The sequence below is a fragment of the Salmo salar genome, chromosome ssa07 (assembly GCF_905237065.1).
Source record: "Salmo salar chromosome ssa07, Ssal_v3.1, whole genome shotgun sequence".
In the NCBI taxonomy this organism is placed as follows: Eukaryota; Metazoa; Chordata; class Actinopteri; order Salmoniformes; family Salmonidae; genus Salmo; species Salmo salar.
The window spans coordinates 41,873,178-42,161,535 of NC_059448.1; the positions used below are offsets into that span (position 1 = coordinate 41,873,178).

The following is a 288,358-nucleotide window of genomic DNA, read 5'->3' on the forward strand; positions in this document are numbered from 1 at the left end:
AAATTGTTTGGGTACAGACCTGGATAGTAGGACAGAACTCTGCAGGCTATCTCTGCAGTAGATTGCAACACCGCCCCCTTTGGCCGTTCTATCTTGTCTGAAAATGTTGTAGTTAGGGATGAAGATTTCAGTGTTTTTGGTGGTCTTCCTAAGCCAGGATTCAGACACGGCTAGTACATCCAGGTTGGCAGAGTGTGCTAAAGCAGTGAATAAAACAAACTTAGGGAGGAGGCTTCTAATGTTAACATGCATGAAACCAAGGCTATTATGGTTACAGAAGTCATCAAAAGAGAGCGCCTGGGGAATAGGAGTGGAGCTAAGCACTGCAGGGCCTGGATTCACCTCTACATCACCAGAGGAACAGAGGAGGAGTAGGATAAGGGTACGGCTAAAAGCTATGAGAATTGGTCGTCTATGACGTCCGGAATAGAGAGTAAAAGGAGCAGGTTTCTGGGGGGCGATAAAATAGCTTCAAGGTATAACGTACAGACAAAGGTATGGTAGGATGTGAATATAGTGGAGGTAAACCTAGGCATTGAGTGATGATGAGAGAGATATTGTCTCTAGAAACATAATTGAAACCAGGTGATGTCATAGCATGTGTGGGTGGTGGAACTGAAAGGTTGGATAAGGTATAATGAGCAGGGCTAGAGGCTCTACAGTGAAATAAGCCAATAAACACTAACCAGAACAGCAATGAACAAGGCATATTGACAAGGCATGCTTAGCCGAGTGATCATAAGGGTCCAGTGAGATTCAGACAGCTAGCCGGGCCATAGGTAGCAAGCTGGCAGAAGATGGAGGGAGCTCTGTTTTTAGCCACCTCATGCATTTCCGTCTGTAGATTAGTGGGGTTCCGTGTGGTAGAGGGGACCAATCCAATTGGCAAAATAGTTATAGTTATAGTGGCCCAAGAAAATTTCCGATAGACCTATTCAGATAGCAGCCGATAAGACAGCTAACGATTAGCGGGCCGCAGATAGGCGTTCAGGTTACGTCGCGATGGAGGGGCCAGTTGGATAACTCCCTCGGGCAGATAACGTCGGTAGTCCAGACGTAAAGGCCCAGTGGGACTCCGCATCGGCAGTAAAACGGGTCTGGATAGGTGATTGTTGCCCAGGAGTGGCTGATGGAACTCTTCAGCTGGCTAGCTCCGGAATAATTGATGTTTTCTCTGGGACCGACGTTAGCCAATAGTCACTCGGATAGCAGCTAGCTAGCTGCAAGATCCAGGTGTAAATGTCCAGAGCTTGCGATAGAAATCCGGGGATATGGAGAGAAAAATATGCTCTGGTCAGCTTCGCGTTGTACAAAACTGGTAATAGCTATTCGAGCTAAGGGATAGCTGATGACCGCCAACTGTGGTTAGCTGAATACTAACAGCTAACGTATATTGGTTAGGAGGCATTGAGGCAGATGTAGAAGGAACTGTAAGGAGATGGGGTAAATTTATTCAGGCCCAAATACCTAAAGCAGTTAGAGCAAAATCTGAATATCATTGCACAATGCAATTTGACCCTCACAAGGACCCCTTGCTAGAAAGACTCTGGGTTATGGGGGCAAATGTGAAGGAAAGCTCCAATAGTGTCTCAGCATATTATCATTGGGAAACAGGGAGCTGCAATGGATGTGACTGACAGAGACGGATCTGAATTTGTGCAAAAAGGGTTCAATGTCTCTGACTCTGTCCCTCACATTACATTGCTGGTAAATCAGGGATTTACATCAAAAGATCTAGGACCTATGATGAGGAAAGCTAAGAGGAAGAGATGGGATAAAACAGACAATCCATTGATTTTACATTCAGCAGATAAGGCTTTTATTAAAATACTAACTACCACAGTGATGATTGGTGATCCTAGGGAAATAGAGGTTAGTGCAGGTCAGCAGGTATTGTTAGGTGAGGGAATAGGGCTGATTAGTGAACTCAGAGAAGAAATGGAGAAAATCATACCATCAGAGGTATGGTCACAACATGATACAAATGTTGGGTTGGTGAAGTCAGCAAGTCCTGTTAACATCAAAGTAAAACCTGATGCTAAACCTCCTTGGAAAGCCCAATATCGTATGAAGCCTGAAGCTGAAGAAGGGATACGTTCGACAATTGAAGGATTGCTCAGGGCAGTTGTATTGATAGAGATGCCAAGCCTTTGCAATACACCTTTGCTACCTGTTCTCAAAGCTGATGGTAAAAAATGGAGACTGGTACATGACTTAAGAGCTGTCAATGACATTGCACAGGATTGTCCTGCAGAAGTCCCAAATCCTCACACACTGCTGACTAATGTTCCCCCAGATGCCAAGTACTTTACAGTGATTGACTTATGTGGAGCATTTTTTTGTGTGACCCTGGCGGAAGAATGTAGGCCTTTGTTTGCATTTAGGTATAGAGGACAAACTCTGTCTTACAACAGACTCCACAGGGATTTCGTCACAACCCTCATTTGTTCAATCAAATACTGAGAGCTGATTTGGAAGAATTAGTGCTTGATGGCACTCTGATCCAATATGTGGATGACCTGTTAATCTGTGCCTCAACAGTGGAACAGACTCATTAAAGGTACTGCAGCATTTAGCAGAAGGAGGACACAAAGTGTCTAAGACAAAACTTCAGTACTGTCAACCTCAGGTTGAGTACTTAGGAAGAACAATAGCTCATGGAACTAAAGAAATAGCTCCAGGACAGCTAGAGGGACTTAGCAAAGCACCATTGCCACAAACAGTAGCTCAAATGATGACCTTTTCAGGAATGACAGGATTTAGCTCAGACTGGATAGAGGAGTATGTAGTCAAAACAGCTCCTTTGAGAGAAATAATGAAAGAAGCAGGACAGCTCAATCTGAGGGCACAATTGGATTGGAACACTGATGCTTTGGTTGCATTTGCAACACTTAAAAAGGAAATGCAAACAGCACCAGCTCTAGCAGCCCCAGATTACACTAAGCCATTTTTGTTATACGTAGCAAATAGGTGTGACAATTATGCAGCAGCTGTTCTTATGCAGAAAACATGTAGTGGTAGGAAGAAACAACCTATTGCTTACTACAGTTCTAAATTGAATCCAGTAGCCCAGGGTTACCCACCGTGTTATAAAGGGTTGGCAGCATTACATTATGCTTACGACAAGGCGTCAACTATAACCATGGGATATCCTGTGATTATAAGTACTCATCATAAAATAGTAGAGCTGATCGAACAGGATAGATTTGTGATAACTAATGCTAGAACTTTGGACTATATGACTATTCACTTATCCTGACGTCCTCATGTAAAGATGTAACACTGTCAATCCAGCTGAAAGAATTCCATTTGACTTTGAAGGGAAAGCTCATGATTGTATTGCAGAAGCTCTGACATTTACCAAATTGCATCCAGATCTTGAATCCATTCCATTAATAGACAAAGAGGATTGTAACATGGAGAACTACTTTGTAGATGGTTCTTGTTTCAAGGACTATACAGGAAATCTTTCAGGGTTTGCAGTAGTTAAAAAGAGTGATGGTACTCCCATCCTGCATCACACGCAAATTGTCAGACTAATGACAGCTTTAACGTATCCTCGGAAGTTAGCAATCATCAAATGTCAGGCACACAAGAAAGGCAACGACTTTGTTGTTAGGGGTAATAATGCAACTGATGAAGCTGCCAAAAAGGCCTCTCGATGTGTTGTCCCAATACTTACTGCACCTTTGATGGATATGGCTGGCTTTGCTCCAATACCATCCCTGGCTGAGTTAGTCCAAATCCAGTCTCGTGCTGGAATTAATGAGCAAAATACCTGGTTACAGAGGGGAGCCTCTGTTGATAGACATGTAGTGTGGAGAACACATGATGGTGCCATACTTGCTACCACTACCTTATTGTCTTTACTTATTAATGATGCACATTTGGTCACCTTATCAAGATGTGAAATATGTGCGAAAAATAACATACGTAAAGGTATAACGACACCCATAGGTCACATACCGGAAGGTCCGTTTCGACACATTGTGATGGACTATGTAGACATGATAAAACTGATACGTGGTAAAAGGTACATGTTAGTTATCATAGACAGGTTCAGCAGATGGATAGAAGCAATACCGTCGGCTGATCAGGGATCAAGTACAGTGGTAAAATTCCTAACAAGAGAAGTAATACCTAGGTTTGGTATTCCGTCCGAAATTAGTTCAGACAATGGCTCAGCATTTATACAAAAAGTTGTAAAAACAATAATACAACAATTAAGAATGAAACAAAGACTAGGATGTGTGTATCATCCGCAATCGCAAGGTTTAGTTGAAAAAGCTAATGGTACCCTAAAAGCGAAGATAACAAAGATATGTCAATCTTCAGGGCTTAATTGGGTGGATGCTTAACCGCTTGCTTTAACCTCTTACATCTAGATGTTCCGCTAGCGGAACGCCTCGCCAATATCCAATGATAGGGCGTGGCGCAAATGACAAACTCCTCAAAAATCCCAACATTTCCATTTTTCAAACATATGACTATTTTACACCATTTTAAAGACAAGACTCTCCTTTATCTAACCACATTGTCCGATTTCAAAAAGGCTTTACAACGAAAGCAAAACATTAGATTATGTCAGGAGAGTACCCAGCCAGAAATAATCAGACACCCATTTTTCAAGCTAGCATATAATGTCACAAAAACCAAAACCACAGCTAAATGCAGCACTAACCTTTGATGATCTTCATCAGATGACACTCCTAGGACATTATGTTATACAATACATGCATGTTTTGTTCAATCAAGTTCATATTTATATCAAAAAACAGCTTTTTACATTAGCATGTGACGTTCAGAACTAGCATACCCACCGAAAACTTCCAGTGAATTTACTAAATTACTCACGATAAACGTTCACAAAAAACATAACAATTACTTTAAGAATTATAGATACAGAACTCCTTTATGCAATCGCGGTGTCCGATTTTAAAATAGCTTTTCGGTGAAACCACATTTTGCAATATTCTGAGTAGATAGCCCGGCCATCCTGGCTAGCTATTTTGACACCCACCAAGTTTGGCACTCATCAAACTCAGATTTACTATAAGAAAAATTGGATTACCTTTGCTGTTCTTCGTCAGAATGCACTCCCAGGAATTCTACTTCAACACCCAATGTTGTTTTGGTTCCAAATAATCCATAGTTATATCCAAATAGCGGCGTTTTGTTCTTGCGTTCAAGACACTATCCGAAGGGTGACGCGCCGGCGCGTATCGTGACAAAAAATGTCAAAATATTCCATTACCGGACTTCGAAGCATGTCAGACGCTGTTTAAAATCAATTTTTATGTGATTTTTCTCATAAAATAGCGATAATATTCCGACCGGGAGACGTTGTTTTCGTTCAAAGACTGAAGGAAGAATATGGTGTCTTCACGTGCACGAGCGCACCCGTGTCATTGTTCTCAGATCGACCACTATCCAAATCCCCTACTGTTTTCCGCCCAGGGACTGCAGAGTCATCATTCCCCATTCTGGCGCCTTCTGAGAGCCTATGGGAGCCTTAGAAAATGTTACGTTACAGCAGAGATCCTCTGTTTTCCATAAAGAGGCTATAGAAGGCCAAGAAATGGTCAGAGCGGGCACTTCCTGTATGGAATCTTCTCAGGTTTTGGCCTGCCATTTGAGTTCTGTTATACTCACAGACACCATTCAAACAGTTTTAGAAACTTTAGGGTGTTTTCTATCCAAATAAAATAATTATATGCATATTCTAGTTTCTGGGCAGGAGTAATAACCAGATTAAATCGGGTACGTTTTTTATCCGGCCGTGAAAATACTGCCCCCTATCCTAAACAGGTTAACCTGTTGGGGCTAGGGGGCATATAATTAGTAGACTTGGATAGAAAATACTCTAAAGTTTCTAAAACTGTTTGAATGGTGTCTGTGAGTATAACAGAACTCATATGGCAGGCCAAAACCTGAGAAGATTCCATACAGGAAGTACCCTGTCTGACAATTTGTTCTCCTTATGTGGCATCTCTATCAAAAATACAGCATCTCTGCTGTAACGTGACATTTTGTAAGGCTTCCATTGGCTCTCAGAAAGTGGAATGACGTCTCTCCAGTCTCTGGGCGAAAAACAGCAGGAGATTTTGTGAGTGAGAACAGTGACACTGGAGATCCGCGTTCAAGTGAATTCTCCATGTTTTTCTTTCTCTCTTTGAATGAATACAACATCGCCCGGTTGGAATATTATCGCTATTTTACAAGGAAAATCGCATAAAAATTGATTTTAAACAGCGTTTGACATGCTTCGAAGTACGGTAATGGAATATTTTGACATTTTTTGTCACGAAATGCGCTCGCGCGTCACCCTTCGGATACTGACCTGAACGCAACGAACAAGACGGAGCTATTTCAATATAACTATGGATTATTTCGAACCAAAACAACATTTGTTGTTGAAGAAGAAGCCCCTCCGGTCCTGCCTGAGCCAGGACCGGAGGGGCCCCGCTCAGTGATATCAGGGGATCTGGTCTACATTCAGGTGTTCCGGAAGAAGTGGAATCAGCCGAGGAGAGAAGGACCCTACGAGGTGGCCAACGCGACGCTAACTGCCGTCCAGGTGAAAGGGAGCAAAACGTGGTACCATCTAAACCACTGCACCAAGGTCCCGTCGCAGAGGAGGAGACAACCGCCTAGATATGAGGACACAGAGGATGCTGATTCAGCAGACGGGAGCCCGGAAGGAGCAGGAGCAGCGGAGGAGATCGAGACGCCGGGGAGGAGTCAAGAAGTCAGCAGACCAGGTGGAAGCCAGGATACGACTGATGCACCGCCTAATGCACCAAGAGGAGAACGAAAGAAAGACAATGCTTGAGAAAAAACCTGCAAACAACAGATATTCTCTCCTGAAGGGCCAGAGAGTCCATGGTTGGGGGGAAGTGACATGCCTGTTACTCCTGTCGATATATCTACTCTGGTAGATCTCCCTGACGGAAGCCCTCTACAGTGGGACCCCGAAATACCACCTACAGAGTGGGAGCGACTCTTCTCTGAAATTGATGCCTTTTCAGATGGAAGCCAAGTCCGGCCAGAGGAGGGAACCTCCCAGGAAGGAGGAGAGGGAGAAGTTCCACAGGCTGAAGAGGAGGGAGATTTCCCCACGATTGACTTTTCAGCCCTTGATTGGTCCCCTTAACAGACAGTTGAAGCTAGCAAAACAGAAGGACAATGACACTGACATGACAAGAGCAACAGTAAACAAGGGTGAAGGGACAGCAAGCTCACGTACAATCAAGCAATATGTTGAAAACAGAAAGAGAAGAGAGGAGCCTGCTGAACAACCCGAGGAGAATGATAAGGTTAGCATTTCTGTTCCATCGCAAATCATAACAGAAACAGAAGTTCAGAGGTCCCTCTCAATCAGGAGAATCAGACCTCCACCAGAAATAGCACTCTGTGGATGGACACATCATCAGACATTGGGATAAGTCGTTTGGGACTCGAAAGGATGCAACTTGACAATAACTAAAGGAGAAGACACTTGGCTGATCACCATGGACAAACATGACCAAGAGGAAGGTGAAGAATATATAGTAGAAATAGGGAGTACTAAATGGACTGAAGGGAATAGTGTAACTATCATCTGAAGTGGCCCCACGCTGGCACCAGGCCAGGAAAGGACTGTGACAACAGGAAAGACAACAACAGTAACAGTTGCTTTGAACACCACAGCTGTTACCACTAGGTTGCCTTCTACTGCCCTTACCAAGCAGTCCACTACAAGTACAAAGAAACCTGAAGTATCAGAGTCAGGTGGGTTCTTTTCTGATATCTGGAACTTCCTGACCAACTCTAACAATCTACCTCGAGAAAAGGACATTATGACTCCAACTGATACTTTAACCCCAGAACTGCACAAGGACAAATTATTGAAGAAGTTAGTAAAACAATGAATGGTATGAATGGGCTCAATATACAGCATTAAAATTAAAACGGAAAATTGCTTATTATGTGCTCCTTCTCCACTGACAGAATTGGTGGTGGTACCTAATCCTTATGATCATAGGGACTGTGCTGAATTTAATACAAACTTTTGTTATTTGAGTAGATCAGAAAGGCCTTATTGTCCAGCTGAATGTTTATCATATTTGGGTAATCCATATTTTCATTTACTTCTATCATTTTCATTGTATTATTCTCTTTATATTCTACATAACTGAGATAACCTCAGGCAAGGCTCTGTACTAGATGCTCATGGCTTTTACATTTTGTATTGTATCTCTTTTCTATTTTTACCTTTTGTATTATGTTTATTTTTTTGCATATCACTATGGGATATGGCTGGATCTTTACTCCAATCTTTTGTTTATTGATTAGGAGATGTTTGGTCCTGCCATTTTATATGCATTATTCACATTCATCTTATGTTTGTATGTATGTAGTGGATGTCTTTTTGCCTCCATCCTCTTGTCACTGTTTGGGAGTTATTAGTTTGTTGGACTAATTAGTCCCAGAGGAGGGATTTATGTGGGAGTTAATGTAATGTAACTAGGTACAACTGCTATGCTGAGGAAACATAAGAACAATAACAGGAAGTAATAATGATAATAATTACGCTAACAGGAAGTAGAGATGAGGCCATAATTACATTGGTTGCATCTGGACATACATTAGCTGAGGCCATAATTACATTGGTTGAATACGGACATACATTAGCTGAGGCTATACTTACATTTGTTGCATCCGGACATACTAATGACAGGAGAACGTGGAGAGAGGATGGTAGCAAAATGACCAACATGTGAAACATGAAGTATACAATACATGTATTATTTTTTGTATGACATAAGGGGTCCCGCCACCATTATAATCTAGCCTGAAGCAGATGTGGGCGTAACTGGGCGTGAACAAGCAAGAACTCAGAATAAAAGATAATGGTGGCAAAAGGACAAGGGGAGTTATTTCATTTACATACGGGGTGTACCCATATGCTGCATGTGAGGGTGTAAAGCTATAAAAGCAGAGCCAGTGCTCAGAGGTAGGTTGTTCCGCGGATCAGCACGGCTTTACTACTCTGTATTAAAGTCTATATTGAATTCACAAGTTCTTGTAAGAGTGTTATATTTTTGAGGCAATATTCCACCACACCTGTTTGTGGGTGAGTCCCAGAAAGAGGGCCAATTATCTACAAATTATATCTTTTGGGAGGGGCAGAAAACAGTTTTCAACCAGCGATGGAGTTGTGAGACTCTGCTGTAGAGCTCATCACTCCCCCTAACTGGGAGGGGGCCAGAGACAATTACTCGATGCCGACGCATCTTTCTAGCTGATTTACACGCTGAAGCTATGTTGCGCTTGGTGACCTCTGACTGTTTCATCCTAACATCTTTGGTGCCGACGTGGATAACAATATCCCTATACGCTCTACACTCGCCAGTTTTAGCTTTAGCCAGCACCATCTTCAGATTAGCCTTAACGTCGGTAGCCCTGCCCCCTGGTAAACAGTGTATGATTGCTGGATAATTCGTTTTAAGTCTAATAATTCGGGTAATGGAGTCGCCAATGACTAGGGTTTTCAATTTATCAGAGCTAATGGTGGGAGGCTTCGGCGGCTCAGGCCCCGTAAGGGGTGGAGTAGAGACCAGAGAAGACTCGGCCTCTGACTCCGACTCACTGCTTAATGGGGAGAACCGGTTGAAAGTTTCTGTCGGCTGAATGAGCGACACCGGTTGAGCATTCCTACAGCGTTTCCCTCCAGAACCCATGAGAAAGTTGTCCGGCTGTAATGCACACATAATGCAGGTGTATTGTGTGAGGGTCATTATAACATTATGTAGGACCTTCCTTTGAGCCCATAATGCTTCTGTTTTCTACTCTAAGATTTCACAATACATGTACTGGATAATTACCCATAGATCAAGATAGAGGTTGGGAAGGTGATCTAGAAGGCAAGTTTTCGACGATCCTTGACGAAACAATGGAGGAGGTTACCACTGCTCTTCCTGCTGGAGAGGACCGCTGATCAGGCAGTCTCTGTCTCACACACACACACTTAAGCCCTTCACTCCTACATATCTGTTTCCTGTAACAGGGTGAGAGAGTGAAGTAAGGGCCTTGCACTGTTCTGCTCTGTGGCTTCTCTCTGTCTCGATCCTTCTCCAACTTTCAAGGAACACTGGTTTCATTTGTACATTTTCTGATTGGTATTAAACCTCATGGAAATGTTAAATGGACTGGCAGTGTGGTGTGTTGCTATTAATTTGTATGAAGAGCCGTTTTTTTTTAAACATTTTTTATTTAACCTTTATTTAACTTGTTCAAGTCAGTTAAGAACAAATTCTTAATTACAATGATGGCCTACCAAAACATTTAAAATAAATAAATAACTTATAAATATAGGATAAAAAGGTCCGTTTCGACACATTGTGATGGACTATGTAGACATGATAAAACTGATACGTGGTAAAAGGTACATGTTAGTTATCATAGACAGGTTCATCAGATGGATAGAAGCAATACCGTCGGCTGATCAGGGATCAAGTACAGTGGTAAAATTCCTAACAAGAGAAGTAATACCTAGGTTTGGTATTCCGTCCGAAATTAGTTCAGACAATGGCTCAGCATTTATACAAAAAGTTGTAAAAACAATAATACAACAATTAAGAATGAAACAAAGACTAGGATGTGTGTATCATCCGCAATCGCAAGGTTTAGTTGAAAAAGCTAATGGTACCCTAAAAGCGAAGATAACAAAGATATGTCAATCTTCAGGGCTTAATTGGGTGGATGCTTAACCGCTTGCTTTAACCTCTTACATCTAGATGTTCCGCTAGCGGAACGCCTCGCCAATATCCAATGATAGGGCGTGGCGCAAATGACAAACTCCTCAAAAATCCCAACATTTCCATTTTTCAAACATATGACTATTTTACACCATTTTAAAGACAAGACTCTCCTTTATCTAACCACATTGTCCGATTTCAAAAAGGCTTTACAACGAAAGCAAAACATTAGATTATGTCAGGAGAGTACCCAGCCAGAAATAATCAGACACCCATTTTTCAAGCTAGCATATAATGTCACAAAAACCAAAACCACAGCTAAATGCAGCACTAACCTTTGATGATCTTCATCAGATGACACTCCTAGGACATTATGTTATACAATACATGCATGTTTTGTTCAATCAAGTTCATATTTATATCAAAAAACAGCTTTTTACATTAGCATGTGACGTTCAGAACTAGCATACCCACCGAAAACTTCCAGTGAATTTACTAAATTACTCACGATAAACGTTCACAAAAAACATAACAATTACTTTAAGAATTATAGATACAGAACTCCTTTATGCAATCGCGGTGTCCGATTTTAAAATAGCTTTTCGGTGAAACCACATTTTGCAATATTCTGAGTAGATAGCCCGGCCATCCTGGCTAGCTATTTTGACACCCACCAAGTTTGGCACTCATCAAACTCAGATTTACTATAAGAAAAATTGGATTACCTTTGCTGTTCTTCGTCAGAATGCACTCCCAGGAATTCTACTTCAACACCCAATGTTGTTTTGGTTCCAAATAATCCATAGTTATATCCAAATAGCGGCGTTTTCTTCTTGCGTTCAAGACACTATCCGAAGGGTGACGCGCCGGCGCGTATCGTGACAAAAAATGTCAAAATATTCCATTACCGGACTTCGAAGCATGTCAGACGCTGTTTAAAATCAATTTTTATGCGATTTTTCTCATAAAATAGCGATAATATTCCGACCGGGAGACGTTGTTTTCGTTCAAAGACTGAAGGAAGAATATGGTGTCTTCACGTGCACGAGCGCACCCGTGTCATTGTTCTCAGATCGACCACTATCCAAATCCCCTACTGTTTTCCGCCCAGGGACTGCAGAGTCATCATTCCCCATTCTGGCGCCTTCTGAGAGCCTATGGGAGCCTTAGAAAATGTTACGTTACAGCAGAGATCCTCTGTTTTCCATAAAGAGGCTATAGAAGGCCAAGAAATGGTCAGAGCGGGCACTTCCTGTATGGAATCTTCTCAGGTTTTGGCCTGCCATTTGAGTTCTGTTATACTCACAGACACCATTCAAACAGTTTTAGAAACTTTAGGGTGTTTTCTATCCAAATAAAATAATTATATGCATATTCTAGTTTCTGGGCAGGAGTAATAACCAGATTAAATCGGGTGCGTTTTTTATCCGGCCGTGAAAATACTGCCCCCTATCCTAAACAGGTTAACCTGTTGGGGCTAGGGGCATATAATTAGTAGACTTGGATAGAAAATACTCTAAAGTTTCTAAAACTGTTTGAATGGTGTCTGTGAGTATAACAGAACTCATATGGCAGGCCAAAACCTGAGAAGATTCCATACAGGAAGTACCCTGTCTGACAATTTGTTCTCCTTATGTGGCATCTCTATCAAAAATACAGCATCTCTGCTGTAACGTGACATTTTGTAAGGCTTCCATTGGCTCTCAGAAAGTGGAATGACGTCTCTCCAGTCTCTGGGCGAAAAACAGCAGGAGATTTTGTGAGTGAGAACAGTGACACTGGAGATCCGCGTTCAAGTGAATTCTCCATGTTTTTCTTTCTCTCTTTGAATGAATACAACATCGCCCGGTTGGAATATTATCGCTATTTTACAAGGAAAATCGCATAAAAATTGATTTTAAACAGCGTTTGACATGCTTCGAAGTACGGTAATGGAATATTTTGACATTTTTTGTCACGAAATGCGCCGCCGTCACCCTTCGGATACTGACCTGAACGCACGAACAAGACGGAGCTATTTCAATATAACTATGGATTATTTCGAACCAAAACAACATTTGTTGTTGAAGAAGAAGCCCCTCGGTCCTGCCTGAGCCAGGACCGGAGGGGCCCCGCTCAGTGATATCAGGGGATCTGGTCTACATTCAGGTGTTCCGGAAGAAGTGGAATCAGCCGAGGAGAGAAGGACCCTACGAGGTGGCCAACGCGACGCTAACTGCCGTCCAGGTGAAAGGGAGCAAAACGTGGTACCATCTAAACCACTGCACCAAGGTCCCGTCGCAGAGGAGGAGACAACCGCCTAGATATGAGGACACAGAGGATGCTGATTCAGCAGACGGGAGCCCGGAAGGAGCAGGAGCAGCGGAGGAGATCGAGACGCCGGGGAGGAGTCAAGAAGTCAGCAGACCAGGTGGAAGCCAGGATACGACTGATGCACCGCCTAATGCACCAAGAGGAGAACGAAAGAAAGACAATGCTTGAGAAAAAACCTGCAAACAACAGATATTCTCTCCTGAAGGGCCAGAGAGTCCATGGTTGGGGGGAAGTGACATGCCTGTTACTCCTGTCGATATATCTACTCTGGTAGATCTCCCTGACGGAAGCCCTCTACAGTGGGACCCCGAAATACCACCTACAGAGTGGGAGCGACTCTTCTCTGAAATTGATGCCTTTTCAGATGGAAGCCAAGTCCGGCCAGAGGAGGGAACCTCCCAGGAAGGAGGAGAGGGAGAAGTTCCACAGGCTGAAGAGGAGGGAGATTTCCCCACGATTGACTTTTTCAGCCCTTGATTGGTCCCCCTTAACAGACAGTTGAAGCTAGCAAAACAGAAGGACAATGACACTGACATGACAAGAGCAACAGTAAACAAGGGTGAAGGGACAGCAAGCTCACGTACAATCAAGCAATATGTTGAAAACAGAAAGAGAAGAGAGGAGCCTGCTGAACAACCCGAGGAGAATGATAAGGTTAGCATTTCTGTTCCATCGCAAATCATAACAGAAACAGAAGTTCAGAGGTCCCTCTCAATCAGGAGAATCAGACCTCCACCAGAAATAGCACTCTGTGGATGGACACATCATCAGACATTGGGATAAGTCGTTTGGGACTCGAAAGGATGCAACTTGACAATAACTAAAGGAGAAGAAACTTGGCTGATCACCATGGACAAACATGACCAAGAGGAAGATGAAGAATATATAGTAGAAATAGGGAGTACTAAATGGACTGAAGGGAATAGTGTAACTATCATCTGAAGTGGCCCCACGCTGGCACCAGGCCAGGAAAGGACTGTGACAACAGGAAAGACAACAACAGTAACAGTTGCTTTGAACACCACAGCTGTTACCACTAGGTTGCCTTCTACTGCCCTTACCAAGCAGTCCACTACAAGTACAAAGAAACCTGAAGTATCAGAGTCAGGTGGGTTCTTTTCTGATATCTGGAACTTCCTGACCAACTCTAACAATCTACCTCGAGAAAAGGACATTATGACTCCAACTGATACTTTAACCCCAGAACTGCACAAGGACAAATTATTGAAGAAGTTAGTAAAACAATGAATGGTATGAATGGGCTCAATATACAGCATTAAAATTAAAACGGAAAATTGCTTATTATGTGCTCCTTCTCCACTGACAGAATTGGTGGTGGTACCTAATCCTTATGATCATAGGGACTGTGCTGAATTTAATACAAACTTTTGTTATTTGAGTAGATCAGAAAGGCCTTATTGTCCAGCTGAATGTTTATCATATTTGGGTAATCCATATTTTCATTTACTTCTATCATTTTCATTGTATTATTCTCTTTATATTCTACATAACTGAGATAACCTCAGGCAAGGCTCTGTACTAGATGCTCATGGCTTTTACATTTTGTATTGTATCTCTTTTCTATTTTTACCTTTTGTATTATGTTTATTTTTTTGCATATCACTATGGGATATGGCTGGATCTTTACTCCAATCTTTTGTTTATTGATTAGGAGATGTTTGGTCCTGCCATTTTATATGCATTATTCACATTCATCTTATGTTTGTATGTATGTAGTGGATGTCTTTTTGCCTCCATCCTCTTGTCACTGTTTGGGAGTTATTAGTTTGTTGGACTAATTAGTCCCAGAGGAGGGATTTATGTGGGAGTTAATGTAATGTAACTAGGTACAACTGCTATGCTGAGGAAACATAAGAACAATAACAGGAAGTAATAATGATAATAATTACGCTAACAGGAAGTAGAGATGAGGCCATAATTACATTGGTTGCATCTGGACATACATTAGCTGAGGCCATAATTACATTGGTTGAATACGGACATACATTAGCTGAGGCTATACTTACATTTGTTGCATCCGGACATACTAATGACAGGAGAACGTGGAGAGAGGATGGTAGCAAAATGACCAACATGTGAAACATGAAGTATACAATACATGTATTATTTTTTGTATGACATAAGGGGTCCCGCCACCATTATAATCTAGCCTGAAGCAGATGTGGGCGTAACTGGGCGTGAACAAGCAAGAACTCAGAATAAAAGATAATGGTGGCAAAAGGACAAGGGGAGTTATTTCATTTACATACGGGGTGTACCCATATGCTGCATGTGAGGGTGTAAAGCTATAAAAGCAGAGCCAGTGCTCAGAGGTAGGTTGTTCCGCGGATCAGCACGGCTTTACTACTCTGTATTAAAGTCTATATTGAATTCACAAGTTCTTGTAAGAGTGTTATATTTTTGAGGCAATATTCCACCACACCTGTTTGTGGGTGAGTCCCAGAAAGAGGGCCAATTATCTACAAATTATATCTTTTGGGAGGGGCAGAAAACAGTTTTCAACCAGCGATGGAGTTGTGAGACTCTGCTGTAGAGCTCATCACTCCCCCTAACTGGGAGGGGGCCAGAGACAATTACTCGATGCCGACGCATCTTTCTAGCTGATTTACACGCTGAAGCTATGTTGCGCTTGGTGACCTCTGACTGTTTCATCCTAACATCTTTGGTGCCGACGTGGATAACAATATCCCTATACGCTCTACACTCGCCAGTTTTAGCTTTAGCCAGCACCATCTTCAGATTAGCCTTAACGTCGGTAGCCCTGCCCCCTGGTAAACAGTGTATGATTGCTGGATAATTCGTTTTAAGTCTAATAATTCGGGTAATGGAGTCGCCAATGACTAGGGTTTTCAATTTATCAGAGCTAATGGTGGGAGGCTTCGGCGGCTCAGGCCCCGTAAGGGGTGGAGTAGAGACCAGAGAAGACTCGGCCTCTGACTCCGACTCACTGCTTAATGGGGAGAACCGGTTGAAAGTTTCTGTCGGCTGAATGAGCGACACCGGTTGAGCATTCCTACAGCGTTTCCCTCCAGAACCCATGAGAAAGTTGTCCGGCTGTAATGCACACATAATGCAGGTGTATTGTGTGAGGGTCATTATAACATTATGTAGGACCTTCCTTTGAGCCCATAATGCTTCTGTTTTCTACTCTAAGATTTCACAATACATGTACTGGATAATTACCCATAGATCAAGATAGAGGTTGGGAAGGTGATCTAGAAGGCAAGTTTTCGACGATCCTTGACGAAACAATGGAGGAGGTTACCACTGCTCTTCCTGCTGGAGAGGACCGCTGATCAGGCAGTCTCTGTCTCACACACACACACTTAAGCCCTTCACTCCTACATATCTGTTTCCTGTAACAGGGTGAGAGAGTGAAGTAAGGGCCTTGCACTGTTCTGCTCTGTGGCTTCTCTCTGTCTCGATCCTTCTCCAACTTTCAAGGAACACTGGTTTCATTTGTACATTTTCTGATTGGTATTAAACCTCATGGAAATGTTAAATGGACTGGCAGTGTGGTGTGTTGCTATTAATTTGTATGAAGAGCCGTTTTTTTTAAACATTTTTTATTTAACCTTTATTTAACTTGTTCAAGTCAGTTAAGAACAAATTCTTAATTACAATGATGGCCTACCAAAACATTTAAAATAAATAAATAACTTATAAATATAGGATAAAAAGGTCCGTTTCGACACATTGTGATGGACTATGTAGACATGATAAAACTGATACGTGGTAAAAGGTACATGTTAGTTATCATAGACAGGTTCAGCAGATGGATAGAAGCAATACCGTCGGCTGATCAGGGATCAAGTACAGTGGTAAAATTCCTAACAAGAGAAGTAATACCTAGGTTTGGTATTCCGTCCGAAATTAGTTCAGACAATGGCTCAGCATTTATACAAAAAGTTGTAAAAACAATAATACAACAATTAAGAATGAAACAAAGACTAGGATGTGTGTATCATCCGCAATCGCAAGGTTTAGTTGAAAAAGCTAATGGTACCCTAAAAGCGAAGATAACAAAGATATGTCAATCTTCAGGGGCTTAATTGGGTGGATGCTTAACCGCTTGCTTTAACCTCTTACATCTAGATGTTCCGCTAGCGGAACGCCTCGCCAATATCCAATGATAGGGCGTGGCGCAAATGACAAACTCCTCAAAAATCCCAACATTTCCATTTTTCAAACATATGACTATTTTACACCATTTTAAAGACAAGACTCTCCTTTATCTAACCACATTGTCCGATTTCAAAAAGGCTTTACAACGAAAGCAAAACATTAGATTATGTCAGGAGAGTACCCAGCCAGAAATAATCAGACACCCATTTTTCAAGCTAGCATATAATGTCACAAAAACCAAAACCACAGCTAAATGCAGCACTAACCTTTGATGATCTTCATCAGATGACACTCCTAGGACATTATGTTATACAATACATGCATGTTTTGTTCAATCAAGTTCATATTTATATCAAAAACAGCTTTTTACATTAGCATGTGACGTTCAGAACTAGCATACCCACCGAAAACTTCCAGTGAATTTACTAAATTACTCACGATAAACGTTCACAAAAAACATAACAATTACTTTAAGAATTATAGATACAGAACTCCTTTATGCAATCGCGGTGTCCGATTTTAAAATAGCTTTTCGGTGAAACCACATTTTGCAATATTCTGAGTAGATAGCCCGGCCATCCTGGCTAGCTATTTTGACACCCACCAAGTTTGGCACTCATCAAACTCAGATTTACTATAAGAAAAATTGGATTACCTTTGCTGTTCTTCGTCAGAATGCACTCCCAGGAATTCTACTTCAACACCCAATGTTGTTTTGGTTCCAAATAATCCATAGTTATATCCAAATAGCGGCGTTTTCTTCTTGCGTTCAAGACACTATCCGAAGGGTGACGCGCCGGCGCGTATCGTGACAAAAAATGTCAAAATATTCCATTACCGGACTTCGAAGCATGTCAAACGCTGTTTAAAATCAATTTTTATGCGATTTTTCTCATAAAATAGCGATAATATTCCGACCGGGAGACGTTGTTTTCGTTCAAAGACTGAAGGAAGAATATGGTGTCTTCACGTGCACGAGCGCACCCGTGTCATTGTTCTCAGATCGACCACTATCCAAATCCCCTACTGTTTTCCGCCCAGGGACTGCAGAGTCATCATTCCCCATTCTGGCGCCTTCTGAGAGCCTATGGGAGCCTTAGAAAATGTTACGTTACAGCAGAGATCCTCTGTTTTCCATAAAGAGGCTATAGAAGGCCAAGAAATGGTCAGAGCGGGCACTTCCTGTATGGAATCTTCTCAGGTTTTGGCCTGCCATTTGAGTTCTGTTATACTCACAGACACCATTCAAACAGTTTTAGAAACTTTAGGGTGTTTTCTATCCAAATAAAATAATTATATGCATATTCTAGTTTCTGGGCAGGAGTAATAACCAGATTAAATCGGGTACGTTTTTATATCCCGGCCGTGAAAATACTACCCTATCCTAAACAGGTTAACCTGTTGGGGCTAGGGGGCATATAATTAGTAGACTTGGATAGAAAATACTCTAAAGTTTCTAAAACTGTTTGAATGGTGTCTGTGAGTATAACAGAACTCATATGGCAGGCCAAAACCTGAGAAGATTCCATACAGGAAGTACCCTGTCTGACAATTTGTTCTCCTTATGTGGCATCTCTATCAAAAATACAGCATCTCTGCTGTAACGTGACATTTTGTAAGGCTTCCATTGGCTCTCAGAAAGTGGAATGACGTCTCTCCAGTCTCTGGGCGAAAAACAGCAGGAGATTTTGTGAGTGAGAACAGTGACACTGGAGATCCGCGTTCAAGTGAATTCTCCATGTTTTTCTTTCTCTCTTTGAATGAATACAACATCGCCCGGTTGGAATATTATCGCTATTTTACAAGAAAAATCGCATAAAAATAGATTTTAAACAGCGTTTGACATGCTTCGAAGTACGGTAATGGAATATTTTGACATTTTTTGTCACGAAATGCGCTCGCGCGTCACCCTTCGGATACTGACCTGAACGCACGAACAAGACGGAGCTATTTCAATATAACTATGGATTATTTCGAACCAAAACAACATTTGTTGTTGAAGAAGAAGCCCCTCCGGTCCTGCCTGAGCCAGGACCGGAGGGGCCCCGCTCAGTGATATCAGGGGATCTGGTCTACATTCAGGTGTTCCGGAAGAAGTGGAATCAGCCGAGGAGAGAAGGACCCTACGAGGTGGCCAACGCGACGCTAACTGCCGTCCAGGTGAAAGGGAGCAAAACGTGGTACCATCTAAACCACTGCACCAAGGTCCCGTCGCAGAGGAGGAGACAACCGCCTAGATATGAGGACACAGAGGATGCTGATTCAGCAGACGGGAGCCCGGAAGGAGCAGGAGCAGCGGAGGAGATCGAGACGCCGGGGAGGAGTCAAGAAGTCAGCAGACCAGGTGGAAGCCAGGATACGACTGATGCACCGCCTAATGCACCAAGAGGAGAACGAAAGAAAGACAATGCTTGAGAAAAAACCTGCAAACAACAGATATTCTCTCCTGAAGGGCCAGAGAGTCCATGGTTGGGGGAAGTGACATGCCTGTTACTCCTGTCGATATATCTACTCTGGTAGATCTCCCTGACGGAAGCCCTCTACAGTGGGACCCCGAAATACCACCTACAGAGTGGGAGCGACTCTTCTCTGAAATTGATGCCTTTTCAGATGGAAGCCAAGTCCGGCCAGAGGAGGGAACCTCCCAGGAAGGAGGAGAGGGAGAAGTTCCACAGGCTGAAGAGGAGGGAGATTTCCCCACGATTGACTTTTCAGCCCTTGATTGGTCCCCTTAACAGACAGTTGAAGCTAGCAAAACAGAAGGACAATGACACTGACATGACAAGAGCAACAGTAAACAAGGGTGAAGGGACAGCAAGCTCACGTACAATCAAGCAATATGTTGAAAACAGAAAGAGAAGAGAGGAGCCTGCTGAACAACCCGAGGAGAATGATAAGGTTAGCATTTCTGTTCCATCGCAAATCATAACAGAAACAGAAGTTCAGAGGTCCCTCTCAATCAGGAGAATCAGACCTCCACCAGAAATAGCACTCTGTGGATGGACACATCATCAGACATTGGGATAAGTCGTTTGGGACTCGAAAGGATGCAACTTGACAATAACTAAAGGAGAAGACACTTGGCTGATCACCATGGACAAACATGACCAAGAGGAAGGTGAAGAATATATAGTAGAAATAGGGAGTACTAAATGGACTGAAGGGAATAGTGTAACTATCATCTGAAGTGGCCCCACGCTGGCACCAGGCCAGGAAAGGACTGTGACAACAGGAAAGACAACAACAGTAACAGTTGCTTTGAACACCACAGCTGTTACCACTAGGTTGCCTTCTACTGCCCTTACCAAGCAGTCCACTACAAGTACAAAGAAACCTGAAGTATCAGAGTCAGGTGGGTTCTTTTCTGATATCTGGAACTTCCTGACCAACTCTAACAATCTACCTCGAGAAAAGGACATTATGACTCCAACTGATACTTTAACCCCAGAACTGCACAAGGACAAATTATTGAAGAAGTTAGTAAAACAATGAATGGTATGAATGGGCTCAATATACAGCATTAAAATTAAAACGGAAAATTGCTTATTATGTGCTCCTTCTCCACTGACAGAATTGGTGGTGGTACCTAATCCTTATGATCATAGGGACTGTGCTGAATTTAATACAAACTTTTGTTATTTGAGTAGATCAGAAAGGCCTTATTGTCCAGCTGAATGTTTATCATATTTGGGTAATCCATATTTTCATTTACTTCTATCATTTTCATTGTATTATTCTCTTTATATTCTACATAACTGAGATAACCTCAGGCAAGGCTCTGTACTAGATGCTCATGGCTTTTACATTTTGTATTGTATCTCTTTTCTATTTTTACCTTTTGTATTATGTTTATTTTTTTGCATATCACTATGGGATATGGCTGGATCTTTTACTCCAATCTTTTGTTTATTGATTAGGAGATGTTTGGTCCTGCCATTTTATATGCATTATTCACATTCATCTTATGTTTGTATGTATGTAGTGGATGTCTTTTTGCCTCCATCCTCTTGTCACTGTTTGGGAGTTATTAGTTTGTTGGACTAATTAGTCCCAGAGGAGGGATTTATGTGGGAGTTAATGTAATGTAACTAGGTACAACTGCTATGCTGAGGAAACATAAGAACAATAACAGGAAGTAATAATGATAATAATTACGCTAACAGGAAGTAGAGATGAGGCCATAATTACATTGGTTGCATCTGGACATACATTAGCTGAGGCCATAATTACATTGGTTGAATACGGACATACATTAGCTGAGGCTATACTTACATTTGTTGCATCCGGACATACTAATGACAGGAGAACGTGGAGAGAGGATGGTAGCAAAATGACCAACATGTGAAACATGAAGTATACAATACATGTATTATTTTTTGTATGACATAAGGGGTCCCGCCACCATTATAATCTAGCCTGAAGCAGATGTGGGCGTAACTTGGCGTGAACAAGCAAGAACTCAGAATAAAAGATAATGGTGGCAAAAGGACAAGGGGAGTTATTTCATTTACATATGGGGTGTACCCATATGCTGCATGTGAGGGTGTAAAGCTATAAAAGCAGAGCCAGTGCTCAGAGGTAGGTTGTTCCGCGGATCAGCACGGCTTTACTACTCTGTATTAAAGTCTATATTGAATTCACAAGTTCTTGTAAGAGTGTTATATTTTTGAGGCAATATTCCACCACACCTGTTTGTGGGTGAGTCCCAGAAAGAGGGCCAATTATCTACAAATTCTATCTTTTGGGAGGGGCAGAAAACAGTTTTCAACCAGCGATGGAGTTGTGAGACTCTGCTGTAGAGCTCATCACTCCCCCCTAACTGGGAGGGGGGCCAGAGACAATTACTCGATGCCGACGCATCTTTCTAGCTGATTTACACGCTGAAGCTATGTTGCGCTTGGTGACCTCTGACTGTTTCATCCTAACATCTTTGGTGCCGACGTGGATAACAATATCCCTATACGCTCTACACTCGCCAGTTTTAGCTTTAGCCAGCACCATCTTCAGATTAGCCTTAACGTCGGTAGCCCTGCCCCCTGGTAAACAGTGTATGATTGCTGGATAATTCGTTTTAAGTCTAATAATTCGGGTAATGGAGTCGCCAATGACTAGGGTTTTCAATTTATCAGAGCTAATGGTGGGAGGCTTCGGCGGCTCAGGCCCCGTAAGGGGTGGAGTAGAGACCAGAGAAGACTCGGCCTCTGACTCCGACTCACTGCTTAATGGGGAGAACCGGTTGAAAGTTTCTGTCGGCTGAATGAGCGACACCGGTTGAGCATTCCTACAGCGTTTCCCTCCAGAACCCATGAGAAAGTTGTCCGGCTGTAATGCACACATAATGCAGGTGTATTGTGTGAGGGTCATTATAACATTATGTAGGACCTTCCTTTGAGCCCATAATGCTTCTGTTTTCTACTCTAAGATTTCACAATACATGTACTGGATAATTACCCATAGATCAAGATAGAGGTTGGGAAGGTGATCTAGAAGGCAAGTTTTCGACGATCCTTGACGAAACAATGGAGGAGGTTACCACTGCTCTTCCTGCTGGAGAGGACCGCTGATCAGGCAGTCTCTGTCTCACACACACACACTTAAGCCCTTCACTCCTACATATCTGTTTCCTGTAACAGGGTGAGAGAGTGAAGTAAGGGCCTTGCACTGTTCTGCTCTGTGGCTTCTCTCTGTCTCGATCCTTCTCCAACTTTCAAGGAACACTGGTTTCATTTGTACATTTTCTGATTGGTATTAAACCTCATGGAAATGTTAAATGGACTGGCAGTGTGGTGTGTTGCTATTAATTTGTATGAAGAGCCGTTTTTTTTTAAACATTTTTTATTTAACCTTTATTTAACTTGTTCAAGTCAGTTAAGAACAAATTCTTAATTACAATGATGGCCTACCAAAACATTTAAAATAAATAAATAACTTATAAATATAGGATAAAACACACATCACAACAAGAGAGACAGCAGGACACTACATAAAGAGAGACCTAAGACAACAACATAGCAAGGCAGCAACACATAACAACACAGCATTGTAGCAACACAACATGACAACAACATGGTAGCAGCACAAAACATGGTACAAACATTATTGGGCACAAACAACAGCACAAATGGCAAGAAGGTAGAGACAACAATACGTCACGCAAAGCAGCCACAACTGTCGTTCATAAGCTGTTCATGTAAGTATGGGTGAGTGATACAGACTGATGGGTTGCAGTGTTGTAGAAAAATTAGCTCTTGTAGTCGAAACTGTTGAGCGTTCACCCAGGGTTTATTCAGTAATGACCTGCGCAGGGGAGACCTTTTCTGGACTTTCTTAGACACATCTATTTTAGCTTATATAGGCAAGGAACATCTGGTTTAGATCAGCGTTCTCTTTTCTGCAGAGTTTTCTTGGCAAGCTTATCTATTATATATTGCCACATTTCATACTCCCCTTCCTCAAATCCTGATTTGTCTGGTTCTAGTTCAACTTGGATAATAGCTAGCACACAGTACAGTTGTCTAACACAATTGTCATTAAGCTAATTTTATTTTCCTTCTGTGAGCATATGTTACATTGATCAACTCCAGAAATGAATGTATATGTAGATGGAGAAGGACCACACTAGCGTGTCTAGAGACAAATGTGTGTATTAGTTTCCCTTAGACAATGTCCTCCGGAGTCAACATGTTGTTGGCAATGGATGGAATTTCACCATTCAATATGCTTTCTAAATAGCTGTAGAGTCAAGAAAAGGTCACGTTTTCGATCTATAGATAATCATTCCTTCCATATTACTAAGCATTAGTGCAGGAATAAATGACACAACGAAACAACTGGTTATTTGTTTGAGCTTGCTCAACGGTCAAATTATTGCAGGAAGAAAAAAAGTATAAATTATAGCAAGAACAAAACCTAAAACCGCAGAGAAATTATAACGTATTACTGTTCATTAATTTGTCTTGTTGTAATATTGGTTTTGTTTTTTGTTACTTGCTTCAGCAAAGTAATGGTTAGAGAATACTGCCAATCAGTTGAAGGAGCGGAGAAAACTCTGGGGGCGTGGAACTTGAATCTGCTAGTACCAGCCACGCTCGCTCACCAGATTAACATTTGAAGAAGTTCTAACATAATAAATTAGTGTTTTTGGCTGTAATGCGCCATAACGTTGGATGCCAATCGCCGATAAACCCCACAGAAGAAGCGTGATTGATTGCTAAATCTCGGTTGGAGATATGCGTTTACCGCTGATCTGCGGTATGTGAAAGAGAGGAGCGGCGCGGGCTTTCTGTACGTATCCTATGTCTATATTCTCTTAGGAAAATCCAATGGTTGACATTGAACAACAATGCTGTCTATGTTGAACAGTAGTTTATATTTGTGGGAAAAAAGCATCGGATTTACGCAAGGGTATTCATTCTCCAGGAGTTATCCAAGTAATATGGAGGACCGTTTAAATGTGTTTGCTCGTCATTTTGTAACACATCTTAAGGCTGCAATCAGCAGTAGAAACAATAACGATGTGAATCCCTAACACTGTTTCTGTAAAAAGCTGAGGGTTGGGGCTGGAGAAATGTAACCACTCTAAAATGCATATACAGCGCTATGGATGCGAGGACTGATCATCCATGATATAACAATTATAGTTTCAACCATGTTTTGAGGCTATATAGTCAGTGGCGATTTTAGCATGTAAATCTTGGTGGGGTAAACATGATATATTTTTTGATGCATGACAGCAAAGACACAACACAAAGTTAATTGCACTATAACGGTGACTAACGGTGCCCAGAAACTGTTAGGGCCAATATAAAGCTGTCGTAACAGCAGAGCTTTCTTTTCAGCACCATGGATTGAAACCTTACCTCTGCTACACCTGGTTATCAGGAGTCATGTCTGGCAGCCAAACAGTTGATTCGACCTCATTTTCTGCCTGATATGGCTGACTTGATTAAACAAATGCGGTTTATTGTTTTCTACTGACAATTGAGATGTACAAACTATGGAATGATGAGTGGATAAGAGGCAATCCATCATTTTTATTAAGACATTAATAATGAGCGAGCTAAGATGGATGTAGTCAATATAACTATTTATTCAGCACTTTTGAAATGTACAGCGGCAGAATTCAGAACATGGCCCGTTCTTACAGTATTCTCACTGTACACCAAGTCAGAACTGTAGGATAAATAAATGGGCCATATAAGCAGACAACGAAAGCTCTTAAAATATTAGATGAAGACATTTCACCACCAAGTCAGAACAGTAGGCTAAGTTACGGTGGGAAAGGGACCAAATTATTAGGGTGAGGCACATGGGTTACTAACAGCTTACTACAGAACATACACTTAGGATTACTTTGTTAGCCCGTAGTATACATACAGTTGAAGTTGGAAGTTTACATACACTTAAGTTGGAGTAATTAAAACTTGTTTTTCAACCACTCCACAAATTGCTTGTTGACAAACTATAGTTTTGGCAAGTCGGTTTGGACATCTACTTTGTTCATGACATGTGGTGGAATATTGCCTCAGAAATATAACACTCTTACTAGAACTTGTGAATTCAAAATAGACTTTAATACAAGTAGCAAAGCTGTGCTGATCCATCGATCAACCAACTTCTCTGAGCACAGAGCTCTGCTTTATAGGTTTGCAGCCTCACATACAGCATATGGTAATCCCCATATGCAAATGAAATAACTCCCCTTGTCCTTTCACCACCATTGTGTTTTAGTCCAAGTTCTTGCTTGTTTACGCCCAGTAACGCCCACATCATCTTCGGGTTAGATTATAATGGTGGCAGGACCCCTTATGTAATACAAAAAATAATACATTTATTGTATCCTTATGTTTCACGTGTTAGTCATTTTGCTACCATCCTCCCTCCATGTTCTCCTGACATTAGTATGTCCAGATGTAACAAATGTAATTATGGCTTTAGCTAATGTACTCATGTACATTGTCTTAATGTAATCATTGGCATGTTTGTTTTGATCAGAAGCAACAAATGCACTAGATGACGTCATTTCAACTTCCGGTTAACCTGTTATGGCTAGGGGGCAGTATTTTCACGGCTGGATAAAAAACGTACCCGATTTAGTCTGATTATTACTCCTGCCCAGAAACTAGAACATGCATATAATTATTAGCTTTGGATAGAAAACACTCCAAAGTTTCTAAAACTGTTTGAATGGTGTCTGTGAGTATAACAGAACTCAAATGGCAGGTCAAAACCTGAGAAGATTCTGTACAGGAAGTGGCCTGTCTGACCATTTATTGTCTTTCTTTGACATCTCATTCCAAAACTTAGGATCTCTGCGGTAACGTGACACTTCCCATGGCTCCAATAGGCTCTCAGAGCCCGGGAAAAACCTGAATGTCGTCATTCCAGCTCCAGGCAGAAACACATTATTGCCTTTCTCAAGTGGCCGATCAAGGGACAGTGGGCTTAGGCGTGTGCACTGGCCGCCCCCGTCTTTGTGTTTTTTCCTCTGTTTACCGAAAAGGAGATTCCCGGTCGGAATATTATCGCTTTTTTACGAGATAAATTGCATAAAAAATGATTTTAAACGGCGGGTTGACATGCTTCGAAGTACGGTAATGGAATATTTAGAATTTTTTTGTCACGAAATGCGCCATGCGCACGACCCTGATTTACCATTTCGGATAGTTTCTGGAACGCACGAACAAAACGCCGCTATTCGGATATAACGATGGATTATTTTGGACCAAACCAACATTTGTTATTGAAGTAGCAGTCCTGGGAGTGCATTCTGACGAAGACAACAAAAAGTAATCAAACTTTTGTAATAGTAAATCTGATTTTGGTGAAGGCTAAACTTGCCGGGTGTCTAAATAGCTAGCCCGTGATGGCTGGGCTATGTACTTAGAATATTGCAAAATGTGCTTTCACCAAAAAGCTATTTTAAAATCGGACATATCGAGTGCATAGAGGAGTTCTGTATCTATAATTCTTAAAATAATTGTTATGCTTTTTGTGAACGTTTATCGTGAGTAATTTAGTAAATTGTTAGTAAATTCCCCGGAAGTTTGCGGGGGGTATGCTAGTTCTGAACGTCACATGCTAATGTAAAAAGCTGTTTTTTGATATAAATATGAACTTGATTGAACAAAACATGCATGTATTGTATAACATAATGTCCTAGGTGTGTCATCTGATGAAGATCATCAAAGGTTAGTGCTGCATTTAGCTGTTTTCTGGGTTTTTGTGACATTATATGCTAGCGTGAAAAATGGGTGTCTGATTATTTCTGGCTGGGTACTCTGCTGACATAATGTAATGTTTTGTTTTCGCTGTAAAGCCTTTTTGAAATCGGACGGTGTGGTTAGATAAAGGAGAGTCTTGTCTTTAAAATGCTGTGAAATAGTCATATGTTTGAAAAATTGAAGTTTTTGTATTTTTGAGGAATTTGTCATTCGCGCCAAGCCTATCATTGGATATTGGAGCAGGTGTTCCGCTAGCGGAACGTCTAGATGTAAGAGGTTAATGTAATTATTGTCCTGATGTTTTCTCAGCATAGCAACTGCACATAGTTACATTGCATTATCTCCCACAGACACAAGTAATTTTTCCAACAATTGTTTACTGACAGATTATTTCACTTATAATTCATTGTATCACAATTCCAGTGGGTCAGAAGTTTGCATACACTAAGTTGACTGTGCCTTTAAACGGCTTGGAAAATTCCAGAAAATGATGTCATGGCTTTAGAAGCTTTTGATAGGCTAACTGACATCATTTGAGTCAATTGGAGGTGTACCTGTGGATGTATTTCAAAGCCTACCTTCAAACTCAGTGCCTCTTTGCTTGACATCATGGGAAAATCTGAAGAAATCAACCAAGACCTCAGAAAAAAATGTGTAGACCTCCACAAGTCTGGTTCATCCTTGGGAGCAATTTCCAAACGCCTGAATGTACCACGTTCATCTGTACAAACAATAGTACGAAAGTATAAACACCATGGGACCATGCAGCCATCATACTGCTTAGGAAGGAGACGTGTTCTGTCTCCTAGAGATGAACGTACTTTGGTGCAAAAAAGAATGTGAAACGTCAATAATAGTAGAGAGAATGATTTATTTCAGATTTGATTTATTTCATCACATTCCCAGTGGATCAGAAGTTTACATACACTCAATTTGTATTTGGTAGCATTGCCTTTAAATTGTTTAACTTGGGTCAAACGTTTCGGGTAGCCTTCCACAAGCTTCCCACAATAAGTTGGGTGAACTTTGGCCCATTCCTCCTGACAGAGCTGGTGTAACTGAGTCAGGTTTATAGGCCTCCTTGCTCACACACGCTTTTTCATTTCTGCCCACAAATTTTCTGTAGGATTGAGGTCAGGGCTTTGTGATGGCCACTCCAATACCTTGACTTTGTTGTCCTTAAGCCATTTTGCCACAACTTTGGAAGAATGCTTGGGGTCATTGTCCATTTGATTGACCCATTTGCGACCAAGCTTTAACTTCATGACTGATGTCTTGAGGTTTTCCTTCAATATATCCATATCATTTTTCTTCCTCATGATGCCATCTATTTTGTGAAGTGCACCAGTCCCTCCTGCAGCAAAGCACCCCCACAACATGATGCTGCCATTCCCGGGCTTCACGGTTGGGATGGTGTTCTTCAGCTTGCAAGCGTCCCCCTTTTTCCTCCAAACATAACGATGGTTATTATGGCCTAACTGTTCTATTTTTGTTTCATCAGACCAGAGGATATTTCTCCAAAAAGTACGTTATTTGTCCCCATGTGCAGTTGCAAATGTAGGCTGGCTTTTTTTTATGGAGTTTTTGGAGCAGTGGCTTCTTCCTTGCTGAGTGGCCTTTCAGGTTATGTCGATATAGGACTCGTTTTACTGTGGATATAGATACTTTTGTACCTGTTTCCTCCAGCATCTTCACAAGGTCCTTTGCTGTTGTTCTGGCATTGATTTGCTCTTTTCGCACCAAAGTACGTTCATCTCTAGGAGACATACCGCTCAGGAAGGAGATGCGTTCTGATGGCTGCGTGGTCCCATGGTGTTTATACTTGCGTACTATTGTTTGTACAAATGAACGTGGTACCTTCAGGCATTTGGAAATTGCTCCCAAGGATGAACCAGACTTGTGGAGGTCTACAATTTTTTTCTGAGGTCCTGGCTGATTTCTTTTGATTTTCCCATGATGTCAAGAAGAGGCACTGAGTTTGAAGGTAGGCCTTGAAATACATCCACAGGTACACCTCCAATTGACTCAAATTATGTCAATTAGCCTATCAGAAGCTTCTAAAGCCATGACATCATTTTTTGGAATTTTCCAAGCTGTTTAACCTCTCTGGGCTAGGTGGGACGAAATCGTCCCACCTACGGAACAGCCAGTGTAATCCCGTGGCGCGATTTTCAAATACCTTAGAAATGCTATTACTTCAATTTCTCAAACATATGACTATTTTACACCATTTTAAAGACAAGACTCTCGTTAATCTAACCACACTGTCCGATTTCAAAAAGGCTTTACAACGAAAGCAAAACATTAGATTATGTCAGCAGAGTACCCAGCCAGAAATAATCAGACACCCATTTTTCAAGCTAGCATATAATGTCACAAAAACCCAGAAGACAGCTAAATGCAGCACTAACCTTTGATGATCTTCATCAGATGACACACCTAGGACATTATGTTATACAATACATGCATGTTGTGTTCAATCAAGTTCATATTTATATCAAAAACCAGCTTTTTACATTAGTATGTGATGTTCAGAACTTGCATACCCACCGAAAACTTCCGGTGAATTTACTAAATTACTCATGATAAACGTTGACAAAATACATAACAATTATTTTAAGAATTATAGATACAGAACTCCTTTATGCAAACGCTATGTCAGATTTTAAAATAGCTTTTCGGTGAAAGCACATTTTGCAATATTATGAGTACATAGCTCAGCCATCACGGCTAGCTAATTTGACATCCACCAAGTTTGGGGCAACCTAAACTCAGAATTGCTATTAGAAAAATTGGATTACCTTTGCTGTTCTTCGTCAGAATGCACTCCCAGGACTTCTACTTCAACAACAAATGTTGTTTTGGTTCCAAATAATCCATAGTTGTATCCAAATACCTCCGTTTTGTTCGTGCGTTTAGGTCACTATCCGAAGTGGGTATGCGAGCGCATTTCGTGACAAAAAAATTCAAAATATTCCATTACCGTACTTAGAAGCATGTCAAACGCTGTTTAAAATCAATTTTTATGCTATTTTTCTCGTAAAATAGCAATAATATTCCAACCGGGCAACGTTGTATTCATTCAAAGAGTGAAAGAAAAATAATGGTGAGGTCTCGTGAACGCGCACTGTCCCCAGGCAGTCCACTTACAAACTCTGCTGCTGTTCTTTGCCCAGAGACAGGAGACGCGTCATTCCACTTTCTAAAGGCTTTAGAGAGCCAATGGAAGCCTTAGAAAGTGTCACGTAACAGCACAGATGCTGTAATTTCGATAGAGATGCAACAGAAGGACTACAAATTGTCAGACAGGCCACTTCCTGCCTGGAATCTTCTCAGGTTTTTGCCTGCCATATGAGTTCTGTTATACTCACAGATACCATTCAAACAGTTTTAGAAACTTTAGAGTGTTTTCTATCCAAATCTACTAATTATATGCATATTCTAGTTTCTGGGCAAGAGTAGTAACCAGATTAAATCGGGTATGTTTTTTATCCGGACGTGGAAATACTGCCCCCTATCCCAAACAGGTTAATTAATCGTAACTGTAGTATTCCACTCTGGTCCAACCTGAGATTGGGCTCCCGAGTGGCGAACCAGTACCTGGTTCGAGTCCAGGCTGCATCACATCCGGCCATGATTGGGAGTCCCATAGGACGGCGCACAATTGGCCCAGTGTCATCCGGATTTGGCCGGGGTAGGCCCTCATTGTAAATAAGAATTTGTTCTTAACTGACTTGCCTAGTTAAATAAAGGTAAAATATAAAAAGATGGGCCAATAGCTTAAAACCTGGTGTGACTCGAGCGAAGTTGTCTACATAGCTAGGAATGAATAGGCTCCATTGTTATGTTAACTGTTAAACCATTGATTCATTCACTTCAAGGTTGCATCTCTGCATCACTTCAACGTTGGAGACAGTTGTTGTGTGGTCAATTGTCATAATATCGATTAGCCTGAGACAAGTTACCTTGGTTTAATCCTGAGAAAGGGCCTTGGATATCAACAATACCATATTATACACCAAAAAGATGTGGAGGGTCAACCTGACCTGAGGTGGAACTCTCCTCCTGCCCAGGCTGCTATTTGTGGGGCACATGCCCCTCCTATATGAGTGTGTACAATGTTGATGGTGTTAGTTGATTGTGAATTGTGCGCAGCTCTCTAAATTTCAACCCATCATGTCTGAACTGGCAGTCACATGTCCTAGACATGTTTCAGAGTTGTAGTGTATGTTAGAAAAATCAACAACTTGGTTGATGGATAACCATTGCATAGTTTTCAAAACTGTTTCTCTCTTTTTTTCTCTAGAATGAAACTCTTCAATTCAACTTTTGAGGATGGTGCCCCATATGCTTGAAATGCTACCCAGCTCAATGTGCTGGGACAGATAGAGCTGACACAACATGTATAACGCTTGTGAAAATTCCAGATCAAGAGAATGGAGCGATGGTGATGGATACAGCCGCCATAATATGGCTCAATGGGAAAGTTATCCCCCAGCTGGTGAAAGGCAGTACCTCACCCAACAGGAAAGGGAACACCAGTGGCTGAACCGTGAGAATGAATCTGCCATGCGGGCCCACTACAACTCCCATAGACAAAACTCTCAAATGGACTTCCGTGGACATCGGGCACAAGAGACCCAGACGCCTCCTCTGTATCATCAAGAACATCACAGAATGCCTCAGAGTCAGAACATAAGGGATTGGCCCAATCTCTATGGACCCTTCAGAGGCCAGGCACCCCCTAATGTAAACTTACACCGCAGTGGAGAGAGAACAGAAACATGGGCTAAGCATGAACCCCACTTCCCCAGCAATGACTTTCTACCCCCACTCAATGTCGAAAGAGGGCATGAGGATATTTCCCATCACCATAACACTGACCAGGATTATATGTTTGGTTGGATAGTGAATCATAACAATCTCCATTACTTGCAAAGCAAATGGCAGATGTTAGATCCCACCCATTCCAATGGACATGCTAATGAACCTTCAAGGGGGCATTCTACTGAATGCTCAAGGGGACGTTCTAGGGGTGGTTCCCGTGGAAATTCTAGGGGTGGTTCTAGTGTACGTTCTAGAGGTGGTTCTAGTACACGTTCTCGGGGTGGTTCTAGGGGTCGGTCTCATGGACGTTCGAGGGGTGGGTCAAGTGGACATTCCAGCTGGTCTCCCAGGCTGGTCTTCAAGGTTAATAATGACACTCTAACTGTTCCTGTGGTAAACAACAAACACAGTGAAACAACATCAGGACGAACAGCAGGTCCAGTGAGAGATTCTACATCACTTGTGCAAGCCTTCATTGCAAATGCACAGCAGTATGTTTCTATGAATCTCCCTTCCACGGCAGGTAGAGAATCTGGTGTCATTGACCTAAAAGCAGCCCAGGTAACAAATGCAGACAGCCATGCTATACTAGGACCTAGTGTTCCTTCCCAAGCTATAACACAACAAACAGATAATCTTCCTGGCAATGTTGCTCTGGTTTCTCACACCCAGACCTCTGCCACCCCTGACCAGCAACATGCTCCCTCTCCTTCTCCCAAACCTCTCACTGAGACATCTCAGGGAAAACCTCCTCATGAACATAAGATCTCACTCAATGAAATACAGTACTGGCTCCAGAGTGTTTTCAAATCTAAAAATGGACCCCTAAATGTGAACAACTCAACAAGAGACCCCTCCCAGGCACAACAATCCAGCACAGAGAAGATGGATATTTTACAAGCAGGCAAAACACACCTACATAGTAACACCAAAGACAACCAGGCGAGGCCCCCTGAGAGGTTTAGTGCTGAGGACTCCACTATACGGCTGGAGATTAAGTCCACCCCCAGGTGCATGACCCTGACGGCAGTCGCCACCACTCCGCCCCCCGTGGCTATCGTCCCTCCAATGGGTCCACAGCAGTTTCCAGAGCCAATGGAGACAGAGAATACAGGCAATGAGGTGCCATTTAAAATTTTACAGGCCTGGTCCATCAACGAAAAACAAGTGGAAAGTCTGTGGGAAAGAGCTAAAGATGATGCAAGTTCTCTATCTGTCCTAAATGAGACGGTTCAAGTTGAGAGTTTTATGGAGTATGATAAGCCTGTAGATGCATCTGCAACAAGTTCACTGGCATCTACTGGAGAGGACAATAATGAGGTCCTTCAGGTCATCACACAGATGAACAAGAGTTCACCTTCACCATTTGTCCACACCATCCCTCAGGCAACTGATATTGTACGCATCGGGGGTACCCAGACAATCGTGGAAGTTAGCTCCAACAGCGCAGATGAGAGAACTCTTGATTTGTCCACAATTGCTGAAGTTCAGTTCAAGTTATGTACGCTGCAGCAACTGGTTACTTATCGGGAGAATGCAGCAACAATCGGAGAGGCAAAGGATGGTTGTCTAGAGGCCATATTGGAGCAGTATTGGGGCGGGGAAACCTCTAACCTGGTAGAAGCTTTAAAAGATAAAAGGGATAAGAAAATCATGCAGGATGTGTCTGCCTGGGCCGCAGAGGATGAGGAAGCAGTGGTTCTCTTTGCAGTCAGTGGTATATCACTGGGGGAAGTGGTCGAGAAGTTTCCCATTCCAGCACATGTTGACAACTCTTCCCAAGTGGGTTACAGGTCATCATGGTTAAATGTCAATGAGAAGCTGAATGACATTGACAAAGAATCTGGAAGAGCTTGGTCTCTGTGGTTCATACCAGATAAAGCAGAGGAGAGTTCCAAAGTGGTTGGGGGAGTCAAAATAGATGACACCTTCCACAGCAAGATGGAGACTGTGGACTTTCCTGCACGACAACCTGTTGAAGCAGAAGCAACAGACTCAGACCTCACAACAAACATAGACCTCATGATGGTTACAGACCCCCCAACAGACACAGACCTCCCAACAGATGCAGACTCAGAGACAGGACCTCTTTCCCCAATGATTTTGACCGTTCTCACATCAGAGGATGCTTTGAAACTGCTTGCTGAAACAGAGGGACCAGACGCAGACCTCACAACAGACTCAAACTGCCCAACAGATGCAGACCTCAAAACGGTCACAGACCTCACAACAGACTCGGACGCAGACCCTCTTTCCCCAATGAATTTGACCATCCTGACATCTGAGGATGCCATGAGACTGTTTTGCCAGATCGAAAATGGCTCTGACCTCCCAACTCGGGTCCCATGAACCATGCTCTGAAAACAAAGACACTGAAAACAAAGACAAGACAAAAACAAAGCAACTAGAGAATATAGGAAGTGGCAGCTTAGATAAGTCCTGCTACTGTCCTTGTATTATTGAAACTGACAACGGGTTTGAAAGTGGCCTATGCACCAGTTGTCAGAGAGAGAAAGGATTGCAGCAAGGTACAAGATGCATAACAATCGCTCAATGCTTTACCCTGTCTGATACAAGCGACAATTCAGATCAGGAGACAGAAGAGGTCCCTGAGGACTCTGGGGGGAAGGCGACTGTGGACAATCAATGCAGGGACAAGAAGCAGATACAATCAACTGAAGAAGACGGTGATGACAATCAATCCAGTGACGTTAAGACAGAGGGAGAAATGCAGCAAAGTACAGGTGTCATACCGATCACTGACTTTATTTTCTGGTTAGATACAATTGAGGATTCAGATCAGGAGACAGAGGAGAACCCTAATGAACAACATGCTCAGATTGAGGTTCATGCTTTTAATGTTAAAAGGACAGAGCCTGAAACTGATGCCAAAGCACCCTGTGAGTCAGCCCAAGAACATACTACCCAAAGCAAAGTCAGTCCTGGTTCTGAGGATAGGGAAAGACGGCAAGAGAAGGACCAAGACTGTAGGACGAGAACATTACCAATTCCCAAATTTGAAAACCCCTCTAAGTTAAGAGCTAACATCATAGTAGACAAGTGGTGTTCACCTATAGAGGACTGTGGTTCACCTGCCGATAACTATGGTAAAGTTGCTGACTTTGTCACTCAATACAAAACCTCCAAGTCAAAGAAAAAAGTAAAAGAAAAAATGGAAAAGGAGGAAACCCTCAATCCAGCATCATCTGACAGACAAAAGCCCAAGAAACGTCATGGTAGAGCAGAGAGGGGACGGTCACCATCCCAACCCCCTAAGAGCTCTGGGGTGAAGGCAACTTTTAATAATCAACGCAGGGACAAGAAGCCACATGCGTCACACAAGAGGAGACATTTGACTGAGAGTGATGAAAATCGATGCAAAGACAAGAAGAGGGGATCATCAACTGAGAAAGAGCGTGAGGGCAGTCAATCCAGGGACAATAAGCCACCAAAGAGGAGACATTCAACTGAGAAAGAGAGCGAGGACAATCAAAGTAGGGACAAGAAGGGGAGACTTTCAATTGAAAAACTGGGTGAGGCCAGTCAATCTAGGGACAAGACGTCACAGAAGAGGAGAAATTCAACTGAAACTGAAGGCAGGAGCTCTGATGACTCCAAGGAGTTACAGTGCCAGTTGGTGGAAAAAGACAAGGACAGCAGCAGTAGAAACTCACCGCCGTGCCCTGGGGTGAAAACCCTCCATGTGCTGGGATCCTCAACTACCACTGTTCCTCTCAAACTCTCCATAAACATCCCCAAAAAGCCTTCCACAAATGGCTCAACACATACTGAGGAAGTCCCCAAAATGCCAAAGACTAAATCCCCGAACAAAACTAGCAGACACCACTCCCCTGCAAAGTCAGTGTCTCCTGTTGTCAAAGAGAGGCAGAGGAACGGTGTCAAACACAAGCAACAAATTCAACCCCTTAAAATCAGATTGAAAAAGCTGTCCTTACCTAAACATCTTATCAGGAAAGGTTCCCCACCAAGCCAGAAGAGAGAGGAAGGTTCCCCACCAAGGCAGAAGTGGGTGGAGGATAGAGGAGAGCCTCTGGGTTTACGGGTAATGGTCTCTAAGAATACTGACTCGTGCAAGAAACTAAAACGTAAGGCAGAGAGCGACTTGACATCCCAACAGATGTTGTCAAAGATTCCTAAGGTGTTGAATAGGAATGAGAAAGGAACGTTGTCAAAAGGCGAGCGTGAGCACGACTCGCTGCCCCCCAAGCCAAAGCTGCCAAGGATTCCGAAGCTTCTGAGGACTCCAGAGGTTTCAAACGATGGGAATGAGAGAGAGAACAGAGAAGACATATCTCCCAGTGCTTCACCTGAATCACAAATTGTGAACAAACCTGCAAGAGTGGCACACAAGCCCAAACCTTGTATCAAGCCTGCCAGTCCCAATGGTTATAGCCCAGCTAGTCATGCATTCCCTAATCCGGCTAGGATATCACCGCAACATGGCAACGGACATTTTCGGGCAAAAGTTACTGCGAGGCAGCAGGTGTTCTCAGATTGGGAGAGCAGCTTTGTCCCGACTCCAACCCCCCGGACTCGTAGACGATCTGGGTGTCCTCCAGAGGAAGTGGAAGGTCCACAGGCCAGTCCCAGGTCCAGCTCGGAGACCAGGATCATTCGACCCATTCTTAAACGTGTCGATTCTCTGCCGAAACCCAAGCGGAATGTCAGCTTTCCTTTGAATCCAATGAACGTGCACTTCTTCAAGCCCCGTGAATATGAAAATGACATAATGTTCAACAGGTCTTACACAGATCCGGAAGATGCACAGCGTTCTGACGATGAAGAGGAAGATGCTTCTGTGAACTGCCAGAATACGAAGCAACAGCCCCCTGTTAGGGAAGTGAATCGGCAAGATATAGGGGAGCTGAAGCCTGGACCAAGCGGTGCATGTGAAAAGAGCTTCAAAAGGAAGCGGGAAATGCAGGTGCCTGCTGCCATTTTGATGAAGAAGAGCATTGTTCAGGCAAAGCATTGGACAAAGTCTCTCCATCGTGAACCTCCGAAAGACTTCAGACACTCAGGTAAGGACACCAATCACAAGCCACTGGCAAAAGAAAATGGCATGTATTCCCTCAAAATGTTTGTGTAATATGTATAGCTAGCATTGGAATTAAAAACAACCACATAGAATAACACACTACAAGTCAATATTTAGATGCATTTGATTGGATTTCCAGTTATTTACAAGTTCTTCTGGTTACAGCAAAAAAAAACTGCAGTTGGTTACAAGTGGTCAGTGAAGCAGAAGAAGAGGCCAAATTAAATTGAAGGTAAGTCGCAGGCTATGCTAGGCTCACATGGTAGCCTACTTTTACAATTGCACCAATGATTTCCCAGTATTTCAAACAGAGTTGTATATGTATTTTTACTTTTAGAAAAGTGTCAGACGTAGACAGTTTCATGTTGTGTTCTGATTGGAATCATCTAGATGAAAATGTATTATGTTATTTATAGGAGCTGGGCAGTGAACTCAAATGTATCATGCAATTGTACACAGGCCTGTGGGCCTGCATCAATATAACCTTAGTCAAATTGGGAGTCAAAGTGATAAGGGTGGACAGACAGGTGTATTTCGAAACTCTCACAGAATGTGACATAATTCATTACCATATGTAATTGCTAAGGGTAATTCCATTTGATTTCAATCACTTTTTGACCACACCCCTTTTGATTTGAACAGAACTTCCAATACATATTTGCCCATGGTAGAAGATGTCAGAAAGTGAGTTTTTGAAGTGAGTTTTTGAAGCCCAAACATTCAGAAGATAGAGGTGCCCAAATTTGACGATTTTGCATACCCTACTATACATCCATGTCTTCATCACTGGAAAAGGTAAACGGTTGAGTATGATATAATTTGAAAGCTTACAAAAAAGTATTGGCAAGAGTATGCTGTGTCTCAACCGATGGTGGGCACAACACATTCACCTCAGAATATGTCAATTAGGGTTTAAGATACAGGGGAAAAAATAGAGTTGACATGTTTTTGATAATTGATGTTAAAGGTAAAACAAATAATAAAGAGTTTACAAGTTTTTGCATAAACTGAATGGGATATGCAAAATCGGTCAAAATTGAGCACTTCTGTCTGTCTCCTATATGTTTTGTCATTCGGGTCCAAAAAGCCACTTTCTGACCACTTCTACCGTGGGCAAATATGTATGGAAAGTTTCATTCAAATCAAAAGTGGTGCAGTCAAAAAGTGATTCGAATCAAATGGAACGACCCATAAAGTATAGAATAAGCTTGGGGAAAATGTTGATGTACTTGTTCAGAGTGTACAAAAATCAGCCTCATCGATGAGAACGTCAATAGCAACTTGTTGGGTAACTGAAACTTATGTAAGTGCGACTTGTGTTGACTGGGTTGGAACATGTTCTAGCCATGTTTTAAGTATATGCTGAGGCAGTGTTCCCAGGATCCTGTGTAGATTGAATAGACTTTTGAACTGAAAAGTTGCCTTACTGATCCTTCATCTCCACTTGGAAAGCCACTTGCTGGGGGACGGCTACTTCCTACAGTGCTAATGTGAATATTTCTCACCTGCTTTCTTATGCTTGCCTCTTAGGTTCCTCTCTGAATGCGAGCCTCTCTCACAGTCACCGTCCAGGTTCCTCTCAGAATGTAAGCCTCCATCATGGTCACCATTCATCCTCCAGCCAAGGGAGAAGAGTTGATCCAACAGCCAGTCACCATAGCTCTCCTGTGGATGAATGGAACGAGCGGTGGTCAGGAGATTCGTAAGCATATCAGTCGGCCCTGACAGGATACACGAGACAGAACAGTAGTTGATGGCAACTGGCAAAGACAATACTTTTACCTCAAACCTGACATTATGCATATGCTGTACTTTTTTAAAACTTGAAGCATTACAGACAGTGCCTATAAAGCCATATTTAGGCTACATTATGCAGTTTACTTTTCTACATGTTTGTATCTGTTTTTAAATGAATAAACATCAGATTTCTCTCCCTATAATAGGTTCGGTTAGCTGTTGTTGAAACAGTCTGAAGAATGTTTTATATACCATGTGTTATTGTTACTCTTGACACCTAAGGGTGATTGGTGTTCGCGTACTCTTATAGTATTGTTTGCTTACATTGTTAGAGCATCATAGTGATTGAATCATCATAGTGATGGTATTGTAAATTGTATTTTGTATGTTTACAGTCTTTTTTATTGACTATTTTTATTGCGGCCAGAACCAAAGCTAAAGGAGAGAAACCAGACTGAACTTATTGTTTTCTGAGATTCTGCTGTCCCGTACATAAAAAGTGTGTAAATTGTAACAGGTTTTTTAACACTGGTGATAAAATGAATCATAGATATCCGTCATCAAATGAAATTTGAAAGCCGTTATCACTTTGTTTGATGTAGTTCCTTGCACTGGGTTTATAGTTATCTGTGGCCGTAGATGTTATTTGTAGTTAAATTCAACTACTGCTAATGTTTTGGGTATTGAGGAATGTATGTACTTTACAGGTCTCTGGCTTTATACTTCGTTTTAAACATTGGTCGAAATGCCGTCTTTTTACACATTTTTATATGTCAGTTTTTGTCAATTTTTATGTTGTACTGTTTTATTTTACCTCTGATGTTTACTGTATTGTTATGGCACTGAACTAATATATAAATACAGAAAATATGTTTTTGTTTTTACCTGTCCTCTCAGACTACACAGCATCCAATGAAGGGAATTGTAGTATTATTTACCCCCACCACCAGCCAAAGACCACATTTGAGACACACAGTTACACCACCAGAGGGAAGCACAGTACAATATTAATGTTCCTTTCATTCAGTAACTCGCTTGTGCAAGGCTTCTCCGTTCTCCTATGTGATGATACTTGAGAGACTCAAATAGGTGAATGGATCAGAACAGATAACAGAATCTTCAGTCATGTTTTCTGTTTAAACACAACACTTATTGTATATTTATTGAAGAAAGCCAAGCAGAAACTGCTGCCTACAAGGACAAGAGTGGTGGAGGCCTGTTGAGAATGTATAGTTAAGCAATAAGGCACGAGGATGTGTGGTATATGGTCTGCGTTGCGTCGTGCCTAAGAACAGCCCTTAGCCGTGGTATTTAAAAAATAAATAATAATTGAATCTTTATTTTACTAGGCAAGTCATTTAAGAGCAAATTCTTATTTACAATGACAGCCTACACCGACCAAACCCAGACTACGCTGGGCCATTTTGCGCCGCCCTATGGAACTCCCAATCACGGCCGGTTGTGATACAGCCTGGATTCGAACCAGGGTGTCTTGAGTGACGTCTCTAGCACTGAGATGCAGTGCCTTCGACCGCTGCGCCATTCGGGATCCCCAAAATAGGCCATATACCACAAACCTCCAAAGTGCCTTATTGCAATTATAAATGTTTTGTCATGCCTGTGATATACGGTCTGATATACCACGGCTGCCAGCCAATCAGCATTCAGGGCTCAAACAACCAGTTAATAATACAAGATGTCTCTTCACGAGTTGAAAAGTCCTAACCTCACATTCTTGAGGTCAGTTTGCTTTTGTTTCTGTTATCGTTTTCCCCAACCCCAGTTTTTTACTTAATAGGCTACAGGATTCTGTACATGGCTGACCTTGCCTGTGTATCGTAGGGTTAAAATCCAGCCAGTATTCACACAATCCATGAGAGAGAGTTATGGAGTCAGCCAATGTAATGGTAGCCTTTCTCTTCTATTCTCCTCCCTGTTCTCCCCTTTTATTCCTCAGACTCTGTGGCAGGAAGACAGGTTCTCAGCAAGGGGTCATAATACCACACTGTCGTCTGACTGGCTGTAAATGAGCTGTGTGTGTTTTGATCTCAGCTGCACAGGTGTCAGAGGAGAGGCACTGGGCTGTGGAGGAAAAGGCCCTTCCCAACACAGTGCTAAAACTCTTACCTCACCAGTCATTAACCTGAGGAAGTCCATGGTGTCTGTTTTCATGGGATAGGAATATTGGGGAAATAACAGGCTTGATACTGTATGTTAGGCCCATCTCATGAGATAATGTCCATAAAAATAATTTAATTAACTGAATTAATTCAGAGAAAATTAAACATAGCATGCAAAATATTGATTAACATGTAGACTACATACAGTGCAAATTGTCCACCTAATTTATGCATCAGATTTGATTTTAATGTCCCGCTGTTAGAATAATTTGATATCTTGATGATAATAATCAATAATCAATTTGCCTTGACTAATGCCCAAGGTTTGTAAGACAATGGGTTAAATAATTAGGCAAGGACTCAGCTTTCTGCAAAAAGTTTCTGTAGCTTTATTCATGAGAATGTTCTGATGTCAGGATAACAAAACAGTCATTTTATAGTTCTTGCTTACTTACGCACATGCATTTACACACAAACTGTTGGTGACCTGCATCCCCCATTGACTTCACACACACAGTTTATCACTATCTAGCTCAGCCTGTTCCTTTCCCTCAAGGTTAAGAACCCTTTGAAGTTTTACTCCCTTTACCATCTGTCCCCTGCTCTCTATACTAATTGCATACACACATTTCTTTCCCTCTCCAGTGGTTCCTGGACTTTCTGGAACTAATCAGACCAATCGATCACTACATTGATCATTACATTGATTATTCATTAACCATGCTGTATGACTAATAATTCATCATGGTTTATTGATTAATTTAGCTTTATTAGATCATTCTCTTATCACCCGCCCTACCACGCGTCAAGTGTCTGCACTCGAGAGGCAGGGAAGCAAGCACACACACACCTAGGTTGCACTTCCCACTCAGTTCGATCAGTATTGTCCTCGTGACCTTGAGCTGACAACCAGCAAGTATTCTATTCGATATTTCAGTAAATTTAAATATATCTTTGAATAACAGTAAACTAATCTAATTGTGCGTCGGAACACTATCATTCTGCCATTTACAAAGACTAAAGAATAGTTTTAAAACCAGAAATATAGAAATATCACATTTACATAAGTATTTACACCCCTGAGTCAATACTTTGTAGATGCACATTTTGCCAGTGGTTATAACTTTCTAGGTAAGTCCCTATCTGGATTGTGCAACATTTGCCCATTATTTGCCATAGATTTTCAAGTAGATTTAAGTCAAAACTATGACTAGGCCACTCAGGAACATTCATTGTCTCTTTTTGGTAAGCAAGTCCAGTGTAGATTTGGCCTTGTGTTTTTAGGTTATTGTCCTCCTGAAAGGTGAATTCATCTCCCAGTGCCTGGTGGAAAGCACACTGAATAAGATTTTCCTCTAGGATTTTGCCTGTGCTTAGGTCTTCCATTTCTTTTTTATCCTGACAAACTCCCAAGTCCTTAATGATTACAAGCATAGCCATAACATGATGCAGCCACCACTATGCTTGGAAATATGTAGAGTCGTACTCAGTAATGTGTTGTATTGGTTTTGCCCCAAACATAACACTTTGTATTCAGGGCATTTTTTGCAGTATTACTTCAGTGCCTTGTTGCCAACAGGATGCATGTTAAAAATACTTTTATTCTGTACATGCTTCCTTCTTTTCACTGTCAATTAGGTTAGTATTGTGGAGTAACTACAATGTTGTTGATTCATCCTCAATTCTCCTATCACAGCCAATAAACTCTGTAACTGTTTTAAAGTCACCATTGGCCTCATAGTGAAATCCCTGAGCGGTTTCCTTCCTCTCCGGCAACTGAGTTTGGAAGGACGCCTGTATCTTTGTAGTAACTGGGTGTATTGATACCCCATCCAAAGTGTAATCAATAACTAAACCATGCTCAAATTGTTATTCAATGTCTGCTTTTTACATTTTTACCCATCTACCAATATGTGCCCTTTTTTGCGAGGCATTGGAAAACCTCGCTGGTCTTTGGATAAATATGTGTTTTGAAATTCACTGCTTGACTTGTAAATTATGTGTGGGGTACAGAGATAAGGTAGTCATTCAAAAATCATATTAAACACTATGACTTCTTAAGCACATTTTTACTCCTGAACTTTAGGCTTGCCATAACAAAGTGGTTGAATACTTATTGACTCAAGACATTTCAGCTTTTATTGACTCAAGACATTTCGTTTGTACAAGTGTAATGCGGTGCGTACTGGCGGCAGAGAAGTCAGGCGCAGGAGAGCGAAAACTGATTTACAACGGTGTCGTTTAATAAACTTAAACCACCGTCAACAGAACAATACATGAAATGGGTCAAACAAAACCTGGTAAATACCAGCATACCGTGCACAAGCACTACAAGAAACAATTACGGACAAGGACATGGGCGGAACAGAGGGTTAATTACACAACATGTAATTGATGGAATTGGAACCATGTGTGATGGAAGACAAGACAAAACCAATGGAAAATGAAAAGTGGATCGGCGATGGCTAGAAGTCGGTGACGTCGACGGCCGAACGCCGCCCGAACAAGGAGAGGGACCAACTTCGGCGGAAGTCGTGAAAACAAGTTTCAGTCATGCTGGCGTTCACCAAAAAATGCTGGTCTATTCTGGGTTTCTTTCTTTTCATAGGAAACCAATAAATCCCATTTTATTTATCACATGCACCGAATACAACTGGTGTCGACTTTACAGTGAACTGCTTGTTTACGAACCTTTCCCAACGATGTGGAGTAAAAAAAATACAAATGAGAATACAAAATAAAATGTAAACTGACACAATATACACATGAATGGAGCTACATACAGGGAGTACCAGTACCAGATCAATGGTACTGACTAGGCATCATGATAGATAATGTAAGAGTAAAATAAAGAAGAGTAGCAGCAGCAAATTAGTGTAAAAGGGTTTGTGTCTGCATGTGTGATGTGTATATAGTGTTTGAATGTGTGGGGGATTTGTGTGGGAGTGACTGTGTGTGTATGTAAAGTCTAGTGACTGTGCGTAGGGTCAGTGCAAGATAGTTTGAGTACCATTAATTTACTATTTGGCGGTCTGGCTATTTAGCAGTCTTAGGTGTAGAAGCTGTCTCTGAGCCTGTTGGTCCGAGAGCCAATGCTCCGGTACCGTTTGCCGGACGGTAGCAGAGTGAAGTCTATGGTTTGCGTGGCTGGAGTCTTTGGCAATTCTTCGGGCCTTCCTCTGATACCACCTGATCTAGAGGTCCTGGATGGCAGGGAGCTTGGCCCTAGTGATGTACTGGGCTGTCCTTTGTAGCTCTTTGCGGTCAAGTGTGGTGCAATTGCCATACCAATCAGTGATGCATCCAGTCAAGGTACTCTCGATGGTGCAGCTGTATAACTTTTTGAGGATCTGATGGCCCATGCCAAATCCTTTCAGCCACTTTGGTTAAAAAAGGCGCTGCCGTGCCCTCTTCATGACTGTTCGGTTGTGTGCGGACCATGTTATGTCTTTAGTGATGTGGATGACCAGGAACATAAAGCTCTCGACCCACTCCACAACAACCCCATCGATGTGGATGGGGGCATCCTATAGTCCACGATCAGTTCCTTGGTCTTGCTGACGTTGAGGGAATGAGGTTGTTGTCCTGGCACCACTAACCTGTATTAGTGATTGTCTCCACCCCCTTCCAGGTGTCACCCATCTTCCCCATTATCCCCTGTGTATTTATACTTGTGTTCTCTGTTTGTCTGTTGCCAGTTTGTCTTGTTTGTCAAGTCAACCAGCGTTTTTCCGTCTCAGCTCCTGCTTCTCCCCAGTCTCTCTTTTTCTCGACCTCCTGGTTTTGACCACTCTGCCTGACCCTGAGCCTGCCTGCCGTCCTGTACCTTTGCCCCACCTCTGGATTACCGACCTCTGCCTGACCCGACCCTGAGCCTGCCTGCCGTCCTGTACCTTTCGCCCACTATTCTGGTTATCGACACCTGCCTGCCTTGACCTGTCGTTTGCCGGCCCTGTTGCCATAGTAAACATTGTTACTCCAACACAGTCTGCATCTGGGTCTTAACTTCAAACCTGATACCTCAAGGACATTGAGACTTGTCCTGAAGCCACTCCTGCATTGTCTTGGCTGTGTGCTTAGGGTCATTGTCCTGTTGGAAGGTGAACCTGCGCCCCAGTCTGAGGTCCTGATATCTCTGTATTTTGCTCTGTTCATCTTTGCCTTGATCCTGACTAGTCTTCCAGTCCCTGCCGCTGAAAAACATCCCCACAGCATGATGCTTCAACCACCATGGTTCACCGTAGGGATGGTGCTAGGTTTCCTCCAGACGTGATGCTTGGCATTCAGGCCAAAGAGTTGAATCTTTGTTTCATCAGACCAAAGAAGCTTGTTTCTTATGGTCTGAGAGTCCTTTGGGTGCCTTTTGGCAAACTCCAAGTGGGCTGTCATGTGCCTTTTACAGAGGAGTGGCTTCCATCTGGCCACTACCATAAAGGCCTGATTGGTGGAGTGCTGCAGAGATGGTTGTCCTTCTGGAAGTTTCTCCCATCTCCACGGAGGAACTCTAGAGCTCTGTCAGAGTGACCATCGGGTTCTAGGTCACCTCCCTGACCATGGCCCTTCTCCCCCGATTGCTCAGTTTGGACGGGCGGCCAGCTCTAGGAAGAGTCTTGGTGGTTCCAAACGTCTTCCATTTAAGAATGATGGAGGCCACTGTGTTCTTGGAGACCTTCAATGCTGCAGAAATGTTTTGGTACCCTTCCCCAGACCTGTGCCTCGACACAATCCTGTCTCGGATCATCTACCGACAATTCCTTCGACCTCAAGGCTTTGTTTTTGCTCTGCTCTGACATGCACTTAGAAGTGTTATGACCATCTTCAGACATTTGTGTGCCTTTCCAAATCATGTCCAATCAATTGAATTTACCACAGGTGGACTCCAATCATGTCATAGAAACATCTCAAGGATGATCAATGGAATCAGAATGCACCTGAGCTCAATTTCAAGTCTCATAGCAAAGGGTCTGAATACTTATGTAAATAAGGTATTTCTGTTTTCTATTTTTAATACATTTGCAAAAATTCTAAAAACATGTTTTTGCTTTGTCATTATGGGGTATTGTGTGAAAATTGCTGAGGAATTTGTTTTATTTTATATTTTTAAGTCTAAATACGTTCCTGAGGTACTGTATAGGTAGGGGTAAAGTGACTAGGCATCAGGATAGATCATAGACAGTAGCAGCAGTGTATGTAGTGAGTGTATCGCGTCATGTTGCGGAAGAATCAGAATTAGTTGTGTAACATAAGATGTCTTATCTGCATAATATGCTTATGTGATATACTTGTTATTAGAATGTATCCCTTGGGACTCTGGTGTTGGCAGTTGCACTTCTTCCCTCAGCTGGGGCTCAGTCACCTGGGGCCCAGAGAGGGGAGAGGTCAGGCTTGTCTTTCACATGTCCCTGGTGCTATGCAGAATATCAGAAAGGGAAGAGGACAGGAGGGAACATTGTCTTCATATGTGAATTTGTCTTTACCTATTCTTAAACCATGTGAAGGGATGGCGTGATTAATGAGGAACCAATTACTTGTCTCCACAATGTCTGTGCGCCAGTCACTCCCTCCTTTGGCATTGGGGGATGTGTGTTGTAGTGTCTGGAACCATTGTATGTCATATCCGATGTTATACTTATCCTGGGATAGTGTATGACCTAGAGGCTCACTCCCCTCAGTGAGCTTGTCCAGGAGTGTGGTCAAGAAGGGGTATTACTTGAGATGGGAGTATCTGGAGTTGACAATTGATTTATGCCATTGTTTTTTTTGTTTTATGTGTACCAGGAACGAGATCGGAACCTCGTCTTAGGGGCCAAACTGAACGATAATTTACAGTGAATGCTATCTGGCTACGGGATCATCCTTTCTCATTTAAAAAGTCTCACCTTGTGACCCGTTTCAAACATCTGTGGTTTGTTATGTCGACTAGGAGGTGGATCTTTGCTATAAAAGATCTCAGTAGCCTTTGTGTTGGCGATCATCAGAGACGGTGATTCGTCGACCAGCCATCGCTATTGCAAAGCTCTCACAATTAACGATTTAGTTTAAGTATAACTGTGACTTGTGTGATAAGTTTGTCTCTCCTCATTTGATAGTAAAGAAATTAACCACCACAGTCACTATGCAGTACTGCTAACTCAGGTTTGATGATCACTAGTTTCCCCTAGTTTCCCCTCATCTGTGGTGCTGCTTTCCTGTGCTAATCTACAAACGCTATGCTATATATGGGATGCTTAATTAGCCATATTTACTGATAGATTGTACATTTTTGCTTTAGTGTGATTTAAGTTTAAGTGGATTGAGGCTTTAAGCCTTTGGGATGTTTTGATGTGTAAAATCATAGTACAAGAAGAGAAGGGTTGCTGCATATTAGTGAGCATGTTTGGGGAAGTGTACCCCCTGTGACCGGAGACCCGGAATATGCTATCTGTGTCAAAGGGTGAGTGTAGCTGGTGCATTATAGTCAGGCGCAGAAGAGCAGAGATGAGTGGACAAAGCACTTTACTAGGTAATAGGGGCACAGAACGCAACCGCGTCACAAAACAAATGCCCAACGAACAAATGAGGTAGCACAAAGTACAAAACCCAAGTACAAAGTACAGGCTGCCACAACGCACGGGTAATAAAACAAACCTGGCGCAAACCAGCCAGAAGCGTGCCAACCTCAACAATGAACAATTTCACACACACAGACTTGGGGGGAACAGAGGGATAAATACATGACAAGTAATGAGAAAAATGTAAACCAGGTGTGTGGGAAAACAAGACAAAACAAATGGAAAATTAAAAGTGTATCGGCGATGGCTAGAAGACCGGTGACGTCGACCGCCGAACGCCGCCCGAACAAGGAGAGGGACCGACTTCGGTGGAAGTCGTGACAATCTGATTTATTCACCCAACTGGATGCTTCAGCTGAATAGCATAACATAAGTCACACAAGCATATTCAATGAGCATACGAAACATTTAAGAACACATGCTCTTTCCATGACAGACTGACCAGGTGAGTCCAGCTGAAAGCTATGATCCCTTATTGATGTCATTTGTTAAATCCACTTCAATCAGTGTAGATGAAGGGGAGGAGTCTGGTTAAGAGACCTGTTAAAGAAGGATTATTAAGCATTGAGGCAATTAAGATGGATTGTGTATGTGTGCCATTGAGGGTGAATGGGCAAGACAAAAGATTTCAGTGCCTTTGAATGGGGTATGGTAGTAGGTGCCGGGAGCACTGGTTTGAGTGCGTCAAGAACTACAACACTTTGGGGTTTTTCACGCTCAACAGTTTCCTGTGTGTATCAAGAATGGTCCACCACCCAATGGACATCCAGCCAACTTGACACAACTGTGGGAAGCATGGGCCAGCAACATGGGCCAGCATCCCTATGGAACGCTTTCAACACCTTGTAGAGTCCATGCCCCAACGAATTGAGGCTGTTCTGAGGGCAAAAGGGGGAAGTGCCCCAAACCTCAATATTAGGAAGGTGTTCTTAATGCAGCTGTCATTACATTTCTCCAAACAGCCTTTCTCCGCTCGCTGGAGAACTAAATGAGGAAACAAGTCAAGACCGGATCATGGAAACACGCTCCCGGTACAGATATGATTCTGAAAGTAACACACGCGTTGTTTGACAAAGTAACTGTAATAATATTACCCAATTTGAAAAAGTTACTTTACTCCGTTAATCATAAAAGTAATCTGAATACGTAACACCTTACTTTTTCAAACACTTGCCCCCAATCTCCCCCTTCCCCAAAACACGTATAAATATCGGACTATAAATTGTGCCTTCCGGTATTATACTTATACTAAAATGTTTATTCTATTCTACTGCCATTTACTTTATGTTTGTACTCTTTTCTTTTATTATTTCTTATCGTTGCATTGTAAAGAAGGAACCTGCAAGTAAGCATTTAGTTGGACTGTGTAGACAATGTGTATCCCGTACATACGATTAATAAAACTTGAAACTTTAATCCGTTACCCCCAACACTGTACATAATACAGTTATCGTTTTCTCTCTACTCCCATCCTCTATCTCTTTCTCTCTGTCCCTCTATCCTTTATCTCCACCTCTCTCTCTCTCTCTTATCTTTCTCTCTCTACCCCCTTCTCACGCTTCACCTCTCCCCCTTCTCTCCTCTCCCTCAGACCAGCTGGCTGGTGTGTTTACGGACATTTTCAATCAATCGTTATCGCAGTCTGCTGTTCCCACATGCTTCAAGAGGGCCACCATTGTTCCAGTTCCCAAGAAAGCTAAGGTAACTTTCTAAAAACATGTTTTCACTTTATCATTATGGGGTATTGTGTGTAGATGGGTGAGAAAGAAAATCCATTTTGAATTCAGGCTGTAACAACAAATGTCTGTGAGCTTAGACAATCATAGGCAAAAGTGCTAGACAATTACACTCTTAATAGTTGGGGTCTACATGTATACAGTTTGTTAAAATTTTAACAACAACTCATTGTTCAAAGGTTAGGGGGGTGTTGTATGGATTGGACCAAAACGCAGCGGGAATGTGTATACTCATCTTCTTTTTATTTGGCAGAAAGAAGGAAAACCAAAACAAACATATACAAAAACAATGACGACAAACAGTCCTGTAAGGCATACAGCTATACATGAAACAACTACCCACAAAATCCCATAGAAAAACACCCCTCTTAAATAGGACCTTCAATTCGAAGCAACTAGGAGCAGCTGCTTCCAATTGAAGGTCAACCCAACAAACACCACATAGAAATAGACATACTAGAACTAACATAGAAATAGACTAACAAGAACATAACCCAACAAACCCCGAAACACTCTAAACAAACCCCCCTCTTAAATAAGAACATAGCCCAACAAACCCCGAAACACTCTAAACAAACATACCCCTGCCACGTCCTGACCAAACTACAATAACAAATAACCCCTTATACTGGTCAGGACGTGACAGGGGGTGGGATGACTTGAAATATTCTGCTTTTACAAACTGTTATGCTGTTTTCAAATTAAACACAATACCTTGCTCTAGTTAAAGCTTTTAGAAAAGGAATCTTAAAAACAGACAAGATGTTAAGTGGTCTTCCAGGTTCGAGCAGTCGTCTGAGGTGAGTGAGTATTTTAGTGTTAATATTCCGAAAATTATGTATGAAGAAGACTAATCATTGAAAATTGGCTTCACATGACAAATAGTAGAAAAAAACATATTGCAAAAATAATTTAAGGCCTCATTTGTACACAGGCCAAGAATAAAACAAGAACGAAATAAACCTGAAAATTGTCTTCACATGACAAATAGTAGAAAAAAACATATTGCAAAAATAATTTAAGGCCTCATTTGAAATAAAATTGAAATAAAACAGTAAAAACTAAGTACAAAAGGTCAGATATAATCGGGGGGGGTGCACGAAGTTCAGTTCTCCCCTCTTATGAAGTACACTTGATGTACTATTAGATTCAAAAGTAAATTTTTTGAATTTTTTGAACTATGTAGACTTTTGTCAATTTGTCCTTTAGTATTGGCTTCATGAGATACTTTAACATTTCAAATAATTGAAATAAAACAGTAAAAACGAAGTACAAAAATAATTGAAATGTATTTATTTAGTTGAAATAATTGAAATAAAACAGTAAAAACGAAGTACAAAAGGTCAGATATAATCGGGGGGGAGAAGGGGGGGCACGAAGTTCAGTTCTCCCCTCTTATGAAGTACACTTGATGTACTATTAGATACAAAAGTTATTTTTTATCCATTTGAACTATGTAAACTTTTGTCAATTGGTCCTTTAGTATTGGCTTCATGAGACACTTATTTAACATTTCATGAATATGCAGAAACAGTTTGTGATATATTAAAAACCTAAACATAAAATGTACTATCTATACAAACATCTGACACAATAATCATATTACTTGTATTTTTTAAACAAGCAATATGCCGAATTTGCAGAAACAGTTTGATATATTGAAAACCTAAACATAAAATGTACAGTGGGGGAAAAAAGTATTTGATCCCCTGCTGATTTTGTACGTTTGCCCACTGATAAAGAAAGGATAAGTCTATAATTTTAATGGTAGGTTTATTTGAACAGTGAGAGACAGAATAACAACAAAAATATCCAGAAAAACGCATGTCAAAAATGTTATAAATTGATTTGCATTTTAATGAGGGAAATAAGTATTTGACCCCCTCTCAATCAGAAAGATTTCTGGCTCCCAGGTGTATTTTATACAGGTAACGAGCTGAGATTAGGAGCACACTCTTAAAGGGAGTGCTCCTAACCGCAGCTTGTTACCTGTAAAAAAGACACATGTCCACAGAAGCAATCAATCAATCAGATTCCAAACTCTCCACCATGGCCAAGACCAAAGAGCTCTCCAAGGATATATTTTTATTAAAGATTAAAAATTAAAAATGGACAAAAAATGTGCTTTTCTTTCAAAAACATGGACATTTCTAAGTGACACCCAACTTTTAACGGTAGACATACAAATCATTAAAATCCAGACGGAAAATATTTACACAAGAAGCAACCTAATATCACACAGTCAAACTCTCAGTTTGTGCAAATGTTGATGTTATATTGTACCAATAGACATGCCAGTTGGAAATGGATCCATGGGCTGATTGAAGCTTATTTTAATTATCCACATTCGCATCTCAATTGTGTCTATGTTTATCTTTTAGGCCCCTGTGTTTTCTGTGCGTTTTACACCGGTCATAGTCTTACACCTATCTTCTGTAAGTTCCATTATGTGTTATCAATTGAACATTGTGTATCAAAAATGCCAGTATATACACACACTGTTTTTCATACATAAAAAAAAGCAAATAGGAAATGTTTCACTTAATTTAAGGTTACAGAGTTACAAAATCTCTTTACCCAATTGCGATTGTCCATGATGCACTGTCCTATAAGGCAAAGAATCTGCAGCTTGCGGCAAAAGATTTGGCTGTTCTAAACCTGTGTGGTGATCGTGGCTGGAGATTTGTCTCTCCCCTGATTATATTGCAGTTGGGTACATTTCATTAAGTCCAGTTTTGTCATGTGTATGTGTGGTACATTAGGTTTATTTTGTTCTTGTTTTATTCTTGGCCTGTGTACAAATGAGGCCTTAAATTATTTTTGCAATATGTTTTTTTCTACTATTTGTCATGTGAAGCCAATTTTCAATGATTAGTCTTCTTCATACATAATTTTCGGAATATTAACTCTAAAGTACTCACTCACCTCAGACGACTGCTCGAAACTGGAAGACCACTTAACATCTTGTCTGTTTTTAAGGTCCACCCACAGAAAAAGCGTGGTGAAGAAGGCGCAACAGCGCCTCTTCAACCTCAGGAGGCTAAAGAAATTTGGCTTGTCACCAAAAACACTCACACACTTTTACAGATGCACAATCGAGAGCATCCTGTCGGGCTGTATCACCGCCTGGTACGGCAACTGCTCTGCCCATAACCGTAAGGCTCTCCAGAGGGTAGTGAGGTCTGCACAACGCATCACCGGGGGCAAACTACCTGCCCTCCAGGACACCGACACCACCCAATGTCACAGGAAGGTTAAAAAGATCATCAAGGACAACAACCACCCGAGCCACAGCCTGTTCACCCCGTTACCATCCAGAAGGCGAGGTCAGTACAGGTACATTAAAACTGGGACCAAGAGACTGAAAAACAGCTTCTATCTCAAGGCCATCAGACTGTTAAACAGCCATCACTAACATTGAGTGGCTGCTGCCAACATACTGACTCAAATCTCTAGCCACTTAATAATTAAAAATGTATGTAATAAATGTATCACTAGTCACTTTAAACTATGCCACTTTATATAATGTTTACATACCCTACACTACTCATATGTATATACTGTACCCTATACCATCTACTGTATCTTGCCTATGCCGTTCGGCCATCGCTCATCCATATATATTTTTACGTACATATTCTTATTCATTCATTTACACTTGTGTGCATAAGGTAGTTGTTGTGAAATTGTTAGATTACTTGTTAGATATTACTGCATGGTTGGAACTAGAAGCACAAGCATTTCGCTACACTCGCATTAACATCTGCTAACCATGTGTATGTGACAAATAAAATGTGATTTGATTTGAGAGAGTTGTTCAAGGCATTTGCAGAGCTCTTCCAGACAGCCTCGTTTGTGTGCCTACCCCTCCCGGGCCATCTACGCTGTAGACCCAATGCTCAAGTGGGGCACTGGGGACAGAGGTGAGGCCTGGGTGTATTAATGCATACGTTTGTGTGTACGTTTGTGTACCTCCCCGTGTGTGTACGTGTGAGAGCTCTACATTCCTCACTGAGTTCCTCACACATTCACAAGATGGGCTAACTGTATACACTGTGAGAACAGGAGGACAGCTAGTCTGGCCTTGAACTGGCTACCGTCTCAGAAACAATAGATAGGCTAACTGTTATTGTCCACGTTCTTATTGATAATCTCACACTTTGCGTGGAAATGATCCCACGCATGGTTTACACACAGATTTGTGCTTACGCAGGATTGATAAATGAGGCCTTGTTAGTAAGCATTTCAAGGTAAGGTCGGTGCATGTGACAAATGCATTTGATTTGATCTATTGTTTCTGAGACTAGCCAGTTCAAGGCCAGACCAGCTGTCCTCCTGTTCCCACTGTGTATACATGGTAACTGTGATAGATGGTACTGCCATTGTAAGGAAAGGAGGGGGAGCAGCGGAGGACCAGCAGCAGCTGCATAAAACTGTAAGATGTGTGTAGGCTTAAGGTTGTTACTCTGTATTTTTTGGTCCCTACATTTACAGACCTAAAACTCATGTATGGCTACTGGTCTTGTTGAGAGTAATATGTTTTTTCAAGGTGTGGAAAATGCTGGATAAAAGGATAAAGCAAACAAGTTTTTATATTTAATTTTTTTTTAATAGACTCTCACATGCATGTGGAGATACATGTCCCTCGGAAGGTCTGTACCAATCTGCTGAAGAACTGAAGGACAAACCTCTCATTATATACTCATCTTATCTCTATAAGCTCTCCAATTGCTTAGGCCCTGGTCAACACATCTCCACCCTCTGGGCCAGAGTAAACTATCATTTGAAAGTGTTTATAGCTGAATTACAGCTGTCGGCCTTAGCCTCAGAAAGGTCACCTAGGATACCAAATTCTGCTTTTTGATGGTTACTCCTAATGTCAGGAGGGGGAGTAGCGGAGGACCAGCAGTAGCTGCATAAAATTTTGTGGACATAAAGAATTTACGACCTAACAGGCTAGGAGGGTGAGAGTGCAGTTGGTTAGTTACCTTCTGTTATTTCAAATGTGGTCCTGTGTGGTTCCGTTCGTAGAACATGGCGCTTGGAATGCCAAGGGTTATGGGTTCGACTTCTGCTGGGGCCACGCGTAAAAGGTATGTACGCCTGACTAAGTCGCTTTGGATAAAAGTGTCTGTTAAATAGCATATGTTGTAATCTCAAATCTGTCATAGGTAGATTGAATGGTTTAACAGGTGATTAGTGATATATAACACAGATACTGATCCTAAAGCGATTTAGTTTCACTAATCTGCGAGCACCTCAGTGTGCAGGAAAACTGCTATGTATCTTAGTGGGAGTTTCCTGTAGTGATAGTTTCCCCCAGGGGATGGGTACAATGGCACTGTTCATCTATAAATCAATAGTGATACATTGCAGAGTCTTACCATTGTATACTAAAGCCCATATACTTAATCAAATTTCTCACACTTAGTTTGTATTTCTTAATTTCTCATAAACCTCATTTTAGTTGTATTATATAATAAGTTCCATTTAAATGTCATCCATTATTAACCCCTGCTAATAACATCCAGTGTATGATCTAACCCTCTATGATCTGTTCCTGGATCAGGTGAACGTGTGATGAAGTTTCAGATCCTGGAGGTGAACTTCAGTCCAGACTTCACCCTGGCTTTGTTGGAGAATTTCCAGTACTATGGGGATTTTCCAGTACCTAGACTGTTCTTCCAGAAATAATGAGCAGAATCAACATAGGGTTACTTAATAGACATATGTAAGCAGAATAAAGGCTGAGCCCAGGTGAATGTACAGAGCTGGATCAACATGGAGTTAATCACTAGACATGTAAAAAGAAAACGTAAGCTGAAATGTGTACCTTAGTTAATTAATATAGGCACCACAAGCCATGTATCTGTAGTAAGAAGATATTTTTGTACTAATCAAATAATATTAGACATACACTTATGTTGGGAACCGCGTGATGTGCATGTATTATGTTGGTGTGCGACAGGTTTTGTACCCACTTTTGTTATTTTGTACATTTTGGTTTTTGGAGTTTTATCAGCATTTATTAAACAACTCCGTTTTACCAAGTTCGTTCTCCTGCGCCTGACTTCCCTGCCACCAACACGCACCCATTACAGCAGTTGAAAAGGCCCATTTGGAAAATGTGTATTTCCTCTTTCTAGTAGGAATTGATCATGAGTAACGGTCTGGACCAGAGGTGCCAAATACATTTTGCCACATGGGCCACATTCGTTCTCCACCGAGGTCTGGAGGATCGCACTTAAAATGTATTATATTTCCTCGCCATCAACATTTGAAAATAAATTGTTTTTAAATCACTTTTGGAATGTTCTATGCTCAATGACTGTCTAGATTTTTTTTCGATGACTGTGTGCAAACTGGAAAGAGTGAAGAGACTATAAATGTAGGTTCATTATCATTTATACACAGTTTTGATTTCACTTTAGTCAATTTAAATGTATAATGAGTTTTTCCCTGAATGTTTATTTTTCTTTACATTATTCAAACCTCCCGTGGGACGGACTGAAGGGGCTCGCGGGATGGATCTGGGCCGCAGGCCATAGATTTGACACGCTGGTCTAGACGGATACACACTGATCTCTCACACACACACCCCCACCCAGAGTAAAGTAGGTAGGCCCAGAGTAGGGGTGGTAAGGGGAGTGGGAAGAAGAAAGAGGTTGAGAAGGTGATCTAGAAGGAGAGCAAGAGGAAAGGCAAGTTTTCGACGATTCAGTACAAAACAATGGAAGAGGTCGACCACTGCACTTCCTGCTGGAGAGGACCGCTGATCAGGCAGTGTCTGTCTCACACACACACTTAAGCCCTTCACTCCTACATATCTGTTTCCTGTAACAGGGAGAGAGAGTGAAGTAAGGGCCTTGCACTGTTCTGCTCTGTGGCTTCTCTCTGTCTCGATCCTTCTCCAACTTCCAAGGAACACTGGTTTCATTTGTACATTTTCTGAATGCTATTAAACCTCATGGAAATGTTAAATGAACTGGCAGAGTGTGGTGTATTGCTATTATTTTGTCTGAAGAGCCATTCATTAGTATGGGTGATTGATACAGACTGATGGGTTGCAGTGTTGTAAAAAATTAGCTAGAGTAATCGAAAAACTGTTAAGCGTTCACCCAGGGTTTATTCAGTAATGACCTGCGCAGGTGAGACCTTTTCTGGACTTTCTTAGACACATCCATTTTAGCTTATATAGGCAAGGAACATCTGGTTTAGTTCTGTATTCTCTTTTCTGCAGAGTTTTCTTGGCAAGCTTATCTATTATATATTGCCACATTTCATACTCCCCTTCCTCAAATCCTGATTTGTCTGGTTCTAGTTCAACTTGGATAATAGCTAGCACACAGTACAGTTGTCTAACACAATTGTCATGAAGCTAATTTTATTCTCCTTCTGTGAGCATATGTTACATTGATCAACTCCAGAAATGAATGTATATGTAGATGGAGTAGGACCACACTAGCTTGTCTAGAGACAAATATGTGTATTAGTTTCCCTTAGACTATAGGGGATTTTCCAGTCCATGTGTTATGCATCTTAGAAGTAGTAAGCAGAATCAATATAGACTTAAAAGGAAAAAACATTATGTGTGTCTGGGTCATTATGCCTAAGGGAAGCCATTACCCAATCCAATGAGGACCATTAGACATGCACTCTGAAGCCATTACCCAACCCTATAGGCAGCATTAGACATGCACCTGCATTAGGAGTGTATGTCTGTATTTAAAAAAATAAATCATTGCTATGGTTACGCCACCAATATAATCTATGCCCTGAAGTCTGTGCCAATAAGAGGAGGGGAAACCAAGTTAAGATGGGCGTAAACAAGTTATAAGTGTCGTGGAAATATTCACTCAAAAATATTTTTCAGATACCGGGACTTGTGAATTCCAATAGACTTCATTACAAAGTAACAAGCCGAGCTGGCCCATGGACCTACTGACTTTCCAGCCTCGGCACACACCTTTTATACAGTTTTCATCCTTACTTCACTGTTACGGCTGTGTACGGGAGGCGAAGTCAGGTGCAGGAGAGCACAGTAGATTTAACAGATGCACTTTTATTCCGGTCAAGAAATAGGCACAAAATGACATCAAAGTGCCCAAAAGAAAACACGGAACATGTACAAAAGTATAGCACGTGAACATCGCACATAACAATAAACAATTACACATAAAGACATGGAGGGGAACAGAGGACTAAATACATGCAGTGTGATTAGATAATGAAAACCAGGTGTGTATGGAAACAAGACAAAACAAATAGAAATATGAAAAATGGAGCGGCGATGGCTAGAAAGCTGGTGACGTCGATCGCCGAACACCACCCGAAAAAGGAGAGGAGCCCGACTTCGGTGGAAGTCGTGACAATACCCCCCCTTGACGCGCGGCTTCAGTGGCGCGCCGACACCGGCCCCGGAGTCGACCCGGAGGGCGAGGCGCAGGGCGATCCGGCCGGCACTGTGAAACTCCCGTGGCAGTTCGGGGTCCAGAATATCCGCAACCGGGACCCAGCACCTCTCCTCCTCTCCTCCGGACCGTACCCCTCCCACTCCACGAGGTACTGAAGGCCCCCCGCCCGAACGGAGTACGCCGGGGCCCCCTCGATATCCAGAGGGGGCGGAGGAACCTCCCGCACCTCAGATTCCTGGAGCGAACCAGCCACCACCGGCCTGAGGAGAGACACATGGAACAAGGGGTTAATCAGAGGGAAGCTGTAATCTGTAACACACCTCGTTCACCCTCCTCAGGACTTTGAATGACCCCACAAACTGCGGACCCAGCTTCCAGCAGGGCAGGCGGAGGGGCAGGTTTCGGGTCGAGAGCCAGACCCGGTCCCCCGGTGCGAACACCATGGTCTCACTGCGGTGACGGTCCGCGCTGGTCTTTTGGCAAAGCGCGATATGCTGGAGGTGAACATGGACGGCCTCCCATGTCTCCTCCGCATGCCTGAACCAGTCGTCCACCGCAGGAGCCTCGGTCTGACCCTGCTGCCATGGCGCCAGACCCGGCTGGTACCCCAATACGCACTGAAAGGGGGACAGGTTAGTGGAGGAGTGGCGAAGCGAGTTCTGCGCCATCTCGGCCCAGGGCACGAATGCCGCCCACTTCCCCGGCCGGTCCTGGTAATAGGACTGCAGAAACCTGCCCACATCCTGGTTGACTCTGTCTACCTGCCCGTTACTCTCGGGGTGAAAACCCAAGGTAAGGCTGATCGAGACCCCCAGACGTTCCATGAATGCCTTCCAGACTCTCGACGTGAACTGGGGACCCCGATCAGACACTATATACTCAGGCACTCCGTAGTGCCGGAAGACGTGAGTAAACAGGGCTTCCGCAGTCTGTAGGGCCGTAGGAAGACCGGGCAGAGGGAGGAGATGACAGGACTTAGAGAAATGATCCACAACGACCAGGATCGTAGTGTTTCCCTGTGAAAGAGGTAGATCGGTTAAGAAATCCACAGACAGATGTGACCAAGGTTGTTGTGGAACGGGTAACCTCTGGGCAGGTGTCTCGGAGCCTTACATAGGGCACACACCGAGCAGGATGAAACATAAACCCTCACGTCCTTAGCCAAGGTGGGCCACCAGTACTTCCCAGTCAGACAGCGCACCGTCCGACCGATCCCCGGATAGCCAGAGGAGGGTGACATGTGGGCCCAATAGATCAGCTGGTCACGGACAGCAGACGGAACGTACATACGCCTGACGGGACACTGGAGGGGAGTGGGCTCTGTACGCAACGCCTGCTCAATGTCCCCGTCCAGCTCCCACATGACCGGCGCTACCAGGCAAGAGGCCGGGAGTATGGGAGTGGGATCAATGAGCCGCTCCTCTGTGTAATACAGCCGGGACAGTGCGTCTGCCTTCTTATTCTGGGAACCTGGTCTGTGGGACAAGGTAAACACAAAACGGGTAAAGAACATGGCCCATCTTGCCTGATGAGGATTCAGTCTCCTCGCTGCCCGGATGTACTCCAGGTTGCGGTGGTCAGTCCAGATGAGGAAAGGGTGTTTAGCCCCCTCAAGCCAATGTCTCCACGCCTTCAACGCTTTAACCACAGCCAACAGCTTACGGTCCCCCACATCATAGTTACGCTCCGCTGGGCTGAGCTTCTTCGAGAAGAAAGCACAGGGGCGGAGTTTCGGTGGCGTACCCGAGCGCTGTGAGAGCACGGCTCCTATCCCAGCCTCGGACGCGTCCACCTCCACTATGAACGCCAAAGAGGGATCCAGATGGGCCAACACGGGAGCCGAAGTAAACAGAGCTCTTAGCTGCCCAAAAGCCCCGTCCGTCTCAGCCGACCACTGCAACCGTACGGGACCCCCCTTCAGCAGTGAGGTAATGGGAGCAGCCACCTAGCCAAAACCCCGGATAAATCTCCGGTTGTAATTGGCAAACCCTAAAAATCGCTGCACCTCCTTAACGGTGGTGGGAGTCAGCCAATTACGCACGGCTGCAATGAGGTCACTCTCCATCTCCACCCCTGCTGTGGAAATGCGACCTGCTGGAAGAACAGACATTTCTCGGCCTTGTCGTACAGGTCATGCTCCAACAGTCGTCCAAGTACCCTGCATACCAAGGACACATGCTCAGCGCATGTAGCGGAGTATATCAGAATGTCATCGATATACACCACTACACCCTGCCCGTGCAGGTCCCTGAAAATCTTGTCTACAAAGGAAAACTGATGGAGCATTCATCAACCCGTACGGCATGACGAGGTACTCATAACAGATAGTAACTCCTATTTATGTTAATGATTCATCCCCTTTGGCATTTAGCCACCATTATCTTTTTGCCTTGCACTTATTTTAGCTTGGTTTCCATTTTCTTATTGGCACATATATTAGGGCACAGATTCTATTGGTGGCGTAACCATAGCAATGATACAAAAATAAACAGACACGCACACTCCTAATGCAGGTGCATGTCTAATGGTGCTTAAGTAATACAAACCTATGCTCCTAATGCACGTCTAATGAACCTCACGAGACTCGGTAATGGCTTCCCTTAGCCTAATGACCTAGACACACATATAGAGTGAACTTCCAATGAACCTCATGGGACTAGGTAATGGCTTGAGAGTGCGTTGATTCTGCTTACTACTCTAACATGCATAACACATGTACTGGAATATCCCCACAGAAGCAAGACAAATAGATAATGGTGGCTGAATGCCAAAGGGTATGGATCATTTACATAAAAAGGAGTGACTATGTATGTGATGTAAGGATGAAACTGTATAAAAGGAGTGTGCTGAGACTGGGGAAGGCAGTTGCTCCATGGACCAGCTCGGCTTGTTACTTTGTAATAAAGTCTATTTGAGAGATTCCGGTATCTGAGCGATATTATTGAACCAATATTTCTACGACAAGACATGCATGACAACTTCAATGCCATGTCATTCTATGACAACTTCGATGACAATGTCCCCGGAGTTGTCGTGGAAATATTCAAGTCAATAATATTTCTCAAATACCGGAGCCTGTGAGTTCAATTAGACTTTATTACAAAGTAATATAAGCCGAGCTGGTTTTTATACAGGTTTCATCCTTACATCATACACATACTAACTCCTCTTTATGTTAATGATTCATCCCCTCTGGCATTTAGCCACCATTATCTTTTTGCCTAGCACTAATGTTAGTTTGGTTTCATATTTGGGCTTAGAAACATTCGAGCCATAGCAACGGTACACAAATAAATAGACATGCCCTCTCCCCAGACAGGTGCATGTCTAATGGTGCCTAATGACCTAGACACACATACAGTGGATATAAAAAGTCTACACATCCCTGTTAGGTTTTTGTGATGTAAAAGAATGAGACAAAGATAAATCATGTCAGAACTTTTTCTACTGTTAATGTGACCTATAATGTGAACAATTCAATTGAAAAACAAACTGAAATCTTCGAGGGGGACAAATGAAAATGAAAAACCTTACAATAACCTGGTTGCATAAGTGTGCACACCCTCTTATAACTGGGGATGTGGCTGTGTTCAGAATTAACCAATCACATTCAAACTCATGTTAAATAGAAGTCATTACACACCTGCCATCATTTAAAGTGACTCTGATTAATCACAAATAAAGTTCAGCTGTTCTAGTAGGATTTTCCTGACATTTTCTTAGTTGCATCTCAGATCAAAAGCCATGGTCCGCAGAGAGCTTCCAAAGCATCAGAGGGATCTCATTGTTGAAAGATATCAGTCAGGAGAAGGGTACAAAAGAATTTCCAAAGCATTACATATACCATGGAACACAGTGAAGACAGTCATCATCAAGTGGAGAAAATATGGCACCACAGAGACATTACCAAGAACTGGACGTCCCTCCAAATTTTATGAAAAGACGAGAAGAAAACTGGTCAGGGAGGCTTCCAAGAGGCCTACAGCAACATTAAAGGAACTGCAGGAATTTCTGGCAAGTACTGGCTGTGTGCTACATGTGACAACAATCTCCCGTATTCTTCATATGAATGGGCTATGGCGTAGGGTGGCAAGACGGAAGCCTTTTCTTACAATGAAAAACATCCAAGCCCGGCTGAAGTTTGCAAAAACAAACATCAAGTCCCCCAAAAGCACGTGGGAAAATGTGTTATGGTCTGATGAAACCAAGGTTGAACTTTTTGGCCATAATTCCAAAAGGTATGTTTGGCGCAAAAACAACACTGCACATCACCCAAAGAACACCATACCCACAGTGAAGCATGGTGGTGGCAGCATCATGCTTTGGGGCTGTTTTTCTTCAGCTGGAACCGGGGTCTTAGTCAGGGTGGAGGGAATTATGAACAGTTCCAAATACCAGGCAATTTTGGCACAAAACCTTCAGGCGTCCGTTAGAAAGCTGAAGATGAAGAGGAAGTTCACCTTTCAGCACGACAACGACCCAAAGCACACATCCAAATCCACGAAAGCATGGCTTCACCAGAAGAAGATTAACGTTTAGGAATGGGCCAGCCAGAGCCCAGACCTGAATCCAATTGAACATCTCTGGGGTGATCTGAAGAGGGCTGTGCACAGGAGATGTCCTCGCAATCTGACAGATTTGGAGCGCTTTTGCAAAGAAGAGTGGGCAAATATTGCCACATCAAGATGTGCCATGCTAATAGACTCCTACCCAAAAAGACTGAGTGCTGTAATAAAATCAAAAGGTGCTTCAACAAAGTATTAGTTTAAGGGTGTGCACACTTATGCAACCAGGTTATTGTGAGTTTTTTATTTTTCCCCCTCAAAGATTTCAGTTTGTTTTTCAATTGAATTGTTCACGTTATAGGTCACATTAAAGGTGGAAAAAGTTCTGACATGATTTATCTTTGTCTCATTATTTTACATCACAAAAACCTGCCATTTTTGTGTAGACTTTTTAAATCCACTGTATAGAGTGCACTTATCCTGCTGACTACTTCAAAATGTATAATGGGCATACATGTGCTACAAAATTCTCAATAGGCGTAACCATAGCAACAGTAAATATTCGGCCATAGCAATAGTACAAAATTAACCAGACATGCCACTCCCCAGACAGGTGCATGTCTAATGGTGTCTAATGACCTAGACACACGTATAGAGTGCACTTATCCTGCTGACTACTACGAAATGTGTAATAGGCACATATATGCACTGGAAAAACTCCAATAGAGTCAACATGTTTTTGGCAATGGATGGAATTTCACCATTGAATATGCTTTCTAAATAGGGTGGGAGTTAATATAATGTAGCTAGGTACAACTGCTATGTTAAGGAAACACAAGAACAATGATTACACTGGTTGCATCTGGACATACATTAGCTGAGGCTATAAGTACATTGGTTGCATCTGGACATACATTAGCTGAGGCTATAAGTACATTTATGGCAGCTGGCCATAACTAATAGATGCATTAAGTCAGGGCCATAAGTACATTTATGACAGTCAGACATACTAATGTCAGAAGGACACGGGAAAGAGGATGGTAGTAAAATGACCAACAGGTGAAATATAAGTATACAATAAATGTATTATTTTTTTGTATGACATAAGGGGCCCTGCCACCATTATAACCTAACCAGAAGCAGAGATGGGCGTTACTGGGCGTAAACAAGCAAAGAACTCGGACTAAAAGATAATGGTGGCAGAAGGACTAAGGCTAGTAACTGCATTTACATATGGGATGTACCCATATGCTGTATGTGTATAAAAGCAAAGCCAGTGCTTAGGGAAACCATCTCGCCTTTGCTACTTTGTATTAAAGCCTATAGTGAATTCACAAGTTTTTGTAAGAGTGTTATATTTTTGAGGCAATATTCCACGACAATAGCTGCAGAGTCAAGAAAAGGTCACGTTTCCGATCTATAGATAATCATTCCTTCCGTATCACTAAGCATTAGTTCAGTAAAAAAAAGGAGACTGGCAGCTGGCCCTGAGTGGAGATAACAGGTGACCATACATCCCCAAGTAGGAACCACGCAACGGCCAGGCAAGCTGAATGTATGGCCATCAGGGGCGAAAATCTGATATCAACTTTGGAGGGGACAATTACATGAAATATTCTCAAGAGCAATTCCTGAGAGGGACACGAAAAGTAGTGCTGTAACACATAGCCTACATTGTAATATGGTAAATGTATATTGAGGAACCAAAGAAATAAGGTGTTTGCCATACTCCTAACTACCGGTACCCAAAACTACACAACTAATCACAACAGCAATACCATTGCCTTTAACAAATCTTAGTTCAGTCACCAGTTTAAGTTGAGATTGGGGGTATCCATGGCATTTTCCAATTATGTTCCTATTTTACAAGCACGAACTCCCTGTCTCTGCCAGTCTGTCCCTGCATATCTGTCCCCAACTCTGCTGTCTGTGTGCCATCTGTTGCCTGCTCTGCCTAATGACATCATTGTGAAACATTTCCATTAGAATTTCATTTCTTTCTTATGAACATTTTATCAACTAGTCTTTGAGATATTAGGCTACTAGGGTTCTTACTATGCGTTTTGGTGTATTGAAAAATACTGTGATGTCCGTCTTTTATTTTTCTGCCATTTTTCTACCTGGCTGGCTGGCTGGCTACACACACAGTGTGTAGGTTATTTACAGTAGAAGATGGGCTTCTATCATCTTCAATCATTCTATTTGGGCTTCGATCTAAAAGGTAGCTAGCAAATGTGAAACGGATTAAAATGACAAGAGTTGACAGCTGTATGAGTTCACCATTTACACAACATATGCTGCAACCTTTTGTAATTTTAATAGTTTGTTTCATATTGGCTGGCTTCCAACAATAGCTGAATTTGCAAAGCTAGCGAGCACCAATTCAGTTTGTGGTGTTTGCTATAATCTTTGCTACCCGGGTTAAATAAAGGTGAAATAAAATAAATAAATAAAAGTTCCCTTGCGACAATTTAGCTTTTGCAACGAGACCATTAAATATATTTAAGACAATGGTAGAAGAGAGTGTAGTTCTGTTCAGTTTGGATTTCAGTTTATCGCTAACCTTATCACAGGGACTTTGAAGCACTAACTTACATCATCTGCATGCTGATCTTGGAATAAATTGACGATAGCAAAGATTCCATCTTTGACGACGCCACATAAATGGAATAGGTACTAGCTAGCTTAATAGTTAATATTTGCGCGCTAGCTCTGCATATTCAGCTAGTGTGTGTGCGCGATTTACTGGATTAACCTCACGTCAGTTACGTGCATTGAGTGCCTTTCAGACAGTAGATACGACCTCTCTGTTGCCTAGCAAGCTAAGGAACTGGCAGTGGATCAAACCATTGTGAGGCAAAGGGTTTTGAAACTTAAAAACGCGCTATTAAGTGTCTATAATCAGCACAATTGCTTTCATTGCGTATTATTAATATTATTTAAATTACATAGTTATGTTTCAGTGATATATTGGGGGGAACAAATCATATTTTTCCCAGGATGGGGGGGTCGTGTCCCCCCCGTGTCCCCCCCGTCCCCCCCGCTCTGCTTTTATGCACATATGTATTGTATGTGCATAAAAGCAGAGCCGGGGCCTAAGGAAGGCAGTTGTTCCGAGGACCGGCTCGGCTTTACTACTCTGTATTAAAGTCTATATTGAATTTACAAGTTCTTGTAAGAAGTGTTATTCTTAAGACAATTTTCCACGACAGGAGCGGAGAAAACTCTGGGAGCGTGGAACTTGAATCTGCTAGTACCAGCCATGCTCGCTCACCAGATAAACATTTGAAGAAGTTCTAACAGAAGAAATTTGTGTTTTTGGCAGTAATGCGCCATAACGTTGGATGCCAATCGCCGATAAACCCCACAGAAGAAGAGTGATTGATTGCTAAATCTCGGTTGGAGATATGCGTTTACCGCTGATCTGCGGTATGTGAAAGAGAGGAGCGGCGCAGGCTTTCTGTAAGTATCCTATGTCTATATTCCCTTAGGAAAATCCAATGGTTGACATGAACAACAATGCTGTCTATGTTGAACAGTAGTTTATATTTGTCCCCCAAAAAAATAAACGGTCCTCCAAATAATATGGAGGACCGTTTAAATGTGTTTGCTCGTCATTTTGTAACACATCTTAAAGCGGCAATCAGCAATAGAAACAATAACTATGTGAATCCCTAACACTGTTTCTGTAAAAAGCTGAGGGTTGGGGCTGGAGAAATGTAACCAGTCTAAAATTCATATACAGCGCTATGGATGCAAGGACTGACCATCCATGATATCAAAAGTATAGTTTTTACCATGTTTTGAGGCTAAATAGTCAGTGGCGATTTTAGCATGTAAATCTTGGTGGGGTAACCCTTTATTTGTTGATGCATGACAGCAAAGACACAACACAAAGTTAATTGCACTATAACGGTGACTAACGGTGCCCAGAAACTGTTAGGGCCTATATAAAGCTGTCGTAACAGCAGAGCTTTCTTTTCAGCACCATGGATTGAAACCTTACCTCTGCTACACCTGGTTATCAGGAGCGGCAGCTAAACAATTCATTCAGCCTCATTTACTGCCTGATATGGTTGACTTGCTTAAACAAATGTGGTTTCTTGGTTTCTACTGACAATTGAGATGTACAAACTGTGGAACGTTGAGTGGATAAGAGGCAATCCATAATTCTTATAAAGACATTACTGAGCAAGCTAAAACGGACGTAGTCAATATAACTATTTATTCAGCACTTTTGAAATGTACAGCGACAGAATTCAGAACATGGGCCATTCTTACAGTATTCTCCCTGTACACCAAGTCAGAACCGTAGGATAAATAAAGGGGCCATATAAGGTGACAATAAAAGCTCTTACAATATTCGATGAAGACATTTCACCAACAAGTCAGAACAGTAGGGGGAAAGGGACCAAATTATTAGGGTGAGGCACATGGGTTACTAACGGCTTATTACACAACATACACATAGTATTCCTTTGTTAGACCGTAGTATACATATCTCCAGGGGTGCAACTTTGGTTTTAGAAGTGAGGGGGACATAATTATTATTATCATTATTTATTTTTTATTTCCAGTCAGATAAACACTCCAAACAGCATACCCGACCGCTCTGAGGCATCCACATGGTCCTAAAGCACACCGTTGCCTCGTTTTGTATCACGTTCCAATGATAAAACTGTGGGGGACAAAAATGCAATTTCAGAATGTGTGTGTGTGTGGGGGGGGGGGCAGTGAAAGTTGCGCCCCTGCATATCTCCCTGGTATATGACATCAGCTGCATACAATACATTTTTGGAATCAAAGTTGTGCTGTGCTCCAGGATACCCGGGCCAGGTCGATTAGGAAGGCCTGCTCGCAGAAGTGTTTTAGAGAGCGTTTGACAGTGATGAGGGGTGGTCGTTTGACCGCGGACCCATTGCGGATGCAGGCAATGAGGCAGTGATCGCTGAGATCTTGATTGAAAACAGCAGAGGTGTATTTGAATGGCAAGTTGGTAAGGATAATATCTATGAGGGTGCCCATGTTTACAGATTTAGAGTTGTACCTGGTGGTTTCCTTGATAATTTGTGTGAGATTGAGGGCATCTAGCTTAGATTGTAGTACTGCTGGGGTGTTAAGCATATCCCAGTTTAGGTCACCTAACAGAACCAACTCTGAAGATAGATGGGGGGCAATCAATTCACATATGGTGTCCAGGGCACAGCTGGGAGCTGAGGGGGTCTTTAACAGGTGGCAACAGTGAGAGACTTATTTCTGGAGAGATTCATTTTTAAATTTTTGAAGCTGGAACTGTTTGGGCATAGACCTGGAAAGTATGACAGAACTTTGCAAGCTATCTCTGCAGTAGATTGCAACTCCTCCCCCTTTGGCAGTTCTATCTTGACGGAAAATGTTGTAGTTGGGTATGGAAATCTCAGAATTTTTGGTGGTCTTCTTAAGCCAGGATTCAGACACGGCAAGGACATCAGGGTTGGTGGAGTGTGCTAAAGCAGGGAGTAAAACAAACTTAGGGAGGAGGCTTCTGATGTTAACATGCATGAAATCAAGGCCTTTTCGATTACAGAAGTCAACAAATGAGAGTGCCTGGGGACACGCAGTGCCTGGGTTAGCCTCCACATCACCCAAGGAGCAGAGGAGGAGTAGGATGAGGGTACGGCTAAAGGCTAGCAAAACTCGTCGTCTAGTGCGTTGGGAACAGAGAGTAAAAGGAGCAGATTTCTGGGCGTGGTAGAATAGATTCAGGGCATAATGTGCAGACAGGGGTATGGTAGGATGAGGGTACAGTGGAGGTAAGCCCAGGCACTGAGTGATGATAAGAGAGGTTGCATCTCTGGACACTCTGGACATTGTCCTGTTGAAAAACAAATGATAGTCCACCCCACTAAGTGCAAACCAGATGGGATGGCTTATTGCTGCATATTGCTGTGGTAGCCATGCTGTTTAAGTATGCCTTGAAGTCTGCCCCACCTGCCCTGAATGACAGGTCGACACTGTATATAGTGTTTATAGACATTGGTGTAAAACATGCGTACTGTATATTTTGGGTTCTGATGGGGTACGACAGTTGAACTAAGCTCATGAGGCAATTATAAGCTATATTCAAGAATCAGTGGGGACATATCATACATTATTTTATACAAAAATGATGTAGCAACTGCTGATTGCCCCTTAAAGTGTTTTTACACTTATCACTCTTATCACTCTTGTGTTCCAATTGCACGTTGTGTTAGCTAATCCAAGTTTATCATTTTAAAAGGCTAATTGATCATTAGAAAACCCTTTTGCAATTATGTTAGCACAGCTGAAAACTGTTGATCTGATTAAAGAAGCAATAAAACTGGCCTTCTTTAGACTAGTTGAGTATCTGGAGCATCAGCATTTGTGGGTTCGATAACAGGCTCAAAATGGCCAGAAACAAAGATCTTTCTTTTGAAACTCGTCAGTCTATTCTTGTTCTGAGAAATGAAGGCTATTCCATGTGAGAAATTGCAAAGAAACTGAAGATCTCGTACAACGCTGTGTACTACTCCCTTCACAGAACAGCGCAAACTGGCTCTAACCAGAATAGAAAGAGGAGGGTGAGGCCCCGGTGCACAACCGAGCAAGAGGACAAGTACATTAGAGTTTCTGGTTTGAGAAACAGACGCCTCACAAGTCCTCAACTGGCAGCTTCATTAAATAGCCCCCGCAAAACACCAGTCTCAACGTCAACAGTGAAGATGCGACACTGGCCTTCTAGGCAGAGTTGCAAAGAAAAAGCCATATCTCAGACTGGCCAATAAAAATAAAATATTAAGATGGGCAAAAGAACACAGACACTGGACAGAGGAACTCTGCCTAGAAGGCCAGGGCCAATTGTGTGCCAATTGGGCCAATTGCTGGGCCAATTGTGTGCCGCCCTATGGGACTCCCAATCACAGCCAGATGTTACGCAGCCTGGATTCGAACCAGGGACTGCAGTGACATCTCTTGCACTGTGATGCAGTGCCTTAGACCCTGCGCCACTCAGGAGCCCCAATATATAACTTTCAAAAAGAGAAATACAATTGTATGATGCATCCTACTGGCTGCATGGCACAGTGGATCAATATGATGGCATATGCAGAATAGTTGGCCTGTCAGTCTCAAGGTTCTCCTCTCCAGAGCTGATGGCCTTTAGACCTACCTGCGATCTTAGACAGGAAACACCATTTTTAATCTACATTCCAACCCCCTGTGACTCCACACCACTGGGTTACCTCATCCCTCATGAGTCAGTCCCTCTCACGGTTCCAATCTGTGTTTCCTGCTTATAACTACTGTAGGTGAAATATTCATGACTATGGTTGATTTTCCAGTATCCAGACTGTTCTCCCAGAAGTATTGAGACAGAAAACATAGGGTTAATTAATAAGACGTGTAAGCAGAATAAAGGCTGAGCTCATCCCCAGCTTACAATTGGCTCATTCATCCCCCTCCTCTCCCCTGTAACTATTCCCCAGGTCGTTGCTGTAAATGGGAATGTGTTCTCAGTCAACTTACCTGGTAAAATAACGGTAAAATAAACGAAAAAAATAAAAGGTGAATAGACAGAGCTGATTGAACAAAGAGTTAACCACTGGACATATAAAAACAGAACGTTAGCAGAATCCATGGGAGTGTACAGACTGGGTCAACATGGAGTTAATCACTAGACATGTAAAAACAGAATGTAAGTGTCACGACTTCCGCCAAAGTTGCTCCCTCTCCTTGTTCGGGCGGTGTTCGGCGGTCAACGTCACCGACCTTCTAGCCATCATTGATCCATTTTTCATTTTCCATTGGTTTTGTCTTGTCTTCCATCACACCTGGTTCCAATCCCATCAATTACATGTTGTGTAATGGACCATCTGTTTCCCCTCATGTCCTTGTCGGTGATTGTTTATTGTAAGTGTATGTGTACGTCTGTACTGGTGTGCGTTAGGTTATGTTACCCATTGATTTTTATTATTATGTTTTCCTGTGTTTTTTGTAAATAAACTGTGCCGTTGGAAACACGGTTATTTCTCTCCTGCGTCTGACTTCTCTGCCGCCAGTTAAACACCCTTACAGTAAGCAGAAAATGAGTACCTTAGTTAACCTCTATGGGCTAGGTGGGACGTCACCGTCCCACTCTATTCAACAGCCAGTGGAACAGCGTGGCGCGAAATACAAAACCTCAAAAATGCAATAATTTCAATTTTTCAAACATATGACTATTTTACACCATTTTAAAGATAAGACTCTCGTTAATCTAACCACATTGTCCGATTTCAAAAAGGCTTTACAGCGAAAGCAAAACATTAGATTATGTTAGGAGAGTACATAGCCCAAAATAATCACACAGCCATTTTCCAAGCAAGCATATATGTCACAGAAACCCAAAACACAGCTAAATGCAGCACTAACCTTTGATGATCTTCATCAGATGACACTCCTAGGACATTATGTTATACAATACATGCATGTTTTGTACAATCAAGTTCATATTTATATCAAAAAACAGCTTTTTACATTGGCGTGTGATATTCATAAAATGTATCCCCACCGAAAACTTCCGGTGAATTTACTAAATTACTCATCATAAACGTTGACAAAATACATAACAATTATTTTAAGAATTATAGATACAGAACTCCTTTATGCAATCGCTATGTCAGATTTTAAAATAGCTTTTCGGCGAAAGCACATTTTTCAATATTCTGAGTACATAGCTCAGCTATCACGGCTAGCTATTTTGACACCCGCCAACTTCGAGGCACACTAAACTCAGAATTAGTATTAGAAAAATTGTATTACCTTTGCTAATCTTCATCGGAATGCACTCCCAGGACTGCTACTTCCACAAGAAATGTTGTTTTTGTTCCAAATAATCCATAGTAATGTCCAAATACCTCCGGTTTGTTCGTGTGTTCAGGTCACTATCCAAAGAGTAATGCGCGAGCGCATTTCGAGACAAAAAAATAAAAATGTTCCATTACCGTACTTAGAAGCATGTCAAACGCTGTTTAAAATCAATTTTATGGTATTTTTCTTGTAAAATAGCGATAATATTCCAACCGGACAATAGTGTATTCATTCAAAGAGGAAAATAAAAAAACGCATGGTCTCGTGAATGCGCATATCCAATCTCTTAGTCACCAGGCAGACCACTGAGAAACTGAGCTACTATACTCTGCCCAGAGACAGGAGATGCCTCAATCCGCTTTTTGAAGGCTTTAGAGAGCCAATGGAAGCCTTAGAAAGTGCTACGTAACCCCAGAGATACTGTAGTTTCGATAGAGAATCAAAAGAAGAACTACAAATTCTCAGACAGGCCACTTCCTGCTTGGAATTTTCTCAGGTTTTTGCCTGCCATATGAGTTCTGTTATACTCACAGACACCACTTTTCTATCCAGATCTACTAATAATATGCATATTCTCGTTTCTGGGCAAGAGTAATAACCAGTTTAAATCGGGTATGTTTTTTATCCGGCCGTGAAAATACTGCCCCCTAGCCCAGACAGGTTAATAAATATAGTCACCAAAGCCATGTATCTGTAATAACAACCTATGTTTGTTCTAATCAAGTATTATTAGAAAAGCACTTATACTAGGAAAGTATATATGCAATAAATGTATTATTTTTTGTATTAACACTATGGCGCCGCCACCAATATAATCTAAACTGAAGCAGATGTGGGCATTAACAAGCAAGAATTGGTACAAGAAGATAATGGTGGCATAAGGCCAAGGGGAGTTAACCATCTACATAGAGGTGAGTGACTATGTGTGTTATTTGAAGGTGGAAACCTATAAAGCCTGAGGTCTGTAACAAGAAAAGTTAGTTCTCCCATGGAATTGCTTGACTTTGTTATTGTTTGTAATAAAGTCTATTTGTATTCACAAGCTCCGGTATCTGAGAAATATTTGACTCGATATTTCCACGACACTGCTAATATTATTGTCCTCTAAATGTATTTTTTTTTTACTGTAACACCAGTGTTACACTAGTGTATACATCCTGATGTTATACTAGGGAAATTGTGTTACCATAGTTAGGGCTGAGAGTGAGGACTTCAACAAGAATCAACAACCTCTACATAATTAAGACAGTTGCTTTGTGAGAAGGTGTTCACCGTTGAAGGTGTAAACCCATGTTCTCATTTAGCCATTGTTATGTAAATGCAGGCTGGAAAGTACCAGTAGCCTAACCTTGGCTCTAAGTCAGAGCAGGTTCGCTGGAGGCATGGCCCAGCGAGACACGGGTGTCATCTTGTGTAGACGGATAGAGAAAATTCAGAGTCTTTTGGTCAAAACACTGGGGTAAAATCTCAATGGAAATGCGCCATAATTTCCTTTTCTCAGGCCTATCGCCAGGCTATCAGACTTTTGAGCAGCCATCACTAACCGTCTACCAAGTGATGCTCATTCACTCAAAACACACACACTATCAAACACACACTAACACACACACAACCAATGCTGTTGTCCCATTTTATAGATACATTAAACCACTGGACACTTCCCGTTTCACCCTGTGTATTTAAATACTGTATTCTTGATATGGCCCATTCTAACATCTCTACTACTGTACATCACATTTTAGTTACACTGTTTATACTGTTATACTAAAAACTCAAACGGACCACTAGAAAAAAGCTCACACCAAGTTTAATCATCCACTGGGTCAAACAGCTGCAGAAGACAAGGTATGATTGCACAAGCGCAAATATTTATTCCCTCCAACTAGGCGGAGTCAACTCCTTGCACATCTAGACAGCCAATAAATCTCTGTTGCTAGTCAGAAACGTAATTGGTTCTTCTCACTGGTGTAGTCATGGCCCTGCCTGATGCTAGAACCTTTGTGGGCGTGGAAGGATACAGTGGGGGGGGAAAGTATTTGATCCCCTGCTGATTTTGTACTTTTGCCCACTGGCAAAGAAATGATCAGTCTATAATTTTAATGGTACGTTTATTTGAACAGTGAGAGACAGAATAACAACAAAAATATCGAGAAAAACGCATGTCAAAAATGTTATAAATTTATTTGCATTTTAATGAGGGAAATAAGTATTTGACACCCTCTCAATCAGAAAGATTTCTGGCTCCCAGGTGTCTTTTATACAGGTAACGAGCTGAGATTAGGAGCACACTCTAAAGGGTGTGCTCCTAACCGTAGCTTGTTACCTGTATAAAAGACACCTGTCCACAGAAGTAATCAATCAATCAGATTCCAAACTCTCCACCATGGCCAAGACCAAAGAGCTCTCCAAGGATGTCAGGGACAAGATTGTAGACCTACACAAGGCTGGAATGGGCTACAAGACCATCGCTTGGTGAGAAGGTGACAACATTTGGTGTGATTATTCGCAAATGGAAGAAACACAAAAGAACTGTCAATCTCCCTCAGCCTGGGGCTCCATGCAAGATCTCACCTCGTGGAGTTGCAATGAGCCTGAGAACGGTGAGGAATCAGCCCAGAACTACACGGGAGGATCTTGTCAATGAGCTCAAGGCAGCTGGGACCACAGTCACCAAGAAAACAATTGGTAACACACTACGCCGTGAAGGACTGAAATCCTGCAGCGCCCGCAAGGTCCCCCTGCTCAAGAATACATATACATGCCCGTCTGAAGTTTGCCAATGAACATCTGAATGATTCAGAGGACAACTGGTGAAAGTGTTGTGGTCTGATGAGACCAAAATGGAGCTCTTTGGCATCAACTCAACTCGCCGTGTTTGGAGGAGGAAGAATGCTGCCTATGACCCCAAGAACACCATCTCCACCGTCAAACATGGAGTTGGAAACATTATGCTTTGGGGGTGTTTTTCTGCTAAGGGGACAGGACAACTTCACCGCATCATTTAACGGGGCCATGTACTGTCAAATCTTGGGTGAGAACCTCCTTCCCTCAGCCAGGGCATTGAAAATGGGTCGTGGATGGGTATGCAAGCATGACAATGACCCAAAACACACGGCCAAGGCAACAAAGAAGTGGCTCAAGAAGAAGCACATTAAGGTCCTGGAGTGGCCTAGCCAGTCTCCAGACCTTAATCCCATAGAAAATCTGTGGAGGGAGCTGAAGGTTCGAGTTGCCAAACGTCAGCCTCGAAACCTTAATGACTTGGAGAAGATCTGCAAAGAGGAGTGGGACAAAATCCCTCCTGAGATGTGTGCAAACTTGGTGGCCAACTACAAGAAACGTCTGACCTCTGTGATTGCCAACAAGGGTTTTGCCACCAAGTACTAAGTCATGTTTTGCAGAGGGGTCAAATACTTATTTCCCTCATTAAAATGCAAATCAATTTCTAACATTTTAGACATGCGTTTTTCTCGATTTTTTTGTTGTTGTTATTCTGTCTCTCACTGTTCATATAAACCTACCAGTGAAATTATAGACTGGTCGTTTCTTTGTAAGTAGGCAAACGTACAAAATCAGCAGGGGATCAAATACTTATTTCCCCCACTGTATGTGTGTGGACCGTTTCTTCTCTCTTAAAATCTAATTTTATTAGTCACAAGCACCGAACACAACAGGTGTAGACCTTACAGTGAAATGCTTACTTACGAGCCCCTAACCAACAATGCAGTTTAAAAAAAAATACAGATAAGAATAAGAGATAAAAGTAACAAGTAATTAAAGAGCGGCAGTGAAATAACAATAGCGAGACTATATACAGGGGGGTATCAATACAGAGTCAATGTACAGGGGCACCGGTTATTTGAGGTAGTATGTACATGTAGGTAGAGTTATTAAAGTGACTATGCATAGATGACAACGGAGAGTAGCAGTGGTGTAAAGAGGGGGTGAGGGGGGCACTGCAAATAGTCTGGGTAACCATTTGACTTGATGTTCAGGAGTCTTACAGCTTAGGGGTAGAAGCTGTTGAGAAGCCTTTTGGTCCTAGACTTGGCGCTCCGGCACCACTTGCCTTGCGGTAGCAGAGAAAACAGTTTTTGACTAGGGTGGCTGGAGTCTTTGGCAATTTTTAGGGACTTTCTCTGACACCGCCTGGTATAGAGGTCCTGGATGGCAGGAAGCTTGGCCGCAGTGATGTACTGGGCCATTCGCACTACCCTCTGTAGTGCCTTGTGTTCGGAAGCCGAGCAGTTGCCATACCAGGCAGTGATGCAACCCTTTAGGATGATCTCGATGGTGCAGCAGTAAAACCTTTTGAGGATCTGAGGACCCATGCCAAATCTTTTTAGTCTCCTGAGGGGGAATAGGTTTTGTCGTGCCCTCTTCACAACTGTCTTGGTGTGCTTGGACCATGTTAGTTTGTTGATGATGTGGACAGCAAGGAACTTGAAGCTCTCAACCTGCTCCACTGCAGCCACGTCAATTTCAATGTGGGCGTGCTTGGTACTCTTTTTTTCTGTGGTCCGCAATCATCTCCTTTGTCTTGATCACGTTGAGGGAGAGGTTGTTGTCCTGGCACCACACGGCCAGGTCTCTGACCTCCTCCCTATAGGCTGTCTCGTCGTTGTCGGTGATCAGGCCTACCACTGTTGTGTCATTGGCAAATTGAATGATAGTGTTGGAGTCGTGGCTGGCAGTGCAGTCATGAGTGAACAGGGAGTGCAGGAGGGAACTGAGCACGCACCCCTGGGGCCACTGTGTTGAGGATCAGCGTGACGGATGTGTTGTTACCTACCCTTACTACCTGGGGGGCGGCCCGTCAGGAAGTCCAGGATCCAGTTGCAGAGGGAAGTGTTTAGTCCCAGGGACCATCTGTTTACTTGACCTCGGACTGAATTACTCGCTCCTCCCTGTCCTACCTTTATCAGTGTCTAAAACCAGATTGTTTTCCTTTGCCTGTCTCCTTAGAAGCCTTGATATTCAACGATAACATTTCTGACAGAATGTAAACTATCTGCACTCCCCTTGTCACACTCATTAACGTTCCATACACCACATCCCTTCCTATTACCCCCTTCATTGACCCCAACCTTCCTTATACATGTAAAGTTATCAGTAAGATATGGTAACATGAATAAATATATCTTAAACTAGAATCAAACAATACACACTGCATATTTATTTATTTACTGGGGCAGCAGGTAGCCAAGAGTGTTGGGCCAGTAACAAAAAGGTCGCTGGTTCGAATCACCGAGCCAACTAGGTGAAAAATCTGTCTTTGCCCTTGAGCAAGGCAGTTAAACCTAATTGCTCCTGTAAGTCTCTCTGGATTTGAGCATCTGCTAAATGACAACAACAAAAAATTATTCTTGCCATAGCTCGCTCTAATATATAATTCTTATTATATCTTGTGTAAATTCATCCTGTCACGTCCTGACCAGTAATAGGGGTTATTCGTTATTGTAGTTTGGTCAGGACGTGGCAGTGGGTATTTGTTTTATGTGGTTCGGGGGTTATGTGTATGTAGAGGGGTGTTGTATTTATGTGTTCCGGGGTTTTTGGTGTATGTTCTTGCTTTGGTATTCTAGGATTCTAGGTTGTGTATTTCTTTGTTGGCCTGGTGTGGCTCTCAATCAGGAACAGCTGTACATCATTGTTTCTGATTTAGAGTCATACTTAGGCACATTGTTTTCACCTGTCCCTTTGTGGGTAGTTGTATTCTGTTTTGTGTTCTTCACCTGACGGAACTGTCAGTGTCGTTTTCATATTGTATACTTGTTTTGTTTCACCTTCTTCAATAATTAAAAAAGAAGATGAGTATACATTTTCCTGTTGCATCTTGGTCCTCCACACACGACACCCGTTACACATCCAGTGTATATACATATAGATTGCATTTAGACTGCTGTTACAGTCCTATTTGGGTTGTTAATTGGATTCATTACAACATGATTTTATTATAAATGTTTTTTTTTTTTTTATACTTTCTGTACTCGTTTGACATTTTACTGCATTCTTAGGAGCTAGTAACATAAGCACCCACTATAACAACTTCTAATGTCAGGGATTTCGTCATCGTCTGACGATATAGCGAAATCATCGTCGGAAAAGGAGGACCAATATGCAGCAGAATTGAGAGTTCATCTTGAACATTTAATAAACTCAAAATGAACATACAAAATAACAAAACGAACTCACGATGTACAGACAGTCTTCTCAGGCTCACATACGCTAGACAAGAAACAATCTCCCACAAATGACAAACACACCCTAATATATGGGACTCTCAATCAAAGGCAAAGAGAAAACACCTGCCTTCAATTGAGAGTCCCAACCCCAATTAATCAACCATAGAAACACACTCACTAGACTCCACATAGAAATACATAAACATAGACCATAAACCAAAAACCCGGAAATACTAAATCAAATGCCCTTTTACCAAAACACCACCCCGAACCACATAAAACAAATACCCTCTGCCACGTCCTGACCAAACGACAATGACAATTAACCCTTATACTGGCCAGGACGTGACATCTAAACTGTGTACGTGACCAATAAACTTTGATTAGAATGTATTATTTTTTCCTGTGCAGCCCAGAGGGTTATACTACAAAGCAGGAAAAAAGGAGTTAGCTGACTAACTTGCCTAAATATTATATAACTACATTTTTTAGAAAGCTACACTTGAAATGGGCAATGGTCTAATACATTCAACAAACGAAAACCCATATCTAAGTTTAGATTTTTTTTATGAATCAGAAAATCAATAGTATCTGGTTGCTTATTAAAGTTAGCTGGCTGAATTAATCGTACCTGTAGTATTCCACTTTGGTCCAACCCGAGAAGAGCCAATAGCTTAAAACCTGGTGTGACTCGAGGGAAGTTGTCTACATAGCTAGGAATGAATAGGCTCCATTGTTATGTTAACTGTTAACCATTGTGATTCATTTACTTCAAGGTTGCATCTCTGCATCACTTCAAGGCTGTAGACAGTTGTTGTGTGGTCAATTGTCATAATAATGATTAGCCTGAGACAAGTTACCTTGGTTTAATCCTGAGAAAGGGCCTTGGATATCAACAATGCCATATTATACACCAAATAGGTGTGGATGGTCAACCTGACCTGAGGTGGAACTCTCCTCCTGCCCAGACTGCTATCTGTGGGGCACAGGCCCCTCCTATATGAGTATGTACTATGTTGATGGTGTTAGTTGATTGTGAATTGTGCGTTGCTCTCTAAATATCAACCCATATTGTCTGAACTGGCAGTCACATGTCCTAAACATGTTTCAGAGTTGCAGTGTATGTTAGAAAAATCAACAACTTGATTGATGGATAACCATTGCATAGTTTTCACAACTGTTTCTCTCTTTTTTTCTCTAGAATTAAACTCTTCAATTCAACTTTTGAGGATGGTGCCCCATATGCTTGAAATGCAACCCAGCTCAATGTGCTGGGACAACATAGATAACGCTTGTGAAAATGCCAGATCAAGAGAATGGAGCGATGGTGACGGATACAGCCGCCATAATATGGCTCACTGGGAAAGTGATCCCCCAGCTGGTGAAAGGCAGTACCTCACCCAAAAGGAAAGCGAACACCAGTGGCTGAACCGTGAGGATGAAGCTGCCATGCGGGCCCACTACAACTCCCAGAGACAAAACTCTCAAATGGACTTCCGTGGACATCGGGCACAAGAGACCCAGACGCCTCCTCTGTATCATCAAGAACATCACAGAATGGCTCAGAGTCAGAACATAAGGGATTGGCCCAATCTCTATGGACCCTTGAGAGGCCAGGCACCCCCTAATGTAAACTTACACCGCAGTGGAGAGAGAACAGAAACATGGGCTAAGCATGAACCCCACTTCCCCAGCAATGACTTTTTAACCCCACTCAATGTCGAAAGAGGGCATGAGGATATTTCCCATCACCATAACACTGACCAGGATTATATGTTTGGTTGGATAGTGAATCATAACAATCTCCATTACTTGGAAAGCAAATGGCAGATGTTAGATCCCACCCATTCCAATGGACATGCTAATGAACCTTCAAGGGGGCATTCTACTGAATGCTCAAGGGGACGTTCTAGGGGTGGTTTCCGTGGAAATTCTAGGGGTGGTTCTAGTGTACGTTCTAGAGGTAGTTCTAGTAGACGTTCTCGGGGTGGTTCTAGGGGTCGGTCTAGTGGACGTTCGAGGGGTGGGTCTAGTGGATGTTCTAGGGCCTATTCCAGCTGGTCACCCAGGCAGGTCTTCCAGGCTAAGCATGTCAACCCTTCTCAAACTACGACAAACAGTTCTCCAGACATTCAAAACGTCAACATCATTCTAACTGTTCCTGTGGTCAACAACAAACACAGTGAAACAACATCAGGACGAACAGCAGGTCCGGTGAGAGATTCTACATCACTTGTGCAAGCCTTCATTGCAAATGCACAGCAGTGTGTTTCTATGGATCTCCCTTCCACGGGAGGTAGAGAATCTGGTGTCGTTGACCTAAAAACAGCCCAGGTAACAAATGCAGACAGCCATGGTATTCTAAGACCTAGTTTTCCTTCCCAAGCCATAACACAACAAACAGATAATCTTCCTGGCAATGCTGCTCTTGTTTCTCACACCCAGACCTCTTCCACCCCTGACCAGCAACATGCTCCCTCTCCTTCTCCCAAACCTCTCACTGAGACACCTCAGGAAAAACCTCCTCATGAACATAAGATCTCACTCAATGAAATACAGGACTGGCTTCAGAGTGTTTTAAGATCTAAAAATGGACCCGTAAATGTGAACAACTCAACACAAGACCCCTCCCAGGCACAACAATCCAGCACAGAGAAGATGGATATTTTACAAGCAGGCAAAACGCACCTACATCTTAACACCAAAGACAACCAGGTGAGGCCCCCTGAGAGATTTAGTGCTGAGGACTCCACTATACGGCTGGAGTTAAAGTCCACCCCCAGGTGCATGACACTGACGGTAGTTGCCACCACTCCGCCCCCCGTAGCTATCGTCCCTCCAATGGATCCACAGCAGTTCCCAGAGCCCATGGAGACAGAGAATACAGGCAATGAGGTGCCATTTAAGATTTTACAGGCCTGGTCCATCAACGAACAACAAATGGAAAGTCTGTGGGAAAGAGCTAAAGATGATGCAAGTTCTCTATCTGTCCTAAATGAGACGGTTCAAGTTGAGAGTTTTATGGAGTATGATAAGCCTGTAGATGCATCTGCAACAAGTTCACTGGTATCTATTATAGAGGACAATGATGAGGTCCTTCAGGTCATCACACAGATGAACAAGAGTTCACCTTCACCATTTGTCCACACCATCCCTCAGGCAACTGATATTGTACGCATCGGGGTACCCAGACAATCGTGGAAGTTAGCTCTAACGGTGCAGATGAGATAACTCTTGATTTGTCCACAATTGCTGAAGTTCAGTTCAAGTTACATACGCTGCAGCAACTGGTTACTTATCTGGAGAATGCAGCAACAATCACTGAGGCAAAGGATGGTTGTCTAGAGGCCATATTGGAGCAGTATTGGGGCGGGGAAACCTCTAACCTGGTAGAAGCTTTAAAAGATAAAAGGGATAAGAAAATCATGCAAGATGTGTCTGCCTGGGCCGCAGAGGATGAGGAAGCAGTGGTTCTCTTTGCAGTCAGTGGTATATCACTGGGGGAAGTGGTCGAGAAGTTTCCCATTCCAGTACATGTTGACAGCTCTTCCCAAGTGGGTTACAGGTCATCATGGTTAAATGTCAACGAGAAGCTGTATAACATTGACAAAGATTCTGGAAGAGCTTGGTCTCTGTGGTTCATACCAGATAAAGCAGAGGAGAGTTCCAAAGTGTTTGGGGGAGTCAAAATAGATGACACCTTCCACAGCAAGCTGGAGACTGTGGACTTTCCTGTACGACAACCTGTTGAAGCAGAAGCAACAGACTCAGACCTCGCAACAAACATAGACTTTGTAATGGACACAGACCCCCCAACGGACACAGACCTCCCAACAGATGCAGACTCAGAGACAGAACCCCTTTCCCCAATGATTTTGACCGTCCTCACATCAGATGATGCTTTGAAACTGCTTGCTGAAACAGAGGCACCAGACGCAGACCTCGCAACAGACTCAAACTGCCAAACAGATGCAGACCTCAAAACGGTCACAGACCTCACAACAGACTCGGACGCAGACCCTCTTTCCCCAATGAATTTGACCATCCTGACATCTGAGGATGCCATGAGACTGTTTTGCCAGATCGAAAATGGCTCTGACCTCCAACTCGGGTCCCATGAACCATGCTCTGAAAACAAAGACAAGACAAAAACAAAGCAACTAGAGAATATAGGAAGTGGCAGCTTAGATAAGTCCTGCTACTGTCCTTGTATTATTGAAAGTGACAACGGGTTTGAAAGTGGCCTATGCACCAGTTGTCAGAGAGAGAAAGGATTGCAGCAAGGTACAAGATGCATAACAATCGCTCAATGCTTTACCCTGTCAGATACAAGCGACAATTCAGATCAGGAGACAGAAGAGGTCCCTAAGGACTCTGGGGGGAAGGCGACTGTGGACAATCAATGCAGGGACAAGAAGCAGATACAATCAACTGAAGAAGATTGGGATGACAATCAATCCAGTGACAATAAGACAGAGGGAGAAATGCAGCATTGTATAGGTGTCACAACGATCACTGACTTTATTTTCTGGTTAGATACAATTCAGGATTCAGATCAGGAGACAGAGGAGAACCCTAATGAACAACATGCTCAGATTGAGGTTCATGCTTCTAATGTTAAAAGGACAGAGCCTGAAACTGATGCGAACGCACCCTGTGAGTCAGCCCAAGAACATACTACCCAAAGCAAAGTCAGTCCTGGTTCTGAGGATAGGGAAAGATGGCAAGAGAAGGACCAAGACTGTAAGACGAGTACATTACCACTTCCCAAGGTTGAAAACCCCTCTAAGTTAAGCGCTAACATCATAGCAGACAAGTGGTGTTCACTTATAGAGGACTGTGGTTCACCTGCAGATAAGTATGGCAAAGTTGCTGACTTTGTCACTCAATACAAAACCTCCAAGTCAAAGAAAAAAGTAAAAGAAAAAATGGAAAAGGAGGAAACCCTCAATCCAGCATCATCTGACAGACAAAAGCCCAAGAAACGTCATGGTAGAGCAGAGAGGGGACGGTCACCATCCCAACCCCCTAAGAGCTCTGGGGTGAAGGCAACTTTGAATAATCAACGCAGGGACAAGAAGCCACATGCGTCACACAAGAGGAGACATTTGACTGAGAGTGATGAAAATCGATGCAAAGACAAGAAGAGGGGATCATCAACTGAGAAAGAGCGTGAGGGCAGTCAATCCAGGGACAATAAGCCACCGAAGAGGAGAAATTCAACTGAAACTGAAGGCAGGAGCTCTGATGACTCCAAAGAGTTACAATGCCAGTTGGTGGAAAGAGACAAGGACAGCAGCAGTAGAAACTCACCGCCGTGCCCTGGGGTGAAAACCCTCCATGTGCTGGGATCCTCAACTACCACTGTTCCTCTCAAACTCTCCATAAACATCCCCAAAAAGCCTTCCACAAATGGCTCAACACATACTGAGGAAGTCCCCAAAATGCCAAAGACAAAATCCCCGAACAAAACTAGCAGACACCACTCCCCTGCAAAGTCAGTGTCTCCTGTTGTCAAAGAGAGGCAGAGGAACGGTGTCAAACACAAGCAAAGAATTCAACCCCTAAAAGTCAGATTGAAAAAGCTGTCCTTGCCCAAATATCTTATCAGTAAAGGTTCCCCACCAAGCTGGAAGAGAGAGGAAGGTTCCCCACCAAGGCAGAAGTGGGTGGAGGATAGAGGAGAGCCTCTGGGTTTAGGTGTAATGGTCTCTAAGAATCCTGACTCATGCAAGAAACTAAAATGTAAGGCAGAGAGCGACTTGACATCCCAACAGATGTTGTCAAAGATTCTGAAGGTGTTGAATGAGAAAGGAACGTTGTCAAAAAGTGAGCGTGAGCACGACTCGCTGCCCCCCAAGCTAAAGCTGCCAAGGATTCCGAAGCTTCTGAGGACTCCAGAGGTTTCAAAGGATGGGAATGAGAGAGAGAACAGAGAAGAGACATCTCCCAGTGCTTCACCTGAATCACAAATGCTGAACAAACCTGCAAGAGTGGCACACAAGCCCAAACCTTTTATCAAGCCTGCCAGTCCCAATGGTTATAGCCCAGCTAGTCATGCTTTCCCTAATCTGGCTAGGATATCACCGCAACATGGCAACAGACATTTTGGCCCAAAAGTTACTGCGAGGCAGCAGGTGTTCTCAGATTGGGAGAGCAGCTTTGTCCCGACTCCAACCCTCCGGACTCGTAGACGATCTGGGTGTCCTCCAGAGGAAGTGGAAGGTCCACAGGCCAGTCCCAGATCCAGCTCGGAGACCAGGATCATTCGACCCATTCTTAAATGTGTCGATTCTCTGCCGAAACCCAAGCGGAATGTCAACTTTCCTTTGAATCCAGTGAACGTGCACTACTTCAAGCCCTGTGAATATGAAAATGACGTAATGTTCAACAGGTCTTACACAGATCCGGAAGATGCACAGCGTTCTGACGATGAAGAGGAAGATGCTTCTGTGAACTGCCAGAATACGAAGCAACAGCCCCCTATAAGGGAAGAGAATCGGCAAGATATAGGGGAGCTGAAGCCTGGACCAAGCGGTGCATGTGAAAAGAGCTTCAAAAGGAAGCGGGAAATGCAGGAGCCTGCTGCCATTTTGATGAAGAAGAGCATTGTTCAGGCAAAGCATTGGACGAAGTCTCTCCATCGTGAACCTCCGAAAGACTCCAGACACTCGGGTAAGGACACCAATCACAAGCCACTGGAAAAAGAAAATGGCATGTATTCCCTCAAAGTTTTTGTGTAATATGTATAGCTAGCATTGGAATTAAAAACGACCACACAGAATAACACACTACATGTCAATATTTAGATGCATTTGATTGGATTTCCAGTTATTTACAACTTTCTTCTGGTTACAGTAAAAATAACTGTAGTTGGTTACAAGTGGTCAGAGAAGCAGAAGAAGAGGCCAAATGAAATTGAAGGTAAGTCGCAGGCTATGCTAGCCTCTCATGGTAGGCTACTTTTACAATTGCACCAATGATTTCCCAGTATTTCAAATAGAGTTGTATATGTATTTTTATTTTTAGAAAAGTGTCAGACGTAGACAGTTTCATGTTGTGTTCTGATTGGAATCATCTAGATGAAAATGTGTTATGTTATTTATAGGAGCTGGGTAGTGAACTCAAATGTATCATGCAATTGTACACAGGCCTGTGAGCCTGCGTCAATATAACCTTAGTAAAATTGGGAGTCAAAGTGATAAGGGTGGACAGACAGGTGTATTTCGAAACTCTCACAGAATGTGACATAATTCATTACCATATGTAATTGATAAGGGTAATTCCATTTGATTTCAATCACTTTTTGACCACACCCCTTTTCATTTGAACAGAACTTCCAATACATATTTGCCCATGGTAGAAGATGTCAGAAAGTGAGTTTTTGATCCAAAAAGCCCAAACATTCAGGAGATAGAGGTGCCCAAAGTTGACGATTTTGCATACCCTACCATACATCCATGTCTTCATCACTGGAAAAGGTAAACGGTTGAGTATGATATAATTTGAAAGCTTACAAAAAAGTATTGGCAAGAGTATGCTGTGTCTCAACCGACGGTGGGCACAACACATTCACCTCAGAATATGTCAATTAGGGTTTAAGATACAGCGAAAAAAATAGAGTTGACATGTTTTTGATAATTGATGTTAAAGGTAAAACAAATAATAAAGAGTTTACAAGTTTTTGCATAAACTGAATGGGATATGCAAAATCAGTCAAAATGGAGCACTTCTGTCTCCTATCTGTTTTGTCATTAGGGTCCAAAAAGACACTTTCTGACCACTTCTACCGTGGGCAAACATGTATGGAAAGTTTCATTCAAATCAAAAGTGGTGCAGTCAAAAAGTGATTCTAATCAAATGGAACGACCCATAAAGTATAGAATAAGCTTGGGGAAAATGTTGATGTACTTGTTCAGAGCGTACAAAAATCAGCCTCATCGATGAGAACGTCAATAGCAACTTGTTGGGTAACTGAAACCTATGTAAGTGTGACTTGTGTTGACTGGGTTGGAACATGTTCTAGCCATGTTTTAAGTATATGCTGAGGCAGTGTTCCCAGGATCCTGTGTAGATTGAATAGACTTTTGAACTGAAAAGTTGCCTTACTGATCCTTCATCTCCACTTGGAAAGCCACTTGCTGGGGGACGGCTACTTCCTACAGTGCTAATGTGAATATTTCTCACCTGCTTTCTTATGCTTGCATGTTAGGTTCCTCTCTGAATGCAAGCCTCCCTCACGGTCAACATCCAGGTTCCTCTCAGAATGTAAGCCTCCATCGTGGTCACCATTCATCCTCCAGCCAAGGGAGAAGAGTTGATCCAACAGCCAGTCACCATAGCTCTCCTGTGGATGAATGGATCGAGCGGTGGTCAGGAGATTGGTAAGCATATCAGTCGGCCCTGACAGGATACACGAGACAGAAAAGTAGTTGATGGCAACTGGCAAAGACAATACTTTTACCTCAAACCTGGCATTATGCATATGCTGTACTTTTTTAAAACTTGAAGCATTACAGACAGTGCCTATAAAGCCATATTTAGGCTACATTATGCAGTTTACTTTTCTATATGTTTATTATTGTTTGACCATGCTGGTCATTTATGAACATTTGAACATCTTGGCCATGTTCTGTTATAATCTTCACCCGGCACAGCCAGAAGAGGACTGGCCAGCCCTCATAGCCTGGTTCCTCTCTAGGTTTCTTCCTAGGTTTTTGGCCTTTCTAGGGAATTTTTCCTAGCCACCGTGCTTCTACACCTGCATTGCTTGCTGTTTGGGGTTTTAGGCTGGGTTTCTGTACAGCACTTTGAGATATCAGCTGATGTAAGAAGGGCTATATAAATACATTTGATTTGATGTTTGTATCTGTTTTTAAATGAATAAACATCAGATTTCTCTCCCTATAATAGGTTCGGTTAGCTGTTGTTGAAACAGTCTGAAGAATGTTTTATATACCATGTGTTATTGTTACTCTTGACACCTAAGGGTGATTGGTGTTCGCGTACTCTTATAGTATTGTTTGCTTACATTGTTAGAGCATCATAGTGATTGAATCATCATAGTGATGGTATTGTAAATTGTATTTTGTATGTTTACAGTCTTTTTTATTGACTATTTTTATTGCGGCCAGAACCAAAGCTAAAGGGGAGAAACCAGACTGAACTTATTGTTTTCTGAGATTCTGCTGTCCCGTACATAAAAAGTGTGTCAATTGTAACAGGTTTTTTAACACTGGTGATAAAATGAATCATAGATATCCGTCATCAAATGAAATTTGAAAGCCGTTATCACTTTGTTTGATGTAGTTCCTTGCACTGGGTTTATAGTTATCTGTGGCCGTAGATGTTATTTGTAGTTAAATTCAACTACTGCTAATGTTTTGGGTATTGAGGAATGTATGTACTTTACAGGTCTCTGGCTTTATACTTCGTTTTAAACATTGGTCGAAATGCCGTCTTTTTACACATTTTTATATATGTCAGTTTTTGTCCATTTTCATGTTGTACTGTTTTATTTTACCTCTGATGTTTACTGTATTGTTATGGCACTGAACTAATATATAAATACAGAAAATATGTTTTTGTCTTTACCTGTCCTCTCAGACTACACAGCATTCAATGAAGGGAATTGTAGTATTATTTACCCCCACCACCAGCCAAAGACCACATTTGAGACACACAGTTACACCACCAGAGGGAAGCACAGTACAATATTAATGTTCCTTTCATTCAGTAACTCGCTTGTGCAAGGCTTCTCGTTCTCCTATGTGTTGATACTTGAGAGACTCAAATAGGTGAATGGATCAGAACAGATAACAGAATCTTCAGTCATGTTTTCTGTTTAAACACAACACTTATTGTATATTTATTGAAGAAAGCCAAGCAGAAACTGCTGCCTACAAGGACAAGAGTGGTGGAGACCTGTTGAGAATGTATAGTTAAGCAATAAGGCACGAGGATGTGTGGTATATGGTCTGCGTTGCGTCGTGCCTAAGAACAGCCCTTAGCCGTGGTATTTAAAAAATAAAAAATAATTGAACCTTTTGTTTTACTAGGCAAGTCATTTAAGAACAAATTCTTATTTACATTGACGGCCTACACCGACCAAACCCGGGCGATGCTGGGCCAATTTGCGCCGCCCTATGGGACTCCCAATCACGGCCGGTTGGGATACAGCCTGGATTCGAACCAGGGTGTCTGTAGTGACGCCTCTAGCACTGAGATGCAGTGCCTTAAACCGCTGCGCCATTCAGGAGCCACAAAATTGTCCATATTCCACAAACTCCCGAGGTGCCTTATTGCAATTTATAAACTGGTTACCAAAGTAATTAGAGCAGTAAAAATAACTGTTTTGTCATACCCGTGATATACGGTCTGATATAACACGGCTGTCAACCCATCAACGTTCAGGGCTCAATCCACCCAATTTATAATAAAAGATATCTCTTCACGAGTTGAAAAGTGCTAACCTTACATACCGTAAATTCCGGACTATAAGCCGCAACTTTTTTCCCGCGCTTTGAACCCCGCGGCTTAAACAATGACGCGGCTAATATATGGATTTTTCCCGCTTTCAATTTTTTGTGACGTGCTCAGTTTTTTGGCGGCATGAAGCTTTCATTAGACCAATGAAATTGCCGAACGGGTTAAGGTCAAACAACTTTTTTGTTTACTGTTTAGATTAAATCGAGCGCTCTCAAACCTCCCATCATTCTGATTACGGTAGTCATTTTGTCACCCTCATCATGGCAAAGACACAGAGAAATGCATATGATGCAGCTTTCAAGTTGAAGGCGATTGATCTGGCTGTTGGAAAAGGAAATAGAGCTGCTGCATGGGAGCTTGGTCTTAATGAGTCGATGATAAGAAGTTGGAAACAGCAGCGTGAGGAATTGACTCAGTGCAAAAAGACAACTAAAGCTTACTGCTAATTTTGTATTTTTTGTTACAAGCCGTGTTTCGTTAAAGCCTATTTATTTTTGTTACAAGCCGTGTTTCGTTAAAGCCTATTTATTTTTGTTACAAGTTGTGTTTTGTTAAAGCCTGTGTAAAGTTCATTTGTTTCAATGTACCGGTAGGCACCTGCGGCTTATTTATGTTCAAAATAATATATATTTTTAAATTCAGTGGGTGCGGCTTATATTCAGGTGCGCTTAATAGTCCGGAAATTACGGTACTTGAGGTCAGCTTTTGTTTCTGTTATTGTTTTCCTCAACCCCAGTTTTTTACTTAATAGGCTACAGGATTCTGTACATGGCTGACCTTGCCTGTGTATCGTAGGGTTAAAATCCAGCCAGTATTCACACAATCCATGAGAGAGAGTTATGGAGTCAGCCAATGTAATGGTAGCCTTTCTCTTCTATTCTCCTCCCTGTTCTCCCCTTTTATTCCTCAGACTCTGTGGCAGGAAGACAGGTTCTCAGCAAGGGGTCATAATACCACACTGTCGTCTGACTGGCTGTAAATGAGCTGTGTGTGTTTTGATCTCAGCTGCACAGGTGTCAGAGGAGAGGCACTGGGCTGTGGAGGAAAAGGCCCTTCCCAACACAGTGCTAAAACTCTAACCTCACCAGTCATTAACCTGAGGAAGTCCATGGTGTCTGTTTTCATGGGATAGGAATATTGGGGAAATAACAGGCTTGTTAATTTGTTAGGCCCATCTCATGAGATAATGTCCATATAAATAATTTAATTAACCTTAATCAATTCAGAGAAAATTAAACATAGCCTGCAGAATGCAAAATATTGATTAACATGTAGACGACATACAGTGCACATTATCCACCTAATGTATGCATCAGATTTGATTTGAATGTCCCGCCCTGCCACGCGTCGAGCCTCCGCCCTCGCGAGGCATGGAAGCAAACACACACACACAGAGCTCGCTCTTACCATTCCGTTCGATCAGTATTGTCTGTGCGACCAAGAGCTGACAACCAGCAAGTGTTCTCTTCGATATTTCAATACATTTAAATATATATTTCACGAAGAGTAAACTAATGTAATCTTGCGTCGGAGCGCTATCATTCTGCCATTTACAAAGAGTAAAGGATAGTTTTTAAACCAGATTAATTATCGCTATGTAGATGTCTCGGTTGGAGTACTAGGAACCGGAGGACGCTGAACTGTGATCCAAGATGAGTGGGACCAACGCGGCGTCTGGAGCGGCGCCCTGCCGCTTCGCTCACTACTTTGTTATATGCGGAATAGACACCGAAACTGGGCTGGAACCGGACGAATTAGCCGGTAAGAATACTTACTTATTTTAATGAACCTTTTCCCTATGAGGTAACTATACAAAAACAACGGGTTTTTCTTAAAACGGACTATTTCATTTTAAACTAATACACATGCATCTCAGTGACATTATCAGTGCGTATACTTTATTTGGAACAAAGTTTACAGTCTCTAAAGGTCATAAATGATGTGCTGTGTTTAAAAACAACATCATTAGGACAATGGCTACAGTTGCAGCCTGACATCACCTTGTTTACATTATTGTAGTCTCTGGTAAACTGAGTTAAAGGTATTGGGGACATTCCTTCACTTGTTTGTCAGACCTGTCCTGGCTGATTGTGTGGACTAAAGAGAGAGTGAGAAAGCAATGGCTATTATGTCATTATTTCAATGATAAAACGCCAACACTTCTTATGAGGCTGGTGTTTCAGTGCAGAACACTGGAGGCTTTTATGATGTTTTCGTTTACAAAGGCTGCTACTAAGGATAATCATTGTTATTTTAATAATACAATAGTTAACACCCCATTAACCCCTCAGTCAAAAAGAGCTGAAATTCTATATCTGCACATATTCAAGGTTCAATCAGCTTTGGACTCGGGTCCTTTCTCCGTTTGGTGAGGCTGTGTGTTTGTTCAGTGCAATAGCAAGCTCTAAGTACTCTTTGTTAACCATGCAGGTCCAGTATTGATTTCAGGGTCACCCCTTCAGTTTTGCATCAGTGACTGAGCAAAGTGCACAGACCCCTAAGCACAAAGTAGAGGCCCTCCATCGATCCCCAGCCAGCCCCCACTGGGCTGCGTTCAGGGGCCAACTGGGCTGCGTTCAGGGGCCAACTGGGCTGCGTTCAGAGTCACTGGAACACTGCCAAATTGCAGTGCTCTGGTGTTGCAGCATGTTTTTAATTTGCTTGCAGCCTGTTCATATTGAATTACCTGGCAGATTCACACTCTTATTCTCCTGTTGAATTAAAACCTTTCCTCTGTGACATAATACTTCTATAGGAAAGGGAGCTTTCTTTGACATTGAGAGCTTTGCACATGTGGTTCTGTTGGATGAGTAGAAAATGTTCCTGTGTGGTCGCGTCATACTGTCGCTGCATATGATATCACGTCTCCATGGCTGAGCCTATATAACTAGAAGTTGAGAATTGCTTAACGGTCTGTGTGTGTTCATGGAGCAGCTTTACCTGAAGTGAGTGAGCTGGGATTGCTTCCGATTTGAATCCTTTGTCCATTGGAACAGCTTTACTAGTACTTTCCAAGCACAAGACTCTAGAATGGGAGGATTCAGGATTCCTTTGGTTGCATGTTTAATCAGACACATTTAACCTCTATGGGGGCAGGATGTTAGGACAATCACTGAGTGCTGTCTGGGTGTTATTATCTCTCTAATCTTTTGATTCTGTGAGGATTAGTTTATGACACTGTGGGATGTTCTCGTCTCTATAAATGTGTGTGTGTGTGTGTGTGTGTGTGTGTGTGTGTGTGTGTGTGTGTGTGTGTGTGTGTGTGTGTGTGTGTGTGTGTGTGTGTGTGTGTGTGTGTGTGTGTGTGTGTGTTTAAGTTCATGTTTCTGTTTCTCTTTATCTGCTTGTGGTTAGGTCTGCATCGGAACCATTTGTTGCCAGTGTGTGTGTTGCTCTCAGGCTGTGGCGCATCGTTGATCCTCAGATGTGACACCGCTGAGCATCCACCACACTGAGCCCATATGCCTCCCTGTCTGCTGCCCTCACACTGATCACCCCAACTCTCTGAGCATCTGCCTGTGTGAAACTGCGGCACAAGTTATCAGTCGGAGGAGTTGAGCCATGTTAGGAAAGGAGAGGAAAGGACAGGGTGAGAGAAAGAGATGGCGTGTTGGAGTGATTGGGTAGAAGAGTGGACAGAGTGATGATGCCGGTGTTGCTGTTGATTAGATCATTCAGAGACTGCATCTCTGGTGTGATGATTAACAAAGCTTTGCGGGACGGAGTTTTAGTTTCTTTAGGCGATTTGCCAAATCTGTCTGCAGACATTAGTTGAGACGCCACCACCTGTCAAAACTCTACTGTTCTTAATCCTACATACTACTACTCAGCGAAGTCTCTCAGAAAGTACTACGGAATACCCATACTTGGGCATTGTGGTCCATTATGTCTATGGGTCTCTGTGATTAGGTTGTGTGTTTTTTTTGGAGTATGGTAGTCTCCTACAACATTTTCTCCATTGATCTTCTAGTAGTTGATTGTGGGCTGTTGTGGCGGTCCGTTAACGTAGCATTGTTTATCCACAGACACGGTGGGAAAAGGTCTATCAGAATCCATTACAGGAGCCATTGCTTGGTAGACCATTATCTCCCCCCCCCCCCCCCTCCCTCACCTCTTTTCCCCTCCTCAGCATCCCAATCTCTCCCCAGGGCTTTGTCATCTGCCCCAGTGAACAACTGAACAGCCACACTGACATTCATTTGCAATTCAGATCAGGCTGCTCGGTCGCCCATCACTCTCCTCCCCCACGACACTCCTCAGATTGCCGTGATGGATATCATTGACATCGACATGTCGCCACTCGCTATGGGCTTCGTCTATATTATCTGTCGCTATAACAGCCCACGCCTGGCGTGTATCCTGTTTTACAGTGGCTGGTTTGGTCTGGGCTGGTTTCAGTCTGATCCACATTAGGCTCAGGCTTGGCCTTGCTTATTTTGGGCTGTGAATGTGGCTGTGATTCCCCTCCTTCCATCCCCCTCCCATTCCCTTTGTGTGGCAATAGGCCTGTTTCCCCAGGCCCATTGTTCTAGGCACCAGGGCCAGACTTCCTCTGGATTTGACTGCATGCGTGGCTGCTGGGGGGGGTAACTTTCCCAGTGGATGCCATCTATCTCCTTAGGTGTGTGTGTTCAGTATTTGTTCATTCAGTGAGCATGGTAGTACCACACTTTTTGTTGGCTTTGACCTCAATGCTTGTCCTTCAGAGATGAAACATTTCCAAAGTAGAGGAGAGTTGAAGTGGGTGTCACTCCTATTAAAGAGATAGTTTGGGATTTTGGCTATGAAGCCCTTTATCTACTATCCCATAGTCAGATGAACTCATGGATACCATTGTTGTGTCTCTGAGTCCAGTATGAAGGAAGTTAAGAGGTAGTTTTGCGAGCCAATGATAACTAGCATTAGCACAATGACTGGAAGTCTATGGGAACAGCTAGCATGTTAAAGTACATCTGACTCTTGGGGGGTAGATAAAAGGCTCCATTGCCAAAATCCCAAAGTATCGCTTTAATGGTGGCACTATAATAGAAGTCTCACTCACTGACTTATCAGACTCTTGAAGTGGTTTATATATATCCTGGCTGGTGACTAGACTGACAGAAATAGTTCCACTCTAACAGAGGCCCGCCACCAATGTGTTGTTCGTTCCCTGTATTCGAGGACCAGGTGCATTGTGGTCCAGGGGGGGAGCTGAAAAGTGAGAAGGGGTGTGTGCTATTCTGGGAGGCGGGGTTGGCACCAGCTGTAGTGGGAAAGCTATTTGCTCTCTCTCTTCACCCCTTCCTCACCGCACAACCCTCACTCGTACGCCCCACTGATGGGAAAGGCATCCAGGAAAGCATCCATAAATATGAAATGAGGTAGTCTTACCGACAAACATCACAAACACACTTAAGATGCAGCCTGTACCAGTAAACAACAGATTAACAACAGATGTTCAGGTTCAGCTTTCAGTAAGCAATCCTTCAATGATGCTATGTGCTCCGTCAGGTGAGAATTTTCATTTGGAGTCGATCCTGTCTCTTTGGAAGGGGAAGGGGAGAGTCTCTCCATCGGCTCCAGTAGTCCCTGACCACCTCTTTCTTACCCCTCTTTTATCCCTGTCCATTCATCCTTCCTCCCGGTCTCCCTCTTTCATACCTCAGACTCACACCTGTCTGTCATCCTAATTTTCCCACACTAACCTCTCTCCCAGTCACACTCAATCGCACATAGACAAGTGTCTTCCCACTTGTATTCACTGCTTGTTACCCTGTCATTACCTATAGGATCATGTATGCCATATTTGACACTGATGGATTAAGATGATGGCAGGTAGCCTAGTGGTTGGAGCGTTGGGCCAGTAACCGAAAGGTTGCTGGATCGAATCTTTGAGCTGACAAGGTAAAAATCTGTCGTTCTGCCCCTGAACAAGGCAGTTAACCCACTGTTCCCCGGTAGGCCGTCATTGTAAATAAGAATTTGTTCTTAACTGACTTGCCTAGTTAAATAAAGGTTCAAAAAAAGAAGAATAAAAAGGTGAAAAGTGAAATCTTACAAGTAATTCAACCCCATTCATAAACTGTATTGCCTAATACATGCACATATTTACTAGTGTCTGTCTCTAGAACTCTGTACGTGTCCCTGGAGAGCAGGGGTGTACAAGTGTACTGGTGTTTCTGGTGTAATGACCTATATGTTGATAACTGAATGTAGGCCTGTAGGAACTAGCTGAACTGGGCTGAGGTGGGACAGGAGGTGTCAGCAATCCCAGTGAAGGAGCCTCACAAAGGGATTTGATGGGCTTTACTGCTGGCCTTGGCCATCTGTCCTCCAGGAGCCAGTCTGGAAGTCAGCACAATGCAGCCCTTGGATAATGCTAATACAACACTGACATATGCTAATGATGACACAGGCCAGCGCTGACGCATGCCCTTGTTGACATATGCTAATGACCATGTAGGAATCTGATAACATAAACCCATAGCCTAACACTTATGCTAATTCATATTAATACATTTACATTTTACATTTACGTCATTTAGCAGACGCTCTTATCCAGAGCGACTTACAAATCGGTGAATTCACCTTATGATATCCAGTGGAACAACCACTTTACAATAGAACATCTATATCTTTTTTGGGGGGGAAGGTAGGGGGGGGAGGGTTAGAAGGGTTACTTAATCCTATCCCAGGTATTCCTTAAAGAGGTGGGGTTTCAGGTGTCTCCGGAAGGTGGTGATTGACTCCGCTGTCCTGGCGTCGTGAGGGAGCTTGTTCCACCATTGGGGTGCCAGAGCAGCAAACCGTTTTGACTGGGCTGAGCGGGAACTGTGCTTCCGCAGAGGTAGGGAGGCGAGCAGGCCAGAGGTGGATGAACGCAGTGCCCTTCTTTGGGTGTAGGGACTGATCATAGCCTGAAGGTACGGAGGTGCCGTTCCCCTCACAGCTCCGTAGGCAAGCACCATGGTCTTGTAGCAGATGCGAGCTTCAACTGGAAGCCAGTGGAGTGTGCGGAGGAGCGGGGTGACGTGAGAGAACTTGGGAAGGTTGAACACCAGACGGGCTGCGGCGTTCTGGATGAGTTGTAGGGGTTTAATGGCACAGGCAGCGAGCCCCGCCAATAGGTCAACATTGTGGCTAACACCTTCAGTTCTTTGGTCATGTGACCAAGGAGGTTTCTCTAGACAAAGGAGAGAGGAAGCTAAATGTCCTCCATAGCTGAGGACACTTTTAATGGTCACACAGTGAATTATTTCTTCTTCCCGCTCTCTCTCATATGAGTTTTTCTTTCTTTCTCTCTCTCTTTTTCTCTCTCTCTCTCTCTCTCTCTCTCTCTCTCTCTCCCCGATGTGTAGTGATTTCCTCCATCTCTCTATGCCATCGTCTCCTGTGTGTTGTAGTGTAATCTGTAGTCAGGCCAGTTAGCTAGGCAGTAGGCAGAGCTGTCTATCTGTAGGCTGTGTTAAGCCTGTTAGTTTAATCCATTCAGACAGCTCCTCCAGGCTACACTGAGCAGTGCTCCACGCTTTAACGCTAATAACATTTATGCAAAAAAGCAGTGACAATGTCCAGACGCTGAAGTCGACGCGGACTGGAATTCAATGGGGGGAAAAACAATTTGTTTGTTTGGTTTAACGTAGGCTACTCTGTCCTTACAGCATAGTCTAGCAAGAAGCTCATTAGATCCATGTCAGGGATACTGTTACCATCATTACCCCCATCGATCACTGTCGACCTGTCAAGTGTTTTAAGTTAAAGATCAGAGGTTAGAAGTTGTAACTGACCCACCTGATCTTGATGGATACCCAGCCTCAGGGAGGAGTGGGCGATAGGTGGGGCTGCTGTTGCTGGGAGCCCGTTGCCACGGTAGCACCGTCGGTCCCCCAAACCCCCTCCAAACACACAAATACCCCCCGACCAGTCTCAAAACGAGCAGTTGATCACTGAGGACTGTGCGCCCCATTTCACACACCACTCCCTGTTTGACCCTTGACCCGGTCTCCCATATGCTCCCTCTCTCCCTGGGCTCAGCAACAGCAGACGTGGGAGAATGGGGTGTAGTGGGTGAGGGACGAAGAAATGAAAGGAAAAGGACACTTGCATTCAACCAAAATGTCTTCAATCAATCAATAAAATGTATTTATAAAGCCCTTTTTATATCAGCCGATGTCACAAAGTGCTGTACAGAAACCCAGCCTAACTGGGACGGGGAGTTGTTGTTTTGGTAAGGCCAGCCAGAGGCTTAACGTTATTTATACTGGTGGCCTAGGAGCCTTGTTTAGATAGTGGTGTTCAGTGTTAGTAGGCTATTGATGAAATCACATTTTTGTGGCTATAAGCTTCTAGCAGATTCTCTTACAGCTTTTGTAGATTGATTGTTCTGAAGTGACGTTGACTGTGTTGCTGCTTTTCTGTCGCGTATTCTTCCACTTTGTCTTTCTCTTGTATACTAAAATGACTCACAGTCCACAATGGGTACTAGGTAAAAATATTAATGGTGATCGGGAGGTAATGTGTGTTTTGTCCTCGGTTATTTTTGAAGTGCCACCTTTTGTCAGTTACGGACCATGTTTACTGTTTAATACCTCTGAGGTTTGTGGTGTTCCATATAACGCAGCTCTTTGTATGAACGGGCTCATCCTGTGGTAAAAACAACATTGTTACATCTCTGGAAGTCAAACAACATACAGTACCAGTCAAAAGCTTGGACACACTTACTCATTTTTCTTTATTATTACTATTTTCTACATTGTAGAATAATAGTAAAGTCATCAAAACTATTAAATAACAGCTATGGAATCATGTAGTAACCAAAAAAGGGTTAAACAAATCAAAATATATTTTTGATTCTTCAAAGTAGCCACCCTTCGCCTTGATGACAGCTTTGCACACTCTTGGCATTATCTCAACCAGATTCATGAGGTAGTCACCTGGAATGCATTTCAATTAACAGGTGTGCCTTGTTAAAAGTTACTTTGTGGAATATCTTTCCTTCTTATTGCGTTTGAGCCAATCAACTGTGTTTTGCCAAGGTAGGGGTGGTATACAGAAGATAGCCCTATTTGGTAAAATACCATATTATGGCAAGAACATCTTAAATAAGCAAAGAGAAACGACAGGCCATCATTACTTTAAGACATGAAGGTCAGTCAATCTGGAACATTTCAAGAACTTTGAAAGTTTATTCAAGTGCAGTCGCACAAACCATCAAGCGCTATGATGAAACTGGCTCTCTTGAGGACCGTCACAGGAAAAGAAGGCCCAGTGTTACCTCTGCTGCAGAGGATAAGTTCATTAGAGTTACCAGCCTCGGAAATTGCAGCCCAAATAAATGCTTCACAGAGTAACAGACACATCTCAATGTCAACTGTTCAGAGGAGACTGTGTGAATCAGGCCTTCATGGTCAATTGCTGAAAAGAAACCACTACTAAAGGACACCAATAATAAGAAGAGACTTGTTTGGGCAGAGAAACATAAGCAATGGATATTAGACCTTTGGAAATCTGTCCTTTTGAGCTAATGTGTCCAAATTTGAGATTTTTGGTTCCAACCACCGCGTCTTTGTGAGACGCGGAGTAGGTGAACGGATGATCTCCGCCAGTGTGGTTCCCACTGTGAAGCATGGAGGAGTAGGTGTGATGGTGCTTTGCTGGTGACACTGTGTGTGATTTATTTAGAATTCAAGGCACACTTAACCTCTATGGGCTAGGTGGGACGCTAGCGTCCCCCCCGTGGTGCACTCCATCAACAGCAGGTGCATTTCAAGAGCGGCAAATTTGAAACCAAATAAATGTCAAAATTCTAATTTTTCAAACATACAACTATCTTACACCCTTTGAAAGATAAACATCTCCTTAATCTAACCACGTTGTCCGATTTCAAAAAGGTTTTACGGCGAAAGCATAAAGTTAGATTATGTTAGGAGAGTACATTGACAATAGCTGTGTGTAATGTTTTGTCAATTCAAAGACAGGGTCACCAAAACCATAAAACCAGCTAAAATGATGCACAAACCTTTTACAATCTCCATCAGATGACACTCCTAGGACATTATGTTAGACAATGCATGCATTTTTAGTTCTATCAAGTTCATATTTATATCCAAAAACAGCGTTTTACTATGGCATTGATGTTGAGGAAATCGTTTCCCTCCAATAACCGGCAGTCAAGTCAGCACCACAAATTAAATAATTAAAATTAGAAAACATTGGTAAAATATTATATTGTCATTTAAAGAATTATAGATTTACATCTCTTGAACGCAATCAACTTGCCAGATTTAAAAATAACCTTACTGGGAAATCACACTTTGCAATAATCTGAGCACTGCGCCCAGAAAAATACGCGTTGCGATACAGACTAGCCGCCATGTTGGGGAGATCTAAAATCGAAAATACTATGTAAATAATCCATTACCTTTGATTCTCTTCATCAGATATCACTTCCAGGTATCACAGGTCCATAACGAATGTAGTTTTGTTCAAAAAAGCTCATCATTTATGTCCAAAAATCTCCGTCTTGTTAGCACATGATCTAAGCCCGCCGGACTTCACTTCATGAACGAGGGGAAAAAATATATTTACGTTCGTTCAAACATGTCAAACGTTGTATAGCATAAATCATTAGGGCCTTTTTTAACCAGAACATGAATAATATTCAAGGTGGACGAATGCATTCTCTTTTATAACGTATTGGAACGAGGGTACCCAACATGAACTCGCGCGCCAGAGTCTAATCGGCCATCACCGTTCCATGGCTCTTGTTCGGTCAGATCTCACAGTAAAAGACTCAAAACACTTTGTAAAGGCTGGTGACATCTAGTGGAAGCAATAGGAAGTGCCAAAACATTAATCAACCCCTGTGTGTTTCAATGGCATAGGCTTAAAGGTAATTCAACACATCAGGTATCCACTTCCTGTCAGAAAATGTCTCAGGGTTTTGCCTGCCAAATGAGTTCTGTTATACTCACAGACACCATTCAAACAGTTTTAGAAACTTTAGGGTGTTTTCTATCCATATATAATAAGTATATGCATATTCTAGTTACTGGGTAGGATTAGTAACCAGATTAAATCGGGTACGTTTTTTTATCCAGCCTTAAAAATACTGCCCCCTAGCCCCAACAGCTTAACCAGCATGGCCACCACAGCATTCTGCAGCGATATGCCATCCCATCTGGTTTGTGCTTAGAGGGACTATCATCTGTTTTTCAACAGGACAATGACCCAAAACACCCCTAGGCTGTGTACGGGCTATTTGACCAAGGAGAATGATGGAGAGGTGCATCAGATGACCTGGCCTCCACATTCCCCCGACCTCAACCCAATTGAGATGGTGTAAGGGACATTTTAATGTTTGTGCTATTCTTATAACTAATAATATTCTTAACTAATTTCTGTGCTCTCTTCATGTCCTGTTCTATAAACCAATTTCTGTGTTCATGCAAGTGGTTGACTGTACAAATGACACCGATCAGCTGCTGCAATTTGGCAGTATGCCCAGACATTGTTTTGAGAGCGAACGACCATGTTTTGAGAACGAACGAAAGATATCTCAGTTTCAAGGTCTCAGCTTAGAGAGAGAGAAGCCTCGTGAGGTGTTGGCCTGTCACATGTTATGAAACAGTATTGGTCGGTCACATGAATGAAACAAAACGGTAATGATTAATTAATTATGCTAAATAACGCAAATATAAGTTGTCTGTGTATAGCCGTATATTACACAACTGTTGGGACTGCCCCGGCAGAGTTTTCTGACAGACGTGTACTATGGTGCATTGAGTTGGTTGAAACCTCTCCATCGCGTTGACAAATAGACAATGATTCATTTAAGATTGACTTTGAGTGTCCCTGTGTAAGGATTTCCACGACAATGGTTTGGGATGAGTTGGATCGCAGAGTGAAGGAAAAGCAGCCAACAAGTGCTCAGTATATGTGGGAACTCCTTCAAGACTGTTGGAAAAGCATTCCTCGGCTACCTGGTGCGGCAGGTTGCCTAGTGGTTAGAGCGTTAGACCAGTAACCGAAAGGTTGCTAGATCAAATCGCCGAGCTGAAAAGGTAAAAATCTGTTGTTCTGCCCCTGAACAAGGCAGTTAACCCACTGTTCCAAGGCTGTCATTATATTAAGAATTTGTTGTTAACTGACTTGCCTAGTTAAATAACAGTGAATTATTATATATTTTTTAATTTAGAGCTGGTTGAGAGAATGCCAAGAGTGTGCAAAGCTGTCATCAAGGCAAATGGTGTCTATTTGAAGAAATATAAAATATATTTTGATTTGTTTAACACTTTTTTGGTTCTACAATGTAGAAAATAGTAAAAAAAAATAAAGAAAAACCCTTGAATGAGTAGATATGTCCAAACTTATGACTGGTACTGTATGTTTGTGAGGCGGTCAGCATATGGAAATGTCACTATCAGACATTTCACTCTCTCTTTTTCCATCAGTTATTATTATGCAGCTATCTGTGTGGAAACAGTACTGGCAGAGAAGCCTATTGACTAGGAACCAATTATCTTCCATAATAGAAGTGAGAGCCACAGGAATGTGCTGACAATCACTGTAACCAAATATTGTAGCTTTACACTTTGAGGTGAAGAGAGAAGAGACAAGTGGAATAACTATACATCATTAAGGTAGCCTCAATAATCCTCATTCGACATTCAAATGACTGGAGTGTTGTGTGATACTCTTTTCTTGTTGGACAAAACATGGATGTTCTTAAAAGCTGCTATGGCTGTGATCTTTCTAGGAATATGTCCCCTTTGGAAGGGATTGAAGCTGGACTTGAATAGACACTGTAGAGTGCCATTGTTATATTGTCAATTTCAAGAGCACTTGAAGACTTCCTGTGGTTTTCTACAATGAGTCCGTCTGTACACTCTGCTCAACTATGAGAATCCAAATGTATATTACATACAAGTCAACGTCAGTTAAGCCACAATATATGACAATCAGTGGTGGTCTAGCCTAGCCTGACTCCTCATGCTAAATTCTGTGTCTGTTCTGTCGTTCGCGACAGACTTTAGTCTGAATTTAAAATTGTTTGGGTGACGTGGTTTGTGGTGAAAACAAAGTGGTCAACGATTGGATCGTCTATAACCAATCAAAGTATCAAATCCAATTATGTACTTTGAATGCACCGCTTCACCCCGTGTGTTCTGGCTCTGGCCCAACCCATTGGTTTCTGGGACCAATCAGATGGCCCGAATGTGTTCGTATTTGGTGAAGGGTTGGGGGGTATGGTAATATCCAAAAACAAACGTCAGTGAGCGTGGCATAGCGTTTGAACGGAGAAAGGAGTCTGGGTAGCCAGGCAAAGCCTACCCGGTACATGTAGGCTCCCGAGTGGCGCAGCGGTCTAAGGCACTGCATCGTAGTGCTAGAGGCGTCACTACGGTCCCTGGTTCGATCCCGGGCTATATCACAGCTGGCCGTGATCGGGAGTACCATAGCGTAAATAGATATGCCATAGGGAGAGGTGAATAGATATGCCATAGGGAGAAAGAATGAGAGGGTTACAGATGGTGAGGGGAGGTGGGGACTCAGGAAGACAGGCAAGAGAAAGTTATATTTTGGGAGAATCAAATGAGGAAGAACAGGGAAGAGGGGGAGAGAGAATTTATGAAGGGCAAGAGAGGGATAGAAATGTAGAAGAAGAAAGATGCTTCTGGATGAAAGCGAGGGGAAAGTCCCTCTCAGATGAATAGCTGTGTGTGATTAAATGCACGCTGGTTCATTTCCATCAATCACAGGATGATAATAATACTACACCGCCCGCGTCCCTAGCAACACGGGTCACACCGTCAGCAGAACAGCACCCGGCCTCCTCCTCATAATAACGTTGCGCTGTTATATCAGGGGCGCCGGCTGTAAATCTCCTTATGTAACTAACACCCGATAGCCATCACCACGGCAGCCATCCAGGGCCGTCTCCCGTGATAGATTACAGCCCAAGGTAGTGGTAGGCAACGGGCGCTGGTGGTGCCTTGCCACGGCGACCTGGCGTCCAGTGTAAGGCCATGCTACTGGACAGTCAGGGATTATTCATGTTGCGTAAGTTAGACCATTTAAGAGCTGAAATGTATTTCTTACATAATTTCTGTGCCAGCCAGACAAGTTGATGAATGAGAAGAGAAGCATGTTTTTATAGAGATTGCTAGAGGTGTGTTATGATCACAGACATGCAATATATTTGGGCTTAGTGTGGCAGATGTGGTTTTAGAGCCCTTTTGTCATCTGTGAATTTGTCCAACAAGCATTTTGATGTAATGTGTTAAAACGGCAAATGCTATTGCAATCTCTTTGCAATAAGGAATTGAGACCAAAAGCTCAATATAGGTTTCAAGTGTTTAATACCAAGGATACAGTCAGCTGAGTGCATACATTTAGAAAGTTCACAACACATTTTATAATCTTCCTTCCTTTTGGTCACCCCCCCCTCTTGTAGGTGTCACCTCCCCAGCTATACATTTTATGACCCCAATGAGTTTCCCTCCTTTACCCTGTGGAACGTCCATGGTCCTCTCTTTGTTTAGCCAGATGTCAGAATCACACCCCGTCCATCTTCTGTTCCCGGGCCTGACCCTTCTCTCTGATCCTAGGCAATTTCCTCTTATCTGATTAGGTCAACATTTCTAAATTAGCATACACACAAGTTTCATGGCCTGAACTCCATTCATACTCACAGTAATCATTCACTAAACTACAGTTTAACTTGAAAAATGTTACATTTTATTAGAATCCGTCAAATGTCAACATGTATGAATCTCTATTTTAATATCGGTTTCAATGTACTTAGTTAGGTGATGGTTGTTCAGATACATTTGAGAGAATTTGTGAATATATTTGAAGAGCTCCAGTGTAGCCAACAGTAAAGTTGATTCAACGACTTGATAGAGGCTAAAGCCGTGTCACATTGGCTGTCCAGTCCAGAAGTCCAGTCGGAAAACGACAACACCAACAACCTCCAAGGAACAAGCAGGCCCTCGGAACATTCCAGAACATCTAGTCACCATGACAACCCCAGAATATGAATCTTATTGGTTCACAGTATGGTCTGCTAGGGATTAATTGTAAGGCATTCTCTGTTGTGGCTGCTGGGAAGTGATCTTTCAACATGATGTGTGCCTTCGACAGAGTGTGGGTGTGTTTATGTCTGTCTGGTGATGCTTAGCTGGCCGGTCATGTCGACTTTGTTCTTTGACCGAGCTCCAACTCATCCAGCAACCTGTGCCCTGTGATAAACCTGCTGGGTAAACAATATGTGATCGCAATCAGATAGGACACATTGATCTCTCTCTCTGTTTCTCTTTCCCTCTCTCTGTCTCGCTCTCTCAGTGTCTTGCACAGGACATGGACACACGCGCGCGCACACACACAGTCCCCAGGCTGTCCCTACAAGACTCATGTTGACAGCCTCTGCTGCTCTCTCTAAGGGCGTGATAGAAGAATTATATGTTTAAAGATAAATGATTAAATAATTCTACCCTGAGACCTAACTATTAGTGATATAGTTTATGTAGCATGTATAATGAGTAATTAAATTGTTAAACATAAAGGTCTAACTAGGATGGACTAGGATAAGAGAGGAATATAAGAGTGTGTTTTAAGAAAACACCGAGAACCATTAACCTATGTTTGACCCGACCTAGCTAGAACTCTGAGCGTTTATGATATGAGAGGGAGTAGCCCTCAAGGTTTCCCTAATCTCGGGGGAATGGAACTGTCGGCTGGGTAGTGATATACAGTGTTGAGAACTCTGGAGGAGAGAACTCTCCTAAAAGTTTGTGTGTATGTGTGTGCGTAAAGAAGGAGCCTGGTATAAAATAGAGGTCTTTGTATATGAACTGGAGAGTACCCTCGTGAATAAACATTTTTAGACTATTGTAAACTGGGAATTATGTCTGTTTTATTTAAACCAGAACTTTACGAACTCTTGAGTTGCAGACTGAGTAGATTAATTGAAGTTTATGAACATTAATAACAAAATGTAATATCAGGGCGCCTGAGTGGCCTACAGATACACCGCCATGATAAAGACATGTAATAAGTAGCCCGGGGGCGGTGTCACGGCATTCATAAAGCCTGAAAGACTGGGTAATCATTGGGTAGGACTGTCTCTTCTCCGTCACGCGCTGATGATTCATGCAGAGCGGCGATTATGGAAAAGGATGGAGCAGAGAGGGACAATGGGCTGGCAATGCAGGACTAGCGCTAACAGAGAACCCTGTCTGTTCTAGCCATTCTGTTTCTATGTAAAACATACATTATACCCCTGCTGTCTGCTCCATGGAAATATAATGAATGATCTGCTGACAGAGAGGATAGCAAATTTGTGAGTGTCTAGAATGAATGAAATACAATCAAATGTTTTTTTTTTATTGGTGTCTGTATTGTCTGATGATGAGGATAAATAGTAGGACTCTCGGTGTTTAGTGAAAAGGCTCAGACGGATGTTCTGTTCAGTGTGTCAGATTAGGACTGCACCACTGTTTACATAAACTGAATATCTCAGAGAGAGAAAGAGATGGGAGAGATGGGAGGGAGGGAGATGGGAGGGAGTTGGGAGGGAGGGAGATGGGAGGGAGTTGGGAGGGAGAGTTGGGAGGGAGAGTTGGAGGGAGAGAGAGTTGGGAGGGAGGGAGGGAGAGATGGGGAGATGGAAAGCGAGAGAATGAGGCGGGTAGAGTGCACAAGAGGGCAAGGGCAGAGCATGAGATTAAAAGAGCATCTAGGCTTGGGGTGAAAAATAACATTGAGGAATAGCTTTTTGATTTTTGTCTTCGTGTAAGCCCCACTCTTGGTTTGATATATCCTGTAGTAAACAGTCAGTCAGTAGCAGTGTCTGGCAGCACAGATTAACCTCAGTCACTGGGTTCTATTTTTACTCACATTGGTTTTGTCTCAAATGGCACCCTATTCCCTAAATATTGCACCACTTTTTACCAGGGCAAATATGACTTTGGTCAAAAGTAGTGCACTTTATTGGAAATGGAGTGCCATTTGGTATGTAGACATTCACACTGCTGGAGGACTGTGATTGTATGCTGCTAAAGCTCTTTTCTGTAACACACACTCAGCAAAAGACAAAATCTCCTGTACCATGACAGTATAGATATGTTTGGTGTTGAGGAGTTGGACTGGAGTTTATAATGAGAAAGCTTCCATTGAGAAGAGGAAAGTAGGAGGGAGGGGTTGGATGAAGCCAATTTCTTAGAAATGTGTTTAATCTTGTAATAGACCGAAATCCATGAATTGCGAGACTTTAGAATGATTCGGTATTTTCCTATCTGAAAAATATACTGGACAAAATCTGACGGAGACATTCTCAGTTGATTCATTCTGAGTTCAGTTCAAATATCTCGCTGCTATAGGCTCTCCTAACCACCTGCTCTCTATTGAGAGGGAATTGGCTGGAGTCTGTAGTACTCGGCTGTTAAAATGAGAATGGATTGGAGTGTCGAGATTGTGAATGAACAGTAGTAGCCGCTTCATATGTGGATGGGCGTAATCTCCTTCCAGCTGTTAAGCATTTATCAGGGCACACACCAATGTCATTGTGTGTTTTCCTGGATGAAACACAAAGCGTAAATCTCTGTTCTCTGAAAGCCTAATTTCCCCACCAGGGAAATAAGCTCTTTTGTTGTACCCAACTCTGCACTTCTTTCGCTTAATTTGTGTCCGAGCTTGTTACAAAAGGCACTTTGCGTTAGGTACCCTGGCTGCATCTGTGATGATAAAGACAGGAAACGTCAGACGGACTACCTAAAGGCAATCTGTCCATGGTTTCTGTCGTGTTAAGTTCTAATTTTCAGAGTAAATACCTCACGGACACTAGAGAAGCTTAACCAAGGTTAATTCTTCCCAAAGAGTCGATACAGCTGTAATTCAGACACAGACATGGCTTCCCCCGTGGTGGTATTCATACCCCACTTTGGATGGAGTCTCCTCCTTATCGCTAAACGTTGCATCATTCTTGCTAAGCAGGGAGCTAAGAGATATGAGCCTTCAATGGTTTCTCCCCTTATCAGTACTGCGACCTGCACTCAACACATTCCAAGCTTAGTTGCACCCACTATATACCTTCCTCCTACAACCCTTAACTTCTGGTGTAGACCTTCTAAACCTCAGCACTCCATCAGCGACATTGATAAGTATATTTCATATTCTCAAAACCCAACATTAGTCAAACTATTTTTGTGCGTTTCAGTTCATCTTTTGTGATGGCCTTGTTTTTATGTTTTATATGCTGTAGGTTACATGTAGATGAATGTTACAGTAGATCATAGCAAAGGGCTGTACTGAACTATTCAGAGTGTACGTAGATTATTCCCATACGTTAGGGTTAGGGTTAGTGGCACTGTCTGTTATCCTTTGATAGTATTCATTCTAGTGCTTGTGTAACGTGGATCAAGTCAACCCTCGACTCTCAATGGATCAGCAACACTAACCCAGTTCAGGAGCAACCGTTCTCTTCATGGAAGCCTTGTTATAGGGTGCATCTTTTGACCAGTGGGTAAGATTGTGTAGATAACATAAACTCACTCACTTTTGTACATCGCCTTGGTCCGTACAATTGACCTTATTTTAGCGCCCAAAAAACGTAACACTTCCAGATCAACTTTAATGTCAATACCATTGTAAAGCACAATTTCTCCCCTTTCCAACAGAATCAATTACATGACCTCCACGCTGCCCGTTTCTGCATGATTCAAGAAGGCAATGAGCTCCGTCGGGTCTTTTTAAAAATGGCGGGTGGGGAAGCGAAACTAATGCGTGCTAGTGAGAAGGAGAGATGTGTGTGGCAAAATGGCTTTTTTTTTCACTCGATTTGTCCAGCTTATCACCTTATCGCCTCTAAAATGTAAATAAAACACTATAAAGAGTTTATATAAAGTGTCATTACATACCTATTTGAAGGTTTGTGTCGAATTTGAATCGGTTTTTAGGGCGGTGCTAAAGTGATCTTCATAAGTTAACAGCGGCTTTGAGAGTCATGATGCTTGCAGTGATGATGCAAAAAATGACTAGATATCCCCCCCCTTACCCCCGTCACTGTCCATTTCTTGTTTTTAAACGATGAGAGAAGTGCAACACCTGGTGGAGAGAGATTGTAAGACAGAAATAGTTGCTTTATGCGTGCTGTACGTTACGGCATGACACGTCACGATGTAGCGGAGGGTTAGTTTTTTTCAACTTTTCTCCAATACTATAGAGCCATTACCATGTCGATCAACGCTTGAATAGAAACGTAGTTCACACCCCAGATTTTGAAGTGGACACAGTCGCTACAGTCCCATTAGTTTTCTTTGCAGCCTCGTTTGAATGTCGCGGTTGCGCACATTTGTACTGAATGCGGTGAGTTTACATTAATCCTCTAAGAAAACCAATGACCCAAACTTTGTCTCCTATCATAATCCATTCAAAAGTTATTGGAGTTGTTACCCTTGAAGGATGGCCAGTAGTGCTGAGCGAGTAACCAACATACAATTTTATTTTTTAATTGGGGGGGGTGGTTTATTAAACAACCATTTGACTGACATCGGTTCAATTACTTGAATTCCATTTGGTTCAGGTTTTTCTGGGCCCAACGCGTCGTTTCTCTAGAGAGAAATCAAATAATTCACGAGAAAGTGGGACGCTGAGCTGAAGGGAGTTGTAGTTTTCATTTACGCATGTATTCAGTCAAGTTCAGCGCAGAAACGTGGTAATTAACTACTATGACCATAATCCATTGCGGCTGTTTTTTCTGACTCTGACAGAGACGGATACACTTGTACGCCTGCTACATTAGGTTAAATTCACACAGACCGCATGAGAGAGGAAAAGTACACAACGACGAGAGAGAGGGATAGAGACAGTTGGTGAAAGTATGCCTTAGCTACTTTGAAAAACTAGTAAAATGATGGTCGGGCAGCTCTGCAGCATGCTTAGGCAGGCTAGCCCAGCTAAATAGGATGACTAAAGACAGTATAGTATGGGGAGCAGAGAGAACGTTGGCTGGCTGGCTGGCTGCTTCTGCCTGAGCAGAGATGAGATGATGATGGAATAAAAAATAATTAATTCAATAAAAACAAAATATTTTATTATTTCATAGTAATTTCCTATTTTTCGATTGCTGTCTACTCGATGTGGACCTGACAGAGACAATGGAATATTTTCAATGTTTTGGCAATTGAATGTTCACAATTTTTAGCATTGGAATTTCCATTGATAATTTTTATGTCATTATTTAATAATGCATTTAATGTTTAAAAAAAAATCGAAACAGAAATCAAAAAACGTGCTTTTTTAAAATGTATCAAACCAAAACCAAATTTACTTTAAAAAGCACTAATCAATGGAGGCTAGATTAAAAAAGTGGTAAAAAATTCAGAAAATTGCATTCTGTCAGCTAAGCTGGATTCTGTGCAATAATTAAGGCTAATGGCTACCTGACAGGCTCAGTTTCCCATTCAACTTGCCATCTTTCTTCTCGAATCCGCAGGATATAACAATACAACAAAACTCACTAGCTTTAAGAGCAGCTCACAGATTACTGCACCTGTACATAGCCCATCTATAATTTAGACCAAACAACTACCTCTTCCCCTACTGTTATTTATTTATTTTGCTCCTTTGCACCCCATTATTTCTATTTCTACTGCACTTTCTTCCACTGCAAATCTACCATTCCAGTGTTTTACTTGCTATATTGTATTTACTTCGCCACCATGACCTTTTTTTGCCTTTACCTCCCTCATCTCACCTCATTTTCTCACTTTCTATTTAGAATTATTTTTCTACTATATTATTGACTGTAGGTTTGTTTTACTCCATGTGTAACTCTGTGTTGTTGTATGTGTCAAACTGCTTTACTTTATCTTGGCCAGGTCGCAATTGTAAATGAGAACTTGTTCTCAACTTGCCTACCTGGTTAAATAAAGGTGAAATAGAAAATAAAAAATAGAAAAAAATATAGACGGAAGATGGAGACATGTAGTATTTTCATATTTTAGTGTACACGTTTCATATTAATTCTAAAGATTTTTCAAAAAAGCTACCATATCTCTGTGAAATTATTCAATTTTTTATTTGAAATGTCAATGGAGCGCTGAGCGTATACCAATCATTTTATTTTCAAAACCTTTAAATTTAATTCAGCTCGTCATGCTAATTTAGCTTTTTGCGACCCTTGGAAACAATTTCGATGACGACGGCCACTAAATGTAAAATCCTCAAAAGTTGTTCACGAGAAACCTGCACTGCTATATCAACAGGGCTCGGTGTTTATTATCAGATGTATTAGGTTATGGAATAATCATATTTGTCTTGGTAAAATGTATTTTATGACATAAAGTTCATTTTCATCACCAAATCGCGTTTTCACAACCTACTTGTTAGGCTATGGTCTGACATGTAAAGAGTGAAAGCAGGAAGCTTGTAATGGAGACAGATGGACTGTTGTATGAGATCTGATGGGGCGTTGGTGAACGCAGAGCTCCACGCCATGGTGATTGATGAAAGGTGTCAGTGGCGTTATGATGGGGGAAATCCAGCTGTATTAACTTACAGCTCTATCTGGTGGGAAGGATGGTAATGGTGGCTTGTTGTGCTGGCTCGTGGAGGATGATGTGCTGAATTACAACTGGTTCCAGTTCTGATTTCTGAAAGCCTTAATCCATCCACCATTATTTAATCTCTTTTCTCATCTATTTTCTCTTTTTTCTCTCTCAGCTTTCCTTCACATCTTATCCATCTGTAGTCAAATTGTACGGTGGATGTTGTCTTTATACTCCACTGTTGAGGCCTCAATCTGTGAGAGCTGCTCTATGTAAAGTAGCATACTATTTCAGTTTGTTGCAATCCGTGCCAGCAGATGAACACACAGATTGTTAATTTGCATGTTGCCTTAGAGAGAGACACACAAACACACACACAGTTGCTCAGGTGTCGTTAGGGCTCGGTGATCTGTTTCCTCTCTGGCCATCTGTAGCAGTAAGCATCACCAGATAGTTGAGGACTGTTGACATTAAACAAGGGATTCTTTGTCAGTTTGTATAAACATTTAGGGGTGAACAAATGATTTACCCTAAAATGTCACCGGAGAAGAAGACAGACGATTGTGTTTTTTTTGTTCGTTGATTTGCATTGTTTGTAACTTATTTTTAATTTTAATTTTGTACATAATGTTGCCGCTACCGTCTCTTATGACCAAAAATAACTTCGGGAACAGGCCCCGATCCCCGTAATCTGTGTAAAGAGGAGGCGGAGAAAGAGGGGGCGAAAGTCGGGCTGCCCTCTGAGAATTTGTTTGGCAATTGAATAAACCCCCACTTCCCTCCATTCTGCTAGCAAACGTGCAATCTTTGAAGAATAAAATCTACAAGTTATGTGGAAGATTAAACTACCAATGGGACATTAAAAACTGTAACATCTTTTGCTTCAAGGAGTCGTGGCTGAACGACGACAACATCAACATACAGCTCGATGGTTATACGATGTACCGGCAGGATAGAACAGTGGCGTCTGGTAAGATAAGGTGCGGCGGTCTAGGTATTTTTGTAAACAGCTGGTGCACGATATCTAAGGAAGTCTTGAGCTATTGCTCACCTGAGGTAGAGTATCTCATGATAAGCTATAGACCACACTACCTACCAAGAGAGTTTTCATCTCTATTCTTTGTTGTTCTTTACATACCACCACAGTCAAAGGCTGGCACTAAGACAGCATTGAATGAGCTGTATTCCGCCATTAGCAAAGAAGAAAACGCTCACCCAGAGGCGGCACGCCTAGTAGCCGGGGACTTTTAATGCAGGTCAACTTAAATCCGTTTTACCAAATTTCTATCGGCATGTTAAATGTGCAACCAGAGGAAAAAGAACTCTGGACCACCTATACTCCACACACAGAGAGGCTTACAAAGCTCTCCCTCGCCCTCCATTTGGCAAATCTGACCATAATTCTATCTGCCTGATTCCTGCTTATAAGAAAATGTTTAATCAAGAAGCACCAATGACTAGATCAATAAAAAAGTGGTCAGAGGACGCAGATGCTAAGCTACAGGACTGCTTCGTTAGCACAGACTGGAATATGTTCCGGAATTCCTCCGATGGCATTGAGGAGTACACCACATCAGTCATTGGCTTCATCAATACGTGCATAGATGACGTCGTCCCCACAGTGACCAGACGTACATTCCCCAACCATAAGCCATGGATTACAGGCAGAATCCGCACTGAGCTAAAGGCTAGAGCTGCCGCTTTCAAGGAGCGGGACTCTAACCCGGACGCTTATAAGAAATCCCGCTATGCCCTCCAGCAAACCATCAAACAGGCAAAGCATCAATACAGGACTAAGATCGAATCATACTACACCGCCTCTGACGCTCGTCAGATGTGGCAGGGCTTGCAAACCATTACAGACTACAAACGGAAGCACAGCCGAGAGCTGCCCAGTGACATGAGCCTACCAGACGAGCTAAACTACTTCTATGCTCGCTTTGAGGCAAATAACACTGAAACATGCAGGAGAGCACCAGCTGTTACGGAAGACTGTGTGATCACGCTCTCCACAGCCAATTTGAGTAAGACTTTTAAGCAGGTCAACATTCACAAGGCCGCAGGGCCAGACGGATTACTAGGACGTGTACTGCGAGCATGTGCTGACCAACTGGCAAGTGCCTTCACTGACATTTTCAACCTCTCCCTGTCCGAGTCTGTAATACCAAAATGTTTTAAGCAGACCACCATAGTCCCTGTGCCCAAGAACACTAAGGTAACCTGCCTAAATGACTACCAACCCGTAGCACTCACGTCTGTAGCCATGAAGTGCTTTGAAAGTCTGGTCATGGCTCACATCAACACATCATCCCAGAAACCCTAGACCCACTCCAATTTGCATACCGCCCCAACAGATCCACAGATGATGCAATCTCTATTGCACTCCACACTGGCATTTCCCACTTGGACAAAAGGACCACCTATGTGAGAATGCTATTCATTGACTACAGCTCAGCGTTCAACACCATAGTGCCCTCAGCTCATCAATAAGCTAAGGACCCTGGGACTAAATACCTCCCTCTGCAACTGGATCCTGGACTTCCTGATGGGCCGCCCCCAGGTGGTAAGCGTAGGTAACAACACATCCGCCATGCTGATCCTCAACCCAGGGGCCCCTCAAGGGGGTGTGCTCAGTACCCTCCTGTACTCCCTGTTCACTCATGACTGCACGGCCAGGCACGACTCCAACACCATCATTCAATTTGCCGATGACACAACAGTGGTAGGCCTCATCACCGACAACGACGAGACAGCCTATAGGGAGGAGGTCAGAGACCTGGCCATGTGGTGCCAGGACAACAACCTCTCTCTCAACGTGATCAAGACAAAGGAGAAGATTGTGGACTACAGGAAAAAGAGGATCAAGCACGCCCCCATTCTCATCGACGGGGCTGCAGTGGAGCAGGTTGAGAGTTAAAGTTTCTTGGTGTCCACATCACCAACAAACTAGCATACCAAGATAGTCGTGAAGAGGGCACGACGAAACCTATTTGTCCTCAGGAGACTGAAAAGATTTGGCATGGGTCCTCAAAGTTGTACAGCTGCACCATCGAGAGCATCCTGACTGGTTGCATCACTGCCTGGTATGGCAACTGCTCGGTATCTGACCGCAAGGCACTACAGAGGGTAACAGTCAGGTTTGTAGGCCTTGCTCGCACACGCTTTTTCAGTTCTGCCCAAACATTTTACAATTTCATTTGAGTCAATTGGAGGTGTACCTGTGGATGTATTTCAAGGCCTACCTTCAAACTCAGTGCCACTTTGCTTGACATCATGGGAAAATCAAAGGAAATCAGCCAAGACCTCAGAAAAAAAACTGTAGACCTGCACAAGTCTGGTTCATCCTTGGGAGCAATTTCCAAACGCCTGAAGGTACCATGTTCATCTGTACATACAATAGTACGCAAGTATAAACACCATGGGACCACGCAGCCGTCATACCGCTCAGGAAGGAGACATGTTCTGTCTCCTAGAAATGAACGTACTTTGGTGCGAATAGTGCAAATCTATCCCAAAACAACAACAAAGGACCTTGTGAAGATGCTGAAGGAAACAGGTACAAAAGTATCTATATCCACAGTAAAATGAGTCCTATAGTGGCATAACCTGAAAGGCCGCTCAGCAAGGAAGAAGCCACTGCTCCAAAACCGCCTTAAAAAAGCCAGACTACGGTTTGCAACTGCACATGGGGACAAAGATCGTACTTTTTGGAGAAATGTCCTCTGGTCTGATGAAACAAAAATAGAACTGTTTGGCCATAATGACCATCGTTATGTTTGGAGGAAAAAGGGAGAGGCTTGCAAGCTGGAAACCATCATCCCAACCGTGAAGCACGGGGTGGCAGAATCATGTTGAGGGGGTTGCCTTGCTGCAGGAGGGACTGGTGCACTTCACAAAATACATGGCATCATGAGAAAGGAGAATTTGGTGGATATTTTGAAGCAACATCTCAAGACATCAGTCAGGAAGTTAAAGCTTGGTCGCAAATGGGTCTTCCAAATGGACAATGACCCCAAGCAAACTTCCAAAGTTGTGGCAAAATGGCTTAAGGACAACAAAGTCAAGGTATTGGAGTGGCCATCACAAAGCCCTGACCTCAATCCTATTGAAAATGTATGGGCAGAACTGAAAAAGCGTGTGCGAGCAAGGCCTTCAAACCTGACTGTTACACCAGCTCTGTCAAGAGGAATGGGCCAAAATTCACCCAACTTATTGTGTGAAGCTTGTGGAAGGCTACCCGGAATGTTTGACCCAAGTTTAACAATTTAAAGGCAATGCTACCAAATACTAATTGAGTGTATGTAAACTTCTGACCCACTGGGAATGTGATGAAAGAAATCAAATCTGAAATAAATAATTCTCTCTACTATTATTCTGACATTTCACATTCTTAAAATAAAGTGGTGGTCCTAACTGACCTAAGACAGGGAATTTTTACTTCTGACATCAACTGTATATAATCTTGCTATTGTTTTTTTACTGCTGCTCTTTAATACTTGTTACTTTTATCTCTTAATACAGATAAGAATAAGTAAGCATTTCACTGTAAGGTCTATCTATACCTGTTGTATTTGGCGCATGTGACTAATACAATTTGATTTGATTTTACCCTACCCACCACTCACACACTTGTCTCTCTGTCTCTGTCTCACTCTCTCTGTCGCTCTCTCTCTCTATCTCTACACTTTTCCCCTTCAATTTTCATTCTTCCATTTGAAGGCCACAGTATGAGGCGTAGGGCTGGAGGGCCTTACGTAACTGTCCATATTCCCCCTCCCACCTTCATCAATGGCATTTCAATCACACTCTCTCTCTCCTTTCTCACTCATACCACATCTACCCTTTTTCACTCTCTGTAATAAAAGTGACCCTTCTCTCTCTCTCCTTTGTTGTGAAATTACCTTAGCATTGTCTGTTGGTTGTCAATCAACTTATGTGTCCACTCCTCTCAACACACAGGTACCCCCCTCTCTGAGGTGGCCATGGGGCTTCTATTGGGGCAACGCAATTAAAATGTTTTTATAGGGTTGAAACAGGATGATGTAACCTCACTTCAACCAGGGCCATAGTCTCTTCACAGAGCGTCGGGATGCGTAACAGGTTGCCATGGTAACCAACGGCTTTTAAACAAAACATGTGCGGTAGGGGTAGATGGGTTGTTCGGTAGAGACCCCACCCCCTCCACCACTATAGTCCCATTCTCACTCTGCCTAGGCCTAATTATATTTAGGTTATTTATGTTGGCTGTCAGTTGTTGGCCTTTTGGAAGCATCGAGGCAGCAACATATTTGACCCTTTATGCACACACACATTCACGTGCACGTGTAGTAATTTTAAGAAATAGTTTCCTTTCTTCAGAGCCCTCACTGACACTACGCCCAGCTCTTAGAGACGAATGGATCAAAGATGGCCGCCGCTGGCATTCAATGTGCCTGTTTGTGTGATCTCAGCCCTTGTTGGGCTGATAGGGGCTCTTAAAAAGCTACAGAAGGCTCTTACATGGTCGTGCTGCATGGATGTGTGTACAGCACTGTGGGGAGGAACTAGTCTACAGAAGGCTCCGTAATACTACCGTAATTAGTCTGAGGGCCATCCAAGCCAAAGCCTTATCTGTGGATATCAAAGGAGACTGAGAGAGAGTTTCAGATGTTTAGTTCCTCTCTCTCTCTTCTACGCTCTCTCGGTCTTCCTCCCCCTCTCTCTTTTTCTCCCCCATCTCTAACTGATGACAGTTCCCTCTCCTCAAGTGCCGAGGGCCAATCTGCCTCTGAGGAATTGAAATGTGCTGCCAGTGGCAGTTTTACCACCGTTATATTTTTATTTTATTTAATTAAAGTGATCATGAACAATCTACCATGTGGTTACTGGTGTAGAAATATAGCAATCCTTTATATCTGAATCAAATCCTCCCATCTGCCATTATACTGTATATCCTGTTTTTTGCCAGAAAGACTGTTTGTTTATTTTGCAGGAATGGCATTGCTAGGCTTTTCGTGGGCAAGATAATGATAAAGATAAACTGAAGGGAAGGGAAATGTTTATATGGAATGTGGCTGGCTGTTTGTGGCTGGTTATTTTGGGGTGGTGGAAACGTCAGGCAGGCTGGCAGAGTTTGCCCCTAGAGGTTTGAGAGCTGGCACTTCTCCCTATTGTACACTACACTGAACTCTACAGCTGTTTTCTCACTCTCTTCTTTATCTCTCTCTTTCTCTTTCACTCACTCTCCTTTGTTCTCCCTACGTCTATCCCTCTCTTTGACATTGTCATCCACACACTCCCTCATTCTGGTCTCCTTTTGCTCTGTGCTCGTCCTCTAAGGCTCTCTCGCTCGCTCGCTCCCTCCCTCCCTCTTTCTTTTTATTCACATTCCATCTGCCATTTCACTTGCGTGCTCTCTGTATTTCTCAGTCCAACAATTCCACCTTCCCTCTTCAGTGTTCTCATCCTCCTGGCAGGCTCTCTCCTTTCTCCTCACTCTGTCTTTCGACAGGAGGCTGGGGTCAGTCAGGCTGTACTCTACTGCAGCTGGCTTCTACCCCTGTGGAAATAAACATTTGGATGAACCTACATGAACTTTTTATATAAACCCTACATGAACCTACTGAACCCAGATGACTCTTCTAGAGGAACACCTGGCCACCTGAATACACTCAGCTTGGTGGACACTGAGTCAGCTCGGACCAGTCACCAGTCATCATCGTCATCGTTTTCGTCACCTTGTTATTGCACTGCTACCATGAAAACAGCTGTTAGTACTGCCCTCATTCAATTACTGAATTATAAGTTGCTCCTGACCTCAAAACATAATTAGGACAGGTAGCGAATAGCTGTCCTAATACAGTTTTCCCCACAGGTCAGTTTGTTTCCCCCTTTCATCAGGTACCACTTCCAGGATGGGTAGATGTTTTCTGTCTATCTCCTGCTTTATGTTCACTCCCCAGTGCACCACTGACATAAACACAGGACTGCCTGTGTGTGTGTCTCACACTCCAGTGATGTTGCCCTGCAGTGCTAAACCCCTCCTGGAGTGTCTTTACTTTTATTTATATCCGTTTATCACTCCTGAAACAGCCTGTACCGCCCCTCGCACGGTGATACAGCCGCCAGCATTCACTCACACCCCCTGCACAGCATGCTGGGAAATCCTAATCCCAGTTGCATATACCTGCCATCTGGGGCAAGATGCAAGAGTCACATGCCTGTCATTATGCAAAATAGTCCCGTAACTTTGTTTATAAGGGAGGAATCGGTGTCTGAAACTGTAAACTGAAATTGTCTGAAACTGTGTGCTGCCACCATCATGAATTACAATGGTGTAGCTGTGGCGCTATGGAGTGTCAACTTAAAGGTTTCTCTGTTCTGTATCTCCCTTTAAAGTAGGGCTGGAATTGCCAGGGGCCTCACGATACAATATTATCACATTAACTTAGGTGCCAATACGATATGTATTGTGATTCAATACTGTGATTTTTTTTTGTTTTAAACCTATTGCTCACCATGTCTGCTGCAGAGAGCCTTGAGAAAACAAGTTTTGATCAGTCATGGAAATAAAAGTGCTGAAAATTGAATTGGGAAAGGGGGATACCTAGTCAGATGGACAATTGCATGCCTTCAGCTGAAATGTGTCTTCTGCATTTAACCCAACCCCTCTGAATCAGAGAGGTGCAGGGGGGGCTTCCATAATCAACATCCACGTCTTCGGCGCCCAGGGAACAGTGGGTTAACTGCCTTGCTCAGGAGCAGAACGACTGATTTTTACCTTATCTGTTCGCTCCCTATTTAAAAAGAAAATGGAGAACAAGCTAGTTTTGGTGCAGCTACAGCAAACTAGCGCAAAATAATATTGTGACGTTGTCAAAACGATACGATATATCGTCAAAAATAATATACAGATTTGTAACTGTATCGATTTTTTTTTTTTTTTTCCAATACTTTAAAGCTCCATCTTTCTCTCCCTTCCCTCCCCTCTCTCTCCTAAACAAGCAGGGCCGATGATGCCGTTGTGTCATGGGGGAAGAATGTTGGACAGGTTCCACAGTGGTGAACCCAGCTTAGCAGGGATAAAAGATCTGTTGCAGAAGCTTTTCCCCCCCCTCCTAAATCCCACATCACAAACATGTGTGTGCTATATTTTCCCCTCTGTTTTGTTCAGATCCATCAGTTATTACAGGGTGTAGAAATGCGTCTTATGTTGATTAATGAGTTGTTCTTTCCTTTGTTTTGTGATGATTGTTATACCTATAGTGTAAACAGTGTTTATTAAGCTGCACCTGTACTCACTCCCTTCCTCAGCTACACTTCCACATTTAGCATAGGGATCAGCAACACCTTCTAATTGACCTGTCATAGGATCACGTTACAGTGAGTCATTAAGCTGGGATAACTCAACCTGGCTCAACGAAGGACCCCTGGGAGAGTGGTGCATGTGCCTGAATAAAAATTTGTCATCCACACACCACCTCCTTTCCCCCTTCCTTTCTTTTCTCTTGCCTTCTCCTCACCCTCCTCCCACTAACCCAGGCTCGCATTTCTCTTTCCCTCTATTTTACCCCTGTCCTCCCTCCCTCCCTCTCTTCTCTCCCCCTCATGGAGAGAGGGGACAAAGCAGTGGCTGAGAGAATGACAGAGTGGTGACAGCACCGTACTCAGGCCAATAGAGTGCTGAATAGGGCCATCAGAGCCAGGCTAATCTGGGCTGTGACACATGACCATTGTGACAACACACACACACACACACACACAACACACACACACACACACTGCCACTGACAAACAAGCAAGCAGAAAGCAGATGTACACTCACACCAACGTATTTATGCACACACTGTTCTTCTGTCTCACACTCTCCCACACACACATCCGGCCCTGCACATCAAGACCCCTCATGTAAAGATCATGTATGATAATTAAGAGACTACAAGGTGGCGACCCTCCCCCTACCTGTTTATCTTGTTGCCAGGAAACAGATGTGGTGCTGCTCTATTGCTGGTTTCACATTAACACTGCCAGTCTTGGATGGGTGGGTCCAGCACTGTAGCACTGCCAGTCTTGGATGGGTGGGTCCAGCACTGTAGCACTGCCAGTCTTGGATGGGTGGGTCCAGCACTGTAGCACTGCCAGTCTTCGATAGGTGGGTCCAGCACTGTAGCACTGTCAGTCTTGGATGGGTGGGTCCAGCACTGTAGCACTACCAGTCTTGGATGGGTGGGTCCAGCACTGTAGCACTACCAGTCTTGGATGGGTGGGTCCAGCACTGTAGCAATTCCAGACTTGGATGGGTGGGTCCAGCACTGTAGCACTGCCAGTCTTGGATGGGTGGGTCCAGCACTGTAGCACTACCAGTCTTGGTTGGGTGGGTGGGGCACTGTAGCACTGTCAGTCTTGGATGGGTGGGTCCAGCACTGTAGCACTGCCAGTCTTGGTTGGGTGGGTCCAGCACTGTCGCACTGCCAGCCTTGGTTGGGTGGGTCCAGCACTGGTGCACTGTCAGTCTTGGATGGGTGGGTCCAGCACTGTAGCACTGCCAGTCTTGGTTGGGTGGGTCCAGCACTGTCGCACTGCCAGCCTTGGTTGGGTGGGTCCGGCACTGGTGCACTGTCAGTCTTGGATGGGTGGGTCCAGCACTGTAGCACTGCCAGTCTTGGATGGGTGGGTCCAGCACTGTCGCACTGCCAGCCTTGGTTGGGTGGGTCCAGCACTGTCGCACTGCCAGTCTTGGTTGGGTGGGTCCAGCACTGTAGCACTACCCGTCTTGGATGGGTGGGTCCAGCACTGTGGCACTGCCAGTCTTGGATGGGTGGGTGGGGCACTGTAGCACTGCCAGTCTTGGTTGGGTGGGTCCAGCACTGTAGCACTGCCAGTCTTGGATGGGTGGGTGGGGCACTGTAGCACTGCCAGTCTTGGTTGGGTGGGTCCAGCACTGTAGCACTGCCAGTCTTGGTTGGGTGGGTCCAGCACTGTAGCACTGCCAGTCTTGGATGGGTGGGTCCAGCACTGTAGCACTGCCAGTCTTGGATGGGTGGGTCCAGCACTGTAGCACTGCCAGTCTTGGATGGGTGGGTCCAGCACTGTAGCACTGCCAGTCTTGGATGGGTGGGTCCAGCACTGTAGCACTGCCAGTCTTGGATGGGTGGGTCCAGCACTGTAGCACTGCCAGTCTTGGTTGGGTGGGTCCAGCACTGTCTGTCTTGGATGGGTGGGTTCAGCACTGTCGCACTGCCAGTCTTGGTTGGGTGGGTCCAGCACTGTAGCACTGCCAGTCTTGGATGGGTGGGTGGGGCACTGTAGCACTGCCAGTCTTGGTTGGGTGGGTCCAGCACTGTAGCACTGCCAATCTTGGATGGGTGGGTGGGGCACTGTAGCACTGCCAGTCTTGGATGGGTGGGTGGGGCACTGTAGCACTGCCAGTCTTGGATGGGTGGGTCCAGCACTGTAGCACTGCCAGTCTTGGATGGGTGGGTCCAGCACTGTAGCACTGCCAGTCTTGGATGGGTGGGTGGGGCACTGTAGCACTGCCAGTCTTGGTTGGGTGGGTGGGGCACTGTAGCACTGTCAGTCTTGAATGGGTGGGTCCAGCACTGTAGCACTGCCAGTCTTGGATGGGTGGGTCCAGCACTGTCGCACTGCCAGTCTTGGATGGGTGGGTCCAGCACTGCCAGTCTTGGTTGGGTGGGTCCAGCACTGTCAGTCTTGGATGGGTGGGTCCAGCACTGGTGCACTGCCAGCCTTGGATGGGTGGGTCCAGCACTGTCGCACTGTCAGTCTTGGATGGGTGGGTCCAGCACTGTCGCACTGTCAGTCTTGGATGGGTGGGTCCAGCACTGTCGCACTGCCAGCCTTGGATGGGTGGGTCCAGCACTGTCACACTGTCAGTCTTGGATGGGTGGGTCCAGCACTGTAGCACTGTCAGCCTTGGATGGGTGGGTCCAGCACTGGTGCACTGCCAGCCTTGGATGGGTGGGTCCAGCACTGTTGCACTGCCAGCCTTGGATGGGTGGGTTCAGCACTGTTGTACTGCCAGCCTTGGATGGGTGGGTCCAGCACTGTTGTACTGCCAGCCTTGGATGGGTGGGTTCAGCACTGGTGCACTGCCAGCCTTGGATGGGTGGGTCCAGCACTGTCGCACTGCCAGTCTTGGATGGGTGGGTCCAGCACTGTTGTACTGCCAGTCTTGGATGGGTGGGTCCAGCACTGTTGTACTGCCAGTCTTGGTTGAGTGTGTCCAGCGCTGTGGGTGGTGTGGTTGCAGGTTATGGGGGAAGAGTTGTGTGTGTGTGTGTGTGCATTGTACATGATCGTGTATGAGAAAGTGTGGCTTCATTCGCCTGTCTTTGTATCTCTGTATATATGTGTGTGTGTGTGACTGTGTGTACATGAGTGTGTGTGTGTGTGTGTGTGTGTGTGTATCCTGACTAGGCCCAGTGCCCAGCCTGAACAGGTGCTGGTCTGGTGCATACTGGAATGTGTTCAGAAGCCCAATGGGCCAATGGGAACAGGGCCAGCACTGCAGGAGGCAGCACAGCTAACTTTTAACACTGAGCTACTGTTCCTAGCTGGGGCAGGAAAATGTTAGCCAAATCATGAAATGTTACTAGCTATAATAATACCATTTTATTAGTCTTGCAATTGTATTAAGCTTTAAGTCATGATTTAAGACTATCTTTTTCATTTTACAACCTGTACATTTCTCATATTTTTTCATCAGATTTCTTTGTTCCTACTTTGTCATTTCACAGGCTTCATTCACTGAGGATAGTGGCATAATGTATTCAGGAGACACTCCGCTATGGAGATGCTTTTAGAAGTTAAAGTCAAGAAGCCAATGGGATTGTCTGTCATGATGGGCCCTACTGCAGAATGTCACATCTATCCATTCATAGTGCAGGCTCCCATCTCTGTCAGGGCTGGGTGACGATCGGGACAGACTGTTGTCAACCACCCACAAAGCAACTCTGTCTGCTACGATCCCACAGAGCTGATTCAACCCGATGACACACGCATGCATGCATATACAGACATGCGCACACACACACACACACACACACACACACAGAGACAGACACACACACACACACTATGGCTACAGCCACACAGAGACAGACAGACAGACACACACACACACACACACACTGGCTACTGCCACATCTAACAGACGCCAACTCTGTCATGGCAACAAAGCCTCTCAATCATTCTCTGTGGCTGCCATCCCCAGCTGCATGTATTGTCTACTATAGTCTCCCTCAGTATAGCACATATGAACACCCTGCAGCCCAGCCTGCTGAATACAACACATCCCCGTCTGGAGCGTGTGTGTGACTTTCTGATTGTATAGATGAGCTTACTGCTGCTGTAAATGGCCAGTGTTTCCTAATGAGGGAGAACACGTGTGTGTGTGTGTGTGTGTGTGTGTGTGTGTGTGTGTGTGTGTGTGTGTGTGGCTTTAATTTTTTATGGATGGAAATAATTACAGCAAATTATGTGTCATGGAGGGACAATGTAGGAGGGAGAGGTTGGGAGATAGAGGGAAGGAATATAGTGGGAGAGAGAGAGAGAGGTAGGTAGGAAAGAGAAGGAATGAGAGAGGGTGTTGGGGAGAGAATGGCTTTTGCTGCCTTTGATAGGCCATGAAATGAATGAGCACATTGGATAGAGTTCCATGACTTCGTACCTGTCAATGGAATTCAGCTCATCACAATCACCGGTAGATAGATGTGAAAATGACACTTTCAGAAGTGCCTGAATAAAGGAGGCTACTTGTCTTGTTTTAAAGGTGTTGTCTCTTATGAGTGTTGTGAGAGTGTTTGAGATGGTAACCTGTGTGTGCTCCTCTGCACTACTCCATTCAAATCCTTGATCTGTTATCGGCTCACGTTCTGTCTGTCAGGTGTTCTGGTCTGGCTTGGACTAGGGCTATCGCGGTGACCGTATTAAGTCATGACCGCAGTCAAATTCCCTTTGACCGTTGGTCACGGTAATCCCAATCCAAAACTGCGCAAATGAACGGCGCTGATGGGTAGCCTACCAAACTGGCTAACGGCCCTCGTTAATGGCCTGGTACCAAGCGCTCTAGTGTCCCTATAATTACTCTCTAAACACTTCATGATTTGAATTTGAATAATCTGAATGAGGACAAATGGTGATGGGAGTTAGAGGTCCTGTTTCAAAAGGCAAAGAGCGAGCAGCTGTTAGGGTGTAGAGGCCCTGTGTGTGTGTGTGTGTGTGCGTGCGTGCGTGCGTGCGTGCGAAACACACAGGATGGAGGGAGGCGACCGCAACTAATGTTGACTCGCGCTAGACTAACTTCTTGCTCGTTATTTGTCATCCCATCTGATTACAGAGTACTACCTGTCTTGACTGAATCAAACCCGACAGAAGCTAGCTAACTAACCAACCTACCTGTTGGCTTTTGGTCGTTGTAGCCTTTCAATCTCATTTCACTTTTAATTCTGTCATTTTAATTCCATTTTCCATTGATTAAACTATCTCCTAACCTTCTTGCTACACAAGCAGAGCAGCAGTGGAATTGTCTCTCTCTCTCCGCTGGAAGCGCAACCATCAGAGCGCATGCCATCATTAGTGACGTATTAGTCACATCATGCAGTACTTATGTTTTTCCTAGTGATTTCCTAGGTCGGACTGCGTTGACCACGGTCTGTCATTGCCCAAAATATCAAATATCGTACACACACACACACACACACACACACACACACACACACACACACACACACACACACACACACACACAGAGAGAGAGTAGAAGGCTTGGTTTTGGCTTGTGTTGACTGATCAGAGCTCAAATGGATGTAAGATTTCAATATATTATATCCCATGTCTCTTTTTTGTGCTCCTGAATTATACCTCCGTGCATCTCTGTTACACATTCCAGTGTAGTAGATTATCATGATTGTATTTTATAATACATGCACAGCTCCCCCTGTTGTGTGCTATACAGAGACAAAGCACAGGCTGACTTCAGGAATGTTGTGGAACATCCACTGTCTTTATCTGCTCCCTTTGACCCCCCCCCACCTCTGAACTTTAGTCGACCTGTCAGCAGGGGGACCACTATGATGAATCTCGTGTTTTTTCCCTTCTTATCGCTCTGTGTCAAAGGTCATATTGTCTCTTATTGTCCTTCCCCTTTCCGTGTGTGTGTGTGTGTGTGTGTGTGTGTGTGTGTGTGTGTGTGTGTGTGTGCGTGTTGCGCGTGTGTGTGCGTGCACTTCATTAAACAGTAGCAATCTTCCTCCTCAGCTGGTTGCTCTTTGAGGTAGCAGGTTCCAACAGACACACACACACACACACGCATACACTTTTACGGTTATTGTGATGTAATGTGATGTAATGGTCTCCCAGCCAAAATGGACCATAGTGAGCTCTGATGAACACTGCCCAACCCTGGATCAGAGCGGTTGATGAGCTGCCTGACAGTAAATAGATGGACAGCTATAGTCTGCCAACCACTACAGTATAATAGCCAGTAAGAGACTGGGGGATGGAGGGAGATGGGGTGTGTTATCTTAGGGTGTATATAAAGCAGATATGAATTGGGATTGGATTGTATTGAGGTCACCCATGCTCATGCGAGGTTACTCATCATGCGAGGTTAGCGTGCTGAACTAGCTTCACTTCATGTCCCAAGCGTCACTCTCTCTATGAGCAATAGGAGCACAGAAAGAGAGAGAAATGTAACTTTCAGTGGCTCCGTGTGACATGAAGGTTTAGTGGAAACAACAACAGGGAAAACACTGGTGAACAGGTGTGTGATTCAGGTGCCTGAGAGAGCGGAAGAACAAAGGGGCGCGCGAGAGAGAAAGAACAAGAAATTGTGTGTGAGAGAGAACAAGAGACAGAGAGAGGGAGGGAATGAGAGAGAGGGAGGGAATGAAAGAGAGGGAGGGAATGAAAGAGAGGGAGGGAATGAGAGAGAGAGGGAGGGAATGAGAGAGAGAGAGGGAGGGAATGAGAGAGAGAGAGGGAGGGAATGAGAGAGAGAGAGGGAGGGAATGAGAGAGAGAGGGAGGGAATGAGAGAGAGAGAGGGAGGGAATGAGAGAGAGAGAGAGGGAGGGAATGAGAGAGAGAGAGAGGGAGGGAATGAGAGAGAGAGAGAGGGAGGGAATGAGAGGGAGGGAATGAGAGAGAGAGAGGGAGGGAATGAGAGAGAGAGAGGGAGGGAATGAGAGAGAGAGGGAGGGAATGAGAGAGAGAGAGGGAGGGAATGAGAGAGAGAGAGGGAGGGAATGAGAGAGAGAGAGGGAGGGAATGAGAGAGAGAGAGGGAGGGAATGAGAGAGAGAGAGGGAGGGAGGGAATGAGAGAGAGAGAGGGATGGAGGGAATGAGAGAGAGAGAGGGAGGGAGGGAATGAGAGAGAGAGAGAGGGAGGGAATGAGAGAGAGAGAGAGAGGGAGGGAATGAGAGAGAGAGAGAGGGGGAGGGAATGAGAGAGAGAGAGAGAGGGAGGGAATGAGAGAGAGAGAGAGAGGGAGGGAATGAGAGAGAGAGAGAGAGGGAGGGAATGAGAGAGAGAGAGAGAGGGAGGGAATGAGAGAGAGAGAGAGGGAGGGAATGAGAGAGAGAGAGAGGGAGGGAATGAGAGAGAGAGAGAGGGAGGGAATGAGAGAGAGAGAGAGGGAGGGAATGAGAGAGAGGGGGAGGGAATGAGAGAGAGGGAGGGAATGAGAATGAGAGAGGGAGAGAGGGGGAGAGAGAGAGGGAGGGAATGAGAGAGAGAGAGAGAGGGAGGGAATGAGAGAGAGAGAGAGAGAGGGAGGGAATGAGAGAGAGAGAGGGAGGGAATGAGAGAGAGAGAGAGGGAGGGAATGAGAGAGAGAGAGAGGGAGGGAATGAGAGAGAGAGAGAGGGAGGGAATGAGAGAGAGAGAGAGAGGGAGGGAATGAGAGAGAGAGAGAGAGGGAATGAGAGAGAGAGAGAGAGGGAATGAGAGAGAGAGAGAGAGAGGAGGGAATGAGAGAGAGAGAGAGGGAGGGAATGAGAGAGAGAGAGAGGGAGGGAATGAGAGAGAGAGAGAGGGAGGGAATGAGAGAGAGAGAGAGGGAGGGAATGAGAGAGAGAGAGAGGGAGGGAATGAGAGAGAGAGAGAGGGAGGGAATGAGAGAGAGGGGGAGGGAATGAGAGAGAGGGAGGGAATGAGAATGAGAGAGGGAGAGAGGGGGAGAGGGAGAATGGGAGAATGAGAGAGAGAGGGAGAATGAGAGAGAGAGAGAGAGAATGAGAGAGGGAGAATGAGAGAGAGAGAGGGAGAATGAGAGAGAGAGAGAATGAAAGAAAGGGAAATAAAGAGTGCAATATAGAAACCCAAATCAAATGTTATTGGTCGCATACACAGTTTTGCTGATGTTATGGCAGGTGCGCATTTTATGTCTCTAGCTCCAACAGTGCAGCAATATCTAGCAATACAACTATACACACACAATCCCAAAGTATAAAAACAACCAGAAATTAAGACATCACACACAAGCTGTGGCCTCCTCTCATTTAAAAAAAAATAAACATTTATTTTTTGAATGAGCAGACCGTTTGGCAGTGTGCTGGGAGGGTTTTCCTCACAGAGGTAATATAGCCTTGGCCTTTTACTGTGTATCTAGACTGCTGCTCTTCACTTTTAATGGGACTGCTCTGGTGGGGCTAAATGCTTTCCCTGTTCTAGGGGTTCACATGGCAACCAGACACTGTCTGGACTACGGGGGATGAGAGGGGATGCTCTCCTCCCTCTGACTTTGAGTCTTCCCTGTGGCTCAGTTGGTAGAGCCTGGTGTTTGCAACGCCAGGGTTGTGGGTTCGATTCTCACGGGGGGCCAGTACGGGGGGGGAAAAAATGTATGAAATATATGCATTCACTACTGTAAGTCGCTCTGGATAAGAGCGTCTGCTAAATGACTAAAATGTAAAAAAATGAAGAGGAAAATGAAGAGGGAATTAAACAGTGAACACATGTAGTTGATGTGAAGTTGAATAAGCGTAGCTGCTATTTTGAAATAAAATAAGCTCTTCATTCCAATGAGTAAGTGTACGTGCGAGTGATGGCAGGTTGAGTGTGATTATGGGATTGTTTGTGTTATTGCTTCAGTCACAGACGGACAGGTTTCTGAGGCTTTCTCCTCAGTTTATCCATTTGTGTTTGTCTGCGTGTGTGTCTATTGTCAGTGTAGTGGACGACTGAGCTGTTATCTGGTCTTTGAGTCCAAATGAATCTGCATGCTGTGTTTTAATCCTTTTAGCTGTGGTCACGGTTCCACTTCTCACGTGAAGCAACAGGGGACACATGTTTGTACATGTGTGTGCTAGGGCTGTCCCGACTCAAAACAAATCTTGGTCGACCAAAAGTCGTCTGTTCTTTTGACCAATCGATTGGTTGACATGTTTTTAATCAAATCAACTATATGCAAGCCTTAACCTGACCCAACTATTCTCCTCCTGCTCCTAATGGCTGGTATTAGGCTACACAAGGAGTTGGCAACATTTCTCATGTCGAATGCTAATTTAGATATTACCATTTCTACCTATCTGCATGCCAGTTATGGTTTTCATATGCATATTTTAATGAAACAGTTTCATTTAATTTATTACAATGTTTTCATATCTCAAAATCATTGTCATGTGGTTTTATAAAAAATTTAATCCAAATCTAAATGAAAATGATACAAACCTAAATAGTAACTTCTATTGCCATTGGCAACAATGTAAAATAGCCTACCTGAAGCCAACAAATAAAAACATTGCAGCCTGCAGGTAGAAAATATCCTGATTAAAAATGAATATGCTATAAATCGCGCGCTGAGTGGTAATCGAAAGGGAGAGAGCTGGGAATATTTTTCAAATAGATTGAGGAACTATTGTAATTGTCAATGGATGTAAAAACAGACTTAGTTTGCTCGCTGTTTGAGGTGAAGAAAACATTACTTCGAGAAGCTCCACGGGTCGTTAGTGGTGGTACCAATCAGAAAAACGATCAGATCCCCAAATGAGAACATCTCTATGCCTATATTTGCGCGCAGGCCAGGTAGCCTATAGCTCTACTTCTATGCGTGCGCATCCTTACTCAACGTTGACAGGAGCGCTCCAAACAAGACAATGACTAAATGATCAAAACTCGTAAATGGAATGAAATAAACCAAGTGTAGCATTGTTTGCAGAATACACAACCTATGTGTCCACTCCGACAATGAGAACGCGTAGACTGGAATAATAATATTGAATGCGTTAAAATAAATTACCGTAACCAAAGTAACAAACGTTGTAGATTAGAAATGACATGTAATTTAATAAATGTATGACTGGTGATATATGTAATGGGGGAATTGATATACACCGACAATCAAATGCAAACAATTCACACAAGGAAGTTGTGAAACAGTGAATGTTTGACACATTGGCAGGAGAGAGCGCATTCTGGAGAGAGAAGTGCATTGTGCATCAATCCGACGTCTGCATTGGCCATGCAGCATTTAGGGTGATTATGGCCTCAGCAGAAGTCAGGCGTTCATACTTCTGGCGCTTTGCAGAGCTGTTGTCAAGGACGTGAGTTTGTGTTTATACAGGATGTACCGCCCCCACCTACTGTCAACAAATCATGTCAATGTGAGAGCCCTCCACATTGTTACAACATTTTGGAGGCGCATGGCGATGAGCTTGATTTGGCCTCTGCATGCCTCTGTAGGCTCCGCATTTACGTCACACCCTCCATATGGCACCTCCTACCACATTTTTCGATCCAACATATTGGCTTTTTCTCAGTCTCCGCAATGGATTAGTTCACTGAGATGGGAGTGTGTATGTGTATATATATATGTGTGTGTGTGTGTGTGTGTGTGTGTGTGTGTGTGTGTGTGTGTGTGTGTGTGTGTGTGTGTGTGTGTGTGTGTGTGTATGTATATATATGTGTTACTGCTCCACTTAAACAATCTCTGTCGACCAACAGCCTAACGACAAAACAATCGACCAGTCGACTAATTGGGATTGTTTTTCATTGAGCCTGGTCTCCCAGTAGAATCCCAATAGGACCCCGTAACCCATTCCAGCCCAATGGGTAATCAGCTTAATACGGCTGCCTAGTATTCCTCATATCATTACAATCACTCACAACTAGCTTTGTATTGGGGACAACAGATCAATTTTGTGTGTGCACGTTTCTGCAAGTTTGTATCCATGTGAGCGTGCATCTCTGTCTGTGTATATGTGTGTACGTTTGTGTGAGTGTGCATGCATGAGCCCTGCCCCATGTAACACCACACAGTGTGGTGCTGACTGACACACAGTGGCCTGGCAAACACACACCTGAAGGTCACCATCAGTTACAGACAGCACTCCCCTTTGTGTGTGTGTGTGTGTGTGTGTGTGTGTGTGTGTGGGGTGCTGGTGGTGAGATGAATTGCCGTGTGAAAGGGGCGATAAGAGAGAGCAGCCTTGTACCTCCACTGGTCTACACACTGCATCTGTAATGGAGAGACTGTCCTGGACAGAGAGAGAAAGATGGACTGAGAGCAGAGAGAAAGATGGAGTGCTAGAGCAGAGAGAGAGAAAGATGGAGTGCTAGAGCAGAGAGAGAGAAATATGGAGTGATAGAGCAGAGAGAGGGGAAAGGTGGAGTGATGGAGATAGCGAGATAAGGCAGTGGTTGGCATTGTGCCTCTCTTGTTGCACAGGATTGTGTGTGTGTGTGTGTGTGTGTGTGTGTGTGTGTGTGTTTTCTCACAGTGTGTGTGTTTCTCACAGTGTGTGGTGTGTGTGTGTGTTTATCACAATGTGTGTGTGTGTGTGTGTGTTTATCTCAGTGTGTAGTGTGTTTCTCACAGTGTGTGTGTGTGTGTGTGTTTCTCACAGCGTGTGTGTGTGTTTCTCACAGTGTGTGTGTGTGTTTCTCACAGTGTGTGTGTGTGTGTGTGTTTCTCACAGTGTGTGTGTGTGTGTGTGTGTGTGTGTGTGTGTGTGTGTGTTTTCTCACAGTGTGTAGTGTATGTTTCTCACAGTGTGTAGTGTATGTTTCTCACAGTGTGTAGTGTGTGTGCGCGCGCGCCCATGAGGACTCTTATCTTCTCTTATCCCAGTTCATCAGCATCATTATATATAAATGATCTTCCAGTTCATTTACAACTGACATATCAAAACAACAGATTTGAAGCTGTATACAAAGCAGATTCATGACAGTTTATTCTGTAAATAGAGACTGGGATAAAGAATGTGTCCACAGCAGAGAAGGACAAGGACATAGATGGGGAGAGGGAGGGAGAGATTGCAGCCTACAAAGTGCTATGGCATTATATAACATAGATACTGAGGTATTCAGTTGGCATGTGTGTGTGTGTGTGTGTGATCTCCATATGAGTGTTGCAGAGTCAGGGTTGGAGTAATGATAGTGACCGCTGTAATGACTTGACAGAGCCCTGTGCTGCTGTCATAAAGCTGTACAACAGGGAGAAGTATGATTCAGAAAGTGATAACCTCAGGGTCTGTCATTACACAGCCCCCCCCCCCCACACACCTGGCCAGTGGACACAATGTGTATTGCTGTGCTATAATATGAGAGAGAGAGAGAGAGAGAGACCATAATGACCCTTCAGTCTCCTGGGCTTGTGTGTTTGTAGAGCTCGGTTTTCAGGGCCGATCCCTTCAGTGAGAGACAACCCACACACACACCGGTGGCTCCGCTCTGATCATTGACCTGGTTAGACATGAGAGACAGTCCGAGGTCTGTGGCTTAGTCAGTCAGTCGTTTGGGAGAGGTTTATTGACTTAGCTAGGGCCTTTAATCTGCAGACCAATGGCTCTGAATGACTCCGCTTGGTATAGGAGAGACTGGGCTGTGCAGTGTGCATGCATGATTTAGGCATGTTTGTGTGAGAGAATGTTTGATAGTGTGCGATTCAAGATGGTGCCGTTTCTGGCGTGAGTGTGTGCACTGAGTTTGTCGGGGCGTGGACTCTAGAAGGTGTCAAAGGCGTTCCACAGGGATGCTGGCCCATGTTGACTAAAATGCTTCCCACAGTTGTGTCAAGTTGGCTGGATGTCCTTTGGGTGGTGGACCATTCTTAATACACACGGGAAACTGTTGAGCATGAAATATCCAGCAGCATTGCAGTTCTTGACAAAAACCGGTGCGCCTGGCACCTACTACCATACCCCGTTCAAAGGCACTTAAATATTTTGTCTTGCCCATTCACCCTCTGAATGGCACACATACACAATCCATGTCTCAATTGTCTCAAAGGTTCAAGAAGGATTTTTAAGCTGTCTCCTCCCCTTCATCTACACTGATTGAATTAACAAGGGACATCAATAAAGGATCATAGCTTTCACCTGGATTCACCTGGTCAGTCTGTCGTGGTATATAACAGGAAATCTACAGGAAACAAAATGTATTGTGGTGTTTGGTTGAAGCTGTGAGTTCTGCTACACAACAGGTCTGGGGTTTGTGCAGGCTGCTTCTGCTTTGACGTTGCCAGGGAATGTCATCCTAATGACATGGTCCAGCCTGCAGCCAGACAGCCTGCTGCTCACTAACTAGCGATAAGCCATAAGCCACTGCACCCTCTGCGCCATCATGTCACACTGTCACTGCAACATGCTAATACATTTACTCTGTCTGTCCCCGATACTCTCACACAGCTGCCTCTCCAGCGTCTCTTCTCCTTCACTACCACTGATACATATAAGATCCGGATAGATTGATAATGTATTGCTTATACCTATCAAATGTTGTCGGATCAGTGGTCGTGAAGGAAAGGAAGCGGTTTGAGACTATTGGGACTTGCCATGTTTTTTTTCCCCATGATGCCATGTTCTGTTTTGATGTGTCCGACTTACGTTTCATGTTCATGCTTGGCTCATTCATCATGCTTTAATCATTGATTCATTTTGCTTTTGTGTGCTTTTTTTGCATTTGTTTTGACATGGGCTTTTTTTGTTTGTTTCCTCTGTCCCTTTTCTGCATGTGCCTCCACCATAGCTTTGTACCAATGGCTAGAGGCTGACCGCCAAGGCAGGGACCCCGATACAGCAGCCGCAGGTAAACTCCACCAACTCAATCCCATGTGGGGGTGTACAGCTCTCTCTCCCTTCAGATACTAACTTGCATAGTGTCCCCTCTCTCCCTTCAGATACTAACTTGTATAGTGTCCCCTCTCTCCCTTCAGATACTAACTTGTATAGTGTCCCCTCTCTCCCTTCAGATACTAACTTGTATAGTGTCACCTCTCTCCCTTCAGATACTAACTTGTATAGTGTCACCTCTCTCCCTTCAGATACTAACTTGTATAGTGTCCCCTCTCTCCCTTCAGATACTAACTTGCATAGTGTCCCCTCTCTCCCTTCAGATACTAACTTACATAGTGTCCCCTCTCTCCCTTCAGATACTAACTTGTATAGTGTCCCCTCTCTCCCTTCAGATATTAACTTGCATAGTGTCCCCTCTCTCCCTTCAGATACTAACTTGCATAGTGTCCCCTCTCTCCCTTCAGATACTAACTTGCATAGTGTCCCCTCTCTCCCTTCAGATACTAACTTGCATAGTGTCCCCTCTCTCCCTTCAGATACTAACTTGCATAGTGTCCCCTCTCTCCCTTCAGATACTAACTTGCATAGTGTCCCCTCTCTCCCTTCAGATACTAACTTGCATAGTGTCCCCTCTCTCCCTTCAGATACTAACTTGTATAGTGTCCCCTCTCTCCCTTCAGATACTAACTTGCATATTATATCCTCTTCCTTCATCACGCCCTCCTCCTATTTAAGACCCTCCTACTCTCCATAGCTATTTTTCCATATATATCTCGCTCTCTCTTCCAGTTGACCCTTCCCCAGTCGTTGTATGTGGGCCAGGTTCTCAGAGCTTGTTATTCTGAATCAGTCACTCTCCTCTGAAGCGGGCTATTTTTACCTTCACCCTCCTCCTCTTTCTCTTATGAAAGAGTTTTACCAGTCTATTTCCCTCTTCTCTCACTGTTGTTTTTGAGAGTGGATGTTTGGCTTTCTCCCTCTCTCTCTCTCTCTCTCTCTCTCTCTCTCTCTCTCTCTCTCTCTCTTTCCCTTATTTCACGTGTGTGTCCTGGTTTAACTTTGAGAGACAGAGTGAGTAAGCGAGATGGAGAGAATGAGTAAGAGAGAGAGAGTGTCATTAGAGAGGAAAGAGGCTTAGGCCCTCTCCTCTCTGTCCTGTCCACTCCTGTTTGTCTCAGCTTAGGGCCTTAAGAGAGTTTAGGCATCCTTCACTTGCCAGTTCAGATCACTGCACCTCCACACAGACACTGAAACCAGGAGCTAGCCCACTGGCACTGCAAGTCACCTAGGCAAGAGATGGCAGGATAGTGTGTGTGTGTGTGTTTCGAGAGCAATGGAGATACAGAGACAATATAAGAGGGCTTAACAGCAGATGAATGTCTTGGCATTGTGTTTACATGCTGAAGACATGCCATCCATTTAGCATTGGATATCTGTAAAGTCTAGTGTTGGAAATTCAAAGATTAACACACACACACAGAGAGAGAGACATCCCTCTGTAGGACTGAGGTTATACAGCTGTAGCCTTTGTTTTTTCTCTAGTCTCTACATGACAGAGTGGGAGAGTGTTCACTAACGCTGCCAAAATGTCAACTTCCATTTGCATTATTCATCTCTTATCGCACGCACACACACACACACACTGATACAATAACACAAATGCCTAAAGCGTTAACCAAATCCCTAGCTCACGTCAGCCATCAGCATCCATCAAAGCAGTGCAGGTTAAGGCTTGTCTAACATCTCTACTTTTCCATCTCCTTACATTAACTCAGCAGTGTGTCCCGATCTCGCCTCATTCCTCCACCACACAGCCCTCACACTCCGGTGTATGTCATTTCCTTGTTTACTAGTATAGGAGAAGAAGATTGCAATGGTAACTGTCCACCAGATTGTCCCACTACTACAGCAAACTAAATCAACAACATGTACATCTTGTGTTGTAAACACTGTAACCTTCCAATCGTTCTTACTGATGGTGATAGTAAGATGAATAGTCTGTCTCTGCAAAACACATTACATTGATCTGAGATAGTTGCATTCACCATGGAGTGATCATTGTGTCACATTTAAAACAATCACTCTGCTCCTCCCTCCATTCTCCTCATCCTTCCACGACCCTCTGACCTCACTCGCATCATCAAAAGGCGCGGAAACGGTCATCATGATCGATATGACCCGGCCCATCTAACGGTCCTTTTCACTTATCTGAAATCAATGGGTGTTGGTCTCCCTTTTGTTGCTGTAGTATTGGAGACCTAGTCTCCCACAGTTAAAGAACTAGTGTGCCTGGATTAGCACTAAGATTTATTTAATGGCCGACTGAGACTTCTCAGTAAACAGAGTTGATTGGAAGCAACAGTCAATAGTTGGACAATCCTGATCATGGCTTGTTAGTTTTGGTATTGAACCCCAACAAAGAGACAATATCTGTAGTAACTAGGTCATCTGATTCCATGCTAGGAAGCTACAGAGAAGTCACACAGTAGTGAAGGAAATGGATAAGACTCGATTGCACACTGCTTAGCTAAACTAAGCTAATGACACGGTCCCAGCTGCTCCTTGCTCAGTGAACCTGATGTTGTAGTCAGTGCAGCTGTCTGACATATGAGCCAACATGGTCCTGCTTATACTCCATTAGACACACTGCTGCCCCATTAAATATACACTGTTACTTGTGTAGCATTGAAGCTTATAGCAGCCTAGCATAAAGGCTGTGGATTAATGATGTAGATGTGTTGTTCATTGCACCGTGCTGTTTTACACATGAGGCTGGCAAAGTGAGGGGAACCAGAACAAGGAAGGCCGGCAAGGGGAAATATTTATTGTTGTGTGTGTGGGAAGGGGGAATGGAAAGCTTCGTAGCACATCTGTTGACAGATAGGAATTCCACCTATGTGATATCCCAGAATGCTGTGCACCATACAGCTGTGCTCATTCTTGTTTTCTTCTTTCTTGTATTCCCTTATGATGATCTTTGATATCCCCCTCTTATGCACATACACACACACTTTGACACACAGCAATATCTTTAGTTAGTCAACTTGGTTGTCCAGAGACTTGACCTCTCTCTCTCTCTCTTTCTCTCTCCCTCTCTAGGGGAGAACTTTGAGCAGAGCCCCTTGAAGAGGACGTTCAAGTCTAAAGTCCTGGCCCACTACCCTGAGAACGTGGAGTGGAACCCCTTCGACCAGGATGCTGTCAACATGGTGGGTGAACCATCGCTGAGCTCTGAGCCAAACTGAGTGGTGAATGGATGGATGGAGGGACCATATTGGAGAAATGAGGGCAGGGTTGGGGGGTAACTGATAACTTATAATCAGTTACATGTAATCTGATTACGGAAAAACTGTAACTATAATCAGTTATGTAACTGGCAAAAAAAAATGTAATCAGATTAGATACTTTTGAAAAACTAGATTACTTATTGGATTACTTTTTAATTCAGAAAGGATGTTTGTGAAAAAAATACATTGATACTTTTCTGTTTTCTCAATGACTTTCAATTCAGCATTGAAAAACAGAACGCGTTTTAGTTTGTTCCATATGAGCAAGTCTGACCACAAGTCAGAGACCACTATGATGACACACTAAATGTGTTTGATGGATCCTTGTTGTCTTCATCTAATGCCTCTTAAGGGGAAAGTAATCCAAAAGTGCAAGTAATCAGATTACATTACTGAGTTTGGGTAACCCAAAAGTTACTTTACTTATTACAATTTTGGACAGGTAACTAGTAACTGTAACGGATTACATTTAGAAAGTAACCTACTTAACCCTGAATGAGGGGAGTAGAAGGACAATAAACAGGCTCTATTCTATCTAATGAGTGGGCAGCAGGGAACCAAACTGGGTTGGAGGAAGGAATGGATGGAGGGACCTTATTGGGGAACAAGGAGGATAAACGGGGGCTATTGACTCTAACAATACCCCAACTAGGCATTGAAAGGCCTTTTAGATTGTTTACAGGGGAAAGAAAGGGCATGCTAGGATTATTCCAACCAATGCTTTAAGAAATAACAACACACACACACACACACACCATTGGAGTAGAGAGGCTCATGATTAAGACACAATGCTGTGCCTTCTCTCGAGGGTATCCTGGGTAATGGGGCAAAGGCACCAAATCCCTTCTGTCTCTATGGATTTACCCAGGGGGGGTTGCAGGCTGCGCTACATGGACTGTGGCTGCTTTTCTGCAGTTTGGGTTTAAATTGAGTTGTTTCGTGTTGACGGGATGAGGGTAGGGGAAGCGTGCCAGGATGGAAAGTAACTTTAGGGGAGGGAATATCTAATAAGACAAAGCTTTGTATTGTCAAATATTTGCATTCATGAGAAAAAAGGAAAAGTTAAGATGGTGATGATGAAATTGAATTTGTGCTTTATTGGATTTTATAAACTGGGTGGTTTGAGCCCTGAATTATGATTTGGCTGAAAGCCATGGTATATCAGACCGTATACCACGGGCATAACAAAACATGTATTTAAAAAAAAAAAAAAGTACCCCCTTTTTTTCTCCCCAATTTCGTGGTATTCAATTGGTAGTTACAGTCTTGTCTCATCGCTGCAACTCCCGTACGGACTCGGGAGAGGCGAAGGTCGAGAGCCATGCGTCCTCCGAAACACAACCCAACCAAGCCGCACTGCTTCTTGACACAATGCACATCCAACCCGGAAGCCAGCCTCACCAATGTGTCGGAGGAAACACCGTACACCTGGCGACCTGGTCAGCGTGCACTGCACCCGGCCCGCCACAGGAGTCGCTAGTGCGCGATAAGACAAGGATATCCCTTCCGGCCAAACCCTCCCTAACCCGGACGACGCTGGGCCAATTGTGCGCCGTCCCATGGGCCTCCCGGTCGCAGCCAGCTGACAGAGCCTGGGCTCAAACCCAGAATCTCTGGTGGCACAGCTAGCACTGAGACCACTGCGCCACCCGAAAGGCCCAAAACATGTATTTTTACTGCTCTAATTACATTGGTAACCAGTTTATAATAACAATAAGTCTCCTCGGGGTTTTGTGATATATGGCCAATATACCGCTACTCAGGGCTGTGTCCAGGCGTTGTGTAGTGCCTAAGAACAGCCCATAGCCGTGGTATATTGGCCATATAACACACCTCCTCAGGCCTTATTGCTTAAATAACCCATACACTGCAGGAAATGATAAACCAGAAGACTACGTTAATCATGTATTGAATCACTCAAGACCTGTCATGGAAGGGAGTGCCAAAGGTCCCGCTGACCTGTCGCTCAATGATCTGGATCCACTGACGTGTTTGTGGTGTCTGTGTATTTGTGTGTGTGGGTCAATGTGTGTGTGTTTGCCTAGCCCAGCATATTGAGCCCCAGTAGAGGTAGCTGACATTGATACCTATCCCTCAAGTCCCTATAGAGGAGGTTCAGGAAGCGCTGGGTGTCGGCTGACCGTTGCCTCTCGTGATGCAAGGTCACTATTTTTCCGTTGGTGCTGGCCATTACGTCACACACTGGCGTCAGAACCGCTGAATTATTAACACCGGGTTCTCCGCTTACGTCGGCATGGAAACGACGGCCCATTGTGCGGTGTGGTCCAAGCAGTTCCAGGTCTGAAATGGAACAAGCAGTTCCAGGTCTGAAGTGCACCTATGAACGCTCCGATGGCAGAACCATTATGAATCTCAGCCCTCTCCCTGCTTGCCTCAACCTAACCCCCTTTATTTATATCTATAGTATCTCCATCCCGCTCACCATCCATATCCCCTTTCCCACTCTCCCTTCATTCCCGTCCTCTCTCATCTCTACTCTCCCTACCCATAGGGGGACCTTAGATTAATCACGCTTCCTGCCCCTTTGGGCCTAGCAACAAAGCCCTTCTGATGATTGCTTTTCATATCCCAATCCTTTTCTCATAAATCCCCCCCCCCCCTCGATTATTATTTATTTATTTATCTCTCTCTGTGTCTGTCTCTGTGTCTGTCTCTGTGTCTGTCTCTGTGTCTGTGTCTGTCTGTCTGTCTATCTGTCTGTCTGTCTGTCTGTCTGCACTAATTCGATTTTCTTGTTAATCGGCCCTGAGTCAGGTGTGTGTGAATAAGGAGAGCTGTGTGTGAGAGAGTGCCCAAGGATATGCATGAGTGTGTGTGAGAAAGTGCCCAAGGATATGCATGAGTGTGTGTGTGAGAGAGAGTGCCCAAGGATATGCATGAGTGTGTGTGAGAAAGTGCCCAAGGATATGCATGAGTGTGTGTGTGTGTGAGAGAGTATGAGTGTGTATGTGTTTCAGGTTGTTGAGCTTATTGCTTCATAATCATCAGTGCGTCACTCACCCAGAACCCCCCACAATTCCTGTGTCCGTGCCAGAATAAGGGGATAGTTTAACAGATGGGAACATTACCTGGGATTATCCAGTAATACTGTGAAATGTTCTGCTAGGAATTCCGAAATGTCTATCGGAAGTAATTCTGAGCCTAACGACAGAGCTGAGGCCCAGGTTGATGGCCCCAGACACAGTTACGGTTGACAGGAGGGTGGGATGACATTTAAGCCTAGAGCCTTCACTGTCAACAGTTTCTGCTCCCTTTGTTAGAACAGGAAGAGAGTTTTGAGGGAGACTTCAATGGAAGTGTGTCAATGGGATTAGATGAAGCCGCTGTGCTACGGAGTCACTTGTATATGTATGCAACATGTCAGACAGTGAGTTGTTGATACTGTATAATGTGTTTCAGAGCCGTGTTGGTTTAGGGAAATGTCCTCCAACATGAATGAAGAGTTGCACTGATGATTGCCTGTTGATATTGACGTTGCCATGGTTCCAACCTACAGTAGGTCGAAAATGTGCAGGTTAACGGGACCAACTCCGTTGCTCATTAGCACAGATGGGCCCAATTGTTGCAAAGGGATATTAGAATCCCTTTGTCATCTTCAACATAGGTTTCAACTCCCTCCCTTCCAGGGAGGAATTTTATCTCCTTGATCCGTATGGTTTCAGGATATTTCTTGGGAGAGAAGGATTTGATTTTGGAAGCGTACAGAATCTAATTTCTGGGGAGAAAATGTAGCATTTCGGATGTTTCCACACAGAACAGACAGATTAGGGTAGTGTGGGAGTTATTATCTTGTCAGTAGTGATCAGTTGAAACCATGATTCACTCACCACTCTTATAACCCATTCCGAATAGAACATTGGCCAACTACAGGGCTGTGCCTGTTTGCTTGTTTATCTGTGTTAGCGACATGGGTTTGTGTGTGTGTGTGTGATGATTCATTTTGTATTCAGCTCAGCTCTGCAAATCAACATAATGGAGATAATCAACCATATTTTATTTCATGCTGGCGGTTGTGTTGCTGACTGGGCTGCTATCTAAGCAGATTATGCTGACTTGATTAGGGATGCGACACACATGTACACACACCCACACAATCTGGTACACGTATAGTCTGGTACATGCAGTCTCAGTAGTTTCTGATGTAAGACCTCTGCATTGGTTCTGTCAACTATCTCAGTTATTAAAACCACATTAATAATCATTATTATTGTCTCTCTCCCCTCCCTCTCTCTCTCCGTAGCTCTGTATGCCCAAAGGCCTGTCGTTCAGGACACAAGCAGACAACCGCGAGCCCCAGTTCCACTCCTTCCTGATCACGCGGGAGGACGGCTCTCGCACCTACGGCTTCGTCCACACCTTCTACGAGGAGGTGACGTCGCCTCAGATCTGCTCGGCCATGCAGACCCTCTACCAGATGCACCAGGCTGAGAACCCTTCCTCCGCCACCCCCTCCTCCTCTTCCTCCTCCAGTATGGACTCCCTGGCTAGCAGCCTGGACGAAGCAGATTCTCCATCTTCATCCTCGTGCCGGTCGGCGGCGTGCGGCGGCTACGACGCGTCGCGGGACACCCTCTATGTCTCCAAGGCGTTATGTCTGATCACACCCATGCCCTTCATGCACGGCTGCCGCCGTTTCCTGTCCCAGATGCACTGGGCCGTCACGGCTGCCTCGCCCCCGCCCCTCCCCCTGGAGAGCTACGTGCACAACATCCTGTACGAGGTGCCCCTGCCCCCTCCGGGGCGCTCGCTGAAGTTCCACGGGGTGTACGAGCCCATCGTGTGTCAGCGTCCTGGGCCTGGGGAGCTGCCTCTGGCTGACTTCCCTCTGGGCCAGACCTTCACTCTGCTGGGGGTAGAGAACCTGGTGCAGCTGTTCAACTGTACCTTGCTGGAGATGCAGATTCTGCTCTACTCACAGGGTAAGGGATGCGTATTATACATGCCCACACACACTCCTCTCTGCCTCTACATTCCTTGGCAGCAGGTTGTTGTGTGGGGGATGCTTCTCCAGCCAGGTGGTATGGTGATGACAGATACCAGGTTGGGGGATGGTTCGGATAAGTCATTCCTCCCTATTCCTCAACGCATCCCCTCAGCTGGAGCCAATGGAACATGACTGGCTATGTCATTACTGGGGTGTAATCTGTGGTCCTGGCCCTGACTCCCTGGCCCAAATGAGTTTAGGATTAGACTACTGTGATCTGGGTGTGGTAGAGTGCTGTTCCTCTCCCTGGGACTGGAGCTATGTAGGTTGACTGTAGAGTAGAGTGGCTGGGATTAGGAAGCATGGTCAGTCAAAGGACAAACAGCCAGACAGTAGTCTGTAGACGTCAGGCCAAGACTGAGTGTATCTGCCATAGACTTCACTGTAGAATACATTAGACTAAACTACAGGATACCATTATCTGATTGGCTGAAGACTGTTGCAGAGAAAGAGACATGTAGAGAGCTTCTTGTCTGTTGAATGTTTGATTGGGTGGTTCTGGTCCATTGGCGTCCTTTGTAATGGAAAGTAGTCTTGCCTAATGAACTAATGGGTTGTGAGTTTCCATTAAGTGGCTCTTGATTTGTTTTAGAGTTGATGGAGTTTAATGTCTCTAATGTAATTATCTGTAATGCATGGGAGTTCATTAGTTGAGTTGATGTCATTCAAACAAAGGGACTGTTACTAGCATCATGCCATTTCTGTCTGCTTGAGAGAAAACGACAGAGACAGCCCTCCCTCCTCCTACCTCCGCTCCCATCCATCACCACTCATCTGTCATCTATCCTTTGATGAGAAATGATCTCCCATGTTTAATTTATTAAACCAACTGTCAGACGGAATCGCTCCTGAAACAGAATGATTAACCTCTCCATTCCGAATGAAAAAACATTCCAGTAACGTTTTAATGTTCCTCATTTTTCACCGGGAAGCGTTGGCGGCATCCCATTTATCTCCTACCCTGCGACACGGCTGCTAAAAGGAATTCTAATTCCTCTATAATAAAAACAATGTGCTTGATTTGCCTGGAGGCGCTTTCATGGAAGGGTTGACGCACGGAAACTGCATCTGTAACATGTTCTTTTGATGGGTCCCAATGCACCCTATTCCCTATATTGTTGACTACCTTTGACCAGGGCACATTGGGCTCTGGTCAAAAGTAGTGCACAATATATAGGATAGGGTGCCATTTGGTATGCAGCATGTGTGTTAATGTGACAAGGTTGGCCATATGTCCTCCTTGTCTTATTTGATCCATCAACAACCAATGAAATCATGACAGACGGAACCTGCCCAGTGCCCACCATGATCCTCGCGCACTCATTGGTTGGGACACGGGAAGGAAGTGGCAGGCAGGCGTTTAGTCCAATCCTGCACCTCAATGGAGGACATGGATCTGAGATGTAATTAATAATATTATTAATCACTATTTTATATTTTAGTCATTCCAGGGTCTTTTTCTTGATCAAAAATGGGTTTAAGTGATGGGTGTGGCAGGGGCACAATTTTAAAGCAAATTTGAGGCCCTGTCTTAGCAGTGTAGAGACTTTGGCATTTTTAAGCAAATTTCCTACACGTCTACACATTTCTCCATGGAGCTAAGCATTTTTTTTTATAAAAAAATGAATTTCCTGCAATTCTAAACAAGTTGACATGTAGTTAAGAGAAAAGGTTGCAGTTTTAAAGCACATTTCCTGCAATTCTACATAGAGCTGAGGACTTTTGTTTTAAAGCAAATTTCCTGCAATTCTATGTATTTTGCGATGGCTAATTCAGTGTTCTTTTGCTCAAACATAATAATAAAATGTATACTGCTAAAATCATTTTTTAGGGCTCTTTCAATTCTCCTTGACTTTTATTTTGGTGATTGTTAGTTCTCAAAGATTATATAATAAATAAAGAATATACAGGTCCATTATCTTCTCTACATACATATATATCTGGGTTTTAGTCGTTTAAGTTGACACTGAAAGCGCTTTTCCATCCTGAAAATTAGGCGACCAGAAAAAACGCTTAGGCGGCCCGCCCAAGGATTTCAATAGCAGAAAAATCCCTGCGTTCATCCAGAGAGACCTAGTCAGCGCACACAATAAGGTGGTTGATCAAACGCATACTGTTCGTATGAAAATGAGGGGACTTTACACCATGTCTCCTTCCCCCCCTCTCTCTGTGCTGGGAGTGCACCTGGTTTCTGTTGTTTACCATTATTGGCTAGTCTCTTCCCTTCTGAGACTGTGTCTGACAGAGACCAGTCCCAATGGCTGACAGTTTCACTATGAGTTGCCTCATGTCATATGTTCAACCTTGAAACACAGATGCCGATCTTTGTCTCTTCCGTTCGCATTTTCCACTTGGCCTCGGCAGCGTTGTGATCAACTGTATCCTATGTTGGACGTATGCAGATGTTGACAATGCAATGCATTCCCTTATTTATCAAGCAATAATATACAATATTTTACACGTAAACCTCCATTGGAAAGCAGTATTGGAGGGTCTTGTGGAAGTTTAATGGCCCTGTAAAATAGAGTTGAACGCTCTCGCATCATCTCTGCCTGAAATCAGCTGAACTACGGTGGGAGGTGAGGTCAACGTCGGACGAGAGAATAATATTATTCCGTTTTTTTTCACTCTTATTTCCACCCCTCATCCCCCTGTGAGCTTTTGCAGGGTGCTTTGATGTTTTTCGTGTTGGGGAAAACTGGAGTCTGACATCTGCCGGGTTGAATATTAAAATAGGAAGAGCTGGTGTCAAATCAGCACGGCTTGTGTTTTAATGAAGTCTGTCGAGACGCAGTTAAATCATATTGAATAAGGGGCTAAACTTTTCTTCACATAATACGATCAAAACCGTGGATGAGAGGGGAGGGAAAGAGGGGATAGAGTTGCTGAGACATGAGTAAAGGACCATGAATCATCCTTTTTAATAAGAATCACTCTTTCGGTCTCTGCGTCACACAGCAGGCCGTGTCAAGTTAAAACCCTCAACACGCAGAGGCTTGCGAGAGTATATTTGGTAATAAACTGGGTTATCCTCATTTTTGTGCTCTTATCTCCCTTGTTGTGTGGTTCTAATTGCTCTGTTTATTCCAGAGAGAGACTGGTTTCCCACAGGGAATGCCAAAAAGGCATGTTCAAGCAATTGACCCCCTTGGTTGTTGGCAGCACTTTGAAGTTGTTAAAGTTAAAATGATTGCAACCGTTTCTTTGGTAGACTAGAAGCCGAAGGGCAAATTGGTGCATTTGTGCTATACGAATACATGGTTAGTGTGCTGTGTAGTTTCCTTTTATTGTATGCATTGCTTTAGTAAAGTCATGTAAAAGTCCCAAGTTATCTGCAGCTCTTCTAGGTTTCCCCTCATACATAATTGAGTATTGCAGTGTGAGGGGTTTGTCTTGTATACGGTCAGTGTGTTATTGTACGAGTGTGTGGGTGTGCAGTGCACCACAGCTGAGCTAGCAAGTTTACTCAGTGAACTCTCACACTCTCTTTTTAGTTCTGTCTTTCTCTCGGTTTCTCCCACTCTTTCTCACTCCGTCTCGCTCTTTCGCGACCACACGTTCTCTGCGTGTTGGTCTTGATCTCATTTCTCTGTCTTATCGGTCTTATCTCTTATCTGGGATCCAATCGTATAATGCGTTACTGTGATTCTCAAACTACACCTTCACAGTGTTTCTAAAGGACTCTCGTTCCATTTTCTGCGTGTCCTGTGGCGCAAGTCTTTTATCAGGGTATTGTTACTCCTATCTATCGTGTGCGTCTTCAGTTTTCTCATAAATATCCTATAAGTAGGAGCCCCTACAGATGCCCCTCCCCCCACACATACACCTTTTCACACCGGACCCCCCTCCTTCGCTCCATTATTACGAGTCATCTCCATGGGAGGCAGGATGGCAGGTGGTGTAAGTTATGCCCCTCTTCGGTGTGAGATGCATAACGTCCATTACAGTTGCACCTGCAAGCACCCCTGTTCTGTTCCTAATGACTTGTTTGAAGCCAGGCCTCAAAATTGAGAATTCGAGGCGCCGACAGTGGCTAATGGACACAGGTGCTCCTGCAGTGTGCGCCGTACACACACACACACACACACACACACACACACTGATTAATGGCCAGGTCTGGTGTGCTCTCTGCACAGCATTAGTGTTAGCGTGTTATTAGTATGGTTAGTTGCACATGAGACAGAGAGGAGGAGATGCTAAAGTGGAGCTGTTTTCGGCTCTCTGAAAGAGCATCTGGATCCTTACAGCTACTCTGTCTAATACACAGTAACCGACCATTAGTCCCGGGAACAGAGAGAAGATGTAGCCTGTCTGGATCCATGCTCTGTATTGGAATATATTGTGTGTGCAGTGTAATGTTCAATGCACCTAGCTGTCTGTCCCAGACCTGAGACCTTATATGTGTATTGGGGGGGGGTTAGATTTGGGAATCGAGAGAGGGCAAGTTAGTGTCTGTCCATGTGTCTGTAGGAGAGCGTCTATCTGTGTGTGATACGCATGCGATGGTCTGTGTATTTATATCTGAATGGCAAGGTGGTCACTTGCAGACGGACTTTGAGGAAAGGTAGATCCACGCACACACGCCCACACACACACACTCTCAGACACACGCAATATAAATATGCTAGGTCCCCTAGTTCTCTTGTAGAATGTAAATTGGCTAGGTCTTTGTTTAATGCTTTGTCGACCTTGAAAAGTGTAATGCATTTTGAATGAAAGTACACAGAACCTGTGTGCCTGAGCAGCGGTGAGAGTGAAAGCGAGTGAGGGATGGAGAAAAGGGTATAGAGGGAGAGAGGTTGAGTGGATACATTGGTGTAGGGTGCTGCTGTTTTATTATGGAGGTCAGTCAGGCTTACGGTCTGATCATTTTATTCATATCTGATGATGGAACTCTTGAACTCAATGCCAAAGCCAGCCTGAGATCACTGGTACTAATCTTTAATCAGGAACAGGAGACACTGCAGGCCAACACACACCCGCAAGAACCCCCCCCCCCCACACACACACACACACACACACACACACACACACACACACACACAGAGAATGGTGATTTAAATTGAATCCATCAAAACAGAATTCCCCCGTATTGCCCCCAGATTCAATTTTGATCGGTTGATTTTAAAGTTATTCTCTGCTTCTTCTTTCTAACATCTCCCTTTTATTACCCCCTCCCCGCTTCCCACCACCTTTCCAATCACCACTCACTCCACCCCTCCTTTTCAACCACCTCTCCCCCTCCCAACTTACCCCCCCCCCCTTCCCTTACCCTACCTCTCTCCAGACTACCAGCGGTTGATGACAGTTGCGGAGGGCATCACCACCCTGCTCTTCCCATTCCAGTGGCAGCATGTATACGTGCCCATACTACCCGCATCACTGCTGCACTTCCTGGATGCCCCCGTGCCCTACCTCATGGGCCTGCAGTCCAAGGAGGGCACCGACCGCTCCAAACTAGAGCTGCCACAGGAGGTATGGACTACTGTGTGTGTCAGTGTGTGTGTGCGACTTTGAATGGGTCTGTTTTTTTATTTGTAAGTGTGTCTCTCCATACAATAGGCAGATACAGTAAGGGCTCATTGTTGCTGAATGCACACTGTCCAAGGCCATCCAACCCTGACTCTGCACAATGAGCCTCCCACGCACACAGGCAGACTACCTGGCTTCTATTCAGACTGAGCGGGAAGTGGAAAAATGCAGCTTTCAGACTCTTATTGTGGAGGAACGTCTATTGGAAGTTCATTTTAGTTTGTTGGAGAGCGCTTAAACCTCTCTGAGATACTTCTATCGGTTTTATCACTCACAGGCCAATGTGTTTGCATAGACCCCTATTACTCCTGTGTGGAAGGAACTCAAATGGATATTTCTCTGGAACGGCTTAGTGGATTTTGGGATAGTGTGTGTCTGTACCCTCTCCCTCCTCCTTCCTCCCAGCTTGAGCGGCCTCCTCCTCAGACAGTGAAAGCGATGGAACCCTCGGTGCACAGCATGTGTGTAGGGACGAGATAAGACTCCTAATGGTCTGGAACGCCCTAAAGAGATTCCCAGCTTCAGGGCTCTCCCTCCCTCCCACTCCCACCGCTCATTAATCTGGCCCATTCCTTATGCATGGTAATTATCCGAGTCAGTGCAGCATCCGACGACGTTCCCTGGTGCTGCTCCTGCCTCCACACAATCCAATTTTCTGCCCCTCTGTGTTCCTCCGGATCCTCCCCTGAAGAGCACGCGGTGCCAAATGTTTTAATTTAGGAATATCTCTATTTTCTGATTGATTCTTTGAAGTGAGGTGGATGACCTAGAAATGGAGGGATGAAAGAAGGGCTGAAAGCAAATGGGAAGAAGGGAAGGATCATAGAGAGAGGATGTGAATGAACAAATTAATGAATGAAAGACTTGCCTTTTTGAACCCTGGCTCTGTAGAAATAATTAATCTCATTTCCATTTCAAATGGCAGAACAATAATCTGTCTCCTAATCATATTAGTCATGTTTGCATAGAAAATACCAAACAAGTACATGCACATGCACACACTCATGAATACCAACAGTTTCATGTCATTTTGTCCCTCTTGATCCTCCATCCTTTCTTGTTAATGCAAAAGAGGAACCAATGGCTTTTAACCGAAACTAGGCCAACCGTTGTGTGCCTGTACAATCACCCAGCGGGGTGCATGCTCCTTTTTCCGCAGCTCCTAAATCAGGCGGATGGCCTGCAGTCTTCTCCACTACCTAAATAAACCTCCATTAGGCCAATCCACATCAGGTCAGATCTGTGCACAGACAGCTGATGCAGCCCTCACAGAGCAATGCACATGAGTCAAACCTGGACCCAGAAATACATGGAGAAGAAAATGTTGAGTTTTGAAATTCACCTCTGGAGCCTAGCAAATGCTGTTATTAAACTATAGTCAATTGGTAGTAAACCCAGCGTTTCAGATGCCAGACAGTAAATGCTAATGTGATGTATTCAGGTGTACAGTAACTCCTAGTCATCCTTCCACAGGGACAGTAGAGCCTGGAAGTGGTGTGTGTGTGTGTGTGTGTGTGTGTGTGTGTGTGTGTGTGTGTGTGTGTGTGTGTGTGTGTGTGTGTGTGTGTGTGTGTGTGTGTGTGTGTGTGTGTGTGTGTGTGGAATACTGAAGTATAATTACAAGCATTTCATAACTGTCAAAGTCTTTTATTGACAATTACATGAAGTTGATGCAAAGAGTCAATATTTGCATTGTTGACACTTCTTTTTCAAGACCTCTGCAATCCGCCCTGGCATGCTGTCAATTAACTTCCTGACTGATGGCAGCCCATTCTTGCATAATCAATGCTTGGACTTTGTCAAAATTTGTGGGTTTTTGTTTGTCCACCCGCCTCTTGAGGATTGACCAGAAGGTCTCAATGGGATTTGGGGAGTTTCCTGGCCATGGACCCAAAATATCGATGTTTTGTCCCCGAGCCACTTAGTTATCACTTTTGCCTTATGGCAAGGTGCTCCATCATGCTGGGAAAGGCATTGTTCATCACCAAACTGTTCCTGGATGGTTGGGAGAAGTTGCTCTCGGCGGATGTGTTGGTACCAATCTTTATTCATGGCTGTGTTCTTAGGCAAAATTGTGAGTGAGCCCACTCCCTTGGCTGAGAAGAAACCCCACACATGAATGGTCTCAGGATGCTTTACTGTTGGCATGACACAGGACTGATGGTAGCGCTCACCTTGTCTTCTCCGGACAAGCTTTTTTTCGGATTTCCCAAACAATCGGAAAGGCGATTCATCAGAGAAAATGACTTTACCCCAGTCCTCAGCAGTCCGATCCCTGTACCTTTTGCAGAATATCAGTCTGTCCCTGATGTTTTTCCTGGAGAGAAGTGGCTTCTTTGCTGCCCTTCTTGACACCAGGCCATCCTCCAAAAGTCTTCGCCTCACTGTGCGTGCAGATGCACTCACACCTGCCTGCTGCCATTCCTGAGCAAGCTCTGTACTGGTGGTGCCCCGATCCCGCAGCTGAATCAACTTTAGGAGACGGTCCTGGTGCTTGCTGGACTTTCTTGTGCGCCTTGTAGCCTTCTTCACAACAATTGAACCTTGAAGTTCTTGATGATCCGATAAATGGTTGATTTAGGTGCAATCTTACTGGCAGCAATATCCTTGCCTGTGAAGCCATTTTTGTGCAAAGCAATGATGACGGCACGTGTTTCCTTGCAGGTAACCATGGTTGACAGAGGAAGAACAATTATTCCAAGCAACACCCTCCTTTTGAAGCTTCCAGTCTGTTATTCAAACTCAATCAGCATGACAGAGTGATCTCCAGCCTGGTCCTCGTCAACACTCACACCTGTGTTAACGAGAGAATCACTGACATGATGTCAGCTGGTCCTTTTGTGGCAGGGCTGAAATGCAGTGGACATGTTTTGGGGGGATTCAGTTCATTTGCATGGCAAAGAGGGACTTTGCAATTAATTGCAATTCATCTGATCACTCTTCATAACATTCTGGAGTATATGCAAATTGCCATCATACAAACTGAGGCAGCAGACTTTGTGAAAATTAATATTTGTGTCATTCTCAAAACTTTTGGCCACGACTGTACAGTATCATTGTTCCCCTGTCCCAGGGCTGAGTGTCTCAGATGGAGGACTGCTATAGAGCTGGAGTGGCAGTGTAATACATTAGACTGGGGCTTGGGGAGAGAAGGCTATAAGCCCATTTCTACCACTGTAAGCTGCAATTATGGTTGGTTTTTGAGTGTGTGCGTGTATCTGAGTGTATCTGTTAGAGTAAGACACTAGGGATCATAGGTGTGTTTTGAATTTGTATGCATGACTGTGATTTTATGTGAATTGTGGTTGTGATTGGTGTGCAAGCGTGTGTATTTGTTTCTGTGTGGTCTGGCACACTACCCTTGAGCACAGGGTTTTTGTCGTAATGCTGGTGGTTTGTCACAGTAACTCCATTATATCAGATTTGGGTTTATTACTGACATTAATCTCTTTATCGTGTCAATCACATACTGACCCAGTTACCCAATACTCAATCTGTGCATGTCCAGTCCCCAACCCCAACACACCCCTCTATGATTTTCTATTCATTGAGCAATAGCTATGTTATAATTGTTGTATAATCTTCCATGTTATTCCAATCCTCCCTCTCTCCTAACAGGCTAACTTGTGCTTCGTGGACATTGACAACCACTGCATCGAGCTGCCTGAGGACTTCCCCCAGTTCCCTAACAAACCGGAGTTCATCCAGGAGCTCAGTGAAGTCCTCCTCCACTACGGCATATCCCCAGTGGGGGGCGCTCCTCCAACCTCTGTCTCCACCTCCACCACCACCACCCCTGGGTCCGTCTCTACCCGTCACCCTGGTCTGAAGAGCCAACAGGCCCTGAGGGAGCTAGAGGACGATGGGAGGAATGGGAACCTAGGAGGGGAGCAGTTAGCTGTGTTGGAGCTTCTCCAAGGGAACGCTACTCTGGAAAGACTCCAGGCTCTGGCTAAGAGAACGGGGGTCCGTGTGGAAGCCCTGAGGGGGGTAGGGGGTGAGAGAGAGGGCCAGGGCCAGGGGGGGAGGACGGCAGTCGAAGAGGAGGAGCTGAGGAACGCTAAGCTGAATGTACAGCTGAGGGAGGTATTCGCTAGCAGGTTTACCACGATGTTCGCGGACTATGAGGCCTTCGTCATCCAAAGCGCTCCGGACCTGGAGTCCTGGCTCACCAACCGAGAGCAGATGCACAACTTTGATAAGGTGATGGGTTGACACACAGAGACATGTACACACACACACGCACACTGTTTACCTTGATGTAGCGGGCTGTTTATTGAGGCCTGTGTTGTGTGATAGTAGAAGTCCACTGGGGAATTACCATGTTTGTGAGATGCTGAATTAAATTTTTTCCTGAAACCCATCCACTATGAAAATATTCCATTTGATGAATAAGTAAGACGAACACAGCCAGAGTTGTTAAGACGCGGTATTGGCAATAACAGTGTTTGCATTTATAAAATCACTGGGGAAATACATTCATATCAGCAAACAGCCAGAAAACAGAGTTGGTTGCTGTGTGTTTATGCTACGTGCTGTGCACCCAGAGTTGGGCAGTATTTCTGTTATTTGTATTTGAAATATGTATTTCAATTATTTCTGAGTATTTAGTTATTTATATTGCACTGGGCTGAACTACACTTCGATGTACAGTGCCTCCAGAAAGTATTCAGACCCCTTGACTTTTCCATTTTGTTACGTTACAGCATTATTCTAAAATGGATTAAATAAATACATATCCTCAGCAATCTACACACAATACCCCATAATGATAATGCGAAAAAGGTTTTTTGAAATTTTAGCAAATGTATTAAACATGAAAAACAGATACCTTACTTACATAAGTATTCAGACCCTTTGCTTAGAGACTCAAAATGTATCATCCTTGAGATGTTTAGATAACTTGATTGGAGTCCACATGTGGTAAATTAAATTGATTGGAGATGATTTGGAAAGGCACACACCTGTCTATATAAGGTCTGACAGTTGACAGTGCATGTCAGAGCAAAAACCAAGCCATGAGGTCGAAGAAATGTCCGTAGAGCTCCGAGACAGGATTGTGCCAAGGCACAGATCTGGGGAAGGGTACTACAACAATTCTGCAGCATTGAAAGTCCCTAAGAACAAAGTGGCCTCATCATTCTTAAATGGAAGAAGTTTGGAACCACCAAGACTCTTCCTAGAGCTGGCCGCCCGGCCAAACTGAGCAATCGGGGGAGAAGGGCCTTGGTCAGGGAGGTGACCAAGAACCCGATGGTCACTCTGACAGAGCTCTAGAGTTCCTCTGTGGACATGGAAGAACCTTCCAGAAGGACAACCATCTTTGCAGCACTCCACCAATCAGGCCTTTATGGTAGAGTGGCCAGATCAAAGCCACTCCTCAGTAAAAGGCATGTCAGCCCGCTTCGAGTTTTTGAACTCTTTGGCCTGAATGCCAAGCGTCACATCTGGAGGAAACCTGGCACCATACCTACGGTGAAGCATGGTGGTGGCAGCATCATGCTGTGGGGATTTTTTTTCAGAGGCAGGGCCTGAGAGACTAGTCCGGATCGAGGCAAAGATGAACGCAGCAAAGTACAGAGAGATCCTTGATGAAAACCTGCTCCAGAGTGCTCAGGACCTCAGACTGGGGTGAAGGTTCACCTTCCAACAGGACAATGACCCTAAGCACACAGCCAAGACAATTCAGGAGTGGCTTCAGGACAAGTCTATGAATGTCCTTGAGTGGCCCAGCCCGAGCCTGAACTTGAACATGATCGAACATTTCTGGAGAGACCTAAAAATAGCTGTGTAGCGACACTCCCCATCCAACCTGACAGAGCTTGAGAGGATCTGCAGAGAAGAATGGGAGAAACTCCCCAAATACAGGTGTGCCAAGCTTGTAGCATCATACCCAAGTATACTCAAGGCTGTTGTCGCTGCCAAAGATGCTTCAACAAAGTACTGAGTAAAGTGTCTGAATACTTATGTAAATGTCATATTTCAGTTGAAAATATATATATATTTTAGCAAAAATGTCTAAAAACCTGTTTTTACTTTGTCGTTATGGGGTTTTGCGTGTAGACTGATGAGGGGGGGAAAAACGATTTCATCAATTTTAGAATAAGTCTGTAACCTAACAAAATGTGGAAAAAGTCAAGGGGTCTGAATACTTTCTGAAGGCACTGTATTTTGTAACAAAATACTTTCGAGAGCTGTAATTTGTATTTTCAAAGTATAAAATACTTTTCTATACCATTTTTTTTATAGCTGTTCATGATTTTGTGGCCCCCTTTGATGGAACTATGGTGCGATAAGCGCGCCTTCTAAATTAACTAAATATAAATGTGTATAAATAGCTGAACAATTTCAAAGCATGCTGAGTAGTATTTTAAGGATCTCCACCCCTAAGCAAGGCCAATAAATATACCCAGTGTGCTTTGCAGTTCATTTTTACATTTTGGTCATTTAGCAGACACTCTTATCCGGAGTGACTAATAGTCAGTGCATTCAACTAAGGTAGATAAACAACAACATAACACAGTTATAGCAAGTAAATGTAGTTCTAAATACAAAATATGTCTTTTTAATTAAGTACATTTCAAAAGACAAGTATTTTGTCGTTTATTTTGATACATTGATCTTTATGGTTTTTTTGTACATTTATTTTGTAGTTTCTGTCCATCCCTGTGTGTACCTATATCATTTTGTAATTACATTTGTAGCTTTCCCTACCTACTAGTATTTGTTTTCATGTCTTTCCCTGCAAGGTCATGCTAATGTATCTGTGTCTGTACTAACAGATCTCCCCTCTCTCCAGGCATCCTTTCTGTCTGACCAGCCGGAGCCCTACCTGCCCTTCCTGTCCCACTTCATCGAGACCCAGATGTTCGCCACCTTCATCGACAACAAGATCATGTCCCAATGGGAGGAGAAGGAGCCACTGCTCCGCGTGTTTGACGGACGCATCGATAAAGCTCGTCTATACAACGTTAGAGCCCCAAGTCTGCGGTCCTCCAACTACCAGAGATGCACCATCCTCAAGGAGTCAGGTGAGTCTGAAGAGGGGGGGGGTGGTGTGTGTGGGTGTGAGAGAGATCGACAGAGAGGGACAGGTGGAATTGAAGGACAAATCTAAAGTCGTTTAAAATGAGTCTTTGGTAGGTAACAGAGAAATATGGATAGAGGTAGAGAAAGGAGAGGGACTAATTGAAAGTTTGGACTTGAATTAGAATGTGCTCTCCTGTGCCGTCTGTCTGATCAGCATGCTGTGGATGACTGCTGTCTCTATCGGTCTGTCTGCCTGGCTGGCATACCAACGATGCTTTAAGAGGTCACACAGGACTCCATTTTAAAAGGACTCCTTTTAAATCCATCTCTTTCCACATCCATCCTACTGCTTTCCATCTCGTCAGCCTCTTCTCCCTCTTGACCTCTTTTCATGTGTTCGTTGGAAACAGCAGTCTTCTCTCCACTCAGCAGGTGCTCCCCTTGGCCTATTCTGCCCATTTGTCTTTGTCTCAAAGAAAGCCTCACCCCACAAAGCTCATTCTTCTACGCTCTATTTCTCTTTCTTTCATTCTCTCTCTCGCGCTGTCACTCTCTCGCGCTCACACACACAAACACACACGCGCTTCCCCCAAAACACCCCCGCCGCCCCTACCCCACTGAGTCAGTCCTGATTCTGGCTTCCTCACTTCCTTTTGCCTGCGCAGCAGAGACTTAACGAGGGCAAACCAAATGAGTACTAATTAAGATAAAAAGACCTGACCAGACACTCTCACAGACAATGAGTGTTTGTGTGTGCGTGCTCACGTCTGTGAGAGGTATAGGTGAGTCAATTGGCAGGGTCCGACATTGGCAGATTATAATGGAACGAGTGCTGTTAAAGCCTAATTGTTCAGGGTGAGCTCTTTCAGAGGTGGTGGCGCGTGCAGTTCCCCAATTATACACACAAAAGAAACTCTTCTATTCTACTTAATTTCCCTCAGTCACTCCGGTGCTCCTCTCTCTCCTGTCTGACAAACAATGAGGACTGAGATTGGAAGACGCATTCGGTGGGTTTTGTTAGACAGAAAAAATATCTCATACGAGCCATGTAAAGAATTACCTCACCAACAGATGCGCTGTTTATCACCGCGAGCAGGGGTTCATTGACGGATGCCTTGTTGGTTTGGGTTGAGTCGTACTGCGTCTGTTTTCTCTACCTTGTGTTCGTTAAAGAAAGAAAGGAAATGGTTAGAGGAGGAGGTAAGTTTGGAGAGCAAACAGAGAGAACAAGAAAGAAAGAGCAAGCAGTGAGAAAAAGAGAGCGGGGTGTTTATAGATAAAGAGGGTGAGAGGAGGATGAAAGGGCCGCAGTAAAGCATGTCCTGTAATGAATTGAACTAACACAGTGCTTTGATGTCCTGCCAAAGCTTTGTTTAGAGGAGCACAAGAGTGGCAGCCTGTGTGTGTGTGTATGTCTCTCCATTCAAAGTAAACTCAAAGGTTTAGTCATTGCATTGTACTAAATGTATTCTTAAGTAGTGGTTATACCAAAAGAAGGCCTTACTCAAATCCCCCCCTCTTGATTTGATCTCCCTGCCCAGCCCAGGCCATCGAACAGCGGCTGATGAAGATCGACCACACAGCCATCCACCCCCACCTGTTGGATATGAAGATTGGACAGGGCAAATATGAACAGGGCTTCTTCCCCAAGCTGCAGTCTGACGTGCTCTCAGTCGGACCCACCAATAACAAGTGAGTATATGATGCCATTACCGAAGAGCCAACCAATGACGGGCATTGTTTCTGGGAAAAAATGGTAATGGTTTGAACATAGAATGGCTATATGAACGTAATATATACTTTACAGTTGTGTTACGGTGATGTAGTCCAAGTTAACAAGTGTTTATCACTAATCTTCCATCTGTATTATGTAGTTGAGTAGAGTCTATATAAATGTTTATGCGGTTAACAGTGTTGTGTCTGTCAGCAGGTGGTCCAATCGTACCGCTACGGCTCAGCGCAGGAAAGACCGTCACCGACAACAAACAGAACACCTGACTCTAGATAACGACCTCAAAGAGGTACGGACACGACACACCGTCCTCCCTCTTCATCCTCTCCGCCGCCTCTTCCTCTGGTTCCATAGCATGTCTTTATGTTCCTTTTTATTTGATTTCTGTTGAGTTTCTTCTTTTCGTCTTAGCTTGGTTCTGCTTTCGAAGCCTGTCCGTCCTTGTCTTAACTGATGTCATGTTTGTTTCTGTAGCTTGTTTTCTCTTCTCTTTGTTTTTTAGTTTCTTTCTATTATTTGAATGTCCTGTGCATTCATGTGCATGGTGCTTCTTTTCCTTTCTTTTCTCGTTCCTGTCTTTTCTGTGGGTCCTGTGCGTTGGGGTTGGGCCGTACCACCTCTCAGCAGGTAGAGGGGTGTCTAGTCCTGCAGAATTCCATGGCGTTTTGGGAGTGGGACAAGGCGTCTCCCCCGCCTCTCAAACCACCAAAAAAAGTCTGCCTCTGAGTGCTGCCTGGTACGTGGAAGAGTGACGGACCCCCCACAGACCCTCCCACTGACCCCAAAAACTACCTCTACCCCCAAAATCTACCCCTACCCCCAAGATGACCCCCACTCCACTTCTCCACTCCAGTCCTGCTTCACACATACCCATAATCCCTGCTTGCTCACACACAGTGGCTCTGTTTGATAGATCACTCCTGCACCTGACACAGTTAAAGTCAACAGCACTGAAAGAGTGAGTCATGGCTCTGCAGTGGATCTTGTTTTCCCTCATCTCTCTCCTCTTCCTACCCTATTATAGTTCTGTATCTCTGTGGGGAGGAGAGAGATGAGAAAGGAATTACTGAGTCGTAACAATACAAAATCATATAAGATGGCAGAATCATTTCAGATTCAAGCCAATTTAAGTCAACTAGAGTGAACTCGCCAGTGTGTCACTGAAATGGGCTCAGCGCCTCAACTCTCTGTGGAGAAGTAAACAGAAAACAGAAAATGTTATTTTTACTTTGTCTTGTTTTCTCTACGAGCACATAACCCCCCCGCCACATCCCAATGTTTTCTAAAAGGTATTCAAGACTGTACAAAAACCACAGCCCTCTCTCTGATCAATGTCTGCCCTCAATCCTAGCCTTACACAACCTCTTACAGTTGGACCCAACTGAGAAATGTCCCTCCATCCACCTGTAATGGTTAATATTGGGTGTACAGTCGTGGCCAAAGGTTTTGAGAATGACACAAATATTAATTTTCACAGTCTGCTGCCTCAGTTTGTATGATGGCAATTTGTATATACTCCAGAATGTTATGAAGAGTGATCAGATGAATTGCAATTGATTGCACTCCCTCTTTGCCATGCAAATGAACTGAATCCCCCAAAAACATTTCCACTGCATTTCAGCCCTGCCACAAAAGGACCAGCTGACATCATGTCAGTGATTCTCTCGTTAACACAGGTGTGAGTGTTGACGAGGACCAGGCTGGAGATCACTCTGTCATGCTGATTGAGTTTGAATAACAGACTGGAAGCTTCAAAAGGAGGGTGTTGCTTGGAATCATTGTTCTTCCTCTGTCAACCATGGTTACCTGCAAGGAAACACGTGCCGTCATCATTGCTTTGCACAAAAATGGCTTCACAGGCAAGGATATTGCTGCCAGTAAGATTGCACCTAAATCAACAATTTTTCAGATCATCAAGAACTTCAAGGTTTAATTGTTGTGAAGAAGGCTTCAGGGCGCACAAAAAAGTCCAGCAAGCACCAGGACCGTCTCCTAAAGTTGATTCAGCTGCGGGATCGGGGCACCACCAGTACAGAGCTTTCTCAGGAATGGCAGCAGGCAGGTGTGAGTGCATCTGCACGCACAGTGAGGCGAAGACTTTTGGAGGATGGCCTGGTGTCAAGAAGGGCAGCAAAGAAGCCACTTCTCTCCAGGAAAAACATCAGGGACAGACTGATATTCTGCAAAAGGTACAGGGATCGGACTGCTGAGGACTGGGGTAAAGTCATTTTCTCTGATGAATCGCCTTTCCGATTGTTTGGGAAATCCGGAAAAAAGCTTGTCCGGAGAAGACAAGGTGAGCGCTACCATCAGTCCTGTGTCATGCCAACAGTAAAGCATCCTGAGACCATTCATGTGTGGGGTTTCTTCTCAGCCAAGGGAGTGGGCTCACTCACAATTTTGCCTAAGAACACAGCCATGAATAAAGATTGGTACCAACACATCCGCCGAGAGCAACTTCTCCCAACCATCCAGGAACAGTTTGGTGATGAACAATGCCTTTTCCAGCATGATGGAGCACCTTTCCATAAGGCTAAAGTGATAACTAAGTGGCTCGGGGAACAAAACATCGATATTTTGGGTCCATGGCCAGGAAACTCCCCAGACCTTAATCCCATTGAGAACTTCTGGTCAATCCTCAAGAGGCGGGTGGACAAACAAAAACCCACAAATTGTGACAAACTCCAAGCATTGATTATGCAAGAATGGGCTGCCATCAGTCAGGATGTGGCCCAGAAGTTAATTGACAGCATGCCAGGGCGGATTGCAGAGGTCTTGAAAAAGTGTCAACACTGCAAATATTGACTCTTTGCATCAACTTCATGTAATTGTCAATAAATGCCTTTGACACTAATGAAATGCTTGTAATTATACTTCAGTATTCCATAGTAACATCTGACAAAAATATCTAAAGACACTGAAGCAGCAAACTTTGGAAATTAATATTTGTGTCATTCTCAAAACGTTTGGCCACGACTGTAGAGATTTACAGACAGAGCTGACTGTTGCTCTGTCTATGTCTCCATCAGAAGTACATGCAGGAGGCTCGGAGCCTGGGGAAGAACCTCCGTCAGCCCAAGCTGTCTGACCTCTCACCTGCCGTCATCGCTCAGACCAACTGGAAGTTTGTAGAGGGACTACTCAAGGAGTGTCGCATGAAGGTGAGTCTGTACAGGTGAAATATATTGTGGTATTGGTCAAGTTGTGGTTGCAGTTTCTATGTGTCTCCAATGTATATCAGTCCAATGTTGTGTAGTTATGAGGGGATTGGTTCGTCTACAAACCAGTTGTTTGTATCCTATGTGTAGGGGTCATGTTATGTGGGTCAAGTTTCTGTGTCTCCTGTCTCCAGACTAAGCGTATGTTGGTGGAGAAGATGGGCAGGGAGGCAGTGGAGCTGGGTCATGGGGAGGCCAACATCACAGGTCTGGAGGAGAACACTCTCATCGCCTCCCTCTGTGACCTGCTGGAGAGGATCTGGAGCCACGGCCTACAAGTCAAACAGGTCTGTAGAGACACACACAAACACACACACGTGCATACACATGCACTGAACAGAAACACACACACACGCATACATGCACAGACACTCTCTCTAGTCAGGTTTTATCGTAATGACGACATTGCGTTTACAATATAAACCCCCCTGATGCTCAGTGCTCTACTTGGAAGAACCTGCTATTGGCTATAGGTCAGAGGTCAGTCTACCAACACTTTGGTTAATCAGGTGTAATAGTAATAACCATATGACCCTATTTCATTAGGCTTATTGACTGGTAATCCTCTGTCTATAGTCTAGCAGTATTAGTGAATGTATTAGCTATTGGCAGTGCAGTGTTTCCTGTATTAGGGAGTGTATTGGCTATTAACAGTGTGTGGGTTGACCTCTAACCTCTGGACTGTGACCCCTGTAGGGGAAGTCAGCTCTGTGGTCCCACCTGCTGCACTACCAGGCCAGAGAGGAGAAACTGGAGCAGCAGCAGGCAGAGTCACCAGGTAAGAACACCCACACACACGTATATAAACGCACGCATACACGTACACACACACCTTACATGGTCCATTTAATATACAACATTGACATAAAACACATGTCACGCCTACCCTCAATCCATTCAGTCACACACTATCCATACCCAATAATCCCCTGAAATACTCCATTTTCAAATGAATCTACAGACCTTTCACACTCCAGTGGCATTTGATAGATTTATTTTCAATTGGAGCGCTGCCAAAGCTGAGATGTGTGTGCTTCTTTCTCCCTCCCACAGTGTCAAATGGTCCAGAGAGACGAAAGTCTGAGTCGTCAATAGGGATGCCATCACTGCGAGCGTCCGTCATACAGGATATGAGGTATGAATTACCTACCACTGTGCCTGTACATTACGATGTGTCATAGGTAGATGGTAATATCTCACAACTTTATCCATGTGAGTCAACAATTTGTTTTGTTATTTGCTGTTATTTTTCTTATCTCCTCACCTTCTCTCTCACATCTCCACGCCTCCCTTTCTCAGGCACATCCAGAGTATGGGGGAGATAAAGACTGATGTGGGCAGAGCGAGGGCCTGGATCCGTCTTTCTCTGGAGAAGAAGCTACTCTCCCAACACCTCAAACAGCTGCTGTCCCGCCAAGCCTTAACCAAGTACGCACGCACACACACATACAGTTGAAGTCAGAAGTTTACATACACTTAGGTTGGAGTCATTAAAACGAGTTTTTCAACCACTTCACAAATTTCTTGTTAACAAACTATAGTTTTGGCAAGTCAGTAAGGACTTCTACTTTGTGCATGGCACAAGTAATTTTTCCAACAATTGTTTACATAGACTTTTTCACTTATAATTCACTGTATCACAATTCCAGTGGGTCAGAAGTTTACATACACTAAGTTGACTGTGCCGTTAAACAGCTTGGAAAATTCCAGAAAATTATGTCATGGCTTTAGAAGCTTCTGATAGGCTAATTGACATAATTTGAGTCAATTGGAGGTGGACCTGTGGATGTATTTCAAGGCCTACCTTCAAACCCAGTGCCACTTTGCTTGACATCATGGGAAAATCAAAAGAAATCAGCCAAGACCCCAGAAAACAAATTGTAGACCTCCACAAGTCTGGTTCATCCTTGGGAGCAATATCCAAACGCCTGAAGGTACCACATTCATCTGTACAAGCAATAGTATGCAAGTATAAACACCATGGGACCACGCAGCCGTCATATTGCTCAGGAAGGAAACGCGTTCTGTCTCCTAGAGATGAACGTACTTTGGTGCAAAAAGTGCAAATCAACCATGTGAAGATGCTGAGGAAACAGGTACAAAAGTATCTATAGCCACGGTAAAACGAGTCCTTGATCGACATAACCTGAAAGGTCGCTCAGCAAGGAAGAAGCCACTGCTCCAAAACCGCATAAAAAAGCCAGACTATGGTTTGCAACTGCACATGGGGACAAAGATCGTACTTTTTGGAGAAATGTCTGGTCTGATGAAACAAAAATAGAACGGTTTGGCCATAATGACCATCGTTGTGTTTGGAGGAGAAAGGGGTAGGCTTGCAAGCCGAAGAACACCATCACAACCGTGAAGCACGGGGGTGGCAGCATCATGTTGTGGAGGTGCTTTGCTGCAGGAGGGACTGGTGCACTTCACAAAATAGATGGCATCATGAGGAAGTAAAGTTATGTGGATATATTGAAGCAACATCTCAAGACATCAGTCAGGAAGTTAAAGCTTGCTCGCAAATGGGTCTTCCAAATGGACAATGACCCCAAGCATACTTCCAAAGTTGTGGCAAAATGGCTTAAGGACAACAAAGTCAAGGTATTGGAGTGGCCATCACAAAGCCCTGACCTCAATCCCATAGAAAATTTGTGGGCAGAACTGAAAAAGCGTGTGCGAGCAAGGAGGCCTACAAACCTGACTCAGTTACACCAGCTCTGTCAGGAGGAATGGGCCGAAATTCACCCTACTTATTGTGGGAAGCTTGTGGAAGGCTACCCGGAATGTTTGACCCAAGTTAAACAATTTAAAGGCAATGCTACCAAATACTAATTGAATGTATGTAAACTTCTGACCCACTGGGAATGTGATGAAAGAAATCAAAGCTGAAATAAATAATTCTCTCTACTATTATTCTGACATTTCACATTCTTAAAATAAAGTGGTGATCCTAACTGACCTACGACAGGGAATATTTACTTGGATTAAATGTGAGGAATTGTGAAAAACTGAGTTAATGTATTTGGCTAATGTGTTTGTAAACTTCCGACTTCAACTGTACACACACACACACACAATATTATTCACATTGACAGTGTCGAAGCCATGGTTAATGTGTATTAAGTGTGTGTTGTGGTGTTTCCAGGAAGTTGTATAAGCGCTACGCCTTCCTGCGCTGTGAGGAGGAGAAGGAGCAGTTCCTGTTTCACCTGCTCTCCCTCAACACTGTCGACTACTTTTGTTTCACCAGTGTCTTCACCACCATCAGTGAGTAGGACTTCAACATAACCACAATTCAACTTCAATATGACCATAATATAACCACTAATTTACCTCATCCTATACAGAACACAGTCATATTATAAGATGGTTGACTAATTCTACTTCCCCGGTGCCATTACCTCGATCAGTCTGCACACTAGCTAAAACAACTTAACTACAAGTCAACCACTTTAACTTACCTCAAGTCACCCAGAGCAAATCTTTCCACTCAGCCACTGGGGAGAGGATGGATGGTAGGCTTTTGAGAGTCCTAATTGGTGTGCTTGCCTTGGCCTGTCACTGTTTTCCGTGGCGGTTAATGTAGATGTATAGGACTATAACTTGGATCAATGGCAGAGACGGTGTTAACCTGAATAAAGCATGAGGCTATGTACATCTAATCAAAGATTGAAAGCAGGATTACATTATTCACATAGCAGTTTGCACTGAAGCAGCACCAGATAAGATTCTCTCTTTTACACACTCTCACACACACTCTCTCACACACATCACCAATAGCCCTGGATTTGCTTTCTCTGGAACCCTTGCCTGCTGTTAGGGGAAACTGGGATCATTTTTTATAGTAAAATTCATAAATTAATTATTACTTTAAAGCAGTGCAATCCACTGAAATCTCCCTGATTTTAGTTTGCCCTTGTTATATTTAACTATAAAACTATGAATACATTTATTCTTTCTGTGTTGCACTGAGAGGGACTGTACAATTTTTTTTTGTCCCTGTAGTGATCCCGTACCGCGCCGTCATCATCCCCATCAAGAAGCTGAGCAACGCCATGACGACCTCCAACCCGTGGGTGTGTGTGTCGGGTGAGCTGGGCGACTCGGGCGTCAGGCAGATCACCAAGAACGTCCTGGAGATGACCTTCGATGTGAGTCTGAACTATGATCCAACAGCCAGGGCCCCTACGCCTCCTCTCATGTCTCTGTGACGTTCTGCAGCAAGGTTATGTCAGCATCGATTGATGGGTTTTGCTGAGAACATCACTGAGTCATTGTTCGGTGCCCACTGGGGTGAAGTGGGTGGCTGTTCCCTTTTTTGTGGCATGAACTCACGCATGGTCTCATAAGGCAGAAGACTCTGTCTAACTCGCTCTCTACCATTCCATACTTACTACTAATCCCCTATCTCCTCATTCACTCGTTCATTTATCCATTCACTCATCTTTGTGTGACTATTTGCTCTGATACCTTCCAACTTGATGAGTTACAAGTTGGGGTCATGTAGCTAATTCCACTTGGTATATATTGGAAGTATGCTTGAATAGTAGTTAACTCTGTGAGATGCTGCCGGACACAATGAGCGGATGGACCCAGACTTCCCGTTTGTCTTCTTTCCTACCTCCTTCCTCGCAGGAAGTGCATGACTCTACCTACTGAGCCTTTTCATAGTGTCTACCGTTCTGAGTGGTGCCGTGTTCACTAGTTTTGGGTGGTAGCTCTTTGTGGCTTTGTGAGCGGTTTGGGTGATGGCTAACGGTTCAGTATAGATCTGTGGACCATCTCTCTAGAGGAACTTTGCTACTATGGTGGTGGTTTGGGTACACGCCTGGTTTGTAGCCTGGTGAAGGGTAGTCTACTAGAAACCAGCATCCCAAGTCCATCCTCTCCCACTTGTGCTGTCCATCATGTCCTAACACATGTCTTCATCTCCCCCAGTCTGCTTTCAGGCCACACACTCACATCGACGCCATGTTCAAGGTTAGAAACGTGATCTCCCTCTCCCTCCCTCCTTCTCTCCACCGGACCCATTTGTATCATCCCAGACTCAATGTTCACTGTGTACCATAGACTCCAGGGTCGTATTCATTGGGAACCAAACGGAAGAAAACTGACTGAAACGGGCGAGGGGCTACCTGAAGTTGTCCAATAACAAACACTCCTATTTCTGTTATCCGTTGCGAAACATTTTGCTACGGTGTGCCCTAATGAATACGACCCAGCTCTCTCTCTCTCTGGGTTGAGGGCTTCGCCAACGATGGGTTGGTCTGAGCACCGTCTGTTGGTTATATGGTATTAATGGTGTTCTAGATTTATGAAGGGGTATGTGTTTGTTCCTGAATGCCACTTTGTGTAGTTTAGCATTACATGAACATTTCCTTGACATGGTGCTGATGTTATGCATATCACTCAATGCACCAAGCTCACCTTCAACTAAAAGGTTTGGAAAGGGGACGCAACTTTCTCCTAAGTGGCATTCAAGGGCATATTGTATGAATTGGCTGTATTTGGGTCTAATGTAGACTTTTAGTTGATCAATTGGATAGATGAGTAGGACTAGATTTGATAGAGGATTACACTGCATAGTTATAGAATTAGCAGTCATACTGTTGTTGTTAACAAATGATTTCTGAATTGTCATTGTGAATTAACATAGGAAAAACATGTAATGACATCTTGATGCTGATTTGTCTCTCTCTCGTCTCTCTCTATAGTGTCAAAACCTGGGTAAGCTGACTACAGTCCAGTTGGGTCATGATAACTCTGGGCTGCTGGCTAAATGGTTGGTGGACTGTGTCATGGTCCGCAACGAGATCACAGGACACACCTACAAGTTCCCTTGTGGGCGGTGGCTTGGCAAAGGCGTGGACGACGGCAGTCTGGAGCGCGTTCTGATTGGTGAGCTGGCGTTGCCCAACGCCGATGAGGATTTTGGGAGAGGGTGTCGCACGCCCGACATGCAGCATTCCCCGGGTCAGACCAGACGCGTCAGCATTACCTCGATGGGAGGACGCGGATACAGTGAGTAACACCCCTTCATGACATGACATAGCATACCTGATTTACTGTTGACATAACTGTAGATATTCACTTCTTGTCTCCTCTCTCTCTTCCGTTGCAGAGCCCACCTCAGCTCAAATCCAGGAGGCCATCGGCGAGGCAGTGAACAGCATCTGCAAGCACTTCCACAAGCCTGAGAAAGAGGTGTGTGTGTGTGTGTGTGGTAGAGAGAGAAAAATGACAAGCACCTGCTCCATGTTATCCATTTAATCTGTTCATTTGAGTTCAGACAGTGAAGGATCTGTATAATAGGTTTTTGACTGCTGCAGCACTCTCCTCATCTGGCAGGTTAATAGTCTCTCTCTGGTGCTCTGTCTGGGAAGGATGTCAGGACAGAGAGCAGATGCTGTTTCTCTTTCATTATAAACACGCTGAACTCATTCTAGTGCTTAACAATCCCCTCAACCCCGTCTGCACACTCTCTCTTTAAATATACTCTTATTCTCTCTGTAGAACTACTTTAAATATACTCTTATTCTCTCTGTAGAATTACTTTAAATATACTCTTATTCTCTCTGTAGAATTACTTTAAATATACTCTTATTCTCTCTGTAGAATTACTCTCTCTGTGCTCCCCTCCGGCTTCTCTCGCTCTCGCGCCCTCCCTCCCTCCCTCCCTCCCTCCTCCCTCCTCCCTCCCTCCCTCCCTCCCTCCCTCCCTCCCTCCCTCCCTCCCTCCCTCCCTCCCTCCCTCCCTCCCTCTCTGAGGTGGCAGCGTTCATTATGTGAGTCTGTTTTATGGCTCTGGTATAATGGTGTTTCAATTGAGGAAGTTCATGCAGTAATAGGAAATGGTTCAAATGACTGGCGTGGAGCCCAGGCCACTAATAGACCCCTGTTGAAACAGCAATAGGATAGATGGTGACCCCACACACCCCAGCCACGAGCTGTTCTCTCCCGCTACCATCAGGCAGACAGTATCAGAGCATGAGGTCTGATACCAACAGGCTCAGAGACAGCTTCTCTCTATGAGACAGCAGACTGCTGAACACTTGAATTGGACTGACCACCTGCTCTGTTTCTCTGCACTTAATCAATCATCACAACTGCTGCTACCAGACTCTTATTATACTGCTACATTTATACAGTTCCCCCCCCATCCGCCCCTTCTCCAATACACGTGGAAATATTGTACTATAAATTGTGCCTTCCTGTATCATTCTTATGCTAAAATGTTTATTCTATTCTACAGTCATTTACTTTGTTCGTATTCTTATCTTTTACTAGTTCTTATTGTTGTGTTGTCGAGAAGGAACCTGCAAGTAAGCATTTCATTGGACAATGTACACCACGCGTATCCCGTATATCCGACTAATAAAACTTGAAACTGAAACTTGAAACAAGTCTTCCCTGTAGCTCAGTTGGTAGAGCATGGTGTTTGCAACACCAGGGTTGTGGGTTCGATTCCCACGGGGGGCCAGCACAGAAAAAAATGTATGAAATTGTATGAAATGTATGCATTCACTACTGTAAGTCGCTCTGGATAAGAGCGTCTGCTAAATAACTAAAATGTAAAAATGTAAATGTAAGTCTAAACCCCTGGAGAGGGCCGTTTACTCAGAATCTACATTAGTTTAACTGGATGAATAGTATAGCATTAGCCGCAGCTAATATAAGGGCCTTTAGAGGAAAAAGGCCTTTATAGTGCTGTATAAATGCTCTACACTGTCACAGGCTGGTTAACTCTGTGAGGGGGAATATGAGAACAGTGTTGAAGAGAATAAAGAGAATGTTATGTTGATTTTAAGTGAACATTTCACTGTTTCTAATTGGTGCTTCAAACGGGTAGTGTTGCATCATGTTTGTTGTTGAGAATCAACAATTGGAACCTTTTTTTTTAGTCTCAAAGGTTAATGAAATTATACTACCGGTCTCTTTCTGAAACTCTCCCTCCCTCTTTCTTTCCCTCCCTCCTTCTCTCCAGAGGGGCAGTCTGACCATCCTACTGTGTGGTGAGGTCGGTCTGGTCGGGGCGCTGGAGCAGTTCTTCCACAACGGCTTCAAGTCCGCCCGCCTCTTCCAGAAGACTGTCTTTGTCTGGGACTTTGTGGGTGAGTGGCCTACCTATACACCGCTGCCTCCATCTAGTGGAATAACCTAGAAATACCACATATTTCTCCCTACGTATGATACATGGAGATGGATTGAGGGGTTATTCTTCTTCTATGAAGGTGCTCAGGTGCACCCGCTATCCATCTTTATGGTATGATTATAGATCTTTGTGATAGGCTTTCCTCTAGTGGTGAAAACTAGGATATTGCATACTGAACTTCCCCAATGGAAATAAAGTAGTCCATTAAAAAGTCCCTTTGATACTCAAAGTAACCTTGCAGGTAGCTGCTTTAGCGGTCATATGAAACGGCTGCTTCATCTTTTTATTAATATTCATATCACAGCTTTTGACTGATATGAATAAGGATATGAGGAGAGGAGGAGAGGAGGGTTTTCATAGAGTACTTTACTTGCACAGATCAAAGGTTCAAATACAATCGAGGGAGAAAGAGTGAACCCCTGTAGACTGGACATACTCTTTTAGCTCTAAATCAATCAATCAAACAAATGTGTGTGTATATATATATAAAGCTCTTTTTAGCAGCAGTTACAAAGTTCTTCTACAGTAGACCCTACCTCCTTGTCCCCTCTCCTCTTCCTGATCTCCTCCTCTGTTCCCATCTCCCTAACATATCTCCTCCTCTCCCCCTCAACAGAGAAGGCGTTGGCTTACATGGAGTCAGCAGACCAGATGGGGGACATGCAGGAGACTGCTGAGCCCCTGGGCCTGACCTGTGTCTCTCTCTGTCACTATGTCAGTGCCATCAACTCCTCACCCAGGAACATTGGCAAGGACGGCAAGTTCCAGCTGCTTGTCTGCCTCGGGGCCAGGTGAGGGCGCCACTCACACACAGTGAGACAGAGATGGGGCTGCAGAACTGAGCTGTAGTTGTTATTGGCACAAAGCATCCAGAGGGCTGTATTGGGAATCAACATCACCCTTCTGAAAAGTCTCATTGGTGACATGGAACCAACTGTTTAGCAAACATACTCCTAATTATCTTTTCTCTCTCGCTCCTATCTATCTATCTATCTATCTATCTATCTATCTATCTATCTATCTATCTATCTATCTATCTATCTATCTATCTATCTATCTATCTATCTATCTATCTATCTATCTATCTATCTAGAGATCGTCTGCTGATTCAGTGGCTCCCTCTGTTGTTGGAGTGTCCAGTGATCCAGCAGATGTACGAGGAGTCTGCTCTGCTGCGGGACCGGACCACGGTCAATGCTCTCATCGCTGTCCTGCAGACCCTCCACGACTTCCCCATCACCCTGGAAGCCTCGCTTGTCAAGGGCATCGACCTTTAACCCCTACCACACATTCTGCTGGGAAACCACCCAGCCCGTGACTACATTACCCAGAAACCTGTGCTCTGTTCCCTTTTGCCCTTTCACTGTTGTTGTTGTTGTAGAGGCATGCTTCAGCTGATTCACTCTGGGAAAAGTCACCGCATAGGGAGGAAGTAGGAAGTGAGGACTATGTAAACAGAGTCGATCCCACTGCTACAGAGCAGAAGCTTGTTCTTTGGATCATTGAGTGATGATGCAGTATTATTATTACATAGCTTGTGGTTTTGAAAAATATCCTTTTTGATATTTAATAAGAAGGGACTGTTTTTAAAGAAAACCCATGGATGTTTCACTATGTGCTAGATGTGTGTAGCCCACTGTAGGTAGCTCTTCAATGGACACTTTTAGCCTGTGTGATGGAGATCCTATCTCTCTGTCTGCTGGATCCTGCTCCAACTTCAGCTAGCGTTAGCATTAGCAAGCATGCCTGTGGTTCATAGTCAGCCAGGAAAAAGGAAACCAAACAGAAAGTGACTGTTTGCCCCTGCTGCCTCTCCATAGTCTCTGCACTGGGAATATCTGTGGGTGAAACTTCATAATTTGGATGAAGTTGACAACAAAGGAAAGGAAAACTGGATTCATCTGCTTTCAGCACTACATTGTGTGTAATGCAGCTTTTTGATTGGATGTTGGCTCATTTCTGTGTTGGACTGGATACACCTACTGTGTTGGACTGAACATTTGCTCTGCTTTGAGATTGGCTAGCAGATCTTGGTGGACACAACCACTGCATTGGATTGGATAGGTCTTTCCTAGGAGGACAGGGGCTTTTCTAGGGTTGCATGGACATTCCAACCAAATTACAGGCATTGACCTGACCCTATTTCAAACTGTGTGTGTGCGTGTGTATGTACAGAGTGTCCAAAACCATTAAGAACACCTTCCTAATATTGAGATTTGGGGCATCTCCCCCTTTTGCCCTCAGAACAGCCTGAATTCGTTGGGGCATGGACTATACAAGGCGTCAAATGTTCCACAGGAATGCTGGCACATGTTGACTACAATGCTTCCCACAGTTGTCAAGTTGGCTGGATGTACTTTGGGTGGCGGACCATTCTTGATGCACACGGGAAACTGTTGAGTGTGGAAAAACCCAGCAGTGTTGCAGTTCTTGACACAAACCAGAGCGCCTGGCACCTGCTACCATACCCTGTTCAAAGAAATGTAAATATTTTGTCTCGCCCATTCACCCTCTGAATGGCACACGTATATAATCCATATCTCAGTTGTCTCAAGGCTTAAAAATCATTATTTAACCTGTTTCCTCCCCTTTATCTACACTGACTGAAGTGGATTTAACAAGTGACATCAATAAGGGATCATAGCTTTCACCTGGATTCACCTGGTCAGTGTCATGGAAAGAGCAGGTGTTCATAATGTTTTGTACACTCAGTGAATGTGTTCTCCTAATGTTATTTTTATATTAGAAATTGTAATGGTCAATGTATTGAATTTCATCCTGGTTTCTATCATGCACAGTTTGTGTGTGTGTGTGGTCCGTCAGATCTGTGTGATTGTTGATCTCAAATGGACATTTTAGGACAGTTTCCTACTCTGTGTGGTATTGAAATGTTCCAGCCCCTTATTTAATGTGAAATACACTGGAATTTAAAACAATTGCAATAAGACCCTAACCATACAACCCCTAATGATGTATTTATCATAAATGCCTCAAACCTTCCTATGATAAGTGGTTCTTTTCTGGTGAGTGTTAACTCCTTCTGGGACTATTTCTAGCTGGTTGTATTTTTCAATCTAAAATAGATCTCTTGCCACTTTTTCAGTCAATCCTTAATGAACATGTTCTTATATTTCTGTAACAACAAGTGTAAATATGACGTTTATGCATGTGGACTAAAAAGGGTGATCAAAATACATGTTGACTAAAGTTAGGCTAACTATGACCAGACAATAGATTTGAACCCAACCAAAAAGGGAAAACAATTGACAGATTCCGAATCACAATTTTAACTCAGTGTTTCAACCACAATACTTAAGGTTTGTTTTTTTCAGTATTAACTCACAAAAGGACAGAGCATTTGTTTTTAATGTTCTGATTTGATGTATTTATTCTTATAAACTGTGGTAGTAATCAAGAAACTTTGAGACACTGTTTGTGATCGGGGCAAAGGGCCGCCTGTGAAATATTTTGAAATTACATTCTGTATGTTGATCCATGTGACTTTCCTTCTATAACATTCACAGTTTGGTCCTGCGACTAGGTTCCTACTGTCTTATGTATCACGGATTCCAACAATTACAAACCTATCTACCTGTACGTATAAGAAGCCACAAACATAGGAGGATGATCAACCCTATGTATAGGTGTTTAGTGCATAGCTGTGAGAAAAGTGTCTGTCTAGTGTTGAGAGAATAAGTAGAATAAGGTCCCTCTTTGCATCTCCTAAAGTGCTACTTTGCGGTGTACTCCGCTACTCGGCTGTATACTTTCTCTTCACACACCGCTACAGCTAGGCTCATTCAGTAGTCCTGTACTTTACTTCTGTCTTTGTTACATAAACCTGTGTGACAAACGCTGTCCCTCCCCCAGGTGGAATATCGGTCCTATTGTTACCAGGTAGGCAATGCTACTACTGAACCTTTCCTTTCCCACAAGTGCAGATGTAAACTGTGTGTCCGGTGGGAGGAGATCATGTGATGAAAGGAGTCCTATGTCCATATAAGAGTCAATGATCACTGTTCTGTTCTGATATTTATGATGCACTTCATTAAAAATTTGCTCAATATGTTAAACTGTTTACTGTGTATGTTGTGTGTGTGCGTGCCCAGCCCTCAGGTAAAATACATGTCCCTTGTGATACTGAGATCACCTCTATGGTTGGAGATGACATATGATCCTCGTGAGAATTCAATAGTAAACAATATAACGTTTTACTCATTGAGCTACTTCTGATTCCTGTTTCACTACAAAAACAACTCTTGTTACATGGTACATCCTGTTATTTTACGACTATTTTCTAGATGAATAACATTTTCATGTTGTGTTTATTGCATTATTACAAAAATAAATCCAAATAATAGTCGATCTACTGTGCTCCACGTACCACACGTAGCCTACCTACAGACATGCTGCCACTATATTGTTGAAGTAGTCACGCCTCCTTTCTTCGATTCACAGCGCACAGATTTCAACTGGTTCCACCCCACCATTTCCCGCGTAATTCACCTCCTTGTATGGGCAAAACAATGCAGACGCAGTCAAAACGTCAGTTTCGTATGTAAATTGGTTTGATTGAAGAAAATCAGAAAATGGTGGAGTTGCCAAACGCGCATGCGTTAACATTTTTAAATACTCCTGGGAGAATCGCAAATGTACGCTCCTCGCGTCCTCTCTGCTCTCCTCAAAACCCATTGGACGAGAAAGCCAGAGGTCTCTTCCCTCCGACATTTTCCTCCAATGGCTTTTGAAAAGGAGGTGAGGAGAGAGGATGCGAGTTAATACATATGAGATTCTCCCCCAGACACGCAGTAAAACGGCAACATCCGTTTACATGCGTTTAAATAGCCTACCAACGACGTCTTTTATCATCTTTACAACTCATTCATCATTGACTATAAATCAAGGTAAGGACATTACTTTGCCAAACAGACAACAAATTCTATTTAAAACAATCTTCACGCTATGCGCTGAAGTTATTCGAGGATGTAGGCTATTTAACATGGTTAAATATCTCGGAAAGCCATTTAACCTTTTTTTAATATCTTAAATTGTTTTGTACTTTTTGAGTTAACTAATGTTTTTTACTTCAGTGTTTGACAGCCAATGACAAGCACTGTGAATTGTATTCGTGTTAATATGCGCGCTCCTTTCTTCTGCTTGGCATTTGGTGTCCGGTGACAATGAATGCTCACATTCCTTGATCAGGACTAGAGTCCTACAAATGTTTGTTTCTGTGCAACAACACAACCATTGTAACCCGCACTGTTTTAATTAGTTGTTTGTATTTTTTTCAAATAACTTATTGATCTTATGTAGACTAGGCTGGTTTCGTTTTCAAAAGACACCATACTGCCGCATCAACAACCTTGCATGCAAACGGTGTAGGCTAGAATACTTGACTACGAGTTAACAATTTCGTTGTGATTTATCGTTTTATTTTATCAAATGACAATTCCAATCTGAGAGAAAGACTGGGCGTCGTTTGAGTGACATGTGGGTGTGTGGCTCTGCGCCAAACATGCCACTGGTCTCCTTTCAATATTGTTCAACCCTGGAACTTGTTTGCATGCATGGACTGTTCAGGTCTTATATCCTTTATTTCACACTGATTAATACAATTCCTAAATGTAGGTAGCAACCAGCTTCTCTGAAAATGTGCATGTGTTCACAATCCGGCCATGGGTTTTGAACCTTTCCATTGACGCAGAATTATTCGGAAAACATAGACTTAGTCATGGAGAAAGATGCGGTGTTAAGTGACACTTTGTATCAAGTAGTTGTTGTACGAACTCTATGAAGCAGCATTCTTACACGTAAACTGGTCAAATTGTGTCTGATTATGGATGCTGCTTGTGATGTATGGGAACCAGAGGGGACCATGCTTTCTCCGTGGGTGGTGATGATCGATGTACATTCTCGACGCATGCAGGTCTTTTTAAACAACAACAAAAAAATATTATTTAAACCAGTCGACAATGCAGTGGTTGTTACATTTGATCTAATTATGGATGAAAAAACGATTCAAAGCAGATATTTTGATCGTAGTAAATTTCGCAAGCACACCACCGGTTCACTGTACAGTCGGCACCATGCCTGCATCCGTCGAAGCATGTTGCCATTTTCGAGTGAGGCAATTGGCTCTACGTCAGAGCTGGTATTATACAATCGTTTGTGCCGTTCAAGATTTACGACCAGTCCCGCTGACCACATTTATGGTTTTTACAGTTTAATCTTTTGTTAAAAAGTAGGCAAATGAATTCACCGTGTTTAGCTTAACATTTTTACATCCTTGGCATGATGAAACAAAGCCTCAATCACGATGTATCAACTCCCTTTTATCGATTTTTCATATCATAATCGGCTTTGTGACCACTGACATTCGAGCATCACATGGATGCTGCCACATGCCCTCATCCCTGCCATGGGGAGTCGGGACCACATGGCTTTTCGTTGCATCAGCACTGCGGTTGCATAACAGCGTCGCGGTACATGGCCAGGCTGTCCTGTTCCGGTCTCATTGACGTGATGACGGATAACCTAGTTCTCTCTGTCTGGGACTCTAGGCCATGCAAGCAAGCGTTAAGGGGGCTCATCTCCACAGCATTGTGTGATGCAGGCCTATGACTGTGTATTATGTTCATAGTAATGCCTGAATAGGGCCATAACCATTTACTGCTTTTCTATACAATTAAAACACTTCAGAATGCTGTTTGGAGAACAGCAAAAATGACTCTGGCCATTATCAACTTGGCTGCTGTAGGTTGTTTCACCTCAGTCAATCTACAAACACAGCCTATTAGCTATACAATTGTAATGTTCAGGGGGGAAACCTCAGAGCTTTGTCTCTGTCTCTCTGCGTTCACCTGCATGCCTCAGCCTCACCAGAGTGCCACATCACTGTCTCTCAGTAGCCTACTTACTCTCTTTAAAGTAAAGTTATGAGAACTTAGTAGTAGGGTTGCAAAGGGTCAGAAACTTTTCCGAAAATTTCCATGGGAAATTAAGCCAGGGAATTTTTGGAATTTTGCAAAAATGTATCCATAAAGTTAATTTATAACAGTGAATCTTTGTTGTGGGATACACAAGGCAATTCTAGGTCTTGTGGCATATTCTGGTTAAACTATCCCCAATTCAATTGCAACCCTCTGCATGCACAATGCATTCTTCCATCACACGTGCAGTGCACTCTTCCATCACATGTACAGCTGATTCTCAAGATCTTGCACACTAATGAGATGCTATTGAGCCCACACTACTACACTGTCTGAGCCAAGGACTACATGCTTTCTGGTAAGTTTTGATTACAATACTGGGTGGGGTGAATATATTTTATGACACAATTTTTTTTCTTAACTAATAAATAGTAGCCTACAGCGAAGTGTTTTGATCATTTCTAACTTGTTAACAATTTCTGCTAGTTAGTTTTTGCTACCATGTGGGTTTCAGCTTGCTTGAGCCTGCTAACTGAGGAGTGTTAATTCACCTGTTTCCATACATGTTTCATTTTAAAACATTTATCTTACAAAGGGGTTGTTTAATCTATTTATCTGTACATGGAATTGTATTTTAGTTTTAACTTTTTTTTCTCATCTTTACAGGAAAATGCCACAGGCACTATCTGATGTGTGGAGACATTTCACTGCAGCTAATATAGAAGGAAACCCTGTGTACATTTGCAAATACTGTGCGAAATCATTTGTGAAGAATGCAACAAAGGTGCAGAATCATCTGGCCAAGTGCATAAAGTTCCCTCGGCGCACACAACAAGGAACCTCTGACAAAAGTCCCTCTACTTCTATTCAAGGTGAAAATGATGAATCAGACACCTTATTGATAGCAACAGCTCGTGGTCCTCCTGGAATCAGGTTTTTTGACTCAATGGAGGAACGTAGTCAGATAAATGCTGATGAATGTCTTGCTCGAGCTGTGTATGCAACTGGTTCACCTCTGATGCTCACAGGCAATGTGTATTGGAAGAGATTCCTGAATACACCCCTCCAACCAGACATGCTTTATCTACTCATTTGCTGGATGCAAAGTTCAACAGAGTTCAAGTGAAGGTCAAGCAACTCATAGAGAAAGCAGACTGTATTGTAATCATCTCTGATGGGTGGTTGAATGCTGGTGGGAAAGGAATAATTAACTACATCTCCACCCCTCAACCAGTATTTGACAAGAGCACAGACACAAGGGACAACAGACACACCGGTCTTTACATTGGAGATGAGCGGAAGGCAGTCATCAATGACCTTGGACCACAGAAGGTATTTGCACTGGTGACAGACAATGCTGCGAACATGAAGGCTGCTTGGTCTAAAGTGGAGGAGTCCTACCCTCACATCACACCCATTGGCTGTGCTGCTCCTGCATTGAATCTGCTCCTCAAGGACATCATGGCACTGAAAACAATGGATACGCTCTACAAGAGAGCCAAGGAAATGGTTAGGTTTGTGAAGGGTCATCAAGTTATAGCCGCGATCTACCTCACCAAGCAAAGTGAGAAGAATAAGAGCACCACATTGAAGCTGCCCAGCAACACCTGTTGGGGTGGTGTTGTCGTCATGTTTGACAGTCTCCTGGAGGGGAAGGAGTCTCCAAGAAATGGCCATATCACAGTCTGACGATATGGACAGCCCCATCAAGAGGATCCTCCTGGATGATGTATTTTAGGAGAGTGTGGTAAGCAGCTTGAAATTCCTGAAACCTATAGCAGTAGCCATTGCATGGATTGAGGGTGACAATGCCATCCTGTCTGATGTTCAGACTCTGCTTGCAGATGCAAGAAGAAATTAAGCGTGTAGACTTCTGCCTGAAGCCCATACACGCCACAGCGTACATGTTGGACCCCAAATATGCTGGCAAGAGCATCCTGTCTGGTGCAGAGATCAACCAGGCCTATGGTGTCATCACTATCATGTCTCGCCACCTTGGCCTGGATGAGGGCAAGGTTCTTGGCAGTCTGGCGAAGTACACTTCCAAGCAAGGACTTTGATGGAGATGCAATATGGCAGTCGTGCCAACATATCTCATCAGCCACCTGGTGGAAGGAACTGTGGATCTGAGGCTCTTTCCCCTGTTGCCTCCATCCTCCAAATCCCACCAAGCTCAGCAGCCTCAGAGCGCAACTGGTCCTTGTTTGGGAACACACACACACCAAAGCACGCAACAGGCTGACCAATACAAGGGTTGAAAAATTGGTGGCCATCCTGGCAAATTTGAGGCTTTTTTTCAGCCTGACATTGAGACTTCCTCAACAAGGTTGGACAGTGAAGATGAGGCCTCAGAGTCTGATGTTCAAGAGGTGGACATTGAGGAGGTCCAGGGAGAAGACATGGAAGCCTGAGGAAGACAACCAAATCTTTAGTTTCTAGACTATCATTTTAAAGATGTATGTTGAAAATGTTTTTTGGGAGATGCTATGGATCATTGTGGATCATTCAACATTCCCTTTTGTTCAGTGAAATCATCCCATGTGTAGAGTCAACTCATTTGATTCAAGTTCAATTCAAAACTACATTTTTTTATTTCTATTGGAAGGATTTAATCACTTGCAATTATGTCTACTTATGAAAAAGTTTGTTTCTGTCTCCATATGGTAAATGTATCCAGTGCATAAAACATTGTCATTTAAATGGTTTTAATATTAATTTGCATATATTCCCACGGAAAGATTCCACATCTGAATATACCCCAAAAATGTGCAACCCTACTTAGTAGTGTGTATGTATATTATAAGTTTACATGAACTAGTTTTAATGACTCCAACCTAAGTGTTTCAACCACTCCACAAATGTATTGTTAACAAGCCATAGTTTTGGCAAGTGGGTTAGGACATCTACTTTGTGCATGACAAGTCATTTTAACAATTGTTTAGACAGATTAATTCACTCTCTCACAATTTCAGTGGGTCAGAAGTTTACATACACTAAGTTGACTGTTCCTTTGAAACGGCTTGGAAAATTCCAGAAAATGTAATGGCTTTAGAAGCTTCTGATAGGCTAATTGACATAATTTGAGTCAATTGGAGGTGTACCTGTGGATGTATTTCAAGGCCTACCTTCAAACTCAGTGCCTCTTTGCTTGACATCGGAAAATCTAAAATCAGCAAAGACCTCAGAAAATAAATTGTAGACCTCCACAAGTCTGGTTCTTCCTTGGGAGCAATTTCCAAATGCCGTCACACCGCTCAGGAAGGAGACGTGTTCTGTCTTCTAGAGATGAATGTACTTTGGTGCGACAAGTGCAAATCAATCCCAGAACAACAGCAAAGGACCTTGTGAAGATGCTGGAGGAAACAGGTACAGAAGTATCTATATCCACATTAAAACGAGTCTTATATTGACATAACCTGAAAGGCCGCTCAGCAAGGAAGAAGCCACTGCTCCAAAACTGCCATAAAAAGCCAGACTACGGTTTTTAACTGCACATGGGGACAAATATTGTACTTTTTGGAGAAATGTCCTCTGGTCTGAGGAAACAAAAATAGAACTGTTTGGTCATAATGACCATTTATGTTTGGAGGAAAAAGGGGGAGGCTTGCAAGCCGGACAACACCATCCCAACCGTGAAGCACGGGGGTGGCAGCATCATGTTGTGGTGGTGCTTTGCTGCAGGGGAGACTGGTACCCTTCACAAAATAGATGGCGTCATGAGGAAGCAAAATGATGTGGATATATTGAAGCAACATCTCAAGACATCAGTCAGGAAGTTAAAGCTTGGTCGCAAATGGGTCTTCCAAATGGACAATGACCCCCAAGCATACTTCCAAAGTGTCCCCATGTGCAGTTGCAAACCGTAGTCTGGCTTTTTTAATGGTGGTTTTGGAGCAGTGGCTTCTTCTTGCTGAGTGGCGTTTCAGGTTATGTCAATATAGGACTCATTTTACTGTGGATATAGATACTTTTGTACCCTTTTCCTCCAGCATCTTCACAAGGTCCTTTGCTGTTGTTCTGGGATTGATTTGCACTTTTCGCACTAAAGTACGTTCATCTCTAGGAGACAGAACATGTCTCCTTCCTGAGCGGTGTGACGGCATTTGGAAATTGCTCCCAAGGAAGAACCAGACTTGTGGAGATCTACAATTTATTTTCTGAGGTCTTGGCTGATTTCTTTTGATTTTCCCATGATGTCAAGCAAAGAGGCACTGAGTTTGAATGTAGGCCTTGAAATACATCCACAGGTACACCTCCAATTAACTCATTGTGTCAATTAGCCTATCAGAAACTTCTAAAGCCATGACAATTTTCTGGAATTTTCCAAGCTGTTTTTAAGGCTGTAAATGTCTGACCCACTGGAATTGTGATTTAAGTGAAATAATCTGTCTATAAACAATTGTTGGAAAAGTGACTTGTGTCATGCACAAACTAGATGTCCTAACCGACTTGCCAAAACTATATTTTGTTAACAAAAGATTAGTGGAGTGGTTGAAAAACAAGTTTTAATGACTCCAATCTGAGTATGTAAACAACCGACTTTGTGTGTGTGTATACACAATCAATCAGCTGGTTTAGTAATTCTAGTCAGAACCCTTCAACATAACCACAATAGAAGTCTCTGCCGGCAGCTAGCCTCCTGACTGACATATAAGAAACTACTTGCCAATTGTGCAGTCATTCTTCAAGAGTTGATTTTGCTTGTTTGGGGGATCTGTAGATAGGAGTTGCAGGATGGTTTTAAACTGTCCTTTTTTTCAAATTATAAAAAATAACTGAAGTCCGGACCTCTGTCCTTGTATGTAGTTACGGCCATGTGCGTGAATTATGAAGACTGTTATTCCATGCTGTTGTGAACTGAAGTCTCATGAGATGGTTTTAGGACTGTTAACTCTTATGAACAGTGGACCTTTTGAATAAAAAGTCAACCTACCTGTATACTGCAGAATTAGTAAACTATCCTCTGAGAAATAGACCCATAGGTGTGTCATCATAATCCTTGCCAGATTACATATCATATCCACAGATTTGTACATAAACATATTTGTAAGTGATCATTGCTTCATTTCCCCCATCCTGTGTGTTCCAGATGTTTGGCTTCCACAAGCCCAAGATGTACCGGAGCCTAGACGGTTGCTGTATCTGTCGGGCCAAGTCCTCCAGCTCCCGCTTCACCGACAGCAAGCGCTATGAGAGGGACTTTCACAGCTGCTTTGGGTGAGTGGACCACTCCTCTATACACTGGCTCAGACCCTGGGCAGGTCCAGCTCCTCTCTGCAGCTCAACTCTGGGGGTAGAGAGGTCTGAGGCCTTAAGACTGTCAGATTTGGACAATACAGAAATTGTAATTGTTTTAGGATTTTTCTCAGTGTTCATTCTCATGACTATGCTACCCCGTTACCGCCACGCACTCAAGTCACTGTAATGCAATTAGATTTTTAAATAATTGAGTCTTTTACCCATGGAGTTTATCAAACTAGGACACATTTCCCTTTTCATCTCATTAAATAAGTATTTTTGTATGAAACCAGAATTGAAAGAGTTTTACGTCCTCACCTTGTCACTCTGCCTCTCCGCAATTGGCCAGGCCAGTATGCGTCGGTTCATTGCTATGGTAACCGGTGACGTAAGTCAACAGGAGAAGCGTTCTGGCAGAAAATAGCTCTGACCGACTCGCACTGACTGGAGCAGGGATAATAATAACCATACGCTGAGCTTCAAGGCTGTCATCATTCATTCTTTCTTTCTCCCTTCTAATTTGTTCCTCCAGGCTGAGTGAGGTGCGTTTTGGGGAGATCTGTAATGCCTGTGTTCTCCTGGTGAAAAGGTGGAAGAAACTCCCAGCTGGATCCATAAAGAACTGGAATCATGTAAGGCCTCTCAGAATCCATCCACTCTCAGTATTCCATATAATAGGTCTTAAGACAACACTATTACAGGGAGTGACTGGCGCAACACCTGTAGGTGTATAATAACCGCTTTTCCTTAGATACAGTACACTGTTTATTTGCTGCCCTATAGGCCATTCTATACATTCATGCAGTTACCTTGGAAACAGACATCCATCCGTCACTCAACCCTTCTCTCCTGGGTCACAGGTTGTTGATGCTAAAGGTTCAGGGTCAAGTTGGAAGATGACAGTGAGGTCCAAGAAGATTAAGATGAAGAGGCGAGCCAGGCCAAGCCAGATCAGCCAAGTGCAGAAGGAGCTCAAGAGACGCAGTAAGCAGATGATACTCTGTGCTCGGCTACGCTGCCTTGTGCAGTGTAAACTTTGGGGTTTCAAAAGTAAATGGATCACAACTCTTCTCTCCATTATTTGTCCTGCCTAAAGGGCTGTGAAACAAGAGACCTTGATTGATATTTCTGGATTAATTCCAAAATAAATATTACAGATGTTTATCTGAACCATGCCTGCTATGTTATAAGTTGAGATGAGTTTCTGATTGTGCTCCGCCCTGCCCCCACAGACTCTGATGCCCTCAGCACCACCTCCAGTGCCTCCCCTGCCCATTCTCCCAGCTATAGCAACCAATCAGACGAGGGCTCGGACGTGGAACTCTCACCAGGTGCCACCCACTCGCCAGTCTTCTCTTTCCTGGACCTCACCTACTGGAAAAGGTAATAGCTAGGATGGTGGAATCAGGGTCATATTTATCAGGCACCAAATGGACTGAAACTAATGAGGAACTACCTGAACTTTTCCAATGAGAAACTATTTTTTTTCTGTTGCAAAATGCCTTGCTACGTTGTGCCCAAATGAATACAACCCATGTTATACTCGACCAGTTTTTGTTCATACGCTGTATTTCATCCTTTTAATGCATCATTAACTCCATAGCCCTATTTAATCCTCCTTCATGGTACATTTGTTTGATTTGGTTCCCTCTCTCACTATAATGCTTTGCTGTCTTGACCGTCCTCTGTGGGTTTTAGGCAGAAGGTGTGCTGTGGCATCATCTACAAGGGACGCTTCGGAGAGGTACTCTTAGACCCCCACCTCTACAAGCCCTGCTGCCAGAAGAAACGACAGCACAAGCCAGAGGAGGAGGAAGCACAGGCGAGCAGAGGGAACGTGATGAGCTCCACGCCACCGAACATCCCACCCACTCCCCCAGGTCAAAGATGAGGAGGGGCGGAGGAACAGTGGGGATTTGATGTCGTAATATCTCACAGAGAAATCGCATGACACTCTACAGAAGTCAGATGGAGACCGTTGGGATTTTTTGACGTCCTGGAGCGCTCTCAAGACAGTCTTCTGGGATTGCTTTCTATTCAAGAGCAGCTGGACTACTTATCAAATGTTGTGTTCTGTACCAGGAGGGCAAGGTTTGTTATTTTATATCTGTTAACAACGATGGACTCTTGCACCCCCCCCCCTTCTCTCTGAGTGCTATGAGATTGTGAATATTTGTTTTCAATATGAAATGCTGGATCCACTAAAGCTGTATGAGAAATGGAGACCTCTGGAACTGTACCTTTTTTATAGTAGGATAGAGCCATATCCACTAGGATAGAGCCATATGCATTAGGATAGAGAACAGCCTTCCACACTTTGCCTTCTCCTGTCCTGTACCACACATACACACTGGCCCTGGTCACTTTCTGAAAGAATTTACTCTCTCCTTTTTTATTTTGCTTGTCCTTCCCTTAATCCACATGGTCACTGATCGGACACCTAATATTGTAAGGGTAAAGCTGTAGAAATTTGGCAATCAATTTGTCAGAGGTGTGAAAAGTGGGAAGCAATTCAGTGATTTTTTTTTTTTTTTTTTTTGACCAGAGCCTTATTCTTTGGAGAAGGTTTCTTTGGTAAAGGGACATGTGTACACAACCAATGTCATATCCAGCCTTGATTGTGCACCAGGTGTACTCTCTGTTATTGATACTATAGTCTTTCCAGTGCACATTTAATATTTGATATTGTAATATGTAAGGCCAGTGATATTGTTCAGTGTCTTTTGGATGTCCATACAAAGCACATTCAAATGTTTGAGGGAGCCTATAGTGTGCCCTCTAAGCAGTGATCTTGATGCAAGTGCTCTCGATCTCCAGTCCTCACCTGAACCAATATAAGCTAAAACCCACAAACTGACCTTGGAGCAGCACTTTTTGAGCACTTCCTATCTCAGTCTACAGACCAGTTCCATTTAGTTTCCTAGCCCCTTAGAGCATATCTGAAGGCGATGGTATAGTGGACACTTATTTATTCCTTTTTCAGTTCTTTGAACGCAAACAGGGTTCTGGGAAGGGGCTATGGTGCTAAATGGAACGAGGCCTATGGACCCTCTTATGATGTCAAGAAAAGACTGGCTGAGTGGGCCAACCAAAAAGCTTCCCTGGTTTTCTTCTATTGAGAATTTTGATGCCCTTTAATTGTGCTTTAAGTTTGATGCCTTTCCAGAACTTTTTGAGTCCTGCAGGACTAGGTTGTATAAATCCGTCTACATCTTTTGCATGATGTTAGTGGTGAAATAATAACACTATTTTCGTCTGTCACTTTGCCTGTTTGGCGCAAATACTGTACAGTTATGGATATTTTTGTGTGTGTATATAAGGAAGAAGGCTACAACGTAATGAATAGATCACAAAAATGTTGTTCTTAGTCTTGTTATATGTCCCAAGACTGTCATGGATATTGAGGGTGGCTCTATACAATTGTCAGTACATGATAATCTAGAAAGCCCCTCCAACATCCCTCATGTAGGCTACTGTTGTCGTCACTTTTATTTCAAGAAATGTGTAGTCTTGTTCTGTATCTCCTGCCCTATCCACTACTGTTCATATAATTTAAATATTTTTAAACCATGGTAATATTTTTTGAAACAGACATTTTATTTCTTAGCCTTTTATTCTACATGTCAGTGAAATGGACTAGAGCCTGTATTTGCATTGCATACTGGGGGGGGGGTGTATTGTAGAGCTGTCAATGTATTTGTTCTATTAGTATCTAGATGGGAAAGCTCACATGACAAATTAATGCATACTCATTATTGTGTAAACTATCATGTTCAATATACAGTATTTTATTCTCTGCATATGGTTAATATTAGCACTGAGTGTACAAAACACTTCCTCTTTCCATGAGACAGGCCAAGTGAAAACTATGATCTCTTATTGTCACCTGTGATGTACAGTTCAATCAATGTGGAGGAAACAGGTTAAATAAGGATTTTTAAGCCTTGAGACAATTGAAATATGGATTGGGTATGTGTGCCATTCAGGGGGTGAATGGGCGAGACAAAAGATTAACGTTTCTCTGAATGGGGTATGGTAGTAGGTGCCAGGCGCTCTGGTTTGTGTCAAGAACTGCACCACTGCTGGGTTTTTCATGCTCAACAGTTTCCCGTGTGTATCAAGAATGATCCCTCACCCAAAGGACATCCAGCCAACTTGACACAACTGTTGGAACCATTGGAGTCAACATGGGCCAACATCCCTGTGGAACGCTTTCAACTCCTTGTATAGTCCATGCCCCGACGAATTGAGGCTGTTCTGAGGGCAAAAGGAGGCGCAACTCAATATTAGGAAGGTGTTCCTAATGTTTTGTACTCTGTGTATGATGGCAGCTATTTCAATATACAGATGGTCACCATGGTTTGATCAAAGCTTTACTACGCAACCCTATTTGTAATGTATTTATGTATAAAGGCATCAGACATGGACTATATAAAGTAGTAATATTTTTTTTATGTTCCTTTAGATTCCTCTAATCTTCATGTTTGATTGAACGTTAGGGAAAGTGGTCATTGCTCCCTTAATGTATTTGTATGTGCTTGTATATATTTTTTTGGTTATTGACTTTTATTACTTTCTCCTGTAACTGCCATAACCTTTGTTCTATTAAAGTTCAGTGGGCCAATACTATTCAATTCACATTATGTAAAATGTTGCCATATACTGTGATATGGATTATATCAAAACTATACTATTATTCATAGATTTTGTTTGTAACCAAACTAGGTGTAATTCTCCTGAGATGGCCTATACGTCTGTAGAATATGCTTAGTTTATGTGGTAGTGCTACTCGCATGTGGTAGATTTATGCACTGTTATTTGTCTCGGAATGTACCCATTTATTTCTCAAAGCAAATTTTGTATTTTTATACACATTTTAATTTAAACTTGTTCATTAAATGTAGTTTGTCGAGTTTGCTTTTAGGTATCAGTCACATTTTTCTCAATCTCTGGAATATGCCTAATTGTTTTGAAATAAATGTATCTTTACACAAAAGCCATGAACCTTCTTGAAGCTTTGTCCCTTTTAATTCAAGGATACAATAGCATGGCTAAAAAGTATAACTTTAACTATAATGAAATTGAAAGATCACTTGTACCATGATTGTACTAAGACTATACTGTCTGAACCAGCCATCATGAAGACGGTCTACATTAGACACAGAATATTACTATCATACTGTATTATAAAGGTGTGTGTGGCCCTTGGTGGCGATTTGGGGAACGGCTCTTCAGGGGTAATCAAAAACCCAATAATGACCCCCTGGAAAGAGGCAGGGCCATTCATAGTATAAATGGTACACACCTGCATTCATTAGGCCTCTTTCCACCAACCAAACTGGTTCAACAGAGTCAAAGATGCTTGTATAGAAATGTAGTAATGGGTGTGGTGTATAGCCCAAATGTATATATTGTTTGTCTTTAACAATGTTTTTAACTAAGCGTTCTAATTGGAGGCCATATTTAAAGCCTCAATCATTGCTATAGCCTGTGTTGAATACTGATTGTTGCTAATTTTGTAGCAACCATGTAGAATCTTAAAGTTCAAGTATATTTCCTTTATTGCCCATGTGAAGATGCCCTGTTTTGACATGGTTTGTGTTTTTATAGTAAAACCATCTGTCATCATCATCATCCTCAAACAAACCATGTTTTTTCAGATCATAAAACTATCTGAATAATGATGTATTGTGTGAAATCTAGTCTTTATAAAGTAGGCTAGTCTCTATAGCCATTTAGTTAACGGTAGTCAAATTTCATATGCACTTAAGGGATCTTTATTTTTTTAATGATTCACCAGCCTTGTCTAGGTTGTTAACCCGCTCTTTTCTACGGTGCCTCCACAGATGTTTCTGGCCAGCCCCTGAGTGGTAGTTTCAAAAGGTTTATGCAAATCGTTCTACGTGTTCTGGAAAATTCAGAGGCATATTTGGATGATGTGGTAGTATTTAGTGAAATCGCCTAAGCAACGGTGAAGTACCCAGGAAAGGTAGTGGATACTCTTGGTTTTACAGGCTGACCAAGATGCTCGACTTGAGGGCCACCATAATGTATTTTAACACTAGGCCTACTTAATATGCATGTATTTGACAATGTCTGTGGGTGTTTTATAGTTTTATGGAACTATAGCTGTGGTAATCTTAAATTGGTGTCTACTTAAATCTGTAAAAATGAAGGTTGTGTACTGTTATTTTGAACCTTGCGCAAGGTGGGGGGGGGTGACCTACACAGGGTTATTTTTAACACCTAAAGGAAGGAGAGTTTGGGTCCCCCCCTGGAAGTCAGGCCCCCTAGATATGGTGCCTTCAGAATGTATTCACACCCCTTTACGTGTTCCACATCTTTGTTACAGCCTAACTTTAAAATTGAGTCACTGGCCTACACGTAATACCCATGTCAAAGTGGAATTATGTTTTTAGAAATGTTACAAATGTTACAAGCTAAAATGTCTTGCATCTAAGTAGTGAACCCCTTTCATGGTAAGCCTAAATAAGTTCAGTAGTAAAGATGTGCTTACACTGAACAAACATATAAGTGCAACATGTTAAGTGTTCCCATGTTTCATGACCTGAAAAAAAAAGAAAGTTCAATATGCACAGAAAGTGTATTTTCCTCGAGTACAAATTTGTTTACATCCCTGTTAGTGAGCGTTTCTCCTTTGCAAAGATAATCCATTCACCTGACAGGTGTGGCATATCAACAAGCTGATTAAACCGCATGATCATTACACAGGTACACCTTGTGCTGGGGATAAAAGGACACTTTAAAATGTGCAGTTTTGTCACATCACAATGCCACAGATGTCTCAAGTTGAGGGAGTGTGCAATTAAGCATGCTGACTGCAGAATTGTCCACCAGAGCTATTGCCAGCTAATTTAATGTTAATTTCTCTACCATAAGCTGCCTCCAATGTCGTTTTAGAGAATTTGGCAGTACTTCCAACCGGCCTCACAACTGCAGACCACGTGTAACCACATCAGCCCAGTACCTCCACATCTGGCTTCTTCGTCTGTCGGAGAGTGCTGAGGAATATTTTTGTCTGTAATAAAGCCCTTTTGTGGGGAAAGACATTCTGATTCCCTGGGCCTGGCTGCCAGGTGGGTGAGCCTGTGCCCTCCAAGGCCCACTCATGGCTGCACCCCTGCCCAGTCATATGAAATCCATAGATTAAGGCCTAATGAATTTATTTAAATTGACTGATTTCCTTATATGAACTGTAACTCAGTAAAATCTTTGAAATTGTTGCATGTTGCTTTTATATTTTTGTTCAGTATACATGGACTCTGCAATAATATTGTTTTTTATGACTACCGTATCTCTGTACCCCACACACACAATTATCTGTAAAGTCCCTCAGTCGACCAGTAAATTTCAAACACAGATTCAACCACAAAGACCAGAGAGGTTTTCCAATGTCTCACAATGAAGGGCACATATTGGTAGATAGGCACAAATAAAACAAGCATTCATTGAATATCCCTTTGATAATGGTGAAGTTATTAATTACACGTTGGATGACGTATCAATACCCAAGAACTACAAAGATACAGATGTCCTTCCTAACTCAGTTGCAGAAGGAAACTGTTCAGGGATTTCAACCGTGAGGCCAATGATGATTTTAAAACAGTTAAATGGCTGTGATAGGAGAAACTGAGAATGGATCAACATTGTAGTTACTCCACAATACAAACTAACCTAAATGACAGAGTGAAAAGGAAAAACAGGCCAAATATACGAGTTGCTTACCAAAACAACGTTGATGTTCCTGTGGCTTAGTTACAGTTTTGACTTAAATCTGCTTGAAAATCTATGGCAAGATTTAAAAATGGCTGTCTAGTAATGATCAACAACCAACTTGACAGAGCTTGAAGAACTTTAAAAAGAATCATTTGAAAATATTGTACAATCCAGGTATGAAAAGCTCTTAGGCTTACCCAGAAAGACAGCTGTAATCACTGCCAAAGGTGATTCTAACATGTATTGACTTGGGGGTGTGAATGCTTATAGATATTTCTGTATTTCGTTTTCAATAAATTTGCTAAAATTTCAAAAAAATATGTTTTGGGTGAGATTTTTATTTTTATGTCAGCAATTTTGAATTCAGACTGAAACACAACAACATATGGAATAAGTCAAGGGGGATGAATACAGTCAGAAGGCAATGTATGAACACTTCATAAGACATGAAAACAATGTTCAGAATTACAGGAAATTGGACAAAAGCATCCTATTAACTTTTCATTGGAATCAAAATCCTCTTGATTAGAAGTAATGTTATTTGTTCAATTCCAGCATTTCCTTGTAGTCCTTCATTTTCTTAATTTCATGTTAAGGCAAATCAGTTAAAAATAAATTCAACATTTCAACGACGACCTAGGAACAGTGGGATAACTGCCTTGTTCAGTGGCAGAACGATAGATTTTCACCTTATCGGCTCGGGGATTCGATCTTGCAACCTTCCGGTGAGTAGTCCAACGCTTTAACCACTAGGCTACCTGCCGCCCCATGTACTATCGTTATTTACACACTTACGTTGCCTCTATTTAGTAAAAAAAAACCAGTTATTTTTTTGATTTCCCTCTGTGACAATGTATGTTTTAATAATTTAATGGCAGTTCTTATTTTGAACCGATTTCTATGCCTTTTCTCCCGCTTCGGAAGCTGTCCCAATAATGTCTATGGTCCCAACACTGAGTTATAGACAATAAAGTGTCTTTGGCTGTGCTAGTAAATTCTCAGTTATAATTGTTCTAGTTTCATTACTCAATTTAACAAACTAACCATTAAAATTTTAAAAATCCAAAACGCTCCGTGGATGATTTACCGGTGTAGCTCACTTGGTATATAGTAAAATAAATATGTACAGCTTATACGATTAATCGCCCAGCCCTAAATTGGGGTGTTGGATGTGGATGCGCGTGCAAATCAGGTGCTATATGATGTCACGTCGATTTTCTGCACCCCAGCGGTCCCAATAAGGGAATTCGATTAATGCCCCGGAACTTCCCCGGTGAACCGGGTTTGATTATTTTCGTTTTGGAACCAGACTGCCTCCCAGGCGTGAGCCAGGTGCCCCATTTTGGCCGAAAGCGAAGTGGGCTCAAAATTAAAGTGGTGTAGGTTAAGCAGGTGGAGTAGCACTAATGAGCACGATTCTATGTTTTCACAGGCAAAAGTAATTAATATTTTTGTTGTTGCACAAAAGCGTTTGATAAAAAGGCTTTATCTGCCTTTCCAATTAAAACAAACTTGAAAATTCGAACATACATTTTATAGAAAATAGATGATGCATGTTTCTGAACGATGTATGCTGCCTTGTTGACAACATGACCGATCCGCACAGATTACTGTTCAATTTGAGATGATTGCTCCTCCCTCCCCGCTTTTGCACGTTCATGTCACGGGCCATAGCAATTACGCCTAATCGAACTCCCTCAATGTTTGGGTATAGAAAGGTAGGCCTATATAAAGGCATGAGTTCGCACACGTTTCCCTCTGTAAACTTACATCACTGTTTGTACGGGTTAGAGAGGTCTACCAGTACTTTATCTGGTGTTTGGATAGCAAGCGCCTGGATTCGGGATTTGCAGCAACAGCATTTTCAACACAACCAGCCACGAGGTTAGTCAGCTGTTTTCTAGACGTGGCACTTTAAACAAGGATGACGACGTGGGTTTTCAATTTATAATGTTTACATATTTTTCAAGAACTGCATACTAGTTGTATAATGATGGCATAGGAAAATGCAGTATTCGAGTTGCTCTGCATTTTTTGAATTTTGGTTTGGGATGTGTTTGGGGCATCTGTGCTCAGTAGAGAGAGTAGGCTTTTGAAGAAGAGATGCGGGCATGTCGGGGTCTGAAAGATGTGATACTGATTAAGATTGAAGCTTTTTAGAAGATTCCATAGAATGAAAATCCACGCCTGATGATGCCCAAACAAAATGTAAAAAATCTACGCAACTTTAAGCATGAGATGAATCCCATCGGCGACACAAAATGCGCACACATTCGGTATGTGTTTGGGAATCCGTTTAAAAATAATAACCATTGTTTTAACGATCTGTTAGTAACGTTGTCGCGTGCTATGTGATTTATATCTGTTGTTTCACGATTCTCTAATTAAAATCCATCAACACCATACGTAATCACACCGGCTGTGCAATGGACAAAAATGCACTATCACCGGTTTGGCAATCACCCAGTGGCGGTTGAGGCTAGCGCGTTACTGGAACATTAGCACATTTGTGAAAACTCACAGTTGGAAAGGATAATTGGGAGGAGGGGGACGACGACGATATCCTTTCTATTAGAAATTAAATTGGCCCATTTTTTTAAAGCAACATCTGATAGTGATGATGCAAGAATATCACACATTTCATAGCCAACATTTATATCCAATGGACACCAGTCATGACATGATCTGTTCTGTCTTGAACCCCCTCCAGTGAGAATCTGAACATGGTGCAGCTTTCTCCATCCCCAGCCCGGGATGTCTCTCCTTCACCTGAGTGCTCCGAGAAGGGGAGGCGGGGGAGCCTGAAGGCAGGTAGCCCCAAGATTGGCTCCCCTGGTGGGCTGAGTTCTCTCCAGCTGGCCCTGGCAGCCTCCACCACCATTTACCAGGGCTACGATAGTTACATCGAGGACGGCCTCATCTGCCTCAAGCACAAGATCCGCAACCTGGAGAAAAAGAAGGTGGGTAGGATGGGTGACTTGACAAGATTAGGGGTTTGGTGGGTGTTTGAGTAGATGGAGACATTACCATTCCTTTCAGGGTTTCCTGCATGTTACTATACATATAGACATTGTAAGTGTTTGTATCCACAGATTAAATTGGAAGACTACAGGAAGCGTTTGAAACATGGGGAATCACTCAATCAAGACCAGATAGTAAGAACAGGATTTCCAATTGTGGTAATAAAAGCAGTACATTTCTTTCAACCAGACGATTGAGATGTTGCCTTTTGAACTCTTTCCATGTGTCTCAGGATGCAGTGGAGAAGTATGATGAAGTGATCCACAACCTGCAGTTCGCCCAGGAGCTGCACAAGACCCTTGGTGGCCTAACACAGGAAGTAAGGATCTCTGTTTGCCACTGCTTATCATAGTGCTGCTGTGTGTATGTATGGGGATGGGCAGAGCAGCACATGCATTCCTTTTGGTAGACCAGGCGTAGTTTCTTATGCATAGTCAGAATGGTGCTTCTCCATTCATTTCAAGTGTCTGATAATAGGTCAATGAGGGTAGAAAGGGTGTGACCTATTGGATTGGAATCCAGCCTCGTCAATGGATTGTACACTGGAGGCTTTAGCCCATTGAACAGCTGAGTTGGGAATTAGCACACTGCTGGTCCATTCTCCTGCTTGAATGCCTTGATTGCTTTCATGGTAAAGTTTGACATTCCTTGCTTCTGTGTATAAGTGCATGGTCAGTAATGTAGAACTGTTAGCTGGTCAACAGATCACTTGTTTCTCCAGATTCATGATGAATCATCTTGTATTTTTGCAAGACAACATAATGGACTTTAACTAACACCCATTCAGACATTTGAAATCCACAACAGCCAGTTGATTGGCCTAGGTCTAGTGATCAGGCCTATGTGTAGGAGTATTTTTGGGATTGGTCCATAAAATCCATCTAACCACCCCCCTTTAGCTGCTAAAGGCCCAGAAGAAGGCGCTGAAGAAGGAGCAGATGGCCAAGCAGGAGGTAGAGAGGAGGAGGCTGTGCATAGTGCTGCAGGTTAAGTTCCTCTTGCAGACCCTGCTGCAGCACGAGCACATCAGGAAGGACCTCCTCTCTGCCCGCAACCTCCAGGTTGCAGAGCTACAGAGCCTGCTTGAGCTCGCTGAACTACTGGGCGTGAAGAGGGACAACAATGTGAGGTACTGGGGAAACAGATGTGCGCACCATACACCCCACACACACCCACACATTCTGTTGGACTTGAGGGACAACAGCATAAGTTACTATGAAACACACTCTCACATGTCTGTGTTGATTGAAGACTAGTCTGATCCCCCTCTACTGTGTCCCAGTTTGGAGGATCAGATGGAGAGAGCAGCCCTGGTCTACCTGGACCTGCTGGAGGGGAAAAATAAAGCAGTAGCCGGAACCACCTGTGAGTTTAAACACTACCTGTCCTGTACCTTTTTAAACACCTGCACAGATACTCCATTTACTATGACTGGTATCCTCAACTTTATCTGCCATTTGCTGAACTACTTTAGCTGCCATGATTAAAACGCATGCATTTGAATGTTTGCAGACAAGGTCCTGAAGGCAAAGTTGGCGAAGCTGATGGATTGTGGGTACTTTGATTGTGTACCGCCGCCTCCGAGCAAGAGTCCCAAGGAAGTAGAGGATCCGATGACCAAGAAGACGGTGTCTCAGACAGCCAGCCTCTCTAGTAAGTCTACAACGGTGCCACTATTCTTATTCAAAAGCTACTTATCAGACTGGCTATAGAACAATGAATGTATACAACATTTAGTCATTTAGCTGGATGTTATTTTGCCTTGCAGCCCTAATGATGTCAAACAAAAAAGACGTGCCTAGCAGAGAGGTAAGAACCACCAACATGCATTTCCTGCAAGTTGTGTGCCACTACTTTATCAACGTTCAACCAGCGTTCTCCTTAAGCTATTTACCTGAATGCACTGTGGATATCGTACTGCTGTGCTGATAGTCTGTGGGTGATGCCAGTTTCTTAACAGACACTACCTGCCTGACACAGACCCCAATGGGTGTCGAGACACTCCCATTACTCAGAACTGGAAGGCTGAGTTCCAGGCTATGAAGGAACAGGAGCCACCGGACTCATGGGATATGGAGTCCGACTCCACTCAACCTGTAATCCAGAAAGCATTTAGAGGGGCGGCTGTGTTAATCTCCAAAGTTCCAGTTACCTCCAAGAAACAAAATGCCGAACCCAAACAGGTGAGCTATTCTCTGATAGCTGAACTCTCAGGGCAGTTGGAACTTGAGACTAGTTGTGACCTCTAATAATGGTCAGGTTTAACACTGGGATTGGGCTAGCTGATCTTATTCAGATCAATCATACAACTCAATGACTATGTTTCCGCAGAGAAGAGCGAAGTCTAAAAGGGAGCGGGACGCCACAGCTGTGAGTACTCTTATCCTTGCATCTCTTAGGTTTGATGGACCTGTCCATATTACTCCATCATATTGTAATTTCCATCAGGCACTTCGTGTGGACACCCCTGTGGAGGTGTTCAACTCCCAGTCTTCCTTGCCCAAGGACCCCATCCTGCGCAAACAGCAGCTGGAGGACCTGATGACCAAGATCAGAGGCTCCTTCAGCTTCATGCAGGTACAGTACTGCTCAGAGGTTATTTCCAGGTGAAAAACCATCGATCATTTCCAATGTTCCACCTGGGTCGGGTTTACCACGTCACACTGCGCCGAAAACAAAAATAAACGTTAAACAGGGAGGGACTACATGGACTTAAGTCTGTCTTTTGTTGGGTGCCTAATAAATACAATCCTGGATTAATCCCGTCTCCAGGACTCTCTTCTGGATGGAGAAGGATCACCCACTAACGGCCATCCTAGACTGGGCCGGCGTGCCTCTGGATCCCCCTCTCCACTCGGTAGCCTATCACAACAAAGTTGTTATTTAAGTGGCTGACATCTAGCAGAACAGAGAATATTTAACATATGTTTTACCTCTTCTCAACAGCACAGAGAGATTCAAGGAGAAGCCCAGTGGACCTTCTCCCCAAAACACTGCATGTAAGATCTGGAGAAGTGTGTGAAATGGCACCATATTCTAGTGCACTAATTTTGACCAGGGCTCTGTTATTTAAGCTTTTGACTATTGGAGTAAGTATTTTAAGATGAATCTTTTTGTCCTCCCTCAGTCCACTCCATTGCCTTCTAAACTCCTCCCTGTTGATGACAAACCCAGTCTGACCAATGGAGATGGGGGTTGTCTAGAGAGCTGTGACCTGGACCTAACTACAGAGGACCTGGCTCACGTCATAACCATTGTAAGAACTCCCGTTTGTTAAATGAGACCCATTAAAGCAATGATATTTTCTTATTTTAGATTCCACAACTGTTATGAAGCTTTTTATAAAGCACAATGGTTGTCCTCTCCAGGATCCATGTCTGCTGCTGTCTGAGAGTGAGACTTCCTGCCCCGCTCCTCCTCCCCTCTACCGTAGGGAGTCCTCCATCACCCTGGATGAGAAGACCTCTGCTCGGGTAAAACAACTCATTCCCTGAACATGTAGGATTGGCAAGCCTAAAGTGCATACTATTCTGATTTTAGGTCTCCCCTGACAGTGTTCCCTCTCTGTACCCAGACTCCCATCTCTGAATCCGGTAAGCAATCCCCCTGTAACGGGGTGGTGCCTCCTTGTACCCCCACCCAAGGGCAGCCCTTTTCAACCCCTCCCAGCAGACGTACACTCCCCATGGACCCCCCTGTTCCCTTCCAGACCATGCATTCGGTAAGTCTACCCTACCATGCTTTTAACGTGGTCATAGAATGGGCAAAGAGGCTTTAGTCTGAATACACTCCTAGTTAGTCTTTGAGAGACATTTTAGTATGAGCCTTGGGTCTGTTTTTGTCGTTGAAGGTATTCAAGGTGAACGCCCCCTTACTTCCGACTAGAGACTTTAAATCCGATATTATCCCCTATTCGGACTCCAACAACCTGTGCTATGTCACCACCAGCACCCAGACCCCACCGGAGTTTGCTCCGTCGGAGGACGAACACCTACAGTCGGGTATGCCAGAGTTGTGTTCATTAGGGCAGGAAATAGAAAATGTTTTGCAACGTAAAACTCAAATTAGTTCATTGGGCAAGTCCAGGGGTGTATTCAATACGCAGGAAACGAGAGTTTATATTGGACAAATTCAGTTGCCTCCCTCCCCATTGTCATCCAGTTTGGTTCTTATTGGTAAACGGTTTCCATTGTAAGACGTAATGAATACACCCCTTGTTTGTCTGTTTTCTTCCTAATGAATACGACCAAGTCTACTCTTATTTCTCTCCCTTGGGCAGTGAACCAGTCTGAATGTCTGGTGGGTAGTGGTGGGCAGATCTTCCTGTCCCCTGGCCAATCAGGTGGCACCATGGGCCGTTCTGACCAATCATACTACAGAGGATCTGTTAGAGGTATTGCACGTGGTGGCAAGGGGCTGGCACACTCCTACTTTCGCTCTTCTGGTGGGCACAGAGGTATTTATCCTCTTCTCTCTTCTCTCATCCCTCAATTCCATCTTTCATCCTTTCCCTCTATCCTATCTTGTTCTGCTTATGCATGTCTCCTACTGATTCAGATTGAGCTTATAAACCTTAATGGATTGGATCAAGTAAACTCCTTTCCCTTGCCTCACTACAGTTTCCACATGACATTATCATAATATTACAAGGTTTTGAGTTAGCCTTCACAATCCAATTTTCATCTGTCCCCTTCCCCTTGGGTTTGATGGGTTTCGTGCTGGTCTGTTCTCCCCAGGAGGAGGCTTCATCCCCCAGGCTCACCTGTACGGAGCTCGGGTAAGACACTGCTTCCCAAATCTGTGTGCACAATCAGATATTTTATGTACATTAGTATAGATTGCTGAAGTGATACGTTTTGAGGTTTTGACTTGTTTAATGGTGTGTTCTTCACCATTAGGACACTGGCTACCAACACAGCTACAGGCGCGGTGGAGGCAATGCAGGACAAAGGCACAATAATAGTGGCAAGTTCACTTCATTCTTCTGGCTTGATACAAAACAAAATCTCTGATTGGTTGGGTATTTTGGGGGGCTTAGTTAACTGGCTTTTGATTGGTCCTCCGCAACAGGTTGGAGTGACTCCTCCCAGGTGAGCAGCCCAGACCGGGAGGGCAACTACTCCCTGGTGGACTCCGCCCACGGCGACTCGCTGCATGGTGTTGGCATGGACCTCACCCCTCATGCCCCCCACACCCTGATGCACGTACCCATTTACCCGCTCCCCCAGAATCCCCAGCCCCTCCGCGTGGCCTTCACAGCAGCCCGCACAGCCAACTACACCCCGGGCACCCTGGACCAGCCCATCGCCTTTGACCAGCTCCACAGCAACCTGGGGGAAATGTTCAACACCAACGTGGGTCGTTTCACCTGCCCAGCCAATGGCACCTACGTCTTCCTCTTCCACATCCTCAAGCTGGCGGTCAACGTGCCGCTCTACGTCAACCTGATGCGCAACGACGAGGTGATGGTGTCTGCGTACGCCAACGACGGGGCTCCGGACCACGAGACGGCCAGCAACCACTCCATCCTGCAGCTGTACCAGGGAGACCAGGTGTGGCTGCGGCTGCACCGCGGCTCCATCTATGGCAGCAGCTGGAAGTACAGCACATTCTCTGGCTTCCTGCTCTACCAGGACTGAGCTATTGTGGCCTCTTGAGCCAACATGGAGGATACAGGTGGAGGAGAGACTATTGCTTTGCACTAAAAAGGAGAAACTTACATTTTCCATTTCATGTGGCAGACTGCATACCCCACCCAGTGCTGGGTTCATTGCCTACCCCAGTCCTGGAGTGTATGGGGTGTGTTCAATGTTCAAACCTTTCAGGATCACCCTTTTGTTTACCCTGTAAATTGCAACCACTAACTACTTCCGGGTCACTAAGGGGCAGAGGGGAAGACTTCCTGCTGGCTTGACCTTTCATGACCCATAATGTGAGAATTTTCCCATTTAATGTTTGGTTTTTGGTTGTGGTGCTTAGAGACCGACCCTCCATTTTCTGACTAAAACTGTTATATTGTGAATAGTTGTTACACATTAACCCAGAAAGCTGCCTCTACTATACACTACTGCTGCTGTACTGGGTGTCACACTTTTATTTCTAGTAGCAGGTCCGCTTTAGTTACAATGTGTCAGGTCTCTAAGACCTTAAATGAGATGTTATGAATTGGTGGCTTTTTGTTTGTTTTCTGAATGACTGGGTAAATTCATTGAATGGCTAATGTATGATGGGTGAAATATGAATTATAATGGACTGTACTTGACAATGCTAAGCACTTTAAATGCATTCTGTGCTGCCTTGCTGTGTGGGGTGATCGGGGTTGGGTGGGGATTATGGTGTGATTCTGAACACTAAAGGCCATATTGCCTATGGAGATGTAATCCCTCAATGTGCCTGAATAAAAAAAATATGTTTCAGCAGTTGAACAGTTGTCTTCTGTTTTTGCATGGCACTACCTCTTTCTTCACTTGTAGTGGTTGGTCCATTGTCAGCAGTAGGCTATGCCTACTAAAATCTGTGAAGTCTTCCATAACAAGCCTTGGGTATCAAATCTAAAATCACTACTTAATAGGAAGGCAGTTAATGCTGAGGGTGACAGACCGGCTTTAAGAGATGTACAACGTGAGATCAAAAGACAGATACTGGTGGACAAGGAGGCATACAAGCAAACTGTGGAGGGGACCCTCTTCTCAGGAAACTCAAGGGTGGCCTAGCAAGGGATTAAATCCATGGCCTAGTGCCCCCCACAAAGGCAGGGAGAACCAGTGCAGACCTTGGGAGACACGAGGGCCAGAACATGGCTAATGAACTAAATGTTTTCTCAAGAATTGAATCGGGCAACTTTGTCGGCTGTAAAACAAATGGAAGCGTTAATGTTTGAGGTTTGTTAAACAGGCTGATGTTTTGAAGTTCAGGGGATATAACACACACAAAAGCCCAGACAAAATAAGTGGACATGTGTTAAATCACTGTGCTGAACAATTGGCTGGTGTTTTTAGACATTTTCCAATCCTCACTCGACCAGCAACACGTGCCAGTATTGAGGAAAAACTCATTGTACCAATTCCTAAAGCATCTAATCCCTCTGTGCTGAATGACATCCACCCTGTCGCCTTGACATCCATAGTAATGAAATGCCTTAAATTGTGAAGTCATATTCTCAGCGTCACCCAGAAGCTCCTCGACCCATTTCAGTTTGCCTATCAGCCCAGCAGAGGTGTTGATGCAATTCTTACTCTCCTCAATATGGTCTACAGACATCTTGAGGGTGCCAAATCCCATGTTTATTTGACCTTTAACTAGGCAAGTCATTTAAGAACAAAATCTTATTTTCAATGACGGCCTAGGAAGAGTGGGTTAACTGCCTTGTTCAGGGGCAGAACGACAGATTTTTACCTTGTCAGCTCGGGGATTTGATCTTGCAACCTTTTGGTTATTCACACCACTAGGCTACCTGCCGCCCCCATGTCAGGATTTTGGTTGACTTTTCTTCTGCTTTCAACACAATCCAGCCTTATGTTCTGGCAGAGACTCATTCGGGACTTCTCCTTAGATGGGGGGGGGGCTGGTTTTGTGGCTGTTGGACTTTTTATTTCACCTTTATTTAACCAGGTAGGCTAGTTGAGAACAAGTTCTCATATGCAACTGCGACCTGGCCAAGATAAAGCAAAACAGTTTGACACAGTTACACATGGAATAAACAAACACAGCCAATTATACAGTAGAAAACTCTATATACAGCATGTGCAAATGAGGTAGGATAAGAGAGGTAAGGCAATAAATAGGCCATGGTGGCAAAGTAATTACAATATAGCAATTAAACACTGGGAATGGTAGGATGTGCAGAAGATGAATGTGCAAGTTGAGATACTGGGTTGCAAAGGAGCAAGATAAATAAATACAGTATGGGGATGAGGTAGATTGGATGGGCTGTTTACAGATGAGCTATGTACAGGTGCAGTGATCTGTGAGCTGCTCTGACAGCTGGTGCTTGAAGCTAGTGAGGGAGGTAAGAGTCTCCAGCTTCAGAGATTTTTGCAGTTCGTTCCAGTCATTGGCAGCAGAGAACTGGAAGGAGAGGCGGGCAAAGGAAGAATTGGCTTTGTGAGAGTGAGATATACCTGCTGGAGCGCGTGCTACAGGTGGGTGCTGCTATGGTGACCAGTGAGCTGAGATAAGGCGGGGCTTTACCTAGCTTCCTGAGCCGACGGTCACAGTGGGTCAGACATTTGCAACACCAACACAGGCTCTCCTCAGGGATGTGTTTTGTCCCCACTCCTGTACATCTTGTACACTAATAGTTGTACTAGTTCCCATCCTGACAGACACCTCGTTAAGTTGGCTGATGACACTGCCTTGATCAGCCTGTTGCACGACGACGAGGCACACCATGGCCCGGTCCTAAATGAGTGGTGTGACGAATCACACTTGGTCCTCAATACCAATAAGACCAAAGAGATGTGCATAGACTTCAGGAAGCGTACAACAAATACCTCTGCAACATCTATCAGAGGTCAGAACAAATATCTGGCTGTCCTCTTGGACAATAAGCTTCAGTGGAGTAAATATACAGACCTGATCTACAAAAAGAGTCAACAGAGACTGTACTTTCTCAAAAAGCTGGCATCTTTTAACGTTAATTGTACTGTACTGACTCTGTTTTACAAATCTTTCATTGAGAGTGTTTTAACTTTTTGTATTGTTTGTTGGTTTGGCAATGCCACTGTCAGCCAGAGACATATGCCTGGAAGGATTATCACCACAGCAAGCAAGGTACTTGGAGTCAGACAGGCAGGCCTGGATGAGATCTTTAAGGTCAGGGACCTCCGCAAGGCTCACAAAATCATTTTAGACCCAAGCCACCCCCTGTACCCGGACTTTGAACTACTCCCTTCTGGGCGCAGGTATAGGGCACCCCTCAGCAGGAAAAACACAACTAGACAATCATTTGTGCCAGATGTGATATCCCTCCTAAATAGCTTGGGCTAATGTTCCTATTGACCCAGTGAGGCCAGCAGAATAGTCTCTTTTTATTGGTATGTAACTGTTATGAACAATGTATTGTCAATTTGTTTTGTATTTAAACGCCACTTTAACGTGTACATAACACTGCAACATTTCCCCACGGGGACAATAAAGTCAGTGAAGTAAAAGTAAAGAAAAGTGGGCATCTTATCTCAATTGTTAAATGCATTTTAGATGCTGTACAGTTCTACTCAACGACATGCATCTTCTTGAAATGTATAGTCCATGTGGAAAGGCAAGTGTATTAGTTTATTTTCCCAAAGGATATATTGTCATCTCTGCATGGTTTGTCACGTTTGTCAAATGATATCACTCTTTGCATTAGCACCTCAGCCTACAGATTACAGTGAATGTATTGCTGTCTAAGAGTAGTTGGCTATTCCTACAGGTATAATTACACCGTTAAACTAATGTAACAAGTGTGTAACATCACTAGCATATCCCTTGTACATTAAAAATACAATAGCTTTGGTGAACTATTGCAGTACTTCAGAGAAAGAGGTCAGGCGACAGGGATAACTGGTCCCAAAATCTGTCTTCTGCAGCAGATGGCTTTTAAAAAATGTTATGCTCACCAAGCAAGGAGTTTTTGTATGGAGGTCAATGAGTGTCAAATTTGGAGTTGTTCCTGTTCACACACGTATCTGCCCTCTCATTGGATAGAATGGTCCCACGTGATCTTGCCGCCTCTCGACTGCCTTCCATTTTTTAAGACATTTCTTTCCATTGTTAGAGCGGCCACTTGATAATCTGTGCTTCAGTAGACTTTCTTCAAACTTGTGTTGTCTTATTTCAGTGCATTTATATGGTGTTGAGCACATTACATTGCAGTGTATTTGTAATACTAAATCACATTTTATAGGGTATGAAAAACATGTGACATTGACACACTTCAGTTGTACTTTCTACTTGAATAGCTTTCTGTGTCACAATACATTTTAATAGTGTATAGAGTACATCTCAAATACTGGTGGTGTTCCCCTGCTCAGACGTTGATGCATTCCAGACTACGGAAATTACCTCTAACATCATTTTGGGCAGTTAAATGTAACAAAACATAAAATGCAATCTGTTTTTTTAACACTATAATTTGTTTACTAGCATGATAGCTGTACTTTTAGTTCATGGTTGACGCAACTTGTTGGCCATTAGCTAGTCTGCGTTTCTCAATGAGTTCAAAGCACACGAATGCATCCAACTGGTATTTACAACTTCACAACTGGTAATTACCGCCTTCCCACTTGGTTTAAAAAACACTGCATAACATATTGGTCGTGTTCCCCTGCTTAGACGTTGCATGCATCAACCAATGATTGAGCGCCACGTCTTTGACTGTGCCATCGACTGACAGATTGCTATAACATATGCGGTTAGCTGATACGTAAAATACCTATCCAGGTGTTGTAAGATCTGGCATGCGTCAGCAACATCTGGGCAGAGGAACATGCCCAAAATGTGGGCACGTTGAAATCTTGTTGAAATCTTGTTATTAGAATGTCTCCCTTCAGACTCTGGTGTTGGCAGCTGCACTTCCTCCCTCATACGGGCCTCAGTCACCTGGGGCCCAGAAAGGGGAGAAGTCAGGCTTTTCTATCACATGTCCCTGTTGCTATGCAAAATATCAGAAAGAGAATAGGGCAAAGGAGGTCAGAAGGGAACATTGTTTCCATAGGTGAATGTGTATCTAATCAGAACCATGTGAAGGTATGGTGTGAGTAATGGGGAACCAATCACTTGTCTCCACAATGTCTGTGCGTCAGTCACCCCCTCTTTGGGCCTTGGGGGAGATTATCCTCTACCCTGGTTTCTTTTTTAGCAAGGTGGAGACTAAGTAATGAAATATGTATTTTTGTGTTCTTAGTACTGAACAAAACAACAAGTTCTATGTACTGGAAGTCAAGTGCTGGCACAGGATGTGTGGGGTTGGTGTTTGGAACCATTGTACGTCATCTCTGATGTTACACCTATCTCGAGATGGTATACCACATTGTTGGTGGTGTGACCAGTTCCCTTATCGATACGTTTTTAATAAAGTGAATCTCCTGATTGGTGATTGACCTTGTCTCTCCTCATTATTGATTAAAATATCCACTACACGAGATATGTGCCCGTTGCATGCATCAACTAATGGTTGCATGCCATGTCATCAACTATGCCGTCGGGCATCAGATTGCTGTAACATATGTGGTTAGCTGATATGTAAAATACCTATCTAGGCGTTGTAAGATCTGGCATTCGTCAGCAATGTCTGAGCAGGGGAACACGGCCAAGTACTGCAGAAAAATCTCGCTTACCCCCTACCCTGGAGGGGAGCCTGTTCCTTATTGGCCACCACACACCTCCATCAAAAAACAATAACAACCACCTGGAAAGAGGCGGGCCATTCCTATAAAAGGTTTCTCACCTGCATTTATTATCCCTCTTTCCACCAACAAAACTAGTTCAACAGAGTCCTACAGATTGTACACTGTAGAACGTGAGTAATGTATTATTGTGGTGGTCAATGTTAAGTATATCCCTATTGTAAATGTATATATTGTTTGTAACAGAACCTCGCAGACACTAGCTAGCCCTCCTTGCAAAATTGGCTTGAGCAAGATGAAAAGCTAGCCAGCCAGGTAAATTAGCCCCTAGCTCTTGGATATCTATTCTCTATATGAAGTGTCCCAGTTCAGCTATTGTTTCCCTGGAGCAGGTCTCCTGGGGCCCTGGACATCTCAGGAGGGCAAGCCTACAGCAAATGGGAAGGCGTGGAGATGGCTGCTAAGACCAATGCTATGCTGATGGCCAAGGGGAAAACTGATGGTTCCTCTGCCACTACCTGATAAGGTGAGCAAGGGTTAATGTAACTTTCTCTTCCTCTGTCCTGGTCCTGAGGAACCACTGTCCAGGCTTTTGATCCAGCCCTAAGGGTCAATTATCCATTGAGACTTAAACTACAGACTAGATTTTGTTCATACTTGTGTTTGAAAACTGTAATTATTGTCAAGTACAAAACAGTGTACAAAACATTAGGAACACCTTCCTAATATTGAGTTGCACCCACTTTGCCCTCAGAACAGCCTCAATTTGTCGGGGCATGGACTACAAGGTGTCAAAAGCATTCCAAAGGGATGCTGGCCCATGTTGACTCCAATGCTTGCTGGATGTCCTTTGGGTGCTAACCCATTCTTGATACACACAGGAAACTGCTGAGTGTGAAAAACCCAGGAAGTTGCAGTTCTTCACACACACACAAACCGGTGCGCCTGGGACCAACCATAGCCCATTCAAAGGCTCTTCAATATTTTTGTCTTGGTCCATTCACCCTCTGAATGGCACACATACACAATCCATGTATCAATGCTTAGAAATCCTCCTTTAACCTGTTTCCTACCCTTCATCTACGCTGATAGAATCAGTGATCAATCGGGGATCATAGCTTTCACTTGGTCAGCCTGTCATGGAAAGACCATGTTCCTAATGTGTTGTACACTCAGTGTACAGTATGTAGCCAAGTCCCATTGCTGGTGGTAATAGCTGAGATCAGTTGACACCATGAGGCCCTCACTTATACCACCTCCTATAGTAAAACAGCGGAGTGAACAACCCAGACACACCAGGGTTACTGCTGCTGCTCAAACGCTTCTCTAGGCAGCCAGTCTCTAACACAGTGCTGTTCCTGGCCACTGTACAGGCTTTTGTTCCAGCCCAGTACTAACAAACATGACTCAACCGATCAGGGGCTTTAGTAGCCCACTGGGCAAGAACTAAAGCCTGGATGGTTTCCCTGGAGTGTCTAACACTGTAACTGCATGATATTGTATGACCATGATATAAGATCTTTAGTGTATGTATACTGAACAAAAATCTAAACTCAACATGTGTAACCGATGTGAAATGGCTAGTTAGTTAGCGGTGGTGCGCGCTAATAGCATTTCAATCAGTGACGTCACTCGCTCTGAGACTTGAAGTAGGGTTTCCCCTTGCGTTGCAAGGGCCGCGGCCTTTGTGGCGCGATGGGTAACGATGCTTCGGTGGGTGTCAGTTGTTGATGTGTGCAAGAGTCCCTGGTTCGAGCCCGGGTTGGGGTGAAGAGAGGGACGGAACCTACACTGTTACATTGGTGCCGTGACCCGGATCATTGGTTGCTGCGGAAAAAGGAGGAGGTCAAAGGGGGGGTGAGTGTAACCGATGTGAAATGGCTAGTTAGTTAGCGGTGGTGCGCGCTAATAGCATTTCAATCAGCGACGTCACTCGCTCTGAGACTTGAAGTAGGGTTTCCCCTTGCATTGCAAGGGCCGTGGCCTTTGTGGCGCGATGGGTAACGATGCTTCGGTGGGTGTCAGTTGTTGATGTGTGCAAGGGTCCCTGGTTCAAGCCCGGGTTGGGGCGAAGAGAGGGACGGAACCTATACTGTTACACATGCAATGACTTTACTGAGTTACAGTTCATATTAGGAAATCAGTCAATTTAAATAAATAAATGACGCTGTAATCTTTGGATTTCACATGACATGGGTGGGCCTGCGAGGGCATAGGCACACCCATTTGTCAGCTAGGCCCACCCACTGGGGAGCCATTCCCAACTAATCAGAATGAGTTTTTCCCCACAAAAGGGCCTTATTACTGAAATAAATTCTCCTCAGTTTCATCAGCTGTCCGGGTGCCTGGTCTCAAACTGTGACAACCCTCCCACTCCGACTGCCGAATTCCTTCTCTCTGCTCTTGTTTTCCTTCAAAGCATGTCGGTGGGCGGAGCCAGGAGGGTCGTCAGCTAAATGGGACACACATGGGCTCGGGTGTGTCCTGGGGATAAATACACCCCCCCAATTCACTGAGGAGACTCTCTCCATGCAGAAACACTGTTGGATTTTGTTTGTTGCGTTGGCAGCTTGCAACACCCCTCATCATCACATTTATGCATGCAACCACTCACTTACACACCATTGTTACTTGTTTATAGTTTACTTTAGTTAATAAATAGATTTTTGTTACTCCTTGATCTCCAAGTTGTCTCCATTTTGGTTACGAGCCGGTTTGTGACGTGGGGGCTCATCTGGGATCATAAGGTTGGTTTTTAAACATTTTGGTGGTTAGTATTTTGTTGCTTTATGAGTTAATGGTATTTGGGATGTGCTTTGGTTGGTATTCACTACCTAGTCATAAGTCTTCGGTATAGTGCCTTAGAGACGTGTCAGTGTTTTTGGTTGTCCGGTGATATCCATGCGACATTGTTTTGATGACCGGGACACCCAATACTAGTGTTAAGTTAACTGGTGTGAGTAATTTGTTTGGGAGAAAATGTGGAGTTAAAGTGATAACTCTGTAGGTGTTTTGTTTCTTTTGTGACAGCTTTTTTGAATTGCTTCGTTTTGGTAGGCTTCGTGTCGGCAGGTTTTATGTAATTTTTTTTGTTGACTTTTTTGTTGTTGTTGACCACTGGTGGATAGTTGGTGGTCTGCGTTTGGAGAGTAACGTTGGTTAGTTTCCAGGCCCCTGCCTACACTGGAAACTCTTGTACCAACAGCAAGTAGAGCATCGGTCTGAGTAGGTGAGTACAGTCTGCTGTGTACCTCAGTGGGAGATTTGGTGAGGATAATGTCATTTGTTACCTGGAGCTATAGCCTGTCTTTTCCCCTGTTAGGCTTAGCGGTGTGTTCCACTTTGGAATATGTTGGGCATGGTTATTGTTTTGTTGGTCTGGGGTCCTTGGTGGTCCCTGGTTTGATGGGGGTGATGACCCTCCCACTCTGACAATCTCTTTGCTCTTAGTTTGTCTTAATAGGATGTTGGTGGGTGGAGCTGGGAGGGTTGTCAGCTAAATGGGACACACATGGGCTCGGGTGTGTCCTGGGGGTGAATACACCTTCCCCCATTCATTGACTCTCCACAGCCATGCAGACACACCGTTGGATTTTAGTTGTGGCTGTTTTTGTTTGCTTTGGCACCTCAACACCCCTCATCACATGTATGCACGTAACACTCACTTACACTACAGATGAGTCACACACCATTGTTACTTGTTTACTTTAGTTAAATATTTGTTATTCCTTGATCTCCATGTTGTATCCCTTTTTGTTACGGCTATGAGCCAGTTCATGACAGACATCCCGCAGGTGAAGAAGCCGGATGGAGGGCCTGGGCTGGCGAGGTTACACATGGTCTGTGGTTGAGGATGGGTGGATGTACTGCAAAATTCCCTAAAATTGTTGAGTCAGCTTATGGTAGAGAAAAGAGAATTGCATTCTCTGGCAACAGCTCTGATGGACATTCCTAGAGCCAGCGTGACAATTGCATGCTCCCTCAACTTGTGGCATTGTGTTGTGACAACTGCACATTTTAGAGTGGCCTTTTATTGTCCCCAGCACAAGGTGCCCCTGTGTAATGATCATTCTGTTTAATCAGCTTCTTGTAAACCACACCTGTCAGGTGGATGGATTCTCTTGGCAAAAGAGAAACGCTCACTAACAGGTATGTAAACAAATTGAGAGAAATATTTGAATTAACTGTTCAGCAGCCTTATGGCTTGGGGGTAGAAGCAGTTAAGTTGCCTTTTGGTTCCGGACTTTGCACTGTGGTACCACTTGCCGTGTAGCAGAGAGAAGTCTGACAACAGTATCCTCACTGGAATAGAATAATTATCAACCTTTGAAAGCAGCATTAATGATGAGATTATGATTTTAATCACTGATCTGATTAGCTTGAAAACAATAAGTTGGGAACCTGGAAACCAACAGTTATATTAAACTATAACTTTGGTTACCCTGTCTTATCTTTTTGGGTGTTTTATTTATTATGCACTTGGATATTATTCAGTAATGAAAAGTGACTTACAAATCATTTTAAACATTCTGTCACTTAAGAAAAACCCTCAAGGTTCCAGATAAACCTAGAGGTCAAACAGGGAAATGGTTCCATTTCATTTTTCCCATAGGGGATTTTAGGAACACTTAAAGAAAGGGCTGTGTTTTGTGTAGGCCAACCCTGGTGTGACATGATAACCATGTAAATCACTCTCGGACAAGGTGACTTATTAATATATTTGTCCTCCAACCTGTTCATGTCTTATTTTTTATAAATTGTTATGAGTTATATTCTGATATCTCATTTTAACCAGCATTATTTGTGCCAAGTACTGTGATAACCCTCCTACATTTGACATTTTAGTCATTTGGATGCTCTTACCAAGAGTCAAGTTTCTTGCTCAAGTGCACAGACAGATTTTTCACCTAGTCGGCTCGGGGAGTCAAAACAGCAACCTTTGGGTTACTGGCCCCTCTCTCTCTCTCAAAGGGGGTTCAATGGACTACCTGGAGAGGCCCATCCTGACTATCTTACAGTACACATGTAGGCTATGCAGCTCAGCCTCAGAACAGCTGTGTTCTGCAGGGTTTTTTGCTCACGAACTACTGAATACTCTAATAAAGTCATCCATGACCAGGAACTTGGCTCTCCTTGACTCGACGCTGGGTGGGAAAACTACTTTGGCCGGGGTAGGCGGTCATTGTAAATAAGAATTTGTTCTTAACTGACTTGACACTATTTAAAAAATAAAACAAAAAAAATAATGAAAAAAATAGGATAGAAGATGCTCCTTCAAAAAAAAAAAATCATTTATCTTGTTCATTCCTACGCTTATCAAAAGTGGATGTGACTAGTCTTGTTGCCTTTTGTCACCTTGTCAATGCTGAGATTGCACTGTTGAGCAATATAGATGACCTTTCTCCTTAGCTTCGTAAAATAACTAATCTCTAGTGCTGAAATGTAATGACGTGCTTATAGTCCACAGCTCTAGCTAGGTCAAGTGAGGGTGACTGAAGCATGTCAGAAATGCATTTGGTGTCACCCAGCACTTGCCTAAATGTCGCTAGCAGCCCAATAAAAGTTATGTCAATCTGGTTAAGTAGGCCCTGTGCCTTCCAGACCTGTCCTCATGGCCTACATCCTCAAGGACAACACCGCAGCTAGTCTGTCCATCAGATTGCGGCAGGCATTGTGCCTGCATATCCATCTGGTGTCACTGAGCTTCTATGTATAGCCATTCAAGTACATTTTTATAATGACAAAAGAGCTACAAATACTCAGGTTAGCTAAAATGGGAGTTTGTCTTGAACTTTTATAAAATATTTTAGTGACTTTTGCTCCATTAAATGTCTAACCATTTGACCTAAACCAAGCTACATTTGATAGCATTATATTCTGTAATGTTACTGGGAGAACCACCACAGAAATTAGCAAGCTAGCTTAAACTAGCCTCTTCGTTAGTCTGACAAAGTAAGATGGCTCATTAGCTAGCCCTACAGCATCATTTAGCTGGAGTTCGCCTACTCTATTCCCAGTCCATATTTTTTTTAAAGCAGCATTTATTTTCAACAATGGGCGAGCCAGAACAAATGCACTGTCTTTTCCAATTGGCGGCAGGTAGCCTAGCAATGAAGAACTTTGGGCCAGTAAAGGTGGAAAAATCTGCCCTCGAGCAAGGCAGTTAACCCCCAACAACTACTTCCCGGGCGCCGTTGATGTCAATTTTAAGGCAGGCACCCGCACCTCTCTGATTCAGAAGGGTTGGGTTAAATGCGGAAGACACATTTCTGTTAAATGCATTTAGTTGTGCAACCACTCCAGCTTAAATATGAATCATATGAACTTGAGGTTGCTGGAGTTTGACAGGGTTTCCATCTTCCCCAAACCCTGGAGCTTTTCCGGGAGTTTTCTTTTTACCACGTGACCTGATTAGAAACTCTAGTCCCATAGCCCATATTCAGCCTTTTTACAACAGTCTAATCACGTCAATGTGTAAGGTCCAGAGTTTTACCTGGTTAGGCTACCAGATCAGGGAAAAACTAAAGGCCCCAGGAAAAATGATTTGCTTCACCACTGGCACCTGTGGTGCGCCACCTCTGCTCTGTATGGTTGCAATTAATGCTGCCTGTTACCCTCTCAAATGCCCAGTTCAGTTTGTAGGCTAGGCTTACAGGGCGCAAAAAGCCTGTGTCAAATGCATATCTCCTGGGTTCTGGTTGAGAGAGGCCATTTTTATTTCACCTTTATTTAACCAGGTAGGCTAGTTGAACAAGTTCTCATTTGCAACTGCGACCTGGCCAAGATAAAGCAAAACAGTTCGACACACACAACACAGAGTTACGCATGGAATAAACAATCAATAATACAGTAGAAAAATCTGTATACAGCATGTGCAAATGAGGTAGGATAAGAGGGGTAATGCAATAAATAGGCCATGGTGGTGAAGAAATTACAATAGCAATTAAACACAGGAATGGTAGGGTGTGCAGTAGATGAATCTGCAAGTGGAGATACTGGGGTGCAAAGGAGCAAGATAAATAAATACAGTATGGGGATGAGGTAGATTGGATGGGCTATTTACAGATGAGCTATGTACAGGTGCAGTGATCTGTGAGCTGCTCTGACAGCTGGTGCTTAAAGCTAGTGAGGGAGGTAAGAGTCTCCAGCTTCAGAGATTTTTGCAGTTCGTTCCAGTCATTGGCAGCAGAGAACTGGAAGGAGAGGCGGCCAAAGGAAGAATTGGCTTTGTGAGAGTGAGATATACCTGCTAGAGCGCGTGCTACGGGTGGGTGCTGCTATGGTGACCAGTGAGCTGAGATAAGGTGGGGCTTTACCTAGCAGAGACTTGTAGATGACCTGGAGCCAGTGGGTTTGGCGACGAATATGAAGCGAGGGCCAACCAACGAGAGCGTACAGGTCGCAGTGGTGGGTAGTATATGGGGCTTTGGTGACAAAACGGATGGCCCTGTGATAGACTGCATCCAATTTGTTGAGTAGAGTGTTGGAGGCTATTTTGTAAATGACATAGCCGAAGTCGAGGATCGGTAGGATGGTCAGTTTTACGAGGGTATGTTTGGCAGCATGAGTGAAGGATGCTTTGTTGCGAAATAGGAAGCCGGTTCTAGATTTAATTTTGGATTTTGCTCAACTGACTGGAACAATTTTGAAGCTGTCTTGCCAAAATCAATTCAAGTAGCCTATAAAGGTTGTGTTGCTATTTAGATTACATAGCCTATGGCCAGACAGGATGATATTAGGTATATTGTCGTAAGTTACTCTAATGACTGTATATATGGTGACACCAATCATTCCTATATGAAGCCTTAATAGCACATTGAACCAATAGCTACCCAGACTCTCATTGACCCTTTTTGCACTAACTATTTTTTAACTCCTCACATACACTCTTACAGTTTACCTATCCTTCTGCCTAGTCACTTTATCCCTTCTTCCAGTGCATTCGGAAAGTATTCAGACCCCTTCACTTTTTCCACATTTTGTTACATTGCAATCTTATTCTAAAATTGATTCTATTTCCTCACCATATGGAACATTTCTGGGATCTTTTATTTCAGCTCATGAAACAGGGGACCAACACTTTACATGTTGCGTTTATATTTTTTGTTCATTGTATGTAGCCTTAGAAATAAGGTTTATGAAATCAGTAACATTAATATATTGGCCATCTGAGTCTCAGTCTAATAATCCCTTTGATACAGCAGTAGCAATACCGGGATATAACATCTAGCGAACAGACAGGAATGCCTATGGTTCAGTTGTACATTTTCAGAGTTGTATTCATGTAAAGTTTAGAGGATCTCATGTCTAATGCTGTTGAAGTGTTGTGGTTGCACATTCACCTGCCTCATCTAAAGTCTCTTCTTTAGGGTGCTGCTATAGGCCACTAAGTGATAACTAGCAATAGTTCATAATGCAAAGGATGACCCGAATATAGAATGGTTTTCAAATAACGAATATAGAATGGTCTTAAGATAACTGCTCACTGTAATCAGCAGTGCCTGTAATCTGGTTCAGGTTATTAATCAACCTATGAAGGTGTTTAAAAACAGCACAGCAACTATATAAATCGACGTGTATTGATCACATTTTGACCAATGCTGCATAACTCTCTGAAGCTGTATCCAGACCCTTTGGCTGTATTTGGATGGACATATCTAGAAAAGCCAAAGTTCCAAAGGCTGGGTCTAAAATAGTGTGAGATCATAAAAAACGTTTTGTACTGATTCCTATGTCGGGAGATATAAAAAGTATTTGTGGTCTAATGTGTGTAATGAGGAGCATCCCAGACACTGCACTTGATGCATTTACAAAGTAGTTTATTCCAGTTATTGATAAGCTTGTTTAACAGTATAGCTTCCGTCCCTTTCCTCGCCCCAACCTGGGCTTGAACCAGGGACCCTCTGCACACATCAACAACTGACACCCACGAAGCATCGTTACCCATCGCGCAGAGCAAGGGGAACAACTACTTCAGGTCTCAGAGCGAGTGACGTCACCCGATTGAAACGCTATTAGCGCGCACCACCGCTAACTAACTAGCCATTTCACATCGGTTACACTTGTACCTAATAAGAAACGGACTGTTAGAACTTAAAGCCGTCTGGTTGAGGGATGAGGCAAAAAGAGTGAATAAGTCTGGCTGCACATCTGACTGGCAAACTTACTGTATTGAGAAATTGACTAAACTGAAAAGAAATTGTATTATTAAACCAAGATAAATTACAAGATATGATAGAAAAAAAGCTTTCAAATACTTTAAATGAAATTATGGACAGAGACTAATTCAACTATACTGCTCAAAAAAATAAAGGGAACACTTAAACAACACAATGTAACTCCAAGTCAATCACACTTCTGTGAAATCAAACTGTTCACTTAGGAAGCAACACTGATTGACAATACATTTCACATGCTGTTGTGCAAATGGAATAGACAACAGGTGGAAATTATAGGCAATTAGCAAGACACCCCCAATAAAGGAGTGGTTCTGCAGGTGGGGACCACAGACCACTTCTCAGTTCCTATGCTTCCTGGCTGATGTTTTGGTCACTTTTGAATGCTGGCGGTGCTTTCACTCTAGTGGTAGCATGAGACGGAGTCTACAACCCACACAAGTGGCTCAGGTAGTGCAGCTCATCCAGGATGGCACATCAATGTGAGCTGTGGCAAGAAGGTTTGCTGTGTCTGTCAGCGTAGTGTCCAGAGCATGGAGGCGCTACCAGGAGACAGGCCAGTACATCAGGAGACGTGGAGGAGGCCGTAGGAGTGCAACAACCCAGCAGCAGGACCGCTACCTCCGCCTTTGTGCAAGAAGGAGCAGGAGGAGCACTGCCAGAGCCCTGCAAAATGACCTCCAGCAGGCCACAAATGTGCATGTGTCTGCTCAAACGGTCAGAAACAGACTCCATGAGGGTGGTATGAGGGCCCGACGTCCACAGGTGGGGGTTGTGCTTACAGCCCAACACCGTGCAGGACGTTTGGCATTTGCCAGAGAACACCAAGATTGGCAAATTCGCCACTGGCGCCCTGTGCTCTTCACAGATGAAAGCAGGTTCACACTGAGCACATGTGACTGTCTGGAGACACCGTGGAGAACGTTCTGCTGCCTGCAACATCCTCCAGCATGACCGGTTTGGCGGTGGGTCAGTCATGGTGTGGGGTGGCATTTCTTTGGGGGGCCGCACAGCCCTCCATGTGCTCGCCAGAGGTAGCCTGACTGCCATTAGGTACCGAGATGAGATCCTCAGACCCCTTGTGAGACCATATGCTGGTGTGGTTGGCCCTGGGTTCCTCCTAATGCAAGACAATGCTAGACCTCATGTGGCTGGAGTGTGTCTGCAGTTCCTGCAAGAGGAAGGCATTGATGCTATGGACTGGCCCGCCCGTTCTCCAGACCTGAATCCAATTGAGCACATCTGGGACATCATGTCTCGCTCCATCCACCAACGCCACGTTGCACCACAGACCGTCCAGGAGTTGGCGGATGCTTTAGTCCAGGTCTGGGAGGAGATCCCTCAGGAGACCATCCGCCACCTCATCAGGAGCATGCCCAGGCGTTGTAGGGAGGTCATACAGGCACGTGGAGGCCACACACACTTCTGAGCCTCATTTTGACTTGTTTTAAGGACATTACATCAAAGTTGGATCAGCCTGTAGTGTGGTTTTCCACTTTAATTTTGAGTGTGACGCCAAATCCAGACCTCCATGGGTTGATAAATTGGATTTCCATTGATTATTTTTGTGTGATTTTGTTGTCAGCACATTCAACTATGTAAAGAAAAAAGTATTTAATAAGATTATTTCATTCATTCAGATCTAGGATGTGTTATTTTAGTGTTCCCTTTATTTTTTTGAGCAGTGTATTTTGCATTGAATCAGATTGCTCATTTATCACAACCTTTTGATGGTGCCAATTACTTTAATTACTGTTTCAGTAGCAAACAGTCATGAAACGCCAACAACAAACTGTGAGCCATCCTATTCATGCACGAAATGCCTAATAATGAAAGAAAAGCATTGTAATTTAAAATTCTAATGTTAGTTTGGGTGAGGAGGAAAAATGTATTGTCCATAAATGAGAAACCCCTGTTTTTGACAATTTAGAACGCTACTGAGGATGGCAGCCGCACGGCCGGTCCGCTCTGTAGGTAGGATTAGGCCGCCGCCTGTGGCAGCAGATTGACGAGGGCGGCCTTTTCTGAGCTAAACTGACCAAAGGCTCACCAACAACACACAACCTCACATAATTCTGACCAAAAACAATCTCTCAACCAGTGGCATATAGGCTTTTTAGGTGATTTCTGACGCCGCCCTTTAATAAGCAGTGCCCACTTTGTCAAAGGCAGGGACGCCAAATAGTTTGCTTGTCCATTCCCAGCGCGCCTCTCCAGAGACGCAGCGCTCCACCAACATGCCGTCCAAAAAATGTACATACATCATGTAGCAGATATAGGATATGGACGAAAGTATGTGGCCTTTTCTGTAGCCTACAGGCTGGATATAAAATGTATGACAATTTAATGAGACGGACACTTTTTACATCATGAAGCTTTCTCCGATCAAATAGTCTAACCTAAATGGCCCTCTATCAAAAATATGCGCTGTCATGTTAATTAACAAAGTATCCTAAAAATACGTCCAGGAGTTTTACCCCATTGGCATGATTAGTGGTTTAAGTTTGTGTCCGTAAGTTTTTTTTGTTTGTTGACAAGCTGATCATAGTGAAAAAGAAAATACTATTGCATTTTCCGCTGTGTAAAGACATTGCAAATAGGCTTGCGATAACTCCCGATAAAGTTGGGTAGCTGATGTTCAGTTTACATAGTCAAAGCAATCAGGACTAATAAAGCCAATGCAATGGCCTGTTTTACAAACTGTGGACCTACCACATGGGTGTGCATTCATAACATTCCCTTGCTGGCCGACATTGTAGGCTACACCCCAGTAAGCACGAGCAAACATCTTTGTTTGGTCCTGTCCGGACATAGTTTTTATGTTTTGCAAACTGTATGCTACCAAAAAGATGGGCATTCATTAAAGGCAACACTCTAGTCTACACCGCAGTAAGCACGGACCGACGCTGATACCTTTTGGAAGTTTTTATTTTTTGGTGCAGTTCCGGAAGGGCCTTGACTTCTACATCAACTGAACATTGGTTTTTGGTACTTCCGGACCAAAGCTGAACCAATCATTGACGTCTATGTTTGGCTCAGATTTGGTGGTGTCCAGACCGGCCTTGATTTCAACATCCACGGATAATTTTGGTCTGGTCCAGACCAAATCTGAACCAATCATAGCCTTGATGTTTATAAATGACTTATTTTCAACTTTCATTCAGAACCAAAAATGTGCCTGATTTCAACATCTGGAAAATACATATTTTCAACGACTCCAGGCTGTGTCACAACCAGCCGTGGGAGTAGCAGCAATGAGACAAGATCGTAACTGGATATCACGAAATTGGGGAGAAAAAGGGGTAAAAAAAAATATATATATATATATATATATAATAAAAGATTGTGGGAGCTGTACTGTTAAATTTCAGTGCAGCCTTTTGATATTATTGACCACAACGTGTTGAAAAATACTTGTTATGACATTTCAACCTCTGCCATATCAGATTCAGAGCCATCTATCTAATAGATCAGAGGGTTCTCTTTAATGGATGCATCTCTAATGTTAAACATCTAAAGTGTGGTGCGCCCTCTATGCTTTTCTATTTTTTACTAATGACCTGCCACTGGCATTAAAACAAAGCCTGTGTGTTTATGTATGCTGATGATTCAACCCTATGGGCTCAGCATCCACAGTTAGTGAAATCACTGCAACCCTAAACAAAGAGTTCCAGTCAGTTTTAGAATGGGTGACCAGTAATAAACTAGTCTGGAACATCTCTAAGAGCACTGTATTTGGTAAAAATAATTCCCTAAGTTCTAGACCTCAGCTGAATCTGATCATTAATAATGTTTCTGTTGAGGAGACGAAATTACTTGGTGTTACCTTGGATTGTAAACTGTCATGGTCATAAACATATTGATTCCATGGTTGTAAAGCCTGGGAGAGGTCTGTCTGTGAGAGATGCTCTTCTTTTTTGACACCACACTCCACAAAGCAAGTCCTGGAGGCTCTAATGTACTCTTATCTTGATTATTGCCCAGTTATATGGTCAGGTGCTGCAAAGGGCCTAGAAAAACTGTTGCTGGCCCAGAACTGAGGCACATCTTAATCGGTATTGTCAGAGGGTTAATGTCAATACTATGCATTCCAGTCTCTTGGCAAAAAGGTAGAGGAGACATTGACCATCACTTTTCTTTCAATTGGGAGTGTTCAATTCCCAATCGTTTGCATAGTCAATTTACACACAGACTTACCCCACCAGACATGGATCTTTTCAGTCCCCAAATCCAGGACAAATTCAAGAAAACGTACAGTATTATTTAGAGCCATCATTGCAAGGAACTCGGTTCCATCTCAGATTGCTCAAGTGGACAGCAAAGGAGGTTTTTAAAAAAAAAAAACGAAGCAACACCTCATTGCACAATACTGCTCCCCTATTTAACCTAGATTGTTTTGTGTGTGTATATACTGATATGTAGGCTGTGATGTTTTAAATGTATTTACACTGAACATAAATGCAACATGTAAAGTGTTTGGGTCCCATTTTTCATGCGCTAATAAATATCCCAGAAATGTTCCATATGCACAAAACGTATCTCTAAAATGTGCATTTCTCATTTGCCAAGATAATCCATCCACCTGACAAGTGTGGCATATCAAGAAACTGATTAAACATCATGATGTAATGGCTTAACCATAAATCATTAAACAGGTACACTTGTGTACATAAATCGCTTCCAACACCGTTTTAGAGAATTTGGCAGTACATCCAACTGGACTCAACTGCATACCACGTGAATGGCGTTGTGTGGGCAAGTGGTTTGCTGATGTCAATGTTGTGAACGGTGTCCCATGGTCGCAGTGTGATTATGGTATGGGCAGGCATAAACTACGGACAACAAACAAAATTGCATTTTATCGATTACAATGTAAATTCACAGACATACCGTGACGAGATCCGGAGGCCCATTCTCGTGCCATTCTTCCGCTGCAATCACTTCACGTTTCAGCATGCTAATGCACGGCCCCGTGTCGCAAGGATCTGCACACAATTCCTGGAAGGTGACAATGTGGCAGTTCTTCCATGGCCTGCATACTCACCAGACAGGTCACTCATTGAGTATGGTACGTACAGGTTGTCTACATTCCAACCAGAAACACCATGAGAGTATATGCTGTATTATGCTAATGTATAATAGGAACTCCCCACCACCATTCTGTTTTACAGGCATGTATAGATCGGTTCCCCAAGGACCACACTGTCGACAAAGAAAATGTATCAATGTTATTCATGTATTTTAATGTTAAGGACTCTTGAAAGATGAGTCCTTATGAGGACTAAAATATCCTAATAAAATGTGTTTTGTGAAGGCTACCCATGTTATACTAAGTGTAGTCTACTTATAAGTAGGGCTGAGCGTAGACTGGAAGCCCGACGTTAAATTACATTGAATTCTACTTCAGGCAGAAACTAGCGTTTGAATCAGGAAAGTTTCCTCTCACGAACTCTACAAGCGAGAATAGAATGTTGAATAAGGGCTGAGAGAATGTTGCAGGAAATTGTAAAACAGGGGCATAGAGGAAATGTGCAGTTTTATTGCTCATCTCATGCTGTTCTACACATTTTGCGCTTAGAGAATGTATTATTTTTAAAGCTAAAAACGAGGTGTTGACTGTGATAAGGGCACAGGATTATTTGCCGTCTTGTTCGCTAAATCCAGACCAGCCAACTATGCATTTGACCCTCTTCTCACGCACTCACCACACACCTCTTATCTCACGCATTGAAAAGTACAGATTTTATTTAAATATTTCGTCCATTGTATAGTCGGCGAGTTAACTTTTCATCTATGCTCCAAATTGTTTTGAAATCGGAGCATCTGCGCCTGCAATTTAATATCACGTGCGTAACCTCTTGTCATGTCTCGTCTTGCCACAGCACTGTGAACTGCGGCACATTGTAGCATATGACTGGTCTAGTTATGTAAGGGATTGGATGGATGTTTTAAAGAAACGCCCCTCAAGATTGGAGTTGAATGGAGATCAAGAAAGTTATCCACTCAGTTGATGAAACTGTGAAAAGAGTAATTCTGTTTTATGTACAGTATTGTCAACAAAGTTATGTTTTTACTCCCGTCCCCATTGCACAAGGCAACCTTTAGACAGCATGTACTAAAGTCGATTTAGAGATTGGCATTTAGGCTCTGACAGCGAAAAGGCAGCACCAGACCTACAGTATGTTTTAGCAGGGACGTTTGGTAGGGTGACCTGATTTGTAGCTATGTACATTTTGTTAAACAGATTGTGAACCCGAAAGTGTGAGTTTGATTCTAGAGGGAAGGGGACAATAAATATAAAAACATTTGGCTTGGGTGTCGTGGCAGATTTAATGTCTACTTGTCTTAAGGAGATATTATCTATTTATTTTGGCATGATCAGTGCAACAATTCTCATTCTTAACAATGGGCTAAAATAAAGGGTAAATGCTTCTCAGTTTCATCAGCTGTCTGAGTCTCAGACGATCCCGCAGGTGAGGAAGCCAGATGTGGAGGTCCTGGACTGGCATGGTTATACGTTGTGGGGCCGGTTGGACATACTGCCAAATTCTCTAAAACAAATTCCCCCTCGACCTACACATAGTGGACTCACGCCGAGAGGACTTACATCCAGAGCACAGCGCCACACCCCCACCCCAACCAATCAACATCCCCCAAACCAAACGACCAACAACATTGGACACTTTATGGAAAAGCCTTCATTATCTCCTGGAATATCCGAGGGCTGAGGTCATCTGCCTTTGGCATAAAGAGCAGGAAGCTGGATTTCACCAAAGAAATCAGAAATACAGACATTGTCATCCTACAAGAAACATGGTATAGAGGAGACGGACCCACTGGTTTCCCTCTAGGTTACAGAGAGTTGATAGTCCCATCCACCAAACTACCAGCTGTGAAACAGGGAAGGGACTCAGGGTATGCTAATTTTGTATAGAGCAGACCTAAATCACTCTATTAAATTAATCAAAACAGGAACATTTTACATTTGGCTAGAAATTCAAAAGGAAATGATCTTAACGGAGAAATGCCCTCCTGGGTGCTACCTATATCCCCTCACTAGAATCCCCATACTATAATGAAGTCAGCTTCTCCATCCTGGAGTGGGAAATCAATCATTTCCAGGCCTTGGGACGTGTACTAGTCTGTGGCGTCCTTACCTTGAAAGTAGTATATGGACAAGGAGACCCACTGCCATCAACCATTAAAATGTCCTGGCCAAAATCTTGATGTAGCGGTAACACCCTGCCACATGTTGCACACTACTTTCCACCTGAGAACAGGGATTAATCCCTGCTTCCAACCTTCCCACCGTTTCTAGCATTGGCCTGTCTCCCTATCTGATTTCATTACTGTCTGAATAAAGTGTCAAACCACCTAAAAAAGTGTTTACATTTTTTTGGCATACTTTACATTTCACCCACCAAAAATTGCAAAGTAGCAAGTCGTCCAATTTTGAGTGTTCATTTAATGTTCAACGCATTCTGAATACGCCTGACCTGTGTTTTAAAAAATATATATTTTCTACCCTGGTCATAGGCCTAAGCCATGTCAAAATACATAGAATTGCAGGAAATTAGCTTTAAAATAGTAACATTTCCCCCTGTCTAGGAGTTGCGCCAGGGGGCAATGAAATTCACATAGCAAATCTCACTCCACGCTTTCTTCAAAAGGTGGCAGCTGTGTCAAATGAACAAACGAAGTAGGCAGTGGCATGGTGTATTTAGCCATAGAAGCACAGTGACATGCCTCAATGCAGTCATATTGGTTGGTTATTGGGGGTGTGGCTTTCAGTATGCTCTTTTTGGCCACCCATCCCGTGAGTTAATCTGTTCTGTTATATTTCATCAAATCGGACTAAGTGCACTGCTTGCTATGAATTCTATATGATGGTGTTTGCATGTTTACGTAAAAAGACTAATGGCCTGTTTGAAACACTGACAAGTAAAGAGCAGTTTTGTTGTTGCTAAATCTAATTTGGTGGTCCTGGCTCCCCAGTGGGCCCACCCTTGCCTACGCCTCTGGTTAAGAAACATCACGTCAAATCAAAGGTTACCACAAATGATTGACTGAAGGGATATTTTCAGTCATGACCACTCCAGCTCTTAAGGTGGCAGTAAAGTCTAATCGTTGCACTGTCCATACCTATTACAGAGAGAAGAAGAAAGAAGTGCTACCGTAAATCGACACTATTTACATTGCTTTGCGTCCACCGCCTGCTGATTGCCGGTAAAATGGGGCAGGGCTAGGGCAGTTCCATAACGCTTTGCTGAATCTGGAGCAGTTCATATATGTGATTGTGAAACATAGAAATTACCACTCGATTAGACCTGGATTTGACATTATGGATCCCAATCGTATAATTCAAGCCCTGAAAGGGACGATAGATCGCAACCTCCGGATAGCGGCTGAAAACGAACTCAATCAGGTGGGTGGATGCCCAAAATAACTTTGTTGTTTTTGTTATCCGGTCAGCATGAACCAATTTCCAGAAAGGGTTGTCCGTGTTTATGATTTGGATCGCAATAAGGCCGTGTTTCGGGATCAATGATAAGTTATAGAAGGACTTATGTTTGCATCTCTCTGTTTATTGTGTAGGACACGAAACAGTAGATTGACATGTGATGTAACTGGCAACACAAACTGTTGCACCGGAGAACAATAGAATTGTGAGGGAGTGTGCGCACACTGTGCAACAGTCCGGAGATGGGGCTGATCGTGAAACAATGTAGCTAGCAAGTGTCCGATTGGATTGTAATTGTAGACGTCACGCGCGAGTTGAAACGTTGTAACAATTGCAGCAATTTCAGCCAGCGATAGTAAAAGTTTACAATTTTGACGGTTCATTGGATTTGACCGGTGAATTCTAATCAGGACAAATTATTGGTGTGTGTATGAAATGCCTGTCAGTCAGTGACGCAACCAAGTGAAATTAGGAGAATTTGCTGGAGACAGAACGCTGACTGTTCTGCAGCGGAGGAGCAGTTCTGACAGGGAGAGGAGGAGGGATAGAGGGAGATAAAGAAAGAGCAAGGTAAAGAGAAAGCATTCGGTACAAAATATCCCTCCTTTTTTAATTGTTGTTTGCTGGTTATATCTTTGACAGACCATGGCTCTTTTTTACTACCTTAAATCTGATAACTGGTCTGGCAAGCGAATAGGCTACATGCTTCACCTGCTCTGTATTTTCCTTGTTCTTCAGTTAGTATTGACCTCAACAAACAACCGGGGAATCCACCTCCTTACACTCCGCTCTGTCGTCATATAATGGTTTTGACCACTGTGCTCACTGTGTGCTCTAGATGTGAAACTGACCGCTGAAGTAGTCAGGCGCTTGACTGTACGTGGTCCTATTTGGGTTGAGCTCATTTTAAAAAGCAGTGTCTTATTTTGTGTGTTCCAGTCGTACAAGATCATCAACTTCGCCCCGACTCTGCTCCAGATCATTGTGTCTGAACAGGTGGAGTTCCCTGTTCGCCAAGCAGGTAAAAACCCTGCCCCAGAACATTACATAAAGACCTGCATCTGGCTGTTTTTAAAACATCACTGGACCAATGCAACAACTATAAACAACACTGATAATAGTCTCACTTTGGACCGACGTCCCGGACACAGATTAAGCCTAGTCCTGGACAAAAGATCACTTTCAATGAAGATTCTTCATCGAGCATGCTTTTTAGTCCAGGACTAAGCTTAATCTGTGTCCGGGAAACTGGCACACTGAATGAATGAATGAATTGTAAGGTAGAATTGTGTCAGTCTTGCCAGTCTGAGTGATCTCTGTTCGCCAGCGGCCATCTACCTAAAGAACATGGTGAGCCAGTACTGGCAGGACCGCGAGCCCTCTCTAGGGGAGGTGGTGTTCCCCTTCAACATCCACGAGAACGACCGCACGCAGATCAGAGACAACATCGTGGAGGGCATTATCCAGTGTCCCGAGTCTATCCGGTGGGTCCTAACCTCATTTACCTCCCTTAACCCACTAACCCTTACCTCTTAGCCTGATACTCAGGGCAGGTGGTGCCCTGCTCTGGTCCTCTGCTCTACCTAGAGCCTTTGAAACCGGGTCACTTGACTGTATAGATAATCTGTGACTACAAGTGCCCAATGAAGAGGGATGGGAGGATCATTTAGTGATGGCATGTTATAGACAGAATACAATGCTGATGTATGTGTGTGTGTATTCTCTCTCCCAGGGCCCAGTTGACAGTGTGTTTGCGAGCCATCATAAAGCACGACTTCCCTGGGCGCTGGACGGCCATAGTGGATAAGATCGGCCTGTACCTGCAGTCTCAGAACAGTAGCAGCTGGTACGGCAGCCTGCTGGCCCTCTACCAGCTGGTCAAGACATACGAGTGAGTCAACCAACCGGCGCTGTTTGTCCCACCTGAGGACCCGTCACTCTCACTAGTGACCAAGTCGTAACGATGCTGTGTTTTGAGCCACCATTTTCAGTCCTAGTTTAGTAGTTCTAGTGTATAAGCTGAATGATATAAATGATTATTCCATTTACATTTTTCAGTCATTGCACCCAGCCTGTTGTCGACGATATCACGTCTGCGTGCTGTCTTTTGCTGGTGTGTGTGTGTGTGTGTGTGTGTGTGTCAGGTATAAGAAGGCGGACGAGAGGGATCCGTTGCTAGCAGCCATGCAGATCTTCCTGCCCCGTATACAGCAGCTCATCACCCAGCTACTGCCTGACGGCACCATCTTCTCCGTCCTCATACAGAAACAGATCCTCAAGATCTTCCACGCACTCGTACAGGTGAGAGAAGGGACTGTGTGTGTACGTGACCGACAGACTGACTGTGCGTGCAAGTGTCTGTGGACTGACTGCACGTGGCATGCGTGTGCACCTTTGTGTGATACTAATACCAGCGTGTCTCTACTCTGCTCCTGCAGTACTCCCTGCCTCTCCAGCTGATTAATAACACAGTCATTACCCAGTGGATGGAGGTCCTCAGAGCTGTTATGGACAGAGATGTTCCCCCAGTAAGTTTAATTTCATCCTTCTTCATTGTGTAGACCTGCCTTCTGCGAATTCTTCGACCTCTTTTTATTGAAGGGGAGTAGCGAACCTCTGGTGTGTGTGTGTGTGTGTGTGTGTTGCTAGGAGACGTTGGAGGTGGATGAGGACGACCGTCCTGACTTGGTGTGGTGGAAGAGTAAGAAGTGGGCCCTACACATCGTCACCAGACTGTTCGAGAGGTGAGGGGGCACGGGAGATGTATTTGTGTGTTGACGTGAATATGTTTGTGTGTTTGTGGATCGTTGGATTTTTTTTTTCAGTCTAACCATGTTGTTCTGTACTTGTGCGGTAGGTACGGAAGCCCAGGCAACGTGACAAAGGAGTACTTTGAGTTTGCAGACTTTTTCTTGAAGACCTACGCTGTAGGGATCCAACAGGTAAGAGTTTGTAACACTCTAAATATGACATCGTGTGTGTGTGTGTGTGTGTGTGTGTGTGGCAGTAGTCTTCTGTTTTAGTCTGACACCGTACGATCTGATGTGACCTCGTCTCTGGGTGGTCTCCTTCAGGTCCTGTTGAAGGTGCTGGACCAACACCGTCAGAAGCAGTATGTCACGCCTCACGTCCTCCAGAAGTCTCTTAACTACCTGAACCAGGGCCTGTCTCACTCCCTCACCTGGAAACACATGAAGCCGCACATGCAGGCGGGTCAGACAGACACCACTACACCTGTACCCCATATATATATATATATATATATATATAGTGGTTTTCCATCACAAATGTGGGATTATGTGTGAAATTACACATTGTTATTATGGTGGTGTGTCTGTTATAAAGTTGTGACATTACAACTTTGGATTGAGTTACAGTATGTGGCAGGTGATGGTCAAAGTTCAATTTGTCTAATCTTTATGTCAGCATTTAGATCAGCTGTTTTATATACTTAGTAATCGAGCTAATCAGAATACTGCTATGCTTCTGAAAACGATGTTACAATTCCACTTTTAGTAGTTAACCTGAGTGTGTGTGTGTACTGTGTGTTCCACAGACCATCAGCCAGGAGGTGATCTTCCCTCTAATGTGTTACAAAGACGAGGATGAGAAACTGTGGCAGGAGGATCCATACGAGTACATCCGCATGAAGTTCAGTGAGTACACACACGTTCCTAGTTACGGAGGTAGTGGGACATTGTATGGTCAGTATACATAATGACATGTTAGATTTGAAAATGTATGGCTTCCATAGAATAGACATAGTGAAAATTGTGAGCTCGGCTGGGTTTGTTTCTCTGTTCCAGATGTGTATGATGACCATGCCCTCCCTGCCACCGCCGCCCAGAGCCTCCTGTGTAAAGCAGCCCGCAAGAGGAAGGAGGTGAGTGGAGAACCAAACAAAAACTACCCAGCACTCCTAAATAGCTTACTTTCCTCATTTCCTTAACTGAGTCTTCTCTGATATGACTTGCATCACTGCTCTGCCCCCCCACCCCTTCCCAGGTTCTTCCCCAGATGATGGAGTTCTGCCACCAGATCATGATGGAGCCCTCTGCTGACCCCCGCAGGAAGGATGGGGCGCTGCACGTCATCGGCTCACTGGCCGAACTCCTCCTGAAGGTCAGCAGTGTGTGTGTCTGTACTTTCCCCTCTTGTTTTATGGCCTGTTTAGTCTATCTGTGACTGAGTCCTCTCTTCCTGTTGTCGTCCTGTAGAAGAGGGTGTACAGGGAGCAGATGGAGCTGATGTTACAGAACTACGTTTTCCCTCTACTCAACTCCCCTCTGGGATACCTCCGGGCCAGGGTGAGACACACACACACACACACACACACACACACACCACGCGCTTTCACTCCAGGGCCCCTCTAACCCAACTCTTCTCATGGAGCTGAGAATGGGTGTGTAAGAACATGTAGGGCGGCAGGTAGCCTAGTGGTTAGAGCGTTGGACTAGTAACCGAAAGGTTGCAAGATTGAATCCCCGAGCTGATATGGTAAAAATCTGTCGTTCTGCCCCTGAACAAGGCAGTTAACCCACTGTTACCCGGTAGGCCGTCATTGAAAATAAGAATTTGCTTTCTTAACTGACTTGCCTAGTTAAATAAAGGTAAAAAAATTAAATGATGTGTGTGATTGTGTGTTAGCAGTTCTTCGATCTTTAAAATGGCTCCTTCCCTCTTTATACCTACAGTCCTGTTGGGTGCTACATTCCCTACAGTCCATCCATGTGAGTCAGAATGGTCTGTCAGTCCTGTTTTATATTGAATAAACATCCCCCTTCCCCTTTCTGCATTTCTTTACCCTCCTCACCCCTGCTATTTTACTTACTGGCCATCTTCAGGCTGGTGATCGTGTTGGGAAGCACCACTGCACATTTTGGTGACTGGAAGTGGACAGTGCTGATTTGTACATAATGTGGATCGGCTCCACGCTGATAGCGATGCCCATCCATGTGGTATATAGATCAGTGATTTGTGACCCTGTGTTTGTCTTCAGTCGTGCTGGGTGCTGCATTCGTTCAGCCCGCTGCGTTTCCATAACGAGTTGGTCCTGAGGAATGCGGTGGAGCTGGTCAAACAGGGCCTCGTAGCAGACAAGGAGATGCCCGTCAAGGTGGAGGCTGCTATCGCCTTGCAGACACTGGTCAGCAACCAGGAGCAAGGTCTGAGGTTCACACACACACGCATGGACGTGCACACACGCTTACACAAATGCACAAGCGTCGCTAGCACAGACACCCACACACACTCTGAACCCTCTCTCTCTCTCCCTCTCTTTAGCTAAGGTCTACATCAGGCCCTACATCCGGCCTGTCATGCAGGAGCTGCTCCACGTCATTAAGGAGACGGAGAACGATGACCTCACTAATGTCATTCAGAAGATGATCTGCGAGTACAACCAGGAAGTGGCTGTCATCGCCGTCGACATGACCCAGAACCTGGTACGCCTCCACTGGCCTGCTCTACTGTTTAACAGTATCTCTCTCTCTCTGTGTGTGTGTGTGTGTGTGTGTGTGAGTGAAAGAGTCTGTATGTATACGATCTTCACCAGTATGATCCTACATTAAGAGTGAGAAGCAAGAGTGCATCTTACCTGTCGGTCTGTGGGTCCGTCCGTCTGTCCGTCGGTCCGTAAGTAAAGGCATGCTTCCTATCTGAAACAGTTTGTTTGATTGGTTTTATTGGTCTTCAGCTAGGGGTTTTTTCGGCTGTTCGTGAACACTTTTCTCTCGAGGCAAGCCGACTTCGGTAGCGGAGAAATACTGCACCAAACATAGTTAGATGTAAAATTGCGTGACTCAGATCTCCTAGGCATGACATTTTTTTAGTTAGGTTAATTCAGACTATTTTGGCTATGGCGTCTCAAAATGGACAGACAGTACTATTGTCGCTCCCCCCCCCCCCCCCCGTTTTTCAAGCGAAGGTATTTTTTAAGCGAGCACAGCCAAACCGAAACACGCGAAAGCCTTCACTCCCCCTGCGTATGTGTGTCTCCAGGCTGAGATCTTCACCAAGGTGCTACAGAGTGAAGAGTATGAGGAGAGTGAAGACAAGACAGTGATGGCTCTGGGGATCCTCAGCACCATAGACACCATACTCACTGTTATGGAGGATCACAAGGAGGTGAGACAAACCGTGTACTCACTCACTCACACATTCTACAGATGTACACACACACACACTCACCCTATTCCAAATCTAGTCCCCTGAAGCTCCAGTTGAATGTGTGATGATTGGTGATTGATTTGCTCCCTCTCCCCTGCTTTGTTTGAACACACAGTGCTATTGAACATGCTGTAAATGCTATGTCAGACTAGGGCTGTGACGGTCATGGAATTTTGGATGGCGGTAATTGGCCAGCCAAATGACTGTTCTCTCCGTAATAACCGTGTTTCCTCTCCGCTCCTGACTGCGTGTGCCGCCATAGAAATAGAATGAATAGAACGGGCGTCCCCATTCAAAATCGACGATGGCATGATGGGTGGACTGGCGTCCGTGGAGCCACGTCAGTTAACGTCATTTGAGTGAACAATGTGCATTTCAGCGAGGAGCAACGACGTTTCATAACGTTGTTTACGAGTCCATGTTACCGCTGAAACACTCAACCGTACCAATGCCCTGCCGTTCTGTCTTGAGTCTGCTGTTCGCTCCACATTTTTCCGCTTATGACTGTTATTTTATCCATAACTGTTGGTCCTACGTTAATTGTGCCAGCCCCACGTCAGACAGATATTAGCCTGGGATCTCTTTCTCTTTCTGCCTGTATCTTTCCTCTCCCACCCTCTTGACTGCCTCTCGTTCTTCTCGTTATCGTGTTCTCTCTCTTCCCCTCTCTCCGTCTCCCCTCTCTCTCAGATCACTCAGCAGTTGGAGGGCATCTGTTTACAGGTGATAGGCCTGGTGCTGCAGAAGCCCATCATAGGTATGGCAGGTGTGTGTGCTCACGTCACTGTCTGTTTTTGTGTGTACACACATGCTCATTTGTTTGCTGTGTGTGTCTATTCTTCTGTGTGACCTTTTTTGGGTGTGTGTGTGTGTGGGTGTGTGTGTGTGTGTGTGCTTTTCACACACACATTACACAATAACCATATTAATCTCACTTTCCTGTTCCATTGAGCTACCCCCCTGTCTTGTATAACACCTTGTCCATTTCCGTCGCACAATGAGCACTGTCTAATTACCAAAAGATGTTCCCCTTGTGCTTCCTAAATCCCAGATGACCAAGCACCATTCATGCCTGTAATTGGTGTGTGTGTGTGTGTGTGTGTGTGTGTGTGTGTGTGTGTGTGTGTGTGTGTGTGTGTGTGTGTGTGTGTGTGTGTGTGTGTGTGTGTGTGTGTGTGGAGACAATACAGCTCTGTGTTAATAACCTGTATAATGGTAGTTTCCTTCAAGAAGAGTGGGGGGGTCACTGTGGAAGATTGTTTATCTCTCAAAGGGAAACATAAATTCTGTGATCTGTTTCCTCCTCTTCTCTCTCCCCTCCAGAGTTCTACGAGGAGATTCTGTCCCTGGCGTTTGGGCTGACCTGCCAGACCATCTCCCCTCAGATGTGGCAGCTACTGGCTGTGCTCTACGAGGTCTTCCAGCACGACTGCTTTGACTACTTCACGGGTACAGTACTGAGTCACTGGACAACAGCCTGTTAGTGAGAATATTGGACTTACACGCCTGTCTAGGAGAACATTGAATATCACAGTGAATGTAATGTCGACTGGCATGATGGTGACGCTGATACTGGCCAAACATGCTGACGATCACGGTCCGGTCTCTTTCAGATATGATGCCTCTTTTGCACAACTACGTTACCGTGGATACAGACATGCTCCTGTCCAACCCCAAATATTTAGAGGTCATATACACCATGTGCAAAAAGGTGAGTGTGTGTGTGTGTGTGTGTGTGTGTGTGTTCAGGTAGAGTTTGATGAAGTGTCTGATGTTCTGACCTTTGACTCCTGTGCTGTAGGTGCTGACCAGTGATGCAGGTGAGGATGCAGAGTGTCACGCTGCAAAGCTGCTAGAGGTCATCATCCTCCAGTGTCGGGGGAGGGGCATCGACCAGGTGAGAGGGACCGCGAAGGCTTCTGGGTAGTATTTAAGGGTAGACGTGGTCCCAGTTCAGCCCAAATCAAGTTTGCACGTTCTTTCCCTTTCCATACCCTCAATCTCCTGTTGTGAGGGATGATTGCTATCAATATTGTATTGATTCTTCTCTCTCCACCCCCATGTGATTTGGCACAGTTGTCTCTCTCTTGTTTGCTCTCTCTCGCTCTCTCCCCCCTTCCTCCAGTGTATCCCGTTGTTCGTGGAGGCTGTGTTGGAGCGGCTAACCCGAGGTGTGAAGTCCAGTGAGCTGAGGACCATGTGTCTGCAGGTGGCCATCGCTGCTCTCTACTACAACCCAGCCCTGCTCATCCACACGCTGGACAACATGCACTTCCCCCACACCCCACAGCCCATCACCGCTCACTTCATCAACCAGTGGATGAATGACACCGAGTTCTTCCTGGGGTAAGTGTATAAACTAAGCCATGCGCCCTACGTCCGACGCCCTATACAATACCCACTATAAAGTACACAGTGGATGAACAACGTGCCCTAAACCGTGTGCCCTAAATACTACTAGAGCCACACTGTATACGGTCCACTTCATCGACTATATTGTTAGTTATCGCTGAGTCACACTGTGTTCTTCCTATAGCAGTGTAAAAACATAAGGGATATGCAATACTTATACCTCCTACAGTAAGTACACTGTACATGATTTATTCACCACCTACCTGGAGTTCATTTTCTCTCCCTCTTTCCACTCCTCTCTCTCCCAGGCTCCATGACCGTAAGATGTGTATCATCGGACTGAGTGTTCTGATGGAGCTACCCTCCAGGCCGGTGGTGGTAGAGGAGATAGCGGCTCAGATTGTCCCCAGCGTCCTGCTCCTCTTCCTGGGGCTCAAACACCTTTACTCCTCCCGCCTCAACAAGCCAGACCTTCTGGCCTGCACTGGGGTACCGGAGGAAGACCAGAACGGTGAGAGGAGGGAAACGGGCGACAGAGGAGGAGAGGAGACAGGACAAATGAGAGGGGAATGGGGAGAACAGGCAAGAGAGGAGGAGAGGAAAGGAAAAGAGCGATGCTAATGCTGTTGAATCAAACCCGCTTCTTGGAAGCCATTGGGTAGGGCCAGGGATAATGTCAATGGTAGAAGATTAAGACACTACTAACCCTAGCTATGGATGTGGTAGGAATCAGTCCTCAGCTGTTCATGTGTGTTGCTTTACACATCTATGGTCAGGTTTCAACACCTCTGGACCTCTCTCTCTCTCTCGCTTGACTTCTCACTCTGCCTTCAGGTCATATCATCACTACATTTCCCTACATGCCGCGGGGCAGCTGTGCTGGCATTCCTCAGTCAAGTGTAAAGAACCTGGAGTTCCAGAATATTCAGAGTGCTTCTGGGGGTTGTAGTGTTGTTGTGCAGTCAGACACAAAGGTAGTAGATGAGACTATCTCAGAGGGAATGACTTGGAGTGTTCCTCTGTCACATTTAGTCTCCATATTCGCTCCATTTGAGTTAATTTACCTTCTGGGAATATAGGAGTGTTATTGGGAACAGCAGGGTTCAGGGAAGGTTAGGATGAAGGAAATTGTTAGGTATGTTAGCTAAGCAGCTGTTACTGTAATTTGGCATATTTAAAATGGCATTAAGAAAAATTGTGCCTTTCAAAAAGGTGAAAGGTAATCTTTTTCTATTCATCCTGCTTTTCTGCCTGTCTGTCTGTCTGCACGTGTGTTGTGTCCACAGAGGAGATCCCTAGCGATGAGGACGAGGTGAATGAGAACCGTAACGCCATGATGCAACAGCAGACCTGCACACCCGTAGGCCACGAGGACGACGATGAGGAGGAGGAGGATGATGATGAAGACTACTGGGATGAAGAGGGGCTGGAGGGGACACCCCTGGAGGAGTACAACACGCCCCTGGACTATGACAATGGAGAGGACGAGTACCAGTTCTTCACCGCTGCCCTACTCAGTAAGTGGTTACCCATCTACACACACCAACTCTCTCACACACACACACACACACACAGCTACTTGTGCGCACACACACACACACAGGAAAAACAAATATGCATGCATACATACATGCACGCGCGCCCACACACACAGGCATCTCACCCTTACTCTATCCTGTGTGTACTATAGGGGTCCAGAACACTGACCAGCCTTGGTACCAGTCTCTGACCACGCCCCTCAGTGATGACCAGAAGAAACAGCTGCAGGAGATCTACAGCCTGTCCCAGCAGAGGAGGAGCACCGCCACCAAGGGCCAATGGTGAGGCAGAAGAGAGGACGGGGGGGCCAATGGGGAGAGAGGACGGGGGACCAATGTGGGGGGAGGGACGGACAGAGGGCCAAGAGCCAATGGGTTGGGAGATGGTGAGGCTGAAGAATAAGGATGCAAGGTGGAAAATACAAAATACAACAGTAAAAGGTTGTTGATTTAAACATGTATTTTGACAAGTATGCTGTATTTTCCATTCCGTTGAGTCCTAACACGGTGTCATGTGGTTTCAGAGCTGTAAGAGACATGGCTGGAGGCCTGGATGGAAGGAGGTGTAGCAGCAGAGTTCTGGCCTGATCTGAAGTGGATTTAAAATACACCAAGAACTGTTTCAGTCCAGATCAGATCTAGACTTTACTGATCCCACCAAGACCGGGCCATCTAGAACCATAACTGAACTGGGTGGAGACCCACCAGAGACATAACACCAGGACTTTGAGAGAGAGAGAGAGAGAGAGAGAGAGAGAGAGAGAGAGAGAGAGAGAGAGAGAGAGAGAGAGAGAGAGAGAGAGAGAGAGAGAGAGAGAGAGAGAGAGAGAGAGAGAGAGAGAGAGAGAGAGAGAGAGAGAGAGAGAGAGAGAGAGAGAGAGAGAGAGAGAGAGAGAGAGAGAGAGAGAGAGAGAGAGAGAGAGAGAGAGAGAGAGAGAGAGAGAGAGAGAGAGAGAGAGAGAGAGAGAGAGAGAGAGAGAGAGAGAGAGAGAGAGAGAGAGAGAGAGAGAGAGAGAGATCACTGACCAGCAAATTCATCTTCCAGTGCAGTCCTTGGGTCTGTGATTCTGTAACTGTGTGAATGTAAGTATTGTACACAAAATCTCTGTTTCTCTATGGCCTGATGTTTGTATGGTCTCGAGAGGACTGGGCAGATGTCCTTGGTTGCCATGGCATCAATCAGAACCATGTGTCAGGTAGTCTGAACCAAGGCTGTGGTGCTAATGGACGGACAGACAGAAGGGTTAGGGGTCAGTGACCTTTGACCCATGGGGGGGGGGTTCCTTTCACACTGATGAATTGTAATAGGGGGCAAGATGCTGGGAGGAGAGCTTTTGTTTGTCTTAGTTTTAGTTTTTTATAACTGTTTTAATTTAACTTAAGAAAATCATAAACGTTCATGTAACATCTAGCCCTGTGCTTTTTCCTGTTATGTTACTAGTGTGTGTGTGTGGGGGGGTGTTAAGATTTTATTTTGATTTCACATAGAGGATCTTGCGGTAGCTGAAACATTCCATCTTTGAACATCCTCTTCCTGCTCTGTTGAATCAATACTAGGTCAGAGTTCACTGCTGCGATCAATCCTCATTTCTAAAACATCCAGCTCAGTAACACACAGATGGATTGAACAACTACTGGCCATCATGTAGGTTAACAGTATCAGCAAATACGTTCTCATAACATCATTTACAGGCTTCCCTCAGGGCCCTGTTCAAATACTTCAAAAGGGATTCCTCCCTTCCTCCATGGTTCTGACACAAGACAGAGGGCATAACATGGTGGGATCTGGCTTTCACCAGTCTACCAACTATCTGGACTTGGGTATCAAATTCAAATCACAGCTGGGAATCTCTCCACGACCGACAGTTCTTTCTCTCATCTCCCCAGCTGTCCAGAAAGAGGAGCCGACTGTGGAAGGAGTCTCCTCTGGAATGTTAGAGATGTCCAAATACCAAAGGGCTTCTTTCGGCATTTTATAGTCCGTATTTGATTCTCTAGTGGGCTCTGCTTGCAGGATTGGTAGTCAGATCCTGATGTTTCAGATGGGACGCTTGGATGGGTTTTGGTGCGGCAACGGCACTCTTGCTCTCCCTCTCTCTCTCTCTCTCCCTGTGTTAGTATTCTGTGCGTGTTCGGCTGCAGTTTGTATGTTCTAGCCCACTGCAGTTTCTACTGAAGACTGTGTGTGTGTGCAGGACAGTAAGGAGCAGCCAAGCGTTGAAGAGCTGCCGAACTCTGTGGGCGGTGAAACCAACATAGGGTTTGTGTGTTATTTGTTGTCGACTAGTGTCTGGAGTTGTTTCTCTCCAGAAAATGTTCTGTTGCAATCTGCCTCTCCAATTAAGCACTGCAGTGAATTATGTTCTCAAACAGCCTCCCTCTCTCTCCATTTCTATTGGTCTGTGTGATAGTTTTATGTAGGTGATGTTGCGTATACCTGACACTTCCAGGCCATGCTAGGATGCTGTTACACTAATCTGTGAGAGAGAGAGACAGAGTAAACTCTAGTCTACTGCCCTGGTAATAATGAAGGGGATTCTCTGGCCCCTGTGTCCCAGTCAGGGTGCCTCTCCTCCAGCCTGCCTGGTGGCCTCTTTTCCCCCTGGGGAGCAGAGTGGAGGTAATGGTGATGGCCATAGACCCTGGTGTGCTGGGCAAAGCTAATCAGATCTGATAGTGGTCTTACTAAAGCAGAGTATGAGAAGGGCAAACAAGGGCCGAGTCAAAGAGAGAGCCCTCGCTGCAGTTCAGCAACCAAATAACTTCATCTCACAGTTAAAAAGTGAGCTGAAGTCTCCAGCTAACTATTGCGTGGAGTACTGTGATGTGTGTTTGTTCTCTGGGGCAGCTAACTGCCTGTGGTCTCTGCAGTGTGTGCCTCTGTCAGAAACATTTACATGGATGGATGGATAGATGGATGGGGGTAGGCAAAGTTCAGGTGAAGTGAATGTTGTGTCATGTGGTAGTTCCTGCCCTTTATAGCCATCCAAAAACACACTCACACAGAGAACTCTCTCCTGCGTTGTGTGTGTGTCCAGGGCACACAGGGACCGTCTCCACACGCCAATGAAGCTGAGACAGAGATGCAGACTGACAGTGCTGACTGTCTCTATCGGCCATATATATAGAGATATATATATTTAAACAGTTCTCAAGTTTCCCAGGTGCTGGTCTCAACTTTTAGGGAGCATCCACAAACAGTGTAGCCTCCCTATTAAACTGGCCTCTGCTAAGAGGAGTGGACTTCTATGGCACAGGTTGAAGTGTGCTGCCTCGCATTGTAACAATACAGGGTCACTGGTTAAAGCCCCATTCCGGCTGACTACTCCCCCTCCCCCGCTGCATTAGTAATGGGATATTTGATTCCTAAATGGGGGTCTTGGCTACTTTGCAACCCCTGCTCACACACCAGTTAATTGCATTTGCTTTGGTAATGAGGGAGTCTGATTGCGTATCATGAATCATGCGCCACTCTCCTGCCCTCGTGCCCCTTCTACTTGAACCCCGGAGGGGTTTTGAAAGAGAGCGGTTCTCCAGTTGGGCTGGTCTGTGATTCACTGTCAACTTTCCCGTTCAGAGGAATAAGGCAACCTCAGAGAGCGTTCCACACGCTAAAGAACTTTATTTCCAGAGGACATACGAGATGCTTCTGTACAGAGCAGAGATGTGAATGAATATACCCGTAAACCGCATGAGACGGAACCAGTAACGGCACAAGAGCAATAATAGACTATAAGGAGATAGTGACATCAGCAAAGGACTAAGTACCACGTAGCATAAACTACTATTAACAACTAGCAATAGTAACAACCAACAGTAAATGCACACTTTTCAATAACATCACTCACCGTTGTCCACTTGGAGAGAGACTGAGGAGGCTCTGACCTGAGCAGGCAGGACTCTGGTATCCTGCCCCCAAGCAACCTATTGGTGGCCTGATGGCAGAGGTCAACTGGAAGTTTGGGTAGACAGTTTATGATCCCCTAGTCTCTGGCACCATCAGGTGATGGGTGGAGTGAGCTTCATGAAATTAGAAACCTCACAGGCAGGAAAATCCATAACAGGTTTAGTCTGACGAGTCCATCCCAAATCTCTTCATACCTGAGTAGTACCATAATCATCTCTCCTCCTAATGAGTGACTCCTCCTCAAGTACACACCTGTGAGATGTAATACCACCTCGTGCTGCGATGGGCCTGGCGGTGGAATAACTGCCAGGCAGGCTCGTTTAGTGGCAATCAGCCACCGACCTATAAGCCTAAGGTAATGAAATCAAACGCTATTGTAGAAAGAGAGGCCCACACTCGCCTCGAACATGTCACCGTATCATAACCGATGGATGACGGCTATTGCGGTCGACACGCTCCGTCTCCCACAGGAATGTAGGCCTGCCTAGCCCTGCTGAGCGCTGCGGCAGTTGGTGAGTGCACCATGCATTCTGAAAGCAATTAGCGCACAGAACGCCACCTTGAACACTCACAGATGCACCATTCCAATGGGGGGGGGGGGGGAAGCAAATTAACGAGGCAAAACCGTTTAATTCTTTATAGTCGGAGAGAGCAGATGTTTGATTTTCTCCTGGTCCCAGAATGGTGAGGTGAATATACGGTGGGCAGCAATGTTCCCTCAAATGTTTTCCGGCACTGAGCAAATTTCAGGTCTGCTGAGCGCAAACATGGACAATTCTGTACAGCTTCCAGGGAGTTTACTGGGAACACTGAGGCGGTACCCTCTTTAAGTTACAGTTTTAACAGTTCCCAAGTAGGCTACTTGATCATAATGTAGGCCTACCAGAGAGGCCTGCCATACAAAAACTATGGAGAAAATGCATCCCATAACATTTTAACATGGAAATAGCTGTTCTATCATTCAGCCGACAGTAGCAGCTAATGTGTGGTGTTCAATGTCGAGACTTTTGAAAAAGAACACGCAGGGCTTGACATTAACCTGTTTATCCACTTGTTGTTCAGACAAGGTGACTGACAATGCTGTTGTGTTGTTTTGATGCAAGTAACCAACACAAAGAAAAATGCATTATTATTCTCATACCATTACTACAGAGAATTAGACGAATTATGCTACACTCTGCCTATTGGCTACTTAGATTATTCAAACCTGTCTCAAAATACAACACTGCCCCTTTAAGACAAAAACAAAAGCTCTTTACCTGACTGGCTTTTCAAAAGTGTCTAGAAATGGACATGTTTTGTGCTCTTGTTGGAAGCAATCACTCCCCTACTGCTGACTACAAATAATCTATAACTGGGCTACTAATTCTCTAACTAGCAAAGGATATGAACAAAATGTGCATGTGGCTACATGCAGCTCTTGCTTTGATCTCACAAGTTCATCTACTCATGACTGCTCATGCTGTAAACACATTCCAGTTCAAAGTAAACGGCACAGATCCATATATGGCAATGGTCTATTTGCATATAGGCCTACTGCAACTCTGATTGTTTATGCTGCACCATACAGGCTGAGTAGTGCTGTCAATGCAATAGAATCCTACTCCGGCTGAGTAGTGCTGTCAGTGCAATAGAATCTTACTCCGATGCGTTCTGCCTACAACAAAATCTCTTGCATAGTTTGTTTTGTTTCAGTATGTTGCATTGAAAGTGGCTAATGTTGAGTCGATCACAATTGCCACAGTAAAGGGAAACGTTGATAGTGTTAACAGGAAATACTCTAGAACAGTGGCCACCAACCTTTTCTGAGTCAAGATCGACATGCATGCCGAGATCTACCGCTCAGATTTTTTTTTTTAACATGACTTAAAAAACGTAAGCCTATGCAACATTAACCAATTAAAAACAGTACTGTAGCAATGAGGTTTGTGCAGAAAGCTATAGGCCCAATACATTATCACTGCATATTGGCTTTGCTTGAATTGCGCTGATATCTTTTTAAATAATAGTTCAAAATTTGAGGAGTGAGCATACATTTTCAATATTTTTATTTTACTGGGCTGACGGTGCCTGCATCCGATGGTCAGTCAGCTGAGGGAGAGAGCAGCAGACTGGGGATCTGCCTCGCAACATCTCTCCTCTCTCTCTTTCCTCCACTGACACTGACCAAAAAGGGACAATGTCTTCCAGCTGACTACAAAACTCCAGTCGCACAGCATTATTTCTGCCTCGTGCACAAATTCATGTTGTTACTCCTATGAACAGAGAAAGTGAAATATTCCTTGATATAAAAAAAAACCCCAACCCACTAATAATAACGCAAGCCTATTAATACGTTCCTACTCATTAATTACTGGTGCAATGCTTGTTGTAGCGCTGAATACAGTTGACAGTGCTGAGTAGAAACTTAAACATGAACTCATTCATAAAAACAGCATCTCTTTGCTGTATTTGTTGACAGTCTCTCTCTAGACATGTTTTTTAAACGTTTAGAAATCTCACAGTATCAACTTTGCTGTAGCTTTTTTTGTGCCTGCTTCATTACTGCAGACACGGTCATCTGAGCCATTCGATTGGCCAGCGGGTCAACAGCACGAGACGAATAAAAAGAAAACAGAAACAGGCTTTATCGTTGCTTTTTTTACAGAAATGTTTGGCGATTGACCAATCGGGTTGGTGACCATTGAACATCACTCAACTTACCAGAGCAATCTCTTGCTTCTCTCTGCGGACTGATATTTCTGCGCTGCAGTCTCGTGGCTACTGCGCTTGCGCAGTTTAGAGCGATCATTGGTGCGCAAAATGGATATTTATACCCAGGTGAATAGCGAGCTGCTAATGGATGAAACAAATGGTCGAGAAGACTACCTTGATCTGTGTAGCCAGATGGACGCCAGCTGCTGGGTGAAGAAATGGCCTGGAACAGCCTTCATGATGATGTAGATACAGCAACAGTATCAAATGCATTTTATAAGTCAGGGATGTACAACTGGCTGCCCAAGGACCCCACCACATTTAAAATGCCCTTGGATCAATTTCCACAAAATACAATCTTTTTTAGAAACTCCAGTTGGGTCTCAACTGTTGCAAGTTAGAATATACAAGGTGCGATTTCTACACAAAACATCTCTCCACCCTATGGCAAAACGTGTTCACTTGCAGGAAATTAGCTGTAAAACAGCTCATTTTCCTATCTGCCCAATGGCAAAATGAGCAGAATTGCATGAAATTAGTTAACAAATTGCAAAATCTTCTGTCCCATGGCAAAATGTGTAGGATTGCAGCAGTTGCTCTAAAGCTAACATTCTCTACACCCCGTGAGCAACTGTGGCTCTCATGAGTTCCGATTTGTTGTGGCCCCCCACCACCATCAAAGTTGTCCATCCCTGATAGGATATCCTGTCACTGCACAACCCTCTGGCAATGACTAGAGAGCAAGAGAGGGGGAGGAAGGAGAGTAAGGGAAGGAGTACTTGACAACTTAGTTGTTTTGCCCTTTAGCATGTCTTTCCCAGTAGGCACGCCCCACCCCCTCCTCCTCCCCAGGTCCTGTCATGCTGGACTCAGGGCACAGGAGGTGGTTGTCTGCAGGTGTTGCACGCCAGTTTGTTTCCCGGCGGTGTGTACATGGTTCAGTGATCAGTGTGCCCTTTGCCAACCCCCTACTGTGCCATCAGAGCCCCCTCCCTAGTACCCCCCACTAGCTGTAGTGACAGAAAGCTATTCTCAAGTAGTAGAAAGGGCAATTGAAGTGTGTTTGTCAAACATGTTATTCATACATTATTAAAAATGTGCTTTCACGGTAAAGTCTACACTTGTATTCGGCACATGATTTGATTTAAAGCACATAGCCTATGCGTTTTCATCACGAGTGGAAACACACTTTTGTGCGTGTTTGTGTAACTTAGCGCGGTGCAGTGTTGCATGAGTGTCTTGTAGGCAGTTATAGATGTCAGTCTGTGTTGCTCTCACCGCCACTCATGTAGCTGCTGACTTGCCACATCCAGGGACTGTTACACACACTCTGCTGCAGTGAATGAGTGTTAGTAACAAACTTGGGTCCAGCTAGCACACACTCAAACCATGCTTACACACTATGTCCTTACATGGGGGGGTTCAACCCCACATTTGGCTCAGTGATTAGCTCAGTGTTGTGTTACTCATGGGGACAAAATTCAAGCCCCTTGGGTGCTGCCATAGAGTTACATTAGAAGGCCATTGGCCACAGATAAAATGACTTCAAATCACGTTATATCTACAGTAGCTTTGATTGGACTGATCATGTCAACATCATACTTTCTAAATCTTAGCAAGCAGTCATCATGAATCAAGTCGACAATCTACTGGCAAATCCTTTTTAATCCTTGTCATATGAAGAGATATAATGAAGAGAAATTATAGATAATACGTATCGGTGCTCATCGGCCATTGGACATAAACATTACACAACAAGTTGGAAATCGCAAATTCAGCAATGAATGGTATAGAAGGAATCAGTGGCTAACTGCAAGCCTTGCAAAGAAATCACTAGCCTTCTATTCATTGGAGTGCCTGTGTGGTCCCAAGTCTGGGATTAAGGGTCTCTTTTCCAAGTTTAAAATTATAAGCATTCAACATTGGCCATGCTGTCAATGAAGCATGATTTGTGCCGCAGTCAAAACAACTGTTAACTTGGTTCAGCGAAATCTGACTTCAATGAGTTCAAGAGAACTGGGAACTCAGGAAAAACAAGCTCCGACTGGGGAAAATACGTTTTGAAAGGTCATCCAACTCGGAATTGTAAATCCGGAACTCTGGCCTCCTTTTAGAGCTACAACCTGAAGATCACTGACGTCATCATGATTCAACCTTGTTTTTTTTCAAGTTCCCAGTTATCTTGAAAGCACCATAAATCCAGAGAATGCCAGACTTTGATGACAAAGTTTGATGACAACATTTGCCCACAAAGTACCGCCATGCCACCTTCCTGTTCAAGTGAGCACAGCACAAGGTGAGTCCAAAAATGTATTGTATGCTGCTGCATAAATTATGTAATATTCCAGGGAGATATGTATACTGTAGCTAAGGAGGTAAAACTAAATGTATGTTGTGTAGTAAGTTGTTAGTAGCCCATGTGCCTCACCCTAATAATTTGGTCTCTTAATTTCACCTACTATTCTGACTTGGTGGTGCACATGTAGCCTATAAACTGTTTTTGAGAAATGTAATCATTGAATATTGTAAGAGCTTTCATTGTCTGCTTATATGCCCCCTTTATTTATCCGACGGTTCTGACTTGGTGTACAGGGAGAACACTATAAGAACGGCCCACGTTCTGAATTCTGTCAATGTACATTTCAAAAGTGCTGAACAAATATTTATATTGACTACGTCCATCCTAGCTCGCTCATTGATGTCTTAATCAAACTGATGGATTGACTCTTATCGGCTCATCGTTCCCTTATGCCATAGTTTGTACATCTCAATTGTCAGTAGAACCCACATTTGTTTAAGCAAGTCAGCCATATCAGCTATGTTTTTTTAAAGGCAGTAAATGAGGCTGAATGAACTGTTTTGCTGCCAGACAAGGCTCCGCTGATAGCCAGATGCAGCAGTGGTAAGGTGTTGGGACTGCTGTTGGGACAGCTTTATATAAGCCCTAACAGTTTGTGGGCACCGTTTGTCACCGTTATAGTGCAATTAATGTATTGTGCTGTGTCGTGGCTTTGCTGGCATGCATCCCACATTATTTTATTTTTTTGCCCACAGAGATTTACATGCTAAAATCACCACTGTGTGTATATGCATTAGATCAGCTGACTAACCTGATGGATTATGGGAAGCTGCTATATGGGTGTCCTCCACACTGCTTGAATGAGACATTATTTAGTCTGGTCCATCTGTGCTTGTCCTTCAGTGCAGCTGTGATTTAAGCTCACAGCTCAGTCCTGTCCTGAAGCCTCTAAAACAGACAGAGAAAAAACATCCTACCCTTGGCTCAGTCTGTCAAGGTTGTGGCGCTGGATTTGCCCACAGCCTCACACACATGGAGTAGGCTACATACACACCACTGTCTTGCACTAACAGACACACACACATACAAACTGACACACACACACAAACTCTGTGCCCACCATCCTCACAGGGCACAAAGAGACCTAATTCTCTACCCTTCATTTGTCGGAGAGCTAAAGTCGTCTCAGGCGTCAGACTGCAACTGGCAGATATGTTAATGTGAGTGGGAACACTGGATATTTAAGGGAACTGTATGTGTGTGTGGTGTGCGCGTGCATACGTGTGTGTGTGTGTGTGTGTGTGTGTCCATCCTCATCTGTGTATGTATGTATCAGCCTGTGTGAATTGGATTCATCCTAAAACACTGTTAGCATTATTAAACACCAAACCCAAACAAATTCATACTGGATGTGATTGTGTTGGCATATTTCCCTCCCAACAGATGGTGGTAAAACAAATAGGCCATTGTAGAAGTATAACCATTCCTCTTCATCAACAGGTGATGATGCTGCCTTGCCAATGCAACTTTATGGAGAGGGTCATTGGCATGGGCACTGGTGGTCGGCTGGTGTTTGGCCAGGCATGGCAGGACAGGAATGGCAATGAGTAGTTTTAACCACAAGAGGGACAACGGCTATGTTTAACTGGACGGACATATTCGGACACACACACACACACACACACACACACACACACTATTTTTAAGTGCTACATCATTTGGAAGTCAAGTACCTGTATGCAATTGTCTCCATTAGTCATATTGCGTCAGCGGGGATGGTTTTGACACTGGCTCTGAACTGTGTGAGAATAGCCGCTGTCTCTGTACTGGGACTGGACGATTCCTTCACCTTTACCTGCTGCATATGAATGTAGCCCTTCATTACTTGCCATCTTGACTGTACAGGTTTCTGTGGAGAATAGCAGCAGGAGTGGTGTGGGGTTGCAGTGGCCAGCTGGTTGGATGATCATCATACAACAGCCGTTCCCACCAACCAGGCTGGCACTATACCTGCATTCTGCTGCTGAGGGCAAACTCAACACCAGCCTATTTAGAAATGATTAAAGTAATGCTTTGAAAGAGTTTTTTTTATGTATGGTGTTTTTGGAAAGTGTAGATTTAACATACTGACCTAGTGGATGTTTTTTCAATGGATTGATTTTCAGTAGGCCCTGTACAGTAGCCTACAAGGAAGTGGATGGATATTAAATCTTATACTCATCGTAACCTGCTATGGTCAGGTCAATATCCCACATCGTAACCATCATCATGGTTCATTGATTTATGGTTATCTCTCTTGTAAACATGTTTATTACCAGTGTCTACACTGAGCTTACAAAACATTAGGAACATCTTCCTAATATTGAGTTGCCCCCCTTTTGTCCTCAGAACAGCTTCAATTCATCGGGGCATGGACTACAAGGTGTCAAAAGCGTTCCACAGGGATGCTGGCCCATGTTGACTCCAATGCTTCCCACAGTTGTGTCAAGTTGGCTGGATGTCCTTTGGGTGGTAGACCATTCTTGATACACACGGGAAACTGTTGAGCATAAAAAACCCAGCGGCGTTGCAATTCTTGACACACGCAAACCGGTGTGCCTGGCACCTACTACCATACCCCGTTCAAAGGCACTTAAATCTTTTGGCTTGCCCATTCCCCTCTGAATGGCACATATACACTCTAAAAATGAGGTGTTCAACAAGGGTTCTATAATCCTCAAAGTTCTTTGAAGAACCTTAGGGTTCTTGGCACTAACAGTTGGGCAGTTAGGTTCCTGCAAGAACCCCATAGGAGGTGGGGTTAATTGAGGAACCTCCTTAGTTGGTGGGGGTTCTTGCAGGAACCTAACTGCCCAACCAAAACATTTTGATTTGAATTTGAAAGGACAGCAGGTGCAGGCACTTAAATGAAAAATGTAAAGATCTCCTCAATTTAAAGTAAGGTTTGTCCCTTGTATGATCTAAATTGATATTGTCTTTTCAAATTTCTGCAAATATTTCTCAAACAGAAAATGGACACACTCCAATGGATATCAATCAACAGAGGTAAGAATATGTAGGCTATGAGAATATGTTGAAGGCTCGCTGTATTGGGTGCAGATGACTGAACTGCTCACTTCTGTGTCTGCAGGTATACAGACGATGAGGCATACAAGGGTATGTCTATTGGTATGCTATGGAGATCACGTGTACCATCCTCCTCCCTTGCCTCTTCAATGAATATCCCATAGGCCTCTACATTATGGACAAGATATGTGAATGAAAACCATCATCAAAACAGTATTTTACCACAAAATTCAAGTAATGAATACTGTTGTGTGCATGTTTTGTTAAATATCTGTATAATTACTATTTTTTTGGATTCACAGACATCACCCCCGTACACCTCTGATGAATATAACAGGAAACCTGTTCAATCACCATGCACTGCAAAATCATTCTGGCTATGGATACGGAGAACATCAACACATTAACATCAACACGCCAGGGAATTTACCCACTGAACTTGAGGCTCACATTTAGATTTTTTTTATTCTGCTTTGCCACTAAAACCATAATAAACACTGACAACTAAAATATTGTGTTATTGTTGCGCATATTATTAATAATAATAATAATAGGGGAGGGGGGTAGTTCAGATATTAACCCCAAAAGGTTCTTCAAAAGGTTCTTTGAGGATCTATTAAGAGGGGTTCTTTGAAGAACTTATAAGGGTTCCCCCAGTTTCAATTTGAAGAACCCCTAAAGGATACTCCAGGAATCTTTTCTTTTTAAAGTGTACGCAATCCATGTCTCAATTGTCTCAAGGCTTGAAAATCTTTTTTTTTTTATACCCGTCTCCCCTTCATCTACACTGATTGAAGTGGATTTAACAGGTGACATCAATAAGCTTTCATGTGGATTCACCTGGTCAGTCTATGTCATGGAAAGAGCAGGTGTTCCTAATGTTTTGTACACTCAGTGTACACTCTAAAAAGAAAAGGTTCCTGGGGTATCATTTAGGGGTTCTTCAAATTGAAACTGTGGGGGAACCCCTATAAGTTCGCCGAAGAACCCTTTTAATGAATCCTCGAACTTTTTGAAAAACCTTTTGGGGTTAATTTGTTTAATCTACCCCTCCCTCCCCTATTATTATTATTAATAATAATAATAATAATATGCATAACAATAACACAATAGTTTAGTTGTCAGTGTTTATTATGATTTTAGTGCCAAACAGAATAAAACATGTAAATATGAGGTAAACTCCCATTAGAGCCCCAAGTTCAGTGGGTAAATTCCCTGGCGTGTTGATGTTAATGTGTTGATGTTCTCCGTATCCATAGCCAGAATGATTTTGCAGTGCATGGTGATTGAACAGGTGTCTTGTTATATTCATCAGAGGTGTACGGGGTGAAGTCTGTGAATCCAAAAAATTGTAATTATACAGATGATTAACAAAACATGCACATGACAGTATTCATACCTTGGATTTTGTTCAGGTACTTGCAGACACAGAAGTGAGCAGTTCAGTCATCTGCACCCAATACAGCGAGCCTTCAACATATTCTCATAGCCTACATATTCTTACTGCTTTGTTGCTTGATATCCATTGGATTGTGTCTATTTTCTGTTTTAGAAAGATTTGCACAAATATCATCCTAAAACAATATTAATGTAGATCACGAGGAGATCTTTACATTTTCAGTTAAGTGCCTGCACCTGCTGTCCTTCCAAATTAAAATCCAAGTGTTTCAGTTGGGCAGTTAGGTTCCTGCAAGAACCTCCAACAACTAAGGAGGTTCCTCGATGAACCCCACCTCCTATGGGGTTCTTGGAATAACCCTTTGGGGGCAAATTTCAGTGCCAAGAACCCTAAGGTTCTTCAAAAAACGTTGAGGATCTTAGAAGAACCCTTGCTGAACCCCTAATTTTGTTAGTGTATAATAACCCGCTTGACAGGGTAAGAGTCCGTGACCTCGAGCTCACAGAGACAGACAAGGTCTTTGTTTTTCTCATCTCTCCCACTCAGACTGACAGGACACGGGCATGTATCTAACTCACTCTATTAGCGCGTCCCCGCCTGGCCCGTCCTAGACAATCATTCGTTTATCATTGTCCTAGTCTAAAGATAAAGGTCATGTCGGCTGAAACAGTACGCCGCGCGCTATTGATTTTCTATCTAGATGGTGCTAATGAACCTCTAGCTCTGCGAAGGCCGGTACTGCGCCGTGCGCATGCGTCAAGAGGAGGCTTCTCATTTCGCTGGCTGCTTCATAGTCAGTCCCCGCAGCCCACAGTAGGCAACACAGTCGCTACCTGCCTGTCTAGCGGAACGGATATGGCTCCCCACTCACCCCGGCTTTTTCCCAGACCCAAGCGGCTTGTTGCCAGGCAAGGGCCGACATGACAGTACACGGACGAGAGAAGACCCCTGGCCGGCTCCGCCTGTCGGTCCCGTTAGAAGCGGGAAAAGGAGCGGGTCGCTATGCCGTGTTGCTGGCTCTGTGCGCGCTGTGCTACAGCAACTCTCTGCACGGGGAGTTCGTGCACGACGATGTGTGGGCTATCAGCAATAACCCCGACGTCCGGCCCGGGTCCAGCCTGCAGAGCATCTTCTCCAACGACTTTTGGGGCAAGAGGATGGCGGACAACACAAGCCACAAGTCCTACAGACCGTTATGCATCCTCACCTTCAAGTAAGTTCGCGCTCTCCCCTCTCCCCCATAACTCTCTGTGGTTATCTTCCCAGCATCGGTTGCAAAGTCTCTGTAGTTAACTTGAACAGCTGGGTCTCGGGCTGGAATGAGAAACAATGTTGCAGAAGTTGGTGGCAATGCCCAGAAATGCGCTGGCCTCGTCAGCTATCCAACCTGTGATCGGATACAATTAATACCATGTATCCGCTCCCAGAAATAGGCTTAAGTCATAGGCTAGCCTATTGTAGGTTACTTCTTGCTTTGAGCTGGGTTGAGCTTGGACGATCGCCAGCGGTCATGAAAGACGCACATCTGCACCTACCATAAACAAACATGTATGTAGCCTAATGGGTTATAAACAGACTGCTACGGCGGTCCGGTTGCGCAGTTGAATAAACTTGCTGAAGCGTGCCATGAACACTGCTCGCTCGCAAGAAAATCCGATTTTATTTGTGCTCATTGATCTTAGAATACGCTACAGAAATGCAACTTGAAACATTTTCAAATAGCCTAGTCGACATACAGTATGTTAGCTGGACCGGGCAGATGTTGACCGTTTTTTGCCTACACACTTGTTGCTTGCTGTGGAATCCCTGAATTTGCACTCAACGTTCACTTCAATGTATTTTGGTGGATATGTTTGACACTCCAGAACATTTATCGGACACATTTTGGGAAGTTAGTGTTGAATGGTGTTGTATCAACTAAACAAACAGTCGTCATGCAAGGGAACCTTTCCAGCCAGTATCAATTTAATCTCCGGGCACACACACTGGAGCGGGCGTGTCACAGGCGGCGCCATGGGACGCTGGAGAGTTCTGGCTTTCGGCTCAGGCGTTAGTCAACCAGAAACATTAATAGCCTACAGATTTCACAGATTTATGAAAAACATACTGCAGACTATTTGAAAGATGTGTTAATATGAAAACTACACACACAAAAAAAGTCGACAGAAACAGAGCCTATAGTTTCCTATCTAGCACATGTAGGCTTGATATTTAACCTTGATTTAACTAGGCAAGTCAGTTAAGAACAAATTGTTGTTTACAATGGCGGCCTAGTAGGCAATACAGTTGAAATATAAACAATACATATGAAAAGACTGGAATAGTAATATGAACCATCAAGCGGTAGACAACCACAGGACAGACCCATTCTCTGCCTGGTAAAGCTTTGTGCTTCTTTTTGCACAGGGCTGTGGATACACGCACGCACACCATCCTATGTATGGGACTTATCTATTCAAATACTTTGATTGCTTAGTAAGACATCGTCTCCACTGTCACTCTGTCGCTGCATCCTCTGACCTCTTCTCAGAGCCTGAACCGTCTGAAAACCATGTGCTGCTGCTCCCCGACACCGCACGATGCGCCAGAGAATGCATTTCAAATAAGTGAGCTGAAGACCCGAGATGCTGATTATGACAACAGAGAGGTTGTCAGCTGCTGTGTGTGAGTGCTGAATACTTAGTGTGCTGGTTAGGGGGAGAGGGAAGGCTGATGTGCTGAGGCTTTGAATGGGTTTCTCTCTTCTGAGGCGATGGATGGAGCATCTGGTTGTGTAGCGCTCTCCTTCTGGTTCTGCAGTTGGTTACCCACACACTGCTGCCAAGCCAAGCAGCTGAATCTCCATCTACACACAGCCCAAAGCCGGGCCAGATGCATTCTCTGTGGTGTGTACACTCATGCACATACACAAGCTACTCCTGACTGTCTCAAGCCTGTAGTCTAATACTTTGTGACGGCACAGAGAGAAGGGAGGAGATCAGTTGTCAGTGTCTCAGTGACACTACAGTACCTTGTCTGGTCTCCTCTGTGTTCTCTTTAAGTTCAGACTAAAGGGGCAAATCTGACTCACATTTGCATGTATGCTTCATTATTATGGGAGACGAAGTGCCTATTTACACACATGTACCGTATATGGGCCAGGGACAGTGGTACATATGGACACACACACACGTCTTGTTGCTTTTTGTGCCATGTTGCTCTGCGTGTATGCTGTCTTGCTTGTCCTATGTTGCTCTGCGTGTGCTCACCGCTCAGTGATTGTCTATATTGTAATTGTTTTTAATAACCTGCCCAGCGACTGCGGTTGAAAATGAGCCGGCTGGCTAAAACCGGCACTTTTACTGAAACGTTGATTAATGTGCACTGTCCCTGTAAAAATAAATAAATAAACTCAAACTCACACACGCACACACACACACACACACACACATACACACCTGTGCCTGTGGGGGCTCTGTGCTCAGTATAGCAGTGTGTTTCTGTGATCACTGTCGGGCCTCTGAGACGGTCCTCAAGGTGAAGGACACACACCCCTGAAGCACTCTAAAGTAGCCTGTTAATGGAACGATGGCTTTGGGGAGCGAGCAGGAGGGGACTGAGGGGGAGATAAGGAGGTAGAGCGGAGGGAGGGAGGGAGGGAATGGGATGAAAAGAGAGGGGGATAACAACAGAGAATGACAGAAAAACAGGCTATGAGATCACGTCACAGCTTACGGTCCAGCACCCCACCCCTCCCGGATCCCACCCAGAGGACAGTATAAACATGATACAGCAGTGTAAAGACACACAAACTGCTGATGCCTCTGTCATATCCCCTGTCCCCTCCAACACAGCCAGGCTGCCTGGGGACAGTTACTGTGTCCTTTGGGAGCTGGATACCTGTCTGTTTCAGCATTGACCAGTGTAACCACTCTACCTGCAGGGCTCAACGCTTCTCTTCTATCACAATACAGGGACCACAGTGCTGTAGCTAGGCAATGGTGAAACAAAAAAATGACACCTGTACAGTGGTGGGCCTAGAGTTTTTCCTGGTCAGAGGATGTGGTGTGGAAAACCTCCAGATCCTAGTCGTAGGGTATAAGAAAGGCCTTGTTTTTCCTGGTCAGATCACATCGCCAGGAAATTGTCCGCTGTCCAGTCTCTGGTCACTATTTGAAATGCATTAGTTTTAATAACAGAGTGCACATCCGCCATGACACTGAGAAGGTCTACAACAAGATCACATCAAAGGGCTGGCCTACACAGGTTAATACCCTCTCCCCAGGGCATCCTACAACATCCACTATGTATGATCTAGGATGTAACACAGGATATAGGAGGGGTGGAGCCTGCTTATCATCATCACTTAATGGATTGGACGTTGGCTTTTATGAGGCATCCCCATTATCGCTTAGGTATGACAATCAGCTCTACGGTCTTTCCCCCATTTTAAAACCCATGTTACGTTCTCTTCAGATTCCCTTCGGTCTAGTTTAGTTCAGTTTCAGATTCTCCAAGTCTTTCATCCTGGAAATGTGTGGGTTTCTTCACATTAGGAGTCAGACTGTGCTTGTTTAATGATGAGAGAAACAGGCTGTTTTACAGAGATGGTGTAATACTGTAATTGAATTCATAATGGAGGTTTGAGGTTGGGATTCTTCTCTTCTCTGAGACGGGGGAGGAATCGTAATTACAATCTGACGGAGAAATGCTTTTATATAACCTGAACTAATGGTTTTCTGTACCTGGGTGTGTAATGGAGACTTTAGTATGTGTCATAACTGTGTGTGGGTGGTAAAAATGTCATTTGAACAGACTAATATATGCAGATATGAGATATATTCTATGAAGATTCCAATTGGCTTATCTCAGCCTTATTACACCATCAAAAAGCTTCTTTAGAGGGAGATTATATGTGTTTCTGTGCTGGGTTCCAAAATGCTCTGCTTCATTCATGTGTAAAATAATTAGGGTTAGGCTCATCCGTTTCAAATCGGGTAATTAAGGGAAGGGAATATCCTCAACAAAAATGAATCGAATTGTGTTCCATTCATGTAATTGCCTTTAAGTTAGATACCCGTCCTGAATTTAATTGACTCAGGTCGAATGGAATTGACCCCAGTCGTGATTGGACTGTAGTCATTGGTGATGGAGGAAACTGTAAAGGAGGGTCACAGTTCCTGACAATGTGGCTGTGATACATTAGCAGCGACTGTTTCATATCCTGCAGTTTTAGTTTGAATAAGTCTCTTTTCTCTCTAATTATGATGGTAAAATGGTGACTACAAATCTCTCTCTCTCTCTCCATCAGATTGAACATCCTCTTGGGTGGAATGACCCCAATCTACTTCCATGTGGTCAACGTGTGTCTTCACTGTGCCGTGACCTGTCTGCTCATGCACACGTGTGATCGTTGCGTGTTCGACGACCCCCGCCTGGCCTTCCTCACCGCCCTCCTCTTCGCGGTGCACCCCATACACACTGAGGCTGTGAGTATGCACACACACATGACACCCCCTCTAGCAGACATGCTTCTTCTCAATGACTCCTCCCTCACATGTAAGACCAATGACATGGATTCCTTCACATACTGTAGAGTACCACGACCTGGTGACACATGCAGTCATCCTCTGACATGACAATCTGTGACGAACTGTGCCTTCACGTGTGAGACAATCTCAGGGCTCTCACTCACTCGTCTCGCTACTGGTGAATCAGGTCCCTGTTCAATAGGTCCGGGAAAAGGCAACCTTCCTGTTTTCATATTGCAGTTCCAGCTCCATGAATTTAGTTTTGAATGTTTGAGAAGTAGCGAGGCAATTTTTACAATTTGGGAAATGTATGCAAATCCTGTGTGGAGGAGAATTATAATTCATTCTCACAGGTGAAGGAAGAAGAAAGGCTGATGTGTTGAAGTTAGAGCTCTGCAGAGACACTGAGTGAAACAGAGAGCGAGATGAAAAGGGCGAAAGAGAAAAATGTGCAGAGGGCGAGGCAGACGGGGCAGAGGAATGCATGAGGTGGAGGAGAGAGCGAAGGATAAAAGGAGGAGCGGGCGAGGGAGAGAGAGCGGGAGCTGAATAAAGAGCAGCAGGGGTGAGAGCTGAGCAACACTATAGCGCTCTACAGGGTGCTCCCTTGAGCCCCTAACAGACAGAGAGAGAGGGAGCAGAGAAGGGAGGATGAAAATGCAGAGGGGAGGGGAGAGACGAGACCAGGGCTGCTCCCAGTCTGTGTCTAGCATCCCAATCAGCCTTAGTCTCTCTAGTGTTCATCCTGCACTTCCCTTCATCCTTCCATCTGTCCCCAGTGTGAGTTTCAGCCCAGGCTTCATCGCCCAACCTTCTCCCTAAACCATAAACTAATCATGGACCAACCTCCAGCTCATAACCCCTGTCCACATCCACAGCCACTCGAATGAGTCTTTAGCTTCCTAGCTCATACCAGCACTAGCCTCCCTAGCATACATTTTCAGGAGCTTCAGTCCCAGTCCCATTTCCACCCAGCGTCGGTCTGCTAGGCAGTCATGCAGTAAGTAGTTAGTCAGTCATTCTGAGGACTGGGGCTGATGCCGGGGCTGTGTAGTGGCAGGTCTTTGGCAGTGCTGTGTCTCTGCAGTGAGTGACTGTGCCAGTGGTACCAGAGTCTGATGAACTCAGTGCAGTAAACCAGTTACGTCATTAGCCAGGGGACCAGCTGGAGTTCACTTCACTTATACTGATGATGAGGGGCACACACAAACACCACAATAAGACAAGAGATTAAAAAGTGGCTTATCCCTCATCCCCCCTCTCTGTGGAGCTCCTGGCATCACACAGTCCCTGTCTCCCTGTCCAATATGGCCACCATAAAGATGCAGTCATTCGGATCTGCCGCCAGTGAATGGAGGTGCTGTTCAAGGCTGAAAGCCCTTTATTCATCCCACTCTCCTCTCTTCTCAATGGCGGCTGCTGAGACAGACTGGTCAGGTCATGTGGGGATTCCGCTGACCGTCTGTGTGTCTCGCGGTCCACTTAGGCACACACATGGTTGGCATGGCGAAGTCGACGTTGAGTGTCTTAGCTGTAGGGAAAAGACAGGCCAGACAGAGGTGAGGGACGCCATACTGCAGATGGAATCATTTTCTCCTGACTTTTAACACCATGTTATTGAGAAAATACATATTTTGCAGACCTGAGAGAGAGTGTGTGTGTGATATATGAAAGAAAAAAATATGTGTTTGGGTCTGTATCCTTGGGCTGTATTGTATATTCTACTCCACGTGTTAAGTTTAGAGTGGGGGAGCTGCAGCTGTGTTCAAATTCCTGCAAAATTATGTAATTGGCTAGAAGGAGGTAGTCTGCGTTTTGTGTGTGCGTGTGCGCGCCAGTGAACAGAGCCCAGTGTGTGTAGAGCAGAGCAGGCCAGGAGACAGCAGTGGAGATGTGGGAGAGCCATACTTACTATTACAGCAGCTCTGGTTAACACAATAGCTATTATTAAAACACCTTCGTGTCAGTTCAGGACAGTTCAGTGTATCACTGTCACCATTATGTCACCACTGTCAGAGGTACCGTCTATCACTATAGGTTTATGGACATGTTTGGTGCTGGGTTGAAGAGGATTAGTATGGTACTGACTAGCGTCCTGCCCAGGGGGTGTACTTGTACATCAAGCTGCCTCACGCTACAGAAACAGGATGGGCCCAGGCCGGTCTGGCTTGGACAAGGCTAATAACTGACTACTGTAGTAGGGGTGTGTGGTAAGGTAGTACTCTGCTGAGGTAGGGTGTGTGGTGGGGTAGTACTTTAAATCAAATGTTATTAGTCACATGCGCCGAATACAACAGGTGTAGACGTTACAGTGAACTGCTTACTTACGAGCCCCTAAACAACAATGCAGTTTCAAAAAAATACATATAAAAGTAACAAGTAATTAACCTCTCTGGGCTAGGTGGCACCAAATCGTCCCACCTACGTAACAGCCAGTGTAATCCTGTGGCGTGTTATTCAAAAACCTCAAAAATGCAAAAACTTCAATTTTTCAAACATATGACTATTTTACACCATTTTAAAGACAAGACTCTCGTTAATCTAACCACACTGTCCGATTTCAAAAAGGCTTTACAACGAAAGCAAAACATTAGATAATGTCAGCAGAGTACCCAGCAAGAAATAATCAGACACCCATTTTTCAAGCTAGCATATAATGTCACATAAACCCAAACCACAGCTAAATGTAGCACTAACCTTTGATGATCTTCAACAGATGACAACCCTAGGACATTATGTTATACAATACATGCATGTTTTGTTCAATCAAGTTCATATTTATATCAAAAACCAGCTTTTTACATTAGCATGTGACTAGCATTCCCACCGAACACTGCCGGTGAATTTACTAAATTACTCACGATAAACGTTCACAAAAAGCATAACAATTATTTTAAGAATTAAAGATACAGAACTCCTCTATGCACTCGATATGTCCGATTTTAAAATAGCTTTTCGGTGAAAGCACATTTTGCAATATTCTCAGTAGATAGCCCGGCATCACAGGGCTAGCTATTTAGACACCCAGCCAAGTTTAGCACTCAGCAAAGTCACATTTACTATAAGAAAAATGTTCTTACCTTTGCTGTCTTTGTCAGAATGCACTCCCAGGACTGCTACTTCAATAACAAATGTTGGTTTGGTCCAAAATAATCCATCGTTATATCCAAATAGCGGCGTTTTGTTCGTGCGTTCAAGACACTATCCGAAGTGTAAATAAGGGTCACGAGCATGGCGCAATTCGTGACAAAACATTTCTAAATATTCCATTACCGTACTTCGAAGCATGTCAACCGCTGTTTAAAATCCATTTTTATGCCATTTTTCTCGTAAAAAAGCGATAATATTCCGACCGGGAATCTGCATTTAGGTAAACAGAGGAAAGAAAATAAAGCATTCGGTCGACTCGGGCATGCGCCTAAGCCCACAGTACTCTGATCGGCCACTTGCCAAACGCGATAAAGTGTTTCAGCCAGAGCCTGCCTCGATATCGTTCAGCTTTTTCCCGGGCTCTGAGAGCCTATGGGAGCCGTAGGAAGTGTCACGTTATTGCAAAGATCCTCAGTCTTCAATAAAAAGAGCCAAGATAAAACACAACTTGTCAGACAGGCCACTTCCTGCATGGAATCTTCTCAGGTTTTGGCCTGCCATATGAGTTCTGTTATACTCACAGACACCATTCAAACAGTTTTAGAAACTTTAGGGTGTTTTCTATCCGAAGCCAATAATTATATGCATATTCTAGTTACTGGGCAGGAGTAGTAACCAGATTAAATCGGGTACGTTTTTTTATCCAGCCGTGTCAATACTGCCCCCTAGCCCTAACAGGTTAAAGAGCAGCAGTGAAATAACAACAGTGAGACTATATACAGGGGGGTACCGATACAGAGTCAATGTGCCGGTTATTTGAGGTAGTATGTACATGTAGTTAAGAGTTATTAAAGTGACTATGCATAGATGACATTGGCTGCGGAGAGCATGATCACACAGTTTTCCAGAACAGCTGGTGCTCTCATGCATGTTTCAGTGTTATTTGCCTCGAAGCGAGCATAGAAGTAGTTTAGCTCGCCTGGTAGGCTCGTGTTACTGGGCAGCTCTCGGCTGTGCTACCCTTTGTAGTCTGTAATGGTTTGTAAGCCCTGCCACATCTGACGAGTGTCAGAGCCGCTGTAGTACGATTTGATCTTAGTCCTGTATTGACGCTTTGCTTGTTTGATGGTTCATTGGAGGGCATAGCGGGATTTCTTATAAGCTTCCGGGTTAGAGTCCCGCTCCTTGAAAGCGGCAGCTCTAGCCTTTAGCTCAGTGCGGATGCTGCCTGTAATCCATGGCTTCTGGTTGGGGTACGTATGGTCACTGTGGGGACGACGTCATCGATGCACTAATTGATGAAGCCAGTGACTGATGTGGTGTACTCCTCAATGCCATCGGAGGAATCCTGGAACATATTCAGTCTGTGCTAGCAAAACAGTCCTGTAGCTTAGCATGCTTCCTCTGGCCACTTTTTTTATTGATCTAGTCACTGGTGCTTCTTGATTTAATTTTTGCTTGTAAGCAGGAATCAGGAGGATAGAATTATGGTCAGATTTGCCAAATGGAGGGCGAGGGATAGCTTTGTAAGCCTCTCTGTGTGTGGAGTATAGGTGGTCCAGAGTTCTTTTTCCTCTGGTTGCACATTTAACATGCTGATAGAAATTTGGTAAAACTGATTTAAGTTTCCCTGCATTAAAGTCCCCGGCTACTAGGAGCGCCACCTCTCCATGAGCGTTTTCTTGTTTGCTAATGGCGGAATATAGCTCATTCAATGCTTAGTGCCAGCCTCTGACTGTGGTGGTATGTAAACAGCTACAAAGAATAGAGATGCAAACTCTCTCAGTACGTAGTGTGGTCTATAGCTTATCATGAGATACTCTACCTCAGGCGAGTAATAGCTTAAGACTTCCTTAGATATCATGCACAAGCTGTTATTTACAAAAATACATAGACTGCCGCCGCCCCTTGTCTTACCAGACACCGCTGTTCTATCCTGCCGGTACATCGAATAACCATCCAGCTGTATGTTGATGTTGTCGTCGTTCAGCCACGACTCTTTGAAGCATAAGATGTTCGTTTTTAATGTCCCGTTGGTAGTTTAATTTTCCGCATATCTCGTCGATTTTACTGTCCAAAGATTGCACGTTTGCTAGCAGAATGGACGGAAGTGGGGGTTTATTCGATCGCCTACGAATTCTCAGATGTCAGCCCGACCTTCGGCCCCTCTTTCTCCGCCTCCTCTTCACGCAGATCACGGGGATCAGGGCCTGTTCCCGAGGAAGCAGTGTATCCTTCACGTCGGGCTCGTCAGAGTCGTGAAAGGAAAATAGGATTCTGCTAGTCCGGTGTGAGTAATCGCAGTCCTGATGTCTAGAAGTAATTTTTGGTCATTAGAGATGGTAGCGGCAACATTGTGTATAAAATAAGTTACAAAAATAAGTTTACTGTAATAGGGGTGTGTGGTAGGGTAGTACTTTACTGTAGTAAGGGTGTGCGGTAGGGTAGTACTTTACTGTAGTAGGGTTGTGTGGTAGTGTAGTACTTTACTGTAGTAAGGGTGTGTGGTAGGGTGGTACTTTACTGTAGTAGGGTGGTACTTTACTGTAGTAGGGGTGTGGGGTAGGGTAGTACTTTACTGTAGTAGGGGTGTGTGGTAAGGTAGTTCTTTACTGTAATAGGGGTGTGTGTGATCAGGATAGAGTACTCAACCCCCCCCTAAGGAAACAGCATTATCCTGAGTTCCAGTCATGAGGAACCCTCTCGCCTCACGCCGTGCCTCATACCAGGAAGGGTTGTGGGGTTATGTAGGCTAATTCACACACACGCATGAACACACCTGAACGCACGCACACACACACTGTAAATCAGTACCAAATGTCCCATTAGACAATTCTAGGGGGCAGGGTGTGTCTCTAAAGCACATTCTATTAGAAACAGCTGCAGCCCTATAGGGGTGTGGCTCAGAATGTACTACAATATCTGTTTCTCACTGCACACACACAGCTGGTACTCCATGGAGTAGGACATTTAGATATTTTAAGTGAGTGTTAGGGCTGGGAGTGTTTTTGAGTTGAAATACATTGTTAGAGAGCGCGCGCGCGCGTGTGTGTGTGTGTGTGTGTACTGAGATGACACTGCCGAGTCAGTTTCAGTCACAGTGGGAGGCAGGGATGGATAGAGGAAGATGAAAGGGGAGAAAGAACAGAGGGGGGGAAGTGAAGGATGAAGGGCAATGGATGAGGGGGTGGGAGAGAAGAGGAAGTTGAAAGGGAGAGAGGGAGGAGAGTGAGGACAGGGAAGGGTGGAAGACTCTTCTCTTCTTCCTCATGAATTAAATGTATAAGATACTGGGCTCCTCCCCCTGCTTTACTGATGAGCTTCTACAGCAGGAAAAGGAAATGCCAACAGTTACTGTAGTTAATTTTTGTTTATTTAGGAAATACAAAGTGTTGCTATTCCTGATTCCATATATGATCATGAGTCAACAAATGACTAATGAGTGCACCATCAGGAATAATACCAACACTTTGTATTTTCTTAAAATAAAAACAAACGATTACTCCACAACAACACTCAAATAAGTGCAATATGCGAGTGAAATCAATATGCAAACATGGCTCAGACATATCATGCTATAATTTTTTCTTAGGTAGAGGAAAACATGCGCTCTTATTTTACTCTCATAAAGGAGGCGTGTCTGTAGCACGGCAGGCTACGTCTCATTTCCCACTCCTGGGTAATGCAATGGGCTGTCACTAGCTATGGTACCATTAACTTGTCCAGTGATTTTAGTTTTTTCTTCGAAATTTAAAACGTTAGCATAGAAAATAGATGCGACAATTGCCTGCTCGGGTACGTTTCCGTTTAACTATATTGTCGATAAAAAAACAGCTGGACACAATGACGCCACAGAAACAAACAAACCTTTTTGTTGTTGTTGCAAAAACCTACAATGTCGAATAAAATGTTTGTGGTTGAAGTGTTTCCATTACCCATTTAGGCAAATTGCGCATTAATACATTTGTGACAGACTGTATGCCCTCCCATCTGTTTCATGTCTCAGGTATAGCCGGCGAAAGCCAGCATGTATAGAATGCAATATTTTACTAATATTAGCCATGTTCTAATAATGATCATGTGCCAACATATCGCCATGGTGAAACGTGCACAACTGGACTTCTGAAATAAGTGGATGGTGAAACTTGCCAGCCAACCAGAAAAGCAATTCTGGTATTCTTGAAAGTCAGGACAATCCTTGATATATATATTTTTTATAGTTGGAAAAAATGTATTTATCAAGCAGCAGGCATTTAGAATTAAATGATGACCTTACGCGTACCTTCAAAACTATTCTCCAATCATAATTTATATTTAAAAAAATAGACAAAATAAAAATCCACACTTGTCAAATGGATAAAAATGTTGTCGATATTTTGAAAATGTCTCCTATATCTGCAGTTTCCATTACACATGTCGCAACGTTATTGTTTTTGTCGAATAAATCTGGGCCATTGGAAACCTACCTACTGTTAAGTAGCTCTCTGTGGCCCTTGGACGTCCATCCATCCATCTGTAGTAAGCGCAACACAGGGTCATTGGCCAATTCATTCACAACGTCGGCTTTAGCTTGCTTATATAGAGCGGATACTACCTGTTTTCTGAAATGGGAGCGAAGTTCGAAGCGTGGCTCGAGCACTTTCACAAAGTGCTGAAACCCCCCCATTCTTCTCAACCACCAATAATGGGCTCATATCCACGGCTATTAACATAGGCTACCTATCGCTCTTGTAACTTCGTTGGCCCGGTCAGAATTAGCTGCGAAGGGCTGCTTGAATTCAGAGGGGAGATTAAGTTGTGTTTTTAATTATATTTTTTGGCGTTTCCGTCTTGCTCAGGAGGTAGGAATACAGGGGTGACGTCAGCGTAAATGTGTCAACGTGTTTAATGTGTTGGCAGCTGCATAGGGTACTCTCGTTGAGCAGTGGCAACATACTCTCTCTCTCCATCGCCGTTCTAATCTACTGGGAAGCACAAATGTTCCCGAACTGGAGATTTAAAGGATGATGGAGACTCCTGGTTTAACGACCAAGCCATTGCACAAAACTAGTTTCGGCCTGTAGTAGTGATTACAACGTGCACATAGGCTCTAGTTTTCTTTTACTGAAAAGCTTGAAATGTTGTTTTATTTTTAGCTCAGATTTACGAAAACAATGCAGTGTAGGCCTAGTATTTTTAAAATATATTTTGTATGTATTCATTCGGGTTCACAGTGCAGACCAAACCGAGGTCCCTGTACCTTCACACACACACACACACACACACACACACACACACAGTGACAGAGGTAGGCTGTCTTGCCAGTTAGATTAAATGGTTCTGGGACCTGACTGTTATATTTACAGACTCTCTGGAGGGTGGCAATCAATCTACTTCTTCCCGGCCTCCTCATCTATTGCTATCCCACTCCTCTGTCCTCCTAGCTATCCCACTCCTCTCTCCTCCTTACCCCCTCCCTCTCTCCATCCCCCTGTCTTCCTATCCTGGAGGTTTTTAGATTTATGATCTCACAACTCCTATCTGACCCAGTTCATCTCTCAGAGTCTGACTTTTTCTCTCTCTCTCTCTCTCTCTCAATCTGTGTCTCTCTCTGTGTTCTTTATCTCAGTCCCAGTTGGACATGTCAGTGTGCTCATCCAGTCTGTAACTACTTCACTGCAGCGGAGACTTAAAAACTGCAGACCTCACTGGAACATAACGTACCCCAGACCCAGACAGAACTGTAACACAACCTAACATATCACCAGCTAACACATCACACCGTATGTAATGCCACCTAACTAGGTCTCTCTCTTGGAGAAGAGGCTCAAACATCAGGGCGCTTTGTGGTAAATATACAGAAATTAGTAATGCTGTACTTTCATCTCCAACCTGCCCCGAACTGTCTCTGAACCTTTTCTGACAGACTGTACCAACACACAGTGTTATGTAACAGAGTTGTGTCTCAGTGTAACCTAGTAACATAATAGACTTCCCTATGGAGACCCACTCTACACTGTCGCTAGTCTACAGTTTGTCCGGGTCACCTGAGCCACAGGACTAATGCAAACTCTGTATGTTGCAGGTGTCTGGTATCGTGGGCAGGGCAGATGTCTTGGCCTGCATGCTGTTCCTCCTGGCCTTTCTCTCCTATATTAGGTGAGACAACCCTCTCTCTGTCACTACTATGGAGGGCGGATTGTGTGGAGTTTTTTTTTACACTGGGCGGCATTTTCTCTTGACTTAATTTCTCTCTCTCTCTCTCTCCAGGAGTGTGGGTGAGTGTGATTCTGCAGACTGTCTGCCCTCCACTGTGTCTGTGTGGGCGCTGGGTGCCAGTCTGCTGCTGGGCACCTGTGCCATGCTGGTCAAGGAGACGGGCATCACCGTCTTCGGGGTGTGTGTGTTCTACGACGCCCTGGTGCTCTGCCGCAAGCCCCTCCTCTTGTAAGTCCACTCTGTGTGTGTTAAGATGGCTTGATTGCCTAAGAAGACCTTTGTCAGCTTGTGTGTGTGTGTGTGTGTGTGTGTGTGTGTTAAGATGGCTTGATTGCCTAAGAAGCCCTTTGTCACCATTGTCAGCTTGTGTGTGTGTGTGTGTGTGTGTGTGTGTGTGTATGAGCTGGTTATATGCCAGCCACTTAATTTGGTGGATCAACCATCTAAGAGAAACAGAATAACGTGTGTGTACAGTAACAGTATGGCCAAATGTTGGTATGGGAATGTCCTGGTTTCTGCCTCTCTGGGGTGTATATTACAAAGGATTGTAACACAGCATCAGACAAAGGGAGAGACGGGTGAAAACTACTGTTACATAGACAGCTGTGTGTGTGTGTGTGTAGTCCACCCTGCCAGGTCCAGATGTTTTGGGGGCCTCCACCCCATTAAGTGTTGGAATGTGCTGGAATTAGCTTGTGTTCAGTGGGCTGGCCTCTAACACAGTAAAGGATTTAACAGCACTCTTGGAAGATTAGTCCAAATGGGGACTAAAAGAGATCCAAATCAAATCAAACAGTGAGGGGGGACGTTTGTGTGTGTATTAGGGGGTTATGTTAGGGTAACTGCCCCAGGCGTCTGTCATTGAGTCGTGTGGCTGCGGGACTTGAACACTCAAGTCAGCCACACGACCCTTGTGAGAGTGTGTTTCTGAGTGTGTGTGTGTACGCCACTATCCATGTGTGTCTCTGTGTGTAAATGTGTCGCTTAGTAGTTGGATGTTTTTCTTTGTGTTTGCTCATCACACCCCGTCCTGCCAGAAATCTACTCTTGGCATTGTCTCTCTCTAAGCCATGTCCTGTGTCTCTTGTTTATGTCTTCCTCTGGATGGACATGCTAATCTGATATAACCTTTTAATATAACAGTGGAGCGCTCAAACTGTGTGTGTGAGAGTGCTACCGCTGACAGACAGCCCTGGACTACAGGCCTCTCATAGAGACTCACTGCTAAGCCTCTGTAATAGCCTTCAGTATTGTTGTAGTATTACAACAGCTGTACTGGTCTGATAGTGAATGAGTGCACCACTAACCCCTACTGTGGGCTGATGAATGGTGCATAGCACTACTGCTGCTACTTACTTGTGGCTTTGTTTTTTTTCTCTCTGTTGCTCTGGACTTAAGCTGCCTGCTAAATAGTTAGTGGTGACTTCAATGTTGACTCCTATAGCTTTAAGACACTGTTCTGTTGTTAAGTTACAGTACACTGTTGTTGCTTTTGCAGGAAATTGTGTTTTACTTGTTTTATTGTTCTATTCCACACACACACACACACACACACACACACACACACACACACACACACACACCCCCCCCCGAACAGCTGTGTTGGCTTGCTGCCTGGCCTGGCTGTGTGTTTACATGGCACAGTAACATGCCTCTGTGTCTCCAGCCAGAAAACACACACAAACTGCACACACAACTTCAATTCCCTCCACCCACCAGGGAACGCCCAGAGTTATTGCCACAATCAGGCACCGTGCCTGGGCCACAACCCTGATCTCTGCTCCCTGTCCTCAGCCACCAAAACCGCTCCTGGGCCTCAGTCCCCTCTCCATCCCCTCTTTCATGTGTGGAGTTCCATACCTCTAACCACCACCACTAGGCACTGCAGTCTTGAGTCCTACCCCAAACCAAGCACTGATGCTGGGCTTGGACTCTCTCTCATCCCAACCTAGACCAACATCATCACTACTAGCATCTGCTACTCACCACACACCAACCTCACCACCATCTCTATGGTGTGGCTATGACATCACAACACAACACGATGGAGAGATGAGTGGAGATGGAAGGAGGGAGGGATGAATTGGTGTGGGGGGGAGAGAGGGTGAGAGACAGATGTGAAAGAATAATGGTTGTGTGTGTGTGTGTGTGTGTGTGCGTGTGCGCCCGCATTTGGTTTTTGTGTAATCCTTTGCAGTATGTTAAAGCCCCAAAGACGAGCCCAGAGCCCTATCAGTGTCCGCTGTCTCTCCCCTGAGCTCTGTCTCAACCAGTGGTGACAGGAACTCTCTCTGAGGGATGGCGTGTGTGGAAGTGCAGTAGATTGAATCTCTCATTTGACCGCACGCACAGCATATTTCTTCTCTGAAAGCCTACAGTATCTGCCATGGGGCCTGCGGTTTGGGAGACCTCGGACTGTGTGTGTGAGTGTGAGTGAGTGGAGCTGTGATCTGTGAATGAACCCAGCAGAAAGGGATAGAGCAGAAAAGTGATGTGTCTGCTGTGAGCTCCACGGGCCTGTTACAGCGAGAGACAGAGACTATGTGTACGGATGTGTTTCAGAAGGCATAGAGAGAGGATGAGGAGAGGGAGAGAGTATTCAGTGAAAACACACTCTTTTCCGGCCTCTCGTCTCACTGTGCTGTCTTTGATACTGGTGCCAGGGAACAGGAAATGCGGATCATCTCAAGAATTCAGCGAGGAAGATCCAATAGCATTTCTAGCCAAACCCCCGCTTTTCCTCTCTCCTTCGCTTTATCTTTCTCTATCTCTTGTCCATTTTCACTCTCTTCTCCCTCTCTATTTCCACCCACTCCATCACTCGTTTTCTCTTTTCCCCCCCTCTCCCCCTCTTCCCTCCGGTCGCCCTTTGTTCTGGACTGCAGTAGCTGTCAACATGCATTAGATATGCGTTGGAGATAGGTTAGTGATATGTTGGGGGTGCGTTAGATCTCTCCCCACACCTGTCCTGTGCCTGGCTCTTTGATACGCTGGGAAGATTTAATAGATGCTGATTTAATTTGGGCCTTAATTAAACACCAACAGCTGTTCATGTATCTACAGGCTGGCCTAACTGATGGAACTGAGGGAGGGAGTAGGAGGGAAAATAGGGAGAGAGAGAGAGAGAGAGCAAGAGGGAAGGAATTAAGGAGGGAGAGAAAGATGGAGATAGTATGTGAGCCTGTGTGTGTGCACTGTGTGTGTGCACTCTGTAATGAGAGCCCTTGGGCCACAGCTCTCTTGCCTGTGATAAGCAGGGTATGTGAACGGTGTTGAGCGGTGGGAAATCCCGCTCATCGCTCACCGAGCGTTGCTTGCTCAGCGCTCCAAGTCCTTTCCAACCGTGCCGCTAAAAACCGGTCTATGCTTACAGGAAATAAAAACTGACCCCACATTCGCTCCATTCATTAAAATCACAATTTAACCAAAACCTATCTATTTTTGTGACTACTTGGTCTTACCATTTGGTTTTGAAGTATTGAAACCAAACCATATGATTGGATGAAAAGTAGGCTATTTTGGTAAACATGACAAGGTGAATGTCATCATTTCAAATAGGCTACATGTCATATTAAAACGCATATAAACACTCTAAATGGGTCAGGAGCCAGACAGGGAGACTAAGAAGGAACGAAAAGGAATGACTCAGGCTATATTATTTCAAGGCTATAGCTTACAAAGAAATACATTGTGAAACATTTTCAAGTGCGACACAATAGGCTGGTAGGGACATAAAGGGCTCCGCATTTAACATTTTAGTTGTATTAAATCAAAAATTGAAATGAAAAATGTTTTATTAGGTTCAGTGCTTTTTTTGAATTGATTTTTAGAAGCACGAGTTTAACCAGTTTGTGGCTTTAGGCTCATGTGATGGTCAGGCCAGTAGCAGAGAGCACCCTCTCCGCTCTTGCAGAGCCACTGGGGATGCTAGACACCCTTTTGGCCACTCTTGCCAGGCTGGGCGGAAATGCAGAGTTGTTTATAAAAATGTTTAAAGGTAGGCCAAAAGGTTTTTAGGCAAAATAAACCAATCAAAACAGAAATCTCCCACTTAATTAGCAACCCACCTCGTTCCTTTCTTTTAGCATGTGCACGTAATAAAGTACACCATCATGCTTTCGGGATAGGTGTCTTTTCAGATTCCACAATGATTCTTTAGTTGTGGACATTACATCGCCACACTCCCTCTCTTGCTCCTCATCTTTGTAAGTCACCTTGATTTAGCACCTGTGTGTTTTATGAGTTTCTTTACGGAAATATTTAGCGAACTCCGTGACAGTAGTTAAAGCGAGGAGCTATAGCAGCACACAAGTAGACTACAAATGCATGCTGGGCCAGGCATGCTCTGAGCTCATGAAATGAGCGCTACTGGAGCGAAATTGAAGCAGGAGAGAAGGTCGACCCTCCAGCCTTTTTGTAATCTCACTCCGCGCTCCAGTCAAATTGGGCACTCTTCGCTTCGCTCCAGTTCCGTTCACATACTCTGGTGATAAGCGGTCCGGAACTGTGATTTTAAACAAGCCAACGTGACAATGGAGGGAGAGAAAGACAATGAGGGATGAGAGAAAGAAAGAAAGGGAGCATGCAACAGAGAGGAGGGACAGAGAGTGACGGAAAAGAGTGAGTGAGATCGCGACAGAGGGAATAAGAGAGAAAGATGAAGAGAGCAAAAAAATGTCACAGAGTGATAGCCATCACGTCTTTCTCCGGTGTATCTGGCCCAGTGGGGTGTGAGGGCCTGTTTTTAGATGGATGATTGCCCTGCATTGTCATTCAAATATTCAACACATGAGCCAGCCCCCCCCCCCCCACACACAGGCCAGGGGCCTGAACACTTATTGGGAGATTGTTTTGTAAATGCCTCATCAAAAAGATGTCTGGTGATTTTTGTTGGGGTGAGCTTTTTTTCTCCTGCCTAAATTGTTTGGCACCCGTTTATCGCCGGCCCACACAACTGGAGAGCAGCCTATCAGATGGGAGTACAGATGTTTTAACCCTTCCTGTCTGGGTTGACAGCGCAGTGTTTCACTCTTATTCCAAGCATCCTGATGTACTGTGTACGCCTTGCCAAAAGTGCCCTGCATATGGAAATACAGAGAACTCATACAGTGTTCACATCCGTGCAGGAGAATTTCATCACTATATCCACATTCACTATAAGCAGAGTCTACCTTATACAGAGAGTCTACTAGATGGTTAATACGGTGCCATTTGAAACCCAGCGGTAGACAGTGTTTATGGGACGTTTCTCTGCCCTGTGAATTAGCCCTCCTCCAGCTCCATTAGGTCTGTGTTAGCTCTGCCCGATAATGTCATCTCCTCATGTTTACAGGCCGACTAGGAGATATGAGGGGCCCTCTGCTTTAAAAATATTCAGACAGAGAGAGCTAGAGTCCGGGGTTGGGGGGGGGTTTACGATATGAGTGAAAGCATAAGGCTGACCAAAGAGTTCAACTCTTGAGTACATCTCTCCATAAACCTGCATACCTACACAACTTAATGCAAGTTAGTGTGTGTGTGCCTGTGTGTATCTGCTGTATTTATGATAGAGTGTGTTCAATTTGGGGCTTTGTCCCTCATTCTTCAGGGGAGGTTCACAACTGTCAGTTGTGTTTCTTATTAGGAATGATCTCTGTGGCTTTCCGTGGGTGTTCTGCTCCCCCTGCCTTGCTTGTACTTCTAAAGAGACCTCTAATTGACAGAGAAACTCACACGATTTCTATTGTGACACATTTTCTCTCTCCTCAGAGGAGTCTTTATAGTCAGTGCATGTGGCACAATTATCCCAAGGGATTTTGTTGGTGTGTTTTATGTGTTAAATTTTTTTTTTTTAAAGTTGGTTTAAAAAGTTGATGATGATGCAAATGATGATTATGATGAGACATAGTATAAAATAAGTCCCTGAAGTGTATGTGTGTGTGTCCTTGTGTAAATGTGTATTGGAGATACGTATTTTGATGTTTCTGTGAGTTCTTTTGAGATGAAATACTTTGAAGATTCTATTTACTCAGACAGAACCCTTTGAAACTTCTAGAACGTGAAGAAGCCTCTGAAGAGAGTCTGTCTGTCCCTATGAAATGGAGCACTGGAGATAGTGTTAGTGTGTGTGCGTGCCCTGCTGGGTAGCTTTCATAACTCTGTAGGCCATCAGGGCATGTCTAATTGGGAGATCTGCTCAGTGTTTTCCTGTAGTCAAATATGGGGATTTGTATTTGTTAGGGATCCCCATTAGCTGCTGCCTTGGCAGCAGCTACTCTTCCTGGGGTCCAAACACATTAAAACACTTACATTACATATAAAACTAAAGACATTACATCATATAACATTATTACACCACCACATACAGTGCATTCTGAAAGTATTCAGACCCCTTGACTTTTTCCACATTTTGTTACGTTACAGCCTTATTCTAAAATTGATCAAATTGTTTTTTTCACTCATCAATCTACACACAATACCCCATAATGACAAAGCAAAAACATTTTTTTTGAAATTTTTGCTAATAAAATAAATGAACAAATACATTTACATAAGTATTCAGACCTTTTACTCAATACTTTGTTGAAGCACCTTTGGCAGCGATTACAGCCTCAAGACTTCTTGGGTATAACGATACAAGCTTGGCACACCTGTATTTGGGGAGTTTCTCCCATTCTTCTCTGCAGATCTACTCAAGTTTTGTCAGGTTGGATGAGGAGTGTTGCTGCACAGCTATTTTCAGGTGTTTCCAGAGATGTTCAGAAACTTTTCTCAAAGCCACTCCTGTGTTGTCTTGGCTGTGTGCTTAGGGAGGTTGTCCTGTTGGAAGGTGAACCGTCATCCCAGTCTGAGGTCCTGAGCTCTCTGGAGCAGGTTTTCATCAAGGATCTCTCTGTATGTTGCTCCGTTCATCTTTGCCTCGATCCTGACTAGTCTCCGAGTCCCTGCCACTGAAAAACATCCCCACACCATGATGCTGCCACCACCATGCTTTACCGTAGGGATGGTGCCAGGTTTCCTCCAGACGTGACGTTTGGCATTCAAGCCAAAGAGTTCAATCTTGGTTTCATCAGACCAGAAAACCTTGTTTCTCATGGTCTGAGAGTCTTTAGGTGCTTTTTGACAAACTCAAAGTGGGCTGCCATGTGTCTTTTACTGATGAGTGGCTTCCGTCTGGCCACTCTACCATGAAGACCTGATTGGTGGAGTGCTGCAGAGATGGTTGTCCTTCTGGAATGTTCTCCCATCTCCACAGAGGAACCCTAGAGCTCTGTCAGAGTGACCATTGGGTTCTAGGTCACCTCCCTGACAAAGGCCCTTCTCCCCCTATTGCTCAGTTTGGCCGGGCAGCCAGCTCTAGGAAGAGTCTTGGTGGTTCCAAAATTCTTCCATTTAAGAATGATGGAGGCCACTGTGTTCTTGGGGACCTTCAATGCTGCCGAATTTTTTTGGTACCCTTCCCCAGATCTGTGCCTCAACATAATACTGTCTCGGAGCTCTACGGACAATTCCTTCTACCTCGTGGCTTGGTTTTTGCTCTAACATGCACTTACAGCTGTGGAACCTTATATAGGTGTGTGCCTTTCCAAATCATGTCGAATCAATTGAATTAACCACAGGTGGACTCCAATCAAGTTGTAGAAACTTCTCAAGGATGATCAATGGAAACAGGATGCGCCTGAGCCCAATTTCGAGTCTCACAGCAAAGTGTCTGTATACTTATGTAAATGAGTTATTTCTATTTGAAATTTGTAATAAACTTGCAAACATTTCTAAAAACCTGTTTTTGCTTTGTCGTTATGGGTGTTGTGTGTAGATTGCTGAGGATATATATATATTTTTTTTTAAAATCCATTTTAGAATAAGGCTGTAACGTAACAAAATGTGGAAAAGTCTTCCTGAAGGCACTGTATCTACAATACAAAATGTACAATACAAAATGTATAATACCGCCATACAACAATGTTACAATGTATGCGTGTGTTTGTACCTTGTGTGTCTCTTCACACTCCCCGTTGTCCCATAATGTGTATTTTTGTGTATTAAATCTGATTCTACTGCTTGCATCAGTCATGGCTCTATGTCGTACTGTGCGCCTCCTATAGTCTGTTCTGGACTTGGGGATTGTGAAGAGACCTCTGGTGGCATGTCTTGTGGGGTATGCATGTGTGTCTGAGCTGTGTGCTAGTAGTTTAAACAGACCGCTCGGTACATTCAGCTTGTCAACACTTCTTACAAAAACAAGTAGTGATGAGAAATTGACATGCTTATCATTAATGTTAGCTCTCCGTGTACTTTTAAGGGCCAGCTGTGCTGCCCTGTTCTGAGCCAACTGCAATTTTCTTAAGTCCCTCTTTGTGGCACCTGACCACACTACTGAACAGTATTCTAGGTGTGACGAATCAAATCAAATATTATTTGTCACATGCGCCTATTACAACACCTTATAGTGAAATGCTTACTTACAAGCCCTTACCCAACAATGCACTTCAAGAAATAGAGTTAAGTAAATATTTAATAAATAAATTAGTCATTTAAAAAAAAAAAAATCAAAGTAATACAAGAAAATTACATAACAATAGTGAGGCTATATACAGGGGGTACAGGTACCGAGTCAATGTGTGGGGGTACAGGATAGTCGAGGTAATTTGTGAAGTGACTGTGCATAGATAATAAACAGCAGCAGTGTAAAAACAAAGGAGGGGGGGTGTCAATATAAATAGTCTGGATGGCCATTTGATTAAATGTTCAGCAGTCTTATAGCTTGGGAGTAGAAGCTGTTAAGGAGCCCTTTGGTCCTAGACTTGGCGCTCCGATACCGCTTCCCGTGTGGTAGCAGAGAGAACAGTCTATGACTTGGGTGACTGGAGTCTTTTTGATCATTTTTTGGGCCTTCCTCTGACACCGCCTAGTATATAGGTCCTGGATGTCAGGAAGCTTGGCCCCAGTGATGTACTGGGCCATACGCACTACCCTCTGTAGCGCCTTACTGTCAGAGGCCGAGCAGTTGTCATACCAGGCGGTGATGCAACTGGTCAGGATGCTCTCGATGGTGCAGTTATATAACCTTTTGAGGATCTGGGGACCCATGCCAAATCTTTTCAGTCTCCCGAGGTGGAAAAGGTGTTGTCGTGCCCTCTTTACAACTGTCTTGGTGTGTTTGGACCATGATAGTTTGTTGGTGATGTGGACACCAAGGAACTTGAAACTCTCGTCCAGCTCCACTTCAGCCCCGTTGATGTTAATGGGGCCATGTTCGGCCCTACTTTTCCTATTGTCCACAATCAGCTCCTTTGTCCTGGCACCACATTGCCAGGTCTCTGACTCCCTCCCTATAGGCTGTCTCATCGTTGTTGGTGATCACGCCTACCACTGTTGCATCTTCTGAAAACGTAATGGTGTTGGAGTCGTGCTTGGCCACACAGTCTTGGGTGAACAGGGAGTACAGGAGGGGACTAAGCACACACCCTTGAGGGGCCCCAATGTTGAGGGTCAGTGTGGCAAATGTGTTGTTACCTACCCTTACCACTTGGGGGTGGCCCGTCAGGAGGTCCAGGATACAGTTGCAGAGGGAGGTGTTTAGTCCCAGGGTCCTTAACTTAGTGATGAGCTTTGTGGGCACTATGGTGTTGAACGCTGAACTGTAGTCAATGAACAGCATTCTCACATATGTTTTCCTTTTGTCCAGGTGGGAAAGGGCAGTGTGGAGTGTGATTGTGGATCTGTTGGGGCTTTATGTGAATTGGAGTGAGTCTAGGGTTTCCGGCATAGTGGTGTTGATGTGAGCGATGACCAGCCTTTCAAAGCACTTCATGGCGACCGCCGTGAGTGCTACAGGGCGGTAATCATTTAGGCATGTTACCTTCACTTTCTTGGGCACAGTGACTATGGTGGTGTGTTTGAAACATGTAGGTATTACAGACTCGGTCAGGGAGAGGTTCAAAATGTCAGGGATGACACTTGCCAGTTGGTCTGCGATATCCACAGTATACCAGGGGAGTAAAGCCATAACACATACTTTTTACCAGCAGCAGACTATGATCGATAATGTCAAAAGCCACAATGAAGTTTAATAAAACAGCCCCCACAATCTTTTTATCATCAGTTTCTCTCAGCCAATCATCATCATTCATTTGTGTAAGTGCTGTGCTTGTTGAATGTCCTTCCCTATCAGCGTGATGAAAGTCTGTTGTCAATTTGTTTACTGTAAAATAGCATTGTATCTGGTCAAACACAATTATTTTCAGAAGATTACTAAGGGTCGGTAACAGGCTGATTGGTCGGCTATTTGAGCCAGTAAAGAGGGCTTTACTATTCTTGGGTAGCGGAATGACTTTTGCTTCCCTCTTGGCCTGAGGGCGCACACTTTCTAGTAGGCTTAAATTGAAGTGATGGAAAATATGTGTCAATATCGTCTGCTACTGTCCTCAGTAATTTTCCATCCAGATTGTCAGACCCCGGTGGCTTGTCATTGTTGATAGACAACAATAATTATTTCACCTCTTCCACGCTCACTTTACGGAATTCAAAAGTACAATGCTTGTCTTTCATAATTTGGTCAGATGTACTTGGATAAGTAGTGTCAGCGTTTTGTTGCTGGCATGTCATGCCTAAGTTTGCTTATCTTGCCAATGAAAAAGTCATTAAAGTAGTTGGTGACATCGGTGGGTTTTGTGATGAATGAGCCATCTGATTCAATGAATGATGGAGCCGAGTCTGCCCTTTTTCCCAAATTTGTATTTAAGGTGCTCCAAAGCTTTTTACTATCATTATTTATATCATTCATTTTTGTTTCGTAGTATATTTTATTTAGCCACCTGATTTCTTAATGTGCAGTACGTTTGCCAATTGATTGGGCTGCCAGACTTATTTGCCATAACTTTTGCTTCATCCCTCTCAACCATACCATTTTTCAATTCCTCATCCCAAGGGGATTTAACAGTTTTAGTCATTTTCTTAATGGGTGCATGCTTATTAGTAACTGGAATAAGCAATTTCATAAATGTGTCAAGTGCAGCGTCTGTTTACTCCTCATTACAGACCAGCAAATACTCTTTACATCATCAACATAAGAATCAATACAGAACTTCTTGTATGAACTGGTTTTGGTTTTCCTTGATATGGCTACTATATTGTGATCACTACATCCTATGGATTTGGATACTGCTTTAAATCACATTTCTGCAGCGTTAATAAGGATGTGATCAATACATGTTGATGATTTCATTCCTGTGCTGTTTGTAACTACCTTGGTAGGTTGACTGATAACTTGAACAAGGTTGCAAGCACTGGTTACAGTTTGAAGCTTTTTCTTGAGTAGGCAGCTTGATGAAAACCAGTTAATATTTAAATGACCAAGAAAATATACTTCTCTGTTGATATCACATACATTATCAAGAATTTCACACACATTATCCAGATACCGACTTATCTCTTGGTGGTCTATAGCAGCTTCCCACAAGAATGGGCTTTAGGTGAGGCAGATTAACCTGTAGCCATATTACTTCAACAGTATTTAACATGAGATCCTCTCTAAGCTTTACAGGAATGTGGTTGGTGCGAAAAGAGCAAATCAATCCCAGAACAACAGCAAAGGACCTTGTGAAGATGCTGCAGGAAACGGGTACAAAAGTATCTATATCCACAGTAAAACGAGTCCTATATAGACATAACCTGAAAGGCCGCTCAGCAAGTAAGAAGCCACTGCTCCAAAACCGCCATTAAAAAAAGCCAGACTACGGTTTGCAACTGTACATGGGGACAAAGATTGTACTTTTTGGAGAAATGTCCTCTGATCTGATGAAAGAAAAATAGAACTGTTTGGCCATAATGACCATCGTTATGTTTGGAGGAAAAAGGGGGAGGCTTGCACCATCCCAACTGTGAAGCACGGGGGTGGCAGCATCATGTTGTGGGGGTGCTTTGCTGCAGGAGGGACTGGTGCACTTCACAAAATAGATGGCATCATGAGCAAGGAAAATTATGTGGATATATTGAAGCAACATCTCAAGACATCAGTCAGGAAGCTTGGTTGCAAATGGGTCTTCCAAATGGACAATGACCCCAAGCATACTTCCAAAGTTGTGGCAAAATGGCTTAAGGACAACAAAGTCAAGGTATTGGAGTGGCCATCACAAAGCCATGACCTCAATCCTATAGAAGATTTGTGGGCAGAACTGAAAAAGCGTGTGCGAGCAAGGAGGCCTACAAACCTGACTCAGTTACTCCAGCTCTGTCATGAGGAATGGGCCAAATTCACCCAACTTATTGTGGGAAGCTTGTGGAAGGCTACCTGAAGCGTTTGACCCAAGTTAAACAATTTAGAGGCAATGCTACCAAATACTAATTGAGTGTATGTAAACTTCTGACCCACTGGGAATGTGATGAAAGAAATCAAAGCTGAAATAAATCACTCTCTACTATTATTCTGACATTTCACATTCTTAAAATAAAGTGGTGATCCTAACTGATCTAAGACGGGGAATCTTTACTCGGATTAAATGTCAGGAATTGTGAAAAACTGAGTTTAAATGTATTTGGCTAAGGTGTATGTAAACTTCCGACTTGAACTGTAGTTCTGAACGGTAGCATGATTCTGATTGCGTGACAGACGAGAACAGGATACTCTCCCATTACGCTGCTCCAGAACTTTGGCAGTGTCATTTCCGGGAAACGCATGCTCAGTCCGCCAGAGATTTACATGTTTTCCGAAAGAAACGCAGCAATCTCTGCTCGAAGCTCATAAAACTGATCCAACACTTTACCCCTGGAAAGCCAGCAGACCTCTGCATGATAAAGCACCTGCTGGTGCTCCCTCCCCATATCCCTACAGAAGGCCTGGAAACACCTGCTTTTCGTGGAACTCTTTTTGATATAGTTGACACACTTGATCACATCCTGAAGAGTGGTGTGGAGCTCAGGCACCACGTGCTTCGCTGCCCATGCCTCCCTGTGTAGGAAGCAGTAGTTCCACGTCGCACTCGGTGCTATCTCCAGGATCCCTCTTACTACCCCGGAGTGCTTTCCTGTCATGGCAGCTGCCCCATCAGTGGTCACATCGACGCACCCATCCCAGGCCTGTCCCAAGGAGCCCAGGTACATATCCATTGTGTTAAAGACAGTCTCTGCAGAGTTGGTGTCTGACATAGACCAATAGAATGACATGGTTAGCCACATCTGTGGATTCATCAAGCTGCAGTGCGTAATGGCCATTTGCACTAATGCTCTCTGATGTCTGGCGCGTTATGTCCTCAGACATGTCCAGGATTCTCCTCCTCATGGTTTCATTGGATAGTGGGATGGTTTTAAGTTTTTTGGCGGCTGACTCTCCCAAGATTTCAATGCACATATCAATCACAGCAGGGAGTATGATATTCTGTGCATTGGTGTGGGCTTTTTTGCACTTAGCAATGCGCTGGGCCACAAGGTATGATGCGTGAAATGCCTTTTCATGTCCCATGCATACCTTGTTCAATGAATCTTGTGAGGCCTCCGGATATCGACATTTCCTTTAAAACAAAAAAAAGAAAATCAGCTGTTTTATCTTTGTTGCTTGGATGCTTGGTGCCCAGGTGACGTTTCATTTTGGAGGGTTTCATGCTCCCATTAGCTAACAGCTCGTTGAATAGGACGCACTACTGTCTACTCACCCTGTCTGTCGTCTGTATATCGGTGTGTTCGGAAATTCATCAGTTATTCTGCGCTCTGGCACACTCAGACGAGAGTGCTCTGAAATCTGAGTAGATAGCCAGAGCGAATTTACGAATGCACCCTATGTAAAACCATATTTGGTGTAGTCGGGGTCGTATTTTCTCTTGACAGGGACCGGGTTGTCTGCCTTGTTGTTGACATTGGAAGCAGCAGTAGACGAGGGAGCTGCACGTTTTAAAAACTTGTCCATGATTTTACTCTGACAGCAAGCCTACATGAGTTAAATGACAGCTACCTATCCACATGTGCAATAACTGCAGAACAAATCTGCATAGTTAGCTGTCAATCAAGCTAGCTGTCAGAAGAAGATCTGTATTTTCTCATTGGATGTGTCACATACCTTTTCAAAATAATGTTTTTATTTTATTTTTCTTGTCCCGCGACCCCTTAAAATCCTCCCACCCCCTAGTTGAGAATCACTGATCTAAGTGAGTTTCAGAGAGAGTCAGAATTAGGGTTGCAAAGGGTCGGAAACTTTGTGGAAATTTCCTGAATTATTTTGGAAATTTCCAAGGGGAAGTTAACCCTGGAATTTGGGGAATTTTGTTAAATTCATCCAAAAAGTTAGCTTAAAACAGTGTAACTTTTTTTTGTAGGATACACATAAGGCAATTCTAGGTCTTGTGGCATATTTTGGTTAAACTATCCCCAATTCAATGGAATTGTAACCCTCTGCATGCACAGTGCATTCTTCCATCACATGTGCAGTGCACTCTTCCATCACATGTACAGCTGATTCTCAAGATCTTGCACACTAATGAGATGCTATTGAGCCCACACTACTACACTGTCTGAGCCACGGACTACAGGCTTTCTGGTAAGTTTTGATTACAGTACTTAGTGGGGTGAATATATTTTAGATGACATACATGATTTTTTTCCTAAATAGTAGCCTACAGCAAAGTGTGTTTTTAAATCATTTATAACTTGTTAACTATGGGGGTTTTAGCCTGCTTGAGCCTGCTAACTGAGGAGTGTTAATTCACCTGTTTCCATACATGTTTCATTTTAAAACATTTATCTTACAAAGGAGTTGTTTAATCTAACTGCTATTTATCTGTACATGGAATTGGATTTGAGTTTTTTTTTAAACTTTTTTATTCTCATCTTTACAGGAAAATGCCACGGGCACTATCTGATGTGTGGAGACATTTCACTGCAGTTAATGTAGAAGGAAAAGCTGTGTGCATTTGCAAATAATGTGCCAAATCATATGTGAAGAATACAACAAAGATGCAGAATCATCTGGCCAAGTGCATAAAGTTCCCTCAGCAACAAGCAACCTCTGACAGAAGTCCCTCTACTTCTATTCGAGGTGAAAATAATGAATCAGACACCTTATCGATAGCAACAAATAACCATCCTCCTGGAATCAGACGTTTTTTTTTTACTCAATGGAGGAACGTAGTCAGATAAATGCTGATGAATGTCTTGCTTGAGCTGTGTATGCAACTGGTTCACCTCTGATGCTCACAGGCAATGTGTATTGGAAGAGATTCCTGAATACACCCCTCCAACCAGACATGCTTTATCTACTCATTTGCTGGATGCAGAGTTCAACAGAGTTCAAGCAAATCATAGAGAAGCGGTCTGTATTGCAATAGTCTCTGATTGGTGGTCAAATGTTCGTGGGCAAGGAATAATTAACTACATCTCCACCCCTCAACCAGTATTTGACAAGAGCACAGACAAAAGAAACAACAGACACACCAGTCTCTACATTGCAGATGAGCTGAAGGCAGTCATCAATGACCTTGGACCACAGAAGGTATTTGCACTGGTGACAGACAATGCTGTGAACATGAATGCTGCTTGGTCTAAAGTGGAGGAGTCCTACCCTCACATCACACCCATTGGCTGTGCTGCTCATGCATTGACTCTGCTCCTCAAGGACATCAAGGCACTGAAAACAATGGATACACTCTTTTAGAGAGCTAAGGAAATGGTTAGGTATGTGAAGGGTCATCAAGTTATAGCCGCAATCTACCTCACCAAGCAAAGTGAGAAGAATAAGAGCACCACATTGAAGCTGCCCAGCAACACCCGTTGGGGTCGTCATCATCATGTTTGACAGTCTCCTGGAGGGGAAGGAGTCTCCAGGGAATGGTCATATCACAGTCTGCCAAAATGGACAGCCCCATCAAGAGGATCCTCCTGGATGATGTATTTTGGGAGAGAGTGGTAAGCAGCCTGAAATTCCTGAAACCTATAGCAGTAGCCATTGCACGGATTGAGGGTGACAATGCCATCCTGTCTGATGTTCAGACTCTGTTTGCAGATGTAACAGAAGAAATCCGTACTGCCCTGCACACTTCACTGTTGCTCCAAGCAGACGAAACTGCTGTTCTGAAATACATCAAAAGGCGTGAAGACTTCTGCCTGAAGCCCATACACGCCACAGCGTACATGTTGGACCCCAAATATGCTGGCAAGAGCATCCTGTCTGGTGCAGAGGTCAACAAGGCCTATGGTGTCATCACTACCGTGTCTCGCCACCTTGGCCTGAATGAGTGCAAGCTTCTTGGCAGTCACTTCCAAGCAAGGGCTTTGGGATGGAGATGCAATATGGCAGTCGTGCCTACATATCTCATCAGCCACCTGGTAGAAGGGACTTTGTGGATCTGAGGCTCTTTCCCCTGTTGCCTCCATCATCCTCCAAATCCCACCAACATCAGCCGCCTCAGTGCAACTGGTCCTTGTTTGGGAACACACACACCAAAGCACGCAACAAGCTGACCAATACAAGGGTTTAAAAATTGGTGTCCATCCTGGCAAATTTGAGGCTTTTTGAGCCTGACAACGAGCCATCCTCAACAAGGTTGTAAAGTGACAGTGAAGATGAGGCCTCAGAGTCTGATGTTCAAGAGGTGGACATTGAGGAGGTCCAGGGAGAAGACATGGAAGCCTGAGAGGAAGACAACCACAGCTTTAGTTTCCAGACTATCATTTTCCAGATGTATGTTGAAAATGTTTTTTGAAGATGAGATGGATCATTGGGGAACATTCAATATTCCCTTTTGTTCAGTGAAATCATCCCATGTGAAGAGAACTCATTTAATTCATGTTCAATTCATAACTACATTTAATTTTTTTCTATTGGAAGGACTAATAATTTGCAATGATGTCTACTTACAGTATGATGAGGTAAAAAGTTTCTGTCTCCAGATATGGTAAATATATCCAATGCATAAAACATCTACATTTAAGTGGTATTAATATTAATTTGCATATATTCCCGTTAATTCCCACAGAAAGTTTCCACCTCTGAATATTCCCCAAAATGTGCAACCCTAGTCAGAATATGAATGTCATCTGTTACAAGAAAGTTCTTGACTTCACAAACCTTGTTTCTTAGGCTACATATGTTAATATGGGATATTTTTAGCATGTTTCTTGGTTGCTTGATTGTTTTCGATGCTTTTCTGGGGAAGCTTATCAGAAGTAGGCTTGCTCATGTTATTTATATTGGAGCTGATAGTGCATGGTGCGCTGCGCACAGTGGACTTCCCACTAGGGCACACCGCCTCAGTGCTAACAGTATAACTCTGATTCATAGGCACATGATCACTGCATACAATAGCTGTAGGATCAACAGAGGTATTCAGGGCAGTTAGAGGGACATCAATTAAGTTACTTACATTGTGTTTGCCAACGCCCCTGGGATAATGTACAGTTGATGCAGCATTATGAAGACTCATTGTCACAGTGGTAGGAATGAACTGAGCTTGTCTTGGGTCATTGATAAGTAATTGTGTTAATGCAGCATTGAAATGCGTGGAAAGAGTCCAGGAGCTGAGATGATTTGGATGGACTCCGTCAATTCCTGTAGAGCAGTGGTTCCCAAACTTTTTATAGTCCCGTACTGCTTCAAACATTCAATCTCCAGCTGCGTACCCCCTCTAGCACCAGGGTCAGCGCACTCTCAAATGTTGTTTTTTGCCATCATTGTAAGCCTTCCACACACACAGTATACGATACGTTTAGTTAACATTAGAATGAGTGAGTTTTTGTCACAACCCGGCTCGTGGGAAGTGACAAAGAGCTCTTATAGGACCAGGGCACAAATAATAATATAATAATAATCAATAGTTTTGCTCTTTATTTAGCCATCTTACATATAGAACTGTATTTGTTCATCAAAAATTGTGAATAACTCCCCACAGGTTAATGAGAAGGGTGTGCTTGAAAGGATGCACATAACTCTGCAATGTTTGGTGGTATTGGAGAGAGTCTGTCTTTTTCCACACACAGTCTGTGCCTGTATTTAGTTTTTATGCTAGTGAGGGCCAAGAATCTACTCTCACATAGGTACGTGGTGGCAAAGGGCATCGGTGCCTTAACAGCATGATTTGCCAAGGAAGGATACTCTGAGCGCAGCCCAATCCAGAAATCTGGCAGTGGCTTCTGATTTAAATTAATCTAGCCTGTTGAAGCTTTCACACCCGCGGTCCAACCCATTTATATTGCAGGATTTACCTGAACAGTTTACACACTGACTTCTGGTTAATCCTATAGTGTGTGCGTGTGAGTGCGATTATGTGCGTGAGGCTTTGAATAAAACAAACTGCTTTTTAAATGCACCTGAACATTTTGCATTTGCCACGTTAGCGGGAAGCATTGTGACAGCTGGTAAAAGCAATACAATACTGTAAACTCTGTTATCATCACTGTGATACATCACCCACTTAATCTTTAGTGTCCATGCCTCCACTGTCTTTTGCCAATGCAATTTTGAACAAAGACATGAAATATGTGTCGTGAACATCTTTATTAGCAGTAAAGATAGATTGTTTTGGCCCAGCAAACATTTTCAAGGCAACACATTTATATTTCAGTCATTGACATCAATTCTTGCTAAACACTGTTACAGATCACTGACAGTGTAATAGAGGGACAAAGAGGTAGAGAGGGTTTGAGAGCGTGTTATTTGATTGTAAGATTGCAAGAATATACATGAAAAGTTAAATAATGAACTTTTTCATGTGACTTGACTTAATGTAGGCTACTGATTTGTATGATTTGTTACGAAAAATAGCTCCCTTTCCAACAATGCATCTCTGTCACGACTATCAGGTAGCGGAAAGGGTCAGAGTCAAAGGCAGGAGACGGAGGTCCCAAAAACAAAGATGTTTATCAACACCTTCAGGTGGGAAGATGCAGACGTAAGCTGAGTGAGCCTACACACCCGACAGGAGCACAGCTCCAAAACAATAAAGCGCACGGGGCGCAACCCGGCAACAATAAACAAACGGCTCCACAAAAACGGGCGGCGTGAAATACAAAAACCCTTTCAACAGACGCAAAACAATCCCGCACGAATACCTGAACAAAAAGGACAAACTAAATACCCCCACACTAATTACAAACAAGGAACAGGTGCAGACCTAGACAGACAAAACCAAACGACACAGAAACATAGATCGGTGGCAGCTAGTAGGCCGGCGACGACGACCGCCGAGCGCCGCCCGACTGAGGAGGGGCGCCACCTTCTGTGGATACTGTGACAATCTCATAGACTTGTTAATCATTCTGTGTGATTGACAGGAGTGATGATTAGAGGGGCAGAGTTTTTACCATCATCATTCAAACAGGGGCTCAAGTATGGATAGAGTTTCTCAGTGAAGGTGCAGCCAGTGAAAGAGTAGATATGAGACCTGGCCTCCACATTATAAAAGGAGACCTGACCCTCCTCATAATCAACAAACACCCCCACCTTCTGGGGCTTCTCTCTCAGGGAAAGGGGGACAGCAGGGCCAGCTAGAGCCTTGTACTCTCCATTCCTCAGCCACACAGTCCAGTATCCATTCTTAGGGGTCAGTGTTATCACCCCCTTCCTGTTGACAGACTCTCTGGCCACTCCTAAAGTCCACTTAGTCTTTCCCTTAACCATCACCTCATAGTAAAATATACCTAAAGAGAAGCCCTCCTTACCAAGGACACAGGCAGATCTAGCAAACCTCTTTGTGTTGCCAGGAAGATTATTTATTGTGTCTTCATACCTCAGTTGTTTCCCATCCTCAGACACGATGACAGAGGGATGTGCTGTATCAGGGTCCAGAGTCACATCCACTGCATACTGCTGTATCCTCTTCAGTTTGACTTCAGGCAGCTTCTCCATCTGTTTATTCAGTGTCTCCTCCAGCTGAGACACAGCTCTCATCACAGTCCCCACACACAGATGACTATTAACACTGATCTCAGACCAGTCATTGATGGGTAGGGGGGTGCACAGGGATGGGAAACTCTGGAGGAGGTGGAGGTGGTCCTCAGTGTGTGAGAGCTGCTCCAGCTCAGTGCTTCTCCTCTTTAGCTCAGTGATTTCCTGCTCCAGCTCTTTAATGAGCCCTTCAGCCTGCGTCTCTGTTGCTTTCTGCTTCTCCTCAATCACCTCAATGAGCTCAGCCTGGCTTCTCTCAATGGAGCGCACCAGAGCAGTGAAGACCTGTACACTGTCTGATATCTCTCTCTCTGCCTCTCTCTTGCTGAGATCTACTGAGTGTTTGATCTCCTGAACCTTCTGCAGTCTCTCCTGGATCATCTGCTGCACTTCTGCCTTGGTCTTCCCCAACTGAGCCTTCCTCTCTCCATACTCTTCCTCTAGCGGGACAGTGTCATGAGTCATGTGGTCTGTTTTCAAGCAGAAGACACAAAGACATGTCTGGTCCCTCCTACAGAACAACTCTAGAGGTCTGCCGTGCTTCTTACACATCCTGTCTTCCAGGTTCTCCACAGGGTCGATCAGCTCGTGTCTCTTTAAGGCTGGGACTCTCTGATGAGGCTCCAGATGAGTCTCACAGTAAGAGGTCTGACACACCAGGCAGGACTTCAGGGCCTTGAGCTTTGTCCCAATGCAGATGTCACAAGGGACTTCTTGGGCTTTGGCTTGGTGTTGGTCTGGGCTTCTGGTAGCTTTAGCTTGAACTGACTTCCTGAACTCAGCAGCCATCTCAGAAATGAAAGTGTTGATGCGAAGCTCGGGCATCCTGTAGAATTTCTCCTTGCACATTGGACACTGGCACAGGTCATTGCTATCCCAGTACTGTCTGATACAGGCCTTGCAGAAGTTGTGTCCACATGGAGTGGTGACCGGCTCAGTGAACACATCCAGACAGATAGAGCACAGGAACTGCTCTTCAGACAGGAGACTGCTGGAGGTGGCCATATCTAGACAGAGACCAGAGGTGAAACAATAAAGCATTTCCTGGTATCTGTCAGCTCTCGATAGTTTCAGTTTTAAAGTTGTCAACATGGCCTTATGGGATGATAATAACCCAGCGTAATACATGGTTTAAACATAGAAATGAGTAGTTTTACATAAGAGAGTTTAAAGAAGCATTCTGCAGAAGATACAGCCATATTTGGACTTATAAATGAATATATGTACCCATTGATTCTTGAAGAATGTAACTTATAAATGCCTCATGAGCTTAGTTCAACTGTTGTACTCCATCAGAACCCAAAATATAAGCTTGTTTTACTCCAATGTTTGTAAACAAAATAAATGTAAACAAGTAACGTATAGCCTCAAAACATGGTTAAAATTATATTTTTTTTATATCATGGATGGTCATTCCTTGCATCCATTGCTCTGTCTATGGGTTTGAGAATGGTTACATTTCTCCAGCCACATCCCTCAGTGGTGGGGAGCACACATTGTTATTTTTTAAACTGCTGATTGCTTCTTTAACATACTGGAGATGAAGAATAGAATAACGTTAAAACACAGAGTTGAGGTTCACTTGTCCAGGTTAATATCTCTACTCACTTGTATGAGTGCCGTCTCTGTTCTTTCTATTTGTGATATCAAATCAAGCCTGGAGACTGTGAAGTTGTTTAACAGAGATTTCTGACGAGGTTGAGAGAGTTTGCTCCCATACACAACATACAATATCTCTCTCCACTTTAGTTTCAGTTCAGCATAGTGACGTTGAAATGCTCCTCCCCACACTATTTTGCAGTGAGGTTTTCTCTTCCTGTAACAGCTCTTGTTGATGTTAGAAGTAGACCAAGGCGCAGCGTGGTAAGTGGTCATGATTAGTTCATTCAAGAAACACTAAAACAAAAATAACTACAGCAAATAACTACAGCAACAAAGCGAACAGTTCTATCAGGCACCGACACTAAACAGAAAACAAGATCCCACAAACTCAGGTGGAAAACAGGCTGCCTAAGTATGGGAACCACACTGGCCCAAAAACAAAGAAACAGAAAACATAGAATTTCCCACCTGTGTCACACCCTGATCTAACCAAACATAGAGAATAACAAGGATCTCTAAGGTCAGAGCGTGACACTTCCTGGAACAGAGTTAACCCTTTACATGGCTGAACTCTCTCTCAAGTGCTCTTAGACCCTTTGACAATAGAACAATCGTAAGGACTGCTTGAAATCTACTGCAATAGAACTTTACATGTATTCATTAGAATTGTTCAGCCATAAAATATGTAGTGATAACAAACATTCTTGATACATTTATTTTACCATCACAAGTCAACCAAGACGGAGTAACATGAAGAAGACAGTTTAAACAGGGATGTTCTCATCATTTTCACCGGTCTAGATAGCAAGTGATGTGACCATCTAAATGGTTTTTGTGTCTAGTTATTTTCACTGGTGTGTTTTCTGTCCGTGAAGAGCAATTAGAAATTTGAGGCGGTTAGTGCTGGTGTTAAACATACAAAACCCTTCATAAGATCCCCCGTACAGCGAAATGACATTACTGAGCTCCTTCCTTTTGAAATATTACTGTGTGATGTGTCTGTGTTTACAGCACTATAAGGTTGAAGTTCCCTTACACTGTTTTAATTGTTTCTCAACCGTCATTGCTTTGACCTCCTTAATAACTTTGTTCCACATGGAGATGAGCTGTAGACAGACTGTTATTAATGAACACATGGTATTCAGTTCCTACCTCTGCCTATTTGTTATCTGTTCCAGACATGCACCCCAACTCTCTCTACATGACTAACTGACATTCATTCAGTGGAAAGGATCTCCTCTTCCTCTTTTCCATTCACCACAGAAGATCTGTTATCATAACAGTATATACACAGTGATGCATCATCCACTTAAGATTTGGAGTGTATATGCCCCATTGTCTTTAGCCCATGGAATGTCGAACATAGAAATATATAGACATAATAATAATAATAATAATAATATTAATAATCAAAGTCATCCAACTTTTAATACTGTTTTTATTCAGGTTAATTTCCTTTGATTAGTTTTCCTTTTCAGTAAATACAAATAAATGATTGTAAGGTTCAGACAAATCGCAGTCAAAATGTTTTATTTGATTGTAAGATTTCAGAGGACAGTAGTTGAAATACTAATCATTTGTAATGTCACTTGATTAAACATACATGTATATTTATGTTTAATATATTTATGATCTGTTATAGTTTCCCGTTCCAGCAAGACATAAGTCTTGTTAATCAGTCTGTGTGATTGACAGCTGAGATGATCAGAGGGGCAGAGTTTTTACCACCATAATCACATTTCAAATCAAATTTAATTTGTCACGTGCGCCGACTACAACAGGTGTAGACTTTGCCGTGAAATGCTGACTTTACAATCCCTTAACCAACAATGCAGTTCAAGAAATCGAATTAAGAAAATATTTACTAAATAATCAAAAGTAAAAAATAAAATAAAAAGTAGCACAATAAAATAACAATAATGAGGCTATATATACAGGGGGTACCGGTACCGAGTCAGTCATATGTACATGTAGGTAGGGGTAAAGTGACTATGCATAGGTAATAAACAGAGAGTAGCAGCAGTGTTAAAAACAAAGGGAGGGGTCAGTCAATGCAAATATCTCTCTTGCTGAAATCTGAGTGTTTGATTTCCTAAACATTCTGCAGTTGCTCCTGGATCAACTGTTGCACTTCTGTTTCGGTCTTCCCCAATTGGTCCTTCCTCTCTCCACACTCTTCCTCTAGAGGGACAGTGTCATCACACTTGTGGTCTGTGCAGAACCGACACACACACATTTGTCAGTCCTACAGAACAGCTCTAGAGGACTGTCGTGCTTCTTACACACCCTGTCTTCTAGGTTCTCCACAGGGTTGATCAGCTTGTGTCTCTTTAAGGCTGAGACTCTGAGGCTCCAGGTGAGTCTCACAGTAAGAGGTCTGGCAGGACTTCAGGGCCTCTTCCCAGTGCAGATGTCACAGGACACTTCCCAGGTTTGGCAGAGGACTCATTTTTACCTCTGATCGTTATCTTAAAATGTTCTACAACCTCTCAACGTTGTGTTGACACGAAGCTCAGGTCTTCTGTAGAATTTCTCCTTACACAATGGACACTGGCTCAGGTAAGTGGTATCCCAATATCCGCTGATACAGGCCTTGCGGAAGTTGTGTCCACATGAAGTGGTGACCGGCTCAGTGAACACATGTAGACAGACCGAACAGGAACTGCTCTTCAGACAGGCGACTGCTGGAGGCGGCCGTATCTAGACAGAGACCAGAGGTGAAACCATAAAGTATTTACTGGAGTCAGTACCCTATGGTACTGCTTTTCATGGTTTCCAGTTGAGATGTTTTATTCTGATGGGATCACATATGGGACCAATCTTGATAAGTCATTTCTTTACATGCCATATAAATGGGTCATTTTTACCAAAGAGAATTTAACCCAGATACTGTAGCTACTCTAAATTTAAGAAAACAAGAGAATACATAAAACGATCTCTCTACTCACCTGTTTGTGGCTATTTTCTTTGTTCCTTCTGTCTGTATTATTAAAAGTTGATCAAGTTTAGCGTTTGAAGAGATTTCTGAAGAGATCGAGATGGTATGCTCCCGTGCATAATATACTGTGTGTCTCAGTTTCACGGAGTAAAATTATGTCTCCATTAAAATTTCTGCCTCACACAATATTGCTATGCACTTTGGAACAGTAATGGGGGATGGAGTTAACCCTTCATATGTATGAACAGTAAGGGGGATGGAGTTAACCCTTCATATGTATGAACAGTAAGGGGGATGGAGTTAACCCTTCATATGGATGAACAGTAAGGGGGATGGAGTTAACCCTTCATATGGATAAACAGTAAGGGGGATGGAGTTAACCCTTCATATGGATGAACAGTAATGGGGGATGGCGTTAACCCTTCATATGGATGAACAGTAATGGGGATGGAGTTAACCCTTCATATGGATGAACAGTAATGGGGGATGGAGTTAACCCTTCATATGGATGAACAGTAAGGGGGATGGCGTTAACCCTTCATATGGATGAACAGTAATGGGGGATGGAGTTAACCCTTCATATGGATGAACAGTAAGGGGGATGGCGTTAACCCTTCATATGGATGAACAGTAAGGGGGATGGAGTTAACCCTTCATATGGATGAACAGTAAGGGGGATGGCGTTAACCCTTCATATGGATGAACTCTCAAGTGTCCTTCGAAACTTCAGAGACAAAAGTTAACAAACGTTAAATTATAAGAATAGCTTGACATTTGTTAAAAAATGACATACTTTTTTGTAAGATAGAGATGATTTTTCTCTAGTGGTCAACTTTAAAGTTTTCCTTCATCAGGTGCATTACCAGTACTTCCTGTACGATATTGCTGTACCCTTTTTTTACTGCACCGTGAGGCTTAATGGGGTTTTACTGTTTCTGTTGAGCACAATGTTGAAGTGTTATTAGATTTTCTGAAAGGGGTTCGGAGAAATCTGCAATATGATATACTTTATGCATTAGATCTGTCTATGAATTGTCATGAGGTTATTAGTTTGTTGTGCATTGTAAAAATGTCCCCCTATCTCTTTTTGTATTCCCTCCCCTTCACTGTAAACGAAGTGAGTGTCTGTGTGTGGGTGACTGAATGAAAAGTGGATGGATAGGGACTGGTGGTGCCTGCTGAGTGATGGAGCTGCCATCTCTCTGTTACTCTATGGATATTAGATGACTGGGCTGTCACTCTGCCTGCACAGCTGCTCACACAACAACACACCTGGACAGACAGGCAGAGACCCCGCTCTCATCAAATCTTAATGACCTGGGGAGTGAGTGTGATTATGCCTTTTGAGACAATGTCCTGTGACTCAGCACAATTGACTGTATCACACCCAGAGGGAAAGAGAGAGGGCGAGAGATTTGTTTTCGTAGCTCAGCGGAGCAGCTGCTCAATGTATCTTCTGGACGTTCCTAATTAGCAACTAGGGAGCCTATGTGTACATACCTCTCAAAGATTTATGAGTAGGTCTCTCTCCCTCTACCCTCCCTCCTTATCTTGCTCTTCCTTCTGCTCTTCCTTTCCATCTCCTTTCTTAGAGGCGTACTTAAGCAATAAGGCCCGAGGAGGTGTGATATATGGCCAATATACCACGGCTAAGTGCTGCTCTTATGCACGACGCAACGCGGAGAGCCTGGACACAGCCCTTAACCGTGGTATATTGGCCATATATCACAAACCCCCGAGGTGCCTTATTGCTATTATAAACTGGTTACCAACGTAATTAGAGCAGTAAAAATAAATGTTTTGTCATATAACACGGTTGTCAGCCAATCAGCATTCAGGGCTCGAACCACCCAGTTTATAATGTGGTTTAACCACTCTGTGGAGCCGAGATGTTTATTACTTCAGTGGTGACCATAATACTATAACACACACACCTTTCAGTGTAACCAAACCAGACCCTGAGTGGCTTAGAGTTCTCTGGGCGGTGAGGTTTCATTTGTCATTGATTAGAGTTGATGGTTCACTCTGGCAGATAATTCAATTCTCGTTTGGCCTCTTGTTTTAGAGAAAGCCTGGGCCAAGTCAAATAAAGCCAGTAGGCTAATTTCAAAAACGATGAGGCCAAACAGAATTGACTTACACACTGGGTCGGCCTCGTTATTGACTGATTAGATCAGAGTGTGTGGTCTTACAGTAATGACTTTTCTCCTGGTGTAGACATGCAGTAAACCACTAACTCCACCTCAACACACCCTCACTTTGCTGATCTCAGATTTGACTTGTAGTCCTGCAGACTCAGCCTCAAGTTCAGTGCTCAAACGTTTTTCTCTGCTGCACAACCACACAATGTACAGTAAGTTCAGTTATTGAGAGTGTGTGTGTGTTATTCAGTTTGTGCAATACAGGAGTGTTTGCATATATCTGATTTTGTAATGGTTTATCACAGCCTCTGTACCTCTACCTTTGGCTGATCTACAGTGCCTTCAGAAAGTATTCACACCCCTTGACTTTTTCCTAATTATGTTATGTTACAGCCTGAATTTAAAATGTATTAATTGAGATTTTGTGTCACTGGCTTACGCACAATATCCCATAAATTCAAAGTGGAATTATGTTTTTAGAAATGTTTACTAATTAATACAAAATGAAAAGCTGAAATGTCTTGAGTCAATAAGTATTTAACCCTTTGTTATGACAAGCCTAAATAAGATCAGGAGTGAAAATGTGTTTTCAAAATCACATAATAAGTTGCATGGACTCACTGTGTGCAGTAATAGTGTTTTAACATTATTTTTGAATGACTACCTCATCTCTGTACCCCACACATGCAATTATCTGTAAGGTCCCTCAGTCGAGCAGTGAATTTGAAACACAGATTCAACCACAAAGACCAGAGAGGTTCTTCCAATGCCTCGGAAAGAATGGCACCTATTGGTAGATGGGTAAAAAAATAGACATTGAATGTACCTTTGAGAATGGTGAAGTTATGAATTACACTTTGGATGGTGTATCAATAAACTCAGTTACTACTAAGATACAGGTGTCCTTCCTAACTCAGTTGCCAGACAGGAAGGAAACCGCTCAGGGATTTCACCATGAGGCCAATGGTGACTTTAAAACAGTTACGTCGTTTATTGGCTGTGATAGGAGAAAGCCTGAGATGGATCAACAACATTTTAGTTACTCCACAATACTAATCTAAATGACAGAGTGAAAAGATGGAAGTCTGTACAGAATAAAAATATTTAAAAAAGTGCATCCTGTTTGCAATAAGGTACTAAAGTAAAACTTCCCAAAATGTTGCAAAGAAATGTCCTGAATACAAAGTGTTATGTTTGGGGCAAATCCACTCTTCATATTTTCAAGCATGGTGGTGGCTGCAGCATGTTATGTTTTTCTTCTTCTTCACCTTTATTTAACCAGCTAGGCTAGTTGAGAACATGTTCTCATTTGAAACTGCGACCTGGCCAAGATAAAGCAAAGCAGTTCGACACATACAACAACACAGAGTTACACATGGAATAAACAAACATACAATCAATACTACAGTAGAAAAGTCTATATACAGCATGTGCAAATAAGGGAGGTAAGGCAATAAATAGGCCATGGTGGCGAAGTAATTATAATATAGCAATTAAACACTGGAATGGTAGAATGTGCAGAAGATGAATGTGCAAGTAGAGATACTGGGGTGCATAGGAGCAAGATAAATAAATACAGTACGGGGATGAGGTAGTTGGATGGGCTATGTACACGTGCAGTGATCTGTGAGCTGCTCTGACAGCTGTTGCTTAAAGCTAGTGAGGGAGATATGAGTCTCCAGCTTCAGAGATTTTTGCAGTTCATTCCAGTCATTGGCAGCAGAGAACTGGAAGGTAAGACAACCAAAGGAGGAATTGGCTTTGGGGGTGACTAGTGAAATATACCTGTTGGAGCGCGTGCTACGGGTTGGTGCTGCTGTGGTGACCAGTGAACTGAGATAAGGCGGGGCTTTACCTAGCAGAGACGTGTAGATGACCTGGAGCCAGTGGGTTTGGCGACGAGTATGAAGCGAGGGCCAGCCAAAGAGAGTGTACAGGTCGCAGTGGTGGGTAGTATATGGGGCTTTGGTGACAAAACGGATGCCACTGTGATAGACTGCATCCAATTTGTTGAGTAGAGTGTTGGAAGCTATTTTGTAAATGACATCACCGAAGTCGTGGATCGGTAGGATGGTCAGTTTTACGAGGGGTATGTTTGGCAGCATGAGTGAAGGATGCTTTGTTGTGAAATAGGAAGCCGATTCTAGATTTCATTTTGAATTGGAGATGTTTAATGTGAGTCTGGAAGGAGAGTTTACAGTCTAACCAGACACCTGGGTATTTGTAGTTGTCCACATATTCTAAGTAAGAACCGTCCAGAGTAGTGATGCTGGACGGGCGGGCAGGTGCGGGCAGTGATCGGTTGAAGAGCATGCATTTAGTTTTACTAGCATTTAAGAGCTGTTGGAGGCCACGGAAGGATAGTTGTATGGCATTGAAGCTCGTCTGGAGGTCAGTTAACAAGGTGTCCAAAGAAGGGCCGGAGGTATACAGAATGGTGTCGTCTGCGTAGAGGTGGATCAAAGAATCACCAGCAGCAAGAGCGACATCATTGATGTATACAGAGAAGAGAGTCGGCCCGAGAATTGAACCCTGTTGCACCCCCATAGAGACTGCCAGAGGTCTGGACAACAGGCCCTCCGATTTGACACACTGAACTCTATCAGAGAAGTAGTTGGTGAACCAGGCGAGGCAATCATTTGAGAAACCAAGGCTGTTGAGTCTGCCAATAAGAATGTTGTGATTGACAGAGTCGAAGGCCTTAGCCAGGTCGATGAATACGGCTGCACAATAATGTCTCTTATCGATATCGGTTATGATATTGTTTAGGATCTTGAGCGTGGCTGAGGTGCACCCATGACCAGCTCTGAAACCAGGTTGCATAGCGGAGAAGGTACTGTGGGATTCGAAATGGTCGGTAATCTGTTTGATAACTTGGCTTTCGAAGACCTTAGTAAGGCAGGGTAGAATAGATATAGGTCTGTAGAAGTTTGGGTCTAGTGTCTCCCCCTTTGAAGAGGGGAATGACCGCCGCAGCTTTCTAATCTTTGGGAATCTCAGATGATACGAAAAAGAGGTTGAACAGGCTAGTAATAGGAGTTGCAACAATTTCGGCAGATCATTTTAGAAAGAGAGGGTCCAGATTTTCTAGCCCGGTTGATTTGTAGGCGTCCAGATTTTGCAGCTCTTTCAGAACATCAGCTGACTGGATTTGGGTGAAGGAGAAGTGGGGGAGGCTTGGGCGAGTTGCTGTGGGGGGTGGAGGGCTGTTGATCGGGGTAGGGGTAGCCAGGTGGAAAGCATGGCCAGCCGTAGAAAAATGCTTATTGAAATTCTCAATTATAGTGGATTTATCGCTGGTGATAGTGTTTCCTAGCCTCAGTGCAGTGGGCAGCTGGGAGGAGGTGCTCTTATTCTCCATGGACTTTACAGTGTCCCAGAACGATTTTGATTTTGTGCTACAGGATGCAAATTTCTGTTTGAAAAAGCTAGCCTTTGCTTTCCTAACTGCCTGTGTGTATTTGTTCCTAACTTCCCTGAAAAGTTGCATATCACGGGGGCTGTTCGATACTAATGTTTTTGTGCTGGTCAAGGGCAGTCAGGTCTGGAGAGAACCAAGGGCTATATCTGTTCCTGGTTCTGAATGGGGCATGCTTATTTAAGATGGTGAGGAAGGCACTTTTAAAGAATAACCAGGCATCCTCTACTGACGGGATGGGGTCAATATCCTTCCAGGAAACCCGGGCCAGGTCGATTAGAAAGGCCTGCTCGCTGAAGTGTTTTATGGAGCGTTTGACAGTGATGAGGGGAGGTCGTTTGACCGTAGACCATTACAGATGCAGGCAATGAGGCAGTGATCGCTGAGATCCTGGTTGAAAACAGCAGAGGTGTATTTAGAGGGCAGGTTGGTCAGGATGATATCTATGAGGGCGCCCGTGTTTACGGATTTGGGGTTGTACCTGGTGGGTTCATTGATAATTTGTGTGAGATTGAGGGCATCAAGCTTAGATTGTAGGATGGCCGGGGTGTTAAGCATGTCACAGTTTAGGTCACCTAGCAGCACGAGCTCTGAAGATAGATGGGGGCAATCAATTCACATATGGTGTCCAGGGCACAGCTGTGGGCAGAGGGTGGTCTATAGCAAGCGGCAACGGTGAAAGACTTGTTTCTGGAAAGATGGATTTTTAAAAGTAGAAGTTTGAATTGTATGCTTGTCATTGGCAAGGACTAGGGAGTTTAAAAAAAAACTAAGCACAGGCTAAATCCTAGAGGAAAACCTGGTTCAGTCTGCTTTTCAACTGACACCGCGAGACCAATTCACCTTTTAGTAGGACAATAACCTAAAATACAAGGGCAAATATACACTGGAGTTGCTTACCAAGACGACATTTAATGTTTCTGAGGGGCCTAGTTACAGTTTTGACTTAAATCGTCTTGAAAATCTATGGCAAGACTTGCAAATGGCTTGAAGAATTAAAAAAGAATAATGTGCAAATATTGTACAATCCAGGTGTGCAAAGCTCTTCCGTACTTACCCAGAAAGATTCACAGCTGTAACATGTATTGACTCAGGGGTGTGAATACTTATGTAAATTCGATATTTCTGTATTTCACTTTCAATTAATTTGCCCAAAAAAAGAAACATCTATTTAATCCGTTTTGAATTCTGGCTGTAACACAACAAAATGTGTAATAAATCAAGTGGGATCAATACTTTCTGAAGGCACTGTACTGATCCTATTGGCCAGGCTTGAGGCTCTGTAGCAGACCACAATGCCTCTCTTTCATTCCTACACAGCTGATTGGCTCGTCTGTCCCAGGTGGGGTGTGTGGGTGTAGTGGGACGGTTAGGGTTGAAGCGTATATGAAGTTCCCATGCACAACTGTCGACTGGTACGAATGGTGTGTGCTCGGAAAGCTGAGCACCCTTGTTTTTGTGTGTGTAGTGAGTTGGGTGTACAGTGCGTATACGAATGCTGAGCTTATAGATTCCCATGAGAACCTCTCCCATCCAACCTGACAGAGCTTGAGAGGATCTGCAGAGAAGAATGGGAGAAACTCAAATACATGTGTAGCGTCATACCCAAGAAGACTCAAGGCTGTAATCGCTGCCCGAAGGTGCTTCAACACATTACTGAGTAAAGGGTCTGAATATTTATGTAAATGTCATATTTCAGTTTAACATTTCTAATACATTTGCAAAATTTTCCAAAAAACGTTAACCAATTTTATAATAAGGCTGTAACGTAACAAAATGTGGGAAAAAGTCAAGTGATTTGAATGCTGAGCTTATAGATTCCCATGATAACCTCTCCTCTTCTCTTCTCATCTCTTTTTCTTTCTCATTCTCTTATTCTTCCTGTGTCTTTCTTGTCTGGACCACCACTTCACCTCCCTGGTGGTTTCTGTCTTCTGGTGGATGAGCTGACTGTCCGTCACTCCTGAATAAGTCATATCCCAGAGAGAGAACACACTGCAGGAAAACCCTCTGCTGCACCATGTCAAGGAATCTGTTCTCTCCTTTAGGTCAAGCACGCTGAAAGTGTTGGTGGTGTGTGTATTTGTCTTCATTCGGGTGTGTGTCTTTGTCCATCTGTGAGTGTGTGTGCGTGTGTCATTATTCATCTCTGTGTGTGTCCATGCATGCATGTGTGCGTCGGTACATCTTGGTCCGTGGTATCTGCAGAGTTACTAATGAAGGGGCTGCTCTCAGCGCTGGGCCTCAGTATTAATAACCAGCAGCCAGAAATAGACCTGAATACTCTTAACATGCTAATACAATCAGCATGGAGCCCTGTCCGTTTCCCTAGCAGCCTATTCACTACCACTCTGGTACCACACTGCCTCTCTGTAGAACATCATTATCCTTTCTATACTGTGTGTGTGTGTGTGTGTGTGTGTGTGTGTGTGTGTGTAGTATCGTGGCAAGGAAACAAAACACAAAGCAGATTTAACTTCTTCAGGAAAACCACTGTAATATTAAAAACATCATTATGCTGTCACCCAGAGACACAGGTATTTATTTTCCAGCCTATAGCACAATATGTTACATACAGCAGGTTTTTGAAGGACCACAGAGTTTGGTCTGCATTGTGTTTGCCATGGAAAAAAATATTGCGATACTGGTTTACTCACAGCCCTAGTGTGTATATGTCACAGGAGGCGGCTGAGGGGAGGACGGCTCATCATAATGGCTGGAACGGAGCAAATGGAATGGCATTAAACCATGTATTTGATACCTTTCCACTGATTCCGCTCCAGTTGTTACCACGAGCCCATCCTCCCCAATTAAGGTAGCACCAGCCTCCTGTGGTGTGTGTGTGTGTGTGTGTGTGTGTGTGTTTATTGTTAAAGATGTTAGTGTAGATGTGAAATGATGGAGATGATTATAC

At 43.7% G+C, this 288,358-nt stretch overlaps 8 protein-coding genes and 1 pseudogene across 24 annotated transcripts in view; 8 read left to right on the top strand and 1 right to left on the bottom strand.

Moving 5' to 3' along the window:
* Positions 1–24,224: 24,224 nt before the first annotated feature.
* Positions 24,225–39,916, top strand: LOC106609316 (uncharacterized). The gene is made up of 4 exons (XM_045722000.1): positions 24,225–24,482; positions 31,728–37,290; positions 37,473–37,539; positions 38,838–39,916. The coding sequence occupies exon 2, from the start codon at positions 31,823–31,825 to the stop codon at positions 34,595–34,597; it is 2,775 nt and encodes a 924-aa protein (XP_045577956.1). The 5' UTR covers positions 24,225–24,482; positions 31,728–31,822; the 3' UTR covers positions 34,598–37,290; positions 37,473–37,539; positions 38,838–39,916.
* Positions 39,917–65,466: 25,550 nt separating this feature from the next.
* LOC123743830 (uncharacterized) lies at positions 65,467–80,633 on the top strand. Its single transcript, XM_045722513.1, has 2 exons — positions 65,467–65,832; positions 78,604–80,633. The coding sequence occupies exon 2, from the start codon at positions 78,633–78,635 to the stop codon at positions 80,631–80,633; it is 2,001 nt and encodes a 666-aa protein (XP_045578469.1). The 5' UTR covers positions 65,467–65,832; positions 78,604–78,632.
* On the top strand, positions 80,589–86,995 carry LOC123743776 (uncharacterized). Its single transcript, XM_045722001.1, has 3 exons — positions 80,589–84,077; positions 84,261–84,326; positions 85,615–86,995. Exons 1-3 carry the CDS (start codon positions 80,828–80,830, stop codon positions 85,788–85,790), a joined length of 3,492 nt encoding a protein of 1,163 aa, XP_045577957.1. The 5' UTR covers positions 80,589–80,827; the 3' UTR covers positions 85,791–86,995.
* Positions 86,996–89,290: 2,295 nt separating this feature from the next.
* On the top strand, positions 89,291–167,747 carry LOC106609315 (DENN domain-containing protein 5B). Of its 7 annotated transcripts, none has more exons than XM_014207992.2 (22): positions 89,291–89,651; positions 131,385–131,444; positions 134,531–134,640; positions 138,980–139,658; positions 145,011–145,198; positions 148,874–149,458; positions 152,055–152,286; positions 153,826–153,976; positions 154,212–154,305; positions 157,046–157,177; positions 157,369–157,521; positions 157,931–158,012; positions 158,288–158,369; positions 158,534–158,662; positions 160,380–160,501; positions 161,240–161,385; positions 162,173–162,214; positions 162,949–163,255; positions 163,356–163,438; positions 165,219–165,345; positions 166,003–166,177; positions 166,480–167,745. In XM_014207992.2, exons 1-22 carry the CDS (start codon positions 89,543–89,545, stop codon positions 166,661–166,663), a joined length of 3,972 nt encoding a protein of 1,323 aa, XP_014063467.1. In that variant the 5' UTR covers positions 89,291–89,542; the 3' UTR covers positions 166,664–167,745. The 7 variants fall into 7 exon arrangements, with proteins under 7 accessions (XP_014063467.1, XP_014063468.1, XP_014063471.1 ...); XM_014207993.2 differs by having other exon boundaries at positions 154,215–154,305; positions 166,480–167,744; XM_014207996.2 differs by lacking the exon at positions 131,385–131,444 and having other exon boundaries at positions 166,480–167,747.
* A 2,316-nt stretch (positions 167,748–170,063) lies between these two features.
* On the top strand, positions 170,064–182,552 carry LOC106609314 (SIN3-HDAC complex-associated factor-like; annotated as a pseudogene).
* A 4,446-nt stretch (positions 182,553–186,998) lies between these two features.
* Positions 186,999–194,736, top strand: LOC106609312 (caprin-2). 4 transcript variants are annotated; one of them, XM_014207990.2, is made up of 21 exons: positions 186,999–187,177; positions 188,004–188,253; positions 188,386–188,448; positions 188,547–188,633; positions 189,214–189,443; positions 189,597–189,679; positions 189,827–189,967; positions 190,083–190,123; positions 190,264–190,497; positions 190,646–190,684; positions 190,763–190,891; positions 191,087–191,171; positions 191,261–191,313; positions 191,442–191,570; positions 191,683–191,787; positions 191,889–192,035; positions 192,165–192,315; positions 192,594–192,770; positions 193,051–193,091; positions 193,213–193,279; positions 193,385–194,736. In XM_014207990.2, exons 2-21 carry the CDS (start codon positions 188,017–188,019, stop codon positions 193,951–193,953), a joined length of 2,808 nt encoding a protein of 935 aa, XP_014063465.1. In that variant the 5' UTR covers positions 186,999–187,177; positions 188,004–188,016; the 3' UTR covers positions 193,954–194,736. The 4 variants fall into 4 exon arrangements, with proteins under 4 accessions (XP_014063465.1, XP_014063463.1, XP_014063464.1 ...); XM_014207988.2 differs by lacking the exon at positions 186,999–187,177 and adding an exon at positions 187,221–187,569; XM_014207989.2 differs by lacking the exon at positions 186,999–187,177 and adding an exon at positions 187,221–187,569 and having other exon boundaries at positions 192,594–192,707.
* Positions 194,737–213,570: 18,834 nt separating this feature from the next.
* Positions 213,571–228,158, top strand: LOC106609311 (importin-8). Of its 7 annotated transcripts, none has more exons than XM_014207980.2 (26): positions 213,571–213,885; positions 218,218–218,299; positions 218,606–218,762; positions 219,011–219,169; positions 219,423–219,579; positions 219,717–219,806; positions 219,928–220,022; positions 220,136–220,220; positions 220,353–220,487; positions 220,835–220,934; positions 221,085–221,161; positions 221,284–221,400; positions 221,496–221,585; positions 221,973–222,008; positions 222,278–222,443; positions 222,562–222,722; positions 223,279–223,404; positions 224,137–224,212; positions 224,770–224,895; positions 225,060–225,157; positions 225,248–225,343; positions 225,572–225,792; positions 226,107–226,309; positions 227,085–227,315; positions 227,489–227,618; positions 227,861–228,158. In XM_014207980.2, coding segments are annotated over exons 1-26 (3,129 nt in total). In that variant the 5' UTR covers positions 213,571–213,771; the 3' UTR covers positions 227,862–228,158. The 7 variants fall into 7 exon arrangements, with proteins under 7 accessions (XP_014063455.2, XP_014063456.2, XP_014063458.2 ...); XM_014207981.2 differs by having other exon boundaries at positions 224,137–224,203; XM_014207982.2 differs by lacking the exon at positions 213,571–213,885 and adding an exon at positions 217,020–217,242.
* A 13,341-nt stretch (positions 228,159–241,499) lies between these two features.
* Positions 241,500–288,358, top strand: part of LOC106609308 (protein O-mannosyl-transferase TMTC1) — an 87,758-nt gene continuing 40,899 nt past the window's right edge. Inside the window, exons 1-4 of one of the 2 annotated variants that reach the window (XM_014207977.2) lie at positions 241,500–241,914; positions 245,992–246,169; positions 255,366–255,439; positions 255,551–255,727. In XM_014207977.2, the coding sequence (XP_014063452.2) occupies positions 241,622–241,914; positions 245,992–246,169; positions 255,366–255,439; positions 255,551–255,727 (722 nt within the window). In that variant the 5' untranslated portion in view covers positions 241,500–241,621. Of the gene's footprint in view, positions 241,915–245,991; positions 246,170–255,365; positions 255,440–255,550; positions 255,728–288,358 lie in introns of those variants that run through there. The other variant, XM_014207978.2, reaches the window with a different exon arrangement.
* Positions 273,942–277,371, bottom strand: LOC106609310 (E3 ubiquitin-protein ligase TRIM39). The gene is made up of 2 exons (XM_014207979.2): positions 276,954–277,371; positions 273,942–276,352 (listed from the first exon to the last, which is right to left on the bottom strand). Exon 2 carries the CDS (start codon positions 276,348–276,350, stop codon positions 274,713–274,715), a length of 1,638 nt encoding a protein of 545 aa, XP_014063454.2. The 5' UTR covers positions 276,351–276,352; positions 276,954–277,371; the 3' UTR covers positions 273,942–274,712.

Excerpts from the sequence above, each read along its gene's own strand:
- LOC106609311 (XM_014207980.2), top strand. The coding sequence starts at position 213,772 with ATGCTAATGCACGGCCCCGTGTCGCAAGGATCTGCACACAATTCCTGG. Across the intron at positions 221,401-221,495 it reads TGGCCGAACTCCTCCTGAAG|AAGAGGGTGTACAGGGAGCA; the intron begins GTCAGCAGTGTG and ends GTCGTCCTGTAG. Across the intron at positions 225,793-226,106 it reads GACACCGAGTTCTTCCTGGG|GCTCCATGACCGTAAGATGT; the intron begins GTAAGTGTATAA and ends TCTCTCTCCCAG.
- LOC123743830 (XM_045722513.1), top strand. The coding sequence starts at position 78,633 with ATGGTGCCCCATATGCTTGAAATGCAACCCAGCTCAATGTGCTGGGAC.
- LOC106609310 (XM_014207979.2), bottom strand. The coding sequence starts at position 276,350 with ATGGCCACCTCCAGCAGTCTCCTGTCTGAAGAGCAGTTCCTGTGCTCT.
- LOC106609316 (XM_045722000.1), top strand. The coding sequence starts at position 31,823 with ATGTATAACGCTTGTGAAAATTCCAGATCAAGAGAATGGAGCGATGGT.
- LOC106609312 (XM_014207988.2), top strand. The coding sequence starts at position 187,484 with ATGATGCCCAAACAAAATGTAAAAAATCTACGCAACTTTAAGCATGAG. Across the intron at positions 188,449-188,546 it reads CACTCAATCAAGACCAGATA|GATGCAGTGGAGAAGTATGA; the intron begins GTAAGAACAGGA and ends CATGTGTCTCAG. Across the intron at positions 190,498-190,645 it reads AAAATGCCGAACCCAAACAG|AGAAGAGCGAAGTCTAAAAG; the intron begins GTGAGCTATTCT and ends ATGTTTCCGCAG.
- LOC106609315 (XM_014207992.2), top strand. The coding sequence starts at position 89,543 with ATGAGTGGGACCAACGCGGCGTCTGGAGCGGCGCCCTGCCGCTTCGCT. Across the intron at positions 153,977-154,211 it reads GTCGGACCCACCAATAACAA|CAGGTGGTCCAATCGTACCG; the intron begins GTGAGTATATGA and ends TGTGTCTGTCAG. Across the intron at positions 161,386-162,172 it reads TCCTGGAGATGACCTTCGAT|TCTGCTTTCAGGCCACACAC; the intron begins GTGAGTCTGAAC and ends CATCTCCCCCAG.
- LOC123743776 (XM_045722001.1), top strand. The coding sequence starts at position 80,828 with ATGCAAGATGTGTCTGCCTGGGCCGCAGAGGATGAGGAAGCAGTGGTT. Across the intron at positions 84,078-84,260 it reads GAAAGACTCCAGACACTCGG|TAAAAATAACTGTAGTTGGT; the intron begins GTAAGGACACCA and ends TTCTGGTTACAG. Across the intron at positions 84,327-85,614 it reads GAGGCCAAATGAAATTGAAG|GTTCCTCTCTGAATGCAAGC; the intron begins GTAAGTCGCAGG and ends CTTGCATGTTAG.